This window comes from Choloepus didactylus, chromosome 23, assembly GCF_015220235.1.
Source record: "Choloepus didactylus isolate mChoDid1 chromosome 23, mChoDid1.pri, whole genome shotgun sequence".
NCBI lineage: Eukaryota > Metazoa > Chordata > Mammalia > Pilosa > Megalonychidae > Choloepus > Choloepus didactylus.
Genome location: NC_051329.1, coordinates 10,195,418 through 10,457,972, shown reverse-complemented (window position 1 = coordinate 10,457,972; position 262,555 = coordinate 10,195,418). Strand labels below are relative to the sequence as shown.

Sequence of the window (262,555 nt, the reverse complement as noted above, 5' to 3'; positions counted from 1 at the left end):
TACACCGCAGGGGATTCTGCTTCAGTAGGTCTAGAGGGTGGCAGCCAGGAGTCAGTATTTTTAATAAGTGTCTTGACGCAGCCCGTGGGCGGGCGGAAATTTGAAAGCCGCTTTTCTAATACGAAGAGATATGAGTCCTCTGAAGGAGCGTGTGGGTAACATCACCATCCTCTCGATACGGGCTGTGCCTTTTTTATTATAGATGCATTCCAAAGGGTCGCCAAATAACATCTCTCCACCTTTTTTGTGGTAAGGAGAACAAACGAACACTTAACATTTTTACAGACAAAAAAAAAAAAAAAAAATGACGAAAATTAAGTAGAATGATTTTTAAGTGTCAAAGGAAAAAAAGCAAATCTCCTGTAACTCTGCAAGACTTAGGATGTCCCTCCATTCTAAGCTGGCTTATTTAAAAAGAGGTATCCCAAGCCATAGATACTGGTTATACCTTTGACAATCTCCTTAAATTTCGGAAGTAGATGTCAAAAATACTAAAACACACCACGGTATTTATTCAAGAAACACAATTTACCGATTCAGAAGAATGCCAAAACAGTATATGTACCTAGTTTATTAAATTTATATAGCAAAGCTAAATCATCAAAGTGACATCTTTAGGGTTTTCCTGTGTCATTCCAGAGAAAGTGTATAAAATATAATTTAAAAAAAAAACAGGAAAACAATTGGCTCACTCAAATGTGTAATAGAGATATTTCCAAATTTTTTCTGCAAAGTATTGCTTTAGATTCTGACTGAAATTCTAGACCACTTTTAATGACTGATGAAATGTTTCCCTTTAAAAGAAAATTATGTCATGAACTAGAACAAATGTATGACACTATAGAAATTAATAATAGAGGGGTATATAGGAAAAAATATACCTATTGCAAGCTATGTACTACAGTTAGTAGTATTTTAACATTCTTTCATCAACAGTAACAAATGTACTATACCAACACTATGAGTCAATAATGGAGTAGGGGTGGTTAGGGGTATGGGAGGATTTGAGTTTTCTTTTTTGTCTTTATTTCTTTTCTGGTGTAATGAAAATGTTCTAAAAATTGAAAAAAAATAAAAATTAATTGTGCTGATGGAAAAAAAAAGATAATTATATTTTCTAAATCTTTATCTCCTAACATCTAAATCCAGGTCTTTTTCTTAAAAAAAAAAAAAACCTCTTTACTTCCAGGCCTCCACTTTCTTTTTTATTCCCAATATCTGTGAATCATTTTGTCCGATTTTCTGTTTTGAAATTTTAGGCTGTTGGATTAAATTTGATAAAGTGCCTGTGCCATTTTGAATGTGTTATGTCCCCCAAAACGCTGTTGTTTTTGATGCAATTTGTGTGGGTAGACGTATTAGTGTTGATTAGGTTGTAATTCTTTGAGTATTTCCATGGAGATGCGGTCCACTGAACTGTAGGTGATTATTCTGACTGCATAATTTCCATGGAGGTGTGGCCCTGCCCATTCAGCGTGGGCCTTGATTAGTTTACTGGAGCACTATATATGCTCAGACAGAAGGAGCGAGCTTGCTAGAGCTAAGAGGGACACTTTGAAGAACGCCAGGAGCTGAGAGAGGAGCTACAGATGAGAGACAGTTTGAAGACGGCCTTTGAAAGCAGACTTTTGCTACGGAGAAGCTAAGAGAGGACAAACACACCAAGAGCAACTGAGAGTGACATTCTGAGGAGCAGCTGAAGCCTAGAGAGGAATGTCCTGAGAGAAAGCCATTTTGAAACCTGAACTCCGGAGCAAACACCAGCCACGTGCCTTTCAGCTAACAGAGGTTTTCCAGATGCCATTGGCCATCCTCCAGTGAAGGTACCCTTTGTTGATGGACACTTTATGGCCTTAAGACTGTAACTTTGTAACCAAATAAAACCCCTTTATAAAAGCCCATCCATTTCTAGTGTTTTGAAAAAAGGCAGCATTAGCAAACTGGAACAGTGCCCCTACAGCTGTAACATTTTTGTCTTTATGATTATATGACTTCCGAGATTCTCTTCAAGTTGACCATTCAGTAATTCTAACTGGGACCTGCTACATGATTTGGGAAATAATCTCACCACCCTTTATTGTCCAGTCTCAAATACTCAGTAGATGGCCCAAAGCAGTTCATGGCATCTTACAGAGTTAGAAGGAAGGTTGCATCAACTCAGATACATTTTGTAAACCTTAGGGAATTTGGAAATTTTCATTTCACGGGTGACCAATTTCTGTCAGGTTATATTCTCTTGAGCCACTCTCTTTTCATCTTTTCAAGAGGACCCCTTCTCCCTTCCTTCTGCTCTGGCCTTACCATTAGGATGAAAGAACACAAGGAGAGGCTAATTCTCTTCTCATATTTTGTCCAACACCACAGCATTTGGATAATGCATTAATATTTGTGATTAAAATTGTCCATCTGACTTTATACCAAAAGCATGGGCAACAACAACAAAAAAAATGGATGACTGAGGCTTAATCAAAATTAAAAACATTTGCACATCAAAGGGCTTTATCAAGAAAGTAAAAAAGACAAACTATAGAGTGGGAGAAAATATTTGGAAACCTATATAAAGAACTACAACTCAACAACAAAAAGACTACCCTGTTTTGAAATGGGCAAAAGACATGGACAGACATTTTCCTGAAGAGGAAATACAAATGGCTCAAAAACATATGAAAAAATGCTGAACTTCACTGGCTATTAGGGAAATGCAAATCAAAACCACAATGAGATATCATCTCACACCTACCAGAATGGCCATTATCCAAAATACAAGTGCTGGAGAGGATGTGGAGAAAGAGGCACACTTCACTGTTGGTGGGAATGTAGAATGGTACAACCACTCTGGAAGACATTGTGGAGGTTTCTCAGAAAGCTAAGTACAGATTTGCAATATGACCCAGCTATTCCATTACTAGGTATATACTCAGAGGAACTGAAAGTTAAGACACGAACCGACACTTGTAAACCGATGGTTATCACAGCATTATTCACAATAGCCAAGAGATGGAAACAGCCCAAATGTCCGTTAATGGATGAGTAGATAAACAAAATGTGGTACATACACATGATGGAATATTATGCAGCTGTAAGACAGAACAAAGACATGGAACATATAATAATGTGGATGAACCTTGAGGACATCATGTTGAGCAAAGTTGGCCCAAAACAAAAAGACAAATACTGTATGGTCTCACTAATATGAACTAACATTAATAAGCAAACTTTGAGAGTTAAAAGCTGATAACACAGGCTACCAGGAGATAGAGGGTAGAGATCAGGCATTTGATGCTGAAGGACTACAGAATGTTCAGCAGGATTGATTGTATAGATCCAGAAATAGACAGCATAATACTGTGTGATGGCAGCACAGTATTGTAAGTACACTGAACAAAGATGTCCATGAGTAAAGCTGAAAGTGGTGGACTAGGGGCATGAATGACACCTGAGGTAAATATAGAAGCTAAAGACTGGGACTGTTTAACTTAGCAAAAACTGGAGTGGTCAAGGATTGTGACCAAATGTACAAATATAAAACTGTTCTTGCATGTGGGAGAACAAATGAATGTCAACCATGCAGAGTGTTAGAAAGGGGATGGTATTGGGTAAAAATATAATCAAAGCAAACTGGAGTCTATGGTCCACAGTAACATTGTAGTATGCTTCCATTAAATGTAACAAAGGCAATATACCGAAGCTAAATGGGTTTGAGAGGGGGATATAAGGGAGGGATATGGGATTCTTGCTAGTGGTATTGTCTGACCCTACTATTATATTATATAGTATGATATTTTATTTTATTTTTGTTATCTTTTTTATTCATTGAAAAAAACTTTTTTTTCATAGTAATCAATATGTTCAAGTGCTGACTGTGGTGATAAATGCACAACTGTATGGTGCTACCATGAACAACCAATGTACCAATGATGGTACATTGTGGATAATTATATGGTTTGTGAATATAGCTCTATAAAATTGTATGGAAAAATATAAACAGGGATAAAAGTGCTGGAGAAAACATGGAGAGAAGGATGTACAGATTTACTCTCAGTTAGGAGGTAGAATGGTGTAGCCCTTCTGGAGGACAGTGGGGTGGTTCCACATGAAGCTAAGTATGTGGGTGCCATAAGGTCCTGCAACCTCATTAGGGGGCATTTACTTGAAGGATCTGAGAGCAGGGACATGAATGGACATTTGCACACTGGTGTTTATGGAGATAGTATGCATGATTTGCAGTGGGTGGAGGTGGCCTAAGAGTACATTGACTGAGAAACAGAATGGTGAACTGTGGTGTGTGCGTGCAATGGAATATTGAGTAACTGAGAAGGAGTGAAGCTGTGAGACATGCAATGAGGTGAATGGATCCTGTAGACAGCCTTTTGAGTGAACTACGTCAAAAAACAAAGGCAAACACTATCATGCCTCACCAATATGGACTAACTACAATGTGTAAACTCAGAATTCAATCTCAGAGCACAGCTTAACAGGGGAACGATTATTGTAATGGTCCCTAGATTGTAAGCTCTTACAGCAGTCAAATCTATTCCTGAATTGTAATGGCTGTCCCCAAACTCCAAGATGCTGATCCCTTTGTGTATAACCTGATTGGTCTCTAGAACATTGGGTATCTTTGTGACACCTGAAACTCAGAGCTAGAACTCAACAGATACGAATGTCAGTATTAGAACATATAGCAACTGTTAAAAAGCTGAAAAAGAGTCCAGACTTCAACTAGAGATATGAATGAAGCAGATGTAGTTAGGACTAGGATGAATTGGGCCAAAAGGTAAAGGACAATACTGACTGCATTTTAAAACCTCAAATTCTATGTGAGACCAAGGGAAGAGATGGTTAGTTGGTGCAAGATCTTTATTTCCTAAACAATTTAACTCGTACAGTTTATTCAAATACCATAATTACATGGAACATTTAACAGGAAATGAGACCTGGTAGGCTTGCATAGGTTAGTGTGAAATAGCAACACATCCCAAAGCAATTTGGACAGAAAATAAAAAAGATATATATGCAGGGCCCCCCTGAGGAGCCAGGGAAAAATGCAGAGGTTTGGACTTTCTCACCTGGACTGTTGCTGATGTTCTTACAAACATTGAGGACTGACAGTTTGATGTGCCAAGCCCTCTGTCATGGGACTCGCCCTTATAAGTATCGTTACTGCAAAGGAAAGACTAAACCTGTTTATAATTGTGCCTAAGAGTTTCCCCCTGAGTACCTCTTTGTTGCTCAGATGTGGCCCTCTCTCTAGCTAAGCCAATTTGGCAGGTGAACTCACTGCCCTCCCCGCTACGTGGGACCTGACTCCCAGGGGTATAAATACCCCTGGCAACGTGGACTATGACTCCCGGGGATGAAGCTGGACCCAGCATCGTGGGATTGAGAACATCTTCTTGACCAAAAGGGGGATGTGAAATGAAACAAAATAAAGTTTCACTGGCTGAGAGATTTCAAATGGAGTTGAGAGGTCACTCTGGTGGACATTCTTACACACCATGTAGATAACCCATTTTAGGTTTTAATACATTGGAATAGCTAGAAGTAAATACCTGAAATTATCGAACTAGCAACCCTTGTCAAACTGACTCTTTTTTATTATTATTAAATTCAGTTTTATTGAAATACATTCACACACCATACAATCATCCATGGTATACAATCCACTGTCCACAATATGATAACATAGTTATGCATTCATCACCACAATCTATCTCTGAACATTTTCCTTATATCAGAAAGAACCAGAACAAGAATAAAAAATAAAAGTGAAAAAAAGAACACCCAAATCATCCCCCCATCCCACCCCATTTGTCCTGTAGTTTTATCCCCATTTTTCTACTCATCCATACACTAGATAAAGGAGAAGGTGTGATCCACAAGGTCTTCACAATCACACTGTCACCCCTTGTAATCTACATTATTATATAATTGTCTTCAGGGGTCCAGACTGCTGGGTTGGAGTTTGGTAGTTTCAGGTATTTACTTCTAGCTATTCCAATACATTGAAACCTAAGAGTTGTTATCTATATAGTGCATAAGAATGTCCACCAGAGTGACCTCTCGACTCCGTTTGAAATCTCTCAGCCACTGAAACCATTTCGTCTCATTTTGCATCCCCCTTTTGGTCAAGAAGATACTCTCAGTCCCACGATGCCGGGTCCACATTCATCCCCAGGAATCATATTCTGCATTGCCAGGGAGATTTACACCCCTGGGAGTCAGGTCCACATAGGGGGGAAGAGCAGCGAGTTCACCTGTTGAGATGGCTCAGAGAGAGAGAGAGGGCCACATCTGAGCAACAAAGAGGTGCTCAGGGGGAGACTCTTAGGTACCATTACATGCAAGTTTAGACTCTCCTTTGTGGTAATGAGCTTCATAAGGGCAAGTCCCATGCTCGAGGGCTCAGCACATCAAACCGCCAGTCCCAATGTTTGTGACATCAACACCAGTCCAGGTGAGGATGTCCAGCACATCCGCACCTTCCCCCAGATCCTCGGGGCTGGGGAGGGGGAGGCTGTAAATATATTTTTTATTATCTGCCCAGATTACTCTGGGATGTGTCACTATTTCACTCCAGCCTATACTAACCTACCATATCTCACTTCCTATTCAAAGTTCCATGCGATTGTGGTGTTTGAACAAATCGACTGTAGAGTTGTACTGTTTAGAAAATTTAGATCCTGTACCAAATAGATATCTATTCCCTTGGTCTCATATGAAAGTTGAAGTTTTAAAACACGATCAGTTTCAACCTTTACCCTTTGGCCTGGCTTGCCCTGGTCTTAACCAGACCTGCTTCATTCATATCACTAATTGAAGTCAGGGCTCTTTTTCAGCTTTTTTTTTTTTTTTTTTTTTTTTGACATTGGCTGTATGCACTAATACTGACATTCATATCTGCCGAGCTCTAGCTCTGAGTTTCAGGTGTCTCAGAGATATGCATTGTTCCAGAAACCAATCAGGTTATACGCTAGGGGATCAGCATCTCAAAGTTTAGAGATAGGCATTACAATTCAGGGATAGAGTTAACTGCTATAAGAGCTTACAATCTGGGACTATTACAATTATTATGTCCACGTTAGGCTATGTTCTAAGATTCAAATCTGAGTTTACACATTGTAGTTAGTACATACTGGTGAGGCATCATCCCTCTCACCATGTTTTCTCCAACACTTTTACTCCTATATATATTTTTTCCCACAATTTTATAGAGTTATATTCACATACCATACATTTATCCACAGTGTACAATCAGTTGTTCATGGTTTCATCATAAAGTTGTACATTTATCACCACAATCAGCACTTGAACATACTGATTACTACAAGAAAAATTGTTTTTTTTTTTTAGCAATAAGAAAAAAATGATAAAAGGAAAAATAACATGTCATACAATACAATATACTAGTACGGACAGCAAATAACACCACTACCAAGAATCCCATATTCCTCCCCTATATTCCCCTCTCATATACATTTAGCATTGGCATATTGCCTTTGTTAATTTAATGGAGGTATATTACAATGTTACTGTTGACCATAGACTCCAGTTTGCTTTGATTATGTTTTGTCCTGAATACCATCCCCTTTTCAAATTTCTACATGGTTGACATTCATTTGCTTTCCCACATGCAAAAACATTTTTATATTTGTATATTTAGTAACAGTCATTGGCCACTCCAGTTTTTGCCACGTTATACAGTCCCAGTCTTTATCACCTATCTTTACCTCTGGTGTCATACATTCTCCTATCCCACCTCTTTCAGCTTTACTCACAGACATCTTTGTTCAGTGTACTTAAAATACCATGCTACCATCACACAGTATTATGCTCTCTATTTCTGGATCTATGCAATCAATCCTAAACATTCTGTAGTCCTTCAGCATCAAATGGCTGATCTCTGCCCTCTTTCTATCTCCTGGTCGCCTGTGTTGTCAGCTTTTAACTCCCAAAGTTTGTTCATTAATGTCTGTTCATATTAGTGAGACCATACAGAATCTGTCCTTTTGTTTCTGGCTAACTTCACTCAACATAATGTCCTCAAGGTTCATCCACATTATTACATGATCCATGTCTTTGTTCTGTCTTACAGCTGCATAACATTCCATCAAATGTATATACCACAGTTTGTTTATCCACTCTTCCTTTAGTGGACATCATCACGCTTTATAAAGGGCTTCTAAGAGCTATAGGGAGATCAAGGCCGTGCTAGACAAAGGGTTGGTTCAACCACTTGGTTGAAGTGACTAGTGCAGAAACTGATTTCTAGATCAACACCCAGAAGAAATTAATCTGTGACTGTTCCTCACCTCCCACTCCCCACGTGCCTCCTCACCCATCAGGTCCTATTCATGTTTTTTTCTTCAGATGTTTTCTGAAATATCCTGAGGGCTGAAGGGCTATTTGAGTGGACCTCACAGTCTTGCAAGGCTTCAAATGTAGATGTTTGACCTTTTCACAAAATGAAGGAATAGAAACTATTAATAGTAATAGTAACATTTCTATTACTAAAATAAAGGAATAGAAAAGTGATTATACTGAAAGGACTGAAATTGAAATAAGAATTCCTTGTTTCCCATACAACTTTCAAATTGCATCCTATTGGACCATACTGCCGTACAAATCAATTAGTTGGCTTTTTAAAAAATTATTTTTGTTCTTATTGTTTTTAGATTGAAAACTTTCAAATGCAATGAAAAGTATAGAAAGTAACAGCACTGTGTGCTATGGGGGGGGGGGGGCATCTATTCTCCAGGGCAGGGGTCTCCCTGCATGGAGGGGAACAAAGGAGAACAGCAGTGCTAGGACCCCCACCCACTCTATGGTTTGCAAGTGTGGGAGTCGCCAGCCAAAGCACGACTTCCCCAGGCACCAGATGGAGCAACGTTAGCTCACACGGGGAAGAGACAGAGCAAGGTCAGCTGCACCCGTGGGCGTCAGTCCCCCACAGTCAGGAGGTCTCGATCAGCGGCCAATGCAGGAAGATGGTCCATGGGCATAGTGGAAGGACCCCACTCCCACCCCTCTGGGAAAAGATATAGCAGGGGAGGCCAAGTGCCATAAAAGTTACATACTTCAGCCAAGCTGTCCCCAGTGAACGTTTACCTATGCTGAGGGCAAAAGGGAAAGGAATGTGCTCACAGGCCACTAACTGCTAGGGGATGTGTTTACATCAAGGCAGCACATACTTATCCCTGGGTCCTAAGCACAGGGTTTATTTGTGGGTCATAGGGAAAGGCAGATGGTCTTCTACCACATGCTTGCACCAAGATTATGCAGATACAGACGTTTTGCCATATTTGCTCCATATTTCTTTTCAGTCAGGTTTATTGAGAGTTAATTTGTAACAGAGTAAATTCACCCAAAAGGCGTACAGTTTTATGCATTTTAACAAACACATATAGTCATGTAGTCATGTGTAACACTTGGAACCCTGGCCACCATCAAGATAAAGGAAGTTTCATCATCCCAAAAAAGTTCCCTCATGCCCCTTCATTGTCAGCTTCTCCTACCATCCCGGGCTCCAGGGTAACACTATTTTCTATCCCTACAGGTTTGGCTTTTCTGCGATGTCACATCAGTGAACCCATGTAGTATGTAACTTTTGAGCCTGGCTTCTTTAACTTCTTTAAAATACCACAGTTTATTCATCCATTCATCAGTTGAAGGACATTTGGGGTTTTCCAGTTTGGGACAATTACAAATAAAGCCACTATAAGCACTCATGTCCAGGTTTTGCATGAACGTAAATTTTCATTTCTCTTGGGTGTACACCTAGGAATGAGATTCCTGAGCTTTACAGTAGGTTTATGTTTAACTTTCTAAGAAGCAGCTAAACTTTTTTCCAAAGCAGTTGTACTATTTTGCTTTGCCACCAGAAATGAATGAGAGTTGCAGTTGCTCCATGTGCTTCCAAGCACTTGATTATGGCCGGTTTTGTTTTCATTTTTTATTTTAGCCATTTTAATAGGTGTGTGGTGTATCTCATTGTGGTTTTATTAATTGACTATGAATAAATCCGACAACCTCATAATGGCACAGTTACATTGCATTTTAATTTGGGGGTGCCAAAAGCATGTATTTGTTAAATGAAACATATAAATGTTAAATGTAATGAATCAGTGTTAAAGAAAGTAAGTTTTCATTTCTCTATAGACAGGTAGCCTCAAAAAATGGAAGTGAGCTTGACTTCTTGGTGACCCTGAGACTCTGCTTCCTCCTCCCCCACTTCTATTTCTGGGTTTCTGTGTCATAAAGTTGTTTTCATCGCTGACCTCAGAACCTGCAGATAGTTCCTCTTTCATGCACCCCTTCCTGACAGCCTGTTAGCGAATTCTTCTTGAGGCCTGACCTGGCCTCATTTCGCCCTCATGGGGTCAGGCAGTTCTGCTACAGCTTGTTTTGAAGCATGCACCTTCTATTGACCCAAACTTATTGGAAAGAACAGGGAGACAAAGGAAAAACAAGCACGAAACTGGATAAGCCTGTACCAAAAGCATCAACCACGCAGCATCATGCATGTTTTCCATCCCAAAATCAAGATCTGTGGTCTAACAAGTATGAATGTATTTTTTTTAGAATATAATTTTTTATAGTTTACCCAGCTAAATCACAAAACCATCAACTCAAGATATCCAAATCCCGTTTTATTAATAAAACAAGTAAAAATTGATTTATCAGTCTTCACATAGAACAGTAGATGAAGCTGAAAAGCAAGACCTTGTTTTTTTTTAATTCAATTTTATTGAGATATATTCGCATACCATGCAGTCATACAAAGTGTATATTCAGTTGTTCACAGTACCATTATATAATTGTGTGTTCATCACCAAAATTGATTTTTGAACATTTTCATTACCACACACACACAAATAATAAGAATAAAAATTAAAGTGAAAAAGAATAATTAAAATAAAAAAGAACACTGGATGCTTTTTTTTTTTGCTCCTGTTTTTCTACTCATCCATCCATACACTGAACAAAGGGGAGTGTGGTCCATATGGCTTTCCCAGTCACATTGTCACCCCTCATAAGCTATATTTTTATACAATCATCTTCAAGATTCAAGGGTTCTGGGTTGTGGTTTGACAGTTTCAGGTATTTACTGCTAGCTATTCCAATTCATTAGAATCTAAAATAGGTTGTCTATATTGTGCGTAAAAGTGCCCACCAGAGTGACCTCTTAGCTCCTTTTGGAATCTCTCTGCCACTGAAGCTTATTTCATTTGCAAGGCCTTGTTTCTAAAACAAAATGCATTAAATGCATGAGTTTCAGGACTATTGTCTAATTAACTAGGATTTTCATATTTCTTTCCCAGATACAAAATGCAAATTCGGCAATTTTTTTTTTAATGAATATATTTTTGAAGACAATGAAAAGTTTGGAATGTTCTAGAAACTTCAGACTTATTGTGACCATAATTATAGATGGAACAAACTCTAATTCTAAAACCCAAGACTAGCCCAAACTCTCCATTATTGTTTTTTATTTATTATGAGGGAGAAAAAGATGGCCCTTTGAGAAGAGGTGAAGTTTATCAAGGCTTTTGGACAAAGACTTGAATTGCTACCTCTTTTTTTTTTTTTTTTCTGTTTTTTTTTTTAAATATTCATTTTATTGAGATATATTCACATACCACACAGTCATATAAAACAAATCATACATTCGATTGTTCACAGTACTGTTACATAGTTGTACATTCATCACCAAAATCAATCCCCAACACCCTCATTACCACACGCACAAAAATAACCAGAATAATAATTAAAGTGAAAAAGTGTGCTTCAGGTTTTAAAGCAGGGAAGGATAGTGAGGCATTTGCCTTGGGCCCCAAATTTAAGGGGCACCAAAAAACTCAGGAAATAGTATTTGAATGCAAGTTTTTAAAAAATCAAAAGTAATGCAAAAAGTCCATGGCTACCTCTTTTATACAGAGGTCATTTGTGAATTCTTTAAAGAATGAGAGTCCTTATGATCTGAATCCAATGACTGTCTGCCTCAAAGGGCACCTGCATACTCTAGCGAGAGAGCAAAACATTAGTCATATCTAACTTCTGTCCTTTCCCAGTATGAAAGGGCCTAAAAGTTTCCTCTTAAAACATACTCTCCAAGACATAAGAAATTGGCAATTATAGCAGTTTCTAGGAAGGAGAATAGAAAGTGATTAGTTCTTCAGTCTATTGTACATGGTTACTTTTCAATTACTTCAATTACTTACAAAAATAAAATATATAAAAACAATGTTCCCTTCTTATATCATAGCATTCCTTTATTACCATTATGGGAACCCATGGAAAGCAGGGCAAAAATCCCTCCCAGTCTTGACGAATGTCTGTTGCTCAAACTAGACTTGGAAGCAGATAAAAAAAACTTGTGAAGTTTTTCAAATCTAAAAAAATTAGACTAAAACAAATACTTAGTCCTCTATGATTGTGCTCTAAGAAGAGTTACTTTGGTGAATTATTGAAAATACATTTCACTGTTGTTAAAATTGTTTAAAAGGATGGCACAGACAGAAGTCAGTTGGCTGCTCAGGTAACTTCCATTGAGTACAATTATTTTGGTCACTGGTTGTGCCAGTTTGGATGTAGTATGTCCCCCAAAATGCCATTATCTTTGATGCAGTCTTGTGGGGGCCAATGTATTAGTGTTGATTGGGTTGGAACCTTTTGACTGGATATTTCCATGGAGATATGACCCAACCAACTGTGGGTGATGACTTTGATTGGATAATTTACATGGAGTTGTTACCCCACCCATTTAGGGTGGGTCTGAATTAAATCACTGGAGCCATATAAATGAGCTGACAAACAGAAGGAATTCAGAGCAACTAAGAGTCACATTCTGGAGGAGCTGTGGCTTACAGAGACATTTTGAAGACAGTTGTTGAAAGCTGACACTTTGGAGAGCATCATTTTGAAACGCAACCTGAGAGCAGTCAGATGCCAGCCACGTGCCTTCCCAGCTAACAGAGGTTTTCTGGATGCCAATGGCCTTTCTCCAGTGAAGGTACCCTATTGTTGATGCCTTACCTTGGACACTTTATGACCTTAAGACTGTAACTGTGAACCAAATAACCCCCTTTATAAAAGCCAATCCATTTCTGGTATTTTGCATAACGGCAGCATTAGTGAACTGGAACACTGGTCATTATGATTTGGAGTCTGGTTATCAATTTTGAAGTTTCAGAAACAAAATCTTTCCATGGCAGCCCAGGATTACTGGGTCATGTTAAACAGTTCCTCCAGAAATGGATAGAAGAGGTGCCCATTCATTAATTTGCTCCTACTTATCCTTTAAATGTCACCTTTTCCAGGAGAGCGTCCGGCCTATTTTAGTTTCTCAGGGTTGCTGTAACAACTTATCACAAACTGGGTGACTTAAAACAGCACAAATTTATTGTCTTATGTTTCTGGATGCCAGAAATCCAAAATGAAGGTGTCAGTTGGGCCTGCTCCCTCAGAAGGCATTAGGAAAATCCTTCCTGGCCTCTTCTTACTTCTGGTAGTTGTAACTGAGAAGTCAGGATTTAAGGGATGATTGTGATTACTGAATCATTATATAGATACTCCTTTTTACTTTCTGGTATATTAGACAGCAGGAAATACCTGAATCTCTGAACTGTAATTAAGCTGCCTTAATCTCTGATAATGATTGTAGAGCCTTTATCTCCTGCCCTTGTGATTGTAAAACCTTGTGACTAACCTTCACTTTAACCCATTTATCCAGTTTTTCAGCTCTAAGTCTTATGATTGCTAAAGACAGCCCCTAATGTTTATTAATGAAGCATTTGGGTCAACCCGGAACTAACCCACCCAAAGTCCAAAGTTATCTTGATAACCAAAGCTGGATCTAATCAAAATGGGCCCACCTGACTTGTACAGTAGCTTAGGCTTTAACCTATAAGTGACCTATACCTCATTATAATACTAAAAATCACGCCTATCATATTAAGGCCGCTATTTTCTTACATACATTCTGTGACTAAGCATGCAATTAATCTGCTCATGCTCAAAAATTAGGTCACTTCTAAGTATATCATCTGGGGCCATTGTGCTCATTATTGTAAAACCTGCCCATCTTTTGATACTATGAAACTATCAGAATTACTGCAGTTTGATGAGACAAATTTTGGGACTGATAGGCTATCTACCCTCCTGCTTTGTGACTAGCAATAAACTCTTTCTTTGAAACGCCAGTGTCTCAGGAACTGGTCATTTGCATGCACCGGGCAAAGAATCCACCGCCTTGGTCCGGTAACTGTTGCTGGTCATCCTTGGCATTCATCAGTGTGTGGCAGCAGCTCTCCGGTCTCTGCCTCCATCTCCACCTGGCCTTCTTCCTTCTGTATCTAATCTGTTGTGTTCAGATGGTCTTATAAAGACACCAGTCATTGGATTCAGGATCCTCTCCCTAATCCAGGATGACCTCATCTTAACTAATTGCATCTACGAAGACCCTGTTTCCAAATACAGTCACATTCTGGGGTTCTGGGTGGACATGAATTTTGGGGGACACTCTTCAATCCAATACACTTCCTTAATGTGCCATAGGTATAGACCCTCATGCGCTTTGGAGCAAGACAGGTCTGGATGTTAATCTTGTTCCATCCCTTATTAGCTGAGTGACTTTGAGCAAGTGACTTAATGCGGGTTGCTGGTGCTGAGTTTCAATTTGGCGGGCCGGGGCCAGGGAACCTGGTCAGCCCCTGGGGAGGGTAGTGGGCATGGGCAGTAATATTCTCCACAGCCCCCCGGGCCTGAGAAAGTGGAGCCGGCTACAGGTCCCATCTTCCTCACCCAAAATACAACCGTTAGAGGAAGCTTGCCGGAGAAAACCACCCCCCTTATCTTGCCCGCACACTCCCCGTTGCCAGAGCAACTCCCGCCACCGCCAGTGCGCATACACCGTTGCCAGAGCAACTCCCGCCCTTTTTTCAAACGACCTCCGCACCCTCTCAGAACCAATCCTAGCCTTTATCCCCTCGGCATTGCCATGTAAGAACCCCACACCCCTAACACCGACCCCGCCCTCTATGCCACCCTATATAACTTGTGCTCACCCCTGAATAAAGGCTTTTTGTTCTATCCCCTCGAGAGGAGAGTGTTTCGCGTTCCTCTCTCGCCGCCCTCCACACCTTGCACGCCTCCGCCGGGGACTCGGCCAAGTCCCCCGCCTCACCTTCGCCTCCGGGAAGAGCTGCCGCCGGTACCCCTCAAGCAACGCTGAGCGCAGAGGGTTCCGTGGCTGCCCGCCCCTAGCTGCGACCGCAACTGGTGCCCCGTGTGAGGCACATCTACTCGTCCCCTCTCCACGCAACGGTCCAGCAAATCGCCCGCTCGCCCGGACGCCTCTCCATCTCCCCTTCCCCTCGCCTGCAAGGTAAGGGCCGCCTCTCCCTCGCCGCTCCGCGCCCGGAGCCGCCTCTCCCTTGCCGAATTATCCCGGCTACAAATACTGTTGCCCCCGACTACCTCTCGTCTTCTCTTTCTATGACCCCCATTCCTCCTAACACTCTCCCTCTACCCCTTCATTACTTTGGTGTAGTCCTCTGTGTCTTCGTTTCTCTGTTCGGCGCAGTGTGCCTCGCCGTGACCGCTCCCCCAGACTGTTCCCGTTACCAGAGAGTCCTGCTTTCTGTTCTCGTTGTCGTCTTCGGCCTCGCGGCCACGGTTTACCTCATTCTCCTTGCTCGGTAGACGACCCCCCCCTTTCCCCTCCGCTATGGGTAATCGTCTATCTGCACGCCAAGCGCCTCAAGTTCGCGCTCTGGCGGGTCTTCTGGACACACATCGTTGCAAGGTGTCTGTCCGGCAGCTGCAAGTATACTGGGACCTCCTGCTGCCCTTTAACCCATGGCTCACCACTTGCCATCTTTGGGACCCCGACACTTATGATCGCCTTATTGATCGGGTCACCAACGCCATGAAACATGAGAGCAAGCGCTTCCCTCCCGGCTTACTCCCCACCTTAATAACCGTCCGCTCCTGCCTTCAAGGCTCCCTCCCCCCTGACTGAGGCCCCATTAAATCCAAGGAGGCCCTGTCGACTCAATCGACAGATTCGGACAGTGGGACCAATGCGGACCACGATTCGGACACAGAATCCTTAGTTGAGCAGATTAACAACGCGCTCGAAGTCACCCCCCAAAAACGAAACAATACCGAGTCTCGCCAAGATGGCGAACTTCCTCCTTCTTCTTCCACTGAAGGGAGGAAGTGCTCCAGCGATGACGTCAGCCCTGAGCCGGGCCGGAAACCGCATGCGCTTTACCCCGCCCTTCCACAGGGCGGAGCTAGCCCGCCACCTTATGCCTTAGCTACGCCCACCGCGCCGCCATCTTGTGACACTTGGGGCCTCCCGCTTCCGCTTCCCCCTTCGGCGGACTCTTGGATTGCGCCGCCGCAACCCACACCCACCCCCCACTCACAACCCGCCTTTCTCTCCCCCTTAGAGCTGCTGCCGGCGGCTGCCGCTGCCCCTCCCGCCCGCCGGCAAACAACCCCTGGCTGCCTTCTACACCTCAAGGCAACCCTTGGGGCAACGCTGCCCCTACCCCCACTCCCGTGCCAGGCCCTCTGCAAGCGCGTCCTCCTTTCCCTCGCGCTTTTCGCTGCTTTCCCCTTAACGTTACCCCCACACCGCAAAAACCGTACAACTGGTATCCCATTAACTCAGACACCATCAAGCAACTTCGCAGGGCCGTCAAGGAGGACGGATTGAGTAGCCCATACGCTTCCCAAATACTGCAGGATGTCGCCATGGACCTTTGCCTCCCCCAAGACTGGGCCTCGCTTGCCCGTACCATCCTTAGCCCCGGCCAGTTCGTTGATTGGCGTGCCGACTTCCAGGCAGAAGCAGCTAGGCAGAGCGAGCAAGACGCAGCCACTGGGGCCACTCATCCCCCCGAGGCTTACATGGGCACGGGAGCGTTTATACACGCATCCGCCTATACCAATGCACCCGCCACCTTTTGGCCTATCCTTCGGGGAATCGCCTTACGAGCGTTTGCCAACTGCTCCGCCTGTCGGCCTAATAAATTCACCAAGCTCCTCCAGGAGCCGAGTGAGCCTTTCGCCACCTTTGTCTCCAGGGTCGAAGAAACCTGCGCTCGAAAGGTTAGTGATCCCCAGGCCCAACTGGCCCTCGCTCGAAAACTCATTCTCGAGGGAGCCACTCCCCCTTGCAAGCAGGCTATCCTTCCCTTGCGGGAAAAGAGCATACACGATTGGGTACTTGCCTGCAGCGCCTTTGACCCAGCTGCCGCGTCCCTAGCCCAGGCTGTCTCTGGCGCTGTCACTGCCGCCTTAGCCGCCAGGGAGTGCCCCAATGCGGAGGTAGACCGGGAGCCCAGTCCGGAAATACCCCCGGAGAGTGAGATTATACGCCTATACAGACGGGCAAAAGCAAGCCCCCTGCACCTCCATAACCCCCACCCAAGCATTGTTTCCCTTCTAATGATCATGCTTGCCCTCACCTCTTCCACCCAGGCCAACCCCCACCAGCCTTGGAAGTGGACCCTTGTGCGATGGGAAGATTCCAAAATAATTCTTTGCAATACCACTGCAGATCGCCCCTCTTTTACTTTTAATGCCATTGATCTGTTTCCCCCTCCTAATCCAAAACCTGTTGGTTATCCTGGCAGCCTTAATATACAAAATTATTACATGTGCCCATCCTCAAATCCTGGAAAACCGTACTGCAATTCCCCCTATGAGTACTACTGTGCATACTGGGGATGTGAAACGCTGGCCACTAGCTGGAAACCCAGTGCCCCTGACAAATTTCTAAATCTTACGGAAGTCCCATATACTTGCCAAAACCCAGGCAACCGCTGGTACGATAGGTACCTCTGTCCAAAAAAACTTATGCTCACCATACTAAACCCTACTGATACCTCTTGGCTCCTGGGTCGAACTTGGGGCTTCCGAATCTATTTAGCAGGAACCGACCCGGAATCTCTTATTCTAATAAAAAAAGAAGCAGTACAGCAAAGACCGAGCGGCGTTGGCCCCAACAAAGTCCTTAACCCCCTTAATCCACGGCCCTCCAGCCGCACCTCAGCTGCAAACAGCGCATCGCCAACCCCACCACCCCAACCTTTTCTGCCCCCCTCTCATTACTCCTCTCCCCTCCTCGGCCTTATCCAAGCGGCCTTCACCTCAGTGAATTCCTCCCACCCCAATCTTACCTCCTCCTGTTGGCTTTGCCTCTCCACCTCCTCCTCCCTGTATGAGCCCGTCGCCTCCAACCTCTCCTCTTCAGAAAATACAGAGAATAGCCCCTCGGAATGCAATTGGAATACCTCTGCCGTCCCCCTAACCTTTCATTCGGTTTCCTCCACAGGAAAGTGCATCCGCCCTCTCTCATACAACTCTCCCAACCTCACAGCTTGTGCCAACTACTCATCCCCCGACAGCTCTGCCAAATTTCTTGTTCCCCACAACTCCTCCCAATGGCTCTGCTCCTCTACAGGACTTACCCCCTGCCTTAACGTGCGAACCCTCAATACAACTAATGAAACTTGCCTCCTAATTGTCCTTATCCCTAGGGTCCTATACCACAGCGAGGAAGACTTCTTCCTCCGCCTAGAAAGAACTGCAGCTCCTGCCCCTCTGCAAAAGCGAGAGCCCATCACCGCCCTCACGATCGCCTCCCTCCTAGGTCTTGCAGGCGCTGGCACCGGAATCGCTGCGCTAGCCAGTCAAGGCTCCACCCTAACTCACCTCCGGGCGGCTGTTGACGAGGACATTCGTCACCTACAAAACGCTATTTCCCATCTTAAAAATTCTGTTAACTCCCTCTCTGAGGTCGTGCTCCAAAACCGCCGAGGTCTCGACCTTCTTCTCCTCAAAGAAGGAGGCCTTTGCGCTGCCCTAGGAGAAGAATGCTGTGTATATGCCAATTCCACAGGTCTCGCCGAAAACAGCCTAAAGAAGGTCCGAGAGGGACTAGAACAACGCAGAAGGAACCATGAAGCCACCAACTATTGGTCCCACATCTTTGCCCCCCTCCTCCCATACCTCCTCCCTCTCATCGGCCCCCTACTAATGATTATTCTAGCTCTCACCCTAGGGCCCTGTGTTATCCGCAGACTTGTCCAACTTGCTAAAAGCCAGGCCAATGCTGTCTTCTCATCATTTGTGCAAGTCCAGTATCAACGACTTGCCTCTACTGAAGAAGCTAGCCCTCCGCAGCGCCACCACCCTCGTCCATCCCGCAAGCAGCGAGGCCCCTCTCGAGCGCCCGGGCGCCACACCAACGCCGAGCTACAGCCTCTCTGAGCAGCCGTCAATCCTTTTCCCCTCCCCGGCCTCCCCTTTCCCTCATCCCTTGGCGGATCTCTCCTGTAAGCTTCTTCTTCTAATTAGAAAAGAAGGGGGAGGTGCGGGTTGCTGGTGCTGAGTTCCAACTTGGCGGGCCGGGGCCAGGGAACCTGGTCAGCCCCTGGGGGAGGCGATGGGCATGGGCAGTAGCGCCCTCCACAGCCCCCCCCCAGGGAACCTGGCCAGCCCCTGGGGAGGGTAGTGGGCATGGGCAGTAATATCCTCCACAGCCCCCCGGGCCTGAGAAAGTGGAGCCGGCTACAGGCCCCATCTCCCTCACCCAAAATACAACCGTTAGAGGAAGCTTGCCGGAGAAAACCGCCCCCCTTATCTTGCCTGCACACTCCCCGTTGCCAGAGCAACTCCCGCCACCGCCAGTGCGCATACACCGTTGCCAGAGCAACTCCCGCCCTTTTTTCAAACGACCTCCGCACCCTCTCAGAACCAATCCTAGCCTTTATCCCCTCGGCATTGCCATGTAAGAACCCCATACCCCTAACACCGACCCCGCCCTCTATGCCACCCTATATAACTTGTGCTCACCCCTGAATAAAGGCTTTTTGTTCTATCCCCTCGAGAGGAGAGTGTTTCACGTTCCTCTCTCGCCGCCCTCCACACCTTGCACGCCTCCGCCGGGGACTCGGCCAAGTCCCCCGCCTCACCTTCGCCTCCGGGAAGAGCTGCCGCCGGTACCCCTCAAGCAACGCTGAGCGCAGAGGGTTCCGTGGCTGCCCGCCCCTAGCTGCGACCGCAGCTTAACTTTCTGAATCTCAATTCCTTCATCTGAAAAATGGAAAAAATGCCTAACTTGGAGGGTAGTTGAAAGAGTTACCCCCTCCTACATGCCTACCTTTTACAACCAACTTAAAGCTCCTCAAGGGCGGAAAACTGGATATTATTAATCCTGTATTCTCGGCTTCTAGTACATGCCGATACTGAGTGGGCACTCAAACCTGGAATTATTATACCTGTCTAGGCCTCCCTCATTCCTTCATCTCTTCTTGTGATGCTAGGGGCCATGGTGATCATTCGAGAGCAGTGCTGTCCAATAGAAAGATAATGCGAACCACAAATGTGAGCCCCTCATATAATTTTAAAGTATCTAGTAACCACATGAAAAAAATGCAAAAATAAGTAGGTGAAATAAATTTAAATATATTTTATTTAACCCAAAATATCCAAAATCAAAATTTTAATAAAAAATTTAAAATTATTGAGACCTTTTACATTTACATATACATTTACAAAAATTGAGACACTACTTTTGTTAACTAAGTCTCAGAAATCTGGCATGTGTGTATACTTTCAGTGCATCTCAATTCTGAAAAACCACATTTCAAGTGCTCAGTAGCCTCCTATGACTAGTGATTCCATATTGAACAGCCAGACCTAAATTCATTAACTCGTTAGGAGTAACAAATGGTGCTAGCGGAAGTCTATCACCCTTCATTTATTGATGGGAATATGACTACAAAGAGAAATTACCCTTTGTCAACTATTTGGTTACCCAGAGTAGTTTGTACAGGAAGGGCAGGATAAATACTTGATTTATTTCCATTTATTTACCAGGTTTCAGAACAGTGAGTTGTTTCCTTAACATTCTCCAAAAGTGATCAATGAGTTGGTTTTTAAAACATCATTGTGAACTAATGGATGTAAATGTATTTGAAATATTTCAATCCACTGAAGATATTATCTTTATTGATAATATTGTCCCATGTTTGGCCAGTGGGAACCTTTTCAAATTGGTGCTTGAGACCTTCTGACAACACCCTAATTGCTTCTTTTCTTAAAATAGCGTTCTCACTTTATGATATGAAAAAATATTCTCTAATCTTCTACATTTCTAACCTGGAATCAACTATTTCTCTTAGGAGTCCTGATTCTTAAAGTTGGAAATAATATTTGGAGGACACAATATTTGGAAATTATGGATATTCTGCTCCTTGGATATAGGGTTGTTAGATAAAATAGAGGATGCTCAGTTGATTTTTTAAAAATCCAATTAACTATTTAAATTTTGAGTCCTCAAGGGCAGGAGCTGTCTTATTCATCTTTTTAATTATTATTTAAATTAGAGAAGTTGTAGGTTTACAGTAAATTCATGTAGAAAATACAGTGTTCCCATATACACCCCCACCCCCATTATTGACACTTTGCATAAGCCTGGTGCCTCTGTTACAATAGATGAAAGAGTATTAAAATAGTACTATTAATTAGAGTCCATAGTTTATATTAGGTGTATTTTTCCCCGTATACCACCCTATTATTAACACCTAGTATTAGTGTCATAAATTTGTTATAATTCATGAAAGAAGATTCTTATACTTTTACTATTAACCCCAGTCCATCGTCCACAGCAGCGTTCACTGTGTTATATGGTCCCATGTTTTATCTTCTAACTTTCATCCAAGTAACATACACGACCCCAAACTTCCCCCTTTCAACCACATTCACAAACAATGCAGTGCCATTAATAATGTGTTACCATTACCACCATCCGTTTCCAAACCTTAACAGTCACCTAAATAGAAATTCTGTAGAAATTAAGCATCAGTTCCCCTTTCCTTACCCCAATCAATCCCCTGGTAACCTATATTCTAGATTTTAACTCTATGAGTTTACTTATTGTAATTAGTTCTTATAAGTGAGATCATACAATATTTCTTTTGTACCTGGCTTATTTCATTCAGCTTGATATCCTCAGGGTTCATCCATGCTGTCACATGCATAAGGACTTCATTCCTTTTTTACAGCTGAACCATATTCCATCATATGTATATACCATATTTTATCCACTCATCAGTTGATGGACACTTGGGTTGCTTCCATCTTTTAGCAATTATGAATAATGCTGCTATGAACATCGGTGTACAAATATCTGTTTGAGTCCCTGCTTTCAGTTCTTTTGGGTATAATCCCTAGTAGTGCAATTGCCAGGTTATATGATGTTCTGGTTTACTAATGCTGCCAGAATGCAAAACACCAGAAATGGATTGGCTTTTATAAAAGGGGATTTATTTGGTTACACAGTCACCGTCTTAAGGCCGTAAAGTGTCCAAGGTAACACATCAGCAATTGAGTACCTTCTCTGGAGGATGGCCAGTGGTGTCTGGAAAACCTCTGTTAGCTGGGAAGGCACGTGGCTGGCATCTGATCCAAAGTTCTGGTTTCAAAATGGCTTTCTCCCAGGACATTCGTCTCTAGGCTGCAGTTCCTCAAAAAGTCACTCTTAGTTGCTCTTGGGGTGTTTGTCTCTCTTAGCTTCTCTGGAGCAAGAGTCTGCTTTCAATGGCCATCTTCAAAATGTCTCTCATCTGCAGCTCCTGTGCTTTCTTCAAAGTGTCCCGCTTGGCTGTGGCAAGCTCGCTCCATCTGTCTGATCTTATATAGTGCGCCGGTAATTTAATTCCGACCCACCCAATGAGCGGGCCAACACCTCCATGGAAATTATCCAATCAGAGTCATCACCCACAGTTGGGTGGGGCGTATCTCTATGGAAACACTCAAAGAATTACAATCTAATTAACACTGATAGTCTGCCCACACAAGATTACATGAAAGATAATGGCGTTTTGGGGCACATAATACATTCAAACTGGCACGTATGATAATTCTATATTCAGCTTCCTGAGAAACTGCCAAACTGTCTTCCACAATGGCTGTACCATTTTACGTTTCCACCAGCAGTGAATGAGTGTTCATTTCTCCACATCCTCTCCGACACTTGTAATTTTTTTAATGGTAGCCGTTCTAGTGGGTGTGTGAACTATCTTACTGTGGTTTTGATTTGCATTTCACTAATAGCTAGTGACATTGAACACCTTTTCATATCCTTTTTAGCCATTTGTATATCCTTGTTGGAGAAATGTCTATTCTTTTGTCCATTTTTAAATTGGGTTAAATAAAAAAATGTTGAGTTATAGGATTTCTTTATGTATTCTGGATATTTAAATGCTTATCAGATATGTGGTTTACAAGTATTTTCTCCCATGGAGTAGGTTGTCTTTTTATGTTCATGGCAGAGTCCTTTGATGTACAAAAGTTTTTAATTTTGAGGAGGTCCCATTTATCTATTTTTTCTCTTGTTGTTTGTGCTTTGAGTGTAAAGTATAAGAAATCATTGCCAAACAAAAGATCCTGAAGATGCTTCCCTATATTTTCTTCTAGGAGTTTTATAGTTCTGGCTCTTATATTTAGGTCTTTGATCCATTTTGAGTTAATTTTTGCATATGGTATGAGGTGGGGTCTTCTTTCATTCTTTTGTATATGGATATCCAGTTCTTCCAGCACCATTTGTTGAAGAGATTATTCTTCCCCAGTTGAGTGGACTTGGCAGCCTGGTCAAAAATCAGTTGGCCATAGGTGTGAAGGGTCTATTTCTGAACTGTATACTCAATTCCTTTGGTTGCTATATCTACCCTTGTGCCCAGTAACCATGCTGTTTTGACCACTGTAGCTTTGTAATATGCTTTAATGTCAGAAAGGGTGAGTCCTCCAACTTCATTCTTCTTTTTCAGGATGTTTTTGGCTATTCAGGGCCCCTTACACTTCCAAATATATTTAATAATTGGCTCTTCAGTTTCTACAAAGTAGGCTGTTGGAATTTTTATTGGGATTGCATTGAATCTGCAAATCATTTTGCATAGACTTGACATCTTAATAATATTTAGTCTTCCAATCCATGAACATGGAATGTCCTTCCATTTTTTAAGGTCGTCTTTGATTTCTTTTAGCAATGTTTTGTAGTTTTATGTGTCTAGGTCCTTTATATCCTTGGTTAAATTTGTTCCTAGATATTTGATTCTTTTAGTTGCTATTGCAAATAGATTTTTTTTCTTGATTTCTTCCTTAGCTTGCTCATTACTAGTGTACAGAAACACAACTGATTTTTGTCTGTTGATTTTGCCTCCTACCACTTGGCTGAATTCATTTATTAGCTTTAGTAGCTTTGTTGTACATTTTTCAGGACCTTCTATGTATAGGATCATGCCATCTGCAAATAATGAAGGTTTTACTTCTTCTTTCCAATATGGGTGCCTTTTATTTCTTTTTTTTTTTTTTGCCGAATTGCTCTGTCTAGAACTTCCAGTCCAATGTGGAATAACAATGGTGATAGTGGGTAAGGATGCTCAGTTAAATTTGGATTTTAGATAAACAATGAATATTTTCTATATAAATATGTCCCAAATATTGCATGGTACATACTTATACTTTAAAAAGTATTCATTGTGTATTTTGTTTATTTGTTTAATCTGGTAACCCTCCTTGGTTGGTTACTATTTCTATGCCATTTCAGTGGATAGAACTAAGAAATACGTATTCTTTCAAGATAAATCCCCTCATACTGATGCTTCCAATTAATATCAGGACTATAAGAATTTTATTTAACCACATTGATCTTCCATATGTGCCTCTTTTCTCCCACACCATAAAGCTTGGGTCTCAGCAACTTCAATGTAATGTATCATTTGCTTTATACCACAATACGCACTTAGTATAGTGTTCAGTCCTGACAATATGATTATTAAAAACATGTTAAGATTTTTTAGCTGCACACTTCCATATAATCCCTCTGTTTTTAACATATTGCCTCACACCAATGCTTTTCTATCTCTGAAGCTAGAGTTTCTCCAAATCAAGTTCTCCAAGAAGAAACATATAATCTTCCACAGGGATTGGGACAAGGGAGTCACAGGAGGGGAATCTGGGGTCTGACAGTTCCTGGCATGTATGTTCAATTACTGATCTGGTTTTAGTCACATCTCTCACCCGAGCTACCTGGCACCTCCAATTCCTGAGCTTTCCTAAGGTTCATTAAGTCAATTAGACATATTTCATTAACAGTCTTTTAGTCTTCCATTCTTTGCCCTGTGGAATTTATACCTTTACTATCATTTTAGTGGTGTTTCAGGAGACAGCAGAGATAATTGCATGGGTTCAGATTACCATGTTTCTATATGTTTCATATCAGGCTTAGAGAGGCAGTATAGGGAAATGATAAAAAGCATCTACTTTGTAATTCTTTTTTTTTTTCCTTTTTTTAAATTAGAGCAGTTGTAGTTCACAGAAACATCATGTAGGGAGTACAGAGTTCCCACATAGCCCCCTTACACTCACACACACAGTTTTCTCCATTGTTTACATTTTGCATTAATGTGGTACCTTTATGAAACAATATTATTATAATTATACTGTTGACTTTAGCACACTGTTTACATTGTGTTGTACAGTTCTCTGGGTTTGTGTGTGTGTGTATGTGGTAACATATAGAACCTAAAATTTCCCCTTTTCCCTTTACAAATACGCAATTCATTGCAGTTAATTACATACACAAAGTTGTGCCTCTATCCCCATCATCCGTTGCCAGAACTCTTTAATCAGCCTAAACGGAACTACACCCAAGTTAACGCCCCATTCCCCTCCCCCGGGTGGCCCCCGGTAGCCTGTATTCTGGTTTCTGACTTCGTGAACATGTAAACGCACCCACTTTGGAATCACAGCGTTTGGTTCAAATCTCTAGTTCTACCTTGCTCTGTGTGTGACCTCGGGCGAGCTTTCTGTGCTCAGATTCCGCACCTGTGAAGTGGGGTAATAGTGGCACCTACGGCATAATTGAGGAGTATGGGGTGACGCTCGGCACTTAATAAGCACTCAGAAGACTTTACAAATGTTATTAGAGAAATGGCTCAGGGTTACTTAATTTGGAGTGACGAAACGGAGTTGACTAATTCTGCCTGAAGCTAAAAGAGAAAAATAAATTCTCCGGTGATCTTCCCGTAAATCGACTGATTTTTCGTCAGTGTTTGGCAGTTCTGAATCTTGCAGTTCCATCTTTTCCCTGCAGGTGGCAGTTTGTGTCATCGAAACTTGGTAACTCACAGGGGAAAAAACCTCTGTCTTGGGTTCTTTTAATGGCTCACTCACTCACTCAACAAATATTTACTGAGCACCTACTATATGCCAGGAATCAGGGAAACAGCAGTGATCAAGCAGACACCGCCGTTGCGCTCTCAGAACTTAACGGTTTGCAGCAGCTCTGGAACTTAACTGAAAAAAGCTGAGAGGACATCCCAAGAAAACCTTTCACGTGAATGTTCCAGACTGTCCTAGAATGAGCCCTTACTCAGAATGAAGTAAAGGCGGCGCTGTGAAGGACATTACTTAACACGAATTGTTTTTCAGGTCTACTTGCATTCGATAGGAGGTTTTCGTAAGCTCTACCCTCAGAGAAAAGAGTTGGGACGCCAAGCACTGAGGTGGTTCCCCCTGGGGGGTGGAGTGGACGGGAGGATTTAGGAATTAAAGACCAGGGACAACAACTCTCAAAATGCCCAAGTTTTTTGTTTTTTGTTGTTGTTGTTGTTGTTGTTTATTTAAGAGAAAATAATTAAAATTTTACAAAAAGACGAAGAGAGGACAGCTAGTCCTTTCAGTGGCATCTAGGGCATTGTTTAACAAGCCCTCTGAGGGATTCTTTCATTCGGCAGGAGGGGTCGACAAACTTCTGTAAAGTCTTGATAGTAAATATGGTAGGCTTTGCAGGCTATATCTCCCTGTCAACTCTTCAGCTCTGTCCTTGGAGTTCAAAAGCACCTTAGACAATATGTAAATAAATGGACTTGACTGTGTTCCAGTGAAACTTTATTTACAAAAACAGGCAGAGGCCAGATTTGACCCACTGCTGGTATAGCCCAGGGAATGTACCTTTGTTTGCCTTGCTCTTTATTATTGATTAAAAGCCTAAATTTGTCTAGTAGAGTTTCAGATGTTTTCTGTCCAGTACAAAAAATAACCGAAAAGTTACAGTTTTTTATTACCCTCCAGGACATTAACTGGTTTTGTATCTAACCAAGTTCACTGCTTCCTCAAACACCCAGTTCCTCAAAATGCTCTTTGAACCATCTTTCCCATCTTACTTGTTCCCTCTTTAACAAGTTGAGTAAATTTTTGATGTGGTTGTTCTGTATTTGAATGAAGGCCATGTTTTACCTTTTGACATCCTTGTTTGTTACTTTTGTTGTTCCTTAGTGGTTAGCAGTAAAACCCATTAACTAACAAAGAGCCACGTGTTATCAAGAAGGGAAGCAAAGCAAGGGGGAACTTAGGCACTACATCCCTTTTGGTAGTCAAACTCAGGGGCAGAGAAATCCCCTGTGGTAGAGGCAGAGCTTTTTTGTGCCTTTGGCAAGAAATCAACAGAAAGGCCTAATTTCCCCTCACATTGTCCCCTCCATAAAGCCTAACTCTTTTTTTAAAAAAAATCATTTTTATTGAGATATATTCACATACCATGCAATCATACAAAGCATACATTCAGTTGTTCACATAGCCATCATATAGTTGTGCGTTCATCAGCAAAATTAATTTTTGAACATTTTCATTACCACACACCCAAAAATAATAAGAATAAAAATTAAAGTGAAAAAGAACAATTAAAGTAAAAAAGAACACTGGGTGCCTTTTTTCTGTTTTTTTTTTTTTTTTTTTTTTTTTATCCCCCATTTTTCTACTCATTCATCCATACACTGGACAAAGAGGAGTGTGGTCCATATGAAAGCCTAACTCTTTATACTCCAAAAATGGCCTATGGGTGTAGTCATTCTGTCTTACCTAGCCTCCAATTTAGTCTCTAGGATTTCACTTTCACATTTCACTCCTGGATTCCTGGCTACCTCAAATCTACTTTCTGTCTTTCTTTTAAAAATTGTATTGTGATAAATATATGTAACATAAAATTTGCCATTTTAATCGTTTTTAACTCTAAATTCTGTGCTCAAATCTTTTAAAGCAAGCCCCACATGGAAGGGTAGGTCTTGGGTATATTGAGCAAATGCTTCAATACGTCAGTGCGATAAACCAGGCCTTGCTTTTATCTTTAGTTACATCATTCCCTGATTAAACACTTGGGTGACTTCCTGTTGCTGTGGCATAAAACCTCAACCCTCACCTTGCCCTCTGCCCACTTTGACCTCATCTCCTACCACTTCCCATCATTAACTACACTTTTCCACCACACTGGCCTTTCTCCTCCTCCTCACCCAAGCCTAACATTCCCACCGCAGTTCATTTGCACTTTCCAGAACTGGCTGCTTTCTCTGAAATTTTCCTTGAGGTCTCAGTTCAGATGGCACCTTTTCGGAGAGGACTTCTCTGCCCACCCTCCTGGCAGTCATTTCCCTGATTACTGGTGTGATTTGGTATCTTTTTGTATGTTGATTGGACATTTGTGTTTTCTCTTCTGAAATGCCCCTGTTGGGCAGTTTTTCTGCTTTTTATACTTTCCTATTGATCTTTTTCCTTTTTTCTTATTACTGTGAAAGAATGCTTTATGTACTCTGGTTACTAATCCTTCCTTGACTTTATGCATAACAAGTATCTTCTCCCAGGCTGTGGCTTATCCTTTTTTATTTTTCTGTTTGTCTCTTAAAGCATTTTTTTAATGGTGTCTTTTATTGTGCATGATCTAGTCAAATTGATCAAATGTAGTCAAATCAATCAAATGTAATCAAATTGATCAAAATTTTCCTTAACAGCTTCTGTTTTTTATATATTCTTGAAGCCATCATTTCTTATTCCATAGTCTGTATTTTCTTCTGAAAGTTTTAAAGATTTGCTTTTAACCCTTGGAATTTATTCTTGTATATAGTATGAGTTGAGTTAGGGATCCAGTTTAATTTTTTTCACAGGGACAACCAATGTCCTCGCATCATTTTAAAAATAATTTATTCTTTTCTGCTGCTCAAAAACATTTCCTCAGCTTCCCCTCAAGTATCCATGTGTGAATCTCTTCTTCCTTTCAAAATCTAACTAGTTGACCTTCAAAAACCCATTTTCCTTTCCTATCAGTCCAGTCTGTCACTAAGATCATGCCTTTAGCTTAAAAATCTCCCTACGTTCTTCCAGCTTAATCAGTCCATCTCCTTTTATTTGCCTTTCACTCATCCAGTGCTTCTGTTCTGACGGCAGGACAGAACCGTCTTTTTAAAAACAAGCTAGTTCCTCCTAATTTCTTGAGCAAACCTATTTTCCAGAGGCAGGCTTCCCAGCATAGCCGTCACTAACTGCCTTTTTAGCTTTGGGGTTTCCATGAGCTTCCTCTACCACAGTGCACAAAGAAGCCTATCTCCTGTAGAATAAGGGCTCTATCCTCTTCGTTTGTTTTCATTAATAAAATATGTGGGTATTTCTACGGGTAAAGTCAGAGTCTGGGCTCCCCACATCCAAAGCCATGATCAAGGCTTACGCAATTAACAAATCAGAGCCAAGCCAACATGTGGTGGCAGTGATAGGATGAGCATGTGACAAGCCAAATGGATTCAAGAGATCAGCCTCTCCACAGGTCCTGCCTTGACCTTGAATGCAGCTCAGAACAACCTACAGGAGAGCAGGTTTTGGGTAACCCTGTGACATCTATTTCACAGTGTAAAAAGGGTAGAATCTTATAAACAAGAGTTCCAGGAGATCCCACAGAACTTAGCTGTCTTGGCTCCTTAAAGTCCCAGCCTAAAGCCTTGTTGAAAGAGGGTCTACGAGAAGCAAAAATATTCTACCACCCAGAGCTAGAAGTTTATAAGTTAAAGCTCTGCCTGCTTTGAAGTGAGCCTTCCCTGGACGGAGAGATTCTTTTCGCAGTCGTCTACTCCCTGTCCCAGCTGCCTGCTGAGGTCAATACTGTGCTCACACAGGTTAGGTCAAGGCCTGCCCCAGAGGCCCTTGTACTCAGGTCTCTGCCAGTTAAAATCCTGCTGAACAACTGTAGCTGTCAGGAACTGCCCAGGTCAGGAACCTACTTGATCTACAGTTACCTTTAAGCCCAGAGCCCTGGATGAACCAGAAATTTGATCTCCATGTGTCATTTTAGCCCCCAAATGTCAGCCCTTGTGCCCATGTCTCAAAGTTTTCTGAACAGAAATCAACATGTTGGGGCCTATGGGGTGAGAATTAATTAAGCCCTTCCCAGCCTTTTCAAATTCTGAACCCACTGAGAAGTGGATGCATGAATCAGGCAGCTAGAGTTCAAAATTGATAAGGCTGATTGGAGAACATGGCTTACTCTGCCCGCAGTCCCCATCTAGATTAAATTGATTTACCAGTTGCAGGCAGAAGGGGTTACTGCCAGCCTCTTTCATAGGAACAGGTTCTTCCCAGTGGAGGAGGGAAACATGAGTATGCAAAAGTCAGAACACAGCAAAAAAAGAAAAAAGAGAAAGGGACTGGGCAACATGCTTGTCATCTTCTCCCCAAACCCAGCAATCAGACAACACATTCCTCAATCTCGTGGAGGTACAAAAGAAAAAAGTCCCAAGTTTTCCTTCAATACTTTTTCTCCTGAGGAGTGGAAGCTCCTCTTCTCTATGGAAACATGAGGAATGGAGGATAAGTTCCCCTCAAACAGCTGTCTTTGAACTGCACACTTACTTGATATAATAATTGTGGTCATGGTATCTGGGGCACATCATGTGTTTGTCAGGATTCCTAACATTACAAGCCAAACCCAAAGGAGTGTAAGCAAAATAGGGGAATCATTTGAAATCAGGAATTGATCTCCTTTAGGCAAAGCTGGGTTTGGGGGTTCAGTCAATGTCACCAGACCTCTGTCCCTTGCACTTTCTAGGTTCTCCTTCCCTCTGGATTGGCTTCATTCTCAGGCTGCCTCTTCCTAGGTAGTGGCAAAGGTGGCAGTTAGCAGACCCAAGCTTGTGTTCTACCAGCTTAACAAGGCTGGTGAGAATTTCTCCTTCCTAATACTTTCAGCCAAAGTCCCAGAATCGAATCTCATTGGTCTTGCTTGGATCATGTGCCTTCCCTCTGGACCAATCACTGTGACTAAGAGAATGCAACACTCTGGTCAGACCTGGGTCATGTGTCCACCCCGGGAACCCTAGTCCAGCTCCACCCAAACCACATGAACCAAGATGGGGCTGGGTCGTTCCTCAAAGAAATATCAAAGTATTATAATCACAGAAAGGGAGAATAGATTCTAGGTGGGTAAAAAAATGACCACCACACATGATGCAAAGCAAGACGAGGGAAGTGGAAATTCATTCTGTGGCTGGGTTCCTTCAAAAGGGTTTTGCAGGGTGGGTGCTCAGAGTCTCAAGATGGCCTGTGCAGCTCAGCCTAGCCGCTCCACTGACTTCCTAGGGGATGAAAGCATGACTCACCCCCTCTCTTCTCCTCTCCTGTAAAATAAGTTACGGGCTCTGTGTGGTGTTCTTTTATTCAACAACATTCACTCAGTAGGTATGTATTTATCATCTGTATGTATCAGGCACTGTTCCAGACACTTGGGATAAAAACAGCATATAAAATAGACAAATTTCTCTGCCTTCGTGGAACTTATTCCAGTCAGGGAGGAGACAAACAATAAACTAAATAAATTAGTAAAATAGTCTGTTAGATGGTGCTATATGCTTTGGAGAATAATCAAGAGTAAGTGTTGGAGGGTTGTATGTTTTTATAGGGTAATCCAAGAAGTGCAGGGAAAGCACATGGTAAGTGCTCAGATATGGTATCTGTTGTTCTCTCGTTAGTATTCTCAGTCCCACTCTTATTATCTAGCATATTAAAAGCATTCAGTGACCCACTGATGTCTTCAGCATGAAGTACCCTCAGCCTGGCATATAAGGCCCCTCTGTAGTAGGGCCTAAATTATTTTAATTGAAATATGATTCACAGACCATAAAATTCACCCTTTTAGAGTGTACAATTCAGTGGCTTTTAGTATATTCATAAGGTTGTGCAAACATCACCACTATCTAATTCAATAATATATCATCACTCCAAAAAGAAATCCTATACCCATTAAGCAGTCACTCATTTCCCCCTCTTCCAGCCCCTCGTAACCATCAATCTACTTTCTGTCTCTATGGATTTGCCTATTCTGGATATTTCATTTAAATAGAATCTTACAGTATGTAGCCTTTTGTGTCTGGCTTCTTTCACTGAGCATGATGTTTTCAAGATTCTTCCATGTTGGGGCATGTTTTGGCACTTCATTACTTTTTTGGCTGAATAAGTTTCCATTGTGTGAATATACCACATTTTGTTTATCTCTTCATCAGTTGATGGACATTTGGGTTTCCACTTTTTGGCTATTATGAATAACATGGCTATTAACATTGTGTACAAGGTTTTGCATGGGCATACGTTTTTCAATTGTGTACATCCAGGAGTGACTGGTCATATGGTAACTCTGTGTTCAACTTTTGGAAGAAATGCCAAACTGTTTTCTGAAGTGGCTGCACCATTCTCCATACCCACCAGCAGTGTATGAGAGTGCCAGTTTTTCCACATCCTTGCTAATACTTGTTATTGTCCATCTTTTTTTTATTATAGCAATCCTTTCTAATAGGTCCCAGAGTATTCCCCAGCCCCATTTCTCGTTATTCTGCATTCATACCCTAAGGTCAAGCTGCCCTAGACGACTTGCCCTTCTCTAGTCACACTCTACAGTCATCAAGTTTCTATTTCTTCTCCTTGGAATGACTAGAACTCCCTTTCCGCCAGACCCTGTCTGTCCATTCAGGCCTCTCACAAGTGTCATCTTCTTCATGAAGTACCCTGAGTGTCCCTCCACTCAAATGGGTTCCATCTCCCCTCCCCAGAGTCCTCCTTTATAGGAACCAATGGTGCTTATTTTCTTCCTATTTTTACTTTATTTGAACCCCCCCCTACTAGAATGTGACTACCTTAGCCTAGTGCCTTAGGGAATAATGAGTACTTGCCAACTATTTGTTCCCTTGCATGGCATTGCCATAGCCCAGTGGTTCTAAACTGGGAGTGATTCTGTTTCCTGCCCTAGGGAACACCTGGCAATGTCTGGAGACGTTTTTGGTTGTCCCAGCTGGGGGAGGGGGGAGTGGTGCTACTGGCTACTAGTAGGTAGAGGCCAGGTATGCCGCGAAACACCCTACAATGCACAGGACAGCCCCTACAACAAAGAGTTATCCAGCCTCAAATGTGAATAGTGCCAAGGTTGAGAAACCCGTAAGCTAATTAGTGTTCCTTTTGAATAAGTTAGCAAAGCGAAACCAGAAGCCATCAGTGTACCGGTCTGGCAGAAAATCTCACTGGGGAATTCATGCCTCTTTTTTTTTTCCCTTTTCTTTTTTTAGGAGCTGGGAAGCTTCTAGGAGCTGGGGTGACTCCAGTGCAAATCTCTTTCCTAATGCCATCGAGGTGCCTGGGAGCACAGATGGTATTTTCACCACTCGTTCTCCTCTGAGAGTGACAACTGACCTCCCAGGAATCCTAGACTTGCTAGGAATGTAACTCTGTTAAGGAGAAAACTCCTAGGTCTTTTTAAGTCTAGCAAAATGTCAAACGTGGATAGTGCCCTTGGGGAAGGACAGGAAAAGGTATTTTTCTAAGTACCCTTCCTGGCATCCCAGTGATGGTAATACTACTTTTCAGAGCTGGCTTTGGAATAAATGATTCAAGGGAAGCTGAGACCCTGTCTCCTCTCCTTTCTGAAAAGTGCAAGGGAGCTTTGAGAAAGGATTCTATTCACTTTGTGAGCAACTAAGTTGCAGGAAACTCCTTTGCAGGAAACTCAAGGCACCTGTATCACTTAACTGTGAAAACAGCAGCCGGATGAGAGCAGAGGTTACCAGCCTTAGAGACGCATTGTATGTTCCTGTTCATCCCATCCAACCGGTTCTTATGAGTGACACAGAAATTAGGTAATATATCCTCTGAAAATGAAAGGTAGGAAAAGGCTGAAGGAATTTGACGAGGCAAGGAATAGGGGTTGACATGTTATTTTAAAAAGTTTGTCCTTGGGGTAGAATTACCTGACAGCCTGGCTAGGAGTTGGTAGTGGTGTGTGTGCTTGAAAGGATAACCTTTAGCACAGATGACACAGACAGAAATGCCAAGGCAGAGGCCTCGCTCAGGCTCCACCCCCGCTCCTGGGCATTCTGCAATTCTTGTGAGCCAGAGACAATAGCATGGTGCAATTGCATTATTGGGACTGCTACGTCTTTTATCTAGTAAATAAAGCTGTGTGTGCCTGTAGATTTGAAAAAATGCCACTCACTACATGAAGTGATTGATTAAGTCCAATTTTGATGAAAACCCTTGAGGATAGAAACAGAGAGAGAGAATACTTGTTAAGCTCTGAACTACAAAAGTTTAATGATGACAGTAATTAGGATAGCGGAATAATAAAATTTGAGTGGCTGGTTGGCAGGACTTTTGGCATATTAGGAAAGGTATAAAAAAGAATCATTTAAAGAAAGAAATGGGAATCCCAAATTAACTACAGTTCCATCAAAAGTGAACTGGAAAAGGACCAATGCTTCTGGGTGATATATACTAAATGTTTCAATAAAACTAAAAATTGGATTATTTGCCCCAAATCTCAATTTTCCTTTATGATTTGTGAACCCCGTTCAATATTCCTCCTTTATTAAAAAAAAAAACACATTATTTCTTCTATATTTATATATCCCATTCAGCCATTCCTTCCTTTATTCAATAGACATTTACAAACTCACCTACAGTGTGCCAAGCATTGCATTAGATTCTAATAATGGTAAATGGTCCTTGCCCTTCCTGAGCTTAGACTCTAGTAAAATATTCATTCATCCTTTCCTTCATTCATATACGTATTTTCTGTGTGCATGTACTTCTGGAGATACAGCAATGAAAAACAAAGATAAAGACCCTCAGATTATAGAATTACATTCTAGTGGGTAGAAGGAAGGGCAAGGGCAAAGGCCCTGGGGCAGCTGTGAGCTTGCCTTTGTTTAGGAACATAAAGAAGGCCATTGGCTAGAAGCCAGTTACTGAAGGGGACATGGCACCAAATGGAAGAAGTATGCAGGGGCTAGATTATGTGAAGCCCTGCAGAACATGGTTAAGAAGTTGACTCTTTATATACATTCATGTACATATACAAACATATATATATTTTCTGACTAATCTCCCCATCAGATTACAAATTTCCCATTATATTCAGCTTTTATCCAATCCAAATAACTTCAGAAGAAAGCTAATTATAATAGTCAAAATCTGGGGAAGACTACATGATTTGTTTGATAGGACTAGTCCAAGAGCTTAAAATGAAGTAGAAGAGCCACCTTTCTTGCCAAAGGCTGTTCCTTTGATGACAAGGTGACAGCTGTGGAGGGATTGAGAAAGGAGCCTCATCTGTGCAAGTCTTGGAAACACCCAGACATCCCAGGACAGCCAAGATAGAGGTCAGGAGAAGACCTGTTTGGCCAGGTGGACTCTCAAATAAATCAAGATTTGGGGCCAAGAAATTCGGGGACTGAAATTTTTTTCTCCTAGTTTGGCAGAATCAGCTTGGAAATTCTGAAACACTTACATGTCATGTTTTCAGTGGCCTTCCCTATATCTCCATTATCCAACCCCTCCCCCCCACTTCCCATTCTTTGACATAGACATAGAATTTTTATCGAAAGAGCTATGTAAAAAGTCTTCTTTCCAACCAGACTGTCATCCTTGAATCCTTCCTGTATATAATTCTGGAGGTGTCACTAGGTTTGTATACTTCAATCTCTCAATATAATATACCAAATAACATCATGTGAACTGATCCTGATTTCTTTCAAGTTTCATTCAAAGGGAGGGTGGTATCATTTAAAACAATAACCTTTAAAAGTTACGGTTAATACAGGTGGGGAAAACCCTCAAACAGCCCACTGGTAATTCTCAGTAACCTAACGTAGGTCCCGCATCTGGAGACCCCTCTTAGGTCGTGGATCCTAGGCAGCCGAGTCAAAAGCGACTACAACTACCAGACTACAGCTCCCGGGAGGCATTGCGTCCACACCCTCTACGCACGCTCGACCTCGGTGACTGCACAGGGCAGCGAGCCCAGGGGGCGGGGCCGGGGCCTGGGCCGCGGCTCGTGGGCGGGGCTAGGGGTGGGGCCCGCGAGGGGGCGGTGCTCCCGGTACGGCCCGGAACACGCTAGTGGAGCGGAAGATGGCGGCGGCGGCGGCGGCTGCAGCCGGGACCCCAGTCGGACAGTGGCGGAGGAGCCGCCGGCTCTGACCTCGCTCTGGCTCCGGTCCGCGCGGCGGAGCGTGTGCGAGGCCCCGCGCGTCGGGCAGGGGCGGCGGCGGCGATTGCGCGCCGCTCGGAGGAGCGCCCGGGCGGCGGCGCGTCTGCGGCTGAGGAGAGAGCCGGCTCCGGGCCTCCGCGTCCTCCTGCTCCCCGGGCCCCCCGCCTCCTCGGGGGGGCGGCGGCGGCGATGTTCTCGGTTCTCTCGTACGGGCGGCTGGTGGCCCGCGCCGTGCTCGGCGGTCTCTCGCAGACCGACCCCAGGGCCGGCGGCGGCGGCGGCGGCGACTACGGGCTGGTGACCGCTGGCTGCGGCTTCGGCAAGGACTTCCGTAAGGGCCTCCTCAAGAAGGGCGCGTGCTACGGGGATGATGCGTGCTTCGTTGCCCGGCACCGCTCCGCAGACGTGCTTGGTGAGTCCCGGTGGGGGTCATCCCGGCCCGGCCCGCGTGCGCCTCCTGGGGACTCCCCTGCACGGGGCTTTCCCGGTTCCCCGGGCGCCGAGAGGAGCCCGAGAGCCCGTAGTAACCCACAGGCGGGGAGCGCTTACTATGTGTCAGGCGCAGTGCCCAGCGCTGCAAGGTGCGTTTCCGCTTGAACCCCCCCCCCCCATTTTAGAGATGAGGAAACTGAGGCGCCTAGCGGTCGAGCCACGTGCCCAAGGTCACACTGCCTGAGAAGGTGACAGTCCGAGTCCAGAGCCCGCACTCTGAGTCACTTGGCTGTGCCGGCCGCGGGCGGCCTCGTCTCCTCCCCCCGGCGACACCTGCAGCCTCCTAACCTCGCTCTTCTTCCCTACCTCCTCCCTCCGCGTGCCCCGGGGATCCCTGCTAATTCGCGTGCTGCTGACGCCCCGGCCCGGCCGCGGGCTGCTGGATCCCGAACAGACCGACCGTCGTGAGCCCAGACAGCCCCGCTGCAGTCTTCCGCCGCCCCAGTCGCGAGACCAGATCTCCATCCTTTTTGGAGTCTTGCAGCTGGGGCGGCTGGCCTGGTGGAAAAAACACCGGGAATGCATTCTCCCGTTCTGATCTGGTCCACTTGAGGTCACTTGGGATGGAAGAGAGTTTTCTTGACCCAAAATAGAACGGGAAACCCTGCTTCTCGGTTGTTGCCGAGGAAGCCTTGAGAGTCTGTCAAAGCCTGTGCGGGCCACAGGTGCCACTTAGCCCTTCGGGGGTGGGAGACTGTGGAGAGAGCTTGCAGAAGGGCTGAATATAATTCACGAGCAGACAGAAACGACCATAATATATGTCTTTGGAGACATTGTGTATGCCATAGAATTGTGTGCAGTTTAAATCTCTTAAAGTACTTCCTTTGAAACTGAAGGACATGGTGACATTGAACTTGGGTTCGGATGTCACTTTCGTTTCACTTCTCAGGTGAGACTGAGTTTCTGGTTACTTTAGATATATGCTGAGGCAAAGTTTGGCATTGAAACAGATATTCCAGAACTTTTCTTTAGAAAAATTTTATGGCAGTAATTACTTTTTAATCTGATTTCAGAATGATTGCCTTGGCTCATTGATTCTTGTACACTTAGTGTTTGTGAACAGAGCCTGGAAAGGTTGCTCTTTGTTTTATTTGTGAATGACCCCATGACCTAGGTTGAAAAAAAAATAATTTAGTGTTTAGGCAACATTATTGACATTAACCTTTAGGAGAAAGAGAGAGAGAGAGAGAGACACTTTAGCAGGTTGGGGAGCTTCCGGATTGAAATTGTACAAATCCAGTCTGAAATTGTACAGATCCAGTCTGAAGTCAGCTTGCCATCGACTCAGTGTTTTTTTAAAGGGCTACAGTGGCTGTCTTTTCCCCTTACCTTTAGAAACACCTCACTCAATGAGCTGTGACCTGGGCTGCTTTTGCAAGTTGTAGTCATAGTGCAGCAGTATGGGGAAGAGAGGGTGTAGGTGATGAGCCACTAACATTCCTCCTTATAAATCTGCTATATGATGGCTTTTGTGAAAGATTTGTGATTTGATTGATGATTTGGTGGGGGTATTTAATTTAATGTTTCCAATTCCAGTGTGGAAGTTTAATTTTAGAATTTTAAAAGGCTAGATTAGTGGAGTGGGATATTCATAGAGATATGGGAAATTTTGGTCAAATTCATTATGAAAAAAGTATAAACATAATTTCACTCCCTGGCACCCTGGCAACATCCCGGCCTAGTTTGACATTCAGCTTTGCCACTTAACTGGCTTCTGTGATCTGTGATCTGCAGTTTTGGACAAGAGCCTTTCAGGTCTCATTTTCCTCCTCTAGACTAGAGGATGAAGGGAGCGGACTGCCGGATCCTCAAAAATGAAAGATTCTGACCATCGGGTCTTATTTTCTTTATGTTTTGAAAAGCTGGCACCCTTTGTCATTTTGCACCCTGAATAACAGGCATTCTCTTCAATTTTATTCACAGGTACACCTTCAGTAGGTTTCTTGTTTTATACCTAGTACTCAGCCAGAGTATTTCTTGACTTTCTTTGGTTCACAGCCTCCTCTGAGAGTCTTTTGACTGCCCAAGGGCTCTCTTTCCAGAAAATTCACATGGAGACGGAATTTGGCATAGACTTTTAGGACCTTCCCTGATCCCATAAAGTCTATCCATGAACCACCTTAAGGTCCCTATGTTGATACCAGATAAGAACCCTAGCTCATACCCTTCATGAAGGGAATACCTCCAGGCACAGACAGAAGATTGCTTATGTGACCTAGGGACAATCTTTGGCCATATGTGGCATAGAGCCATTTTTAAAATGTGTGTATCGCTTATATCTCAAAGCCAAATTTCTCTCAGCTGTTGATATCAAGAGATAAAACAGCGAGGGGCAGGCTCTCTAGGGCTGTCCTGGTGTGGAGGAGCTCTTCTGAGGAGCATTCTTGGGAGCCACCTGAAACAACTTATGAGTTGGCCTCTTTTGGTCACCACCTGCTACTTCATGTGATGATGACTTCTGTTTCTTGATGCCATCCCATCACAGGCTGGTCTGATTATTTCTTGTTGTGAAGGAGGTGATGAGCCTCTGCAAATCTGTAATATTGTTTTCTTCTCTAGTTGAAGTTAGAGTTATAAACTAAATTGCATATAAGGCTACTAAAAATACAGTTATGTTGAACTTCTATACTTTGAACCTTCTAGCTCTATAGATGATTCCTTTTCCTTGGGTTGACACTTTGTTTGGTGCTAAGTATCTGTGCAAATCAGATTGTTCACTGTGGTCATCTAGGACTCCTTGACTGAAAGCTGCTATTTCTTTTTATATGAACAAGAGAAAATGGTTTTGTTTCTTTAACTTAGAATTGTTCTGTCCTGTTAGTCAGGCAGTGACTCAAAGTACTTGGGTGCTTCACAACATTTTTGTAGAGTCCCCGCTGGATTTCTGTTAGGAAGAACCAACTGTAGTGGGTGTGGTGAGATACAGGAACCTTTCCTATCCCTGGAAACTTGGCAAAGGCACTTACTCGTTATCAGGTCCAACAGGAGTGAACCAGCACCAGCAGGAGCTATATACACTTTTCCTTTTTCTCCTTCCCTGTGGTTAATCCTAAGTTCTCTTATGACTCTCTCTGGTTTCTTAGGTACACAAAAATATGAAACTTGCCTAGTGTGTAATTGCTGGGCCTCCCACACTCCTAAGCTACTTAACAATAGAACTAAAGACTGTTAAAGAGTTCTAAGACTTAGGGATCCAGGAGTCCATTTCTTTCATTTTACTGATGACAAAATGGAAGCCTACCAAGGGTCAAATGATTTCTCTAAGTCTACTCTACTAGGTAATGGTTTTAGAACTGGAACAGCACCTAGATTCCCCATTCCAGTACTCTTTCCAGTACACCAGTGGTCAAGTTTTCTTTACCAGATGTGTGAATTCAAAATCAGTCTGCCTTCTGATATTTTTTGCCCATCTTACGCTTTTTACTCTTGGGGTGTGTGTGTGTGTGTGTGTTTACAACTTCTTTATTCACTCTATGACTCATGACTGAAATAGAACAAAAACTCCTCTGCATACTAAACCACAGTTTATTGGAACCATTTATTTTGAAAAATGGCAGCATGGTCTGTGCCGTGCAAATTCTGACCTCTGAATATTGAGTTGTAAAGCACTTTGTATACAACTGTGGGATGTTTATTTAAGCTTGATTTAACTTGAAACCTAAAAAAGGAAACAATTTCATATTGCAGCTTTTGGATCTGATTTTGATTGTGGCCAGATTTTGAGTGTTTTTGTGAGCAATGCCCGTCTTAAAAGTAGTTGTCTTTAGGTGTAAGGATTACGTGAACAATATAAAGATCTGAATTTTACTTAGAAAGTGAATGAATAGGTAGAATTTGGTGTTTTCGCACAGTCATGATAACTTTAATGTATTTCGTAGAACCTCTAATAGCATCTAAGTGAGTTGTCCATTTAAGTAGTCACCTTGGGAGAAGGGGTGTACTAATTGCAGCCTTTTATAAGAAGCCTTCTTTGGAATTTTCACTCAGCTAGATTTCAGCTGTGTCAGAAAACTATTCTCATTATTATTTAGTCATATTTCTATTTTTTGAAAGCCCAAATTCCAGTTTGATCTACCTTATTGACAGCAGGCATAACCCTTGTTGATTTTTTTTAATTGAGATATGTAATTTACGTACCATAAAAGTTCACCTTTTTTTAAAGTGAATAATTCAATGTCATTTAGTATATTCACATTGTGTGCAGCCATAACCACTATCTAATTCCAGAACATTTTCATCATTCCAAAAATAAACTTTGTACCCAAAGCAGTCACTCTCCATCCTCCCCTTTCCCAAACCCCCAGCAACCACTAATCTACTTTCTATCTCTGTGGATTTGTCTATTCTGGACTTTTCAGATAAATGGAATTATACAATATGCACTCTTTTGTGACTTTCTAAAGTTTCAGTCAGCAAAGTGTTTTCAAGATTCATCCATGTTTTAGCCTGTATCAGACTTCATTCCTTTTTTTAAATTGTGATTATATATATATATAATTTGCCATTTTTAAGTGTACGATTCCATGCTATAATTACATTTTTACAGTGTTGTTCTGCCATCACCACCTTCTATTACCAAATTTTTTTCATCATCCCAAATAGAAACTCTGTACTTTAAGCAATAACTCTCCATTCCCCTTCCCCCTTTCCCTGTAATCTCATAATACCTTTTTTGCATATTCTAGATATTTCATATAAATGGAATCATGCAATATTTGCCATTTTGTGCCTGGCTTACTTCACTTCACATACTGTTTTCAAGATTCATCCATGTTATAACTTTATTCCATTTTATTGCCGAATAATATTCCATTGTATGAATATACCACATTTTGCTTTTCCAGTCATGTTTTAACGGACACTGACATAGTTCCACTTTTTGGCTATTATGAACAATGCTCTATGAAGATACATTTCTGTAAAGAGGTTTTAAATTGTAGCGGAAGGTAAGATGCAGATGTTAGCTGGTTGCATGGGGTTTTTTGGGAGAAGTTAGGAGGGAGGAGGTTGTTCCCTGAACTTTAGCACTGCTTTATGAAACTAGGCAATGTATAACCCGAACAGCTGCCGCAGAATCCAAATGGAGTTTGTACTAGTGTGTAACTCAGGGAGCACTACATCAGGTCAGAATGTTTGACCTACCGCCCTGTCCTTTGAATGTAGCAAGCGCTTGTGTCAAGTTCAAGCTAAATGTCAAATTCATTTTCTCTAGGTCCCTGTGCCTTTCAGAGAGGCTTTTCTTGGGGTTGGTGCTACCAGAAGTTCTAGTTAGTTGAAAGGTGTGCCTTGTGTTTCCCTTTCAGAATTACTTAACTTTTGGTTTCTTTTTCTAAGAAGTGGTGCCCTGGTCCTAATCTTTGTTGTTAGTAATAAGACTTACTGATTTTGTTTGGGAGTTGTCAAATATTTTAAAAATCTGATAGGGAGTTTTCTGTCTCCCTGAGATCTAAAATTATTTGTTTCCTATTGATAAACAATTCACACAATTCACAAAATCAGAACCATAAATTAAAGCTTTTGTAAAGCTACACACGCCTGCAGAGGGCATTGGGCTAATAACACACAACTTTGTGTACATTTAAATTTGAGTTAGCAATCGGCGTGGCTCTTTCAATTTAGCTTAAAAATTTAAGAAAAAAATGAAAGAAGAAAAGAGATGCTAAATGATTTTGTACTTTTTTTTAATTAGAGAAGTTGTAGATTTAGAGGAAAATAATGCGTAAAATACTGAGTTTCCATATATCACCCTAAATGAATAAGACCTCAAATAGGATTTTGAGATGGATTGGGGGGAGGGGTGCAGAAAAATTTCTTTAATCTAATACAAAACAAGATTCTACCACCTTACCAGTGCTTACTTTAGCACTTTAGATTTTACACAGTGTTTTGATTTTTTTTTTTACCTTATTTAATCTTAATAATTCTGTGAAATAGCTGCCCTTATTTTGACTTAGTCTGAGTTTGTTTCCTCATCTGTGAAGTTGACTCATCAGTCAGGTCCGCACAGCTAGTATTGTAGTTGAAGGTTGGTACACCTAGTTGAAATTTGAACCTGGGTCTCCTGCTTGTGCATCGAGTGCTTTTAAAATTAACAGTTTTGCTTTATGCTTATTAAAAGTAACACAAATTCAGAAAAGCACAGCGTAAAACACTTGTAACTCATAACGTGGCTCTACTGTTCCTTCCATTCTTTTGTGTGTGTACACACATTATTAAATAAAATGGGGTTAATGTCTATTCTGCTCTGTAGTGTTATTTCCATTTAATGTAAATAGAGCCTGTTTCCATGCTGATAAATATCACTGCATCATATTCTACTGCGTGCATAATCCTTAATTTATTTAACTGTCCTCGGTTGTTAGTTACATTGTTTCCAGTTCTTGTTTATGAATAACACCAGAATGAATATTTCTTTACATCTGGGATATATCCGTTGAAGAGGAGTTCCTGGTCAAAGACTATGAACATTTACAAGGCCTCTGATATAATTACTACCATAACGCCCTCCAGAAAGGTTATACTTTTCCATCTGCTATCAGATTGCTTTCATCATAAGCTCCTTGTTGATTCGTCACATTAAACAGTTTATAAATCTATAAGGTTCTTAACAGTTGTTTTTGATGTGAATAAGTTTGTAGCTGGTGAATAGTTCCAGAATTGATTGCATTGTTGGTATAGATCCCAAGGACTGCAAAATGACTGCAAAAACTTTGCCAGAGCTACAAAAGCGGCTTACTACAAAGAGTGCTTTCTGTTCAAGGGTCCAGGACTATTTTTACTCAGGCCAATATCAGTTTGCACTGATTTTTCTTTTATTCATATACAGACTATTTTGGAAAGAAAGGGAGGAAATTAATCTCTTTTTGGACTGCTGTGACTACATTTTGATCTTTCAATGATGCCATCAACCAGAAAGTTTTTTGACTTACCAGAAATTAGTCTGTGCTGTCATTTGAGGTAGGTGCAAAACATTGGCTTTACTGATGAAGGGAACAAAAGGTGCTTCTGTTTTTGCATCAGTGTTTGATCTGAAGTTTTAGATAAGAAAATAGATTTGAGCTATTTTCACAGGAGCTGGAGAACTGTTCATGGCTTCTAGGTTGACTACTAATTGGTAATATGGTCATCAGTGTTTCTTCGAATGAGAAAGGCTGAACAGGGATGTGTTACACATGGGTTGTTTTTAAAAATCCACTTCTCTTTGTCTTTGAATGGTGACTTTGATCTTATCATTGTTTTTCTAGCTAATGCACGCTGAATTCACTGAGCAATCAATGGTCTTTGAATAACAAGGGTAGTATGGTTTGTAAATACATTCCACACGTACATTGTGATTTACTTGTGCATCATCTGAATTCCATGAAGTCAGTTAATACTAATCTAAATCCATCTCTCTTATTTTTTAATCAATTTAAATTGAAAAATCGTTGGCTTGACTTTTTGGTAACAACTTACAGGAAAAAACTTGCAACATTTTAGTCAGGAGGTTAAAACGAGTAAAGGACAAAAGACAGTGTTTTTATTCTCTGCATCATTATTGAAAGTTCTCTAAAAATATACATGTGGTAGTATGACAAAGAGAGAGGGGATAAATTGGGAAGCATGAATGGAGCCTTTGCTTCAAAACTAGTTTGTGCAGTAAATGTAATATTGTATGTGAAAAAAAGTATAGCCACATGTGTTAACCTTTATTTTATAGAGTTTCTAAAACAGTCTCCCTTTTTTCTTATAGTGTGATTTAGAATCCCAGAATCTTAAACCTGAAAAAGGGACCCTAGAGAGTTTGTACTCTTCCCCATCATTTTACAGATGAGAAACACTAAAGCTTAGAGAAGTGATTTGACCGTTCTACAGCCAGTTGGTGGCAGAAAGAAAACTGGCAGCAGTATCTCCAGACTCCTTTTCAGATGCTCTTTCCATCATGTCTTCCCTTTCCTGTTCGGTGAGAGGCACATCTTGTGTACGTAGCTCCACTCCAGGGCCCAACACCTGGTGCAAGACTAGGGTCAGATAACGGGTCCTTTCTCTTTTTGGAGTTCTCAGAAGGTATACCAGAGCATTGGTCTTCTAATATCTTCAGTACATTCAATTGAATTCATGGTTTTATGGTTGCTTGTTTATAGGTCCCTGACAGGTGCTATGGAGAAAACCAAGCTGAACAAACAAAACAGCCTTTAACCCTGAAGTTTCCTAGTCTGGTGGGAAAGGCAAACATATACACAGGAAAAGTATACAAGAATGCCCATAAGATGTGTGGGAGCACAGCCAGGTCTCAAAATATGGGTTTTTCAGTAAATTGAGGCAAGTGGGGAGAAGAATAGTAAGACTCCCCAGATTTGGGGATCAGTAGAGGCACAGAAGTAGATTCCCCAACTGTTTTGTGGCTAGAGAGTAGTTTGGGTGGATGGTGTAAAGAGAAGGGGAGTTTTTGAGAATTGAGGTTAGAAAATAAGTTGAGGCCAGATTGCTGAAGGTCTTAATTGCTATGTTAAGGAGTTGGGTGGGGTTTTTCTGTGGTTATGTTTGGTAGGAAGCTACTGAAGATGCTTTTGCTTTTGTTGTTTTTGGTTGGTTTGGTTGGTTTTGAAGAGGTGACACATTCAAATGATACAAAATTCCGAAGGTATAATAAGAATGCACAATGAAAAGACTCCCTTAACCTGGTCTCAGTTTCTTGTGAATCCTTCTAGAGAATTTTTTTTACATCTACAAGCAAATAAGTATAGCTACATGGAAGGTATTTGACATGGATTCCTTTACATGTTTTACAAACTTGACAATGTTGTAAAAAACAAAAACCAATTTATACAGAGGGTATAATGGGAGAACAGGAGGCAGAAGACCAGCTAGGAAGTGACTGAAATAGTCTGAACTAGAAAGGGCTTTAAGTAGGGCTGTGGAAAATTGTTAGACTTTAGACCCATCGCAGACATGGGGTCAACAGGACTTAGTGATAATTGGACATAGAGGGTGAAAGAGAAAGAGGAGCTGAAGTTCATTTTGAGATTTTGCACCTGGAATATTCTGTCCGTTTTCTAGCCTCGAAGTATGGGTAGAGGGACTGCCATTAATTGGAAATGCAAGAGATGTAAGAGAAAGATCAAGTTTGGAAATGGAAAACAGGAATGATTGATGCAAGACGCATTTCAGAGGCAGAATCTTCAGGGTTGTGGTGTGCTTGTGTCCCGTGGGACTGTTTTGAGTCCTTGGTGGCCATGTCAGGGATTCTCAACTTAGGTCGTTAATGTTAGCATCCCCTGTGCAATTTTTTTATACCACTCAGAGGCTCAGGCCCACCCTAGGCATCCTGACGCGGGGGCGGGCTTGGGTTCCACCGGTAATCTCAGTGTACAGCAAGGGTTGGGAATGAGGTATTACAAGGTGGCTGGCAGGGTGAACGAGATTCATCCTCAGGGGGCTCGCAGAACAGAGAGAGAGAGAGAAGGGCAGTCGTGATGGAGGCTCTGTGATTACTGCAGTTGGTTAGGACCATTTATGTATTTCTAGTTATTAGAAGATTTCTCCCTTAAAGTGAGAGAGTTCTGTGTCTGAACCCTGACATCTGGTAGGCAGCAGGCACTTAAAAGAGATATTTGTTAAGTAAGGTTACTTCAGGGTCATTTCTGGAAAAGAAAAAACACTAATTCTTTTCTTCATAGTGCAGGTGTCTTTTTTTCCTTGCATATTTTGGAGAGAAGTATATGTATATTCCGTTGTATTTGAACATGTGACTGTTAAATGTTTACTGGAATATTGAATGGCGGCGGATGTGCTACAGAAAAAGCTGAATGGACCACTCATCCCTTAAACATTATCTGTGAGTGGAAATTATCCTTTGGTTGTGACCACAGACCAGTGTTACAGAGCTTGCAGCCTTCTAACACTCATCAAAGACTCTTTTTTCTGATTGCTACAGGCTGACTGGTCTCTTTGCTGCTGTTTGGTCTTTCTTAAAGACAGGCACAGCTCTCATTTCTAGAATGTTTGTTATGAGCTGAGCACTGTAGCAGGTACTTTGAGCACGTTATCTCTGTTCCTCACACCAGCCCTGCAAAGCAGATGATATTATTCCCATTTACAGGTAAGAGTTACCCTCAGTACACCTCATCCTAGTCTTGGAGCAGGATTTTGAACCTAGATCTGACTACTAAGCCCATGCCTTTGCCCAATATTCCACAGTGCCTTTCAACTTAGAAACCGTAATTTAAAAATTTCTTTTACTAAGGATATTTTTGCCGAGTTGAATAATGCTGTTTAGTTATTAGCTATACCTAGGCTAATAGTGGAGCTACATCCCTTATTTAAAACAAATAAAGGTCTCAAGGAGCCTAGTTAAACTAGTTAGTGTGCTGCCAGCACCCAGATGGCCCGGGGCCCACCTTTTCTTCCCAGGGGCCTTCTGATGCCGTAACTGCCCGCGGTGCTGTCGGGTGATGGGTGTAAGAGGATCCTGGCCTGGGTGTGGTAGGCATTTACCTCAGGGCTGCTTTCCCTACTCTGAGAACTCGGATCTACCTTTTATGACTTGTACTTTATCCATAGTAGTGAAAATCGAAGGCAGCTGCTCCATAGGCCTCCCTCCTCCTCCTCCCTCACAGCCCATCTTTTTGTCCTTTAAACCTCTCTTCTCCATGAATCCTTCTCTGATTCCTTCAGCTTGATGTAATCTTTTCCTCCTTACTTTTGTTTTTATTGGTGCATATTTATTTTATGTTGCATTATGACCATTTATCTTAAACCTCTCCAAACCCTCCTCCCCAACCACCATCATACCACTTGATTTTAAGCTCCCATGGGCAGGAAATCTTTTATTATATTTAAATCCTTTTAAAGTTGAATAACTTTGAATATTGAATGTAAGTAGAGAATGTAGTTCTAACTGGATTTATGCAAATAGTTTTTGTTATTCCTCCCATAAAGGTAAAATGTACTCATTAATGAAAAATGGGAAAGAGTGAAGAATGAAAAGAAAAACTCATTGTCCTACCATTCAAAAAGAGTTACCTAATTGTGATACGTAGATTCAGAATATAATTAGGGTTCACAAATTAATGGACAGTTCTCCACTTAGCAGGCTTATTCAAATGAATGATGTTCTCATTAAGAAAAAAAAAAACGAAAAACCAGTGTTTGTACCAGGGCCACAAGTGACTCTTGACCTCTCCCAGACAGATGGTATTTTAGTAAAGACCAGCTTTTAACTTTCACAGAGGGGTGAAGAAAGCAGGTAGAATTAGTATCCTCTTTAGGGTTACATCAAGGATATTGGGCTTAATTGTTATAAATACTATGTTAACCTTTAGGACCAGGATTTTACTTCTCATGTTGTAAATTATAAACAGAAGGAAAATTTTTCTCCCAATCACTACAAGTAAGCATGCATGAGACAGCTGGGCTTTGATTGCCTCTAACTTCTTATTTAAATGTTAAATTATTTCCTACTTGTAAAAACTAACCGAAGCCTCAGTTAATAGAGGCCCTTACTATTACACATCTAGCGCCCCACCTCTACTGTTCATAACTTAAAATAAACCTGACCCCCAGATGATTTGTTTGTTGCTTTCTCTTGTCCTGAAAGCACTCACAGCATTTAGCATCTGAGGAAGGTACTCCTTGCAGGCCAGAAAGGAGTGAAAGTGACCTTTCCAGTGACTTAATCTTCAGCTCTTTACAGTTTGTGGGGAGGGAAGGCCCGTGATTCATACCCAAGTCCGTAAGTTATACAAGTTCCCTCTAAGCCACAGATGAGCCAAACAGATTAATTCCATATTAAGTCTTTTGGTATTTAGACAGAAGAGCTAAAGTTAGAAGAAGAACATTTTTATTTTAAAATGGTTGACTTTGAGTTTCTCTGTCTTTACACTATTGTTTTCTAATCCTTGTTTCAGCATTATTCACTGCTTTTTAAGACAAGGCAAGTGCCCAAAATAGTCTGAAATTATCTTTTCTAATTAATGAAGTACTCTGGACAATAGGTGTGAGTGTGTGTGTGCTTGACCTTGCATTGTACATGCGTTTGCTTGAGTATGCATGTGCATACAAGTGTGCTTCAATTTGAGTAATTATCAAGTAGTTTCATCTTTACTAAGCCAGAAAGGAATAACTATTTTTTTTTTTTTATTTTTATGCTCCCAGGTTATTTTGAAAACAACCTTTTCTGATATATATCCAAATGAATTTGAAATTACAGTTCTCTCAAAGTACACAGAAATTACCTATATTCTCCTATAAATGAAGCAGTGATAAAAGAACACTTAACATATTATTTAAGGACTTCAACATAACAGAATTCTCCTTTTCCAGCTTTTTAAACTATATTTTTCCCATCTAAGCCATAGGTAATATTTGACATTTGGGTTATGTGTGCATATAAAATGGACACATTTGTCAAAGTAAGTATAAGATGAAACAGCATACAGTGTCCTTTCTGGATATAAATTTTCAGAGGCATGCTGGTCCAAATGGGAGCAAAGAACTGACTTCCTCATGAAATAAACTTGATAAATAAAAATTAAGAATAGTGCTAAAGATTCTATAAATCATTCTCTTTCCTCCCTTTCTGGCTTATAAGTGTATACTCTGGATGTGTGTGAATCAAAATACTTCGAATCAAGATTGTGAAATTCTATGACTAGGGATATCTAATTCAGTAAAAGACCCCAGGGTAAAAAGGGGTAGTACAGGTGAATAGAGGACATTTGTCCATCAAGTTATACTTATTGATTCAATAAAGAGGTAGCTTATTTAAAAATCTTAAGTGGGTTCAGACATTGACTTGGGCCTGAAAGTGATGTTTTAATTACTTATTAAAATCATAAATAAGCATATTAGAATGTTAGCTGTCACTGGATTAGTACCTTAAGGTTAAACATTGGAAAGAAGTGATTGTTACAAGACTCACACAGAACATCATATTTTGTGGTTCTACTGTTTTGTTTGTTCCACTGTTTTTGTAATTGGGGCAAGATAAGCAATCCAGTTTGTTTAAGAGCATTTAATGTACGCCATAAACTGTCTGAATCAAAGAATTTTATTAGTTCTTCTGCCAAACACAACATTGATTTCCGTCTACAATTATTTTTTAAGATAAAAAACAATGTCAGTTGAAAAAAAAAGTTGTGACTTTGAGCTATGCAGCATTACACTTTCAACACACTGACTGACTAAAAATCCTGGAATGTCATTGTAAAGATGTTAATCGGTGTTGGCCTTCAACAATGAATGGATACAGCTTTACTGTCGCTTCTCCAAAAATGCTTTGCAGCACCTCACACACTGCTGGTCCATGGTCTCAAAGTCGGAGTCATTCCCATAATAGGGATCTTCAATAATAAGTTGTTTTTGTGGATCATAGCTCCCAAGTAGTTCAGTTTTCACTTTGCAGTTTTTAACTTCACCACCTTTTCTATTCATATCTCTCAGATTGCTTTCAACCATACATAGTATGCAATCAAATGTGGCAAAGTCTTCTTTGGTAACCTGCCGGGCAACATGATTCACAGGAATATCGTGCTTCTTCATGCAACTTTGCCCTCAATAATCAAGAGGGGTTCCCATCTCATAAGTGGATGTTGTGGCACTATCTATCCTCCAATTATCTGAAATATTTTTATCAGTTAAAAATTTTCTGAAAACTGCTTCTGCAGTGAGTGATCAACAAATGTTACCCGAACATACAATCGACACCAACTGGGGCGCCTGCTGCTGTCTTCTCAGGAGCAAAGAAACCAGGAATAACTATTTTGCTTAGAATTCTAAAACATAAGATGGCCCATTTGTTCCTGCTTCATTTCCTTGTTTGAGCTTTGTTAACTGTCCTGGACAGTTCTATTTCTTTAGCAGAATTTGAGTTTTGCTTATAGGTCCCATTTTCACAGATTTTGTTGCCGGGTTTCTTCCTTTCAGTCCTTTCAGCTTCCTTGCCTTTGCTTTTGAGTTAACTGTTCTGCTTAGAGATTTTTCTGTGAGTTCTTCAAGTAGAAGTGGTCTCTGGAGAATCAGAAGATGCAGGTTTCATTGTGATTAACGCAGAGTGGTTGCTATGGGGAAGCTTCTTGCAGAGGGAATATAATCTATCTTGCTTTTTAAAGCAGGAAGAGCACCATGATCTATATAATTTCACCTCTAGAGAACTGAAAGGATTGTTAGTAGTCAAAGCAAATTCTACTTTTCTGAATAACTGTTGACTATATTTTTTCAGTAATCCTGCTTTTCATTCCCTTTGGAATAATTATTTGCAGATACATTTCACAGTCCTGAATCACAAGGGAGTGTTCTTAAATGCCCAAATATTTGAGGCTTAGGAAATGTTGATATTTTAAAAAAAGAAAGAAAGAAATGTTGGTATAAATGTACTCTGTTCCTTCTGATAGTTATGCTTTATGTTGTGATGCCTTAAGACAAATAAGGCTGTGTAAACACTAAATTATAATATCTGAAGAAAAGTCTTGCATCTGAAAGGAAGACAGCTGTGGCACTGTAATAAATAGTGCCTAACCGGCTTCTCATTAGAGGAACGCTTGCTGCAGAAAATCTAAAACCAAATATCCTTTTCCCTCGTAGTACGTAGGGTCTCCTGCTACTTTTATGACTCAACCTTTGTGATCCAGCCAGATTCTTATTCAGTTTCTCCTCTGGAGTTTCGGTTGACTGCCAAGTGCCTATGCTGCTAGATAGGAGATGTGTTTCACTAATGGAAAAACAATCCCTGTAAAACTGCCTTGCTGCATTAGAGTGTGAGGCTTAATGTAAAATACCTTGAGATCATCAAAAAGTGCCAGGAATAAACCTGTTTCGTTTGGGTACTACTTAATTTTTTGAAATTCTGCCAGTCTGTTTTAAATACATTTTTGGATAAAATGAAATTACTAAATTTTGCTGCATTGATGTTCATATCAAAATTGAAATTAAGTCTTTACTCTCTGGGCCTTATTTTCTTCTAGAAAATGTTAGCCTGTGATTGCATGTCTGTATGAAGATGAGTGTGGTGGAAGGGGTTTGAGAAGAATAGAACATCATGTTGGCAGCCAATCCTGCAGGGGAGGCCCAGGCTGATGTTAGCTTAGTTCAGAAGTCTTTCTCAGGATGTGAGCCTCTGGCGGCCACTCTGGTGGCCCTGTGTACTTGGGAAGATAGGATTTTTAAGCTTCCATAATTGGCGCTTATTTACTAAACCATTTTTCCTTGAACGTTTTGCCTAGACAAAGCTGTTAAAGTAATATTCCAAAATTAGTAAAATGCCAAGTGATTTCTTTTTAAGTACAGCAAGATATTTTTATATGTAAGTTATAACTAAGGGAAAGACAAAAATGTGTTAATTAGAAAAATGAAAATTCACTGTTACTTTAAGAATTTTCTTCTTGGAAAAAGATACATTTAAATGATGGGAGACATGCCAGAATTATTATTTTTATTTTTATTAGAGATGTTGTAGGTTTACAAAAAAACTATGCAGAAAGTACAGAGTTCCCTTATCCGCCCCCTCCACATACACAGTTTTCCCTATTAACATTTTGCATTAGTGTTATACCTTTGTTACAATTGATGAAGCAATATTATTATAATTATAATTTTAACTATAGCCCATAGTAGTTTACATTAGCGTTCACTCTTGGTATTGTACAGTTCTAGGTTTTGTTTTTCTTTTTTCTTCCCTGGTAACTTATATACAACCTATAATGTTTTAAATACATTTTCAAATATACTACCCAGTGCTGTTAATTATGTGTACAAAGTTATATACCTCCATTACCATCATCTAGCCATTGCCAAAACTCTTCTGTCACCCCAAACAGAAACTATACACCAATTAAATATTAACTCCCCATTCCCCAACCCCACTCGTGCTGATAACCTGTTCTAGTTTCTGATTGTGTGGATTTGCATATTCATTTAAGTGTCTCGCTCATTTTATTCAACATGTTGTCTTCAAGGTTCATCCATGTTGTAGCATGCATCAGAACTTCTTTCCTTTTTAAAGACAAATAATATTCCATTATATGTATATACCACATTTTGGTTATCTGTTCATCTGTTGATGGACACACGGGTTGCTTCCAACTTTTGGCAATTGTAAATGACGCTGCTAAGAACACCGGTGTGCAAATATCTGTTTAAGTCCCTGCCTTCAATTCTTTGGGGTATATACCTAGAGGTGGGGTTGCTGGGTTTTATAGTAATTCTATGCTTAATTTTATGAGGACTCACCAAACTGTTTTCCACAGTTTTACGTTGCCACCAGCAATGTTTGAGAGCTCCTGTTTTTCCACATCCTCTCCAACACTTGTTATTTTCTGTTTTTTTCTTAATTGTTGACAGTCTAGTTGGTGTGAGATGCCTCTCATTGTGCTTTTGATTTGCAATTCCCTGATGGCTAATAACACTGAGCATCTTTTCATGTGTTTTTATTGGCCCCTTGAATATCTTTGGAGAAATTCAGAATTATTTTTTCTTTTTCTCTTTCTTTTTTTTAAAATTCAGTTTTATTGAGATATATTCACATACCATACAATCATCCACAGTGTACAATCAGTTGTTCACAGTACTGTCATATAGTTGTGCGTTCATCACCACAATTTTTGAACAAAAAAAAAGAAGAAAAGTAAAAAAGAACACCTAAAGCATTCTATCCCCCCATCTCACCCTATTTTTCATTTAATTTTTGTCCCCATTTTTCTACTCATCCATCCATACACTGGATAAAGGGAGCGTGAGCCACAAGGTTTTCACAATCACAGAGTCACACCATGTAAGCTACATTGTTATATAATCTTCTTCAAGACTCAAGGCTACTGGGTTGCAGTTCAACAGTGTCATTCTCCTTTTTTCTTAACTCTTCACTTTAGAAAAAGCAGCAATGGGAAACATAACAAATACTATGTAAAAAGCTCAAAACATCATGAATATTTTCTAGTTGATCATTTCCCATTTCATAAAACTGACATTTCCACTTAGATGGTACCACTACTAGAAAGGAATTGTCTGTGCTTTGTAGCCTCTGCTCAGCCTTCTGCTCAGCTGTTTAAGATATGTGACCATTATCTTAATCTAATAAACGTTTTAATTGGATTTTGGGTCAAAGGAAACACTTAAGCTAGATATGTGCTGACAGAATGTTATTAATGGAGACATAAGATGATTATAGTGAATTAAAGGAAATCACTTGTATATTCAGTGCAAACTCTTTACCTTGGCAGTCAAGGCCTTTCTGGGTATTAACTCAGCACACTTTTTCAGCTTCACCTCTGTTCACCTCTAAAAAGATTACTTTCTTTCTGACAAACTAGATTGGCTGTTTTTTTAATTTAGTCAGTCACCATATCTAAGATTATCATTTGATGCCTAGAGTAAGATGCATTTGGCCAGGATAAGGTCCCTCCTTAACTCCTTGAACTTCTTATTACTCTATACTCGACCCGACCATCTTGCCTACCCCTATGGTGTCACTTCTTGGATCCTTGTCAGAAATCGGGCCCTGACTTGTCTTCCCAAGCTGCAGAATTTGTTCCTAACTTCAGAAAGAACATCTGCACCAAGATACTGTCCTGCTGGCACCTGAAACTCAGTATATGCAAGACAGAATTCGTTTTCTAAAGACATTTCCAATCCTTTCTCAAGCATGGGATCATCTAATCAATCATCGTTCTAGTTCCTTCAGTCGAGAAGCCTATTGATTCCATGTTTAGGTGTGTTTTGTATTTATCCTTTCCTTTGTATTTCCATTGATTGTCGTTCAGCTTTCTTGCTTCCTCTAACCTAAATTATTACAGCAGATGCCTGACCTTTAGACTCTCCCCCTCCCAACCCATTCTCTGCACTGCTACCAGTTTTTTTTCTAAAATACAGGTTAGATTATGTCACTTCTACCCAGAAACCTTGATGACTTGCCATTGTCTATAGCAGTGCTGTCCAGTAGAAATAGAACGCAAGTTTCATATGTAATTTTTACTTTCTAGTAGTCATACTGAAAAATCACAATGAAACAGATAAAATTAATTTTAATTAATATATCTTGTTTAACCCAATATTTTTTTTAATCTTCATTTTATTGAGATATATTCATATACCACGCAGTCATACAAAACAAATCGTACTTTCGATTGTTCACAGTACCATTACATAGTTGTACATTCATCACCCAAATCAATCCCTGACACCTTCATTAGCACACACACAAGAATAACAAGAATAATAATTAGAGTGAAAAAGAGCAATTGAAGTAAAAAAGAACACTGGGTACCTTTGTCTGTTTGTTTCCTTCCCCTATTTTTCTACTCATCCATCCATAAACTAGACGAAGTGGAGTGTGGTCCTTATGGCTTTCCCAATCTCCTTGTCACCCCTCATAAGCTACATTTTTATACAACTGTCTTCGAGATTCATGGGTTCTGGGTTGTAGTTTGATAGTTTCAGGTATCCACCACCAGCTACCCCAATTCTTTAGAACTTAAAAAGGGTTGTCTAAAGTGTGCGTAAGAGTGCCCACCAGAGTGACCTCTCGGCTCCTTTTGGATTCTCTCTGCCACTGAAGCTTATTTCATTTCCTTTCACATCCCCCTTTTGGTCAAGAAGATGTTCTCCGTCCCACGATGCCAGGTCTACATTCCTCCCCGGGAGTCATATTCCACGTTGCCAGGGAGATTCACTCCCCTGTAACCCAATATTTCTAAAATATTTCAACATATTTAATATCAAATATTATAAAGATATTTTACATAATTTTTGTACTATGTTTTTGGGATCTGGTGTGGTCTTTACACTTAACAGCAATATCTCAATTTGTTACTAGCCACATTTCAAACTCAGTAGCCATGTGCCGCTAGTGCCTCCCATACTGGGCAGTGCAGGTCTACAGCATAAACTCCACAGTTTTTAGACTGACCTTCTGGGCCCTCCAAAACTCCAGCACCTACTCTGAATTTTCCAACTTCTCCGCACTCACCGAAGTGCCGGTCACACCTAACTGCTCTTGCCCTCCCCTGCCTGTGGAGCTCCGACTTCCCCTTCAGGGCTGACCTGACTGCCGCTTTCTCAGAGGCCTTCTCCATTCCCGCAGTGCCCTGCAGCGTGGAACACTCGGTCTTGACCCTCCCGTAGCAGCATCTAGGGAACCTCAGCTCGTTCTGTGCGCGGAGCCCAGCTCCCCTAGGAGGGAATCTCGCAGAGGCCGGGCCTGTGTCCCTCAGCTCCCTCCTTCCCAGCCCAGGGCACTCAGTGGGGGGTGCACTCGTGGCCTACATTTGTTCTTTGGGATAGTCTTAGCCTTTTTTGATAAGTGCTGTGCCAATATCTTTGGGATTTTATGTGATCTCTCCTTTAACATTGTCTTCTTTACCTTTAAAATGTATTCCGAACGACTTTACCTTTTATATCTGGGTTAATTCCACTTTTAAAAGGTGTCTCTCTTTGCGGATTAAAGCTTTTGCTTATGCAATAGAGGACATACTAATTTCCTTGTAGAGATAACTGCCTAATATAAATAAAGCAAGGTTTCAAGTGTTCATGTGGTGAGATTTTCCTGGTTTTAGCCTGATTTTAATCCTGAATATGACTCTTTGCATTATATAACTTGTTCTTCAGAAATAAATTGTGGGTGTATACTAAGGCCTTTTTTCCACAGCTTTATTGAAGAGTTTATATACTTTTTGATTCTCTCTTTCCCCTAAAGAGATTTGGCCAATAGGATTTGTCTGGGATCCTTTTCCCATGTAAAAAGCAAACAGGTGGCTGAAAGGTTATGCTCTATTCTGGGAGAAATCTGATTAATGCTGAAGGGCTGTATTGGGTCAGATTATTTCGCAAGTGCCAGGATCGACTCTAAATGTTATCTTATCTCAGATTTGAATAGTTTTCTTATGGCATTTGTAGATGAAACTAATTTGTTTTTAAAGTTACTTGTGGCTGTTGGCTCAGAGACTGGTTGAGAAGGAATTATTTCCTCAAGCAGGCAGTAGGTTGAAAAGAATGATTCATCAGATGGCATTGCAATATATTTACATTCTGTGTTTTAGCATAAATTGTTGCATTTTAAATCAATGGTAAAATCTTAGTCGTTGTGAAATAGGAATTCCTCAGAAGAAGTCCCTATTAAATCAGATTAAATTCTCTCATAAGTTTCCTATATCTCCTCATAATTGCTTAAAAAGCAGACTAAAAAGAGATACTTATTCCTGGTAAGGTAGATCTCAGAGTCACCCTTGATACAGTGTGTTCCCCACCCCCGGCTCCATACTCGATGTGTAAGTCCTTTGGTTTCATTTGATCCCCAATCTCTCCAGTCCTCTCTAATCTCTTTACTGCCACTGTTTCACAACTGGACAAATAAAATAGCCTCGACTCATCCCCTTTTCCACTCTTACTTTCCTATAATCTGTCCTCCGCACAGCAGTCAGAAAGATCAAGGATCTTTTTTTTTTTTTACTTTATCATCATCATCATCATCATCATCGTTTGAACCTTGTAATATGGAAAATTTCAAATGTATACCAAACTAGAAAGATGAGTGTACCCCTCATTCAACTTCAACAATTATCCTTTGATGGCCAATCTTGTTTCATGTACACCCCATCACTTCCCCGACCCCCAGTCGTTTTGAAGCAGATCGCTGACATCATACCATTTAATCAGCTAATTTTGAATTGCCCCAAAGTGAAATTTTGCTGATTGGTTGGTCACATAAGGTGGGGAAAGTTGCTGTCCCAGTGGTGATGTTATTTATCACTTTCTTTCCTGTCTTCCAGTTCTATTTCTGCTTGTTTTTTAGGATTGTTTGATAACTGGCATCACCAGGAATATAAATTTGTCTGTTTCACATTAAGCCAATGTCTTGGGGTTGCATATATAGGCATTCTCCTACTTTTGTATCAAGTACATTTCTAAAAAATTTGTATGAAACTTGAATGTGCAAAAAAATGTAAATGTGTATATGGAGAGGAAGTTGTTTCAAGCTCAGAAAGCCTTAAAAATTATGAAAATCCCCAGTTAACATTTTTCTTATAAAATCAATACATGCTTATGATAAAAATAAAATTCAAGCCATACAGAATGGTCTTAGTAAAAGTGAAAATCCTCCTTTTTCATTGATCACTTCCAGGCCCTTATTTCCATATTTCATTTATTTGTATACACACACACACACAATATAACAATATAATATATTCTTTCTTATATATCTTTACAGAAAGGTTTATATATGGTCATTTAAAGCTTTAATAATGTATATACTTGACATTTTAGTATATAATTTTGTTTGAATTTAGTAGACAGAAATTTATATATGGTCATTTAAAGCTTTAATAATGTATATACTTGACATTTTAGTATATAATTTTGTTTGAATTTAGTAGACAGAAATTGATTTTATGTTAGGAAGAACAACTTGCTTGGCGTTCTGCAAGGGACTGAAGAAGAGATTGTGTGCCTTTTGCTTTGATGTCTTGTGCGCTTTCTTGAACACCAGTCTTCTTGATAAAGGACCCTTAAGCAGCCTGTGAACTCATCAGTAGTTCTGAGGACCCCTGAAAATGTTATACTACAGGGTGTTAATAATAGAGGAGTGTATGGGAACTCTGCATTTTCTGCATGTTTTTTCTGTAAACCTATAACTTCTCATAAAAAAAATAATAAATGAATAGATTAGAGGTGAGGAAAAAGGGAAAAATCTCTTCACTGGTGCTGGCCAGTTGAAATATAATGTAAACTACATATGTAATTTTAAATTTTCTAGTATTTATATTAGGTAAAAGTAAAAAGACATGGGTGAAATTAATTTTAATAATGTATTCTATTTAGCCCATTATATCCAAAATACTATTTCAACATGAAGTCAATATGAACATTAATGAGCTAGTTCATTTTTTTCATACTAAGTTTTTGAAATCCACTGTGTGTTTTACACTAATAGCACATCTCAATTTGGATGGCCGCATTTCGGGTGCTCACTCGCCACGTATAATTAGTGACTACCATATTGGACAGTGCCGCCCCTGGACAGAAAGTGGTTCTTTCTGAGGGAAGAGGAAAAGGAATGGGATCTGATTTTGATTTTGTGGCTTCATAGTTATTGACCAATGTTTGAAGTTAAAAGTTTGCTGCTTTTGGTGTCTTGATGATTTCCTGCCCTGACTCACTTGTATTATCACAAGCATCAACATTTTCTTTTTATCAATGTTCATTCTTTATTATAAAATATAATAAAGTATTAATAGCACAAATATTTCTATACAAAAATGATAATCCAGCTGAAATTGAACTCTTGGCTGGTAGGCAATGCCATCCTGTGGTAGCTCAAAATGTTTATTCCTCGATATATGAAAGAGCAAATTCTAAGTAAGGAGTGGGGTATATAGGGGTATCAGTGTATAATGCATTAAACTCGAGGACTTACTCTGAATTTCAGGGCAAATATAAGGACTGGTATCTAGTAATATAAACTGTTAGGAGGTAACAGTAGTAAGAGTTCCTGGGAAATTACTAAGAACGTTCTTTAAATATAGTCTTTTTTTTTTAATTTTTTTTTTCAGGGGTTGCAGATGGTGTAGGAGGATGGAGAGACTATGGAGTTGACCCGTCTCAGTTCTCAGGGACTTTAATGCGAACGTGTGAACGTTTAGTAAAAGAAGGACGGTTCGTACCAAGTAATCCCATTGGAATTCTCACCACAAGCTACTGTGAGCTGCTGCAAAATAAAGTACCTTTGCTTGGTAAGTAGATATCCTAGCTGTTTTCCTCTTTCAAAAAACCTACTAAGTGGTTAAAAACAAACAAACAAAAATCATTCTCCAGCCCAACTTTTTTCTGAGGCTCTTCCTACAAAGCAGAGTTTGAAGGAGAAGCTCTGGATTCACCAGAATACTTACCACTACTTGGTGGGAAAGTCAATAGGTACAACCACTTTGGAAAACAATTTGATATTACTGAGTAAAGTTAGTCATGAACATATAGTATGCTCCAGTGGTGCCACTTCCAGGTATATTCCCTACACTAGAGAAGCTAGTGCACGTCAGTAGTAGAAAATGGATTGTGAAATGAACAACTTAAAGGTGCATGCAGTGCTCAGGAATACATAACTGAGGGGGGAAAAGGAATTTATAGATTACCACCTACCAGTATGAGTCTGTATATTTCAAGTTCAGAAAAATTAAAAATTAAAAATGTATTGTGGCCCCGACCTGATCAAGATGGTGGAATAAGGCAGTTCAGGGCTCTACCCTCCTACAGAAGCTTTGAATAACCAGCAAGAACTGGCAAAATGTTTTTCTCAAAGCCCCAGAAAAGAGTTAAAGGACTTCAGTAACAGGGCGAGCACTAACTCTAAGAAAAAGTTATTTAAAAGCTGTAGAATCTCCTGGTGTCCTGACTGGCCCCTCCCCACTGCCCTCACCAGCTCAGAGTAGAGCAGGCCCACACTCTCAGTGCAGATCCCTGGTCCCAGTTCCTGAGGGAATAGAGTAACCCTTGTGTACATACTAGGAGCATGTATGTCTGGCCCAACCTGTCTGGTCGTGGCCTGAGGGCCTCACTGTCCCAGAACTTGCCCTTCATGTAGAAGGCAGCTCATGGAATTTCCCTATAGAATGCTGTGGAAGAATAGTCAACTCATGTTGCCTGGGGCAGGGGATTGCTGGCTGTAGGGAAGCCTGGAACCATGAGGAAACTGTTTCCTATGGAAGAAGAGACATTAGGAACTGTGTAAATGGAGGAATTCCCAAGGCCACACGCCCAGGACAAGACACATGCACAGAAAAGACCCTGAAGGTCCCTGTGCTTTGGCTGGTAATTATTTTTTAAATTCATTTTATGGATAAGCTCTGAAGGAGACTACTTGCACAGGTCAATCTGCAAAGACTAGGAAAGGTGTTTTCTCTTCTCCTCCTCCTCCACCTCCTTCCCTCCTGTACCTGGGCAACCAAGGAAAGCTGTGCCATAACACTAGCTGGATACAAACTTAAGGAATAGGCATCCCAGGGTCTGTATTCCAGCAAAAGACATTAACATATCAAAATGTCCAGGTTTCAACTGAAGATTACAAAATATACAAAGAAACAGGAAGTGATGGCTCAATCAAAGGAGGAAATTAAAGCATTAGAAACGAGCAGTGAGGAGGAGCAGAACTGGGACATACCAGACAAAGACTTTTAAAAATACATGCTTGGTTAATTTTATCAACCTTAATAATTATAGGATTGATGTTTACTTTGTCTAATATCTGGATTGATATACCCGCGTCATATACCTTTGTCCATCTCTTTAGTTTTAGCTTTTATGAATCACTTGTTTTAGATGCGTCTCTTGTATGCAGCAGATAGTTGGGTCCTATTTTGTGAATCAAATTGTAAATCTTTTTCTTTTAATAAATGAGTTAAGCCCATTCACCAAAAAAAAAAAAAAAAAAAAAAAAAAAACATGCTCGGAAGATGGAAGAAGATAGCGGCATAGAGAGGAGTGGAAGCTAGTCAGTCCCCCTGGAACAACTAATAAACAACCAGGAACACTAGTAAATAATGGGGAATAACTGTGGGGTGACAAACGTGACTCTCCACTCATCAGACACCAACCTGAATTGGGAGGAATGGCCGAGATTGCAGCATAAACTCTGTAAGTAAAACCTGCAGATCCAAGCCAGGAGCCCCTTCCCCCTATGGCCTGAACTGCAAAGCCTCACAGTGCTAGAGAGCAGCACTCTGCCAGCAAGCAAATATAGCTCAGCTGAGCTCCAGCTGCGGTTTTAATTAGCAAACGTGGACTACTCAATACAAGCTATGAAGCCCCAGCAAGCAGACAGGGGCTTTTGGTGAGGACTGACCTTGGAGAACCAGAGGACCTCTCTGGGAGGGAGGGGGAGCCCAGAGGACTGGGTGCTGTCTCTGGCCAGTGGTGAAACTGAGGGGGGTGCCGCAGACTGACCTTGAAGGGGGGCTTTCTGTCCCTTTTTTGGCTCAGTGGAGAAAACTTTAGCCATTTTCAATTCCCAGTGCTCAGACCCAGACAAGAGTGGAGATAGCAGAGTCAGAGGCTATTCAAATGTAAATGACCTCTCCCCAGGGGGCATATCTTCCCTAAGAGGAAAGAGGAAGTACCAAACTCTACTACCCGCCTTCCATTCAGAACCAGACCCCAGAGCCTGGGGGAAAACAGCCATGGGCCACACCTTACACTAGTTGGGAGTGACAGGTTGACAGGCGCCACCTGCTGGACAGAAAAGCACAGTGACTTGAGGCCTCGCAGGGTGTGCCAATCTTCTAAGACACACCCTCAGGGAGACCTGAAACTGTTGCCTCCTTCCAAGACCTGAGCCCATTCTGGTCTAGGAAAACCTGATTGGGGTAACCAAGGAGGCCAGATGCCTGGACAACAGAAAACTACAACCTATACTAGGAGAGGTGAAGTTATGGCCCAGTCAAAGGAGCAAACTTAAACTTCACCTGAGATACGGGAATTTAAACAACTAGTGCTGGATCAATTCAGAAAGTTTAGGGAAGATATGGCAAAAGAGATGAAGCATATAATGAAAACATTGGGCGTACATAAGGTAGAAATTGAAAGTAAAAAAAAAAACAACTGATAGAATCTATGGAAATGAAAGGCACAACACATGAGAAAAAGGACACAATGGAGACACACAACAGCAGATCTCAAGAGGCAGAGGAAAACACTCAGGACCTGGAGAACAAGGCACCTGAAAGCCTACACACAAAAGAACAGATAGAGAAAAGAATGGAAAAATATAAGCAACATCTCAGGGAACTTAAGGACAAAACAAAATGCAGGAATATTTATGTCATTGGTGTCCCAGAAGGAGAAGAGAAGGGAAAAGGGGCAGAAGCAATAATAGAGAAAATAATCAATGAAAATTTCCCATCTCTTAAGAAAGGCATAAAATTATGGATCCAAGAAGTGCAGCATATCCCAAACAGAATAGATCCCAATAGGCCTACGCCAAGACACTTAAAATATCAGATTATCAAACATCAAAGATAAAAAGAGAATCCTGAAAGCAGCAAGAGAAAAGCAATCCATCACATACAACGGAAGCTTGATAAGACTATGTGTGGCTTTCTCAATAGAAATCATGGAGGCAAGGAGGAAGTGGGGTGATATATTTAAGATACTTAAAGAGAAAAACCACCGATCAAGAATCCTATATCTGGCAAAACTGTCCTTCAAATATGAGGGAGAGCTTAAAATATTCTCTGACAGACAGTGACAGTGTTTGTGAACAAGATACCTGCTCTACAGGAAACACTAAAGGGAGCACTACAGACAGAAGGGAAAAGACAGGAGTGAGAGGTTTGTAACACAATTTTGGGACATACTAGCACAGCAATGTAAGTACACTGAACAAAGATAACTGTGAGTATGGTTGAAAGAGAAAGATTAAGAGCATGTGGGACACCAGAAGGAAAGAGGAAAGATAAAGACTGGGACTGTGTAACTCAGGGAAACCTAGGGTCTCAATGATTTTGATAAAAGTCACAAGTATGTTTTTACATGAGGTAGAACAAATGAATGTCAACATTGCTAGGTGTTAAAAATGGGGTGGGATTGGGGGAAAAATACAATCAATGCAAACTAGAGACTATAGTTAACCGTAACATTGTATTATGCTTTCTTTAATATAACATAGGCAATATACCAAAGCTAAATGCATATGGGGTGGGGGGCATAGTGGAAGGGAATGGGACTCTTGGCATCGGTGATATTGTCTGACTCTTCTACTTTGGTTTAATGCTATCTTTCCTTTTGTTGCTTCCTAGCTGTCATGTTTTGTTTGTTTGTTTTTATTTTTATTTTTTTTCTTTTTCTTTTTTCTACCTTCTTTAACTCTTCCTCCTCCTTTGTGGAAGAAATGGAGATGTCCTTATACAGATAGTGGCGATGGTGGTGAATACATAAATACGTGACTATACAGGGAACCAACGATTGTTTGCTTAGTACGGAATGTATGGTGTGTGAAAAAACCATCTTAAAAAAATGGGTTGAAGAAGAAACCTTGAGGGCACTATATTGAGTGAAATAAGATAGACACATAAGGACAAATATTGCAGGGTTTCACTGATATGAAATAATTATAATATGTAAACTCATAGACACGAAATGTAAGTTATCACGATATAGAACGAGGCTAAAGAATGGGGAGCAGTTGCTTATTATGAGCAGAATGTTCAACTAGGGTCAACTTAACATTCAGAAATGGACAGAACGGGTGGTAGCACATTGTAAGAATAACTAACAGTGCTGAATAGTGTGTGAGGATGGTGGAAAGGGGAAGCTCAGAGTCACATATGTCACCAGAAGGAAAGATGGAGGTTAAAAGATGGGAATGTATAAAACAGTGAATCTTGTGGTGGACAATGTCCATGATGAACTGTACAAATATTAGAACTCTCTCTCATGAACTTGAACAAATGTATGACACTATAACTAGAAGTTAATAATAGAGGGGCATATAGGAAAAAAATATATACCTATTGCAAACTATATACTACGGTTAGTAGTATTTTAACATTCTTTCATCAAGAGTAGCAAATTTACTATACCAATACTATGAATCAATAATGGAAGGGGTGGTTAGGAGTATGGGAAGATTTGAGGTTTCTTTATTGTGTGTCTTTATTTCTTTTCTGGAGTAATGAAAATGTTCTGAAAATTGAAAAAAAAATTAACTGTGGTGATGGATGCACAGCTCTATGATAGTACCATGGGCAATTGATTGTACACTTTGGATCTTTGGATAATTGTATGGTACATGAACAGTCTCAATAAAAAAATAAATTAAAAAAATATGCTCAAAAGAGCTACAGCAAAACATGGACAAAGAACTAAAGGAAATCAGGAAAACAACAGGTGAACACAATGAGAATATCAATAAAGAGATGGAAAGTTTGAAAGGGAACCAAACAGAACTGAAGACCATAGTAACAGAAATTTAAAATTCCCTTGAGGGGTTCAACAGCAGATTGGAACTGGCAGAAGAAAGATTCAGTGAACTTGAAGATAAGACTATTTAAATCATCCAGTTTGAGGAGCAGAAAAAAGAAAAAATGAAGAAAAGTGAACAGAACCTGAAGAACCTGTGGGACACCATCAAGTGTACCAGAATATGCATTGTGCGAGTCCCAGAAGGAGAAGAGAGTAAGGGGCAGAGAGACTATTCAAAGAAATAATGGCTGAAAATATCCCAAATTTAAGGAAAGACATGAGTATACATACCTTTAAGACGCTCAACAAACTCCATGCAGGATAAACCCAAGTAGACTCATGCCATGGCATATTAAATTCAAACTGTTGAATGCCAAAGATAGAGAAAGAATTCTGAAAGCCACAAGAGAGAAGCAACACATTATGTACAAGGGAGCCTCAATAAGACTAAGTGCTGATTTCTCTTCAGAAACCACAGAGGCAAGAACAACAGTGGGATGACATATTTGAAATGCTGAAAGCAAAAAATCTGCCACCAAAGAATTCCATATCTGGTACAACTCTTAAAAATGAGGGAGGGATTAAGACGTAAGATACAGTCTAGCCCTTTAAGAGATGCTGAAGAGAGTATTGCAGGTTGAAAGGAAAGGACAACAGACAATAGATCAAAGCCATGTGAAGAGGCCAACCCGCTGGACATTAACCTCTTCCGGCCATGGCGCGGGTGTGACTACGTCTTCCGGGTCACCTTGTCACCAGCTCCAGCCACAGAGGCCGCTGGGAGGACGTGGTGGGGACCCCAGGAGGCCGGAGACGGACTCAGTGGTTTTTGAGGAAGTGGCTGTGAACTTCACCCCAGAAGAGTGGGCTTTGTTGAATCATGTTCAGAGGAACCTCTACAGAGATGTGATGTTGGAAATTTGCAGGAAGCTGACTTCAGTAGGGAAACACTTCCTGTGTTTCTTCTTATAAAGATTCTTACACTCAAGTTAAAACCAGTGGATCAGGTCCTCAGCAGGATATTTTGGGGAGTAAAGTATCCAATGAAGAGAAAATAGTAAGGTTCACAAGAATTGATTCCTGGTCCTCTGTTTTTGGGGAAAACTGGAAATTTCATAACATTGAACATCACCAAATCCAGGAGAATCCCCTGAGAAGTCTGTTGGAGAGCCTCTGTGAAGGTAATGAAGGTAACCAATGTGAAGAATCCTTGAGTTCCTGTATTGCAAATCTGATTGTGCATAAGAGTTATCCTATAGGAGTTAAACCCTATGAATGCAGTATATGTGGAAAAGCCTTCAAGGATCATTCTTTCCTTGAGAATAAACAAAGATCGCACACTGGACACAAACCATATCAATGTGAAGACTGTCGACAGCCTTGCAGTTGTCCCCCGTGCCTAAGCACTCATGTAAAAACTCACATTACCTAGAAAACCTATAAATGTCAGGACTGTGGGAGAACATCTAAGAAACATGAAAACTCTCAGTAGTAAAAACCTTTCTGAGTGTAAGAAATGTGGGAAAATTTTCACTTGCCCCTTATCCTTTAAGGGATGTGTGAGAGGTCACAGAGGACAGAAAATCCATACATGTGAGGTATGTGGGAAGGCCTTCATTTCTGACTCCTACCTTACATGACACTTAAGAAGTTATACTGGAGAGAAACCTTATGAATGTGAGCATTGTGGGAAAGCCTTCAGTTGTCCCTCATAGTTTCGAGAACATGCTAGAATGCACACTGGAGAGAAACCCTACTTGTAAACATTGTGGGAAAGCCTTAAGTTATTACACATCCCTTTGAGAACACATGAGAACTCACAGTGAAGATAAGCTCTGTGAATATATGCAGTGTGGGAGAGCCTTCAGGTATCCTTCATCCCTTCGGGGACATATGAGAAGGCACATCGGAGAGAAACCTTATGAATGTCAGCAATGTGGCACAGCTTTCGGATGTCTCAAATACTTTCAAAGACATGTGAAAACACACAGTGGACTGAAGCCCTGTGAGTGTAAGGAATGTGGGAAAGCCTACAGTTTTGCCTCATCCCTTCAAGCACATGTGAGAACACACACTGGAGAGAAACCCTATGAATGTAAGGAATGTGGGAAAACCTTCCGTTGTCTCTCAGGCCTTCGAGTACATGTGAGAACACATACTGGAGAGAAACCCTATGAATGTGAGCATTGTGGGAAAGCTTTCGGGTATACTGCATCCCTTCGAGTGCATGTAGGAATTCACACTGAAGGGAAGCCCTATGAATACAAGGAATGTGAGAAGACCTTCACTCGTTCTTAAAACTTTGTACACATAAGAAAACACACTGGAGAGAGTTTTTATGAATGTGAAGAATGTAGCAAAACCTTCAAGTATAGTACTTCCCTTATTGTGTACATGAAAACTCAGAATAATTATAAATATGGTGTTGCTTTGTAAGTGCCTCATCCTTAATATAGATCTCCATGAGCCTGGCTTTGGTATTGTGGGCTTGAGGATGCTGTCTTGACTAAAAGGGGGAAGAGAAATGAAACAAAGTAAACCTTCAGTGGCTGAGAGATCTCAAATAGAGTCAAGAGGTCAATCTGGATTATATAGATATCCCTTTTTAGTTTCTAGTGTATTAGAATAGCTAGAAGGATATACCTGAATCTGTTGAATGGTAATCCAGAAGACTTGATTGTTCATGATAATTGTATAACTATATAGCTTTTATTGTGTGACCATGTGATAGTGAAAACCTGGTGACTGACACTCCCTTTAACCAGTGTATGGGCAGATGAGTAATAAAATAATGAGAAAAATATATAAATAATAGGGGGGATAAGGGGCATGGGATGGTTTGGGTGTTCTTTTATTTTTTAATACATATTTTTTCTTTATTTTGGAGTACTGAAAATGTTTGTAAATTGATTGTGGCGATGAATGCACAACTATACGATCATACTGTGAGCCATTGATTATATATTTGTGATGGATTATATGGTATGTGTCTCTTAATAAAATTGCATTAAAAAAAAAGCCATGTGAAGAAATAAAGATCTCCAGTGAGGGTAGCAACATGGGTAAATATAAATGCCAATACTATTGTATTTTTGGTTTGTAATTCTTTTTACTTCCTGTAGGACTAAAAAGCAGATGCATAAAATGTAATGATAAATCAGGAGTTTTGGACTCGTAATGTATGAACATGTAATTTGTGACAAGAACTACATAAAGGTGGGGGGATGAAGGGGTATAGGAACCTAGTTTACGTATACAGTTGTTAAACTGGCATCAAAGCACACAAGAGTGTTAGAGATTTAGAATGTTAAATTTAATCCCCATGGTAACTACAAATCAGATAGCAGACATGTGCAAGCTCATAGAGACAGAAATTACAGCACAGGTTCTAGGGGCAGGGGGAATGAAGAGTTAATACATAATGGGTGTAGCATTTCTGTTTGGGGAGATGGGAAAGTTCTAGCATTGGAATGTGGTGACGGTACCACAATATTATAAATGTGATTAATCCCACTAAATGATATGATTGAGAGTGGTTGAGATGGTAAAGTTTATATGTGTTCTGACAACTTAAAAAAAAGAGCAACTAAAGATACATTGACAATTAAATGCAATACATGATCCTGGTGGGATCTAGCAAGGGAGGAGAAAAGAATCAAAGGGACTTTATTGGGAATATAAAAAGAATTGAAATATAGACTATAAGCTTTATAGCAATGTTAAATTTCCTGTGGAACTTGATAACTGCGCTTAGGATGGTTACATAAGTGACTATCCATGTTCTTAGGAAATGTACATGGCAGTATTAAATATTCAAGGAGCATGATCTATGCAAACTACACTCAAGTGTTCAGAAAACTGATAAATAGAAAGAATGATGTGGCAAATGTGGGAAAATGTTTGAAATTGGTGGGTCTCGGTATCTGCAGGGGTAAGGGTATGTTTGAATTCTCTGTATGGGGTTTGTATTATTTTTGTGACTGTCTTATAGGTTTGGCTGTATTTCAAAATAAATAAAAAGTTAATTCAAAAAATGTATTGTAATAGGGAAAACTTCATGTGTAGAGGGTATATGTGGGTACTCTGTACTTTCCACATATTTCTGTAAACCTGCAACTACTCTAAAATGATAAAAGAATAAAGAAAACCAAGAGAGTGTAAAATTCCAAATGGTGGTTCTCTCTGAGGGAGGAGGAAAGGGGATGGGAACCAGGCATTTAAAATTCAGTTGATTGCCTGTAGGAAATTCAAGGTAAGAGGTTACCCACTCCTGCACCCTGCCTGCCAGCAGTTAGCTGAAGAGTCTATTGAATAGCATGGCACAAGATAGATCCCCAGTAATCATGTATTAGAAAACCTAAAACCAAATACCCAGTGTTTATCTGGGGTGCTAATGGAGCATCCTTTGGCTGAGCTTCTACATTTGTTTGTGAAATTGTTCTCTCGGAACTTATCCAACAACTCAGCCAGCCTTCCAAGCAGCTCTCAGAAAGGGTGTTATTAAGTTTTTGCTAATTGCTAGCATCTTTCTGGTTACTAGAAGGTCTCCCTCCCAGTCCAACCACATTTAAAACACCCTCTGTTCATTGTTAATGGAGACCTCCACATTGTAGTGTTTTGTCTTCAATTTAAATCCTTTTGTAAGAAGGGGTTCTTTTCATCATGCTGCCATCTTCTGCCTTCTCCATGCTGTGTTTAACCAGCTTGTTGTCCTTCTAACTGAAGAGAAATCTTGTCTTGTGTTTCAGTATTTGGCTTTGTCTTAATCCCCTATTTTGGATATGCAGTCTGGGACTTGCCTGACACAGGTAAACATCCTAGATTCTATTTCCAGCACCCCTCTGTCAACCTGCTCTGTGACTTTGGGCAAACCATGAAACCTGGCCCCTTTCTTCTTATGTTAAATGGAGAGAGAACCCACCGAAGCAGATTCCAAGGGCTGGCTCCTGCTTATTCCCATGAGTGCCTGTGCCCCCATCTCCTCAATATAATTACTTTGATTTGGAGTAACCAGTTGGAAAACACAGACCTATCTTGATTTTGCACTTTAAAAGCTTTTTTTGGGGGCTGTGTTTTTTCTCTATCTTTATTTTGCTTCCTGTTCATCCTCAATTAACTGGGAGATATAAATTAATAAAATAAATTTAAGGACGTATTAGAGGTTTTTTTATGATGAATGTTATAATTACTTTATTCTTCTAAAAGGCATGTTGAAATAATCATCTATTAACATGTTTGACACATCTGTACCACACCCAGTTGACACATCTCTAGGCTGTTCGTAACTAAATCAAGTATATTTTGGCAGACAAGCTTCTGTTTTACTGAACTCTAGTTAGATATAACTGTAAATAATAACTTTACAATTTTAGGTAATCTTTTTTTTTTCTTTTAATCTAGCGATTGTTAAAAAGCCTACCAAGCAATTCCAGTATAAAGGGCAAGCAGATAGCTGTAATCAATTTTTTCTAGCTGCTTTTGGATCTGGTTTTGGCATCACAGACTAATTGCTGACATATATTGCCTCAGAAACCCTTAAGTAGATTTAGACCTTAGGAAGGCAACATATCTTAAGAATTTGGGGATCAGTCCTAATAAGGTATCCATTTGTCTGTTTGCTACACAAAAGGCCATAGTAGTAGTTTACAAAACCAGGGTCTGGGTGATAAAAAGATTTCCATCTTAGGCATGGGGGATTTGCCCGTGTGCCTGTCTGGTTTGGTCAGTCGTCTGTACCCCAACACAGTCATTCTCAGCCACCTCTGTTCTTGTGCTTCTTTGCCTGTTTGTTTCCTCCAAACACATAATGAGCTCTCCTCCCAATATTAGGCTCTTGTGGCCTGAGCCCTGTGCACCCATCAGTAATTTGAGGAGGCAAAGGAGGCAGGAGTGAACACCAAGCCCAGAGGATTCTGTGAGGCTGGCTTTCCATTTGTTAGGTGCTACTTTAGATATTAAAGCTCCAGCATGAGGACCATTTTAATTCCATCTCAGCTGGTTGCTGCCATAGCGGTAGCAAAATGATAGTCTAGTTTTGTCAGTGAGTAATGATGAGTCAAAATGAGTCTTTCCTGCTGCAGAATTTTCAAGGTTGTGCTACTCATTTGTTGTTTTTCATTCTCAGTTGAATTTAATCATGTCGGCTTTCAAAAGATCTTTTGCATGGCGATTCTATTAATGATAAATAGTTGAAGTTTTTATGCATTAAAGGAGGAAGGAAAGGTAATTGGCAATCTTAGCTCTAATATAAGCTATGGAGCAGGTTATCTGATGGCACTGCTAATTATAGTACCTGCTTTTTTCTTTTCTTTGACATTGAGTGGATGGGGACTAAATGGTGTAGCATTAGAGTGCCAGGTTAGTGCCGATGTGAACATCAGGATGAGAAAGATGCTTATAGCTAAGTGTTTATAAATTAAGTTACTCATTTTCAATAAGGAAAAATTAATAACAAAAACTTAAATTATCTGTAATTCCACTAAGAAACTATTAATATTTTAGTGATTATGCTCCCAGATTTTTTCTATGTATGTTTATGCATAGAATAATGGTAACGTATGTTTAGTTTTTACCCCATGAGATAGATACTTAGGTCCTTTTATTCCCCATTTTGTTATGAAGACACCAAGGCCTGGAGACAGTAAATGAGCTGCCCACGGTCGTATAGCGAGCAAATGATGGGGCTGGGATTCAACACAGCTGGGTTTTTTGTTTTGTTTTTTACTTACAGTAAACATCACTCATTTTGGTAGTGTAGTGTTTTAAGTTTCAGCATTGACTTTTTTTGTTTTTTTAAGGAAATTTTAAGTCTTGTTTGTAATTGACTTATTTCACTTCATCATCTTTCCTTTTCAGTATATTTCTTTAACATAATTTTAATGCCAATCAAATAACTGATACTGTGTGATGTAAGTATTTAACTGATTTAAGCCTTACAAACAATTCCATGGACTAGTTACTGTTAACCCTATTTTTATATAGATGAAGAAACTCAAACACAGAGAGATTAAGTAATTTGCCCCAGGTCACACAGCTGTTAGTTGGCAGAACTAGAATTCATACCCAGGCAGGCTAACTCTGGAGTCTGTACTCCCAAGCATTATGTGATGGTGTATTGCTTTCCATTGTATCAGTGTACTGTAATTTATTTAACTAGTCCTCTAATTTTAGATGTTTAGATTGTTTCTAGTTTTTTCTGATCTTAAACGACATTTTTGTACATAAGTTTTGTTTGCATCTCTAGTTATTTGCTTATGATGAATTCTCACAAGTGGAATCTGTAGACCAAAGGCTATGTACATTTTCCAGGGCTGATTGCGTTTCAAAAAGATGGTTTAATTTTACTCTCTCACCTCCACCTAAAGAGAGTGAGTGTGGTTCCTTACACTCTTGCCAACACTCTGCATTATCTTTTTTTTTTTTAACTTGTCATTAAACTAATAGTCAGAAATAGTTACTAGGAAGATGATCATTTTTTTCATATCTTTACAGGCTAGTTACATTTATTTCTTAGTGAACTGCTTATTTTTCTCTTTCCCCATTCTTCTGCAGATGTAGGATTAAATGTAATTACTTGGAAGTTGTCCCTACTAGAGGCACTACCAGGCTTCCCATCTGGGAAGGAGACTGTGAGCCATGTACATCAGAAGTGCATGCAGCCTTCTGCTCTGCTTGGAAGGCGGTTGCTTCCCTGTCCAATGAGCAAATTGATTGCACAAGCTGGAAAACCTGGGGAAATTGGTCTTGTTAATTTAGTGAGTTGTTTGTCTCCAGTAAAATTCTTTGTGACCTCAGCAAATGGAAATCTGGCTTAAAACTTAAGTTATGTGCCCTGTCTGAGATGTTAGTGAATTTCATGGAGAAGGCTTCCTGCCAATGACTAATGAGAAATGTCAGGAAAACATAACATTCTCATTCTGGCATTCAGTTATTAAAACAGTATCTCAATAACCTGCAGAGCTTTTGTGCATTTGGCATAGATAATAGCATTGTTGAAAGGATGTGGTTAAATACCGGCCATTTTCTATTGCTGCAAATGGAAGAACTCAGATCATCTGTGGCCCACTTACTGTGTGTTATGTAAACCCCTTTTTCTTCTCCCACCAGGTTGACTTTGATCAGGTTACTCTTGACATCCGTAGGGGACACTGGGCATCACTAAGAAAGGTCTGCCTTGGGCAAAGGAGATTCAAATAATGGCATGTGGTCTTTGGGGCTTTGTGATAAAAAAGTATATGCAGAGGCTGCTTAAGAAGAGAAAATAAATGGAGGTCATTTTTGTTTCTAGGTAGCAGCACTGCCTGCATCGTGGTGCTGGACAGAACTAGCCACCGCTTACACACAGCCAACCTGGGCGATTCGGGCTTCCTGGTGGTCAGGGGTGGCGAAGTCGTGCACCGATCAGATGAGCAGCAGCACTACTTCAACACTCCCTTCCAGCTCTCCATCGCGCCACCCGAGGCCGAAGGGGTGGTCCTAAGTGACAGGTGAGCTCCCACTCAGCCATGAGTAGGATGTGGGTTGTCATCTCCCCCTTAAATACTGTGGGAACAGGCATTCTCCACTATCTTGTGAGAAAAGAAGACACATTGAGAATGTTTTCATCAGGAGGACCTTTTAGTTTGACTTTGAAAGATAGTTTGCTTGAACTTGATATTACAGCCAAGATGAATTCTGCCGAACACCCGATTATTTGACAAGACTGTGAAAATACTATTTCTCGCTCACAAAACATCCAGATACAATTTTTCATACAACACCACATGGTACATTAAGTTATATTTGGTAAGTTGTGCTGACGAAACAAGTCACTGTTCGTGCATGCCATTCATTGCCTGACCAGATTTTGCATACATTGTTGGGGAAGATCACAACCCAGACATCTGCTTTATTTATCAGAATAGCTTTCTGATTCTCAGCCCATCCATGTACATGCAGCTGCTAGAACTTGCAGTCACGCAGAACCTGCCGAGGCAGAGTTAACTTGCAGGAAATGGAATCAGAAGTGGCCCTGGATATGCTCTTCTGTGATGACATTGAGGGAGTCTCTTTTTCTTCTGACTCCTTCCTTCAGTTTATTTTTAAATCATCAAGAACCTTCCACGGCAATTGGTCCTTTTTGAGTTAACTTTTACAGGAAGTTTATCTTTTCTATTAAGTGTACGGAGTATTTAAGACAGTCTTAGATTTCACTGCCTTTAACAGCCTTACAGGACCTGGCACAGACATGTTGGCAATTTGTAAATGTTTTCTAAATGGCTAATGACCCTCTTGTAAAAATAGAAGCATTCTAGCAAGTGCCTTATTGTCTCTAATTAATAATTCTTGTTAAACCAGATCTGAAGTCCAAACTAAGATAAAATGATTAATATTCTATCTTTTAACTGCAGTGAGCATATTCTCTACTGCAGTGTTTCCATTATTGCCTATCTAAAGCCTGTTGCCGGCTCTTGAGAGAGGGAAGCACTTTTTTACTTTCAGATTTAGGCAGTTTACCATATTTGGAAGAATACTTGATTATAGGTACTTCTTCAGTTGACTGCAGTACACATTCATATTAGCCATACTGGAGTGGGGAGAACTCAGAATCCCAGGGCCCTAGCAGATATCAAGCACGGCTCATAGTTTTTGGAGAAAGGTGCTTTAATTTTCATTCATTTGGTGCTTCTCCTTTGGGCTTCTGAGTGCCAGATCGGTGCTGCGGAATTACACACGTTACCTTTGGAACAGTCTGGTCAGGGAAGTCCTTGGCCCGGCCTGCCGGTGAGGTGGAGGTGGCTTCCCCTGGAGCCCAGATTCAGCTCGCGAGCATGTGATTCCAGCTCATGTTTCAGTGCAGTCAAAAGTTCCCCGCAGCACAGTATGTTCAATCAAAACGGACAGAACTGCAGCTGGCGGATCACCAAGCTCATGGGTGGGAGTGTGAGGAGAAGAGGCTGAACGGGCCAATGGTAGCAGGCCTCTCATGGGCAGGCCAGTGGAGGACTCTCCTGGGGAAAGAAAAACCTCAGCATAAAGCAGAACTTCACTGCCAACCTGGTCATTAATCCAGACTGCTAGGATCTGAGTAGTTTCCAAAGCCTGAGCAAATGTGAAGTGTCTTGCATTGTTTCTCTTTATTCCACTGAAGGAATTGACCTGTTTTCCACCAATTTTAGTCTTTTTTTTTCCTGCTGTGTCTCCTTAGTTGTTGGTCTCTCTTATCTATAAAATGTATTTTAACCTTAACTTGCAGTTTTTCCCTTAGTAGCTGTTTTTACAAAATTTATAAATGTATACATGAAAGTTAGTTTGTTCCTTGCCAAGGTATATCACGGAATTTTTAGATGTACCACTTCTTTCCTCAGTCAAGAGAAAGATGAACTAGAAGTTTTCTCAGTGTGTTTTGGGTAAATCCCCAGCAGGTGTGGGGGGTTTGTGTGTATTTTTTTTTAATGTTTTCACATATGTTGTAACATGTTGCTTATGCAAGTCCTGGGGTTTTTCTGTCAAGCTTAGTTTTGCTTCTGGCCCCCCACCCCCGGGTCAATGTCTGAATAGGGTTACAGGTTAAGATAGATTATCAGTTATCTCACCTTTCAGTCACCGTGGCGACCAGGAAGCAGTGAGGTTGATCTGAAGTGGCAGAGACCCTCAGAAGGGCCCATCAACTCTTCGAATATGTGGTCTTTTCTCTTCTCCCCTACCTGGGATTTTTTTTCCCCCATTCTTGTTTCTGTTTTCATCCAGCATTGTCAGAGAAAAAAAAATCTGTCTTTTTGAAAATTTTACACAAAAAGATAATGCAGAAAATCTGCTGCCTTCCCCTGCCCCAGGCTCGTTTCTCTCCTCAGAGGCAGCCACTGTTAGCAGCTTTGGTCCTTCCAGATCTCTTCTCTGCATGTAGAAGCATCTCCGTCTCTGTATTCCCCCTGCCTTTTTTACAGAAGTGGTTGCTTACCATACACACTGTTTACATCTTGTGTGCCTCGTTTAACAGTAAACTGATGGTTTTTTCCCCAAGTTTGAAGGGTCAAATACTGTATTTCTTCACTCATGTGTTCATTCAACAGTTACTTCTTGAAGACCCCTGTGTGCCGGGCACATTCATGCATAAGTGCCCGGTGAATGACAGGGACTCGGAGGCGTTGGCAGGCCCAGCGCTGACTGTGCACAGCCAGAGGAGGCCATTTCTGCAGGCTGGTTGCTCTTCCCTACGGCGCTCAGCAGCCACCCCTACTATCACAGAGCCTCCTGAGAGCCAGATCTGGGCCTGCAGGGAAGCTGACAAGTGAAAAATGAGCAAGAGAGGATGGAATTTGGCTCTAGATCATTAGGAAATAAAGACTCATTTCCACTAGGATTTTAGAGGTGTGCTAGTGTCTGACTCAGAAGAGAACCCTTCCTCCTTTTTGAACCGCGTGTGACTAATCATCAGCTGCCATTTTACTTGGTCATCTCTCGTTATGCTTATGTATTTATGATTTTCAATTAATTTTTTCAAGGTTAGATATTTTAAAGTAACTGGTTTTTTATTATAGACTCCATTATTATAATGACATTTTTCTCAAAGCAACATATTGCATTGTAGCCCAGGGCCTGTAGGAAACTTTGAACTGTTTCTCTAAAGGGTTGTCTTAACTCTGCCCCTGCCCTGCTCTCGCTGCAGCCCAGATGCTGCTGACAGCACGTCTTTTGATGTCCAGTTGGGCGACATCATCCTGACGGCGACAGATGGACTCTTTGACAACATGCCTGATTATATGATCCTTCAGGAGCTGAAAAAGTTAAAGGTAATTAACTCAAAGGTTAGCCCTTAGAAACAGAGTGGCCCTCTCTGAGCAGTTGAATTTTATTGATTCAGTTGCAATGTCATGAAAAGAACTATTTTGTGAACTTGAAGAAAATAGCAATAGTTCTAATCTTTCAGCTATTGTAAATGGAAATATTTGCAGTAGGGAGAAACTTGGGCAGGAAAGGCTTCTCACCCAAGCATTTGGTAGGGTTGGACAGGTAGGAAAAGTCCAGCTGAGGAAATTTTTTGTTTTATTTTTATTTATATTTCAAGGTGTTGGCTCCTGGTAGCTTCTTCTCTGCTTATTCTTGTGACAGACCCATCAGGTGTTGAGTCAGGGAGAGACAGGAAATAGTTGTAACAGAGCCATCCAAGCATAGCAGGCTGCCTGGGGCCTTGATGTGATCTGTCACGAGGAATGAAACAGTTCAGGCTTGTCCCATACCGAAAGTGGAAGGGAGTACACCCCAGCCTTCCCATATTCTCCTGGCTTTGTCAGACTACTGTGTCTGGGGGAAAATTGGTCTTTTCCCATAAGTGTCTTTATTTCTAACCAGTGTGACTTGAGGCAAATCCGTTAAACTTTCTAAGCAATATTTTCACCTGTAAGATGGAGGGTAATAAAGGTCCTATTGGATTAACTAAGGCCATTGCATACAAAATCTTTAGCACTACCCCTGATTTATGATGTTCAATAAATATTAGGTGCTTACATGCAGCAGGCCCTGAACTGTATGTGGTGACAGAGCAGGGAGCAGAAAAGACATGGTCCCTGTCCTCTTGGAGTTTATATTTTAGTGGAAGAAAACAGACAATGCAGGGAAATAAACGTATGATATACTGTTTGTGGTAAATAATCAGAAGAAAAATACAGCAGGATGAAAGAATAGAGATTGGGGGCAAGGTGCTATTTTGGATGGATTGGTCAGGAAAGGACTCTTTCGGGAGGTGACTTTGAGGCAGAAACCTAGTATTACTTACTTATATTGAAACTATTTAGAACCATGGAATGTTAGTGGATCTCATTTTCCCATCCTCATTTTACAGTTGAGGAAATTGAAGTTAGCAAAAAACAAACAAACAAACAAAAAAATGTATGGCTCAAGATTACAGAGTTAGGAATCTTTCTTTCTGATACAAAATTCTGAAGCTATTTTTAATAGGGCACCTGGCAGCTCTTAAACAGGGAGAACAAACCTGGTTAGCAAGAGGTGTATTCCCAAACAGGAGGACTTTTGGTGCTATCAGAATCTGCCTTTTCTCTTGCTGCCCTCCTCGAGCCTGCGGAGGCCTGCTGGGCACAGGACTTCTAAAACGGCAAGTCTGTCTGGAAGGCTGTGGTCCAAGGCCATTTTTGCTGCTCCAATAAGCAGGGTCTCCAGAACCAGATGGAACACACACAGCTCTTCTTAAAGTTGAACGTGTTTATGCCTGAGATGAAACTGGACAAGAAACGTGCTTATGCGTGCAAAGCAAAAAACAACACCATGACTCCTGGTGGCAGAGCTAACAAAACCAGAGTGATGTGGGGAACGGTAACTCACGTCCATAGAAGCAGTGTATATGGTTTGTGCCAAATTCCGAAGCAGCCTTCCTGCTGAAGTCGTTAGACACAGAATCCATGTACTGCCCTGCTCCTCAAGGATTTAAACTTACTGAAAAATAAATAAATAAAATGATAGATTTGGTTATTTAAGAAACTGCCTTTTCAATCCATCCATTTTAGTAAGACTATCTTAATTTCAAAAGGGAAAAAAGAAAAAAGTAAAAATGAAAATCTGAACCTCAAGGCCCAAGGCCACACTAGCAAAGGACTTTCGGGTTGATATCTTATGCAGGCAGTACTGGTGGCCATGGTTTAGTATATATATGTGTATACATATATATATATATTTAATGCATTTTTAAATTGTGAACTTTAACATATATACATAACAGTGATAACTTTCAAAGAATGGTTTAACAAGTAGTTAGAGAACAAATTTCAGAGAATGTCATGGGTCACAATTCCTTAACTTCAGCTATTTCCATTATTGTAAAATATAACATACGTACAGAAAAGTGTTAACTTCCAATGTACAGCTCAACAAGCAATTATATAGGTAATTTCAAAAATTGTTATGGGTTACAGTTCCACAGTTTCAGTTCTCTTCTTATTATGCAATATGGAGTATATACAGAAAGGTGAAGACTTTCAAAGCACAATTCAATGAGTAGCTACAGAGCAAATTTCAAAGGATGTTATAGGGCACACTTCCACCATGTCATTTACCTCCTTCCAGCTATTCCAACACCCCAACATCTAAAAATATATATATATATTTACATAATGTTTCAGTATTCATAGACCTTTGGTTAAATCTTATCTTGTTTGTCACTACCCCTTCCTCTCATTTAATCTCTTTCTCCATCTGCAGGGGTGTCTAGGCAGTGAGCACCCTAACTTGTTCATATTGAAGGGGGTGTTGACACCATGGGGAGGGGGCTGCATCTGATTGTTCTTAAACAGGCTGTTGCCTCTGGGTTTTAGGACTTGTCTGGCATAGGAGCACTCTGGTGGATTTAAGTTTCTGAGAGATAAAACTTAGTGAATCTTTTATAGAATCTCAGGTAGGGACCTAGGTATTTGGGGACTACTGCTGGTAAGGGCATGGTGTACTGTGGCATTTGGGACGTCTAGCTGGAGCTTGCATAAGAGAAACCTCCAGGATAGCCTCTCGACTCTATTTGGGATCTCTCAGCCACTGTGACCTCTGCTTGTTAACTTTCTTTTTTCCCCCTTTTTGTCCAGTGGGCATTTTCAATCCCTCGCTGCCAGGGCCAGGTTCATTCCTGGGGGTTATGTCCCTCTGGTTTAATATTTTAATGTTTATCTGGAATAAAACATGATGGCAACTATGTAGATAAATGTTACTGTCTTCAGTGATACTTACATGCAGAAATCATATGAAGCATTACAGTAAAAATAACTCCCTCATCCTTTCATCTTAGAATTCAAACTATGAGAGTATACAGCAGGCTGCAAGAAGCATTGCTGAGCAAGCTCACGAGCTGGCCTATGACCCAAATTACATGTCACCTTTTGCACAGTTTGCATGTGACAACGGATTGAATGTGAGAGGTAAGCATTCTTTGGCAAGGTCGTAAGTGCTAATTAGGGATATGGTGTTAGTGGGATGGAGTGTTCTAGGCCGTGGGGCGAGGTGAGCTAGGGCACTGGGGCGAGACTGGTGAGTGTCCTGTCGCGGCCTCCCTGCTGTGGCTTTGAGCAAGGGCAGCAGGCTCCGCACCAGAGGGCGAGGGCGCGTGCCTGTCACCACCGTCTTTCCCCCGAGGAGGCCCTTCAGAACTGAGCTTCATGGCTGCGGAAGCAGGCGGGACCTGGAGGCCTGTTCTGCCCCCACTGAACTGCTTGGATTTGAGCCCAGAAAGCTCTGAGCTCTGCCCAGAAAGGCTGGACATTCCTAACCCTCCAGCATTCTGCCCTTCACGTGTCTGACATTTCACTTTTCCCTTCCTCTGGCTTTGTGGGACTCGCTGACAGTATCTGTCTGCCGGATTGCCACAGCAGGCTTTATAAAGGAAAGCAGCATTAAACTGTCCTTGACTGAGCGTCCTTCTGTCTCCTGAGGGACACGTAACCTTGGGAGGGCCGGGACGGCATGTAGGTGCTCGCATCCCAGCATTGGTAAAATTAGGGAGTTTCTTGCTGTTGTATTATTAGGATATGTAAAGCATTTCTTATCCCTGCAGGAAATATTAAAATAGAAAAATAGCACATGCCATAGCTATTTGCAGATTAGGATACAAGCCTACTTAGTTTCAAAACAGTGGATATGTTTGTCAAAATTAAGACTGTGGGTAGAAACATGTAACCTTGTCAGGCAGAATTTATCTTAACTATAACTAGAGTTTGTCTTTACTATGACTGATATAAACAGAGGATGTGGGTGACCATTTATAAAAATTTACATTTTTTTATACGAGAAGTTGCAGGTTTTCAGAAACATCGTGCAGAAAATACAGAGTTCCCACATATTCCCCCTCATTCACAGTTTTCCTTGTTGTTGCCACTTTGCATTATTGTGGTACCTTTGTTACACAGATGATGAAACATTGTTATAATTGTACTACTAACTGTAGTCTGTAGTTTACATTCGGGTTCACTGTGTTGTATAGATAGTTGTTTTTTTTTTTTTATTCTACTAACTGGTGGCCATTTTAACAGATCTCCAGGAAAGGTGGTTTTTTTTTTAAAGCTTCAAGTAAATGACATGTACCTTCTTGCTGTTTTTGTGTAACTCTGTCAATTTTTTTTTTCTTTTTTCTGCCAGGATATATTGACAAGCCAAAACTATCTGAAATGCAAGACTTTGTCTCCTAGTACTTACTTAGATGTACGTCTTTGATTGACTTTTCCTTTTGAAATATAGTAATACATTTCCATTCTCATTTTAGGTGGAAAGCCAGATGACATCACTGTCCTCCTTTCAATAGTGGCTGAGTATACAGACTGACTCGCCTCGATGTCACTTCCATCTCTCCCTCATCACCCCCAGCTCCCCCCTGCCACGTGTGCTGATCCTGCTGGCAGGACCACATTTCTTTGCCACTGATCTCGATGGCCAGTGATATCAGCCTTCGCCTGTCTTTCTGAGACCCAGTGAGATCTTTGTTGAGAACCACTACTGTCACTCACTTGCTCATATCTGCCAGCAGCAGCTGAAGAGAATCAGGATTTGAAGACTGGCCTCCATTGCTCACTGTCCTTTCTCATGATGGGATGGAGATTTTCAAAGCCAAAATGGCTGTTAGTTTTTAAAAAGTGTTTGGAATATTGAAAATGAGTACTGTTGGTAAAGTGAATTCAAAATGACACTGTGTAAAAGGGATTTTTAAAATCTAACACAAGTCGTATGTTATGATGCATCTGCTGGAAACATAAATTATTTGTCAAGAAGTGTTACCCATGTACTCCCTAAGCAGTCTTCGTTAGGGTGATTGGTGTGGCTTTATGTCTTCATTATAACTCCTATTTTTCAGGGGCTTATAATTCTGCTCTAAAACATTGCCCTGGGTTATGAAATCTTGATCCCAGGAGGCTTTTTTGTTACAGATTGGAAGAGAAATTCATTTTAGTTCTGTGGATACAAATGTTTTGTGCTTTTTCAAAGATGCTTACCTGTGCTCCTGTGATTAAAGTTTTGGCAGTTCATTGATTAGTCCAAACCACAGGCTGGTGGCCTGATCTGCAGGTGGGGTAGGGGGACTCCTGAACAAAAATTGTTAATGGAAACATTTCTCAAGATTGTAAAATGCCACAAAGCCTAGAAATTTCATGTTATGGCTGAAATTCCTCCCGGCTGTCTGACACGATGCTGCAGGAGCTGTAGGCCCACAGGCCTGTTGGTCACAAATGGACAGCTGTGACTTTGAATTTTCTTGGTTTTTGATGGTCATGCTCCCCATAGTCTTACTATGACCTTTTATTAGCAGCCTTGCTTTCTGTAGAGCATGCACCAGTGACTGCACGTGGGAAGAGCACCGTGTGCAGTGGGGCAGCAGCACAAAAGTCCACATGCAAAACTTCTAGTGATGATCTGACATTTGCAGTTGCCCTAAACAGAAATTTAGGGGTTTCTGAATCAAGCTTAATGTTTACAGTTTCCAAATAGCCATTTTGCAGTGTATAGTTCCTTATAAAACTACCCACCTTCAGTTTTCCTGTGATCTGCAAGTCAAACTTATTTTTAAGGTTTGTGGACAAGTTGACTGCTGTAAAGATATATATTTTTGGGTCAGTTCCTTCCTTCATTAACCTGGTGGTAGAAAAATATATATACTTAGAAATCCTTAAATTAAAGCCATGTTTTATATATAAGTCAGGTAACATTGATGTATAGATGAGAATGCAATTAAACCTGATGAGAATCTACTTGAGGAGAATATAGAAAGTCTTTTTCTCTAAAGGAGATACTTACTCCCTGGTTTATTGCATTAAAACTTATGTTTGAGGTTACCTCAACTTGTTTTAAAAGGTTTTGTTTTGTGAATTTGTACTGTATATTTGAGTAACTGTCAAGCTTTTGTTTTATTTAAAATTGTTTAACATGTACCATGTACATGTCATTACTATATTTCAATGCATCATGCTTGTAACAGGCATTTCATTTATAATAAGAATGAGTTATTCATTTGTAAGCCGTTCAGTAATTTATCTACTATTCCTAAATTGGCATAATGTTAGATATCTATTTTGAATCACCTTTAATTACATGTCAGAATGCCTTAACTACCCTAACTTGACAAAACAGAATTCTTTGATAGAGGAGATGGGGGGAGGGGGGAATGGAGGGAAACTCTGTTTTAAACAAATGAGAAATCATTGTGCTATGATGAACCACAGACACGTGAGTGGCAAGTAGCAGGGTATTTATTTTGCACAAACTATGTGCAGTCTTGGTGTATTTAAAAAGTGAAGAAAGTTGCATCCAGAAGGGTTTTGTAGAAAAGAATACATTTATACTTGGGCTGATGACTTCAGTTCTTTTGTTCGGGGTTTTTAATTATTTCTGGTCAGAGGTATGTAGCCTTATGATCTGGATATATCTGCATTAATTTTCCAATGCCTACATTTAAATGTTGGTCGGAGCAGTGCCGGTCAAGTTACTGGCTTTTGTCTGCTCTCCTTTAACCCATCAAACACAATCTTTGTTGAGCTAGATTGGTGGTGTGTTACACAACTCATTTAATCAACTTCGTCTTTTTTTTTTTTTTTTTTTTTTTTTTTTGAGAAAAAGGTGTTAGAAGTTGACAATGTGTTTGTTCCAGTGATGGTGACAATAGTGGGACAAGAATTGAATTTCACAGAGGAAGTGACTTTGGACCTGGCCTGTAGACTAGTGACATAGAATGTATTTTTTCTGTTTTGTTCTTTCCCCTGTCCTTTTTGTGTTATGCACTTAATTTTATTACTGCTGGGGGTTGGTTGAATGCTGCTTAACAAGAAGCTCTACCCCCTCTCGGTGGTCAGAGGCTGTGTGAGACCCACCCTAGAATTCCAGGCCACAGGACCCAAGCCTCCATGGGTGTGGCTGACCTATACCACTTGGTGGGTCTGATTCTGAACCAGATGTGTGTGTTAATTATATTTTAAATCAAGCAGAATAAAAACATACACATTTGCCTCATGTAATGGACTTTTATAAGAAAAGAGAAAATTTGGATTTCTAATTAACAAAATGGCAAATTATTTATCCCTCTCTGGATGCACCAAAGACCAGTAAAGTTTATAGCTTTTCCATCTATATTTATAAAGCAATACTGTATTATATAAAAAAAATATTTTTATCACATGCTTGAAATTTTTATTTGTTCTGTTTTAAAACGTGCACTCTAAACATATCAGAACCTTATTTCTTCCTATGAACTTAAGCTGTCTGCGCACAAAAAATTCTGAATGGAGATGCAGTGGAGTCCATAGGCTCTTCAAAACTGAAATGAGAATTGAGGGGGGTAGGAAACAAGTTCTTTGTACTGAATTACTGTACTGGCTTGACACGACTGATGGGTACTGAGTCACAAAAGAATCCATTCCAGGTGTGCATGTCTGGGAGTTGGACCGTGTCTAGATTAGCAACTAGAGTTCACGTTTTGCGTGATGGGAGAGTTTCCTGTCAGCTCCATTTGTTCTGGACAGACAAGTAGCTCGGAGATGGAAACCAGCTTCAGCACCACCAGCCTACCACACAAACAAGGCAGGAATGGTGGGAATTTACTGAGTCGGTTCTGAGTGTTTTGGAGATTGTAAACAAGATCGGCTAGAACTGTAAATGTTTGTGATTTGGGTGAGTTCATGGTTCCTTGTCACCTTATATCGGCTATCTTTGGTAGAAGCTACAGCATCTAATTTCCCTGGAAACTGTATCACATTCTTGCATTTAACAAGTTTTGCAATATCAAAAAACCAAGATCTACTTATTAAACTGAAAATTTGAAACAAAAAGCCTTTGGATTCTATTTGTTAAAAAAAACAACAGTAAACTTAATCCTTTGCAAAATCAAATGTCTCAACTGAAATTCAACGATGTCGATGTCAAAATTTTAATTGTTAAAGGTAGTTTGTGGCAAAGATGGCTAAATACTGAAGCAAATTTGAATTTGTGTATACTAATAAGCTGCTGCTTTCTGTTGAGACTATCATTATTTGTCTTACACAAGAGGCAGTTACCTGAATTGGATGTCTGAAATATAAATTATGCAGGAATAGTTCTGTAAATACATTTAAATAAACTGTAAAGATATTTAATAAATATAGTATTTATACTAATATGTGCACTCCTTTTAATTTCAATAGTAGCTGAAAATAGAATGTCAAAGAAGACACCAGCCCTGGACATTGAGCTTGTTGGTTTCTTTCAAGTCCTCATTGCCAAGTCTGTTAGTGAATCTAGCAGTGACTGCACTTTGTAGCTTTCATTTTCTTTTACTAGTTTATCTGCCTTGGCTCTTTTTCACCAGCTGGTTTACTACATCAGTTTAACTTCCTCAAAAATTCATCAAAATTCACTGATGCTTAAATGTAAGATACAGATGTTTTCCCAGCTGCTTTGGATCTTCCAGTTGATACAGAGTGAAGCCACAAAAAACCTGGTGTCTTTTAAATTTAGCACTTTGTATCCAAATTCTAAAATCCAAATTTTATACAGTCATTTAACAGGGTAACTGTCTTTTACGGACTGGTTCTGCCTCCAGGCTTTTACTAGTACGATGCCTTCACAACCTGGTCCCCCTGCCCATTACAGTGCACCAGAAACTTCATCTTCAGCAAGGAGCCTTACAGCTATTCTCCTGTAGACAGTTCTCTGTGCAGTCATCTTCATTTGTGATGCATATCAGAAAATCAGTGTTACTCATCAGTGTAAGCATAAGATACATAAATCCTCAGCCTGCAATGTGAAGGGATGCGGTTGAAATTATGTGGGCATTGCTAATTTCCATAAAAAGCTTGGTGAAAGCCAATTTTCATTCACTGAGGAACATCTTGGGAATGAACTTCAGTTTCTATTAGGTTATTGTGGGTAGCCATGACTCATCACTAAGCTACAAGAGCCAAATTTGTTCTGGTTTCAATTAGAACTCTGTTCACAGTTCTAAAAGCATACTGACCCACTCAGCCACCTTTGTTTATGGATTTCTCACAAAATCTAAAGCACAGTTGTTTGCCAGTTAACATTTCCCTGTGAGTTGATGGTTGCACAAAGACTTAAGGTGTTACAGAAGTCTAGTTTGTCAGGTTATAATTGACTGTAAACAGGTTTGGGAGAGGGAGAGGCACACACTTTAAGATATTACATAATGATGTCTTTGTGCTAGATTTTGTAGTTTGCTTTTGCAGGTAAGAGGCAGTTCTTAAAGGGGCAGAGCACAGCCGTTCACCCTCCACCTCGTTCTGAGCCAGCCGGGGCTGCCACACTCAGATGATTCAGAGAACCTCATGGCATCACTTCCATTAAAAAAAAAAAAAATCGCATCTGAAAAGCAGAACAATTTAAGGCTATGAAATAAAATTTTACAATATATAAAAAGACTGAAGTGAGAGAAGTGGCTATATATTTTTATTCTTTACTTTTTTTTTCCAGGAGTTATTTTACTTAAAATCTTAACAAAGTATAAACAAAAATAGACACAAAAAAAGTCATGGCATTACATGAGGAAAGGTTGCATCACTTTTACTATTCCTGAAAGCACCAAAACTCAAATTAGCAATCAAATACAGAAGATACCTCTCAACTGATCCCCAAACTTCCAAGCTATACAGATGGTCTCCAAATGGCTGCTGAAGAAAGTTCAAATGCCTTTATAAAACTGGCAAAGAAATGTTAAGCTGCAGTGTGAATATGCACTGAAGTGAAGAATTCTAACAGGCTTTTCCCCTGCACTGAAAACTACTGCCTTCCAAATAGGATAATGCATTTAAAGCAAATTATATATATTTGATAAGCTGCTATTTCTAGATATGGCTATTGTATACGACGATGTCATTTACAAGAACAGAAGCCCATTCTCCATTTCAAAGATTGACTTGGAAGTTCAAGGCAGTATCTTCATATACTAAGTGTGAAGACGTGTTTGAGGCACAAGTGAGCCGCCATAAATGGCCTGGGGGCCAACTCCGCCGCTTTTAAATGTCAGAATGTGAAGAAACCGCCATTACTTGTGTCCTCTTCACTGTCACTTGCTGTTGCCAGACTGTCAAAAGGATGGCTGAAGCGTTCTTGCTGGTCAGAAGAAACTGCTCCAAAGAACATGGAAGAAAACTGGAGGGAAAAGTTAACTGTTCTGTTTATTAATGCTCATTAAATGTCCCCAGATGACCTATTCTTTTCAGAAACTTAGCCAGTGTGGACTCCCTATCTTTGGTGATGATGCATAGAACACCCAGAACTTTCATTAATGACCCAACACATCCTAAAAAAAAAAAAAAAAAAAAATCCCTTCCCTGACTTCAAAGGCACAAGACAAACCAGTTTGGGATCAATGATCTGACTCCCCCGCTTGAACCATCAAAACTTCCACCAGAGCCGTGGGAGACGAAAGCCTGTGAGAGACAACGGGGGCCTCTGGAGGCAATCCTGGGGCGCGTGGTGCCATCTTCTCTCCCCTCGCCTAACAGAAGCTTCCGGTAAGGCCGGAGCCGGTTCCTCCCAGCCTGCCTCTGCACCCCAGCCCCTCACGCACCTCCTCTACCGGACAGGAATATCGGCATCACAATGCTTGACTGTCTCCCGTCCTTAACACACATAAATAACAGTCCGTCCCCCCCTCTCTGCTGGAGAGCTGCCTGCCCTCGCTAGCTCCGTTCTGTCCTTTCCCTACTCCAGCTCTACACCCACAAGTTCTGAAGCCCTCCCCCTCCACAGAATCAGCTCTTACTGTGGTCACCAAAAATCTCCACAACCTTAAAGCCAATGACCGTTTTCCGTCTTCATCCCACTTGATGGTCACTCAGACACTTGTTCCACCCAGCCTTTAAATCAGGGTCTTAGCCTCAGCACTAGTGACATCTGAGATCAGATAATTCTTCAGTGCGAGGGCTGCCTTGTGCTTTGGAGGATGTTTAGCAGCATCCCTGACCTTTAACCACTGGATGCCAACAGTGCACACACACGCCCTACTGTGACCTCCAAAAATGTCTCCAGAGATTGCAGATGCCCGAGGATATGACGACCCCCGGTTGAGAACTACTGCTTTAAACGATGGACAGTCCTCTGTACCCTCTCCCCCAGAGATCTGATCCATACCACTGACTAAAATTACCATCTATATGCCAGGGATTCTCAAATTTAGAATCTGAACTTCAACCCAAATTTATCCTGTCACCTACTTGATTTCTGAAACGTAACATTTCCAAAAGTGAACTAGTGATATTAGTAAAGCATCAAACCTGATTCTCCAAACCTAAATCATCCTTGACCCTCCTTTTCCCCTAGCCCCCATATGCAACCCATCACCAAGTCCTGTTGGTTCTGCCTCCTAAATTACTTGTCTCCTTTGGCCACTTCTCTCCAACTCTTAAGAAATCACCCTCTCTCAGATGCTACAACAGCCTCCTGGACTGTCAGCTTCCATCTTGCTCCACTGCACCCCAGTCTTCACACACAGCAGCTGCAGCTAAAGTTATCTTTTAAAAATTTAACTCTTAGTGGCCAGCCCTCCCTGTAAAAACTCTTTAAATATTTCAAGGCCATTTACATGGCTTACAAGACACTTCCTTCATGGTTTGGCACTTACCAGTCTCTCTAGTGTCAGCTGGTGTCACCGTCTCCTCTGGCTATGTGCTCTCCAACTACACTGGCCATCCTTTGGTTCCTGACCACCACATGCCCCTTTCCCATCACAGGGTCTTTGCAAATGCCCTCAGAACCTTCCTCCTCTGTTCAACTTATTTATCCTTTTGCGCTCAGCTCAAAAATTAGTTTCAAAGGGAAGACATCCTGACCTCCTGGCTTAGGGCAGTCCACATCTTAAATCTCTCTAAGTACCCTGAACTTTTTCTTTATTGAACTTATCACAGTGTTGTTGTTGTTGTTTTAATTATCATATATTTAGTCATTGGACTATGTGTTTGATCTATATCTTCCTATTTTACCCCCAGTCTATAATCTCAAATTTAGGAACTTCTCTTGTTTATTTTGCTCACCATTGTAACCTCCGCATCTAGGACACGTGGGTCTCAACAAGTACTTGTGGGAGTTGAATGACAGAATGAATGAATAAATGAATGAGTCCTGTTCTTGGCTCATCCTCATGTAATCAGAAGCTGAAGATGCCCTTGGCGATGTGGCAGTTCTGACAGCAGCTGTTGAACCTTTGCTCCACTGGGGAATCCCAAATTAGCTGTGATGTTGGCTCTGGTAGGCAGAGCAATGTCCTCTCAAATATGCGCACACCCTAATCCCTGGAACCTGTGAGTATGTTACATCCCGTGGTGAAGAGGAATAAGGTAGCATGTGGAATGCAGGTTGCTGATCAGCTGACCTGGACTACCCAGGTGGGCCCAGTGTAATCACAAGGGTCTTAAGTGTGAAAGAGAGGCCAAGAGTAAGTGTCGGTGTGTGCAATGTGGGAAAGGCTCGGCGTGCACAGCTAGCTTTGAAGCTAGAAAGGGACAAGCCAAGAAAATCGGGCAGCTGCCAGAATCCAGAAAAGGCAATGCAGTCCTGCTGACACCGTGATTTTAGCCCAGTGAGACCCACTTTGGACTTCTGACCTTCAAAACTGTAAGATACTAAATTTGTGTTTTTTTCAGCCACTAAGTTTGTGCTAGAGTGTTAAGCAGCCATAGGAAGCTGATACACTGGCCTTGAGCGTAACTGGAGACATAGTCTCAATTGCCTCTGAAGAGTGTAATCTTGTCTAAGGTCAAGGTCCTAAGGCTGGAAGTAACCTAAAGAGAGCATCTGTGTTTGTTCAATGTATATTGTCACACATAAATGGCTCTTAATAATGTTTATGGTGCTATATTACAGACTAGAAAGCTTAGGTTTACTTTGATCGGCCCCGAATTTGTTACTGGTTTAGGATAAATGCAATTTGCTACCCTCCCTTGGTTGTGCTTCCTCTTCAGCCTTTAAATCCATCTTGCATGGCTGGATGGTTGAGGCCTTCCCTAATGCCTGAACTTCTTTTAATGGAGAAAACTTGTGAACATCCATGCAACTGGAAATTAGCCTCAAATCCAACATGAACTGGTTAAGAAGAGACATTATTATAAAATCCTTGCTTTATAACCCCACATTTCTTCCAATTTGGTGACCCTGAGCTATGTATAACTGCTTTTTAAACTTTATTGAAAACCCACATTAGAAAAAGCTATGGATGATCACTGTTTAAACTACAGAACTACAGTAGTGCACTATCATACTTTAATTTTGAAAAACCCCTTCCCCAAAGGAAGGGGATAGAAATAAGGGGAATTGAACTGATTTCATTTTTGGAATCTTCTGATATCACTGGAGGTATTTTTAAACCTTTCTTAGGGTATCACAGACAAGGGTTGGAATTCCTGTGCCATACAGCATCCAACTTCAATTCAGATGTGTGCCAAACAGTGGCCATGTCCCAGGAATCCAGAAATTAGTAAGACCTGGGCCCTCCCTCAGTGAATGCACAGTCTACCTGGTGAGAGTGACAGGCATATCTGTTCAATTCCAGTGTGGCATTATGACTCGGTGAATGAGGTGCTCAGTATGAGAAGCCTTCAAACAGACAGTGTCATTTGAGCCCATTCTTGAAGGGTGGGTAGGAATTTGAAAGGTGAAGAAAGGAATCCCAGTATCCCAGGCTGTAGGAACAATAGCAAGAGCAAAACCAGAACACAAAAGTGTGTGCCGTGTGTTTCCACTAAGGTCAGGGACGAAGCAAGGATGCCCACTCTCCCCACAGCTCCTCAACACTGAACTCAATGCATGAGCCAAAGCAACTGGACAAAACAAATTAATTGGAGGCATTCAAGAAGAAGTAAAACTACCTCCATATAAAGATGATTGTGATATTATACTGGAAAACCTGAGAGAACTGATGTAAAACTAATTGAAACAATAAAATAATTTGGCAAGGCAGCAGGATATAAAACTAACATGCAAAAAAAATGCCTTCATATACACACAAAAAAATAGGTAGTGAGAGGACATAAGGGTAGAGAGAACCCCATTTACAATAGGAACACAACAAGATTAATTATTGATGAATGAATGTGATAACAAATGTGCAAAACCTATATGAGGAAAACTTTAAAACACTCCCGAAATTATAATAGTAGACTTGAATAAATGGGAAGACTTTGCTGGTTTTTGGACAGAATGACTTGACATTGACTTATAAATTTAAGGAAATCCAAAAAAAAAAAAAAATTCCAACAGACTTTTTCCTTAATGGAGCTTGATAAGTTGATGTTAAGTTCAAATGAAAAATAAACATTCAAGAATAGCTGAGGAAAAACTGACAAAATCTACAAAGGGAGACTAGCCCTACCAGACATTAGAACATCCTCTCAGCCTCTATAATGAAAAGTCCCAGTACTGACACAAGAGGAGAGAGACAGATCAGCAGAATAGGAAAGGAAGTCCAGAAGTAGACCCAAGTACATAAAGAAATTGAGTATATGATAAAGGGGGCACCTCAAATCCCTAGGGAAAGGTAGACTTTACAATAAAAAAAGTGCAGGGATAACTGTGTAGCCATTTTGGAAAACATCAAATTAGATCCATACCTCACATCACACACAAGTAAAAACTCCAATGCTTCAGAAGGCTAACGTAAAAGAAATGAAACCATATGAATTATAGAAGGAAACAAGGATGAATTTCTCTTTAACTTCTGTACAGGAAAAGGCTTTCTAATTATGACTCAAAATCCAGTGGCAACTGAAAAAAAAAATTACTGATAAACCTGACTACATTAAGAAAACATTTTGCATGGCAAAAAATAAATAATACTTAAAAGACAACTGATAAAACAGAAAATATTTGCAATGTAAATCACAAATAAATGGCTAACATCCCTATCTATCAAGAACTCTCAAAAACTGATAGAAAAAGAAACAAAAACCCAATAGAAAAATGGGAAAAGACAAATAATTCATGAAAAAATATAAAATGGCTTTTAAATACATGAAAAGACGTTTGACCTCGCAATTAGAAAAATGCAAATGGAAACTACACCGAGATCCCATTTCTCAACTATCAGTGTGGCACAAATTTAGAAGTATGATAACACATGCTGTTAGCCAGTCTGTGGGGAAACATTGCCTTTGAATGCAAACTGGTGGGCAGTCGGGTGGTACCTAAGAAAACTACCTAGGCGCTCCCTTCTGCACCAGCAGTCCCACTTTCAGGAGCCTACCTTGAAGGTATTCTCCAAAACGTGAGGTACATGTGATACCTTCAAAGGAGTGGATGCCCAGCCCGATGACAATTCCTGAGACACTGGGGCTTCAGAGAGAGACAAAAAATTATTGCTAGGCACAAAGCAAGAGATCAGGTAGCCTTTCAGCCTAAAAATCTGCCTCCCCAAGTCTAAGCAGCTCAAGGTTTTTATGGATTCAAACAAGGGGAGATGGGTGTTACTATTTCAATAATAAGTATATGCAGAAACAATTTACAAATGTAAAGAAGTGGAGCTATGCTGGAACTAAGCTAACCATTACAAGAGCAAGTCACTGGTTAGTTCTGAGCTGACTCAAGTTCCGTTATTATCATTAGGAGGTTGACTTTGTGACTGTAAGACTCTAAAGTTGAAAAAAAAGAAATGGATAAAGGGGTACAAGTGAGGGTCAGTCACCAGGTTTTTATAATCACAAGGTCACAAGATAAAAGCTAGATAGTTAGATATTCATTATCAAAGATCAAGGCAACTGGATTACAGTTCAACAATTTCAGGTTATTTCTTTTTAGCTATTCTAATACACTAGAAGGTAATAAGAAATATCTATATAATGATTCAGTAGTCATAATTATTTGTTAAAGCCTAACTTGTTGGTTACACATACGCGTAACAACATTATTCATTATAGCACTGTTTGTAATTTCAAAACACCAGGAGTGGTGGTGATGGAAATGCCCACATAAGAGAGCAGGAGGACTAACGATGGTACAGTCATGTGTGGAATATTATGTAGCTGTTGGGGGAAAAAAAAGAAGAACTGACATGGAGTGATTTCCAGTATATACAGTTAAGTACAAAAAGCAAAGTGCAAACAGTATTTATAGTATAACAAAGAAGGAGGAATAACAAAATATACATGTATCTGCTCACCTGTGCAAAAAGAAACACAGTAATGATGAGAAACAAATGCGACAAGATGTTGGTGGGCACCGGGTGGAAAGGATCGGGGCAGTGATACTGTCTGCCTGCGGTATCATTCTGACTTCAAGGACCTTGTTAATGGTTCAGCACTTACAATAAGCAAGTAAATAAATAGAATCTACAGGGATGGGGGGAGAACAAAAAAGGAATACAAACAAAAACAAATTAACTGTCTTAAGAATGAACAACATAACCAGACTGAAATATGACAGGGGGAAGAAAAGAACTAGCCTATGTAACTTTGAAAAACATTATTATACACACACACACACACACGAAGACTAAAGGTAGAAAGGTCTGTTCACAAAAATTGCCCTCTAGGTAGGCAATCTGCCTCTCACAGGCGCACTGGTAAGCAGTTCTGAAACAAGGTGTTCTAGGGTAGAACCATAAGTAAATATATTGTGAAAAATAAGAGCCAAGTTTCTCACTGTCGGGGAAAGGAGTTACAAATAAGCAAGGGGGAGGCCAGGTTGAACCTGGGGGTGTTGAACTGAAATTGGAGGTATCAATATGAGTTCATGTTTTTTACTATATGTATGTATAGAAATATATAGATATAAAAGAGGTAAATATGAATGTGTTTATCTGTACATGTGTTTCTTGGTTCTGTCCATCAAGGGGGCCTAGAAGCAATGAAACCCCAGTACAAAGGGCACATCTAGCACCCGGCAGCTAGTTTTACACACCATCGCCTATGAAGGGAACCAGAGTTCTCAAAGAAATGGCTGATTCCAGGGCTGGGAGATGGGTAAGCCTAGAGTACCATGAGGTTCCAGAAAATTAATGAAAGGAAGTGCTCAAAAACTGATGGGGACATGTCAAAAGGGCACAGGTGCCGACCTGAAGAAGCTCCCAATAGTCAAATTTGGGGCACTTTGAACAATGAGATAAGGATAGTAATGGATTATAACCCCTAGAATACAATAAAAATCCATGAGTACATACTGATATAAATAAATAACTGAATAACAAATCAATGGGAGAGAAAGAAAAGTCTTCCTCCCAGTGGGATATCATCTAATAAATAGAGAGAAAATGACAGAAACAGAAAAATCACAGCAATAACTATTTCAGACAAAAAGCATCAATGGATGCTGAAATTAGTAGGGAAAAAAGTCCAATGAGAAGCATGATCTTTACATAGTTTCAAAGAAGCTGCTCACAAGATACTTTCTTATTAATTACTAAAAAGAGAAAAATCATAACTTTACAGTGGAGAGACTGGCAGATAGCACTTTAACCACGTGATGGAAATTAACACCACCAGGAAAGAGACAACTCTCCGCTGTGTGCCTTCAGGTAGGCTGTATGCAGGAGAACACAACTTTGTTTTTGTTGTATTCTTGCTAAAAATGCACAGCCTCAATTTAACCATGAAGAAACATGAGAAAAATCCAAATTCAGGGGCATTCTGCTAAAGAGTTACGGCAAAGAAAGAAAAAGCAGGACTATGAAAATGTTTCAGATTAAAGGAGATGCTGTTAACCTAATGTGGGTAAAAAGTTCATGAAAAATCTTTGTACTATTTTTGCAAGTAAGTCTGCATTTTTTCTAAATGAAAAGTTAAAAAAAATGTTTTTTAAGTTTAATGTGCATGTGGACAAGTGTTGTCTGTGTGTATGTGCATAGGAAAACAGCCTAAAAAAGTAGAGTAACAAAATATTCACAGCAATTATCTCTAAATCATGGGACAGTGGATGGTTTTTATTTTCTTTTACTTATTTGTATTTTCTGATTTTTCCTCAGTGAAATGGTAATTGTACTGCTGTTACATAAAATTGTTTTGACTTTGAGGAATCTGGATGAAGGGTATATAGGAATTTTTATCCTATTTTCTCAACTTCTTTTAAGTCTGAAACTATTTCAAAATGAAAAATTAAACACAAACAACTAAATTGATGAGGTGGCTCTTGTTGCTATAGAAATGTTACTAAGTACTGGAATAACTACGGCTTTGGTCTGGTTTACAGATGAATGACTGTGTATGTCATTCATACACATAAGAAAGAATATGACCTTGCCCAAGAGAGGGTCTGGCCTTTGCCTCAGACTTCTGGGAGAAAAACCCTGGACCCTGGGAATGCCATGCCTGGTAGAAGTGCCTTTCTTTGCCTGGGGGCCCTGGGTGACACTGGATGGTCTAACAATGTGATTTAGGGCGGGGACTGCTTCAAGCAGTATCAGTCCACTTGGGGACTGATATCAACCAAGTAGGCTGTCAGTCAGTCAATCAATCATGACTAGTAAAGGAGGTAGAGGAGCCCCGATAAAAACTGAACACTGAGGCTCGGCTGAACTTCTGGCTTGGCCCTTCTCCTGTATACTGTCACCCTGACTCCATGGGGAGAAGGCAATGGAAGCTTTGCATTTGGTGCTTCTCCTGAACTCCGCCTGCACTTCTTACTTTGGCTGATTCTAATCCGTATCCTTTCTGTGTAATAAACCATAACCATGGGCAAAACAGCTTTCAGAACTTTCTGTGACTCCTTTTCAAACCCAAGGGTCAACGGGGAGTCCCCTGAACTTGCGTTTGGGCAGAAGGGAGGGCAGTCTTGGGGACTGTGCCTCAAACTTGGCAGTTGGCTAAACTCCCCTCACCGCCCTCTAACGTGCAGGGCAGACCCTGCTAATCAAGCAGAGATACAGCATTATGGTCACTCTCAACACAGCTTTCCCAACACAAATAATTGGTGTGATTGCTAAAGAGGAAACCTATTTGCCATTCCTGGCATAGGGTGTGTTGGATACAGGGCTGGGGGAAGGAAAGCAGGGCCCTTGTGAAGATTATATTGAAGATCCCAATGAAAGTCTCTAAATGCCGTTCCAAGGAGTTTTAGGCTCGTGGAGCATGCAGTGCTAAATATTACTTTCACTAATGAGGACATGACAATCTGAATAAATTTCAGAAAGGTGAAACAGAAGGAAAATGTTTTCCTGTTTCTGTTGCCTGTGAAAGGGTAAGCACAATATGTGTGACCAAAAAAACAGGAAGGGAAAATGATTTCATAAAACAAGAACACAGATTTCAGTTTTCACTATATGGCCAAACTAGTAATACATAATTTACAGACACCAGAGAATCTGAGAGCAGCCAGCCCAGAAGAGAGGAGACAGACATAGAAAAAAACAGCACGAGAAACTCCAAAATAAAAGCGGAGGATTTTTGGAGTTCTGGTGAACATAGAAAGGGGAAGGGCAGAGCTCAGGCCCTGAGGCTCATATGCAAATCCCGAAGAAAAGCTGATCTCTCTGCCCTGTGGACCTTTCCTCAATGGCCCTAATTGCTTTGTCTCTTAGCATTTCAATAACCCATTAGATCTGTGAGGAGGGCCCTTTTTTTTTTAATCCTTTTTTCTTTTTCTAAAACAATTACTCTAAGAAGCCCAATACAGAAAGCTTCAAAGACTTGCAATTTGGGCAGGTCAAGTCAAGAGCAGAACTAAGAGAGCTCTGAGACAAAAGGCAATAATCCAGTGGCTGAGAAAATTCACTAAACACCACAACTTCCCAAGAAAAGGGGGGTATCCGCTCACAGCCATCATCCTGGTGGACAGGAAACACTCCTGCCCATCGCCAGCCCCATAGCCCAGAGCTGCCCCAGACAACCCAGTGTGACGGAAGTGCTTCAAATAACAGGCACACAACACAAAACTGGGCGTGGACATTAGCCTTCCCTGCAACCTCAGCTGATTGTCCCAGAGCTGGGAAGGTGGAGCAGTGTGAATTAACAAAGCTCCATTCAGCCATCATTTCAGCAGACTGGGAGCCTCCCTACACAGCCCAGCAGCCCAGAACCGCCCTGGGGGGACGGCACTCACCTGTGCCATAGCATAGTCATCCCTCAACAGAGGACCAGGGGGTGCACGGCCTGGAAGAGGGACCCACTTGCAAGTCTCAGGAGCCATACGCCAATACCAAGGACTTGTGGGTCAGTGGCAGAGACAAACTATGGCAGGACTGAACTGAAGGATTAGACTATTGCAGCAGCTTTAAAACTCCAGGATCACCAGGAAGATTTGATTGTTAGAGCCACCCCCCCTCCCTGACTGCCCAGACACACGCCCCATATACAGGGTGGGCAACACAAACTACACACGCAAGCTTGGTACACCAATTGGACCCCACAAGACTCACTCCCCCACTCACCACAAAGGCAAAGCAGGGGAGAACTGGCTTGTGGAGAACAGGTGGCTTGTGGACGCCACCTGCTGGTTAGTTAGAGAAAGTGTACTCCATGAAGCTGTAGATCTGAAAAATTAGAGATAAGGACTTCAATTGGTCTACAAATCCTAAAAGAACCCTATCAAGTTCAGCAAATGCCAAGAGGCCAAAAACAACAGAAAATTATAAAGCATATGAAAAAAACAGACGATACGGATAACCCAAGCCCAAGCACGCAAATCAGAAGATCAGAAGAGACACAGCACCTAGAGCAGCTACTCAAAGAACTAAAGATGAACAATGAGACCATAGTACGGGAGACAAAGGAAATCAAAAAGACCCTAGAAGAGCATAAAGAAGACATTGCAAGACTAAATTAAAAAAATGGATGATCTTATGGACATTAAAGAAACTGTTAACCAAATTAAAAAGATTCTGGACACTCATAGTACAAGACTAGAGGAAGCTGAACAACGAATCAGTGACCTGGAAGATGACAGAATGGAAAATGAAAGCATAAAAGAAAGAATGGGGAAAAAAATTGAAAAAATCGAAACGGACCTCAGGGATATGATAGATAATATAAAACTTCCTAATATAAGACTCATTGGTGTTCCAGAAGGGGAAGAAAAGGGTAAAGGTCTAGGAAGAGTATTCAAAGAAATTGTTGGGGAAAACTTCCCAAATCTTCTAAACAACATAAATACACAAATCATAAATGCTCAGCGAACTCCAAATAGAATAAATCCAAATAAACCCACTCCGAGACATATTCTGATCACACTGTCAAACACGGAAGAGAAGGAGCAAGTTCTGAAACCAGCAAGAGAAAAGCAATTCACCATATACAAAGGAAACAGCATAAGACTAAGTAGTGACTACTCAGCAGCCACCATGGAGGCGAGAAGGCAGAGGCATGATATATTTAAAATTCTGAGTGAGAAAAATTTCCAACCAAGAATACTTTATCCAGCAAAGCTCTCCTTCAAATTTGAGGGAGAGCTTAAATTTTTCACAGACAAACAAATGCTGAGAGAATTTGCTAACAAGAGATCTGCCCTACTGGAGATACTAAAGGGAGCCCTACAGACAGAGAAACAAAGAAAGGACAGAGAGACTTGGAGAAAGGTTCAGTACTAAAGAGATTAGGTATGGGTACAACAAAGGATATTAATAGAGAGAGGGGAAAAATATATATGACAAACATAAACCACAGGATAAGATGGCTGATTCAAGAAATGCCTTCACAGTTATAACGTTGAATGTAAATGGATTAAACTCCCCAATTAAAAGATATAGATTCGCAGAATGGATAAAAAAAAATGAACCATCAATATGTTGCATACAAGAGACTCATCTTAGACACAGGGACACAAAGAAACTGAAAGTGAAAGGATGGAAAAAAATATTTCATACAAGCTACAGCCAAAAGAAAGCAGGTATAGCAATATTAATCTCAGATAAAATAGACTTTAAATGCAGGGATGTTTTGAGAGACAAAGAAGGCCACTACATACTAATAAAAGGGTCAATTCAACAAGAAGAAATAACAATCATAAATGTCTATGCACCCAATCAAGGTGCCACAAAATACATGAGAGAAACACTGGCAAAACTAAAGGAAGCAATTGATGTTTCCACAATAATTGTGGGAGACTTCAACACATCACTCTCTCCTATAGATAGATCAACCAGACAGAAGACCAGTAAGGAAACTGAAAACCTAAACAGTCTGATAAATGAATTAGATTTAACAGACATATACAGGACATTACATCCCAAATCACCAGGATACACATACTTTTCTAGTGCTCATGGAACTTTCTCCAGAATAGATCATATGCTGGGACATAAAACAAGCCTCAATAAATTTAAAAAGATTGAAATTATTCAAAGCACATTCTCTGACCACAATGGAATACAATTAGAAGTCAATAACCATCAGAGACTTAGAAAATTCACAAATACCTGGAGGTTAAACAACACACTCCTAAACAATCAGTGGGTTTAAAGGAGTAATTGCTAAATATATAGAAATGAACGAAAATGAGAACACAACATACCAAAACCTATGGGATGCAGCAAAAGCAGTGCTGAGGGGGAAATTTATAGCACTAAATGCATATATTAAAAAGGAAGAAAGAGCCAAAATCAAAGAACTAATGGATCAACTGAAGAAGCTAGAAAATGAACAGCAAACCAATCCTAAACCAAGTACAAGAAAAGAAATAACAAGGGTTAAAGCAGAAATAAATGACATAGAGAACAAAAAAACAATAGAGAGGATAAATATCACCAAAAGTTGGTTCTTTGAGAAGATCAACAAGATTGACAAGCCCCTAGCTAGACTGACAAAATCAAAAAGAGAGAAGACCCATATAAACAAAATAATGAATGAAAAAGGTGACATAGCTGCAGATCCTGAAGAAATTAAAAAAATTATAAGAGGATACTATGAACAACTGTATGGCAACAAACTGGATAATGTAGAGGAAATGGACAATTTCCTGGAAACATATGAACAACCTAGACTGACCAGAGAAGAAATAGAAGACCTCAACCAACCCATCACAAGCAAAGAGATCCAATCAGTCATCAAAAATCTTCCCACAAATAAATGCCCAGGGCCAGATGGCTTCATAGGGGAATTCTACCAAACTTTCCAGAAAGAACTGACACCAATCTTAGTCAAACTCTTTCAAAACATTGAAGCAAATGGAACACTACCTAACTCATTTTATGAAGCTAACATCAATCTAATACCAAAACCAGGCAAAGATGCTACAAAAAAGGAAAACTACCGGCCAATCTCCCTAATGAATATAGATGCAAAAATCCCCAACAAAATACTTGCAAACCGAATCCAAAGACACATTAAAAAAATCATACACCATGACCAAGTGGGGTTCGTTCCAGGCATGCAAGGATGGTTCAACATAAGAAAATCAATCAATGTATTACAACACATTAAAAATTCGAAAGGGAAAAATCAAATGATCATCTCAATAGATGCTGAAAAAGCATCTGACAAAATCCAACATCCGTTTTTGATAAAAACACTTCAAAAGGTAGGAATTGAAGGAAACTTCCTCAACATGATAAAGAGCATATATGAAAAACCCACAGCCAGCATAGTACTCAATGGTGAGAGGCTGAAAGCCTTCCCTCTAAGATCAGGGACAAGACAAGGATGCCCGCTGTCACCACTGTTATTCAACATTGTGCTGGAAGTGCTAGCCAGGGCAATCCGGCAAGACAAAGAAATAAAAGGCATCCAAATTGGAAAAGAAGAAGTAAAACTGTCATTGTTTTCAGATGATATGATCTTATATCTGGAAAACCCTGAGAAATCGACGATACAGCTACTAGAGCTAATAAACAAATTTAGCAAAGTAGCGGGATACAAGATTAATGCACATAAGTCAGTAATGTTTCTATATGCTAGAAATGAACAAACTGAAGAGACATTCAAGAAAAAGATACCATTTTCAATAGCAACTAAAAAAATCAAGTACCTAGGAATAAACTTAACCAAAGATGTAAAAGACCTATACAAAGAAAACTACATAACTGTACTAAAAGAAATAGAAGGGGACCTTAAAAGATGGAAAAATATTCCATGTTCATGGATAGGAAGGCTAAATGTCATTAAGATGTCAATTCTACCCAAACTCATCTACAGATTCAATGCAATCCCAATCCAAATTCCAACAACCTACTTTGCAGACTTGGAAAAGCTAGTTATCAAATTTATTTGGAAAGGGAAGATGCCTCGAATTGCTAAAGACACTCTAAAAAAGAAAAACAAAGTGGGAGGACTTACACTCCCTGACTTTGAAGCTTATTATAAAGCCACAGTTGTCAAAACAGCATGGTACTGGCACAAAGATAGACATATAGATCAATGGAATCGAATTGAGAATTCAGAGATAGACCCTCAGATCTATGGCCGACTGATCTTTGACAAGGCCCCCAAAGTCACTGAACTGAGTCATAATGGTCTATTCAACAAATGGGGCTGGGAGAGTTGGATATCCATATCCAAAAGAATGAAAGAGGACCCCTACCTCACCCCCTACACAAAAATTAACTCAAAATGGACCAAAGATCTCAATATAAAAGAAAGTACCATAAAACTCCTAGAAGATAATGTAGGAAAACATCTTCAAGACCTTGTATTAGGCGGCCACTTCCTAGACTTTACACCCAAAGCACAAGCAACAAAAGAGAAAATAGATAAGTGGGAACTCCTTAAGCTTAGAAGTTTCTGCACCTCAAAGGAATTTCTCAAAAAGGTAAAGAGGCAGCCAACTCAATGGGAAAAAATTTTTGGAAACCATGTATCTGACAAAAGACTGATATCTTGCATATATAAAGAAATCCTACAACTCAATGACAATAGTACAGACGGCCCAATTATAAAATGGGCAAAAGATATGAAAAGACAGTTCTCTGAAGAGGAAATACAAATGGCCAAGAAACACATGAAAAAATGTTCAGCTTCACTAGCTATTAGAGAGATGCAAATTAAGACCACAATGAGATACCATCTAACACCTATTAGACTGGCTGCCAGTAAACAAACAGGAAACTACAAATGCTGGAGGGGATGTGGAGAAACTGGAACTCTTATTCATTGTTGGTGGGACTGTATAATGGTTCAGCCACTCTGGAAGTCAGTCTGGCAGTTCCTAAGAAAACTAGATATAGAGTTACCATTCGATCCAGCGATTGCACTTCTCAGTATATACCCGGAAGATCGGAAAGCAGTGACACGAACAGATATCTGCACGCCAATGTTCATAGCAGCATTATTCACAATTGCCAAGAGATGGAAACAACCCAAATGTCCTTCAACAGATGAGTGGATAAATAAAATGTGGTATATACACACGATGGAATACTACACGGCAGTAAGAAGGAACGATCTCGTGAAACATATGACAACATGGATGAACCTTGAAGACATAACGCTGAGCGAAATAAGCCAGGCACAGAAAGAGAAATATTATATGCTACCACTAACGTGAACTTTGAAAAATGTAAAACAAATGGTTTATAATGTAGAATGTAGGGGAACTAGCAATAGAGAGCAATTAAGGAAGGGGGAACAGTAATCCAAGAAGAACAGATATGCTATTTAACGTTCTGGAGATGCCCAGGAAATGACTATGGTCTGTTAATTTCTGATGGATATAGTAGGAGCAAGTTCACAGAACTGCTGCTATATTATGTAACTTTCTTGGGGTAAAGTAGGAACAGGTTGGAAGTAAAGCAGTTATCTTAGGATAGTTGTCTTTTTCTTACTCCCTTGTTATGGTCTCTTTGAAAAGTTCTTTTACTGTATGTTTTTCTTTTTTGTTTTTTTTTTTTTATATATTTTTTTCCCATACAGTTGATTTAAAAAGGAAAAAAAGGTTAAAAAAAAAAAAAAAAAACAAGGAAAAAAAATATGTAGTGCCCCCTTGAGGAGCCTGTGGAGAATGCAGGGGTATTGGCCTACCCTACCCCAATGGTTGCTAACATGACCACAGACATAGGGAACTGGTGGTTTGATGGGTTGAGCCCTCTACCGTAGGATTTACCCTTGGGAAGACTGTTGCTGCAAAGGAGAGGCTAGGCCTCCCTATAACTGTGCCTAAGAGCCTCCTCCCGAATGCCTCTTTGTTGCTCAGATGTGGCCCTCTCTCTCTGGCTAAGCCAACTTGAAAGGTGAAATCACTGCCCTCCCCACTACGTGGGATCAGACACCCAGGGGAGTGAATCTCCCTGGCGACGTGGAATATGACTCCCGGGAAGGAATGTAGACCCGGCATCGTGGGACGGAGAACATCTTCTTGACCAAAAGGGGGATGTGAAAGGAAAAGAAATAAGCTTCAGTTGCAGAGAGATTCCAAAAGGAGCCGAGAGGTCACTCTGGTGGGCACTCTTACGCACAATTTAGACAACCCTTTTTAGGTTCTAAAGAATTGGGGTAGCTGGTGGTGGATACCTGAAACTATCAAACTACAACCCATGAATCTCGAAGACAATTGTATAAAAATGTAGCTTATGAGGGGTGACAATGGGATTGGGAAAGCCATAAGGACCACACTCCACTTTGTCTAGTTTATGGATGGATGAGTAGAAAAATAGGGGAAGGAAACAAACAAACAAACAGACAAAGGTATCCAGTGTTCTTTTTTACTTCAATTGCTCTTTTTCACTTTAATTATTATTCTTATTATTTTTGTGTGTGTGCTAATGAAGGTGTCAGGGATTGATTTAGGTGATGAATGTACAACTATGTAATGGTACTGTGAACAATCGAATGTACGATTTGTTTTGTATGACTGTGTGGTATGTGAATGTATCTCAATAAAATGAAGATTAAAAAAAAGAGAGAGAGAGAAAATTGCCCTAAGTGTCAGGTATATAACAGATTCTCCATAAACACTTGAGGTATCAAATTGAATAATAATAACAATAAATTTTATTAATAAAATAATAAATCAAATAATAATGTAATTATTAAAATAATAATAATAAATTATTTATCCAAATTTTGTCCTAAAAATCTTACACAGCATAAGGTGGTGATTTAAAAAATATTATTTCTCCTTTCAATTTTCTAATTCTAACTAAGAAACTCCTATTTTAAACTCAGTAATAACAGCAACAGCAAAACAAGCTCGGATAAAATATTAATCTAAATATGTAAAACTGTAATGATTATTTCAGCCTCTAACAAATTATGTTTATCTTCAATTCAATAGATTTCATAAAGTTTAATGCTATATAGCATTTTATGGAGTTTACCATCCATCTAGTAAAATATTAGTAATATAATAAAATTTAATTCATTGGGACTCGTGTATGAAGGAATGTGTGATGCTTGTTGGGACTCAATATACAGTTATACAACTATGAATAAAGTATTTCCCAGTCAAATTTGAGGAAAAAAAGTTGGAAAAAGGAAACATTTTAGGAAACAAATTATTTAACTAGCTTTAGCATATTATTTGTATTGAAAGAGTTCATCATAAGCAACATAATTTATTCTTAAAAACCAATGACCCAGTTGATTGTACACCATGGATGATTGTATGATATGTGAATATATCTCAATAAAACTGAAGTTAAAAAAAAGAAAACAAAAAAATAACCAATGACCCAAACTTCTGCCTAGATATGCTTTTAGAAAGGACCTAAATGAGCCATGTAACTGAGTTCTGTATGGACAATCTATGAATCAGACTCTTACATCTCTGCCTGGCTTCCGCCCTCTTCAGGATATGGGGGGTGGGCTGGGCCAGGGAGAGTGCGAAGGGGGCACATGAGATTTTTGACTGAGATATGGTCAGGTCAGCACTGGTCCTTTACCTTCCTGAGAGGAGACGCTGGCACGTCCTTCGTGTCACTGACACTGCTCTTTGGTACTTTACTGAGGTTCCCGTCCCCTCTTTTCATTTTAGAGCTGCCACCGTTTTCCAAAGCAGAGGTGTCTGTGTGAGTCTCATTAGGAGAAAGCCTCTTGGGTGCTGCACTTCTTGGGACACACTCTGAGGCCTTCTTGGTGACGTTTTTACCAGCCTTTGAGTCTGACCGTTTCAGATCTGACCTGAAATATTAACAGGGATCAAGTGAATGAATCAGTTACTTTGAAATATGCTTTTTATATAATGGAGCAAAATGAGATAGATAACTAAAATGGCACTAATTCAGGGAATGTATTGAAATAATGTGAAACTAATTGTTGAAAGCTAAGATTCACATATATGATCATTTAAAAATTCTCTTCGCAAATTTGAATTTTCCAGTAAAATAACCCAGTATGTATGATACATCTTGTGATAGGGTTAAATAACTTGATACACCTGTATGATAAGTTTTATGTAGTCATTTAAAAATCATATTTTTAAGTCACAGTGATATTGGAACATACAATATAATTTTTTGTGGGGGGAAAAACAGGATACAGAACTTCATATGCTATATGATCCCAATGGTGTCTTAAAATATATGTATAGGTAAAATAAAAAAATATGAAAGAAAATACAGTGAACCAAAATGCTAATAATGGCTATCTTTAGGTGGTGGAATTATAGGTAATTTTTACTTTCTTCTTGGTGTTTTTCTATATTTTCCAAATTTCCCACAGTAAGTGTATATTCCTTTTACAATGAAGAGTCCCTACGACCCACCCTCCCAAAAAAAGTAAAGACACCAAAGAGAGAAAAAAAAAAAAAGAAAGAAAAACAGGCTGTGTCTATGCCTGAGAAAGAGAGTTTCGGGTAAGCATTCACAGACTTCCCTATGTCACTCTTAAACAACAAAAAACTAAAACTCGGAAATCAGCTGTGGGTAATACCAGAGATAATCAGATCGTCCTGTTCAATTTTGGGCAGAAGAGAAAGGTAAGCTTAGAGACAGTTCTATATTCTGTTTAGGTCATACTATAGCTTTTCCTGATTCAGGCAAAATTTCTGATCTTCTTGGTGGTAGCAGCACAACATTATGAATGTAATTAACACGACTGAATTATGTATCTGAATATAGTTAGGGGAAATTTAAGTTTTATATGTTACTAAAATAAAAAATTTAAAAATTTCTGATCTTCTAATGTTTCATTCCTCATTTGTTTCCTAAATGAAAGCCACTGAATTATTTCAGAATAAGACTGTGATGGTTTTTTCCAACCATCAAAAATGTTAAAATAGAGCCTTACCTTTTTAATTTTTGTGAAAGACACAGGGATTGTGGTGAAGATGTCCTACTTGGCACATCAGCTAATGTAGCCAAAATAAAGTTAGCTTCCAGTAACATGTCATCAATACTCAAAGCCATAGGTCTAAAAATGCAAAGTCATAGCAAGATGACAGTCATTTTAGGATGGACATTAGGAAAACAGAAAATGATACTTAATTCTTAAATAAAAAGAAACAGCAGTCCTGCATCTTTTCACAAATTAACAGAGTCCTAAGAGCTAAAGGGCCCTTAGAAATCAACACATCCCATCCAATTTCATAAAACACCTTTTAACCAAATCTTATTTGAAATTTTAGCTCTGAAATATCATATAAAATATCCTAGTTTCATAGAGATTTGACTTAACTCAGCTGTAATTTTCTAATTAGGCTCTATGTCAAACTGATATTTTCCCTCTGCCTTTTGAATATACTGTTCTCAACCACGATACCAATTAAATAACATCATGTTAATGGCATCTTTTAACATTTTCGTTTGATATAGGTTATTAATAAAGTCAAGGAACCCCAAAGTGCGAATTATTTTCAAAGTGATTCAAAGAGTGTTATTATAGATCTACAACAAACAAAAATAAACTCAGAAAAGTTTCCAAGGACCTACTTTCCAGGAAAATCAAAATACATGGATATAGGAGCATGTGTAGCTTCTGAAAGTATCAGCATTCCCTGAAAGAAGGAAAATAATAAACTTGAAATTTTTATAAACTACCAGTGAAATTTGAGTTTTAAGTTGACACAAAGTCTACCTTCAATTCTTTGAAGCAAAATGTTATTTCAGTGTCAAGTCCAATTTGAAAGAAGTCAAACTCATTTGGGCCAACAAACATCTCACTGTACACAGCATTTGTCAAATCTGTTCAGTATTATAGGAAAATAAAGAATTAAAAAAAATTAGCTCCATAGATAACTGTTAAATTTTAATACTAAAAACATACTAAAACAGAACCATAAGTAGTAAGTTAAAAAGAGCCACGTTCTTTGAAATCCCTTCACTGAGAGGTGGGGTCTATGTCTCTGTCCCCTCCCCTGGAATCTGGGTACCCTCTGAGATGCTCTGACCAATAGGATCTGGTGAAGTGATCTTGTTCCGGTTTTGGGCCTCAGGCCTTAGGAGATTAGCAGCCTTCACTTCCCATCTACTGGAACACTCGCTCTTGGAACTCAGCCACCATTCCACACGAAGAACAAGTTACATGGAGAGAGAAATGCTGTATATTTTTAAAAGGACTAAATGATACCTTAAAAATGCATTCATCTCAAACAAGAAGGTTCATATCACTCCCAGTGAAAAAGAGTAAGTTCAATAACAAAGCTCAACAATTGGGTCCCCAGCCAACCATAACGATAACTACTCATCAGAAAGCTGCTCACCAGGGACAGGGTCTCCTAGTTACTCAATGGCCATCTTCATTCAGAGATGGCATGATGGAAAATAAAACAGATCTCTTCACTAGTCAAGCATATATTTTCCAGCCCATGCACTCCTGGGTGCCAAAAAAGGAATGTTAGATGAGATTTGAGAGAAGCAATAATAGCACAGTGGTAACAAGTCTGAACCCGGGAACCAGGCTATCTGCCTTGAAATGATAATCCACCACTTAATGGTGATATCAGACAAGTCATTTAGTCTCTCTGTGCCTCAATTTCTTCATATACAAAGTGAGGATAACTCTAGCACCTATCTCATACAGTTGTTGGGAAGCTCAGATGAATTCATGAATGTAAATTAGAACAGTTCCTGGCATATACTAAACACTACAAAAGTCATCTGACCCAACTTTTAAGCCCTGGTTTTACTGGTTTTTCATTTTAAAATAATTCAGTTCTTTCCTTTGAATTCTTTCTTTACTATTCTTGCTGGGGGAAAAAAAAAAAGTATCCAAGGTCAAAGAGTCTCCAACAACTTGTGCCAACTTGCAAATTTTCTTGATACCAAACTCCTGACTTAATTGTGCCTTAGTTTCTCCATTCCATCTAGATAACTTGGGAGAGCAGATTTAAAGAGCAATCACACTTTCTGCTCGATGCATTTGCCATCTGGAATATCTTTTACAATTCTAACTCAAAGTTATTTTTCCTTCGTACGTGGTCATCGAACCTCTCCATTGGATTGCTGGCCTAATTCTTTATAAAGCTAAAGACAAAGGATGGTAAAGGATGAGAAATAGACCTTAAAATCTTAATTGAAAATGTTTTTTCCTAAATAACCATTCTTCTATTTGGAATAACACTCTGAATTTCAAAGCCAAATATTTTAATTACTGACTGTGTTAAAATTCCTGGATTGTTTAATGTTTTGATGATCTGTCTATATTTTACTGCTTTTTAGACAGTAATAAATATTATGCCATTAATGTTTACTGTATGGCCAGTCATCAAGAAAGCCAGGGAGTAATAATCCATCAAACCACCATGACAGATAGAAATCCTCACCCATTGATTCCTCATTCGAACTCTTGAGGCAAACGTTCTGTGGAGTAACAGCAAGAGTGACTTCCTCTTGATTTGATGTAAAATGAACAATTGCCTCAGCAAGCACTCTATGAAATGTAATAAAAAGTATTAACATTATTTGAAAAACAAACAGAAAGAAATAACCTTGTTCACTGGGACTCAAGTGTGTAATCTGAAATATAGTAGTTGGGCCCAGTTTAGAAAAATTTACCTAAAGGCCTATCTTCTTTCTTATATATTCACTGCTACGTTTTTACTATATTTTAAAAATTGTATCCTCATTTGAAGGTCAAGAAAATAGTAAAACATGTGAAAGCCACAGTATGAACAAAATATGAGGGGAAAATGTCTTTAATTTGATGTTTCTGTATGCCAGATATATTAAAAAAAAAAAAAGATTAAAAAAGAAAGAAAGAAAAGAGTTGCCCTGGGACCTTACTCCAAAGGGAGACAGTAGAAAAGGCAGCTGTTCTGGTGCAACTGGGTGGGCTCTGCTGGAGACCCGGTTCAGGAGCTGGAGGTCTCTGAGCAGCCAGCTGCCCATGTTTATTCCCTTTGTTAATTGTCAAGGATCTCCTGACATTCCAATGCCCTTTTATCCTGCTCCCCCCCTTTTTTAAACAGTCATAGTTCACTTACCGTAAAATTCACTGATTTACAGTGGCTTGATTTGCATTTCCCTAATGATTAATGATGTTGAGCATCTTTTCATGTACTTATTGGGCATTTCTGTATCTTCTTTGGAGAGTCTATTCAAATCCCTTACCCATTTTTTAGTTAGGTTATTTGTCTTTTTATTATTGAGTTCTAAGCTCTAGGCTTCTTTTGAAATTGAGATGTTGTTATATAAAAATGAGATTCCTGGAGTTTATGCAACCTTGGTGTTAACCTGATGCTAGACGTTAGCTTAGTGGTGTTCCTTGATGCCAACATGTCAGGAACACCTACCAAATTCATCAGGGAACTTTTTCAGTATGAGGGGGAGGTGTTATATGTCACAAGATACCTAGAGCTAATAAAAAGAGAAATGTAATTGGATGAGACCCTTCAAGACCAGCTTCCCTAAATAGGGGCAAATATTATACATAAATACATAATTCTGCCTTCTGTCCTGAGAGTTGTTTGTTATGGGATGTAGGTTTCTATAACAGGAGGGGTTAAGTGGGAAAGGATGTACAGAGAGGAGATGGGGAGAGCTCTGTAACGCTTCGTGCTCATTTCCTCCTTTGACCTGGACTTGGGAAGCCCCAGCCTTCTCTCAGATGCCCCCATTCATCAGGAGGCCATTCCAGCTGCCTGAGATTCTGCGAGTCACACTCGCCTCTGTTCTCAGCACATGATCCTGAGACCCCAGAGAGGCCACAGACCCCTAAAGGGGATCTCGACAGCAGGCAAGAGTACAAAGAACAAAGGAGAGGGAGGCTTTGGTCCTAATCCCACCTCTGCTTACCAATTTTTTCACCACAAGCAAGTCACTTGATCTCTGTCATTCTCAACTTCCTCAGGAGAGGAAAGGGCCAGACTGAATCATTCAAGACTTACTGATGGCCAACTATATGCCAGGCACTGTGCAGGAGGCTGGGCATACTAAGTAGCAAAAAACTCAGTCTCTGCCACAGAAGGACCCATGATTTGCTCAGGCCACACTCAGAACTAACTATATAATAATGAGGATTGACACTCTGAAAAGTAGAAAGGAAGCGGGAGGGAAGTCTAAGAGAACTTCTGGATCATGGAAGGAGAAGAGGTAACAGACCAGTCAAAAAAAAGTGCCGCTTGCTATATAGATACTTCTTTTTAGTGTCTATTGTTTTAGGATAGCTAGAAGGAAATACCTGCAGTCATTGAACTGTAAGCCAGTAGCCCTGATCTTTGATAATTATTGTGTAACTATATAGAAAAAAAAAGTCAGTTGCCTGTGTTTGTATGGATCTACTCCTGGATGTTTTGTTCTCTTCCACTGATATATAAATATAACTCTGACAATACTACATCGTCTTAGTTAACCTACGTCTATTGCAAGTCTTAAAATTGGGTAGAGTGCGATACCAGTGGTCAATAAAGTGGGGGGATAAGGGGTATGGGATGTTTGGGGTTTTCTTTTTTCTTTTTATTTATTTTTCTGGAGTAATGCAAATGTCCTAAAAATGATCATAGTGATGAATGCACAATTATGTGATGATACTGTGAACTAATGATTGTATAGTTTGGATGAATTGTATGGTGTATGAATATATCTAAAAAAAATTACATTAAAAAAAGTACTGCTTGAACCAGCCTTTTTGAATAAGTAGGATTTAGGTTTGGGGGTAGGGGAAATGAGAAGTCCCTTAGTACTCTTAAATTTGAATATTCTGGAAAATACAAAGACAAAATATCCTTTAGTGGTAAAATGTGAATATTTGTTAAATAGATGTGTACATGTGTGTTTACTACCTTCTGTATTGTTCTATATGTTTGAAACATTTCATAAATTTAAAAGTACAGTTGACACCTGCATTCAGAGATTCTACATTTCTAGTCTAGAGGTATCATTCTACCATTGTTGTCAATATCAGTAAAATTTTTGCCTGGTGGAAAAACCAAACTGAATGAAAGTTCAAAAATCCGTGATGAAAACGGTGTGTCTAGTTCAAGAAAGAGAGCTTATACATTTACTGCTACTTTCTCTCCAATTCTCAAGAAATGTCAGAAGAAACATTAAAAAAGAAGAGAAAACATATAGGAACGCTTGAAAACAAGCAAAAGGCAAAGGGTCTGGGTAAATAAGGCCTGGAAAGCAGCAGAAACCCCCTGCGCCGCTGCACACCCCATGCCCACCCGGCCCGGCCCAGCCCAGCCCAGCCCAGCCCGGTGTCAGCGCGAGGAGAACGGCCAGGCGGGGGGCCCTGGCGGCTCCTGCGTTTCCCACAGCCCCGGAACCATACAGAAAGAGCCCAGTGTTTCCCCTGGGCTGAGTGGGAGGAACATGCCCTCTCAGTGGATTTCTGCTTGGGCAGATGGCGCCAGCTGAGGGCCAGATGACCAGCCCGCTTCCCACGCCCCCTCCCCGGGGCCCAGCAGAAGCCCCTGGTAAAGTGCAATCGCAGGGACCACAGGGTGGGGCACAAGATCCTGAATGACTGAGATTAAGCCTCCCCCAAGGATGGTTATTTACACCCACCACATATAGTAAACAAAGGGCTAATTCCCATAATATAAAAGTAATAAAAATATAAAATAAATCAGTAATAAAAATATGTAAATAACAAAAGAAAAAATGGTGAAATATTTTAATGTGCAATTCATCAAAAAAGAAAAATATAACTCATTAATAAACATATGAAAAGATGCTCAAATTGACTAAAACAAATGCAACAATAAAGAACACCTAATTTTCTATTTGGGGTGATGGACGGTCAACATTACAAACATGATTAACACCACTGAATTGTATATTTGAAAGTGGTTAACGTGGGAAATGTTATGTTGCATACATGTTACCACAATAAAATTTTTTCAAAAGAATACCTAATAATACCATTTTTTACCTATCAGGTTGGCAAAATTTTTAAAGATTGATCATATCCTCTACTTAAAAGGATTGCCTTTTACTTTTGGTAGGAATGTAAATTGTCACAAACTTTTCAGAGGGTAATTTAGTAGTCAGGATGCATGCAAATTTAAAATTTGTGTAGCCTTTGACACAGTAATTCCATTTCTAGGACTTTATTTTTATTTTATTTTATTTTTTTAAATGCAATTTTATTGAGATATATTCACATGATACACAATCTTTCAAAGTGTACAATCAGTTGTGCATAGTATCATCATATAGTTGTACACTGATCATCACAATCTTTGAACTTTGCATTACTCCAAAAAATAAAAGTAAGAATAAAAAAGAACATCCAAAGCATTCCATTCCCTTCCTTCTCCCATTCTAGGACTTTATATTATTCTATATACTTTGGATATATTGCAAGTATCAAGTATTGGCTTTGTAATTTAAAAAAACAATAGGGAAAATAATTTAACTTGTACAGTCAGTTTATTCAAACACCATAATTACACGGAACTTTGAATAGGGAATGCAGTCTGGTTGGTTTGTACAGGTTAGTGTGAAACCCCAATACATCTCAGAGCAATTTGGGCAGAGAATAAAAATGTATTTGTAAAACATTTTCCCCTGAGGGACTGGGGAAAAATGTGAAAATACTGTACTTCCCCACCTGGGGAATTACTGGTATTCTCACAAGCATTGGAAACTACCAATATAGAAGGCTGAGACCTCAGTCTTGGGGCTTGCCCTTAGGAAGCTTATTACTGCAAAGGAGAGGCTGAGCCTACTTATAATTGTGCCTAAAAGTCTCCCCCAGAGAACCTCTTTGTTGCTCAAATGTGGCCTCTCTCTCTAAGCCAACTCTGCAGGTAAACTCACTGCCCTCCCCTCTGCATGGGACATGACTCCCAGGGGTATAACTCTCCTTGGCAAGGTGGACATGACTCCCAGAGATGAGCCTGGACCCAGCATCGTGGGATCAAGAAAGTCTTCTTAACCAAAAGGGAGAAGTGAAATGAAACAAAATAAAGTTTCAGTGGCTGAGAGATTTCAAATGGAGTCGAGAGGTCATTCTTACGCATTTTATAGATATCCCTTTTTAGTTTTTAGGGTATTGGAATAGCTAGAAGGAAATATCTGAAACTGTTGAACTGCAACCCAGTAGCTTGATTCTTAAAGACAACTGTATAACTATGTAGCTTATGGGGTATGACTGCGTGATTGTGAAAACCTTGTGGCTCACACTCCTCTTATCCAATGTATGGACAGATGGGTAGAAAAATGGGAAAAATTAAATGAATAATAGGGGGGAAGAGGGACAAGGGATGTTTTGGGTGTTCTTCTTTACTTGTATTTTTCTTCTTCTTTTTTTTTTTTGAAGTAAAGAGAATGTTCAAAAATTGATTTCAGTGATGAATGCACAACTATATGATGGTACTGTCAACAACTGATTGTACACTGTGGATGACTGTAAGGTATGTAAATATATCAATAAAACTGAATTGGAAAAAAACACTAAAAATAAATAAAGTAAATGTATCCTCAAAATTCAGGAATAGAGAAGGAAAAAAACTGAATTGAAAAACAAACAATAGTGATAAAATATCTTTTGGCTTACAAAATAATGCTAATTAATGTTTAATGCAACAGCTTAACTGGGAAAGTTATGATTCTCTTCCATTGACAAATATACCTCACTCATTCTTTAGAGAAAAAAACTGAAGCATGTAGGAATTAAACCAGTTCACATTAAAAATGTTAAAATTTCTCTGTTATGTGTTCTAAGACTCAGAAGTCACCATATAAATGCAAAACATTATTAGGTAATATACTTTTCTCTTTTGATATCACTTGATGTAGAAAAGCACTGATAAAATGTTTTTAGAACATTCTTGGCCACTACATTATTATTGATACCATTAGGCAGCTATTATCTACTATTCTCTTTCTCAAGGTTTCCTCCTTGACCTTGTAAGGTAATTTCTCCAAGTCAAGTTTTAGCTTTTAAAAATGCAAGTAACTAACTGAAAAGTTCTAGGGCATTAATTCTTTACTCTGCAACCATACTATGTTTGCAAAAAAAAAAGTAAATACCAGAGAACTCATTACCTTGGTTGAATCATTAGTGTATTACTGCACACACTCTTTTCAAAAATAACTTGTAAAGGCTGACTTTCCTGAAAACATACATTATGAGTTCTTCTAATACCTTAAAAGGAATAAAGCAATCTGTTAATAATTTAATGTGCAAAATGAAGTGATGAAGTCTTTAAATCCAACAGCCAAGTTAAAATAATAAAATAAAATATTATATTTTGCATATAGCTCAGAGAAACACTATTCCTTGGTGAAATGTGTTGAGCGTCCCCTAGTGGACGCCATGCAACATGTCACACACTCTGCAGTCAAGTACAGAAATGCCTTTTAAATTCAGGTCATTGTTGAATTGCATGTAATGGAGTATGCAGAGTAGTGATTGTCCACTACAGATTATATATCTGTATTCTCCGTCAGTATCTTTCACCCAGTACTGATATTTTTGGATGGGACTTTGGATAGTTAGACGTGAATACGTGGTCAGTGAATAACTCTCCTGAGAAGAGGAGAGTAGTGTAGAAATAATAGCTGTGGCCCTATGTGCCAGGAACTGTGTCTACATTTACATATATTAGCTCTCAGCCTCACAACATTCCCAGGGAGGTGGTCTTTAATCTCTGGAGAAGAAACTACAGCTCAGTGAAGTTAAGTAACTTTTAAAGACTACACTGTTTCAACAAGTACAGCTAGAATTTGAATCTAAAGTTGCATATAGGAACCATGTAATAGGATAAAATCTAGCATAATAATGTTTCAGTGAGAATCAGAAGGGCTCACTAGAAACAATATTTCTCAACTTATTCATTTTTACTGAAGTAATGACAGCAACATTCATTAATTTAATAAAATTTTTATTGAGCACCTACTGTGTACCAGGCTGTATCAGGTAGCTTTTGCTGCATAACAAACTACTCCAAAACTTAGTGGCTTAAAACAAAAAATTTTTGTTATGTTTCATCACCCAGCTGGGTGGTTCCTGTGGCCTAGGCTGGGCTCTGCTGTGGCTGGATGGTCTAGGACAACCTCACTTTCAAGTCTGGGGTCTCAGTTAGGATAACCAGGAGAGCTAGGATGGGTGACGCCTCTTACACATGGTCTCTTATCCTCCAGGACACGAGACTACACTTGTTTTCATGCTGGCAACAAAGCTGAAAGGCTTCCTGAGGCCTAGGCTTGGAAATCACACATCACTTGGAGTGTATTCCCTTGGTGTCAAAGCAAGTCCAAAGGCATCTGAGAGTCAAAGGGTGATTAAGTAGACTCCAGCTTTTGCAGGGAGAGACTGCAAATTATTTATGACCATTTTTTTTTGCAATCTACCACATCGGGACTATTTTAGGAGCTGGAGACTAGTAGAGACCAAATCAGTCAAAGATCTCTGTCCTCACAGAGCTTACCTTCTATGGGGAGAGACAGATCATAAGAAAATAAGTAAAATAATTGGTATAGCACAAAGTGATAAGTGCCACAGAAGGACACGAAAGCAGAAAGGAGATGAAGGAGTGCTGGTGATGTGCAATTTTAAACATGCACATCAAGGAGGCCCTCATGGCAAAGATGACATCTGAGCAAAGACCTAAAGGAGGTAAAAGTAAGCAAGGCTGGAGGAGGTGCTTGCTAGGCAGAGCAGCAGGGAAAAGACCTGAGGAGGGAGCATGCCTGAGGCTTCTGCATCATATAGGGCCCACAGGCCATGTCAGATCTTGGGTTTGTACCCTGGGTAAAAGGGGGGAGTCATTTTGAGCACCATAATGATATAATCTGACCATATTTTAAAAGGATTGTTGTGGCTACTGTTTTGGAACGACCCAAAGTTCAAAAGTTGACATATCTTACCTATTTTTAAAAGTGTTTTCAAGTTAATAAATGCACATGGTATAAATTCAAAAGATACCTAAGAGTAGAAAGTGAAAAGTAAGTCATGTCAGCCCCCTCTCCAGAGGCAATTACTGTTAGCAGTTTCTTAGGTATTCTTCAGAAACAGCCTATACATACTTTTATAATGAATACTGGATGAAGGACAATATTGGCGTTTCTGAGGATGTCCAGTTGAGATATCTGCCTTCTGTCTTGGTCATCCCTGGTGCTCCATTTCCTGCTGCTTGCTTCCTTGCCCTTTCTCCTTGGCAGCACCCCCAAACCCTTTCAACCTCTACCTCTGATCACACTGCATCTTCATTTTAGGATGCCTTCCCCTTTCGGCTTGTTGGTAACCATGAGGAGACCTGTCCCTCCTTTGAATCTCTTGCCCAGAGAATATCCTTTGTACCCTTTTTAAAGCAACTTGGCTTGAGGTAATTCTTAACTGTGGTTTTTCTAGTCTTTCAGTTTAATAATCTTCCTTGATAGGATGCAAATGGGGTAGGAATTTAGAAGTGCTGTTCACTCTTCCATATACTTGCCTTGTTGGTATGCAATTCTAATAGTAATACAAACAGAAAAAAATGTAGTAACATTAAGGCAATTAATCAAAGTTTATCAAGGTTAGTTAGGCATTATGAATCTGCCCTGATAAAGTGAGGTCATCCCTTTTTTCTATTAGCAGATGTTAAATAATCTAAGAAATCACTGTTTTGGCTACTGTTTATGGTTAGATTCACAGTGAGGCTAGTCCTTTTTAGTGGTGCGTGTTTTGGCAATTGCCTTGCAGCACTGAAGAGAGCCAAATTAGCTTCTCTATCCTTAATTTTTTCCCAAATCCAAATCTATATTTCTAGTAGCTTACTGGATATCTCTACCTGGGTGACTTTTCTCAACTAAACTTGAACAATGTTCCTCTACCAGATTATTAATGTAGAATTGCAAGTATAATTTGCTGAGCACATAGTTTTAGAAAGCTTAACTACTTAACCCAAATACAGTAGCAGTGGTCTAACTGGCATCTGTCCCCTACTTCCCCATTCCTTCCTGAACTATTCCCTCCCCAGTGTGCAGCAGCCATGCATGGGGCTCACTCCACTTCCAGCTCCAGGGGTGAGCCCTGAATGGAACAGATCAATTGCTGTGATCTTATCCCTCCTGCAATAGAATTTGGTTCTGTTATGGCAATAAGCCAAGGCAGTTAGATAATGGCATTTTCCTGGCCACCAGAATTAGTTTAGGTTGGTCCAATCAGATCAATGGCAAGCACTTTTGTTCACAGATATAGGAGGTAAGGCTCTCACTTCCCTGGATGTGACTGAACATGTAATCCTAGCTATTGCTGGATGTCACCTTATCATTATAAGTGAAGTGGGCCTTGGGCTAAAGCTGATACATGAAGGAGAGCAGAGCTGAGAGAATTGGAAATAAAAAATGAAGCTGTAGCCTCGATCAAGCCATGCTTAACCCTGACCTAACAATGAACTTTTCATTTACACGAGCTGATATTCCTCATAATTGTTAAGCCAGTTTGAGTTGAAAGTTCTGGATTTTTTTTTCTTCTGTTACTTGCAACCTAAAGCAACCTAACTCATACAATTACCCTACAAAAACTATTAAAACATCAACATCACAAATATTTATTGAACATTATTCTAATCAAGCCACTTGAGAGATACTTAAGAAAGTAAAATTTGGTTGTTTAAAATCCAGCTGGAGAAGAGGTAGGAGGATCACTGCAATAACAGCAGTCACCAATTTTATAGAGAAGAAAATGAAGGCTCAAGGAACTTACGTACTGTCACAAAGCTAGTAAGAAGTAGAGCCAGAATTCACACCAATGTTTATGTGACTCCAAGGCTTGTTGTGCTTTTAAGTTTAATATGATTTTTTTGCATGATTCTGCTGTTACATGAACTAAAGTTCAAAGAGAGGGAAAAACAATGCTAGATCACTAACATTTTGTAGAGAAAAATTAAGGAATATAATATAAATATAAGTTGAAATTAAAACATATGATTAAAATAAACTTCAGATAAAATTAAGAGATATAAAATAAGTTGTGACTCTAAGATAGCCTTCCATAAGTCCACTCCACTACAAAAAAAAAAAAAAAAATAGTATTTGGACCAGTATCACAAGTATAAGATTTTTAAAACATAAAATTCTACCTGTTAACTTCAAATAAAATAGCAATCATAATAAATAGAACTAGAGCTAACACTTACAGACTAACCAGACATTCTTCTAAACATTTTCAGGGATAACTCATTGAACCCTCAGAACAACCCTAGGAAGCTAGTACTAACAGTATCCCCATTTTACATATTCACACACTGAGGCACAGAGCTGTAACATAATTTGCCCAAGGTCACACCAAGGAAGGGGCAGAGCCAAATTCCACCCTAGACTTTGTGGGTTCCAGGGTCTCTGCTCTTAATCACTATGTTATACATATTTAAACATGTAAAAGTCCTGTGAGTACAACATTTTAATATCTAGCATGCAAGGTTCGGAGCCAGGAAATCTGTTTTACAGCTTGGTGTAGCAGAAAGAATGCAGGCTTTGGCTCCTATTCCTGTGGGCCTGGACTCAAATCCAAACTCTGCTACTTGCTAGTTTTGTGACCTTGGGCCAAATACCATGCTTCTCTCAGCCCCAGACATAAAAATAACTGCCTCCTAGAAGGAGGCAGGCATTATACAGGTAGGCATTATCATTTTCTATTCTTACCAAGGATCATTTGTGGTTAAGTAAACCCACAATAAGCATTCTGATAGAATATCATCAAGGAGTCTGTAAATTTTAGAACAACCATCTGTTTGCTTTCAAACGGACATTCAGAAAAACTGGCTTGTATGCCTGCAAAGCTTATGCCACTGACAAGTCAAAAAAGGAAATAAATATTTAATACAAATTATCTCACAATACCTTTATGGTGGCAGGTAAGATAATATTTTTCAAGAATCTACAATTGCCCTACCACAAAACCATACAAATTCTGTGTAAGAATGCAAATAGGATATCTTGATCCGCAGTTTGAATATTCTAAATATGAAAAATATTTAAGAAAAAACACACTATTTTAAAATACCTTTAATTACACCTACCATGTCTGCAGAAGAATTGAATAACTACTTTGCACTTATCAGATCTGGTGAATATTATACACTTCTCTACATTTCTTTCGAGGGAATTCAGACATCTAAAGATGGGCAGAAGTGACTGCAACACAAATACATTACAGAACAGCACATACTTAATATGGTTGTTTAATTAGTAAAAGGAAAACTAACAAAGAATATGTATAATCATAAATGAATAGATTTTTCCTGCATGCCATTTAAACCAAGTGTTGAATATGGAACAGATGTTATGTCCAACATAATGAATATTTATACAGTACAAGAGAAAAACAAGGCCTCTTATATTTACCTTCATTCCCAATTTGCAATTTAAGTTCAATGCTGTGTTATTATCATTCATATCCACTGAGGTTGACCACTGATAATGTTGGAAAAACAAAGGAGAGAAGAGGATACATCCATATGCTGATCGACAAGAATTCACAGATCTTAAAGAAAGCTGGAAAAAAATGAAAAATAGCTACTTGGAGAAAATAAACTTTTTAAAAATGATCATTCATTTCATTTACTCAAAACTCCCATGATGTTTTACATCACAGTTAAGTGTGTTCAGATAAGGCCATGGGATGTTCACTATGGACTGCAATACACAGTGTGTATTGAATTTGTATATGTATACGCATGTGTATTCATGTCTATATTGAATACATATATCTTGCATTTTAGTGGCCTACAGGGGTCAGATAGTTAACTTAAATGAATAGAAGGCAGAAGGTAATAGAAAAGAGAGAAAAAGAGATTACAGCAAACTGGGGGTCTCCCATCCTGCCTAAGAGCAGAAACTATGACTCAGCTTCAGCCAACTGCTTCCACTTGGGAATGAGGTTCCAAAATTGTCAGGCCTTTTGATCTTTCAAGAGAGTAGGAAATCCAGATTTTTATGTGGACTCTCCCAAATTTTAAGCATTTGGAAATTATTTCAAATCAAAAAAAAACAAAAACAAAAGCAAAAAAAACCACAGTGTAGGCCACACAAGAACACTACCATAGGCTATATCCAGACTTTTAGCCACCAGTTTGTGACTTCCAGTTTAAATCAATTATGTTTATCTATATAATTTTCAAGTTTACTATGTTGTAGATGTATTTAGATATGTAAAATGAAGATGACCAGTTAAAGGAAAAATTCCAATTTCTGGATTTCCTGGTTAACTTTCAATCTGGACAAGGATCTTTAAACATCATTTTTTGCCTTAATACATGGTCTATAAGTTAATTTTCTTACTTACACCTTTTTCAGATGGATCTAGCCACAGCTCGTCACTAATTCGTGATAGAGCTTGGATTGCTTTCCCAAATACTATGGAGAAAAAGAAAGGTGCTGTTTACATTCTTTCTAATAATAAAAACAAATCATGGAACTACTATATCTTTCAGAGGATTCAAGATAAATTCAAAAAGAACAGTGTCTTAGACTAACATTAGATTGGTTTAAGAAATACAGTACAATACCCTTGGCAAAATACCAGACATGTAGATCAGTTCAAAAATTTTGCAGAATGAGTACATGAAATGATAAAATGCAAGAAAATTCTTCTTTTCTGTATGTTTCCTGTGTTGTGAGGAGTTACTGTGGCAAGCCAATTTAAATACTATCGTATTTTTAAACTTAATTTAAACAAACATATTTGCAAAAAAAAGGTGTTAAAATGAGCCTGGAGAGGATGATTTGAATGGTTTTAATAACTTCACAGAAGGCAAATGTCAAAACAAGTTTTGAGAGAAAAATTAGGGGTAGTCAAACTACATCTCTGATGTTTGAGAGTATCATAGAAGTTACCACAATTTCCTACCAAACCCACTTAGGTGCCCTGTCATATAGAAAGGCTAGCGATGCATGAAATATTTGTCTGTTTGTCTAAGAGTAGGACACTCTGTTCTTATGAATTATGACTAAATTAAAAAGATGACAAGCAGATACGGGACACTATGCTGCAATAAAAGTGAATGGCCAAAAGGAAATGAAATAAGCTTCAGTGGCAGAGAGATTCCAAAAGGAGCCAAGAGGTCACTCTGGTGGGCACTCTTATGCACAATATAGACAACCCTTTTTAGGTTCTAATGAATTGGGGTAGCTGGTGGTGGATACCTGAAACTATCAAACTACAACCCAGAACCCATGAATCTCGAAGACAGTTGTATAAAAATGTAGCTTATGAGGGGTGACAATGGGATTGGGAAAGCCATAAGGACCACACTCCACTTTGTCTAGTTTATGGATGGATGAGTAGAAAAATAGGGGAAGGAAACAAACAGACACAGGTACCCAGTGTTCTTTTTTACTTCAATTGCTCTTTTTCACTCTAATTGTTATTCTTGTTATTTTTGTGTGTGTGCTAATGAAGGTGTCAGGGATTGATTTAGGTGATGAATGTACAACTATGTAATGGTACTGTGAACAATCGAAAGTACGATTTGTTTTGTATGACTGCGTGGTATGTGAATATATCTCAATAAAATGAAGATTAAAAAAATAATAATAAAAAAGTTAAAAAAAAATCTAGAATATTGCAAAATAAAAAGTTTATTTAAAAAAAAAAAAAAAAAAAGAATCAACAGCCATAATGTTTAATATGACTCCCAGGGAGGAATCCAGATACAACATTGTGGGACGGAGAACATCTTCTTGACCAAAAGGGGGATGTGAAAGGAAATAAGTTTCAGTGGCTGAGAGATTCCAAAAGGAGCCAAGAGGTCACTGTGGTGGGCACTCTTATGCACAATTTAGACAACCCTTTTTAGGTTCTAATGAATTGGGGTAGCTGGTGGTGGATACCTGAAACTATCAAACTACAACCCAGAACCCATGAATCTTGAAGACAATTGTATAAAAATGTGGCTTATGAGGGGGGACAGTGGGATTGGGGGGGCCATAGGGATCACACTCCCCTTTGTCTAGTTTGTGGATGGATGAGTGGAAAGGTGGGGGAAGGACACAAACAGACAAGGGCGCCCAGTGTTCTTTTTTACTTTAGTTGCTCTTTTTCACTTTAATTATTATTCTGGTTATTTTTGTGTGTGTGGTAATGAGGGTGTCGGGGATTGATTTCGGTGATGAATGTACAACTATGTAATGGTACTGTGAACAATCGAATGTACGATTTGTTTTGTATGATTGCGCGGTATGTGAATATATCTCAATGAAAAGAATATTAAAAAAAAAAAGTGAATGGCCAGGAGGTGCTCCAGTCAAGACGGAAGAGCAAGATGCCTAGGGCTCTGTTCCCCACAGAAGCCTTGAACAGCCAGCAAGAACATCTTCCTTAAAGTCCCAGAAAACAGTTAAAGGATTGCAGTCACAGGGAAAGTACTGAATCCAGAAAAATGCTAATTAATCATGGTAGAATCTCATGGTAGAACCCAGGCCAGCCCCTCCCGCATCCCTCACCAGCTTAGCACAGAGCCCACCTGCACTCCCAGTACAGATCCCTGGTCCTGGTTCCTGAGGGAATAGAGTAACCCTCATGCACATACTGGGAGCATGTATGCCTGGCCCAATCTGTCTGATGGTGTCCTGAGGGACGTGCTGTTCCAGAATTTGCCCTGTGTGTAGAAGACACCTTGCCCAGCTTTCCTACAGAATACAGTGGAAGAGCAGGCAAGTAGCTGCCTGGGGCAAGGGATTCCTGGCTGTGGGACATACAGGGCAGTGCCTGGGACCATGAGGAAACTATTTTCTAGGGAAGAGGGGACATTTGTATCACTGTAAATGGGAATACCTATGGCCACATTGCATGCCCAAGACAAGATGTATACCCAGAAAGGACCAGAGAAGCTCCTACACTTTTGCTGGAGCTAGTCTCTAACTCATTGTACAGATAAGCTCTGAAGGAGAGCATTGCATAGGTCAACCTGCAAAGACTAGGAAAGAAAGAAAATTCTTCTTCTTATTATTATTTGTTAGCTCCTGGAAATCAAGGAAAGCACTGTCATAACACTAGCTAGATACAAAATTAAGGAACAGAAGCCTCAAAATCTAAATTCCAGTGAAAACACATTAAATATCAAAATGTCTAGGTTTCATGCAAAGATTACAAAATATACAAAGAAACAGGAAGTGATGGCCCAGGCAAAGAAGAAAATTAAACCATAAGAAACCATCAGTGATGAGGATCAAACCTGGGATCAAACCAGACAAAGACTTTTTAAAAAATGGTCCTAAGTATGCTCAAAGAGCCAAAGGAAGACTTGGACAAAGAACTAAAGGAAATCAGGAAAATGACAGATAAACACACAAAAAAAACATCAACAGAGAGACAGAAATTATGAAAAGAAACCAAACAGACTTGAAGACCACTGTTACAGAAATTTAGAATTCCTTAGAGGAGTTCAACAACAGATTGGAAGTGGCAGAAGAAAGAAGCAGAGACAAGAAAATTGAAATCATCCAGTCTGAGGAACAAAATAAGAAAGAATGAAAAAGGTTGAACAGAGCCTAAGGAACTTGTGGGAAATCATCAAGCACACCAATAAATGTGTTGTGGGGATCCCAGAAGGAGAAGAAAGAGAGAAAGGGGCAGAGAGATTATTCAAAGAAATAATGGCTGAAAACTTCCCAAAGTTAATAAAAGACATGAATATATACATCCAAGAAACCCAAACTGCAAAGAGGATAAATGGACCCACGTCATGACATTATAATCAAACTGTTGTATGCCAAAGATAAAGAGAATTCTGAAAGCCACAAGAGAGAAGCAATGGGTTACATACAAGGGAGCCTCAATAAGATTAAGTACCAATTTCTCATCAGAAACCATGGAGGCAAGACAGCAGTGAGATTACGTATTTAAGTTGCTTAAAAAATTGCCAACCAAGAATTCTATATCCAGCAAAACTGTCTTCCAAAAATGAGGGAGAAAGATGTCTGATAACAGCTTAATATCCAGAATATAAAAAGAACTCCTACAACTCAACAACAAAACAAAAAAAATTAAAAATGGAAAAAAGACTTGAATAGACATTTTCCAAAGAAGATATACAAATGGCCATTAAACACATGAAAAGATGCTCAATGTCATTAGCCATCAAGGAAATACAAACCAAAACCAAAAGGAGAGACCATTTCAAATGACTAGAGTGGCTAGTCCTAAAAAAAATGGAAAATAACAAGTGTTGAAGAAGATGTGGAAAAATAGGAACACTTGTTCATTGTTGGTGGGAATGTAAAATGGTGCAGCCACTGTGGAAAACAGTTTGGTGGTTCCTCAGAAGTTAAGTATAGAATTATCATGTGACCTGGAAATCCCATCTGCATGTACAAACTCAAAAGAATCGAAAGCAGGAACTTGAACAAATATTTGCACACCAATGTTCATAGCGGCATTATTCACAATTACCAAAAGATGGAAGCAACTCAAGTGTCCAACAACAGATGAATGGATAAACAAAATGTGGTATATACAAACAGTGGAACATTCCTCAGCTGTAAAAAATGAAGTTATGATGCATACTACAACATGGATGAACCTTGAAGACATCGTGTTCAGTGAAGTGAGCTATATTCAATGTATACTCAATGTCTATTCAAGTCTTTTTTCCATATATTGTATGATCTCACATATATGAAATAAGTAGAATATGCAAATTCATAAAGTCAGAAACTAGAATACAGATTACCAGGGGCTGGGTAGGAGAGGGGAATGGTGAGTTAATGATTATCTGGTTGGAGTTTCTATTTGTGGTCTTGGACTACTTTGGGGAATGAATGATGGTGATGGAGGCACAACTTTCTAAATGCAATTAACAGCACTGAATTGTAAATTTGAAAAGGGATAAAAAGGGAAATTTTAGGTTATATATGTTATCACACACACTCACTAAGAGTTAACCCTTAAGTAAACAGTGGGGTAAAGTTAATTGCATAATCAAAATAATATTGTTTCATTAATTGTAACAAAATTACCACACTAATGCAAATGTTAACAGTAGGGAAAACTGTGTGTGTGTTATATGGGAACACTGTACTTTCTGCATGATTTTTCTGTAAAGCTATCACTGCTTAATTTAAAAATAATGAGATTAAGACATTTCCAGATAAACAAAAGCTGAGGAAATTCATCACCACTAGATGGGCACTACAGAGATGCTACAGAGTTCTGCAGGTTGAAAAGAAAGGACACTAGACAATTGATCAAAGCTACATGAAGGAATAAGAATCTCCTGTAAGGGTGATGACATAGGTAAATACAAATGCCAGTACTATTGTATTTTTGGTTGGTAACTCCACTTTTTTTACTTCCTATAAGACCCAAAAGGCAAATGCATCAGATGTAATCATAAATTAGTGGTTTGGAACTCATAATGCATAAACATGAAATTTGTGACAAGAACAACATAAAGGTAGGAGGACATAGGGGTATAGGAACATAGGGTATACCATAAAGTTGGTCTCTAAGCAAACAAGAGTGTTAGATTTAGAATGTTAAATTTAAGCCCCAGGGTAACTACAAAAACATCAGAGAATATGCAAGGCACAGAGCAAAGATTGAGTACCTGTTGGGGGATGGGGGGTGGGAAGAGGAAATGGGGAGTTAATTCATAATGGGTATAGGGTTTCTGTTAGGGAAGATGGGGAAGCTGTAGTAACAGAAGGTGATGAGGGTACCGCAACAGAGTAAATATCAGAAATCCCATTGAATGGTGTGCTTGGGAGAGGTTCAGATGGGAAGTTCTGTGTCCTATATATGATCCCTCAATTAGGAAAAAAAAAGAATGAACTAAAAAGACAATGACAATTAAATGCATTATGTGATCCTGGATAGGATCTAATATGGCGGGGGGGGGGGGGGACGACCAAAAAGGACATTTTGGGGACATTGAAAAAACTGGAATATAGACTGTCAGTTTTATATAAATGTTCATTTGTTTTCTTAAACCTGATAACTGCACTTAAGGTGGATACATAAGCGAATATCCTTGTTCTTAGGAAATGTACATGGTGTATTACATGTTCAAGGAGCATGATGCATACAACCTACACTCAAGTGTTCAGAATGTATTGACAAATAGATGGATAGAAAGATGGACTGATAGAGAATGAAACAGCAATTGTGCCAAAAGGTTAAAATTATTAGATCTGGGCATCTGGGGTATTTTAGCTTGCTAGGCTGCTGAAAACAGATACCATGAAATGTGTTGGCTTTTAACAATAGGAATTTATTAGTTTACATTTTGAGGCTGAGAAAAATGTCCAAATCAAGGTGTCATCAAAGTGATGCTTTCTTCACAAAGACTGGCTGCTGGCAATCCACTCCTCCACCACATGGCAAGGCACATGGCGGTATCTGCTTGTCTCTCCCTTCTCTTCCAGGTTTCACTGCTTTCAGCTTCTTGCTTCTGTGGTTTTCTCTCTTTGTCTGAACTCCATTTTCTTATAAAGGACTCCAGTAAGAGGATTAAGACCCACCCTGGGGTGTGCCTTAAATGAAGTAACCTCATCAAAATGTCCTTCTTAAAATAGGTTTACAGGAACGTATTCCACAGGAATGGATTAGCTTTAAACATGAGTTTCTGGGGTACATACAGTTTCAAACCACCAGACTCCACCCTTCGGACCCCCAAAAGACAGTTTCTTTCTATATGTAAAATACATTCATTCCATCAAAATATCCCAAAAGCCGTAAGTCATTTCAGTAACAGTGCTAAGTACAATGTCTCACCAAAATTGATTATAGATGTGGTCTGTCTTGGGGCACAATTCCCCTCCCTCTGAGGACCTGTGAAGCTTTGAGAACAAGTTATCTGCTTCCAACAGACAAAGGATGGACAAGCATAAGATAAACATTCCCATTCCAGAAGGGAGAGATTGGAAGGAACACAGGGATTTGGGGTCCCAAACAATTCCAAAAGCCTGCAGGGCATACTCTGTTAGATTCCAAGGTCTGAGAGTCATCTATGGAATGACATTTTGTCCTCCAGGCCTCCACCCTTTCCAAGTGCTTGCACAGCAGCCATGTTCTCCCTGAATACTAGGGTGCTAGTCTCCCTGGATACTGGGGTGAAGGTTCCACCCTCATCAAGCATCAAGATGGCAGCCAGGTTCTAGGCCCCACCCTCATCAAACATTGGGGTGACAGCCAGACTGTCCACGATTCCCCAGGCATCTGAGAAATGGGGGTGGTAACACTCATCTTGAGCAACAGGGCAGAAGGCCCACCCTCTCCGAGTGCTGGGATGTACACACATTTTCCACACACATTGGGTGGGCTCGTTCTCTTGGCCCAAGATGTCTTTGGTCCAGACCTCAGCTTCCATGGTTCTGCCTCTGAAGTCATTTTATCCTCAATCTGTCCCTTTTCTGTCACTTTTAGTCCAGGCTGCCAGTGATCCTGTTCATATAGATGTCACAAAGAACACTTAGTTTTACATGTAGTACACAGGGGTCGAAACCACCAGACTAAAGAAGTTTCCTTTCTGAACAACTGCATTTCTGATCCTGACTTGCACTGAAATGGCTGACTGGTTCCATGTTCGGTTAAACCCTCATGGAGCACTATTTTCTATGGATTCGATTGCAGAAACTCAGAATTTTCCAAAACATCAATTTCTGGTTTCTTTGTAACCAGGAGTTCAGTTCTCAACTCATGCCTTTCCTCTTGCATTTTACTATAAGCTGCAAGGAGAAACCAGGCTGCATTTTCCACATTTAGTTTGAAATCTCCTCAGCTAAATATCCAAGCTTGTCACTTTCAAATTCTGCCTTCGATCCAACATCAGGACTCAATTTTGCTAAGTTCTCTGCCACTTTAAAAGGGTCCCCCTTATTCCACAATAACACATTAATCATTTCTCTCCAAGGCCTCATCGGAAGTACCTTTAGTATCCATATTTCTACCAACAGTCTCTTCAAAGCAATCTAAGCCTTTTTCTATCAAACAGCTCACAGTTCTTCCAACCTCTACCCATTAACCAATTCCAAAGCTGTTTTCACATTTTTGGTATTTGCAATAACAGCACCCCACCATTCTGGCACTCAAATCTGAGTTTACTAGGCTGCTTAAAGCAGATGCCATAAAATGGGTTGACTCTTAACAATGTGCATTTATTAGTTTACAGTTTGAGGCTGAGAAAAAACATACAAATCAAGGCATCATCGAGGTGATGCTTTCTTCCTGAAGACTGGCTGCCAGTGATCTCTGACGCCTCTGCCACACGGCAAGGCACATGGCAACATCTGCAGGTTTCTCCTGTCTCTTCCAGGTTTCGTTGCTTTCAGCTTCTTGCTTCCATGGCTTTCTCTCTCTTTGTCTGAATTTCATTGTCTTATAAAGGACTCAGTAAGCGGATTAAGACACACCCTGGGCCATGCCTTAACTGAAGTAACCTCATAAAAATATCCTACTTACAATAGGTTTACACCCACAGGAATGGATTAGCTTTAAGAACATGAGTTTCTGGGGTACAGACAATTTCAAACTACCACATGGGGGGGGGGTAAGGGTATGTTGGAATTCTCTGTATGGAATCTGTATTATTTTTCTAACAATCCTATAAGTTTGAAAGTATTTCAAAACTTAAACAAAAATGGATGACCATATCAATCCAGTGAAAAGTATAAAGAAGGAAACAATAATTCCAGAACATAAAATCAGATTATAGTGCTTAAAAGCCACAAGTGTGTACACTGAGAAAGATAGGACAGAAAAAAAGAGAGGGGACATTTGTTCAGTTTTACTACTTCACATTCATCACTCTTCCCTGGAGCTGCCTTATACAGCCCTTTCATTTATTTATTGAATAGTTACTGAGCACCTACTCTCTCCCAAGTACAACCCAAGGCCCTGGGGATACAGCAATGAACAAGACAGGTATGGTTCCGGCTTGCATAACTTTTACAATCTAGGAGGGAAAAACAAAATTAAGCAATCATACAAATAATAACTTATTGAAAACTGAGCTACACACTGCAAAAGAGAAATTTCTAGTGCTCTGAGGAATGATGGCGGGGGAGGGGGTTGTTGTCCTCCCTCCTGTTCATACTATCCCATAGATGTCCTCAACACACGAGCAGCTAGCTTGCAACACAAAATACCTTTGCTTTCCTAAACAGACTTTCTGGAATAATTTACTCTTTTAAAGTGTCATTTATAATAAAAATAATAGTTCCCTTACATTTCCATTTATGCCTGAACTTTCCACATGTATTTCCATTTCATTCCTACATTAAACCCTATGAGGATGATACTGTTGTTATTCCCATTTTACAGATAAGAAACCAAGGCCCAACGGGATTTAGCGTCTTAGCCAAGGTTACACATTACGAAATGGTAGAATCCGGAATTAAAACCAAATCTCTGCTTCTATCACAGAACTAAAATACTTTTACTGCCCAAGGCACTATTTTTCTCCCAACCTCTCCCCATTCAGTCCTTATCCTGAGTTTGAGGCCTGCAACCCCAATTTCTGTCCCGATGGTGCAACTTCGTTCCCTCAGGGACACCACCCGTATTAAATAATAATATGCATAAATAAAAGCAGATAGGCCTTCATCCTCCCGTTAGAAGGGGAGGATGGGGGGGATGGCCGTGGTCAGGTCTTGCAGCTGCGCATAAAGGCGAAATGGAAGAAATAAAACGATGATGCAGACGCCTACATAATCTTAAGGTTTCCCCGCCCCACGAAGGAAGGCAGAAAAGCCGCTCCACCTTTCACCTGACTGCCGTTCATCCCGCACTTCATCATGGTTACGATTCCTAGACAGCTAGGTCGCTAGACGCGCCTCAGCGCGACGGCCACAAATGCCCGGATGTGGCCTGTGCTTTTTGAGGCTCCGCGATCTCACACTCCGCCCCCACGTGCCCAAATCCCGAGAGCAGCTTTGCTTCACGGTGGGGAGTGACCTATGCGGGCCTCCGTTCCGCGGTCCCCTACCGACCTCGTTTTTCATTGGTTGTGAGCGAAGTGGGCGGGTCGCCGAGGTGCCTGAGGAAGAGGGCGGCGGCGGTTGTGGTGTCTCAGCGGACCCGGGTGACAGGATGGTGAGGACGGCGGCTAAGGCGACCGAGGCCTGGCTCTTGGCCGGGAAGCTGCGCCGTTGGGGGCTGCGGGGAGTTATGGGGCGAAGGCTTTGGCCACCCCGGAGGCCAGAGTGGACGCGGGCCGGGGCCTGGCCTGGGAAGGCCCAGAGGGAGGGCGAGAGAGGAAGGGAGCGGCTACCTCTCGCTGCGGGCGTTCCTGGCCTTGCACCGCCGCCCTAGGAGGCAGAGGACGTCCGAGGGGGGGAAAGGGGACCCACTCAGGTGCTTGTCCTGCCACGAGACCCCACGCCCGAGCTGGGGCCTGTTCCTCGAGCGTCTCCGAGAAAGGAGCACAGTCCCCTTCCGTTTCCAGACGTTTCCCTGCTGCTTCCCGGCAAAAAGCACCTCCCGCTGGTGGGCCTGTGCGGGTTTCCACTCGTGTCGCGAAAGCTGCCTCGGATGCAAAACGGGAAGTAGCAAGCAGAATTCTCTCCCCTTTAAGTTTGAAAAAAACAAACCTTCGCTCCAGAAATAACGTGCAGCTCTCGTTGAAATGTGATGGCGTGCCCTCATAGGGCTGGATGTGGCCCTAAAAATTTCTGGAAATCCTTGTTTCCTTAGTATGCTGCGACCCTTTAGAATAGGATTCATTAGGGATCTGTGAACTCCCCGAAATTGTTTGGAAAATTTTATGAATATGTACGATTTTCTGGGGAGAGGGCAGTGTTGGCTTCAAGGGATGGTTTGGGAACTTACCTCACCTGTTCATAAGACTTCTCCAGCCAGCTTTAAGTCAGGCCCATCACCCCTTCACTCTCAATAGATTGCTACCACTAAGACCTTCCTTCATAAAAACTCAGGAGCTGCTGCTACTGGAGAGGGCCCTCAGATTTTAAAGGTGCCCTTGATCCCTTAAGAAGTTAAGAACTATTTCAAAAGGAGTTCTGATTTTCTTGTTATTTGTGTTATTAAGGTTAAATGTAAAGGGACTTCTCACTTGCATTATGCATCCGTTGCATTTTTAAGATTATACCGATTCTGCGACTGTCTTTTCAAGACATGGCTTACAGAAATGACAGCCAAAGATTTGTGGTGTATGGTGAGTGTGTGTGTAATGGGCTTTAATCCCACTTTTGACTTTTCTTGTAAACGGACTCCAATTATGCAGTCTCTTCACTTTGTCCCCATCACTGTGGAGCCGATAAAGAAGTGCTGGAGGTGGTTGTAATTTATACATATTTGAAATATCTGTTCTGTTCAATAACATCCCAGTTACAGGGACAGCAAACCCTTTGTGAAATTTCTATTTAATTTGGGACAGTTACTCAGAGGAGGGGAAGTAATTACCCAACATATGGTTCTATATTCATTTTTCCAAAGTTGTTTTGAGAGTTGAGCACACTTTTTTAGGGTTGTTGTAGTGAAACATCACTTTTCATATGAAATAAAAAGAATTGGGTAAAATTTAGCATTAGCTGATTCTTTTATGATTAAAAGCATTTTATTGGCAAAGGAGACTAGAGATGTTCATCACTTAGTAAGGGTGTCCAGAGTCTATGGGCAGCCAATTCAAGTGTGGAGAAGGTCCAGTTCTAGCTGGAGAAATGTGTATTTGTTTTTAACACTTTTGTCTTCATTATCTTTAGTTGGCGACTTCATCACTTGATAATGTATTCACACTGCTATGTAGATCCTCTGTAAAAAAAAATAATAATTACCTAACTGCAGCATAATTTTCCAACAGATAGAATTTTGAACGTAAGATAATTAAAATCAATATACTTGAGGAATAATTTGATTCTAAGAATCCAGAAAATGTTAGACTTCGTTGATGAGTCTTTCAAGTTGTTTTGTAAAAACATAGGGGATGGGGGTGTGCAGTCTGTGTAAAGAACAAGATTAGGAAAAGTAGAAAAAAATGGCAAGGGAGTTTTTGAAGTGTGTGTATGTGTTGTCTAAAAATACAGTAAATGTTTCTTGTATTATTTTGAGAAAAGCTGATTTTTAACATTTTCTTTCATAACACTCAGAAACCATTAACATTTGTTCACATATTCATTTGGATATGGGTGTTTCTTGTTCTTTTTTTTTGGTTTATTTCTTTTCATTGCTTTCTTTTGTTTAACATTGGTCATGTTTCACCCTTTTTTTTCATCCCCCTGTCTGCAATCAACTTCTTCATTCCACTAAGGCTGGGCACAGAGTAAGTGTCTTCTTTTAGCCCTTACTAACAATGGTGGTTGGGTGGCTGATTACTGGGTTTCTCACCCTTTAAGGTCTATCAAATAGGAAGTAACCAAATTCCCATGCTTTGATTGTGTTGGTTCCTTATTTGAGTTTAACAAGACTACCACTTCCAGGATCTTTTGCTATTTTTAAAAACTCTATAATCTGTATCTAACCTGACCTGTCGAAGTGTGGAATTTGGGCAAAGACACACCCCAAAGTATGACATTTGTCATGTGGCAGTATTGCCCCTATAGCTTGGCCCCCTATAGGAAATCAGAGGATTCTGTCCTAGTAAGGATCTTTACTAATTTAAAATAATATCTGTACGGTCATTCACAAAGTTATATCTTTAGACTGCTAATGTTCTCAGTACACTTGGAGATAATCCACAATACTTTACAGAATTTAAGTCATCAGTCATTATAAAGTACAGTGGCTTCCTAATGTTCTTTCTAGCACATTCAGATTGAACAGCTCATTCTATTGGTCTCAAACATTTTCAACCTGTTGTATAGACATATACTGTTTTATGAATTTGGGGATTTTTTTTTAATATAGAAATCTATTTTTTTTACCCTTTTTTCAAATGCCAGCTTCCCACGTTAACTATGTACTTCAGTCCATATCTGAAGGGATCCCCCTCTAAAGATGAAGATTATTCTGTCCCCAGGTACTTTAGTATTGATTACCAGTGACGGTGGAAACTTCATGGTGGTTTTTAATTGTACAGATGTTTTGTCCACTAAGATCTGGATTGAAACAATATAGGCAGGCCACTGAGCAAATAACAGCTGAAACTGTTTATAAAGAAGAAACTTTTTTAACAGTTTCTTTTAAAGTGTGTTTATTTTGTAATTTCATGTTACGTGACTTACTCTACGTCCTGCTAACAGTTCCTTTCCTTTACAATCATTTTGATTTTTATTGCAAAATGAATCGAGCTTATTTTAATTTCATTTTGATTTCACATATTTTAAAAATTAATTTCCATTTACAAAGTCTTTGGTGGCAAAACTATTTCTTATTTTATCCTGTTTTAGATATTTAATGTTTTCCTTGATAATATAAAGGAATAGTCCTGCTTTCTTCAAAAGCAGTTTAAAGGGCATGTGCATTTATTAATGGGGGGGTTTATGTAGGAAAACATCCTGTCATAGAATTGAGGTGCTTATACTAATCAACATGAAATTGATTCCATTGTCCTTTAGAGGACAGATTTTTAAAATAATCTTTTTGGCAATATTTCTGTTAAATGGGTAAATTAATAATATTTATCTGTCAAATCTTTTAAAATTTTACAGCTCTGGGCTTTTTTATGTTTTCTATTTAAGAGAAAAATGTATTTTTTGTCATCTGAGACTATGTTGTAACTCTAAATCATCTACCTGCTAAATTCATCACTTATTTAGCTGATCTCTCTCTTTTTAACGTGCTCTAATGCACATGAAAGATTGTGAAATGGTGATTTAAAGTTGGGGACCATAATGAGGTCACATAGGCAATTCAATAATATGTGACGGGATTTTTAATAATGAAGGAAAGAGAAGATATCAATGATAATTCAAAAACAAAGATAAGTCAAAAGAGTGTTGAAACTGTTTGGAACACTGGTTGTTTTTATACATCTGTGATGTATGGTTAATAGTTTTAAGTAATAAATATTGTAATTTTTGGCCACTGTTCCTCCAAATACTTGTCAGTTTAATAAGCATAAATTACAGAATTAACTTTTTTCTCTATTGTTACATTCTTAACAATTCCCTTTATTAATGTTTTTGGTATTTATGGGAGGTTTTACATTACAACTGCAGAAATATGAATATCCACATCAGTCATCAAAATGCCAAATTCTGTAGGGCCCAGAAGTGTATTTTTCATTTTGCAAGTTTTTTGTTCAGTGTAATTTATAGGTTTCTGAATGAATCCTTTTAGAATGCTTGATTTTAGTTTTGGTAAATAGAATGATTACCTGTATTATGTATGCACAACTGTTTCTGACCAAAATAAAATAAGTTTGTCTTAGAACAGAGTCTGTTACCATGTGCATGTTGTTCATGATAGGAACTGTATGGTGAATGTCTGCTCTCTATTTGGTTCTGGAAACTCTGATGCATTTCATTTGAAGGGAGAGTTTTGGAGGGGAAATATGGACTTATAACTAAATTGTTGCATTCTATATCTTATTTTGACATCATGTTTACTATTACATCTTGTCTCACCTTGACATTTTAAAGTTGGTGTTGGTATTAGGAGATCTGCACATCCCACACCGGTGCAACAGTTTACCAGCTAAATTCAAAAAATTGCTGGTCCCAGGAAAGATTCAGCACATTCTCTGCACTGGAAATCTTTGCACCAAAGAAAGTTATGACTATCTCAAGACTCTGGCTGGTGACGTTCATATTGTGAGAGGAGACTTCGATGAGGTGATGTATTTGGAATATTTCTCTTTCTTAATTATATATGTAAGCTTTATTCTTTAGAACAGGGTTTCTCAACTATTAAGGCCTTTCTATTATTTTTTATTTTTCATATATAAAATCATATTATTGAAATGCTTTTTCAAACTACACATGTCCCTTATTGTTTGAAAATCACTGATTTAGACTACCCAGTAAACATTGAATTCTTCTAACTAAATAAATTGATACTGTGTATATTAGTTTCTGAGTGCTACAGTAATAAATGATCACAAGCTTGGTAGCTTAAAACAGATTTATTCTCTCATGGTCTAGAGGCTGGAAGTCTGAAATCAAGGTGTCAGTAGGGCCGTGCTCACTCTGAAGGCTCTAGGGGAGAATCCTTCAGTGTCTCTTCCTAGCTTCAGAGTGTTGCCTGCAAACCCTGGTGTTCCTTGGCTTGTAGTTGCACCACTCCCATCTTTGTGTCTGTCTTCACGTGGCAGTCTTCCCTCTGTGTCTGTGTCTGCTCTGTATTTACATGGGCTTTTTATAAGGATACCAGTCATTGGGTTTAGAACCCACCCTAATCCAGTATGTCCTTACTTTTAACTTGACTAATTATATCTGCAAAGACCCTATTTCCAAATAAGGTCACCATTCACAAGTACCAGGGGTTAGGACTTGAACATATCTTTTTCTGGGATCCACTACATCGAGTAGAAGTGGCTTCGTTACTATTTTTTGTAGTGTTGTTTGTTTTTTATAAAGTTTTTGTTATGAACTACTCGCCACCATCACCTGTCCTACTCTATTCCAAGCCACCACCATCAATTTGCTGTATTCCAATTTCCTGATTCTATGCTTTCTCCCTCCAAAGCTTCTTCTCTAAATAGTAACCAGAGCCATCCCTTTTAAATGAAGTAAGATCACATCACTACTCTGCTGGAAACCCTCCGGTGGCTTCCTATATTAATGGTTGACTATTGAGGGGCAGGAGGGAATTTGACAGGGAGGTGAGGGGAGTGATAGAACAATTCTATATCTTGATTTTGGTAGTTCTTATACACTATAGGCCTTTGTCATTGATTTTTGAGTTTTTTACTATATGTTTATTACACCTCAATAAAGCTGACTTGAAAAAAAAAAAAGGAATTCTGGAGTTCCAGCTTTGCCCATTAACTAAAAATGAGATGTTGGGCAAATTACATATCCTTTCTTAATCTTAGTTTCTTCATATGTAAAATATGATTGGACTTGATGGTTTGTTAAGCTTCCTACCAGTGCTAACATTCTACGATTTAGCATGATAAATCTGATTCCAATTTAAAAATTTATTTTGTATTTCTGGGAATACAAGTATTTTCATAAATTGTTTAGCCTGATTGGTGCTCTTTAATGGGGTTCCTTTATACAAAGTCAAATAGGCATAGTGTCTCTACTATTTTAGTGAATTTAAAATATCGTTTGGAATAATGAGAGAGTGGAGGTGAAAGGGACATTCAAAGGGAGGTGGCAAGCTTTTTGTCAATCATTAGAATGTAGATTTAGTTCATTAAAAATGTATCTGGGCTTCTGTTTGTGCTATGCTAAAGACATTATAAAGTTATAATTTTACTTCCAATTTGCTAAATTCACTGGGGCCTTACTAGCAGGATTTGAATCTTGGCTCCACACTTATTAGCTCCACATTTTAACCGCTCTGTGTCTCAGTTTTCTCATCTCTAAAATGGGGATCATAACAAACTATCTTTTAGGGTTGTTTGTGAGCATTAAATAGGTAGATATGTATGAAACCCTTAGAATAATGCCTGACTCATAACAAATGCTATGTAAGTGTTAGCTATCATTATTATTTTAAGCTATCTATATAAACTGTTAAAGCCTGGAATATAATTTGAGTACACCCTGGCTTACAGATCATATGCCTAGGATTCTTAAGTAGAGGAGAATCACAAATTTGGGGAATAATTATTCTTTGCGGCCTTCCTAAAAGAATCCATATTCTGTAGAAATAAAGGAATTACATGATAAATTCCAGTTCACCTGGAGTAAGTTATGCTTTGAGCATAGTTGTAGCCTTAGAATCTCTGAGAAGAAATATTTAATGTATTGGTTGTGTGGGTGCCATATCAAAATGCCAGTATGAGAATGAGTATTTACGTGGGCTGATCTTTTTAAACATCAATATTTCTAAAATATGTATTTCTTTTATGTCTATTTCTTGATTTAGAATTTAAATTATCCAGAACAGAAAGTTGTGACTGTTGGACAGTTCAAAATTGGTTTGATCCACGGACATCAAGTTATTCCATGGGGAGATATGGCCAGCTTAGCACTGTTGCAGAGGCAGTTTGATGTGGACATTCTTATCTCAGGACACACACACAAATTTGAAGCATTTGAGCATGAAAATAAATTCTACATTAACCCAGGTTCTGCCACTGGTGCATATAATGCCTTGGAAACGTGAGTAGTATGCAATTTGGGAATTTTTAGGGTATAAGTAAATAATAGTTGCACATGTAGCATTTCATAAAGGAGAAATGCAACCAGTTTAATAATTCTATCCTTTGTGACAGTCTTCTTTTGATTATTTTTTCTTTGAATATGTAATAACTAGATTCTCCTCAAATCCAAATTATCTTCTTGAATTTAAATTTAGAGTGCTGCTGCTTTTCAGTATAAATACTGACATTATTATTTTTTTCTTTCAGAAACATTATTCCTTCATTTGTGTTGATGGATATCCAGGCTTCTACAGTTGTCACTTATGTGTATCAGCTAATTGGAGATGATGTGAAAGTAGAACGAATCGAATACAAAAAATCGTAAAGCCAGGCCTGTCTTGATGCTTTTTTTGTATTTTTTTTTCCATTCTCCTGTTTAAATCGAGTAATTAAACATTTAAAAGCCACAAAATTGTATCGCTTTTATAATATTTTGCAGTAAATCTTCTCTGTTAATATGTAATTGCTGTAAGCTATAAGGATATATTTAGTTTGCAGTATATGATTTCCATGAAAAAATGTCCACCACATAGTAAATGGTCACATGTTAAGAAAAGAAAAAGTTTGTCTTTGTAAATATCTTCAAAGTTGTTATTTGGAACTTTATTAAATGCATGAGGATAAAGAATTTAGACTTCCTTGTATACATTTTTCTCTTCTCCATTCAGTAATAAACATTTGTCTTTCATTTATACTTTATTGATAACCTTTGTTTAATTAAAACATAAAAAATGAGAAACCAAATGAAACTATGCAGATTACTTAATGTGCTGAAGTAGATGAGATGACCTTTCAGATTTCTCTTATTTCTTACAACATTCTGTCATAGTGTGAACTCAAACTTTATTTTCTATTGGTTTTCTACCTATTTACATATTAAATCAGCAGTGATTCTTCAAACTGTAGCTTTAAATTGCCCTACTCCCCATTTTTTCAAGGTTTAACAAAATATTAAAAAAAAAATCACTAAAATTTAGCAGGGAAGTACACTAGAGTGAAAATATAATTTTCACTAGGTTAAACAATTTCTCCCAGCTTAATCTAGTTTGAAAGTGAAAGTGTTTATGTGGCAATTTTAATAAAATAGGCAAATCAGTATTCCCATTTTTAAGTTGTATTCAAGCAGCAAATATTTATTGAATGCCTACTTTGCAAGCCAGGGTACTACCTCTGTCAAATGCTATTCTATATCAGGATGTTTCAGTTTTTCTTAGCCCAATCAGGAAAATTGTAGGATATTCTAAATGTTGCCTTAAGACTTGTTGAAAACAGAGAAGCAATTATACAATGCATATATCAGATTTAAAGAAAAATAATTCAATTTTAAGTGACAAGAAAAATTTTAATTGTGTCTAGCCAGAAATACAGACATATCTTACACGCAAACTTTATTACACAAATATCATTTGTATAGTGAACTACATCAAGGAATTACATTGTTGTAAAAGTTTCTGAACAAACCAAAATTACTTAATGACTTAATGATGAATAACAACACTATGCTAAACGCAGAAAGAATACACAATCAATTCACAACTCCTTTCCCCCCACCTTTGGCACGTTATCTGGATGTAGGTCAATGTTTAAATTCAATATTCAAGACAAGAATGTCAAGTTAACATCAGATGTTCTCCCTGTTCTTCAATTGACATTGATTGCATGCACTTATTTAGTAAATCTTCTTCCTTTTTTTCTTCATTCAGGTATGATTCAGAATCATTTGTAGTAACTGAAGGAAAAATAAGAGTTTATAATGTATTTTAGAAAGTTCTTTTTCATTCTGAAAATTCAGGTTTGTATGTAACTACAACCTTCAAAATCATCTAGCCTGTTAAGCCTTCAGCAAAAAACAAATTGCAATTTTCAAAAATCTTAAGCCCTGTCAAATCTTACTTTTAAAAATAAGACATATAGCGCTGTATTCTAGCCCAAGTATAACAAATTCTCTGTTACTAAGTCCTATTTTCCCATTGATTTTCACGATAACATTCTTCAATAGATATAGCCAAAATCTTTTGGATATGAAATTAAGGTGTGTATCTCCTTCTCATCTCTCATCTCTTGGAGACTACAAGGACTTTTCCCCTACTTGGGATTTCTCTTAACTGCCCTTTTTGGAACCAGCCTTACCTTCTCCCCTACCTTTGCCCTCCTTTCTTGGAAAGGCATGGCATGGTATTTACAGCAGAGCTGGGCGGCGCTATCACATAACACTGGATTTCAATTCAGTAGGCCTAAGTCCTGACCTCCCTATTATGCCAGTAACTTTAGGAAATTATTTAACTTCTATTTAATGCTTTCCACTTTATCAATTGTGAGGGATCTTCTGAGCATTCAATCTTTCCTCCTCTTTTTTCATTTTGCAGTATTTGTATTATGCGGAACATTTGCACGCTTGGATTTTTCTGAGTTACATCTGTAAAATTTGATAACACCTTGGCTTACCTCCACTGGTTGGCTGAATAGCAAATAAAATGTAAGTGAAATAGATGTTTGTATACTATTAGATGCTCTATAAAATGTTATTCATTCAAAACATTATGGCTTAAAAAGGTCATGTTGGTGGCTCTTTTTTCTGACAAGTTCATTCTCTGTTAAGTTTCTGACAGTGATATGGTAAATATCTTTGTTTAGAATTAGAAATGCCTTGAACCTCACTCCCCTGAGCAGTATGTTCTTTTAAATGAAAGCAGAAATCACATTTCACGTTTAGTTTTATTTGGAGTAATAAGAGCAAATCACAGTCTAAATTTATTAATGTCTTCTATAATAGAAATGAAACTATATTGAATTTAATATTTTTTAAGCATCAAATCTTCATGCATATTTTTTTAATTCCACATTTACCTGGTTGCATGAACAGTCTGCTTGGTCTTCTAAAAATCTTCAGCGACTTACATCTTGTTTTAGATGCGTATCCAGTTTTCAACCTATAGGAAAGGGAAGTTTCTTAATTGGAGCCAACAAAGTGAACCAAGTTGCCTAACCATGTAGGAAACCATGTCAATTCTTTTTAAGATACTAGTATCACCAAAGAGATCCTTCCAGCTCAGAATGCTCCTGTGACTTAATGACTCTGAAATGCAAAGTGAACTATTGTAGTGCACGTTGAATATTCAGTCTTCTTAATCTGTTTTGTGTGTGTGTGTGTTCTATTATACTCCCCTGTGCAGAAGCAACCATATACTTTTTTTGAAAGTGTTTGTATTATTTTGATTTTGCGTGGGGATCGTATAAAAGGGCAGGCTTCCATATCTGACCAAGAAATACAATTCCAGGAATATGTTTTAAAAAGAAGTGGCATATATCGATCAGCTCAGTAAAGGGACAGTTTAAGATAATATTGTTTTGTGCTTTTTGTTTAACCTATTCTGAATTTAGCAAAGTGAGCATATTAAGAACAAAGCTTTAATACATTTAGCTGGCCTTCAAATGAAATTGTAGAACATTTTCCCCCTTTTAAACAGTAAGAAACAGACCCTCCTTTGTTTCTCACTGGACGCCAAAGGGAATGCTGTATGATCATCTCAGGTGCAGATGCTGCTGTAATGTTAGATGGCCCTGAGTCCTCTCTCTCCAGTTGATGTCGCCATGTAGTGCAGGGGTAATGCTGTTTCTGTGAGTAACGAGAGCTGAGGCGGCTCCTGTGATGAGTGAGGACACCTGCCACATAAATCACCTCTGTTAGAAGCATGTCACAACTCTTGTGAGAACCACTGAGAAACAATTTGAGGTGCACCTGCCTGGCTTTTGTGAGCTGCGCTGAATGACGTGCATGTATTGCCTCTTCATTAATGTTCTCAGATAGTTTGCGTTATAGACCTTAGCAATGCTGCACAGATAACGCTTTTGGCCTGTGGTGAGGTCTGGATGCTGAAATACAGAATAAAAGAATTTTTAGTCTGCATTATAGAACAGAGGTTGGCAATATTTTCCTTATCTGAAAGGATGAATGTGTTTAGGGGGGTGGACCACATGTTCATTTAACTTCTGCAAATTCAACTAGTTACCTTAGCCAAAAAGAGAAAAAGAAATGACTGTTTAAATAGTGCCAGTGTTTCTATTTGCCATGCCATTCAAGTGATTCCAATGCACTATGAGTTTTGATAACCACTAACCTAGACAAAGAAGGTGTGAATCTGCTATCCAGTCAGTGGGTCTTAGTTTCCATATCTCTCAGGGTGGACATCTTGCCTTCTCAATATGGTTCTAGCATTTAAGGATTTTTGTTTGTTTGCTTTTTGTTTTGTTTTGTTTGAGGGAAAGCATGGTACCTAAAAGCAACCCAATTACTCTACTTCATCTCAAATAAAGTTTTTCAGCACCAGAAGAAAAACAGGCTGTGCGGACATGTGGAGGGATAGTATGTTGGACTCCAATATATATAATTTTGACAGATTTTCACCTTACTTGCTGATTTTAGAAGTCAACACTGACTTAAAGATGCAAGATTCCATTAAACACACACACACACACACACACACACACACACACACACACAGAGGATTTACTGAAGAGGTGATAAACCAGAAGATTCAAAATGTTGATCAGAAAAATTTACCAGTCTTTAGTAATTCTAATTCACGTTACTTTAGTTATGACACTCCTGGAGGCTATGATCTTCAATAAGTAGTCCAGGTCAACAGTTGTAAAATTCTTGCTTATTGTCATTTTAAAATTCTACTTATAATTTTTTACTACTTGAGTTAAATCTTTAGGAGGTTGGATGTTACCACCTCTAGGGTGGTACTATGCTTGGGCATCTTTGTGCTCATGTCATTGAGCTTTTTGATTAAAGGGACATTAGGTCTTAAGTAGCAAAATGCCTGAAAGAACTCTTACGATAAGGAATCTATAATGATAAAACTTTTTGCATTTACTCATGAGGTTACCCAACAGATAGGTGTAGACTCCTGGACAATATACTAGGTACATCTTGTTACCTGCAGTGCCTTACCCGCTAAGAAGCTTATCTTTAATAAAAAGTTCAGCTCTGAATTTCACAAAGAGTACTGGTCTTTATATAACGTGTCATTTCCCAGCTATCATACCTTTAGAAAGGATGCATCCATCATTGTTTTAGGGAAGTGAATTGTTTGAATTTGAGGAGTTTTCCATAACTCTTGCAGCCTGGCTGTGTGTAAATCCACTTTGTGTCCATCTTTGATTCTTTCTGTAGGCAAGAACATTATCATGAGAATTTCATATCCAAAGAATTACTAAGTTTTCTATATTCACAGGTGCTAATGATTATTCTGGCTTATCTTGAGTGTTCTGCATCAGATTGTTAAATTTGAAGCTACTGGATATTCATGAGAGTCATTTGGTTTTAGAGCACACAAACATCTTTAAGATATCCATAAACATTCACTGTGCAATGTTGGAATAATTATTTTTCACTTAAAGTGATTTTAAGGCAACAGCTTATTTCTTTTGTCAAATTATATATGGATTATACTAATTTGAACACAGCTGAGATGTGAACTGTTGACACTATCTCACTGTTTTAGTTTATTGCACATCGGAAACATACCAAAGAGGACTATATTTGCAGGATTTGTGCTTTAAAGATTTACAACAATATTATTTTATCATTCATTTGACTTTAGTATGTGGTTTTAAAATTCTACTTGGTACGAAGCACTGATACTAAATAGCAGAAAGGATCCAAGATATCTAAGATACCCATTTATCTTAGAAATACCACTCCTCTAATATTCTGTTAGCTAAGATATAATAAGCTTTAAGTGGATTTTCCTAAATTAGACTCAAATATAATACCACAATTTTTATCCCTTTAATGATGCAGTATTAAAATGGTACAGTATTAAAATGAAGGACTATTTACTACAGAAATTTGTTAAAACTTACTTTTACATAGTTTTGGTTATGTCGTCATTTCTAATACTGATGTGGGCAGAATAAAATAACTGCCTTCTAATAAAAATAAAAGTTTAGATATATTCTCAAGTGAATGGAAAATAGTTTTCAGTTCCAGATACACTGATACCAGTAACTTAATCTAGGGTGGATACTAATTAGCAGTTTGGGGAATACCAACATCTTGCATAATTTAGTCAGGAATTGCCCCTTTGAAATAAGTCCCTTCTCCCGATCCACCCCATCTCCAGGGATTCCCATATTAGTAACATCTTGCATTGGTGTGGTATATTTGTTATAATTGACAAATATTTTGAGATTCATCCTTGTTACATGTAACAATAGTATAATCCTTTTATTGTTGAGTAGTATTCCATTATATGTGTATATATCACAATTTGATTATCCATCTACCTGTTGGTGGACATTTGGGTTGTTTCCAGCTTGTGGCTATTTCACATAAAGTTGGCAAAACAGATTTTAAGTTAAAAATTTATAGTTAGTTAAGTCAAATTAAAGTTTTGTTTCAATATCATTAATAACAAAGCCCAAACTGGATGATTAGTGCAGATAAGTAAGAGATATCTGCATACTGAAGGACTAACTCATTTATTTTCCAACAATGAAAAAGTTTATTTTTAAAAAATCCTTTTTCAGTTCATAAATGTGAGATGCATATTATATCATGGTCTCAAATTTAATTTCTCAAAAATTTGATAGCATTTCTTTACAGAAAATGAAACATTTAAAAATCAATACCAAAAAAATACAAAAAAAAATCAATACAGTAGGACCTTGTTCTCACAACCATTATATTACAAGACCCTTTGTATGAGTTGAAAATCACAAATCATGACCCCCATTATTTACGAGTATTTCTTATATGAACATATCTGTCACACATTTTTAAATACTAAGGCAAATAAACTCTAGTAACAATAGGTAAAATTAATCATAGAAATAATTGTTAAAACTCTTAATTCTCTCTCTCTGCCTTAATTTTTTTTTGATTGCCAGTCACGTATACCTGAACTCACATGTGTTGAGTTCATGTAAAATGAGGTCCTACTGTAGTTAACCAACTCAAGTAACTTTTGAATACATTGCTCAAACTATATGCCCTCAAACAAAAATGACTCTTAAGCAAATATTGAACTCTAACTGCCAGCCTTCTTTTTTGAAGAGGCATGGGTTAGCAATTCTGAAATAATTTTTTATACATTTTAAGACTGAGCAAATAAGCAAATATATTGTGGTTAATGGGAGTCAGGTTTCACATTATTGGAGAAAAGAGTTTCCTATCAATTTGGAAAGGGGAAAGCACAGAATGAACCCAGCTCGTTGGTTTGGAATTGGAGTTAGTAGTGTGAACTCACAGGTTTCAGTTTACATATTAGGTAAATATATGGAAATAGATAAAGCTATCTGTGGGCATGCATGTATGTGTGTATTTATAGACACATCTATTTCCCAGCTCTGTCCTCCAAAGGCCTAGAAGCAAGGATACTCTGCTTTCAGTGAGCACACCTAGCACCCAGTCTTGTTTTCTAAAATACTATACTCCACCAAGGAAAGGCGAGACTGTAATTGTTTTCTATTGCTGCCATAACAAATTAATATAAATTTAGCCATTTAAAACAGTACCCATCTATTATCTGAGTTCTGGGCACAACACCGTTCAACTGGGTCCTAAACTGAAATTAAGGTGTAAGGGTGATACGGGCTACTAAATGGAGGTTCTGAGGAAGAATCTGCTTCCTGGCTCATTCAGGCTATTGGCAGAATTCAGTTCCTTGCAGCTATAGGATAGAGATTCCTGTTTCCTTGACATGTGGCCCTGTTCATTTTCAAACAAACAAAGGAGTATTAGTTCTTTTCATGCTTCAAATCTAACTTCCTCTTCTCCCTCATCTCTCTGACTTCAGCCAGAAAAACTAATTAGATTGGGCCCACTCAGATAATCCAGGATAATCTCTTTATTTTAAGGTTGGTAACTTTACATCTGCAAAGTCTCTTTTGCCATGCAGTGTAACTTGCAGGGATTAGGATGTGGACATCTTTGAGGGACCATCCTGCCTACCACAACCTCCTTGAAGAATTGGCTGGCTCTATGGCCAAGGCAAAGAAAGTACAAGTTAAGTCTACAACATTGTGTGCCTAAAAGTAAGAAAAAGCTCAAAGAGTAATGAGTAATTGACTGAAGAATTCTTGAGTCCACACTGATGTAAATAAATACAGGTATGAATGAATAAATGACAAAGAAAGGAAAGCTCTTCCTTATAATAGCAAACCACCTGACCAATATAAAGTGATGGAATTAGAAAATTCCCATTTTCTAGTCATCATAAAAATATGATTCAGTCAAGAGTCATCAATGGATGACAAAACTAATGAAGGAAAGTTTGAGGAGTTACAGGATATATTTATCTAAAGCATATTCCCACAAGATACTTTTACAAACAGTAAAATAGTAACTTTACAGTGGTGAAACTTGTCAGATATCGCCTGAACCAAATGATCAAGATTAACATTGTCAATAATGGACTGACTGACAGATGTCCTTCCTGATAGGATGAACCAAGACAAACTCAACCCCACTTCTGTGGTATTCCTGCCAAAAATGCATAACTTGAATCTAATCATGAGGAAACATCAGACAAATCCTAATTGAAAGAAATGCTACAAAAGAACTAGTATGTACTCCTCAAAACTGTCAACGTCCTGAAATACAAAGAAAGACTCAGGAACTGTGCTAGATAGAGGTAACCAAGAAAAATGACAACTGAGAGCCATGCATGATCTTGGATTTTTTTTTTTTTTTGCTACAAAGGAATTATTGGAAGAACAGATAAAATCTGGATTAAATCTTTAGATAGTAGTAGCCATGCAAATTTCCTGATTTTGATTATTATTTTGTGAAATACATAAATGTAGGTAAGATAATCCCTTTTTTTAAAGAAGGGAAATATACAACTGAAGTATTTAGTAATAAAGGGGCATCCATCATGTCTGCAACTTACTCTTAAACAGTTCAGAATAAACATTTATATACATATATAATATATATGGGGGGGAGAGAGAGAGACCCTATTTGGGGAAATCAGAGTGAAGGGATAAAGGGATCCTAGAATTCTATGTACTATTCCCACAACTTTTCTGTAAATATATGTCAAAAATTTTTAAACGTTTTAAAGTTGCTAATTTTGATAAACTGTCCTACGTTATCATAGAGATGTAGTTTATTGTCAGGGTGGATAGTAAAATTGTTAGTAAATCAGTTGTTGAAAAATGGCGTTTGCTCATTGTCTTGAAGGCTGCCAAATTTTAGTGATCATAAATCAGATTCAAATATATCTAGATTCCCTGTTAGAAGTTGACTGTAATGTTTGTTTATATTAATAATAGGATGAGACCTCAAATCCAAATATAGAGAAAAACAATAAAGCATTTGTTGAGTACTACCCTTCGCCTCCACCCCACCCCACCCCACCCCCAATTATAACAGTAATACACTTTGGTTATAAATTTGTGAAGAACACAAAATATTAAAAATATAATAAAATCCTTTGATCTCACCATCCAGTAATAACCATTTTAAAACACTTTGATAGTCTTTCATAGTTTCTTCTAGGCATATACCTATGTTGTTTTTATATGAACATGGTCCTATAGTATATAAACTTCTCACTTTTACTTTGATATTTGTTTAGAAATTTTGTTTTTTTAATAATGAGTCAGTATACCTCATATGCTAATAGTGGTTAAAATTTTTTCCATAGACAAATTATTTCCTTCCATATCTGAGATGTATTAATTTTTTGTTTGTGTTTTGTTTCTTTTTAACTTTAACTCTAAATCAGCAAGAATTGTGGGAGGTAGGAATCTAAATTAATGAATGAAACACATTTTTAAAAGATCACATTTTCTACATGCATACATGCACATGTATGTATATAGATTTCTCCTAGGCAATTTGAAGGACTTGAAAAATTATAAATTTTTCAAAGAAAGGCAAATGTGAATCCAAGTTTAAATATAGTTGAATTGAAATGAAACATTTCATAACTACTATAGTTTTTTATATATACACCTACGATCAGTAAATTCCACCTCCACCTCTCCCACCCCACCCCCAAAAAAAGCAATTAGGGAGAGGCCTTCGGTGGTCTGTCTTAATCACTTAACTGCAGCAGAGAAGAGGTGAGTACTTTAAAGTACTATCATTTACTTCAAATAAGAGGAAAATAGTACTGAGAAGTATTGCTTGTTTTTTAAAGCTGTTAAATTCAGATTTTTTCCCTTTCATCTGTGTCTGAACTCCTGGCTGTGCACTGTGCTTTCTGTGCTTTTTAACCAATATCAGGTAGAAACAGTTCTTTTTAGGTTCAGTGCTAATTTTGAAATACCTTTTTAAAAATGCTTGAACGTGAGATGTATTAACAGGAGGGAAAGAACGTCCTGGACTGTTCTTCAAAAAACCTTAAAGATTAAGTTTGCCAATTCTAATAAAATCTATTTTTAAGACTCCATTGTGTAAGTAACTACATGTAAATTGGCTTCTCTGAACATGTTATTTATAGGTATTATCTATATTGTACCGTTTTATATGCAGTACTCACCAGTACCTTTGGAATTCTGGTAAAAACAATGTCCAGCTGATCTGTTAAAAAAAAGAATGCAAATAATATACAATAATTGATAGCTTTATAAGCATTAAAGAAAAGTGTTTAAAATGAAAAAGGGACAGTATTGCAGATGTTTTTCACTTTTCATGTTTCCATCAAACATGTCTTACAAATTTCCTCTTGTAATACTCATTATATCCTAACAGCTCCAGGTTTTTTGAAAAGTGAGATAAATGATTTTTACCATACTAGAAAGGATTTACTTTAAATCAGATTTGGTTTTACTTTTATAGCCTCCTAATCTAATTCCTACAGTGAGTCTGATAAAGTGATTTGGGCTTCTGTGCTATGAGACATTTTCTTGCTCTCTTAACCTTTAATAGGGTAATGTGGGTACTGAAAATACTATCCTATTCTTTATTATATGTAATAAAACTGTGCTGGAACTGATAAATTGGCTTGGAATATCTCTAATTTTGTACAAGTTTTTTTTTCCTTTTCTTAAATTGAAATAAAAACACCCCTTCTTCCCTCTTCCCACAATTTATTCATTCACCAAAGATTTATTGATCTCCTGATATACCAGGATCCAGCATTTTGCTAAACATTGTGAAGAACAGAAGAAAAACACAAGACTCCATCCCAGGTTTAAGAAGTCTTTGAATTCCAGATATAAAAGAGATGGCAGGTTACCAGGAGGTGGAAGGGGAGGAAAATGGAGAGTTATTGCTTAATGAGCAATAACTGAGTTTCTGTTTAGGGTGCTGAAAAAAATTTGGAAAGATATGATGATGCTTGCACAACACTGTGAATATAATTAGTGCCACTGAATTGTACACTTAAAAATGGTTGAAATAGCAGGTTTGGCAGGTTGTGTTATATACATGTATAACCACAATGTTAAATAAATATATATATATGTGTGTAAATTTTTTTTAAGGTGAAACAGGAAGGAAAAAAAAAAAAAGATAGCAACCGATGCCTTGACTGTGGGCCGCATCCGACAGCGAATACCCACAACTCTAGGTTTGGGGGTATAATGAGGGGAGGAGAGGAGGAGGTATTGTACAGCAGAGGTCTCCAGCAGTGACTTCAGCAGCTGTCTTCACCATACAGGAAACAATAGTTGAAAACCTGCTCAGAATGAAATGGATTTATGAAGAAGGGCCTGCCAAGCGAAGAAAATACCAAGATGCGGGTGCCTCTAACGTTAATACTGCCATCTGTCTCACCGGCGATGACGAACCCCCATTGGACGGAATGGTGGCCCACGCCACACACAAGAAACTGGTTTATTGACTTGGAAGCCCTCCATCCAGCCGGGGGGCGTTTTCTCCTACCCTCGCTGCCCTCGCCTGTAGGTAGGAGTATGGGGCCAGACGGCAATTTTTCCAGCGGGCCTCGCAGCGCCTCCTCCAGGCAGGCGACTGTCGCAGCCCCGCGTTTAGTCGTTATACCAAACCCTCCCCCGAAGCTTCCCCTAAACAGTGTGTCAGCCTCCATATTTCCCATCCCGAACACAACAAAGGTTCCCCGCTCCTCTCACGTCGGCACACTGGAGACCAGTTCCTCCTTGGAGCAGCCAGCTCCCACCCACTCCTCTACCGGGGGGTCGCGACGCGGGGCTGGCCGCCGTGCCCCCAACCCTCGGGGCCCCGCAGCCTCACCCGCCGCCTCCACCCTCGGTCTCGGCCGCTGCGGGCGGCTCTGCGGAGGAGCCGCACTCGGTCCAGCCGGACGCCTGACCCGGGCCCGGCATCTCCTCCCGGTACCCCGACTGCGAGCGGTGTGCGGGAGCGGCCCTCCCCTTCCCTTCCCCCGTCAGCACGCGTGCGTCAGGCGGGGGAGATATCGGGCTGAGGCGCGGACGCCGGATTCTAGACCCCTCCGATGCGGTCCGGACGCTGCCGGAATAGCTTCGGGATTGCTGGGAGGGCACCCACACTCCTGGAGGCAAACTGGGGGGCGGGGGAACTTCAGTTGATTGCGCGTTTGCACGTTTGCATCTTTTCGTGGAAGGGATGCGTCACGGAAAAGAAATACACATTCTCCCTAAAATAGGAGGTGCCCTCCGCCTCAGTATTCCAGACCCTCAGCCAATTCGCAAATCTCGGGTGTCAACATATAGGCCAAACAGTGCGCAAATCAAGGATCAAAGCACCAGCGCAGCGAAGCTAACCGTTTTCCGTTATCTGTTATCACCCAGGCAACCAGCATCGCCCAACTCCCAACTGCTGATTTTGGTCAGCTATTTGTGCGCACGCGCCAGCGCTGGGGCCCCGCCCTCAGTGGGTTCCCCAGAACGCTTTTCATATGAGATTTGGTACGCAGGACGCTCCGTAGTGAGAGGTGTGGCACAACGGAAGTTGCAGAAAGGAACTCGGATTGCGATTGGTCGGGTGTGTCGTGTTCCGGGAACTCAGCAGGCGTCGCGCGAAGGCCGAAGGGGGAGTGTTCATCAGGTTCTCGCTTGTGTGTGTGGGGCTGCTGGGGGGAACCCGGAGGGCTGAAATGCCTCGGTACGCGCAGTTGGTCATGGGACCCGCAGGTAGCGGGAAGGTGAGGATTTTGCGCGAGGAGGAGAGAAAAGTCGGAGTCCCTGGGTAGAGAGAGGGGTGTTCCTGTTCTGAGAGAGGGGGCGGTGGGTGTGTGTATTGGGGACCCTGAGACTGAGCACCTCGCTTCTGTTCTCTGGGCTTCAGTGTCCTCTTTTTTTCGTTTTGAAAGGGGAGTAATAATAATTGCTAATATTTATTGGATATCTCTGATTGAAATACTGCTCTAAATGACTCATTTATTTTCCACAGCAACCTGACGAGGTAGGTGCTATCTATTCCCGTTTAACAAATAAGGAAACTGAGACACAAGAAGATTGTTTGTTGCCCAAGATTACACAGCTGTTAAGTGACGGCTGAAATTTGAACCCAGTTTTGTCTAATTCCAGAACCGTACTACTGTCAGGCCTTGCCTCGCTCAGAAGGGATTTAAAAACGGGGTCCATTTATCAGTGTTTCTCAGAGCTTGGGACTTGGACTTCTGGTAATTGAGATGGTTTTAAGCGATACATAGACACAACATTAAGGAGCATTGAATCCTATGTAGAGAAAGTTATTGTCTCTTCAGTTCTCTTGCTCTTATTCAGTTTGGTGCTAGTGTATCTTGAACACCTCTTTAATCCCCAAGTCTTTTCAGGGAGCAGGACTTAGACTCAGAGCTTTTGACAGGCAACTGTATTTGGCTAGAATTAAAAGCACTTTAAAGTTTCTAACTTTATATAGTTACCTTCAAGTTGTGATAAATATAACTTACTTTCTCTTTACAGCAGAGATACAACTTTTTCTTACAAAAAAATTACTATTAGGGGCACTCAAGTATGGTAGAAATGGTGAGGATATTGCTGAAATAACAGAAGTTTGGGAAGCATTAGTCTGTGGAGGTGTTTTGTGGCTTCAGTCTTTAATTTAACAAGCATATTGTTCTAACCCATTGTCCTATTCTGGGTACAGGAGATACACATGTGAATAAGATATGGCTCATGTCTATCCAGAGCCTGCAGTCTATTTTGAAAGACGGATAGGTGACTTGTCATTTAAAATACAGTGTGATGTGTAGAAAGGGCATCCTAGGCTGAGGTAACAGTATGTATAAAGGCACTGTGGGGAAAGTGTGAGAGAAGTTATTTCTAAATTCCCACATTGATTTTTGGACTGATTTGTTAAGTAATAGCCTTCATTCTTTCATACAAGTTTTTGATGCTTACTGTCAGAAATACTCATTGAACACATTCTTTGTGCCAAATACTGTTGTGCTGGTTTGAATGTATTATGTCCCCCAGAAAAGGCCATATTCTTTGATGTAATCTTGTGTGGGCAGATGTGTCAGTGTTGATTGGATTGTAATTCTTTGAGTGTTTTCGTGGAGATGTGCCGCACCCAACTGTGGGTGATGACTCTGATTGGATAATTTCCATGGAGATCTTATCCCATCCATTGAGGGTGGGTCTAAATTAAATCACTGGAGCCATATAAATGAGCTGACAAACAGAAGGAACTGAGTGCAGCTGAGAGTGACATTTTGAAGAGGAGCTACAGCCAAGAGGGACACTGAAGAATGCACAGGAGCTGAGAGAGTAGCTGCAGCTGAGACAGTTTGAAGACAGCCATTGAAAGCAGACTTTTGCTGCAGAGAAGCCAAGAGAAGAAAAACGCCCCAAGAGCAACTAAGAGTGACATTTTTGAGGAACTGCAGCCTAGAGAGGAACGTCCTGGGAGAAAGCCATTTTGAAACCAGAACTCTGGAGCAGACACCAGCCATGTGCCTTCCTAGCTAACAGAGGTTTTCCAGACACCATTGGTGATCCTCCAGGTACCCAATTGTTGATGACTTACCTTGGACACTTTATGGCCTTCAGACTGTAACTGTGTAACCAAATAAACCCTCTTTATAAAAGCCAGTCCATTTCTGGTGTTTTGCATTCTGGCAGCATTAGCGAACTAGAACAGCTGTTTTTGTGAAATAAGACACATCCCTTCCTCTAAAAAGACAGTGGGGTACAGACAAGTACCATATGACTATAACAAAGTGTAATGACTACATGAGGGGTAAAGATTCTCTAAAACAAAAGTTGCAAACTGATGGTCCACCTCCAGGCTATTTATTGACCTCAATGTTCCTTCATGGAATACTGTTTTCCCAGGTTGGTGAGCATATTTCCATCCTTCAGGTCTTGGTCCAGACATCCCTTCTTCAGAAACATTATCCCTGACTATGTTACCTAAAGCTTTGTTTGGACTATGCAAGTCCTGGTGGAGATACTACATGTTAACTGCTGTGCTGGGCAGTCAGAAATCTTCCCTTTATATTCAACTTTTGTCACATTAGAGCAGTAAGGAGCCTTAGTGGTCATGGAGGCCATTCCAGTTAGAGACAAGAAAATTGAGGGGCAGAGTGAAGAAGCAGTTTTCCTAAATTTACTTGTGAATCCAGTCCTGGTTTGGTTTGCAGCCCAAACAGATCCCTGACTCCCAGCCTGGTGCCTCTTGCTTTGTTTTCAGTCAGCCTCCTGGTTGATGAGGGCATATTTCTGGTCTTAGTAGACACTGCCCCAGGGGATTTGGAGAGTCCTGGGAGATAGGGGTTTAGCACTTTTTTGCCTGCTGCTCTAACCTCTCTAGTTTTGTGACATTACAGAGCACCTACTGTGCCACCATGGTCCAGCACTGTGAAGCCCTCAATCGGTCTGTCCAGGTTGTGAACCTTGATCCTGCAGCAGAACACTTCAATTACTCTGTGATGGCTGGTAAGTCCTGAGCAAAGTCCTTACCCTCTTCTAGGAAAATTAAGAGAGAAGGGGAGGCAGATGAGTGCTGGTTGTTCAGCACAGAAGCTAAGAAATTAATTACAGTTTGGTCCCTTGGTTTCCAAATCGTGATGAATGGGAAGGCTTAGTGTTATGTGGTGGCATCAGCTCATGATGTCATGTGTATGTGATAGCATCCTTTTTTAGTTCTTGATGTAAGAATTCAAAGTGAATGGACTTGTCCCTCTCCACTCTTCCCTTGTATCCTTTTCATGCTTAGTCCTGCTGGTATACTGCTGATCACACTGTAAATGAGCAGCCCAAGTATTTTTTGTTTGTTTGTTTTTTAATTCTTTTAATTCATTCACTTATCTTTTGAACACCTACTTTATGCCAGACATCAGGGTTATAGCAGAGAACCAGACAGGCACTATCTCTGCCTTCATGTACCTTTTATTGGGGCTATTAAGCATTAAACAAAATGATAAACATATTAGATAAACATGTTAGAGATTGTGATAAAGACTACAAAGAGGATGATCAAAAGGAGTAATTGGGGGAGATTGCTATAGGTAAGGTGGTCAGGTCAGATAAGACTTGAAGGATAGGAATTTGCTTGCGAAGCTGGATGAGGAAGGGAGGCAAGCATTTGAAGATGAGGGAACATTGAGGTCAACAGATTGCCTGGAGGTGGGACAGGATTTGGTATGTTCCAGAAAAATAGAAGATGTCATTGAGCTGGAGCATAGAACAGGACATGAGGAGTTAACACTTTATTCTGTCAACAGGGGAATACCATTTGAGGGTTTTGCATAGGGGAGAAGATTGTCATCTGATTTAATATTTTTAAAGATAACTCTGGCCCTTGGATGAAAAATGGACTCCAGGAAGTCAAGAGGAGATGCAGGGACCAGTAGTATGGCTCTTGTGGCTGTCTAGGTGTCTTGGAATAGGATAGTTGTGGTGGAAATGTAAAGAAGCAGATGGATTCAGTATGTATTTCCCACATAGAATTAACAGCATTCTGTTGGGGGTGGAACCAGGAATGTGTAGGAAAGGGAGGAATCAAGAATGATTCTTAGGTGGCTGACTTGAGCTGTTGAATGCATGATGTCATTTACTGAGGAGAAAGACAAGGAGGTTTAAGTTTGGGGCAGTTCTCTTTGTCTTTGTTAAATCTGAGATGCCTGATAGATATGAAGAGGTGATCTCAAGAGACAGCTGGATATAATAGTCTGAAATTCAGGAAAGAGGTCTTTCCTGGGGATATAAATTTGTGTGTCAGGAACATATTGATAGTATATAAAACTACTTGCCTGGATGGAATCACTTTGGGAGAACGTGAGGTTAGAGAAAAGGGCTCAAGACCAAACCTGGAAGCTGTCTCATCTTTAGAGCTCTTATACAGGGGGTGGAGTAAGAGAGATAGGAGGGAAATCAGGAAAATGTTGTGTCACCGAAGCCAAGAGGAGAGAGTGATTGGAGAAAGAGGTGATGGTTATGTATTCCTGAGGACAGAGAAGTAGCTATTAGATTTGGCAACATGGAGACACTGGCAACCTTGATGAGTGGTTTCAATGCAGTAATAGGGATGAAAGCCAGATTGGAGTGGTTTGATGAATGAATTGGAGGTGATGTAATGTAGGCATTGAATGGAAGCAACTTGCTGGGGAAGTTTTGCTGAGAAAAAGAACAGAGAAATGGTGTGATAATGGAGGGAGATATGAGGGTCAAAGGAGGTTTTCTTTTAAGATTGGAGATAACTGGAACGTGCTTGTAGGCTGATGAGAACAATCCAGTAGAAAGGGAGAAGAGAAGGCTCCAGAGAGAGTGGGAATTGCTGTAAGAATGAATCCTTGAGAAAGGTGAGGGGCTCTAGAACAGGTGGAGGGTTTTGCCTTTGTTCAGAGTGGTGGTGCTTATTCCATTGTAACTGGAGGGAAGGCAGGGTAGATAGGAATGGAAGCATTTAATACTGCTGGTAGGAATTTGAGAAATTCTCTATTAATGGCGTGTGCAGTTATTGGCTAAGAGTGGCTGGAAGGGAGGGAGTGAGGCAGGTTGAAGGGAGAGGAGGGGTTTGAAGAAAAGGCATTTCATTGCTCTGGGACCTTTCAGTTGCAACAAACAGCACTCAAGCTAGCTTAAGTAAAAAGAAGATTCATTAGAAGAAATCAGAGGGTCTCTCACAAAACCCAAGAGAAAGGCTAAATGAAAGACTAGAACCCAAAACAAGAAAACTAATGGGAACTGAGGCAGGCTTTCTGTCTGTCTCTGTCTTTTATCTCACTCAAGGACCAGTTTTTTCTGTCTTAGGATGCATGTGGTCTCCCCAACCCCAGATTCACATCCCTCTCTGGTCTGAGTGTCTTACAGACTAACTAGTGGCCTTGATTCATCTTTTAGGAGATGAATTTTATTTTGTCAGCTTGGGTCAGATGTTTATCCCTGAGAGGAGTACATAGGAAGATATTAGTATAAACCTGGCTGTGAGTGAGGCACGGTTCTCCATGAATGGAGATTGTAGGTTTAAGCACAAAATCGTAAGCTAGAAAATTATAAGTACTAATTTCTAAAAATTAATGAGAGAAGAGAACCAGGCATGTGCCCGAGTTTTTAAAGCCCCTACTCTAAGTGTGTATGTACATTATCTAATTTGGTCTGTGTCCTCTACTCCAGGATACAAGATCCCCACCACCACTATCAGTTGTATAATTAAGGAAAGTGAGGCTCAGGGAGGTTAAGTACCTTCCGTAGGGCCATCATGTGAATAAATGGTGGTGTTTTTTTTTGTTGTTGTTTGGTTGTTTGGTTGGCTTTGTGATACTTTTTTAAAAATAAGGATACATATTTACATGGTTTGAAATGCAAAAGGTACAAAAGAGTAAATACACAAGAGAAAATCTCCCTCCCAGCTCTATGTCCCAGTGATCCAGCTCCCCTCGCTGGAGGCAGCCAATGTTACCCCTCCCATATATATCCTTCTACAGATAGTCTATGCAGAGAAAATCAAATTTGTTTATGTCTTAAGTATATGTGGTGAATTTTTGTCTTTTTTTTTTTTCTTTCTTAAGCACAAATGATAGCATAATTACTTAAGAGTTCTACACCTTGCATTTTTCACTGAACAGTGTACCTGGGAGACAGTATTATGTCAGTACTGAAAGAGCTTTGCCCCTTTTTATGGCTACATAGTATTCCACTGAATGGCTGTGCAGTAATTTAATTAGTTCTCTATAATAATTAGTTGTTTATTATTTGTGAGGATAATTTTTGGATGAACATGCTTATATTCTGAGCCTTGTCTATCCTTTTCAGACATCCGGGAATTGATTGAGGTGGATGATGTAATGGAGGATGATTCTCTGCGGTTTGGTCCCAATGGAGGATTGGTATTTTGCATGGAGTACTTTGCTAACAATTTTGACTGGCTGGAGAACTGTCTTGGCCATGTAGAAGACGACTATATCCTTTTTGACTGTCCAGGTAGGTCAGCAATTTGAATGTGTCATTTTCCGTGAAGCTGTGATCATTCTGTCCTCAGTGGGAGAAAGTGGAGTGTGCATTTGTAGCTCTACACTGTACTGCATGAGGTGCAAAGCTCTTCCTTGGTTCTAATTCATTCATTGTGTTTATTGAGCGCTTACTTTGTACACTGGGAATACTATAGAGAGCAACGTAGTCATGGCCTCTGCCCTCAGAAATCACAGTCAAATGAGGAGGAAGTGCTAGGCAGTATAAACAAAAATCATCCCAATAATCATTTAATGTGCAGTTGTGACAGGTGCCCCACAGGAGTAGCACAGACCATCAGGTGGCAGGGAGCTTAGGGGAGGCTTCTGAGCAAGCGGCCTTTTAGCTGGGCCATCAGGGTGAAAGTGATGGAGAGAGCAGACCAGGCAGAAGACACAACATGCTGCAGGCCTTGAGGCAGGAAGGAACAAGGAGGATTGAGGGATTGAAAAGGTCAGCATGGCTGGAGCATGGTAACAAAGAAGAAAATGTCATGAGGTGAGGCAGGTGGGACCAGATAATCACACACAGCTTCTTAGGCCATAATGTGAATTGTGGACTTGAGACTAACTTTGCATTGATCATTGGTGGCCCTGATCCCCACCCCCAACCCATTCGGTTTCATTGATCATGCATGCGTGTACAAAAGAGAGCACACGTCATAAGGATGCAGTTTGATGAATATTTCCAAATGGCATATGCCTTTGTAGCTCTTTCTTTTATAAAAAAATTGTATTGTGTTAACAAATGTATAACAAAATTTTCAGTTTTAATCATTTTTAAGGGTACAATTCAGTGGCATTAATCATATTCGCAATGTTGTACCACCATCACCACCATCCATTACCAAAACTTTTCATCACCCCAATCAGAGAGTGTGTACCCATTAACAATAACTCCTCCTTCCCCCCTCCTCAGCCTCTGGTAACCTCTAATTGTAGCACTTTTTTTTTTTTTTTCATGTTTTTCTCAAGATGAAATAATTTGTTTTTATGAAAATAATTTGTACTCATTAGGAAAATATTGGGACAACATAAAGAACAATGTAAAAATTGTCCCCAAATTCCCTTATTCAGAGATAGCCATTATTAACATTTTAGGGAATATCCATCCAGAGTTTATACATGTACATATATTTATACTTTATATGTTATTCTTTTGGCTGTATAGTTTTACTAAGATCAATACCCAAATATCCTCAACCAAGCAATTACGTACTTGCATTCTTGAAGGAAAGCCTTTACTCAGTTAAAAATAACTTGATATAACACCATTCTGTCACTCCAGAAATGAGAAGACTAATATAATTAAAACTTACATGATGTTGGGTAGAGAGAGATGTGTAGGCTGTAGCCATTAGTAGATGCTCACTATATGAATATTTCTTAATTCAGCCATAGGATGAGAGTAGGGTTGTTGTTGGTTTTTTTTTTTTTTTTCATTTGTCTCGTTTGCTCTTTTTTCTTTTAATATGCGTGTCCTTATTTTATTACTCATCTGACCATACACTGGATAAAGGTGGTGTCAGTCACAAGATTTTTACAATCACATGGTCATAAGGTAAAAATTCTATAGTTACACAATCATTGTCCAAGATCAAGGCTACTGGGTTACAGTTCAACAACTTTAGGTTCCTTCTGGCTATTCTAATACACTAGAAACTAAAAAGAAATATCTATAAACGATTCAGTAGTCATAAAAGTATGGAATGCTTCACAAATTTGTGTGTCATCCTTGCACAGGGGCCATGCTAACCTCTGGTATGGTTCCAATTTTAGTATATGTGCTCCCAAACAAGCACAGTACTTAACTTTTGATTGGCAGTAAACTAAAGTATGAAGAACCTAATTTTCTACATAAAGCTGGATAGTTTGCTTGGGATTCCCCTGGTGGCAGCACCTGAGGTTATGATTGCTTTGAAAAACTGTAAGGCCCCTTAAAAATTCAATGTATTACTGCCAGGTGTTGACTTGCCCCCCGCCCCACCCCTTTTTTTAATGTCTTATGGGGAAATTTTCTTTCCTCTAATTTGATGATTTAATATATTTCCTGTTTGTTATGTTCTTCATGTAGGTCAGATTGAGTTGTATACTCACCTGCCTGTGATGAAACAGCTGGTCCAGCAGCTGGAGCAGTGGGAGTTCCGAGTCTGTGGCGTTTTTCTTGTTGATTCTCAGTTCATGGTGGAGTCATTCAAGGTATGAGGATAAATCTGTTTTGAATTCTAAAGCATGGGTACAGGCAGAGATGGTGTCCTTTAATCGTGTGATTCTGGATATCGCACAAATTATATTCCAGAGTTTTTAAATACCCCTTATTACTAAATTATGATGATAATGTATTTTTAATTTGGTAAAAAAGTAAATTATGATGAGTCACATAGGTTTTGAGGAGCTACTTATCAAGAAAAATGAGGCAGTTATAAAATAGTCTTTTTTGTTTTTTACTCTGTTACATAACTTTTTTTTTTAAATAGTCTATTTCTATTGTTCTTTTGTCCAATTTATAAATTATCTAAAACAAATTTTCTTTCCTTTTAGTAGCTCTTGGGGAGTATTCGTTGTAGAAGGAGGCTAGAGATGTATATTCACTGTAGATTAAATCTACCTCTTCTTATTCTCACCTTTGGACACCAAGGGTTGACCATCTGATTAGTAAACTGTCTCTTTTTCTTTTAATATTAGCATTTCTTTTACTTAGGCCAATTTTGCTGCAGTTAGGAGCAGAAGCTTCTCTTAGGCAGAGACTAGGGAGCTTTGTCGGCAATAGCTGACTCATCTTCCTTTTTCTATTTCCTCCCTCAGTTTCTTTCTGGCATCTTGGCAGCCATGAGTGCAATGATCTCTTTAGAAATTCCACAAGTTAACATCATGACAAAAATGGATCTGCTGAGTAAGAAAGCTAAAAAGGAAATTGAAAGGTGAGTTTTATCACCACTCATCTGTTAGCATCAGATCTCAGTTGCAAAGATGAAGCTCTTAAATTTTATTTAGATGTGAGGTCCTGTCAGTCTATAAATTAAGTTTCTTGATTTATTCTTCCCTTTTTTTCATCACTCTTCTGTGTCACTTTTAAAGGTTTCTAGATCCAGACTTGTATTCTTTGTTGGAAGATTCTGCAAGTGACTTAAGAAGCAAAAAATTCAAAAAATTGACTAATGCTATATGTGGACTGGTAAGTGTTCAGATATAGTTTTTTTTAAAACGACTTGGACTTTTTTTTTTAAATAACCCATACCATAAAGAGGACCTGGATAAGCAGTTCTATTTTGGGTACTCTGTCATTTCCTCTTACCCACGAAAACAGCTCTCTGTGTGGAGGCCCTTCTGAGACGCAGGGGAGGGATGGGTCGTACTGCAGCTGTGGAACCTGGTCAGAATTTGTGGTTAACTGCCCAAGAGTCAGCATTTAGTTACATTAACTTTAATGTAACTTTAACTTTAATACTCAATTTATGATCTGGGAACAATTACAAGATTGAGCTCTAGGAGTTTGGCAAATTTAGTTACTTATTTTTTGTATGTTGTTTAGTTTTTAAGTAGAGGTTTTGCTTATTTTTGTTTTATATTTGTTCTCAAATGCTTAGAAAATGATTATTATGCTGAAAGCATTAGCATGATAAACCAGTTCAAGAAGCAGAAACCCATGCAAAGGCGCTCAGATAATTATAAGGGTGTCCTAATAGGGGACAGACAGGCACTTCTAAATTAAAATTCCTTGCTCTTGTTCTGTAGGCATCTGGGTAAAAACAAGTGAAAGAAACATCAAATCTGCTTCAGAATACAGAAGATCTTGGGTGCCACTACCTTTAGACATCTCCAGCCACAAATGTCCTTAGAGCAGCAGTTCTTAAAGTGTGGTCTCTGGAACAGTATTATCAGCATCACCTGGGAAGTTGTTAGAAATGCAAATTCTCAGGCTCCACCCAGGACTCACTGAATTAGAAATTCTGAGGGTGGAGCCAAGCCTTCCAGGTAACTCTTATGAGCACTAAAGATTGAGAACCCCTGCACTAGAGAAAGAGTTCCAAAGTACAGAAACAGGGCCCTTCTGGGACAAGTTGGGTTGCTTGTGAGCAGCCTAGGACACCCCCACAGAGGAGGTGCATGGTTTCCTCCTCTTGCCTCATTTGGGAGCAGACACTGGTTGGTCAGATCCTTAGGCTTTCAAGTCCTTGGCAGGGGACTGTCAAACTTTTGTATAGAATTTTAGCGGATGGTTTGGAAATGATACTGAGTTTTTGTTTACAAGTCAGTTTTGCACAGGAAAGTGTCTAAAACGAGCTTAAGCCAAAAGGGAACTTAATGGTGCTCACAACTGAAAAAGTCCAGGGGTTGATCTTGACTCCAGGGGGATCTATCTTGACTTCAGGTTTGGCAGGCTCTGGGGGCTCTAACGATGTCTTCACAACCTGGTCATTTTCCTTCTCTTGGTTTGATTCTCTGTTACTCCTTTCTCAACAGACTCTCCTGCTCCTTGTAACAAGATACAGTCAGCAGCTCCTCACTTTCATCTTCACAGCTCTTGGTGCAGCAAAAAGGAGTATGGTTTTCTCAGTCAGTCTCAGTTGTCAGTCAGGAACCCACCCCTGAACCTGCTGTGGCCAGGGACATTCAATGCACTGGTTAGCTGACCTTAGGCCCTTGCCTGTCCCTTGAGTTGTAGGTGGGAGTCAGCACCACCTAAATCCCATGGACTGAGAATTGTGGGAGAGGGGTATTTTCCCAGAGAGAATCCAGGATTGTAACCAGTAAAAGGAGTAATGGAGTCGTACAAGTAGCAGTGTTCATGACCATCGACCCATCGGATGGTATTGACGTTTTATTAGAGAATAATAGCTCTGACCACATCACCTATTTCTCAAGAAGAGAAACCTTGAATTTAATACCTGACAGGTTAGTCTAGCTGACTACAAGTTTACTAGAATTTCCACAGTAACAATAATTTTAGCTGCCATTTTCCCCCTCTGTGAGCCTTTGCATGCAATCTTAAATATTTATGTCTGTTCCCTACAATAGTTATATAAGATGCCATTAACGCATAGATTTTGTATCTCAAATGACTGGGTCTGAATATTGGTATTTTCCTGGTTTTCGGTAGACTAAGGGGTGAAGATGGAGGTGGGGGGTGTGGCAATATCATAATAGCGATTCTCAGAGAACCTAAAGGCAGAAAGCACAGCCGAATCTTCTGGGAAGTCAAGTTGGGAGATCCAAGTCAGAAAGCAGGACCTCTTTCTCCATTCCTCAGCAGCCCGTATGGTTTTGCCCACTCTGTACCTTGCTGCTCAACACACTGATCTTGCCACGTCCTTGAGCAACTTCTGAATCATTCTGCAGATGACTGCAGCTCTGTTACATCACTTCACTAGGGCCTAAAAACAATTGGCTACTTTCTCTTTGTCTCTTGGGTCCAACTCCAGAGAGAGTAAATCTCACAGGCTCAAACAGCTTTTCTTTGGTCAAAGCACCATGAGTCAAATTTGCTGACAAAGCAATGGATTGGTAACCCCAGGTCAGGTGTTTACCCAGGTCTAGTCAGTGGCCAACATTCCCTTAAGAAAAGCACAGGCCAACCCTATTTCCTAGCAAAGGGAGGGGATTTAGGATGGCCAGGCAGCAGTTTAATTTAGAAGTAGTTATTGGTGGTAGCCGATAAATTAACTGATATGTCTAGTATTCCAGATCATTTTAGGAGTTGAGAATTGCTTATGCCGTTATGAAATATCCAGTGGTTGTTGAATTCAGATAAATATCCATGAAATAGTTGTGTCCAGTTAAGTAATATACCAACGAGTGTTCTAGTAGATGAGAGATCAAAAAGATCAATAATGATCTGCTGATGTTCTGTCTCCAGCTCTTCCAGCCCCGACACGGATGTTTTTAATCAGAAGTACAAATGGTTGTAAAAGACTCAAATATAGGTTGAATGTTGTTATATTTTACACAACTTCAGAATGAACCTTTCTGAAATTCCCAACTTCTAGATTGACGACTACAGCATGGTTCGATTTTTACCTTATGATCAGTCAGATGAAGAAAGCATGAACATTGTATTACAGCATATTGATTTTGCCATTCAGTATGGAGAAGATTTGGAATTTAAAGAACCAAAGGTAATTTCCCAGTTTGGGGTGTTTGATGGCTTTTGGTGGAAATGAGTGCCGGAACTTACTGGCCTCCTACAAAATCCAGGCAACTCCTTAAATTAATTTTTGTCTCAGTGGTGGCAGTAACCTGGGCTTTTCTGGGTGATATCTGAGATTGACTCCTGTGTCAACAAGCAGTATCAGTTTTACTCTACCTTTTGTTGATGCAGTATTATTCTCTTTGTAATCAGATATTGGGGATATGTGCAAAAAGGAGGTGAAATTCAATTAAACTTGGACTGCCCTCACATATGTCAGAGAAAAGACTGATGGGTTGAGAGTCACTGTGAATGTAAACACAAGTGGACTTGCTTCCAATGAAGTATGAGTACTTTACCACATGTCTGGAAAAATTCTATCAATCATGTCTTTTGTTACTATTGACCATTACTTATGGCATTAGCTCCTTGTAGAATATTACCTGAAAAGCATGTAAACATATTCAAGGTGTAGCTGAGGGGAAATGAATATATTTTCTATTTTGTTTCCTTTGTGTCAGGAACATGAAGATGAATCCTCTTCTATGTTTGATGAATATTTTCAAGAAGGCCAGAAATGAATGAAGATTTTGCTAAAATGTAACTATATATGTGAAAAGCTTGTGACTGAAACTGCAGAACATTATTCTCTTAGGACGATGCAACAGTAGAAAGCTACATATTTTAATGAAAAATATAATACTTAGCGCTTTGCAGCATGTATGAATCGAGTTCTGAGTTATTCTGAAACTGCTGCTGTTTAAAGTGGAATCATTTGGTATTATTTTGACAGTATCAGTTTAGAATTTAAAAGTTGAAATTGAAATGAATGCATATAGATTTGTATATAACATAAAGTAGCACCTGTGGTACAGTTAGGACCAGTCTAATTTAATTTTACTGTGTGATTTTTGTTGTTTTTGAGGGGTTTTCTGGGGAGTGGGAATTATTTTAACAAAATATACATATGTGTATATGGTCAACAGAAAAAATCTGAAAGGATATAGCTAAGAACATTGCTTTACCTGTATCTTCCAGTTTCTCTACATTGAAAATGTATTATTTCTATAATTAAAAAATTAAAAGTAACTTTTTTGAAATACATATTATATATATTATATGTATAGAAGAAATAGGTAGCACAAACCTTTCATTACCCTCTTGTTTTTCAATCAGAATTTGAAATACTCAGGGCAAATGTTTCAGTGAGTAAGTTTCCCTAAGTAACAAAATGTAGGCAGTGCTTTTTTTTTAATGCAATTTGTAGTCTCTGAGAATTTAGAACAAGAAATGATGTGATTTTTTTCCTTTTAAATTTCTTGCTTCAGTGTTTCTGAGTTCATTTGGTTGGGTATATGAGCAGGCCCTGGGAAATGACTAGTCAGTAAACAAATACTTATTTCTCAGCATCCACTATAGGCCAGTTACTGTGATTTAGTAAGTGCTGCCAGGCATTGTGTTAAGAAACGCTTATTTACATAATCTATTTCATTTAATCCTCATAACAAACCAAGGTCATTTGATGAGAGGTCATCCATCTGATTCAAATTAAGCTCTTATAGAAAACCTGCATCTCAAGTTAAATTTTTTGGTTTTTTTTTTTTTTTTTTTTTTGCTTTGTAATCAGTATATTATGGAGACATTCATACATTTCAAGAATCGCTTAAATTCCGATATCTAGATTTAAGCCTGTGAACATAAGTTGACTTTAAACATATGATTAAACCTATTCATAATTTGTTATACTACCACCATTAAATTACAGTTACTTTGGAGCATAAGTTAAATGGTTTAAAGTGCGCCTAAGGCACACCTTCCTGTCTCATATATGCAGATTTCTCCACATAAAGATCACTTCACCTTAACTTCTAAGTTACCCAGCTCCTGCAGTCACTACTTTGGAGCTTATCATGGTCCAAAGAGAAGCAGGGAAAAATGTAACCAGGACTGATCAACATATTAATACATATATTTTTAAAAAGGCATAGCAGGGTGGTAGATACCTGAAACTATCAAACTACAACCCAGAACCCATGAATCTCGAAGACAGTTGTATAAAAATGTAGCTTATGAGGGGTGACAAGGGGATTGGGAAAGCCATAAGGACCACACTCCACTTTGTCTAGTTTATGGATGGATGAGTAGAAAAATAGGGGAAACAAACAAACAAACAAACAGACAAAGGCACCCAGTGTTCTTTTTTCCTTTAATTGCTCTTTTTCACTTTAATTATTATTCTTGTTATTTGTGTGTATGTGGTAATGAAGGTGTCAGGGATTGATTTTGGTGATGAATGTACAACTATGTAATGGTACTGTGAACAATCGAAAGTACGATTTGTTTTGTATGACTGCGTGGTATGTGAATATATCTCAATAAAATGAAGATTTAAAAAAAAAAAAAAAGGTATAGCAGAAGGGAATGCCACTGTAGAAGACCATGCCCTCAAGAAGCAGCATATTATGATAAATCTATTCTTTAGAAAGCAATCATTTCCATTGCTGATACCACAGACTCAATTATTACTGTGCCATCTTCAAATAACAGTTGAGGCAACAGAATAAATGCAGAAGCATCACAACAAATCCCACTTAATACAAACAACTATATAGACCAACACTTCTCTTCAATTAAGTTTTTTTTTTTCTGATTGACAGTTAAATACAGTTTTAATTTCATAGCTTAATGTTAATTTCATAACAGTGAAGGGTCATAAAATGAAGTCAACACATACCTATACCTAGTATTTCATGCTAAGCTGGTCCATGTATACAGCGAAAAATGATTACAAGGTATGGCCTAACAAATGCCAAGGGGACTTTTCTTTTTTTAAGCCAAAAATAGTTTTTACACATTTTAAACTTTATCTTGCACACTGAAGTCTTGCTAAGAAAGTGAGAGCTTTTATATTTGAGTTTATTCTTAATTTAACTTTTAAAACACTACTCTAGTTGAATATTAAAACAACAGCAATAGCAAGTAGTGAGAATATTATTATAATCCTTCACTTATTCACTATTGCATATAAAATGTCAATAGTGAGTGTTATTCACTGGCCCCCACCAAGAGGTTTAACAATGAACTCCACCTCTGGGATGATGTTCGTCACCTTCCCCTGCTTCTCCATTGTAATGGCACTGACTTTCCTAATTGGGATCAAAGTCCACCAGTTCTACCTGATCTATTTCTTACGTTTCTACTTCTTTCCTCTCAGGTAGGAGTTTTTCTAGCAAAGACAGCTTATCAGGAGAGAGAAAGCCATTCTCAGGAAAGTTTACCTTATATTTGATGATGAGGTGACCCTTTTTATATTGTCTACGATAAATTGGCATACCTTCCTTTAGCACACACTTGGTATCTCCATGCTTGACAATCTGACCTGGATGAGCAGTAATGACTATGGTTCAGTTATCAAGAGTGGAGATTGGCTTTTGGAAGTCACACAATACTTCAACCAGCTGTATGTCCATTCACATGAAAAGGTCGTCTTGTCAAGTAAAAACAGCATGATCCTTCTGATCTAAAACAATGATAATATCTGCTGGCTCCAGTCCTGCCTCTTGGTCTCTTTCACCATAGACTTATCTTCTGGCCATCTTTCATACCTTTGTCTATACGAACTTCTAGAGCCTTCTCTCTAACTATCTTCCTTCCATTGCGATTTTTTCATCTATCTTTAGGACTGCTCTGTTCACTAAGGCCCTGGTACTTCATGTACACAGACAATTTGCTGAACCATTCCAGGCCATATCTGATGAAGTCTTATTTGCATTCCAATACCTCAGCAATTGGGACAGCATCCTACTCCTTTCGTACCGCCTCATCCTTAACATTTGTTGCAAATCACTTTATTTTGCAGAGCTAGTTTTCTTGTTGCACTGTTATATAAATCTTCTAAGGTTATGAGAACTGATGTACATTTTTACCTCTCCTTTCTCTATGCATCCTTCCACCACTTCCAAAAAAACATATCATAGGTGTCTATCAGGGAAGTCAAAACCCTTGCCTTCTCAACCCTCTTTGATGGTCCGTTCTCCTTTGTCATATAATTCTCTTTTCTTTGCATCAGAGAGCACTTCGTAAGCTTGAGAAATCTGTTTAAAATTCTCACCTTCATTAGAATTCTTATCAGAGTGGTATTTCAAGGCTAGTTTCCCATAAGGCTTTTTCAACTCTTCCAGGTGGCATTAGGTTTGACTCTCAAAACATCATAGTAAGTGGTTTCTTGCACCATTTTCTATGGCTAGTGAGCAAGCTGAGGCTGATGAGGGAGAATGGAAAGAAGCGCGTCACTTCAAGTTACTTTGTGCTTAGGTAGCAGATGTACCCCTGCAACATCACATTTGACTGACTTTAATTAAATCATCAAAACTTGAGGAGCCGTAGATATCAGTGGTAACTTGTGTCTGGGGGCCCAGGCCCTGGGCGAGGGGCAGTCAGGGAAGAAAATGACAGTGGGAATTGGGATGTGCTGGGCTGCTTGGTGATATTCTCGGGCCCTCACATATGGAAAGAATTAAAACACCCTGAACTCCAAGCTTTGCTAATTCCTAGTTAGAAACTTTGTCACATCAAGTAGTAAGAAAAGGTAACTTTTTACCTGCCCTCTTCATCACCCTCTTCTTGGCTCCTTAAGCTATGCCTGTCTGGTTTCATTCCTCAGGAAGTCTGGCACATTCCTGTAAGGAAGAATTGATGGGCCAGATTCAGTTTCCCCTCTGGACACTTGAGATATCAAGGATGAACATGACAAGTCCAGTCAAAGATTTCACTCTTGTAGGAGGACCTGACATGATTCTTCAGATAAATTTACTGGGTCTGGGTACTGTGAGTGCCAGACATTGGAGATAAAATCAGGGTCAGGGCAGACAAAGCCTGACATTCATGGAAGTGACTTGCTGGGTGGCTGAGACCATCCATAAACAAGGAAAGGAAGGTAATTTCAGGGGCTGATAAGGCATTGGAAGAAAATGAAACAGTAATGAAATGAGAGTCACTAAGGGTGTATTTTGGGCTTTGTTTTCAAGGCAGTCCTTTCCAAAAAGGTGCTATTTGACCACAGATCTAAATGAGAGGTCAATTGTGGGGACATGTAGCAGGCAGACATGTCCAGTCTGAGGGTCTGGTGGAAGAAAAGGCCCTGCAGCAGGAATGAACTTGGCTTAAAGTGAGGCGCTTGCTAGTAATGGGCTAAAAAAACTCCTGAGATTTTGATATGTTCCAGGTATTTAAATTCTAAGCACTTTATAATTCCTTTAATCCTCACAAAACTATGAGGTAAGTACTGTTATCTATTATCTCCGTTTTCAGATGGGGAAATTGAGGCACAGAGAGGTTACTTAACTTGCCCAAAATTATACAGCTAGTAAATGCTGGAGCTGGGAGTCAAAGCCAGAGTCCACTTGCTCAATCATTACACAAAGAATTGTAATACAGAGTAATGCACAAATCCCTTCTGTGCTCTCCAGTTTCCCCGTTTTTAAAACAAGTGAACTGGGTTCACTCACTTCACTTAACATTTACTGATGCTTACTTTGTACTGTTAATAGGCGTGGGGATACAAAGCTGACAAAATCTCTGCCTTTTTAACGCTCACATGGGTAGGAAGGCGAGGAGGCAAAGATCAGTAGCACGAGAGCTCCTGCCTAGTGCTCCGGCGCCCCCTGGCGACTTTTCTGATCTGCGCAGCCGCAACAGGGAGCGGAGGGGACAGCGACGCCGGAAGCGCCTCGTCTTCCTCTCGCCCGCCCCTTCCGGCTCACTTCCGCCTACCCCGCCCGGGCCGCCAGACCGGAAGCCCTGCTTTCGGACCTGATCTTCCTCATCTGGGTCGGAACCTGGGTCTCGCCAAGATGCCGGTGAGGGGTCGCAGCCGGGGGCGGGTGGGGAGACGGCGGGGATCGGCGAGAGTGGCTAGAAGTCGTGTGTGTGCTAAGGGAAGGCGGGCGGAGGAGCGCAGAGAGGAAGCGAGGACCTTGAGGAAAGGAAAATGCGAGGGGAGGGAGTCGATCCCTTGCCAATTTGGGGGTGTCGGCCATGGGGGCGGGGAGAATAGGTCAAAGACCCGGGGCGTGTTGATAAGGTGGCCTCCGCCCTTCCTGCTCCTGTCTCTGAAATCCCGACTCTCTTTCTCCCCTTCTTCTCCCGAGTCAGGCAGGGTTCCCAGAGCCTCTCTAGAGCCGGAGCCAAGACCTAAGTTTTTTATTTTTCATGTTTTAAGTCTAGGCCCCGGCTTCTTTTTCCTGTTAGGCCCACTTCCTCCTCCGCCCCGGGGGCAGGTCCCTCTCGCTGCTTGTCATCTGCAGACCCCACTTCCCGGACTCCCCCCCTGTCGCCCTGGAAGTGGCTGCCACCCCCGAGCCAGCTGGGTTTAGGGTCCCCAGAACAGACTCAGAGGCGGCACCTGGTTTGCAAATGTTTCTGTTTTTGTGTGTGCCAGTGAAAGTAAAAATTGATGATGGCTTGGTTGTCCCTTATTTCTCACAGCCAGTCTGTGGGTAGATTAAACACCAGTGTGGTCTTTATTTTGCAGAGTAGGAAAAAGGTTTCACAACTTGTGATTTTTTCGTACAACAAACATCCCCTACTACTTACTGCCTGCAAAGTACTGTTAATAGCAATGAATAAGACCAACAAATGCCTGCTCTGAAGGAGCCTGCATTCTAATGGAGAGACAGACAATAAACATCTAAACAGATAAAGGAGAAAGTTTCAGATAGTGACAAGTGCTATAAGGGAAATAGGTAACAAGAGTGTGACTGGTGAAGAGGAGGCAGAGACTGTTTTTGATAGTGTCTGATAAGGAGCAAGCCAGAGTTATAGATGAATAGTTCATGAATCTTATAGTTACCACCTCTTCACTCCTCATGTACACTGGGCAGGCCCTGAGCTAGATACTTTATATAAATTATCCCATTTAATCCCCCAGTAACCTTATGAGGTAGATACCCCCTTATTGTTCCCCTTTTTCAGAGGAGGAAGCAGAAGCTCAAGTAGGTAACTTTTACAAGGTTACACACTTGTGGTAAAGCCAGATTTTAAGCTACAGTGCTAAAAGCCTGGTGCTCTTTCCAGTTGCACATAGAACACCATGGACTTCCCTTGTGATTTCTTATTTAATGTCTGTGGCCTTCTTTGGCCTGAAAGTTCTCTAAGGGCATAGACCAAACTGTGCCACCATGCCTTGCACATTGAAGGGGCTTACTGATTGTGAAAAGAATGAATCACAAGACAGGGGCCCATGTTTTCTTACAAAAAGCCAGCCATCTTCTAAAAAGCAGAACCAGGAAGTGGCATATAAATTGCTCTCATAAATGTGATATTTTTCTCTTTTAACTCATACCTGCCCGCTGAAGGCAGTATATCTCTCTTCATTTTACAAATTTGGAAACAGGCTAGGAGAACAGTGATGATGGTCAAGGACATAAAGTCAAGAAGTGGCAGAGCTGAAAAGCTAGTGCTTGGGTCCTGGTAAATGTTTGACAACCAGTTGGAAGAGAGTAACCTAATTTATATAGTGTTTGCCTATTTCTCTAGTATAAATACTCCTACCAGCTATCAATATGATGCCACTGAACATGAAATTAGGAAAAGTAGAGTACCACTCTTTTGATAGTATCCCCACTATAAAGATACAAAAACGTAAATAACCTTAAGAGCATAGACAGTAGTAAAATATAATTTTGAAAATGAGGACCTGGTAAGTTTCAAGTATTTATTACCTTTGTATTTAATATAATTTATTTAATTGTAAGATTATGTATAATTTAATCTTTAATATTGGCTGTTATAAACACACCACCAGCTTGCAAAATTCTTCAAAATTTAACAGTTGGCTTTCTTTCTTTAGCCAGTAAAAGCCAGCTCCAGCACATCACTGCTGCCATCCCTTCTTCCCCGTCTCCTAGTTAGTCTTGGGTGTGTTATTCTTTTTTTCCCTTGGGAAAATTTGCTTGTCTGCTCTGGTGACATTTGCTCTCTTGCTGCTTCTGAATTCTCACCTGGCTTGCCATTGCAGGCTTACCACTCTTCTCTCATGGACCCCGACACCAGACTCATTGGAAACATGGCACTGTTACCCATCAGGAGTCAGTTCAAAGGACCCGCTCCTCGAGAGAGTAAGTCTAAATCCCTTTTCTTTCCTTTCAGGTCTTGGTGTGAAATGCCTGGCAACCCTCTGGCTTTATCAAATTGGGAAAATTCTTAGATCACCTCTCTCAGATTGTTCACTCCAGTTGTTTCTTATACTTTTTACTTGCTTGGTGGATGCTGTATTCTAGACCTTTCAAGATTTTTGTTAAATGTGTTGAATCTAATAGGAAACTATTGTTGCTGCTAATTTCCCCAGGATATTTTGTTGAGAGAGAAAGAGGGAATGTGACTAATTCTGGACACTGTTCCTGTCATCACTATCAGTTCTTCCAGACTAATCTAATTCTCTACCTCTGTAGAATGCCATTCTCCCATTCTTTGTCATCGAGCTGGAAAAAAAAATTTTAAGCTCTTTTCCCATCTAAATCTAAATCTGCTTCCTTTATCCATGCTTCTTCAGAATCTTCATTTTGCGTAATGGCTTAATTGCTATTAAGATTTAAGAAAATTTTAAGTGTTTGGTATAACAATGCTCATTTCTACTTGTCTGAACTTTTTGCTTTCTTTCTTGGTACTCTGCCTTTTTTTTGTACTCTGCCTTTTTTTTTTTTTTTAACTGTTTGTTTTTTTTTTTTTCCTGCTGTTTAGAAAGCCCCATTCTTTTTCAGAGATAGTCTGAGACTCTTCTGAGAAATGCTGGGATGTTCTGCCAACAATGTACTTTATATTTTATTAGACACGGTTTCCCTGCTCCCAGGGCTTAGTCTTGCAAAGGTCAGAGCTGAATTCCATTCATGGTTTCCAAGGCTATAATTATAATCACCTATTTTGTACTGACCCCATCACCATTCCTCTGCCCGACTATTGAACTGGACCTCTACTTTAATTTTGTTTTCAACACCAGTTTATTGCTCAGTAAACTTAATAAATTTGGTGAGTCACCATAGGCTTTAATTACTTCTGAGATAAAGGAAAAGGAGCAGATGGAAAAAGGCAGACCTAAAAAGAAGAAAAATAATGTAAAAGAATTACAGTGCAAAAAAAGAGTAAGAATCAGTGGTGATTCAAATTCCTCAAGAAAATACCCGTTTCAGATCATTAAAAAATGCCATATAATATATCAGAAGATAAGATGCAGTTGACTGAGGAGGGAATGAATCTGTTTGCCACCTGTGCAGTTGTTGGGAGTATGGAGCCCCAAGAAACCAGATCTTCATGGTTTCTGACAATGAGGAATGACCTAGGCTCTCCCCAAGGGGATTGGATTAGAACTAAATAGGAATTATTGAGGAATAAAAACCTGTGCTGTGAGCTAAATAACTGTTAGCAATGATCACATTCATTCATTGTCATTTTACAGATATCTTCCCAGCGCCTTTTATGTGCCAAGCACTCTTCTAGGTTCTGTACCCTGTACAACCTCCCTGCCCCCATATTTTTGCATTTAGAAAAACTGGTTGGTTTTGTAAACAGTATCAAATCCTCTAAGGTGTTTTCCTTTTCTCAGATAAGAAAATAGATTGCGAGGGCTAGCTACAAGTCTAGAATTAGAATTCTGTTGAAATTCTTCATTAGGAAAAAGAGTTGGGATCAAGACAACCGAATTGCACGGTACAAAGCCTTCAGGGTTACTTTGCATTTCTTTGTGTGAGATGGATGCAGTTCATGGACTAGAAACATAAATAACTGTCCTGGCATTGCTGAGACCAGCTGCCGGATATAAAGACCCTGAGATTTTGACCTTTTTAAAATAAGAAAAGAAAAACAAAAAATTGCCAAAGAAATTGTATAATGAAATACGTCTTTGTCACAACAGTATTTCTGGTTTTTCTCAGTCTCTCACCATCTAGAACAACTTGTACAAGTAATTTTTAAGTCATCATTTTCATAAAAAGAAAGATACATACCTGAACCTCAGCATGCTCCCAAATGACAATTGAGGGTGTCTTTCTCCCCTGAAACTGTAGTATGCAAATTCAAATAAAATTATTTTGAATAAGTTTTCATTTTTAAAAAGTGTTTTGTTAAAGTTAGTCTCTGTGTTTGAGTCTGTTTTTATAAATGCATCAGGAAATGTCTGGAATGATGTTCACCAAAAGTTAATAGTAGTTATTTCTGCACAGTAGGATTTGGGGTGCCAATAACAATGTTTTTTCCTGAATTGTTGTTGTTTTTTTTTTTTTTTTTTTTTAATAATGAGCATATGTAACTTCTATAAAAACAATAAAGCGGCAGGAGGCGGGGCAAGATGGCAGACTGGTGAGCTGTAAGTTTTAGTTACTCCTCCAGGAAAGTAGGTAAAAAGCCAGGAACTGCGTGGACTGGACACCACAGAGCAATCTGTCTTTGGGCATACTTCATACAACACTCATGAAAATGTCGAACTGCTGAGATCAGCGAAATCTGTAAGTTTTTGCGGCCAGGGGACCCGCGCCCCTCCCTGCCAGGCTCAGTCCCGTGGGAGGAGGGGCTGCCAGCTCCGGGAAGGAGAAGGGAGAACTGCAGTGGTAGCCCTTCTCCGAAACTCATTCTACCGATTCAAACTCCAACCATAGATAGACTGAGACCAGACACCAGAGAATCTGAGAGCTGCCAGCCCAGCAGAGAGGAGACAGGCATAGAAAAAAAAAAACAACACGAAAAACTCCAAAATAAAAGCAGAGGATTTTTGGAGTTCTGGTGAACACAGAAAGGGGAAGGGCGGAGCTCAGGCCTTGAGGCGCATATGCAAATCCCGAAGAAAAGCTGATCTCTCTGCCCTGTGGACCTTTCCTTAATGGCCCTGGTTGCTTTGTCTATTAGCATTTCAATAACCCATTAGATCTGTGAGGAGGGCCCTGTTTTTTTTGTTTTTTGTTTTTTTTTAATCCTTTCTTCTTTTTCTAAAACAATTACTCTAAGAAGCCCAATACAGAAAGCTTCAAAGAATTGCAATTTGGGCACTTCAAGTCAAGAGCAGAACTAAGAGAGCTCTGAGACAAAAGGCAATAATCCAGTGGCTGAGAAAATTCACTAAACACCACAACCTCCCAAGAAAGGGGGGGTGTCCGCTCACAGCCACCATCCTGGTGGACAGGAAACACTCCTGCCCATCGCCAGCCCCATAGCCCAGAGCTGCCCCAGACAACCCAGTGTGACGGAAGTGCTTCAAATAACAGGCACACACCACAAAACTGGGCGTGGACATTAGCCTTCCCTGCAGCCTCAGCTGATTGTTCCAGAGCTGGGAAGGTGGAGCAGTGTGAATTAACAAAGCCCCATTCAGCCATCATTTGAGCAGACTGGGAGCCTCCCTACACAGCCCAGCAGCCCAGAACTGCCCTGGGGGGACGGCACTCACCTGTGACATAGCACAGTCATCCCTCAACAGAGGACCCGGGGTGCACGGCCTGGAAGAGGGGCCCACTTGCAAGTCTCAGGAGCCATACGCCAATACCAAAGACTTGTGGGTCAATGGCAGAGACAAACTGTGGCAGGACTGAACTGAAGGATTAGACTATTGCAGCAGCTTTAAAACTCTAGGATCATCAGGGAGATTTGATTGTTAGGGCCACCCTCCCTCCCCGACTGCCCAGAAACACGCCCCACATACAGGGCAGGCAACACCAACTACACACGCAAGCTTGGTACACCAATTGGGCCCCACAAGACTCACTCCCCCACTCACCAAAAAAAAGGCTAAGCAGGGGAGAGCTGGCTTGTGGAGAACAGGTGGCTCGTGGATGCCACCTGCTGGTTAGTTAGAGAAAGTGTACTCCACGAAGCTGTAGATCTGATAAATTAGAGATAAGGACTTCAATAGGTCTACAAACCCTAAAAGAACCCTATCAAGTTCAGCAAATGCCACGAGGCCAAAAACAACAGAAAATTATAAAGCATATGAAAAAACCAGACGATATGGATAACCCAAGCCCAAGCACCCAAATCAAAAGACCAGAAGAGACACAGCACCTAGAGCAGCTACTCAAAGAACTAAAGATGAACAATGAGACTATAGTACGGGATATGAAGGAAATCAAGAAGACTCTAGAAGAGCATAAAGAAGACATTGCAAGACTAAATAAAAAAATGGATGATCTTATGGAAATTAAAGAAACTGTTGACCAAATTAAAAAGATTCTGGACACTCATAGTACAAGACTAGAGGAAGTTGAACAACGAATCAGTGACCTGGAAGATGACAGAATGGAAAATGAAAGCATAAAAGAAAGAATGGGGAAAAAAATTGAAAAAATCGAAATGGACCTCAGGGATATGATAGATAATATGAAACGTCCAAATATAAGACTCATTGGTGTCCCAGAAGGGGAAGAAAAGGGTAAAGGTCTAGGAAGAGTATTCAAAGAAATTGTTGGGGAAAACTTCCCAAATCTTCAAAACAACATAAATACACAAATCATAAATGCTCAGCGAACCCCAAATAGAATAAATCCAAATAAACCCACTCCGAGACATATACTGATCACACTGTCAAACACAGAAGAGAAGGAGCAAGTTCTGAAAGCAGCAAGAGAAAAGCAATTCACCACATACAAAGGAAACAGCATAAGACTAAGTAGTGACTACTCAGCAGCCACCATGGAGGCAAGAAGGCAGTGGCACGATATATTTAAAATTCTGAGTGAGAAAAATTTCCAGCCAAGAATACTTTATCCAGCAAAGCTCTCCTTCAAATTTGAGGGAGAGCTTAAATTTTTCACAGACAAACAAATGCTGAGAGAATTTGCTAACAAGAGACCTGCCCTACTGGAGATACTCAAGGGAGCCCTACAGACAGAGAAACAAAGACAGGACAGAGAGACTTGGAGAAAGGTTCAGTACTAAAGAGATTCGGTATGGGTACAATAAAGGATATTAATAGAGAGAGGGAAAAATATGGCAACATAAACCAAAGGATAAGATGGCCGATTCAAGAAATGCCTTCACGGTTTTAACGCTGAATGTAAATGGATTAAACTCCCCAATTAAAAGATATAGATTCGCAGAATGGATCAAAAAAAATGAACCATCAATATGTTGCATACAAGAGACTCATCTTAGACACAGGGACACAAAGAAACTGAAAGTGAAAGGATGGAAAAAAATATTTCATGCAAGCCACAGCCAAAAGAAAGCAGGTGTAGCAATATTAATCTCAGATAAAATAGACTTCAAATGCAGGGATGTTTTGAGAGACAAAGAAGGCCACTACATACTAATAAAAGGGGCAATTCAGCAAGAAGAAATAACAATCGTAAATGTCTATGCACCCAATCAAGGTGCCACAAAATACATGAGAGAAACACTGGCAAAACTAAAGGAAGCAATTGATGTTTCCACAATAATTGTGGGAGACTTCAACACATCACTCTCTCCTATAGATAGATCAACCAGACAGAAGACCAATAAGAAAATTGAAAACCTAAACAATCTGATAAATGAATTAGATTTAACAGACATATACAGGACATTACATCCCAAATCACCAGGATACACATACTTTTCTAGTGCTCATGGAACTTTCTCCAGAATAGATCATATGCTGGGACATAAAACAAGCCTCAATAAATTTAAAAAGATTGAAATTATTCAAAGCACATTCTCTGACCACAATGGAATACAATTAGAAGTCAATAACCATCAGAGACTTAGAAAATTCACAAATACCTGGAGGTTAAACAACACACTCCTAAACAATCAGTGGGTTAAAGAAGAAATAGCAAGAGAAATTGCTAAATATATAGAGACGAATGAAAATGAGAACACAACATACCAAAACCTATGGGATGCAGCAAAAGCAGTGCTAAGGGGGAAATTTATAGCACTAAACGCATATATTAAAAAGGAAGAAAGAGCCAAAATCAAAGAACTAATGGATCAACTGAAGAAGCTAGAAAATGAACAGCAAACCAATCCTAAACCAAGTAGAAGAAAAGAAATAACAAGGATTAAAGCAGAAATAAATGACATAGAGAACAAAAAAACAATAGAGAGGATAAATATCACCAAAAGTTGGTTCTTTGAGAAGATCAACAAGATTGACAAGCCCCTAGCTAGACTGACAAAATCAAAAAGAGAGAAGACCCATATAAACAAAATAATGAATGAAAAAGGTGACATAACTGCAGATCCTGAAGAAATTAAAAAACTTATAAGAGGATATTATGAACAATTGTATGGCAACAAACTGGATAATGTAGAAGAAATGGACAATTTCCTGGAAACATATGAACAACCTAGACTGACCAGAGAAGAAATAGAAGACCTCAACCAACCCATCACAAGCAAAGAGATCCAGTCAGTCATCAAAAATCTTCCCACAAATAAATGCCCAGGGCCAGATGGCTTCACAGGGGAATTCTACCAAACTTTCCAGAAAGAACTGACACCAATCTTACTCAAACTCTTTCAAAACATTGAAAAAAATGGAACACTACCTAACTCATTTTATGAAGCTAACATCAATCTAATACCAAAACCAGGCAAAGATGCTACAAAAAAGGAAAACTACCGGCCAATCTCCCCAATGAATATAGATGCAAAAATCCTCAACAAAATACTTGCAAATCGAATCCAAAGACACATTAAAAAAATCATACACCATGACCAAGTGGGGTTCATTCCAGGCATGCAAGGATGGTTCAACATAAGAAAAACAATCAATGTATTACAACACATTAAAAACTTGAAAGGGAAAAATCAATTGATCATCTCAATAGATGCTGAAAAAGCATTTGACAAAATCCAACATCCCTTTTTGATAAAAACACTTCAAAAGGTAGGAATTGAAGGAAACTTCCTCAACATGATAAAGAGCATATATGAAAAACCCACAGCCAGCATAGTACTCAATGGTGAGAGACTGAAAGCCTTCCCTCTAAGATCAGGAACAAGACAAGGATGCCCGCTGTCACCACTGTTATTCAACATTGTGCTGGAAGTGCTAGCCAGGGCAATCCGGCAAGACAAAGAAATAAAAGGCATCCAAATTGGAAAAGAAGAAGTAAAACTGTCACTGTTTGCAGATGATATGATCTTATATCTAGAAAACCCTGAGAAATCGACGATACAGCTACTAGAGCTAATAAACAAATTTAGCAAAGTAGCAGGATACAAGATTAATGCACATAAGTCAGTCATGTTTCTATATGCTAGAAATGAACAAACTGAAGAGACACTCAAGAAAAAGATACCATTTTCAATAGCAACTAAAAAAATCAAGTACCTAGGAATAAACTTAACCAAAGATGTAAAAGACCTATACAAAGAAAACTACATAACTCTACTAAAAGAAATAGAAGGGGACCTTAAAAGATGGAAAAATATTCCATGTTCATGGATAGGAAGGCTAAATGTCATTAAGATGTCAATTCTACCCAAACTCATCTACAGATTGAATGCAATCCCAATCAAAATTCGAACAACCTACTTTGCAGACTTGGAAAAGCTAGTTATCAAATTTATTTGGAAAGGGAAGATGCCTCGAATTGCTAAAGACACTCTAAAAAAGAAAAACGAAGTGGGAGGACTTACACTCCCTGACTTTGAAGCTTATTATAAAGCCACAGTTGCCAAAACAGCATGGTACTGGCACAAAGATAGACATATAGATCAATGGAATCGAATTGAGAATTCAGAGATAGACCCTCAGATCTATGGCCGACTGATCTTTGATAAGGCCCCCAAAGTCACTGAACTGAGCCATAATGGTCTTTTCAACAAATGGGGCTGGGAGAGTTGGATATCCATATCCAAAAGAATGAAAGAGGACCCCTACCTCACCCCCTACACAAAAATTAACTCAAAATGGACCAAAGATCTCAATATAAAAGAAAGTACCATAAAACTCCTAGAAGATAATGTAGGAAAACATCTTCAAGACCTTGTATTAGGAGGCCACTTCCTAGACTTTACACCCAAAGCACAAGCAACAAAAGAGAAAATAGATAAATGGGAACTCCTCAAGCTTAGAAGTTTCTGCACCTCAAAGGAATTTCTCAAAAAGGTAAAGAGGCAGCCAACTCAATGGGAAAAAATTTTTGGAAACCATGTATCTGACAAAAGACTGATATCTTGCATATACAAAGAAATCCTACAACTCAATGACAATAGTACAGACAGCCCAATTATAAAATGGGCAAAAGATATGAAAAGACAGTTCTCTGAAGAAGAAATGCAAATGGCCAAGAAACACATGAAAAAATGTTCAGCTTCACTAGCTATTAGAGAGATGCAAATTAAGACCACAATGAGATACCATCTAACACCGGTTAGAATGGCTGCCATTAAACAAACAGGAAACTACAAATGCTGGAGGGGATGTGGAGAAATTGGAACTCTTATTCATTGTTGGTGGGACTGTATAATGGTTCAGCCACTCTGGAAGTCAGTCTGGCAGTTCCTTAGAAAACTCGATATAGAGCTACCATTCGATCCAGCGATTTCACTTCTCGGTATATACCCGGAAGATCGGAAAGCAGTGACACGAACAGATATCTGCACGCCAATGTTCATAGCAGCATTATTCACAATTGCCAAGAGATGGAAACAACCCAAATGTCCTTCAACAGATGAGTGGATAAATAAAATGTGGTATATACACACGATGGAATACTACGCGGCAGTAAGAAGGAACGATCTGGTGAAACATATGACAACATGGATGAACCTTGAAGACATAATGCTGAGCGAAATAAGCCAGGCACAAAAAGAGAAATATTATATGCTACCACTAATGTGAACTTTGAAAAAGGTAAAACAAATGGTTTATAATGTAGAATGTAGGGGAACTAGCAGTAGAGAGCAATTAAGGAAGGGGGAACAATAATCCAAGAAGAACAGATAAGCTATTTAACGTTCTGGGGATGCCCAGAAATGACTATGGTCTGTTAATTTCTGATGGATATAGTAGGAACAAGTTCACAGAAATGTTGCTATATTAGGTGACTTTCTTGGGGTAAAGTAGGAACATGTTGGAAGTTAAGCAGTTATCTTAGGTTAGTTGTCTTTTTCTTACCCCCTTGTTATGGTCTCTTTGAAATGTTCTTTTATTGTATGTTTGTTTTCTTTTTAACTTTTTTTTTCATACAGTTGATTTAAAAAAGAAGGGAAAGTTAAAAAAAAAAAAAGAAAAGAAAAACAAGGAAAAAAAAAAAAAAAGAAGAAAAACAAGGAAAAAAAAAAAAAAGATGTAGTGCCGCCTTGAGGAGCCTGTGGAGAATGCAGGGGTATTCGCCTACCCCACCTCCATGGTTGCTAACATGACCACAGACATAGGGGACTGGTGGTTTGATGGGTTGAGCCCTCTACCATAAGTTTTACCCTTGGGAAGACGGTTGCTGCAAAGGAGAGGCTAGGCCTCCCTATATTTGTGCCTAAGAGTCTCCTCCTGAATGCCTCTTTGTTGCTCAGATGTGGCCCTCTCTCTCTGGCTAAGCCAACTTGAAAGGTGAAATCACTGCGCTCCCCCCTACGTGGGATCAGACACCCAGGGGAGTGAATCTCCCTGGCAACGTGGAATATGACTCCCGGGGAGGAATGTAGACCCGGCATCGTGGGACGGAGAACATCTTCTTGACCAAAAGGGGGATGTGAAAGGAAATGAAATAAGCTTCAGTGGCAGAGAGATTCCAAAACGAGCCGAGAGATCACTCTGGTGGGCACTCTTATGCACACTTTAGACAACCCTTTTTAGGTTCTAAAGAATTGGGGTAGCTGGTGGTGGATACCTGAAACTGTCAAACTACAACCCAGAACCCATGAATCTCGAAGACAGTTGTATAAAAATGTAGCTTATGAGGGGTGGCAGTGGGATTGGGAAAGCCATAAGGACCAAACTCCACTTTGTCTAGTTTATGGATGGATGTGTAGAAAAGTAGGGGAAGGAAACAAACAGACAAAGGTACCCAGTGTTCTTTTTTACTTCAATTGCTCTTTTTCACTCTAATTATTATTCTTGTTATTTTTGTGTGTGTGCTAATGAAGGTGTCAGGGATTGATTTAGGTGATGAATGTACAACTATGTAATGGTACTGTAAAGAATCGAAAGTACAATTTGTTTTGTATGACTGCGTGGTATGTGAATATATCTCAATAAAATGATGATTAAAAAAAAAACAATAAAGCAATAAAAATAAACTGTATTTTTTAGATATTGTTTCTAAGGATTTTATTTTTCAGAAGCCTCATTTTATTTTACCCAACCTCAAAACTCTTTGACAGTTGAGCTTGGATTTTTAAATTTCTCTTTAGCTTTTTTAGATGTTATATCTTACATTTGCCTAATGTTCTCTGCCTTCTTTCCCTATGTCTTGCATAGCAAAAGATACAGACATTGTGGATGAGGCCATCTATTACTTCAAAGCCAATGTCTTCTTCAAAAACTATGAAATTAAGGTAAATTATAGAGCTTTTAACACTGAATTTAATTTTCTGTTGGGGATAATGTCTACCTTGCAGTCAGGGTTATTATACAGGGGAATAGAAATGAAATGAAATTACGTGGTTTTTAAAATCCAGAACATGGTCTACTGTTAGATTGTGTGTGTGTGTCAGAGAGAGAGAGAGAGAAGGAGAATGCATATATTAGTTTCTCTTTTCCCCTCCAGAATCTACACCAGGGGTCAGCAAACTACAGCCCAGGGGCCAAATTTGTCCTGCTGCCTCTTTTTGTAAATAAAGCATTACTGGAACACAGCCAGGCTCGTTGGTTTGTGGCTCACAAAGCCTAAAATACTTCCGCTTGCCCTTTTGCAGTGAAAGTTTGCCAACCCCTGGTCTAGTTCTTTCTTTACTTATTCAAAATTAATTAAGCACCCACTTTGTACCTACCCTAGGCTTTTGTTGAGGACTAGTCCAATACCAAAAAAGCCTTTGTGCTCTGTTATTTTTTACATACTTTTGTGTCCTTTACCTGAAGTGGAAATATGAAGAGACTTGAGTGACCCTAACCCTGCTCTGAAGCCCCAACTGCCTCTTAGTTCCTGTGAGGAACGGACAAGGGGAAGGGAGAAGGGAGATGAGATGGCAGAAAAGAAGAAGGGGAAAATGAGAAAGAAAAAAAAGTTTTCTAAGTTCCTGCTTTGAGCAAATTACAAGTAATGTCAATGAATTTTCTTGGTAATATTCTGGAGTGTGGAACTTGGGCCTCTCCTTGCTTAATTTGATCTTTTAGAATCAAATGGGGTGTAAATATTTTATTTATAGACTCTTGGGCTACACATTGTAGTCTAAACATTCTGTAATTTTTAACGGTGCTTTATAGACCAATACATGGTCTGAGTGTTATGTTCATAATAATATGAAATAAATATTATAATTCTGCCACATTCCACTCTCTGGAATATCCTATGGTCTTAAAAACAGGGAAATGTGTAGGGTTTTTTTTTTAAGTATAAATCTTTGTAAAATTTGACCCAAAAGACCACATTAGATCAGTATCTGTTCTTTTTCTTTACATTTTCTTTTTGGTGAAGCCAAGATGTTGGGCTTTTGGAGCCCTTCAAGAACAAGTCACATGTGAAATAATTGCTTCCTCCTTTAGAGTAATGAATGGTTCAGTTCTTGGCAGGGACCCTGAAGTGAAAAGGTTTTTAACTATGAACCAAGCATATGGTGTGCGTCAGATTTTCCCAGCAGCTTTTATTAATTCTCCATCCTACACAAAGTAAGGGGTTGTTTGCATGGCTCCTCAGGAGCCCAAGGAAGAGGGGAGCAGAGAAAGTAAATGAGCAGCCACATAGCTCAGGGGTACAAGCTGGTGACTCCCTGCCCAGAGTGGGTGGAGAGGGGCTTCAGAAGCCTGTGGAGTACAGGTTAATGTAATACCCCAATACCTCCCAGAGTATTTTGGGCAGAAAATAAAAAAGTATTTGCAAAGTCCCCTTGAGGGACTGCGAGAAAATGTGGAAACATTAAACTTTCCCACCTGGGAAACTGCTGATACTCTTTGCAAGCATTAGTGAATCCCAATTTAGTAAGTCAAGCCCTCAATCTTAAGGCTTGCCCTTAGGAAACTTATTCCTGCAAAGAGAAGCTAAGCCTACTTATAATTATGCCTAAGAGTCACCCCCACAGAAACCTTTTTGTTGCTTAGATGTGACCTCTCTCCCCCAGCCAGCTCTGCAAATAAACTCACTACCCTCCCCACTACGTGAGACATGACCCGCAGGGATGAATTAGGCCTGGCATCGTGGGATTGAGAATGCCTTCTTGACCAAAACAGGGAAAAGACATGAAACAAAATTAAGTTTCAGTGGCTAAGAAATTGCAAATAGAATTGAGAGGTCATTCTAGAGGTTATTCTTAAACATTATATAAATATTCCTTTTTAGTTTCTAGTGTATTAGAATAGCTAGAAGGTAATACCTGAATCTGTTCAACTGCAATCTAGTAGACTTGATTTTTTTCTTTATTTTGGAGTAATGAGAATGTTCTAAAATTGAGTGTAGCGATGAATGCACAACTATATGATGATACTGTGAGTCACTGATTGTATACTTTGGGTGGATTATATGGTGTGTGACTATATCTCAGTAAAGTTGTATTAAAAAAAGAAGGCTGTGAATTTGGAGAATGGGTATTTTTGATGCTATAGCAAGTCTACTATAGTTTTCAATAGATAATAAAAAAAAAAGTTTGAATTCATTTATCACACATGATTTTTATGTTTTGATGAGAACTGTTTTTAAATTTTGTCTCTCCCCCCATAGAATGAAGCTGACAGGACCTTGATATATATAACACTCTATATTTCTGAGTGTCTAAAGAAACTCCAAAAGGTAATAAAACTTGGATGATCATATTTCAGGAAATTACTGATGGATGTTTACCCTCTTAGCCACCCGGAATTTGTTAAAAGACTTTGGGGTCAGATAGAAAATACATTCTCAGACTTGGAGGATGGACTTAAGAGGGCAATGTGAGTTTAGCTCTCCAAACTCTTAGTGCAGTTGACTAGCAAAAAGATGAGGGTTGTGCTGTGGTAAGTCTTTGCATGTATTTTCACAAGACAGAAATCTTGACAAATAAATTCCTTTTAAGTCCTTGGCTCAGGGGCTCTTAACCTGGGATCCAAGGATAGAATTCAAGGGTCCATGGACTTGAGTGGAACAAATTACATCTCTTTTTTCACTAACCTCTAACTGAATTTAGCATTTACTTCAATTATTGATGTAGGCAAAAACCCACAGAAGTTTTAACAATACTTATGGCTTTTTCTCCAATAGAAATCACAGTATTTTCATATTACATTAGAGGTGAAGATATTTTGAAATATTGTTCACACTCATCACTACTTCAAAATTGCAGTAGGTTTTAGGCCCACTGCTAGATCTTATTACTTGGTGCGTTAATAAGAAAGTAAAATATGAGTATTACATAAATTTGGGGTTTAAATATTTTAGTTATTATATCACTATAATTGGTTTCCTTGCAATTTTTTTTGTTGATTTAAAAGCATTATTCTGAGAAAGTGCCCGTAGACTTCACCAAATTGCCAAAGGGCGCAAAAATTTTAACAGATTAAGAAATTGTGATTTGAATATTAATGTTCTTTTCCTTATGTGTGTACATATATGTTCAACTATAATTATTTATTTATTTTTAAGTGTAATTCCAAAAGCCAAGGCGAGAAAGAAATGTATACACTGGGAATCACTAATTTTCCCATTCCTGGAGAGCCCGGTTTTCCACTTAATGCAATTTATGCTAAACCTGCAAACAAACAGGAAGATGGTAAGAACACAGTATCTACACTTTGTATGTTATAGCACAGGAAGACGTCCTCCATTTGACTTAAAATACTCTCTCTACCCTTCCTCCCTCCTTTTCTTGCCTTGTTTGACATGCAGAGTGAAATAGCTCATAGGTTAGTCACTTTCCCATAAGATTCTTGACAATAAATATGATATGCAGAGAATCTTTTTTTAATATTCGTTTTATTGAGATATATTCACATACCATGCAGTCAAACAAACCAAATCGTACATTCGATTGTTCACACTACCATTACATAGTTGTGCATTCATCACCAAAATCAATCCCTGACACCTTCATTGCCACACATACAAAAATAACAAGAATAATAATTAGAGTGAAAAAGAGCAATTAAAGTAAAAAAGAACACTGGGTGCCTTTGTCTGTTTGTTTGTTTGTTTCCCCTATTTTTCTACTCATCCATCCATAAACTAGACAAAGGGGAGTGTGGTCCTTATTGCTTTCCCAATCCCATTGTCACCCCTCATAAGCTACATTTTTATACAATTTTCTTCAAGATTCATGGGTTCTGGGTTGTAGTTTGATAGTTTCAGGAATCTACCACCAGCTACCCCAATTCATTAGAACCTAAAAAGGGTTACTGTGCGTTAGAGTGCCCACCAGAGTGACCTCTCGGCTCCTTTTGGAATCTCTCTGCCACTGAAGTTTATTTCATTTCATTTCACATCCCCCTTTTGGTCAAGAAGATGCTCTCCATCCCACGATGCCGGGTCTACATTCCTCCCCGGGAGTCATATTCCATGTTGCCAGCGAGAGTCACTCCCCTGGGTGTCTGATCCCATGTAGAGGGGAGGGCAGTGATTTCACCTGCCAAGTTGGCTTAGCTAGAGAGAGAGGGCCACATCTGAGCAACAAAGAGGCACTCGGGAGGAGGCTCGTAGGCACAATTATAGGGAGGCCTAGCCTCTCCTTTGCAGCAACAGTCTTCCCAAGGGCAAATCCTGTGGTAGAGGGCTCAACCCATCAAACCACCAGTCCCCCGTGTCTGTGGGCATGTGCAGAGAATCTTTTGAACGAAAATAAATCTAGAGATAAAATAATTTGGACTGTCATTTGTATTTCTTATCCCGTTCAAAAGCATAGAATTGTATTGCCCGCTTTATTATGTAAATAAGCACATTTGGGATGTTTTCTCAAATACAGTATTAATGCTCTCCCTGCTTCTTGTAGAAGTGATGAGGGCCTACCTACAGCAGCTAAGGCAAGAGACGGGGCTGAGGCTTTGTGAGAAAGTTTTTGACCCTCAGAATGATAAACCTAGCAAAGTAAGTCTTTGTTTAATTGGTAAGTCAATTTTTATCTGTCTTGTAGACACCATTGAACACGCTAAGCTCTTCCATTGCAAGAATACTTTTAGTTTCTGCATTGCAGTGTGGCTTAACTTTGAAAATATGCCTAGTATGTCAATAATTTTTGGTAATACATTCTTATGTCTGAGCATCATAAACCTGTGGAACAGGTTTTTTGTGTGCGGTATCTCAAATGTTTAAACTTATTTTGTTTTTTCCAATTTGAGTGACCTCTGAGTCTAGACAAAAATCTACATGTGCTGTCGAGGAATTTATAATCTACAACACTGATGTCAGACTAACATGAAACTTTGTTATTAAATAAATTTGAATTCTGGCCTTACCCTTGAAATTGCATTGTGATTTGACCCACACTGTTTGTTCTTTTCTGTCCCCCCTTGTTAGTGGTGGACTTGCTTTGTGAAGAGACAGTTCATGAACAAGAGTCTTTCGGGACCTGGACAGTAAAGAGCGCCTGGGCAGCCATGCCTTCACAGCCACGGGCGGCATTCCACAACTAGATGTACACAGTTCTTTGCCTTTATTTCATAAAGTTTTATACAGAAAAGAGAAGAGACCACATCTTTACTGGAAAAGCTCTTTATCAAGAATTTGGGTGGCGAAGGGGGGAGTGGATTGTGGATGGGTGATTTGAAAATTTTCTTGCAGTATTAAGCTGGTGCTTAATAATAAGTAATAATAAAGAAATTTCTAACATTCCATGTAAGAAAAGCTTTATTTTCTTGTCTTTGACATTCACTTAAAAAGTTTTTTGACGTATTTCGGCTACCATAATATCCACTCTTTTAAAGTTTATAATTTGTTAGTACTTTTTGTATATGCGCAAAGTTTTGCAGCCATCACCACTATCTTATTTCCAGAACATTTCATCGGTCCAAAAAGAAACTCCATGTCCATTAGCAGTCACTCCCCATTCCACCCTCCTCCCAGTCCCTGGCAACTACTCATCTGCTTTCTGTTTTTATGGATTTGCCTGTTCTAGACTTGGCATATAAATGGAATCATACAGTGTCTGGCCTTTTGTTTTTAAGGTTCATTAATGTTGTAATATGAATAAGTACTTCTTACTTTTTATGACTAAATAATATTCCTTTGACTGGGTATGCCACATTTTGTTTATCCATTCATCTGTAAAGGGAAATTTGGGTTATTTCCACTTCTTGGCTATTATAAACAGTGCCACTAAGAACATTTGTGTACAGGTTTCTGTGTGGACATGTGTTTTCATTTCTCTTGCTTACCTAGGGGTGGAATTGCCGAGTTACATGGTGACTTATGTGTTTAACTTTTTGAGGAAGTGCCAGACTTTTCCTTACTGGCTGTACCATTTTACATTCCCACAGCAACATATGTGGCTGTACCATTTTACATTCCCAGAGCAACATATGAAGGTTACAGTTTCTGTATATCCTTATCAACACTTACTATTTTCTGTTTCTCTGATCATATCCATCCTAGTGGGTGCAAAGTGATATCTCATTGTGGTTTTGGTTTGCATTTCTCTAATGACTAATGATATTGAGCATCTTTTCATGTGCTTATTAACAGTTTGTATCCGTTCTTTGGAGAAATGCCTATTCAGATCCTCTGCCCATATTTTAATTGGGTGATTATTTGTCTCTTTTTTGTTCTTGAGTTGTAATCTTTATATATTCTGAATACCAGATCCTTATCAGGTATATAATTTGCAAAAATTTTCTCACAGTCAGTGGATTGTCTTCACTTTCTTGATAGGGTCCTTTGAAGAATCAAGGTTTTTTATTTTGCTTAAGTCCCGTTTATTTTTTCTTTAGTTCCTTGTGCTTTTGTTACAATATCTAAGAAACCATTTGCCTGATCCAAAATCTTGAAGATTTATGTGTATGTTTTTTTCCCTAAATGTTTTACAGTTTTAGCTCTTACATTTAGATTGTTGATTCATTTTGAGCTCATTTTTGTATATAGTTTGGGGGTGCAGGGGGGGCACCGTCATTCTTTAACCTGTGGCTATCCAGTTGTCCTGGCACCACTTGTTGAAACATCTATTCATTCCCCTGTTAAATTCTCTTGGCTCCCTCGTCAAAAATCAGTTGTCCAAAATGGATGGGTTTACTTCTAGACTCTCAGTTCTATTCTATTGATCTACATTGTCTATCCTTCTGTGGGATTCACATATATATGTGGCCAGTTTTTAGCATTTAAGATGTTTTCATTATTTTGACTGATCGAAGTAGCTATTTTGTGAGGTCTTCCAAAAGCTTGTGGGACCATGTGTTCTTGGTATTTCAGAAAGAGTCTTGAATCCTTGGACATAAAGTTACTACACGTCATCTGTATTGCACCTTTACATGTTTTGGCTTTTATTTTAAGAGGCAGTTGTGCTTAGTTTTGTATGTTGGGATTGTATATAGACACAAGCAATAGAAAACCTAATTTACAGTGCCTTGGGAAGTCTGTATTTCTTTTCAATCTGGATATAGGCAGTTCTAGGTTTGGTCATGTATTTAAGGGTGTGAGTGGGGCCCCAGACCTATTTTCATGCTTCATTGTCCTTTGCATGCAGCTCTCATCCTCAGTTGCAGGGTAGCGAGTGACTCCATCTCTGGCCATGGCAGAAAGAAGCGAAGAAGAGAGAAGGGGCATGTCACCTTTAAATACCCTTTCCAGAAACCCCTACCCAGAAACTTGTGCTTGTATCTCTTTAGCAGATGTGGATCCCTGGGACACTGCTACAAGGGAGTCTGGAAAGGGGAAATTTTTAATTGGACTTAACTGCTATTTTGGTTGTTTGTGTTGTTACAAAGGCAGCACTGTATATCTGCCACAGTATCTTCAGAGGTACAGAACTGAGCTTAAAACGTTGTTAAAACTGGCACTTTACGATGCTACTTGATCACCTAGTGTGGATCTGTTTTGGGTTTATGGGTTAATAGGCAGTTTTCATGTATGAGTTAAATGTTCATAAGTTTCTGTTCACCGAAGACATGAATTAAGGACTAATTAAGTGCCACATTTCACATACACAGAAAATAGGTACATAAAGACATACTCCGTGGATGTAAGAGATAGTCCTGAAGCCCAGAGTATTGTGAGTTTTGTTTTTGGTTTTTTTTTGATTAAAATTCTTACCTAGAATCAGAATTTTGATGTGACAGTTGGAACTTCTCTTACAGACTCCCTTGCTAGAAGAAAGAAAGAAAGCTAGAGTGATTCATTTCAAGATTAAAGATTTGTTTCTAACAAATGTGATTTCTTAAAAAAAGTCGTGGAACCTTTGTGACAGACAGAAAGTCAACTTAGCTTGGGACCTTTGCCAGCAGCGCCAGCAGGGGGAGCACAGGCTATAGACTTAAAATGCTGGCTTCTGAAGCATTCTCCTTTGGTGTGATAGAATGGTAGGATTTTTCTTTATGTTTCTTTACATATCCTTGAGAGAACAGTTTCCAAAGGATTTAGAATCATTATCCATGAAGTATAGTATAATGGATTTAAATACACAGTTTAAATCAAAATGTAAGGCCAACATTAAAAAAAGACTTTTACAAGATAGGACTTTCTAGAGAAGGCAATTTAGTAATAACTATAGTTTTTTTTTTAACAAATAAAATTCTTCATTTAAAGTACATTTCTCTGGTGCAAAGACATGTTTCTTTAAAGCACATTTAAAGTGCCCTTTATTCAGCTTTTGCAAAATAATTCAGTTTTACGGGTAGCAAAACTAAATGCCTATTTCTCTTGATGCATTAACTTTTTTCTTAGAAAAACAGTCCAATGCTGCTATAAACTGACTTTAATCATTATCAAACCTAATTTTGACTCTCTTGGTAAAATAACAATAAACATGAATAAGAGGCAAGAAGTTTTAAATCATGAAGTTTCTTTATACACTTTAGCTGACAAAAAAAGTCTGATGTAGGGTAGTTGTCATCATTTAAGATGATGTGAATTTACCAGATATAATTAAAAGACTCAGTTCCAAGGACTCAGTAACTTCTTAAGAAATTAAAAGGTATTTTTCTTTTGAGGGCTTATTTAAAATATTAACAATTCTAGTACCTGATTGAAAAAACAAATCAAGAATAGAGTCTACCCTGAGACAGTGTTGGCCACCTGCTTGGAACCCAGCTGACATGACCATTATTGAAAGCTCTGATAGGCTTTGTGCCTTTCGTTAAGAGCCCTCATATTCTGAACACAGGCTTGCTGTAGTTTAAGTAAACAATATTTAGATCTGAAACCTGAGGATACGATCCATGAAATAAAAGTCACAGGAGGATTTTCTTCTTTTACGGTGATCCAGTATATTAATTCCTCCATATTAAACCTTTCTTTCCAGACAGGTAAAATTATATTTACCAAAATCCAGAACAAAACTACACAGTACATTTAAAGCTCATATTTGAAAAACAAGTCATAATATTAGATCTAAGTTGCACAGAAGACCCCGGGAATTAGTAGTAAATCTGCCGCAGTCCAGTTTTTCCAACCCAAGTAGATAGAAACTTCAGGGAATAATGTGGCCCCTTTCTGCTGCTCTGAAAAATATTCGATCAAAATGAAGCTTACAAGAACCAGGTATTCCAAGATGAGAGTTCATTTGCCTATCCCATGTATACTGGCAATGCTCAGGCTTGCCCCAAAACTCCCAGACGTCCAAAATATTGGTGGATAAACCACCACATTTGGTAACTTCTGGATCCCTTAAATTTGTATCTCCTGCAAATATAACTGTAGCTGACTCTGGAGCCTCTTGGATTTTCTTTAAAACCGCTTTTAACTGATTGATTGGTTCCTTAGCATGCCCTTTTGGGAAGTCATAAGGCAAAGTTCATTTCCCAGCACAGCCACATGCCCACACAAAAGGCTTCTCATCATTTTGGTACTTGGAAGAGGAATAATCTCTTGGCTTTTTAATTTCACTCTGGATTTTTTAAACATTATAGCTTTAAACATGAAATATCCTTCATGTCCTGTAATAATCTTCTAACTTCTTGCTCTTTCTTTAGGTAGCTACAGTATGGAGGAATAACTTCCTGTAGAAATATCACATCTAGGCTTACAAAGTTAAATAAGGACATACTCCTCAAGCCCGCTCTTGCAGGTTGTTTAGATCCCATCCATCAATATTCCAGATAACTAAGGAGAGCACACTGCCATCTTCTTGGTGAATATTTTGAGATGAGCTGCATTTAGAATGAGTGGAATCAGTTGTATTTTCATTGCTTGGGTTAACACAAGTCTCAGATTCAGAGTGGGTCTGAAAATGGCTTTCCAAGGTACTGTCATCCACGCATGGCCCAAAGAAGGAAGTCAGCACTCTCTGGAAAGCAAAGCCACAGGGGTGGGGTTTGTGCGCTTCACCAACAAAGGTAAAGAACGGGAAATGAGAGAAAGCAAAACCGTACTTCCATCTCCCAGTTGTTCTTTGCCAGGTAACACTGAGCCACGGCCACATCGCACCTCGCGACCGAGACAAACTCCGCACACGAGAGTCACCACTTCTTCACCCTGGGCTCTGACTCGTCTCACACAGTGCCCGGCTCCCCACTATAGATTTTTAAATGTTCATTCTTTTTGATCCAGAAATTCTACTTTAAGCATTGTTGAATGCTGAGAGAAAACAAAAAAAACAAACACAACAACAAAAACCACCTGGAATTAATTCAGTCATCTGGGAATTAGATAAGTAAGTTGTAAAGTAACTTATCATAAAATGGAATATGATGCAGCCATTAAAAGTAATAAGGCAGCTCGAATGGCCCTGTCATAGAACGATGTCTTACGATACATCATTAAGTAAAAAAAAGTTGAGGAACAGTATTATAGTATGATCCCATCCTTTGTCTTGTTACTTGGATGTTTTTCATAGGGATTATCTTGGAGCAGGGGAGATTTAAAGACTTCTCTGTTGTCACATATCTATAATTTAGTAAGGTGTGTTACCATGATAACCAGAAAAAAAATTGTAAAAATTATGCACAAACAGAAAATCAAATTAGGAAAAAAAATCAAATTAGCTAAAAACAGGCTGAGGATAACCATCACCTTTTCTTTTTGTTAAGCATCCTGTTTACATTCATCATTTTAATATGCCACTAACTACTGTCATCATGTGTAGAAGGCTTACAGTACATGGAAATATTTCAATAAGATTTGTGAGAATGACTTTATGTTCCATTTTCCTTTTTCCCAAAATTATTATCACAGAAGACCTTAATAAAAATTTTGGCTATGTTTCTAGAAAGGGATGTATTATACCAAAAGCCATTTGGTTCATTTCCTTCTTCATTTCTGTTTATAGAAGTGTGGAAAACCATTCCATTAGGAGAGTGTAATTTTAGGGCCACATCTGCTCTGTGTTGATTTTGAGATAAATCATCAGTCATGATTTTCCACTCTGCTTTAACATCGAAGCTCCAGTTTTCAGGTGACCTGGCAGTGTGCTAAACCCTTTACATTTTTAAAATCCTGTTTAACCCTTGCAAGAACCTTATGTGGCTGATTCTAATAGTATCTTCCTTTCCCAGATGGAGAAGCTAAGGCCTCCAGACTTGCCCAAACTCACACGCCTGGAAGGTGGCAGAATTTACAATTAAAACTAAGTCTGTTTTAATGCAGGGCTGGCCCTCATAGCCGTTATAAGATGGTCACTTTACAACATTGCAATTCTCAGTAAAGCATTCATGCAACATGATCTGGGGGATTGCACTGCTCATGTGGCATGTGCCATCTATTGAGAGACTGTAAGAAACGTAAATGCAGTTTCTGCTTGAGAAATGGGTATCACTAGCTAGATAAATAGAAACACTGCAAGATGAGCATGACTCTTCAGTGCTATAGAAGTCCAGACAAAGGGAAGGCTGTTATTCATTGCCCAGGTCAGATGGAGACTTAGTGAAGGTAACAGTCAAACTAACTGACCTCTGAAAAAGAGCCAAAGTGCTCAGGCCTCACTAAGAGAAGGGTGTCCTGGGCCAGCCCAGTGACATGATCAAAGCCTGGTGTCTTAGTTCCCTGGGGCTGCTGTAACAAAGTACTCCAAACTGGGTGGATTAAAACAACAGAAATTTATTGTCTCTCAGTTCTGGAGGCTGGAAGTCCAAAATCAAGGTGTCGGCTGGGCCATGCTCCTTCTGAAACCTGTAGGGAAAAATCCTTCCTTGCCTCTTAGATTCTGGGGTTTCCATCAGTCCTTGGCATTCCTTGGCTGGCAGCTGCAGCACTTCAGTCTCTGCCTCTGTCATCACCTGGCCTTCTCCCCTGTGTCTGTCTCCATCTCCAAGTTTCCTCCTCTTCTGAGGACACCAGTCAGGTTGGATTAGGGCCCCCATAATTTAGTTTGGCCTCAACTAATCACATCTTCAAAGACCCTATTTCCAAATAAGGTCACTTTCACAGGACCAGGGTTTAGGATTTGAACATGTCTTTTGGGGGACACAATCCAACCCCTAGCACCTGTTGTGAAGGAAACCTCGTGGCAAAGAATGATGGGGGGAAGCTGCCCTCGCAGAAGGCGACATGCCCACACTCAGAGAGCCACGGGTCAGCTTAGATTTTAAACTTGGTTCCATCAGCAGGGTAAAGGGCATGGTAGGGTCTCCACACTTGGAGCCCTTCTGCTTTTCCCACCACTGTGAGAACCATTCACCTGAGCAACCACCAGCCACTGTTCCTCCCCTTTTTATCTTGCCAAGTCCTTCCAGAGTTTTGGCACTGCTGACTCACACAATGCATTTTTAAAAATCACTCATTTGCTAGTTCATCCCAAGTCACCTTGAGGTTTCTCCCTGAATCACTCTCTGGCTGTCTTCTGTTGCTATTGAAGTTCTGTTCTGTTTTTTTCAACATGGGCCATGCCCATCTTTGTAGCCCCAATGCGCAGGACGATGCGATGGCTCAAATAATGTATAAATGAAGTAAGCTTTTTGAGGACTGGGCAGAGTGCTTCTCACCTAGTAAATGTTTGTAGAATTACTACATTAGAGGGCAACGGGATAAAATCAGGGTTTTTTTAAAGATTGAGTCCGTTACAGTACATTGGGTTGCTTGAAGGGTAGAGGGGTGGGAGGCAGAGATACTAGGAAGCAAGAACCTTTATCAGTGGTCCAGATGTAAGGGCTTAGTGAGTTACTACAAATGTAAAAACAAGTGGGGATTTTTGAGACACTCTAAAATAAGATTCTGCTGCTTTGGATTTAGCAGTTGAAGCTTAGGTTGAGATTTTGATTTTAGTCGACTGGCAAAACCGCACTGCCTTTGAGGTTTAGATTGGGTGACCATGTAATTTGTCACCCAAACTCTTGGGCATGATTGAGTACACTATTATTAATGATGCTGGGACTAGCTAACTACCTAGTAATAGGTGTTTAGCCTGGGAATCTTTGGAAGAGGAGTGGAAGATGAGTTCAGTTCTGAGCACGTCGAGTTGGAGGGGCAGCTGTTCACCTCCAACGGGGTTAGCCAACAGGCAAGGAGTGTACATGAAAGAGCAGGATTGGAAATAAAGACAAGAAACACAGGCGTCAGGAGATAGATTCTGATCCTTCCTACAAATCAGCACCTAGGAATCAGGAAGAAGAAAGGGATCAGCAAAGAATTGGTCCGAGAAATAAAAGGTTGATCATTACAGCATGGGGACACCAGAGAGGAGTCTTTTCGAGGAGGTTGTTAACAATATAAAAGTCTCCAGAAAACTATTTTATGGCAGTTGAACTCCAACTGGGGCAAGCCCTCTTGGCTTTGCATTTGTACCTGAAAGAGTTGCTTATTCTATCTTTACTAGTCTGAACATCTCATTTGTAAAACGCCAAGCTGGACGTTTTGGAACCCTGGACTATGTTGCTTGCTGGCTGCCTTTACTTGAAAAGAGGGAAAATTGTTTGAAAGATGGCTGTATTTATTCCCTGCAGTTGTTAGGGCAAATTATTTGTCCTGAAGTTACTTTTGCACTGAAAGGAAGGATAGCACTGCCAGCAGACACTTAAGGGATATTAAGTAATGTTTCCCTTCAAGCAGTTTACAACTGTTGTGTTTTTCCCCTGGTACAAAAGACAGAGCTAAGAAAAATGTCTAATGGCGGCTGGGAAAGGTTTTCATTCTTAGGAGGCTGCTGGACGTTCAGTAATGAACTTAAGTGGAGCAGAACATTTAAATGTATAAATCATTCCTCTAGTGCATTGGATTCAACACGCCCAGTTTCCCCGTCATTCTACATCTGTTAATGGCTTACCTAAAGGTTAACCCCAGCTGTATGGCAGCTCATGGCAGTTACCTTAGTTTCCTCACTCATAATATGAAGAACACAAACAAGATAACCTCTAAAGTCTCCTCCAGCTCCAAAATTATGGTTTTGGAAGATGAGAATTAGTGTGGCTTTCCCATGGAATCTATCCTATTTTTGGGTAAGTTATTTTAAAGATGTTCATAAAAAAAAAAAAAAATTGCAGGGAAGGTAGACCCTCCTTGGCCTTTCTCTTTTTTTTTTCTATAAGTATTTTGCTCCATATATTCTCTGTGTGGGTTTGTCAACCCCTCAGGCATATTTTAACACTATTGCTTTATAGTAATTATCAACTCTGCTCCTGCCATTTAGCCAACAACACATTCTCCTCCATTCCCACTTGTACACAAACATATTCTTATTTCTCCTATCTTAAATAAAAGCCTTGCTTTACTCTACTTCCCCACCCATCTCCCTCCTTTCCTTTAATACAGGGCTTTTTGGCCTTAACACTATTGGCATTTTTGACCAGATATTTAAATACATAAATTTTTTTAAATTCAGTTTTATTGAGATATATTCACATACCATACAATCATCCATGGTGTACAATCAGCTGTTCACAGTACCATCATATAGCTGTGCATTCATCACCCCACTCTACTTTTTTAATTAAATTCAGTTTTATTGAAATATATTCACATACCATACAATCATTCATGGTGTACAATCAACTGTTCACAGTATGATCATGTAGTTATGCATTCATCACCACAATCTATTTCTGAACATTTTCCTTACATCAGAAAGAATAAGAATAAGAATGAAAAATAAAAGTAAAAAAGAACACCCAAATCATTCCCCCCATCCCATCCTATTTTTCATTTAGTTTTTGTCCCCATTTATCTACTCATCCATCCATACACTGGATAAAGGGGGTGTGATCCACAAGGTTTACACAATCACATTGTCACCCCTTGTAAGCTACATTATTATACAATCGTCTTCAAGAGTCAAGGCTACTGGGTTGGAGTTTAGTAGTTTCAGGTATTTACTTTTAGCTATTCCGATACATTAAAACCTAAAAAGTGCTATCTATATAGTGTGTAAGAATGTCCACCAGAGTGACCTCTCGACTCCATTTGAAATCTTTGAGCCACTGAAGCTTTATTTCGTTTCATTTCGTAAATCTTTAAATTTTAATTTCTGCTCCACTCTTTGGTGGGGGCCATCCTGTGCATCGTTGGGAATTAGCAGCATTCCTGGTCTCTACCCACCAGATGCCAGGAACACCCTCCCCCTCCCCCCTGCGCCTTCCCCCAACCCCCACTCCCTGTCTCCAGATTTTGCTCACAGTCCCCTAGGAGGAAAAATCGCCCCTGGTTGAGAACCTCTACTCCACAGCAAAACTCCTCAAGCTCTCTCTGTCTGTACTGTGTCCCCTTTGTGTCCTCCCATCCTCTCTGGATCACCATTTGGCCAGCAATGTTCTTGTCAGGGTCACTGTTTTAGTTTCCTTTGCTGCTCAAGTGAATACCATGCAATGGGTTGGCTTAAAAAAAAATAAACCTTGACAAAATATGTTGGACAGGCATAGAAATGAATATTACAGTTTCTGTTTTTGATTCTTAATTTCTGCAAACTTAGGATAACTACATCAAAACGATCAACTCTGCATATTCATGGTCAATAGCAGTATAGATTTGTCAATCAGAGTACAAACTCAGAGTCCATTAAAGAACACTTTTTAACCTGGACACATTAGATATGCAAATAGCTATGAAAAGATTTAAAATACAAAGATGCATTTGTCTGAGATTAATAAAAATTCCATTTCACAATAATTCCAGGAATCTTAAACACAAATGAATATTCCAAGTGGTTGCGTAAAATGATAGAATTGAAGTAACTCGAGTTGTGTTTCTTCCTCTTTAAAATCGTTGTGACATCCTCGTTTATTTCAAATTTGTTTAAAAGCAAGTGTATGCAGTACAGCAGTGTTGGATACACAAACTGGCCCCAGAAGAGATCTCAAACAATTCAGAACTGATAAACACACATAGCTGAGTCTGTGTGTGTATATGTGTATGTGTGTGTGCACACATGTGTATTTGGTGGGGATTTACTATACAATTAGGTATTTTCCAAATAACTGCCATACAATTTTATTAAAAGATAAGTAAATTAAATTGTCAAATTCCAAAGACAAAGAGAGAATTTTGAAAGTGGCAAGAAAGAAGTGACTTGGCACATACAAGGGATCTCCGATAAGATTAACAGGATTTCTCATCAGAAACCACAGAGGACAGAAGACAGGGGGATAATGTACTTAAAGTCCTTAAAGACAAAAACTTCAAGCAAGAAATTTATCTCTGGCAAAATTATCTTCCAAAATGAAGGAGCGGTGGAAACAAGAAGGAAGTCTGAGATGGTGGCACTGCAATGTTTAGTTGTAGCGTGAGGTGTGTTTCTGAGTAGACCTTCGTTCAATCTGGCTTCCTAGAATCAGCTCCCAAAAAACGACTTGTGGAAGATGGCAAATTAGGAGAGACAGGGCAAAATTCTCCTCGTGAAAAACACTAGATAAAGGACAGAAAGTGCCCCAGAACAGCAGTTCCAGGGTTCCACCCTCTGGGCAGGGACTTCTACACAACATAGTGAGTGTGTGACTGGAAAAGCTGAGAGACTGCATTTAAGACTGGTGAGTGTTTGGCCAGAATGCACCAGGCAACAGGCTGATGGAGATGGCACACAAGTGTGGGGGTGAGTAGCCTTCCATGTCCCATGCATCCTCCTCAGCACTTGCCTGGGGTGGGGTAGCTCTTCATAGACCCACGACCAAGATCCCCCGTGCAAGGGACTGGCAGATGAGTGAGGAGGGGGGCAGCTTTCCATGCCCCATGCAGCCATCTTGGCAGTTGGCTGGGGAGATAACCCTTCACAGCCCAGTGGTTGAGAGCTCCCCGGAGGGAAATCGGGATTCAGTGGACTTCTGACAGCATCTACTCTTCCTCCACGGAAGCCCACAGTGTGCACAACCTAGAGGAAAGGCCACTGCATGGAAGTGCCAGGAGCCCTCCCCCAATACCAGGGACTCGCGGGCACCTGGAGAGAGGGACTGTGGGGCATTTGAGCTGGAAGGTGAGACGTGCAGCTCTCCAGCCCCAGATGTCCCACCCACAGCCCTGGGAATGAACAGGACCACTGTTTCCTGGGGCAGACTCCCTGTCAAACCATGCAGGGCACACCCCTTACCCATAAGGCTGGCAGTCCCCAGTGCAAACAGAAAATTAGTGCACTGATTGGATTTCCACATGGTTTGGGACCCCACTCAGTGCATAGATGAAGTTGGGGAGAACTGGCTTGAGGTACGAGGTGGCTCGAGAGCGCCACCTGCTGGTAGGACAGGGAAAGTGCATTCCACCAAGCTGTAGTTCTGCCAAATTATAGATAAATGTTCAAATAACTCCGAATATCCTAAAAGAACCCTATCAAGATAAGCAAATGCACGGACGGGCAGGCAAGATGGCGGCATAGAGAGGAGTGGAAGCTAAGCAGTCCCCCTGGAACAACTACAAAAAACCAGAAACAACTAGTAAATAATCCAGAATAACTGCGGGGGGACAAACAAGACCATCCACTCATCACACACCAACCTGAATTGGGAGGAATGCCCGAGAACACAGCATAAAATCTGTAAGTAAAACCTGCGGAACCAGGTCGGAAGACCCCCTCCCCCATAGCCTGAGCTGCAAAGCCTCATGGTGCCAGAGAGAAGCTCTCTCCCAGCAAGCAAATATAGCTCAGCTGAGCTCCAACTGGGGTTTTAAGTAGCGAGTGTGAACTGCTCACTACAGGTACGCAGCCCCAAAAAACAGACAGAGGCTTTGGGTGACGACTGACCTGGGAGAGCCGGAGGGTCGCCTTGACTGGGTCTGAAGGGGACTATCTGTTTCTTTTTCGGCTCAGTAGAGAAAGCCCCAGTCATTTTCAGTTTCCAGGGCTGTGACTCGGGGAAGGGCGGAGACACCACAAGCAGAGAGCGAGACCATTGAAATGCTAATGACCTCCACCTGAGGGGTCTGTCTTCTCTAGGAGGAAAGGGGTGGGGCCCTTTCCATTCAGAACCAGACCCCAGAGCCTGGGGGAACACAGCCACACCTCCTCACACCAGTCAAGAATTATAGGCTAACAGGTGTCACCTGCTGGGCAGAAAAGCACAGTGACCCGAGGCATCAAAGGGTGGAGCAATTTTCTAAGACACACCCTCAGGGAAACCAGATACTGAATATTTCTTCCCTCTGGGACCTGAGCCTGTTCTGGTCTGGGAAAACCTGATTTGGATAAACAAGGAAACCATGACTAGACAACAGAAAATTACAACCTACACTAAGAAAAACAAAGTTATGGCCCAGTCAAAGGAACAAACGTACACTTCAACTGAGATACAGGAATTTAAACAACTAATGCTAAATCAATTCAAAAAGTTTAGAGAAGATATTGCAAAAGAGATAGAGGCTGTAAAGGAAGCACTGGACCTGTATACGGCAGAAATCAAAAGTTCAAAAAACCTACTGGTAGAATCTATGGAAATGAAAGGCACAACACAAGAGATGAAAGACACAATGGAAACATACAACAACAGATCTCAAGAGGCAGAAGAAAACACTCAGGAACTGGAGAACAAAACACCTGAAAGCCTACACACAAAGGAGCAGATGGAGAAAAGAATGAAAAAATATGAGCAACGTCTCCGGGAACTCAAAGATGAAACAAAGTACAATAATGTACGTATCATTGGTGTCCCAGAAGGAGAAGAGAGGGGAAAGGGGGCAGAAGCAATAATAGAGGAAATAATTCATGAAAATTTCCCATCTCTTAAGAAAGACATAAAATTACAGATCCAAGAAGCGCAGCGTACTCCAAACAGAAGAGATATGAATAGGCCTACGCCAAGACACTTAATAATCAGATTATCAAATGTCAAAGACAAAGAGAGAATCCTGAAAGCAGCAAGAGAAAAGCAATCCATTACATACAAAGGAAGCTTAATAAGACTATGTGCGGATCTCTCAGCAGAAACCATGGAGGCAAGAAGGAAGTGGTGTGATATGTTTAAGATACTGGAAGAGAAAAACCACCAACCAAGAATCCTGTATCCAGCAAAGCTGTCCTTCAAATATGAGGGAGAGCTCAAAATATTTTCTGACAAACAGACAATGAGAGACTTTGTGAACAAGATACCTGCCCTACAGGAAATACTAAAGGGAGCACTACCGGGTGATAGAAGACAGGAGTGTGTGGTTTGGAACACAATTTTGGGAGATGGTAGCACAACAATGTAAGTACACTGAACAAAGGTAACTATGAATACGGTTGAGAGAGGAAGATGGGGAGCACGTGAGACACCACAAGAAAGGAGGAAAGATAATGACTGGGACTGTGTAACTTGGTGAAATCTAGAGTATTCAACAATTGTGATAAAATGTACAAATATGTTCTTTTACGAGGGAGAACAAGCAAATGTCAACCTTGCAAGGTGTTAAAAATGGGGAGGCATTGGGGGAGGGATGCAATCAGCATAAACTAGAGACTGTAACAAATAGAATCATTGTATTATGCTTCCTTTAATGTAACAAAGGTGATATACTAAGGTAAATGCAGATAAGAGGGGGGGATAGGAGAGGCATGTTAGACACTTGACATTGGTGGTATTGTCTGATTCTTTATGGTGGGTAATGTCCATGATCAACTGTACAAATACTAGAAATCACTTCATGAACCAGAACAAATGTATGACAATACAATTAGAAGTTAATAATAGAGGGGCATATAGGAAAGAACTATATACCTATTACAAACTATATACTACAGTTAGTAGTATTTCAACATTTTTTCATAAACAGTAACAAACGTACTATATCAATACTAGGAGTCAACAATTGAGGGGGGTTGATTAGGGATAGGGGAGGATTAGAGTTTCCTTTTCTTTTTTTCTTTTTTCATCTTTCACTTTATTTCTTGTCTGGAGTAATGAAAAGTTTCTAAAAATTGAACAAAAATTAAGTGTGATGGATGCACAGCTGTATCAGGGTACCCAGGGGCAAGTGATTGTACACTTTGGATCTTTGGATAATTGTATGGTATCTGAACAATCTCAATAAAAATGAAAAAAAAAAAAAAAAAAAAAGATAAGCAAATGCCAACAGACCAAAAACAACAGAAAATTATGAAGCATATGAAGAAACCAGACAATATGGACAACACAAATATCCAAATTAAAAAAACAGATGAGACACAGAACTTGGGGCAATTAATCAAAGAAGTATACACAAACATTGATATTGTCATAACTAAGGATATCAGGGATGTCAAGACAACCCTACAAGAGCATAAAGAAGAATTTGCAAGAGTAAATAAAAAATAGCAGATCTTAAGGAAATAAAAGACACTGTTGACCAAATTAAAAATATTCTTGAGACACATAAGAGTAGATTTGAAGAGGCAGAGGAAAGAATTAGTGAACTTGATGACAGGGTAATGGAATGCAAAAGCAAAAAGAATGAATGGTGAAAAAAATCAAAAAAAATTGGCATGGGTCTCAGGGAAATGATGGACATGAAATTCACAAATAGAATTATTGGTGTTCCAGAAAGGAAAGAGAAGAGAAAGGGCTAGGAAGAGTATTTGAAGACATCATTGGGGAAAACTTCCCAACCCTTCTAAATGACATAAATATGCAAATCAAAGATGCCCAACAAACTCCAAATGGAATAAATCCAAATAAACCCACTCTGAGAAATATTCTGATCAGACTGTCAAATGCCAAAGAGAAGGAGAAAGTTCTGAAAGCATCAAGAGAGAAGTGATTCACCACATACAAGGGAAACAACATAAGACTAAATACTGACTACTAAGCAGGCACCACGGAGGTGAGAAGACAGTGGTATGACATATTTAAGATTCTGAAAGAGAAAAATTGCCAACCAAGAATTCTTTATCCAGCAAAGTTCCCCTTCAAAATTGAGGGAGAGATTAAAATATTCACAAACAAATGCTGAGAGAATTTCTTAAAAAGAGTTCTTCCCTACAAGAAATTCTAAAGGGAGATTAACTGGTCAAGAAAAAAAAAAAAAAAAAAACAAGAGAAAGGCCTGGAGAAGGGCACAGAACTGAAGAGTATTAGTAAGGGTAAATTAAAGAAAATAAAGAAAGAGAGGGAAAAGAATAGATCTGACAGCTAAAAACCAAAGGATAAGATGGCTGATTAAAGAACTGCCTTCACAGTAATAACATTGTATGTGGATGGATTAATCTCCCCAATTAAAAGATACAGATTGGCAGAATGGATTAAAAAATATGAATGATCAATATGCTGTTTACAAGAGACTCATCTTAGACTCAACGACACAAAGTGATTGAAAATGAAAGGATGGAAAAAAATATTCCGCACACTCTGCAGCCAAAAGAAAGGAAGGGTAGCAATTGTAATTTCAGATAAAATAGACTTTAAATGCAAGGATGTCATAAGAGACAAAGAAAGACACTATATACTAATAAAAGGGACAACTCACCAAGAAGAAATAACAGTCATAAAGGTTTATGCAACCAATCAAGGTGCTCCAAAGACATGAGATAAACACTGGCAAAACTGAAGGAAGCAATAGATATTTCCACAATAATTGTGGGAGACTTCAATACACTACTCTCCCCCATAGATAGGACAACCAGACAGAGGACCAATAAGGAAATTGAAAATGTAAACAATATGATAAATGAATTAGACTTAACAGACATATATAGAGCATTCCATCCCAAATCACCAGGATACACATTCTTCTCTAGTGCTCATGGAACTTTTTCCAGGATAGATCATAAGCTGGGGCATAAAACAAGCCTCAATAAATTTAAAAAGATTGAAAATCTTCAAAGCACATTCTCTGACCACAATGGAATGCAAGTAGAAGTCAATAACCATCAAAGATCTAGAACATTCACAAATATCTGGGGGTTAAACAACACACTCTTAAACAATCACTGGGTCAAAGAAATTGCAAGAGAAATTGTTAAATATCTAGAGAGAAATAAAAAAAGAACACAACATATCAAAACTTACGGAATATAGTGAAGGCAATGTTGAAGGGGAAATTTATAGCTCTAAAAGCATATATTAAAAAGAATAAAGAGCTAAAATCAAATAACTAATGGAACAACTGAAGAAGCTAGAGAATGATCAGCAAACTAATTGTAAAGCAAGTAGAAGAAAAGAAATAACGAGGATTAAAACAGAAGTAAATGATATGGAGAACAACAACAACAAAAACAATAGAATAAATAAAACAAAAAAAAATTCATCCTTTGAGAAGATCAACAAGATTGACAAACCCTTAGCTAGACTGATAAAGTCAAAAAGAGAGAATACCCAAATAAAATAATAAATGATAGAGGGGACATTATGGTGGATCCTGAAGAAATTAAAAAAATTGTAAGAGGATACCATGAACAACTGTATGCCAACAAACTAGACATTTAGAGGAAATGGATAATTTCCTGGAAACACATGAATAACCTAGACTGACCAGAGAAGAAACAGAAGACCTCAACAAACCAATCACAAGTAAAGAGATCCAATCAGTCATCAAAAAGCTTCCTACAGATAAAAGCCCAGGGCCAGATGGCTTCACAGGGGAATTCTACCAAACTTCCCAAAAAGAACTGACACCAGTCATACTCAAACTCCTTCAAAAAATTGAAGTAAATGGAACACTACCTAACTCATTTTATGAAGCCAACACTCTAACACCAAAACCAGATAAAGATGCTACAAGAAAGGAAAACTACAGGCCAATCTCCCTAATGAATATAGATGCAAAAATTGTCAAGAAAATAGTTGCAAATCGAATCCAAAGACACATTAAAAAAAATCATACACCATGACAAGTGGGGTTCATTCCAGTCATGCAAGAATGGTTCAACATGAGAAAATCAATCAATGTAGTACAACACATTAACAAATCAAAAGAAAAAAATCAAACGGTCACCTCAATAGATGTTGAAAAAGCATTCAACAAAATTCAGCATCCTTTTTTTTTTATAAAAACACTTCAAAATGTTTTTATAAAAATTGAAGGAAACTTCCTCAATTTGATAAAGGGCATATGTGAAAAACCCACAGCCAGCATAGTACTCAATGGCAAGAGACTGAAAACCTTGCCTCTAAGACCAGGAATGAGACAAGGATGCCCACTGTCACCACTATTTATTATTCAACATTGTGCTAGAAGTTCTAGCCAGAGCAATCTGACAAAGCAAAGAAATAAAAGGCATCCAAACTGGAAAGGAAGAAGTAAAATTGTCATTATTTGCAGATAATATGATCTTATATTTGGAAAATCCTGAGAAATCAACGACAGTTACTTGAGCTAATAAAACAAATTTATCAAAGTAGTGGGATACAAGATTAATGCACAAAAAGTAACATTGTTATACACTAGAAATGACCTAACTGAAGGGACATTCAAGAAAAAGATTCCATTCTCAATAGCAACTAAAAAATCAAGCACTTAGGAATAAACTTAACCAAGAATGTAAAAGACCTCTACACAGAAAATTACAAAACTTTACTAAAAGAAATAGAAGGGGACCTAAAGAGATGGAAAGATATTCTGTGTTCATAGATAGGAAGGCTAAATGTCATTAAGGTGTCAATCCTACCCAAACTGATCTACATATTCAATGCAATTCCAATTGAAATGTCAACAACCTACTTTGCAGGCTTGGAAAAGCTGGTTATCAATTTTATTTGGAAGGGAAAGTGTTCTCAAATTGCTAAAAATATTCTAAAAAAGAAAAACAAAGTGGGAGGACTTACACTTCCTGAAGTTGAAGCCTACAATAAAGCCACAGTAGACAAAACAGCATGGTATGCCTTTACCAAAAATAGTTCCCAAATACCTAGGTCCCTACCTGAGATTCTATAAAAGATTCACTCACTAAGTTTTCTCTCTCAGAAACTTAAATCCACCAGAGTGTTTCTATGCCAGACAAGAATTAAAACCCAAAGGCAACAGCCTCTTTATGAACAACAAACAGATGCAGCCCTCTCCCCCATACTGTTGTAAAACAGGATAAGGGGGTACAAGCAGGGCCAGTCAGGAAGTGTTTGTTACCAGAAAAAGGCAGTGGATTCTTTTGCCCAATGCACTCAAATGACCAATTCCTGAGACACCGGGGTTTCTAAGAGAGCAAAACTTTTATTGCTAGGCAGGAAGCAGGAGAACAGATGGCCTATGGGTCCAGAATCTGTCTCCCCGAACTGCAATGATTCTGATAGTTTTATAGTATCAAAAGATGGGCAGGTTTTATGACAATGAGAAAAATGGCCCCAGATGAAGTAGTTAGAGGTGATCTAATTATCAAGCATGTGCAGGTTGATTACACACTTAGTCATATAATGTACGTAAGAAAATGGTGGCCTTAATATGACGATGGGTGTGATTTTTAGTATTATAGTGAGGCATAGATGACTTGCAGATTAAAGCCTAAGCTACTGTGTATGTCAGGTGGGCCCATTTTGGTTAGATACTGCTTTGGTTATCAAGATAACTTTGGACTTGGGGTGGGTTTAGTTTTGGGCTGACCTAAGACCTTTCATTAACAAACATTAGGGGCTGTCTTTAGTGATTAAAAAACTTCAAAGTCGAAAAACTGGGTAAATGGGTACAAGTTGGAGGTTAGTCACAAGGATTTTACAGTCACAAGGGCACACCATAAAGGCTATAGAATCATTATCAGAGATCAAGGCAGCTGGATTACAGTTCAGGTTTCAGTTATTTCCCTGTCTACTTTAATATACCAGAAAGTGGAAAAAAAAAAAAAATCGATATAATGATTCAGTAATCATAATCAGTCCTTGAATCCTAACTTCTCGGTTACAGTTTTAACAATTTGCAGTTCAGGGGGTTTCAGTAATTTCAGGTATTTCCTTTTGGCTATTCTACAATACACTGAAAAGGATGAAAAAGGCATCTATATGAAGATTCAGTCATCAAAATTATTTGTTTAATCTTAATTTCTCTGTTACATTCCTATTGAGGCAGCTTCTGTCCAACCAAACCCATTTTAAACCGTCTATAAAGTTTGCTGGTTGGCACGTGCACATTATCTTTGCTTAGAAACTAAAGAACCCAAACCATTCTCCCACACAGTCAGCAGGAGCAAGCAGGGAACTTTGATTTCACTCAGGCACCTCCGTGGTCGCCTATTTTCCTGGGGGCGGGGCCGCCCGCGGACCCGATGGACCCCGGCGAGGCTGCCATCTTGGAGCCTTCCCTGAAGAGCGTCTACGGGATTTCGGTGCCCCTGTCGCCGCTACCCGCGGCTTTGCGGGCCAGGATGAATGTCATAGACCACGTCCGGGACATGGCGGCCGCGGGGCTGCACTCCAACGTGCGGCTGCTCAGCAGCTTGTTACTTACGATGAGTAACAACAACCCGTGAGTTGAGGAGACAGCGGCGCCGGGTTGGGGACGGGCGGGACGGAGGGGCCGAGGGCCCGGCCCGGGCTCAGGGGTCAGCGAGGGCCTCGTCGCACGGAGCCGGCTTAGGATGGCGAGCCGGCTGGACTGGGCGCCTGCGTGGTCCCCGGCGTGGAGACGAGGTCCCTGCGGGCAGCGGCTTGGAGGAGTGGGAAGCAGGCGGCTCTGAGAACGACCCTGTTGAGGGTCCTCCCCAAACCCTGGGAGCGAAGGGTTTTCCCGGGCACCTGGCGCCGAGCAGAGAGGCTGTCGCGTCCCTGGATTGATTCCTCCTGTCCCGGCTCCTTCCCAGAGGACCTTTTCCCTCTCGCTGCAGCTCAGAGGGGCCCAGCCTCCTGGTTTTTATACCTTCGCCCCCATGTAAGATTGACTTATTCCTTTGAGGGTGTCGGGGGGGGGGGTCCACTCACTCGTCTCGGCAAGCCCCGCAATACGGGAGTCTCCCTTGCCGGGTGGGAGTGGTGGTGCTTGTGTCCTGTCCGAGATGTACTAGCCTGGCCCTTTCAGTGTTTCCAGAGCTTCCGTTTGTGGCGTCTCGTTAAGTATGAACCGATGGTCCAATTCCGTGCAGGTTACTCCCCTGCCTAAAAGCCTCCATTGCTCTTAAAATTAAGATTCCTTCCCATGGCCGTTAAGACCAGACATCGTGTCATCTGCTCCACTCAACCGCCCTCCAGCTCCCTGGCTAGTCATTCTTTTAGGTGACCACCCCGAGCTTGCTGTCCCTGCTGTCTGGAGTCCTCACCTCAGAGCTGCTTCTCATTCAGGCTTCAGCTCAGACATCTCTCCTAAAGAGCCTTTCTCCAGCCACAGAACAGCCCCTGTTCTATCTCCTTGCCCTGTTTTATTTTCTGCATGGCTTTTACCACCTGATGAAGTTATTTCTTTATTTCATCTGTATCTGCCTCCGCTGCTGGACAGTAAGAACCATGAGGTTAGGTGTCTCATCGGTTGTGTTCCCTGCTGCATCCTCATCACCCAAAAGGGTGCTGGTAGGCAGTAAGCACATGTGTTTCTTGACTGTCATAAGGAAGTGGGTACAACCTCAGGGAGGTGGGATACTTTGTCCAAGTTCAAACATCTAGGAAGTGGAGGGGCCAAGATTGGACCCTGGGCCTCACTGACACTAGTCTATTCTGACCCACCAGAGTCTAAATGGCATTGTACTTGAATGTTCTCTTCAGTGTGGAGTCACTGCAGTTGGCCTGCCCTAGAAGTTGTTTAGGTCAGCAAGAAAAGGCCCTAAGTGTATGCAGTGCAGCCCCTGCTCCCCGTTTCATTTCCATCAGTGTGTTTGGGACCTCACTGTGTGAGACTCATCATTTTGCCGCCATCCACTTAGTGCTGACAGCAAGGAGCCCTGGTCTCTTTCAGACCTCTTATGTTTGTTCTGGAACCTTTCATTTGGTTTCCAGTGATTTGCCAAGGCATGTGGTTTACACCATTGGGGATTTATGCAACAATCGGTCATTACTCTGGGTTCTTGAAGGTGTTACAGGATCGTTGGAAGCAGTTTTTGGTCCTCTGGCTAGACTAAGTTTAAATAGCCCAGACTGCTTCATATTGGATTAGACTGGCAGTTTCTTAGTTTCAAGAGGTGTTTAAATTCTGACCTTTATCATTTATATTTTAAATCATCTTACTGAATATGAAATACACGGCTAAAAAAAGATACAAATAGTATAGAAAGGGTTTGCAGGTGGTTAATGTGTGTCCCTGACTTCTGAACCATTTCCCTTCTCTGGAGGCAACAGCTATTAAGTTTCTCATGTATTATTCCAGAGATAATCCTTGCATGTATAAGTAAGTGTGTATATTACATTATATAAATAGTTGAATGACTTCTGTGTGTGTAGTGATATATTGTTCTTTCTCTGAGTTCTTTATTTCTCACTAAATGCATAGAATCTCAGTTAGAAGGGATCTTAAGTCATCTGGACTGTACTTTTTGGTCCTTGAATTTCCTTTGTAGCTGTATATTCAGTGTTTAGTCTATCTATCCTTTTGTTTTTGTTTTTGCTTTTTAGGATTTTTTATTAAGATATAATTCACATTTCATAAAATTCATCCTTTTATGTGTACAATCCTGTGTTTTTTAGTTTATTTACAAGGTTCTGCAACCATCACCACAACCTCAGTTCCAGAACATTCTCCTTAATCCAGAAAGAAGTCCCATTGAAGGGTTGGTGTCATTCATTTCAAAAGAATGACTCCATGAGCATCCTTCCCCATCCCCTCTGACCCCCCTAAGCTCTGGCAAATACTAATCTGCTTTCTGTATTTATTTATTTATTTATTTTTGAACATTAAAGCAAACAGATTTTTATTATAAAGTAGAATTCATCATTTGCATGGAATTGCAAGCTAAAATCCTCAACATGACTGAAATTTCAAGCTTGGGGAGGACATCTTTACATTATTGCCACTCTTCTACTCTTTTAGATATTTTACAATAAGATTTTGAGGAATACTGATCTATGCTATTTGATTTGAGGTGAGAAGACCTAGCTTATGGGCCTTCGTGTCCTCACCCTTTCTGGTACGGTGCTCTACTGTACCAACTCAGAAGGATGAGGATCATGCAGGTTAGATCCTAAAAGACCCTGCCCGTCAGGATTTTTTTTTTTAATCATATTTTTTATTGTACAATGTAACATATATACATAAAAGTGATAACTTTCCAAGTACAATTTAACAAGTAGTTAAGAGAGCAAATGTCAAAGAATATTGTAGGCTACAATTCCACAGTTTCAGTTAAATGGTATCTATTCTTGATTATGCCTTCAATTGTGAGAAATTAACCATCTATAAAGTTCTTTCACTCACTCTCACTGTTTCATTTTAAGAGGCTGAACCTTCCACCCATCACAGAGGAACATGTAAGCTCCTCTGAACTTGGGCAGTAGTGGGGGAAGGTTGGGGTTGGAGAGTAAAAATTTGAGTTTCCCATTAAGTGTGGTGGCCAGCTTCTAGGCAGTTAGAATGCTTGGGAGCAATATTCAAAGCTAAAGAAAAAGTTTGAGACATTGGTTCCTTTATGCTGTTCTTAAACCCCTGAGACTCAAAAAAATAAGAATTCTAGTCCTAATAAAATTTACTTTTATATTTTAAAAAGATAAAAATCTTATCAAACAAGGCTGTTGCCTGTGGCATTTTCCTTAGTCATTGAAGAGTTTTCGAGTATCCCCAAACCTCTTTATGTTCAATCTCTTCCTAAAAAGGATTCAGGGGTGAGGTTTCTGTTTTTCAGTTCCTTTAACCCTTCTTTGGTATACAGCTAAATCGTTGTAATTGTTTTCCTTTGGCCATATTATTCTTAAAACTTGATGTTAACATAAGAAATTATGGACAGTTACATATTACACTAAAATTAAGAGGGCTTTGATTAAAGGAGGGGAGGGAAAGGCTTATTGCATTTTCCCTTTTATGTATCTATGTTATTGATTTACAGGTATGCATTACATTTATAGTAAGTAAAGGAAAAATTGAAGTGTATTAAAACAACAATTTATTGCAGTGTCCTAGACCACATTAGCATAGAGGTGACTCTCATGCCTCTCACTTCAGGGACTAGCATTTAAAGTACATTGACTTTTTTGTAAACTAACATTATGTGAGACTTTGTGCTAGGCACACGTAGACACTAAGGAGGGTGTTCTGTCTAACGTTTCAAAATAGCCCATGTAGCGGGTGTACTTTTCTTTCTTTTGTAGTGAGTTATTCTCCCCGTCCCAGAAGTACCAGCTTTTGGTGTATCATGCAGATTCTCTGTTTCATGATAAGGAATATCGGAATGCTGTGAGTAAGTATACCATGGCTTTACAGCAAAAGAAAGCCCTAAGTAAAACTTCAAAAGTGAGACCTTCAACTGGAAATTCTGCGTCTGCTCCACAAAGTCAGGTAATTGGAGATAGCAGTATGAAATTATTTTGAGAGAGACTGAAAGAATCTAGAAGATGGGTGATCAGATGTAGAAGATGGTAAAATAAAAATAATTTTAAAGGGGATCTGACTGGAGGAGTAAAGATAAAAAGCTACATTTAAATGCAAGAATGCATCCAGTCAAGCATTAAGGTCTAAGAACAAAATTCACTTTTTATGTATGAATCTGAAAATGGAATGAAACATGAATTATCTGGATTCTAACCAAAGTCATGCATTGTCTCCCTATTATACAAACAGAACTCAAAATTTAAGGCATGCTTATAATTTCAGTGGAAATACAACTTTTAAAATTTCATTCAATTGTTAGGCTTGTGAATACCTGGGAAAATTTATAGGAAATAATTTAGGAACTTGTGACAATTTTTGCTGCTTTATAAATAGTAGTTAAATAAATGAAAGGAAAAAATTGTAATGTCCTCACCATTTGACCAAAACATCCCATTGCTAGAAATTAACCCTAACAATAGACTTAGTAGGTTTACAAGGTGTGACCCAAGGCTGCTCATTGTCACCTTGTTTAAAATAGTAAGAAACTGGAAACAAGGGTCTGGTTAAATTATAGTATAGCTATAAAATGGAATATCATGGAACTATATAAGCAATGAAATATGAGATAGAGGTATATTTGCTGATTGGGAAAGAACTCTTTTGTATATTAATGAGGTATAAAGTACTATGTTTGATGCCTTTTTTGTTTAGAGGGGATAGTATATGAATTTATAAGTATATCCTAGTGTATGCAGAAAATATCTGGACAATATGCATAAAAGATTTTGTTTATGTGTGAAGGAAATAAATTTAAGGGCAGAAAGCTTTAGGGAGAGAGAAATTTTGACTTTTTACTTTGAATCTTTCTTTAAATTTAAATATGCTAACCGTATACATGCAACTTAATGTATTTGAAATGAATGTCAATAGAGTAGGAGTGAGATTATAGGCCATGTTTTTTGTGTGTTTTTCCACATTAAAAAACACTAATTTTGTAGTTCCTTTTTTTTTTAAGCATATAGATAATTCACTTTATTTTATTTTTGTTTTCTGTTATTAAAGAACTGATTGTAAGGATTTTCTCTTATTTTCTGATACTGAATGGAAGTCACATATGTCATCCAGACAGGTTCATTCATAAAGATAGCTAATGTTTATTGAGCGTTCAGTATATCAAGCATCATGCTAAACCTATCATATGAATTAATATATTTAATCTTTAAGGAGGCTTTTTAAAAAATTGAAATATAAATTCACATACCAGGAAACTTGTCCTTTTAGTGTACCATTTATAAGGTTATACAACTATTACCACTATCTAATTCCAGAATATTTTCATCATCTCCAACCCCCTCCCCCCCCCCAAAAAAAAACAAACCTGTGCACATTAGCACTCATTCCTTACTCACTCCTTTCCCCAGCCTCTGGCAATCACTAATCTGCTTTCTGTCTCTATGGATTTGCCTATTCTGGACATTTCATGTAAATGAATCATACAACGTGGAGCCTTTTGTGTCTGGTTTCTTTCACTGTAATGTTTTTAAGATTTGTCCGTTGGTAGTGTGTATCAGTTCCTCCTTTTTATTGTCAAACAATATTCCATTGTATAGATATACCACATTTTATTTATCCTTTCATCAGTTGATAGATATCTGGGGTTCCTGTTTTTGACTGTTATTAATGATGCTGCTATAAACTTTTGAGTACAGGTTTTTGTATGGAATATATTTTAATTTTTCTTGGGTATATACCAAGGAATGGAATTGCTGGGTCACATGGTAACAGTTTGCTTGTTTAACTTTTTGAGGAGCTGCCATGCTGTTAAAATATTTTAAAGAAGTGTTTTCATTGCTTTTTAGTGTCTTCCATCTGAAATTGAAGTGAAATACAAAATGGCTGAATGTTACACAATGTTGAAACAAGATAAAGATGCCATTGCTATACTTGACGGGATCCCTTCAAGGCAGAGAACTCCCAAAGTAAGTTGAACTAACAATCTGTGTAAAAACAACAACAACAAACAATCTGTGTATTTCTGTCCTTCCCAACCCTCCAAATCTTCTTCCCCCATATTTTCTCTATGCCTTCAGGAGTCCATCTGAACATTTTTTTTTCATGACTCTTTCATTTTGTTTCCCTCCTAATGGGATGAACAGGGAGTGTTCAGGTAGCTAGATGAGTGACTTTTCTTAGGAACCTTGAATGATAGCTGGAAAATACCACCGATGCTTACTATTCTTTGATATTTCATACTCTAGGAAATAATGATTTGCAAAACACTTCCAAGTGACAAGACCACTTGTTTTAGAACTTTTTTTTTTTTCATTCCATAGCTGACCCCTTTTGATGATGGCTGTGGTTTTTTATATCCCCTTTATTTTTTAAAGCAAGACCACAAGATCCCCTTTGTACTTGGTTTGTGTGATATACATTCATGTTTGATTGGGCCATATTCTATAAAGTACCGTTCTATATTGAAGAAAGAAGCATCTTTAGCTGACATCAAAAGATCTGGTATCTTGTCTGAATTTAGAGTATACAAGCTGGGTGCAATTACCAGTTTCTGAGCTTTGCTTTTTATTCCTCATTTTAAAAATAAGAGTAATAATATCTTCTCTGCTGACTTGTATAAAAATAAGATCATGTATGTGAAAATACTTTTTAAAGTGTTTTTCTGTAAGGAGTGTTATATTCGGTGTCTTTGATCAAAAGTTTTTTTTGAAGTCTGTTTTAGATGAACAATGAGAATCCTTGCTCCTAGGATTGAATTTATATCAGTATTTAACCTTCTAACATATACTCTCACATCACCTGCCCCCCTCACTTCATTGTAAACTCTTCTGTGCAACTCGTGATTAAGCAGTAAGGAATTGTACCGATTAGGGAACTGTGAATATCCCTCTTCCCCTAAAGAAAAGGGGTCTTAGCAGTTGGGACCTGGTATATTTTAGTGAATACTTCACTGAAGTGTTGCTGTGTTTTGAAAGTAAACAGTTAAACTTGGTGAGAATGTATTTAAGCCCTTCCTGATATTCAGGAATTATTTATTTTCTGAGATTTTTAAAACTAGGCTATTTCTCCCAGTATGTCTTATATGGTGGTTGCTATTAAAAGCATTTGTAAGTATATTATGGACTAAACCGGCACACAATAACTTTGGATGCTACATACCAAATTGCATTCTTGATAAACTATAAAAGTCTTCTCTTACCCCCAAGAGTAATTTTTTGGCATATATGAAGAATGACTGTTGCTCTACCCAATGTGTCTTCCTCTTGGGAGAAGCCATTGTGACTATAAACTTTGATACTTATTCTTCATCCTATTGGAAATGTACCATAATTTCTTCTTAATAATTTTCAGAAGTTTGGGGAACATTTTTGGAAAATAAATAATGACAAAGTCAGTTTTGTGGTGTGCACCACTTTGATGTTTGCAGCCATCATTCTAAGAGAGACCAGAGGAGTCTTCGTTTTTTAGGATTGTATATCCCTCAGGCTCTTGTTGTAGCCAGAAGCAAAGATGTGTGCCTCAAGCATAAATCTATAATGTTTACCGTTTTTCTTTCTTCTCTGTTAGGGAGTTAGCTGATTTCTCTGTGTAAGACAAGAAAATGAGTCAAAATACCTCTAACTGCACGTCTGTTAATGTATGGTAAACATTGCCAAACATTCCCTCACATTTTAAAGGAAAATTCCAGTTAGATTATAATATCTTGGTAAATGTTTACCTTTTAAGAGTAAACATACCAACATAAAATCTCACTCAGTTTTTAGAAAATAATCACTGCTTGTTTTTATAACTGGTGAAATATGGTTTTATAATGTTCCTGGTATGGATCTGTTTTAAAAAGACTTTCTCACTAGATAGTACTTGAAATTCATTCTTTCAAATTGATAGTCAAGTAGCTTAATGGGAATTTTGATATTTGTTGAGACAGATGGTCCATCCATCAGTCATGGTTTGTAATAACAAGCAATCAAGAAAGGATACTAAATTTCACCTTTTATTCTTTTCCAGTATTGAAACTAATACTGGAGTTTTCCTTTAAGTACCTTCCTTTGCGTTTTCAAAATAGCCTAAAAAGGAAAATCTGAAACTAGTTAAAAAATACTTTTATCTCTAGTATAGCATTATTTCATTGTTGAATTAGTGTAGATTAATGCAATACTGATTGTTTTATATATTATAGGTCTATAATTGGAACAAATGTTCTTGTTCTTCATCTTCAGAGCCATTCATGAGTAAATATCTGGGTTTTAGATTGTATACCATGCCACAGACAGTTGCAGACATTGGGATTGACTTTTCTTTTGTGTTCTCATGTTGATTGATTCCTTAGGTTAATTATCTGGCAAACACTGTGTTGTATTTAAAATCTGTTAATTTTAAATTGGAATATTGTGTTTTTCTCTTTGTACTGTTAAGAAGATCATTCAGCTCTTTTTGAACTTCTACATTCTTTGAAAACTTTTAGGCTTTCTCAAGTTTGCCCTGTTGCAGTTTTGGGAAGGTTTTTTTTTTTTTAATTCAGTTTTATTGGGATATATTCACATACCATACAGTCATCCGTGGTGTACAATCAACTGTTCACAGTACCATCTTATAGTTGTGCATTTATCACCCCAATCTATTTTTTTTATTCAGTTTTATTGAGATATGTTCACATACCATATAATCATCCATGGTGTACAATCACCTGTTCACAGAACCATCCTGTAGTTGTGCATTCATCACCCCAATCTATGTTTGAATATTTTCTTTACACCAGAAAGAACCAGAATCAGAATAAAAAATAAAAATAAAAAAAGAACACCCAAATCACACACACCCCCCATCCCACCCTATTTTTCATTTAGGTTTTGTCCCCATTTTTCTACTCATCCATCCATACACTGGATAAAGGGAGTGCAATCCATAGGGTTTTCACAATCACACTGTCACCCCTTGTAAGCTACATTATTATACATTCATCTTCAAGAGTCAAGGCTACTGGGCTGGAGTTTGGTAGTTTCAGATATTTACTTCTAGCTATTCCAATATATTAAAACCTAAACCATGTTATCTATATAGTGTGTAAGAATGTCCACCAGAGTGATCTCTCGACTCCATTTGAAATCTCTTAGCCACTGAAGCTTTATTTCATTTCATTTCGCATCCCCCTTTTGGTCAAGAAGATGGTCTCAATCCCATGATGCCAGGTCTAGATTCATCCCTGGGAGTCATATCCTGCGTTGCCAGGGAGATTTACATCCCTGGGAGTCGGGTCCCACATAGGGGGGAGGGCAGCGAGATCACCCACTAAGGTGGCTTAGTTAGAGAGAGAGAGGCCATACCTGAGCAACAAAGAGGGACTCAGGGGGAGACTCTTAGGCACAATTATAAGCAGGTTTAGCCTCTCCTTGCAGCAACAAACTTCATAGGGGCCAGCTCCAAGACAGAGGGCTCAGCACATCAAGCCGTCAGTCCGCAACGTTTGTGAGAACATCAGCAACAATCCAGGTGAGGAAGTCCAACACCTCTGCATTCTCCACCAGGTCTTCTTGGGGGCCCCGAATATATATTTTTATTCTCCACCCGAATTACTTTAGGATGTGTTGCTATTTCATTCTAATTTATACAGACCTACCATAGCTCACTTCCTGTTCAAAGTTCCATGTAATGTAGTGTTTGAACAAACTGACCGTAGAAGTTATATTGTTTAGAAAAAAAAAAGCACCCAGTGATCTTTTTTACTTTGTTCTTTTTCACTTTAATTTTTATTCTTATTACTTTTGTGTGTGTGGTAATGAAAATGTTCAAAAGTTAATTTTGGTGATGGACGCACAACTATCTGGTGGTACTGTGAACAATTGATTGTACACTTTCTATGACTGTATGGTATGTGAATATATGTCAATAGAATTGAATTATTAAAAAATTAAAAAAAAAAGAAAATACAGATCCTACACCAAATAAACATCTCTTCCCTTGGTCTTACATGGAAGTTCAAGTTTGAACACAGTTTCAGTGGGAAGGGTTATTTTAATAGAGCTTTACTAACTTATAGATTTGAATTGTGCTAAAAATGCAGATATCCTGCACTTACTGGATTTAAATACTGTAGCTAATCTCTGGGTCATTGTCCACCTCTATAGGTCAGTTAGAGTCTGATTTTTGTAGCATTCCTTCGATGAGCCAGGTAGTACCTGTGAGTCAAAACCACCAGACTAATTGTTGAAGAGAAGCCAAGTATTTCATTCTGCATCTATTGTTTCTTTTTTGGGAAAAATTCTATTGATCCTTCTTGCCTAGCAATGTCAGGAGTTCCTTTTCTTATGCCTCGATATTAATTGTGTTTAAGATATGGAAACTTGAGCACTTCTGGGGTAGTTCAACTGCTGTCTTGAGAGCAGGAAGGAATAAAGTTAACTAGAATTCTGTAACTGTGCTCAAATGAATGTTATTCCAGTTTCCGGAGGCAGCATCTTTGGTCCAGCTGTTACTGGACCTTTTGGTTTGGTAAGTGAGAGGGTAATTGACTTTCCTATTAGGGCTGGGAGGACCTAGGTAAAGTAAGGTAGTAAATTTTTCTTTAAGAATGGGTCTGTGGGTAAATTTTCCAGCAAAAAGTAGAATAATAGCTGGTAATGAAAATCAGGACTTTCCAATGTGAGATATTTTCTTTGCAGTATACACTTTCGTTTTTGTTTATTACAGATAAATATGATGCTGGCAAACCTCTACAAGAAGGCTGGTCAGGAGCGCCCTTCCGTCACCAGCTACAAGGAAGTGCTAAGGCAGTGCCCGTTAGCCCTTGATGCCATTCTAGGTATACATACTTTTCTTCCTATTTTTTTTAGCATGTTTCCTAAGATTGTAGTTCTCAATCTTGGCATGCATTAGAATAGCCTTATTTTTTAAAGGTTGCCCAGGCTTCACATCCAGAGGATTATGACTGTTACATATTCCTTCACTTAACAAGAAATATTAAATGATGGTTTTTCTGTCTTTTGTATCTTGCTGAGGTATTGTTGCTTCTTGAGTTGTGTATTCTGCTGTGCCTCACCTCTCTCCTGCTTTCCTTTGAATTAGGTTTGCTGTCCCTTTCTGTAAAAGGTGCAGAGGTGGCATCGATGACAATGAACGTGATCCAGACTGTGCCTAACTTGGACTGGCTCTCTGTGTGGATCAAAGCATATGCTTTTGTGCACACTGGTGATAACTCAAGAGCAATCAATACCATCTGGTGAGAGCCACGAAGTTAACTCAGTGTTCTTGAGGCCATTTCCTTGTCTTGAGGTCTGATGTGTAAGAAAAACAAGGTGCTTATCTCTTAGTGTTGCAGGAAGTTGTCCCTGGGCTTTGTTAGCCTCAGAATATATCGAATGGTCCCAGCTCTCTGTTGGGGACCTGTTAAAATGTAAAATCAGACTGAGTTCAACTCTGTACTTGAAAAAGTAATATAACCCTTACACTGCAGACTTCTTAGTGTACCATGTTTGAGCCTGGAAAGAAATCTGTTTGGACGCCCCAGAAGCATACTTTATTTAAAGCAGCATCTGACCTGGTTTGCCTTTTTAGGGCTGTGATTTTCTTTCTAGTCAGGTAAAGTTCAAGGACAAGAGACTGGGGTTTGTGTTGTGCAGAGTCATCCAATTGAGGTAGCTGTCACTTGGGAATGACTTTACATTTAACATTTATATTTATTGTGTAATGTTCTTTGAGAAAATGCAGCCAGAATTTTCATCCTAGGCAGTGAAGGATTTCTCCTTTATTCTGTTTATTCGCTATGCTATGTAACACTTTTTTAAATCATAAACAGAATAAGCAAATCTAAGTATATACAATAGCATTTTTCCCCTTCACAATAGACTTCTAAGTTTGTTTAATTATGAAAAATTTCATACATATACCAAAGAGAATAGTGTCCATATACCCATCACCCAGATTCAGCAACTAACAGAATTTATAATAGATTTTAAGGTTCACTTTTTAATGTCTTCAAGTTCACTAGAGAAAAAATCATTATTGCGAGATAATGTGGAGCTACTGGGAAGCTTAGCAGATCTTTACTTCAGAGCTGGAGACAATAAAAACTCTGTCCTCAAGTTTGAACAGGCGCAGATGTTGGATCCTTATCTGATAAAAGGTAAAATTCTGGGGACAGGGTGGGAGTGGCTGTAGAGGGACAGATCAGAGACAATAGGGAGGAAATATAGCATGAAATCCTGATACTGTTTTTCATAGAAATGTTTTGTACAACTTACTACAGTAGCCTTTTATTATGATTATTATTTAATATCCTGCAATGTCTCTAATTCAAGTGTTGCCTCCCCATAGATCATTACTTTTTTTTTTTTTTTTTCTTTTGGGGAGTCATAGCCCCTGCTTGTGATTTATAAATTTATGATGTGCCTGAGAGTTTGGATGGCATCCCTTGAACCATTAATATTCTTTTGGGGAATTTTGTTTTACTGGGTCCTTAGTACAATTAAAAGGTAGTAAGGGAACACATACTAAGAAAGGGATAAGATGATTAAAGAAGGTATTTAGGATTGAACAACAATAAAAATCATTGATCAGAAAAAAGAGTGTGGCTGAAGGAGTAAGCAGGAATACTTGCAAAGGATGGCTGTTGGTGACTGGCAGTGAGCAGTCAGAGGGCTGGGCTCAGGAATAGTGGGAATTCAAGTTGGATGGAAAGGCTGAAGTCCATTTGTAAAAGACCAGAAAAAGCCATTATAAAAATGTGGCCGCATGACAATAAACAGTCGTGTAGCCCTTTAAGTCAAGAGAATAACAGAGCAGGAAGGGGACCTTCACAAGCATCTAGATGAAGCAACAGACCCAGAAAGATTGTTCTTCTCCGGGCCGTAGGCACCCATGATGAAAATGGTGTTGTAGAAATGTTAATCTGGCGGTAGACAACTCAGAGTTGAAAGCTCAGACCCAAGCTTGGGACAGTAGGGAGTGTTGCAGTAATCTTAGCTTGAGAGGAGTTTTTATGGGAACCTAAAGAGGTAGCAAGGAATGGAGGAGAATTTTAGCAAGAGATGGTGATGCAGAGAGCAAGGGGCCCTTTTTATAGAATATTTCTGAAAACAAGCGAGAATAAAGGGGGTGATTTTTAATGAAGTAGATTCCAGAAAGAGCTTTATACTTTTTCTGGAATAGGCCAGTGTTTCTGAGACTAACTAGCATTTTTAGCACATTGTTTGTACTCCCGACTGCCTGGAGCTCTTGGAAGAGAGAACTTATTTAATGCCTTTTTTGGGACTTTTCTGGTTATGAGTTAGGATAGTTGTATATCACGCCAGAGGCTAGAGATAAACAGTACCTGAAAATAACAGGCTTTCAAATTGTGAGGTAGGTCCTTCTGCTCCCTTGTGTTTTTTTGGGATGGGTTTTGCCTTATTATTAGTCATTTTGTAGGAAACTAAAAGTACTAGTGTAAGTCGTTCCTAATGGTGGAAGGGGCTCAGGCCCTGCCAGAACTGGAGCCGTGGCAAGAGTCTCAAGGGCAGATATCCTGGGGCATGTTCTGGTTGCTGCTGCTTTATGTAGAGCCCCTGCTGCTTTTGTTCACAGAACCTCTTCTTACTGTGTCCTTCCTTTTTAGGAATGGATGTATATGGCTACCTCCTGGCCCGAGAAGGGCGGCTGGAGGACGTGGAGAACCTTGGCTGCCGCCTTTTCAATATTTCTGATCAGCACGCAGAGCCCTGGGTGGTCTCTGGGTATGTTTTACCATCCTCTTTTTCCTGAGTTTTCAGTAGATTCTTTGGGAGATGTGGTTTGAGGAAGTAATCAGACCTGGTTTCAAATCATGGTCTATGTCTTTGGATGCATTATTTACCTGAGTCTGTTTAGTCATTTTGAAAATGGGGATAATAATCCCCGCTTCATAGGGGTTAGTGTTAATTGACATAGTGACTACATCATGCTTAGCACTGGGCCTGTGCACAGTAAGCCATCAACAAACAGGGTCAAACAAATGCTGCTTTGTTATTGACCTGGCTTTACAATCTCCTTGAATGTCTCTCTTATAACATATCCAGGTTATCAGGTTCTTTTCCCTAAGTTTTCCCTTCCGTATTGAGATTTCCCTCTAATATAAATATGATAGTAGGTTTTTTTTCTTTTGTTGTTTCACTGATATCTTAGTTTAAAGCTGTAAATGTGGTTTATAATGAGGATCATTGTAGGGCCTTCTCTTTGATTTCTTGGATGAAGTTTCTTCGTAGTCTTCTCCCAGATAACTTTTGGTTGTTTTTCCCTCCAGGTGTCATAGCTTCTATAGCAAACGTTATTCCCGGGCCCTCTATTTAGGAGCTAAGGCCATTCAGCTGAACAGTAATAGTGTTCAAGCTTTGTTACTTAAGGGAGCAGCTCTTAGGAACATGGGCAGAGTCCAAGAAGCAATAATCCACTTCCGGGAGGCCATACGGCTTGCACCTTGTCGCTTAGATTGTTATGAAGGTAAGATAGAAAATATAGGTGAGTAGTGTGAATCTGTAGATGTGGTGACAGCAGTCAGATTGAAGGGTTCATAAGGCCAACAGTTCCCAAACTTTGTTGTACTTTAGAACAATCTGAGGAGCTTTAAAAGATCACTTTTTAAATCAGGCTGTCTGGGGTTGAAAGAGTAGGCATCAGTAATTTGTAAAAATTCTGGGTAATGCCAGTATGCAGACAAGTTTGGGAACTACTGCATTAAGCAATTAAATTCATTTAGGCCTATCACTTGGTTTTCAGTTCAGAAAACTTTCAGAATTCACCTTTTCTTATTTATTTTTGTTTTGTTTTGTTTATTTGCTTGCCTTTTTGGTGAGGGGTAGACGAGGTAGTTTTTTGTCTTTCTTTCCCCTCAAATGTGACGATCTCTGTGACAGGCACTGTGGTGTATCACTCGGTTATATCTTTATTGTTTTTCACTGTCATCTTGGAACAGAGATTATTCCTAGGGTAACTCCACTTCCATATATAACAGTGTTGGTGGTGGGAATAGGTCTGTTCATTGTGACCTCCAAAGTGGGCACAATCAGGGTCAAATTTTGTTTTGTTATGTAATATTTTAGGTTCATGTGAACTGACCCCAGGAGTTCAAAGGAACTGTGCCAGCTTCAGCAACATTTGGTGACTCAGTCACAGATATTAAAATAGATCTTACAAGATGCAGTTTCTCTAAAGCTTATTTTTATAAGAATTTAAAAATAAACTCAGGCATCTAGGAGTGAGTTGCTCTTCACAAGAAGATGAGTTCAAATTTGAGAAATAAAATTTGGAAGATTGGGAAAAGAATGAATCTGCATATATAGCCAGAGAGCTATGCCTATTATGGATTTGTTTGGGGGAAAGAGGATTGTCTTTGTTCCTAAAGAAACCCCAGCAAACCAAACACCAACTTTTGATTTCAAATTAAATTCTTCATCATGAAACTTCCTTACCCTCCCAGCTGCTTTTATCACAGTAATTCCATTCTCCTGCATGCCTGTCTGACAAGAGCCCAGCGATGCAATCAGATAAACCTCTACCACAGTGCTTTGAAACAAAGATGGTTAGGGTTGATGGGGCAGAGAACATTCTCCAGTTGGCCAGTGAACCTTCATGAGCTGTCTTCACTCAAGCTGCCATTTGGAGATTTGGACCAGAGTGAATCTAGTTATGCCCTCTTGTGCTTCCTGCAACCTCCAGCAGAGCTTCAGTCCTTTACTAGTGGAGTGCAGTGACTGCCCTCCTTCCGTTTCCTTCTGAAGTTCCAGTGGGACTTTAGCAGGGAAGAAAAACTACTCAATAAATAGTTGCAAAATACCTTATCCTGAATCGAACATGCTGCCTTTAAGAGTGAGGTAATTTCTGGTTAAGTAATCATAGAGTGTTGTAGAAGGTGCATGAGCATTATAAAGGCTGTGCTAGGTGGGAGGAGTATGCAGAGAAAATCTACCAGGGTTTGTGAGTTTGGGGTTTAAGCTGTTTCTCTGTTTTGATGAGTGCTTTGTGCCAATAAGTTCCTTCTCTGTTCTTCCTGACTTCTTGTCATGAATAGCTGAGGGTTCACTCTACTTGAGTTGACCCAATGGGGCATCTTGCTATAGGTGCAGAAAGGGGCAGGAGCTACAATATTTGGTCCATCTTATTAAGTGCTTTCCTGCTAGTGTAGGGTTCTGAGAAAGCCTCAGCAAGTGCCATTTGAGTTAACTTTTATATTCCAAATGAAAAAGCTTCCTTTCTCCCTATGTTGCCTGATGGTGGGGCCTTTTAGTTTGTAGTAGTAGTTTGGGCTGAAGGTGACTGAACTCATCTGGAGATTAGCAGCTCACTGATGATGGTCAAGGGGTAACAAAACCTTGGGTTTTGTTGGAAGCATCATCTCTTGCTACTTTAATCTCCTTACCATACGACCCACTAATGATTAGTGTCATGCTTATTCCTCTACTTCAGGTGGGTGTCTGCATGCCTTGGTTTACTTAGACACACTTGTTGCCTTCACTAACTGTAGGTGTCTTTGTGCGATACAGGCTTTTTCCACATCCTTCAGGTGCTTCTGGGAAGAGACCATCTTAGCTATTCCATCAACATCACCCTCCAGTCTATTCTCACCATCAGAGTTTTCCCCTCGTCTGCCCTTTGTTGAAAATTTGAAGGTTTGCAATTTGGAAGGCTGTCAGAATGGAAGCATGGCTTGGAATGGTAATATGGTTGAATGTCTTTCTGTGCTTGATTTTTTCAGGTCTCATCGAATGTTACTTAGCCTCCAACAGTATTCGTGAAGCAATGGTGATGGCTAACAATGTATACAAAACTCTCGGAGCAAATGCACAAACCCTTACCCTTTTAGCAACTGTTTGTCTTGAAGACCCAGTCACACAGGAGAAAGCCAAGACTTTATTAGATAAAGCCCTGACCCAAAGGCCAGATTACATTAAGGCCGTGGTGAAAAAAGCAGAACTACTTAGTAAGTGTATCTTATTTTCTCAACTGTTCATTGTTGATTTTTGTTAGAAAACCTGATCTCAGTTGATTTCCCCATGTCCCAGCTGGTTACAGATGACCGGACCGGGGCCTCTTGCAGCCTGCTTGAATTGGTTTATATTTAGCACAACCAAATGCAGCTGGCTTAGAACTGCTTGGATTGGTGATGGCCAGCTTTTAACCTTTTTCAGACTGGCTCAAACCGGCTACAGTTGGTTGGTACCTGTTCAGCTCAACTTCGATTTGGTTTTAGCTGTCCTGAACTCGTTTGGGCTGAATACAACTGGTTTTAGCTAGTTGGAACTAGTTTGAGCCATTTGGTTTCTCTTTTGACTTCCCTTGATTTTTTTTTTTTTTTTTTTTTTTTAACTCACTATTATGATCAATCCTGGGTTTGGTCTGGTTTGGCAAATAAAATGCATTTTGGCTTTTCATTTGAACTAAGTTTCATTTGAACTTCATTTTTAAGAGTATATTTTAAAAATCATAACTGAAACTGCAGACAAGCTTGCTCTCACCTCCTGCATCACCATCCTTCTCTTGACTTCTATAAATAGAGTGTCGGATGTGATCATCACAGCAGTTTATGTATATATGACTTGAGACAGGAGCATATTTCCAAAATGTTCTGAAGTCGGAAAATGAGGGGTTTTTTGCTTGTTCGTTTTTGTTTTTTTTTTTTCAGGCAGAGAACAGAAATATGAAGATGGAATTGCTTTGCTGAGGAACGCACTAGCTAATCAGAGTGACTGTGTCTTGCATCGGATCCTAGGAGATTTCCTTGTAGCTGTCAATGAGTATCAGGAAGCAATGGACCAGTATAGTATAGCACTAAGGTAGGCACGTAGCCTCCCGTGGGGGGAAAGGCCAGTGAGGAGGGGTAGAGGAGGCAGTGGAACTATGTAGCAGGAGTTCCAGAAACACACAGTCTGTGCCCAGAATTGAAAACAGAATAATAATAGTAATGCTGGAAGAGTTATTTGTGAATTCATGACTTCTAAATATTTTTCCTTAAAGTATATTAGCAACATTAAAGAACTGTTTCACTCATAACCAACCCACACCACTATAGAACATCTGATTTCATTTATATCAATCATGTATCTTCCTGTCCTTGCCCTCACATATACATATTTTTATAGGGTTATAAGTAGTATATATATTTTATATTCTACTTTTTAAAATCAAAGTATTGTTAAGTACTTTCCCATGTTTCTACCTACTACAGTGAAGAGCTTGAGCTCTGAAGTTTGAATACTACCTTCATTACCTATTTACTGTTATCTTGGGCAAGTTACTAACATTTCTTAGTATATCTACCTACTTTATTAGGTATTAAATAACTAAATGAGGATTAAATAATTATTCCATGTAAAGCTCTTACCACTGTGTCTGGTACAAAGTAAATACTTAATAAATAGTGGTATTATTACTACTTAACATAGAAGTGATTTTTTTGAGGGTTGTCTGTGTGTCTGTAAGGTCATAGTAGAGACCTGTCTTTAATTGAGTCTGATCACACCCATTTCTTATTCATCAGTTGCACACCAGTTGGGTGCTTGGCACCTCAGTACCCGCTGGGGATGCTGTGATCTGGGAGATCACAGTCTTGGGGAGCAGTCGGCCATGCAGACTAATTGGTACCATGTGCTAAATGCTGTAATGAAATCCATAGAAGGCCAGCTGGGGGCCCAGAGGCCAGGGAGTCCTGGGTGTCGGGGGGTTTGGGAGGCTGTATGAAACGTTTCAGAAAAGATGTCACAAGTCAATACACAGTTCTTTAAGTGGGAATAGATTCCAACATGGTTTTTATCTGTTTTTTTGGAAGCCCAGAAAGAAGCAAGTGAGACAATAAAATGCCAGACTTTCATGAGAGGTGGGATTTGCTAGGGATTGGACACCTACTGGGTGATGGTCACAAAAGCAAGGGGAGAGATTGTTTAGGAGCCAAATAAATGTTCTTGGGGCTCTAAATTTTTGGCACGTGTAATGACACTTAGCTGCCAAAGTTGAATGCCCAGGTAGGGGTAGCCTCAGGGTCCTGGGGTCTAACCTAGGAGTTTTACAAATCCTGTTCCATGATATGCATGATGCTTCTGGTTGCCTACTGAAATACTGATGTGTTTAATTTAAATATTGTAACATGGAACAGTTTTACTCACAGAAAATAACTTTTATAATTCTATAGCTCAAAAACCCAATATTTAAAGATTACATTTGAATTTTTCTGTTAATATTTGTTTGCTACTTTTTCATTGGTGTTATCTGGTAGCTTCCTCTAGCAGAATGCTAGGGGTAATAGGTATAAAAAGGTTGAGAATTCTAAAAATAAGGAAAAGAGGTCTTTTCCACCTCTAGTGGCAGACTCTCTTGATCTAGCCTGTGGAACCTGGAGTTGTTTGGAGAGGCCAGGCTTTACAGTTTCTCTGTGACTGTGTGGTCATTTCACTGCTGTGCCAGGGAGATGACGAATCAGCCAGCAAGAAGCAAGGCAGAGATTCAGGTCTCTCCTTTGTTTTGTTGTCCCCTAGTTTGGACCCCAATGACCAGAAGTCTCTAGAGGGGATGCAGAAGATGGAGAAGGAGGAGAGTCCCACGGATGCCACTCAGGAGGAGGATGTGGACGACATGGAAGGGAGTGGGGAAGAAGGGGACCTGGAGGGCAGCGACAGTGAGGCGGCCCAGTGGGCTGACCAGGAGCAGTGGTTCGGCATGCAGTGAGGCCAGCCCTGCTCTGAGCTCTTCCTGGTGGACTGAAGGACCCTGGGAGCCCGCGCTCTGGGAGGACATGATTGCAGCAGGGGTCTCTGCTCCTCGTCCCGTATTTCTAGTAATGACTTCCATTTTCAAACCAAGACCGACCAACCTTCCATACATCTCCATCCTCCCCCATCCTGCCAGGGAGGATGGTGGGAGCACTCTGAGGCTCACAAACATGGTGGGGCTTCTGGGACAAAGAGTGTTTTTTTCTAACTAATTCTAAATCTGAAAGCTCTAAATCACAACAATTGTCTGTGAAGTTGCAAATGAGTTTAAAGGACTGACCCGTCATCCCAGAGTGAAGGGGTCCTCTCCCCAGTTAGATGGCAGTGTGGGGTGGCCCTTGCAGAGTGGGTTTCCTGTTCCTTGAAGTAATGGTCCTGGGCTGTCCAAAACTTCCGTGGTAACCTTGCTTCTTTCTGCAACGTTAGCAATGCCTTAAGCTGACAGTTGCTGTTTTGCAGAACAGTTTTCCTATTTGTTGATCTAGTGACCCTGGGCCAGATCTGAGAAACTGCTGTCACCCAGAGCATGAACAGAGGTGCACTTGGGGCAATTAACTAATAAAACTGTTTTTTTGTACAGTCGTGGTGTTGGGTTGATCAGAATGAAAACCCTATTATAAATGGTTGTTTTTTTTGTTTTTTCTTTTCTTCGAATACATTGATTCAGCCCCAGGATTAACTTACCATACATGTTCTCCCCTTCTTCCCCTAGTGTTGGGAGCAGGGAGGGGTGGGGACCTCAGGTAACACTGGGTTCTTCAATTGGTAAATTTCCCTGGGACCCAACAGTCTTGGGTCTGATTTTAGACGATTCTGCCTGGCTCTTCCCCTGGGGGTTGAAGGTTGGTGTCAGGGTTCAATAGTCACGAGGGGCTGGGTCAGCCTGGAGTCTCCTGCCCGGAGGTTGCGGGTAGCTAGGAGGCCACTCACCCACCTGTTCCTCAGGAGGAGGTTGCCCTTTGACTATACAATTTAACTCCTGATTATTTGAAGGTGAAGGTAGCAGGGAATGAATGTCCCAGTGAACCCCTCATCATTTAAAAAAAGTTAAGTCAAAAGGTACAAAATGCGAATTTGATGTAAATGGGAATTTAAATCCACATTAACAGTTTAAGAGTTCAAAACTGCTGAATTTTAAATGGTCAAAATGTTACTGTTACACTGTCTTTCATCGTGAGACACCTGGGCAGCACCACATGCTCACTGAGCAGTTTCTCGAGTCCAGCAGGCACCCCGGAGTAAGCGTGCAGCATTCACTGCTCTGCCACCAGAAGACGTTTGCTCACTGATCTCACGGCTCTTGCCCAGGCACAGCGTCATGTGCTTGCTCAGCTCAGTCCTGAGCAGCTGTTGCCAGCCAGGTGTGTTGGAAGAAAAGGTGGAATCTTGGCATCCCTTGACCAGCTGTGAAGCTAGCTTGCTCTCCCAGTCTTGTTTCTGCATGTTGTTTCGTCCATGACCCTGAGATTACCTCTGCGGCAGGATGGTGTGCTTTGCCTTCCTGTTGGCACCTCATGCTCGTCTTGCCCCGGTGTAGTCCTTGGCTCTGCTGCCTGTCTGCCTGGGTCCCTGCATCCCAGTGGTGCCCTGGACTGGATCACTCCAGCCCCGCCCACCTGCTGCTCCAGCATTTCCAGACCCGTTGGGAGAAGAGCTTGGCTGCATTCTTAAGAGCACCTTTCGAAGGGCTGAAAAAAACTGAGTCCATGTCGGTGTGGATGGAGCTTGACTTCCAGGATTTCACTAGGCACTGCCACTCTCACATTTCCTTACCCTATCACATTATGTGACTTGATATCAAACAACCAAGCAAAAAACTTGTGAAGGGCAGGGAGTTGCAGGAAGCAGACTTCTGCACAGTGATGAGAATCTGGCCACCCAAACCTGTCAACTCCCACTGTGTCACCCGCAAAGAGACCAGGAGACTTCTGACAGGGTCTGCCTTCCAAAAGCCTGCAGGTGCCTTCTGGTGTCTGACATTTCACTCAGGGCCAGTATGGGGATGTTTTAACTGATTCCTTTAATTTCCTCTCTTAGACAGTTACCACAGGCTTGGGAGTCCGAGTCCAGTCTGGAGGACTGGAAAAGCCCCAGCTCTTCCACGTGGGAAGCCTCTGCAAGCCTCAGTTCCCTCACCCAGCTCCTAGGGTGAGGATTTAATAAGCCTGTAAACCATTCAGCGTGGTGCCATTGAATGCCTCATCCCCCCCCCATCCCAGGTGATTGGGGTTTGGTGGGATTACTCAGAAACCCTGTTGCTTCTCTCTCCTGGAGGACCCTCAGCTGAGCAGGGAGACGGCCCAAGGTAAGGGCGTTCCCTCTGCATGAGCCTTTCACACCATTTTTGAGCTCCTGCTGGGTGCCAGGGGTGTGAGAGGGGTTTCCCTTTCCTGCCACAGCTGGGCGACTCCATACCTGCCTCTGAATCCTCCTTTGAAAATGAGGCCAGCTGCTTCTGCCCAAAGCAGTCATTTGCAAACTTTAGCGTGCTTGCCAACAATTCAGGTTCTCAGGCCCAGCACCAAACCTTAATCCCAATCTGGAGGCAGGGTCCAGGGCCTAGGAGTCTACATCTTTATTCCTTGCCTCACCTCCCCATTCTGAGACAGTTTCCCCAGAGCCCTGGGAGAGAGGTTGAGGGCCCACAAGCTGCAGCGTGACCTCAGAAGGGCCCCGAGGGCTCTGCTCTGCGGCTGCCTGTAGTGGGGAGGAACTGGCCCCACTTAACAAGCCTCACCTGCGGCTCCTGCGTCCCCTTTCTCCGCTGGCTCGCTTAGGGCAGGCCGGAACCTGCGCAGAGCAGCTTCCCAGGAGCTTGCAGCGAGCCTCCCCGGGGCCCGGGGTGGTCTCTGGAGCCCCCTGCCCGACCCCGTACAGGCTGCAGGCCCTCCTGCTCCACAATGGCCGTGTCTCCCTGCTAAAGAAGGCAGCAAGACCTGACTGGACACGCACCTCCCTGCAGCCTCCAAGGACAGCGCCCCGATCCGGGCCACCAGGGATTCCTGGCACCCGGACGGGCTCTCTGAGGTAAGACGTTTACTAAGGTTTTCCACTTCCTGCAGGAGCCTCCCTGGCCTGGAGTGGCTGGAGGGGGCACAGAGGGCAGGCTTCTGCCGTCCAGACTCTTCCAGACCCAGGAATGCTCTGCAGGCCAGCTCCGGCTGCATTTGGGCCACCAGAGGCCTGGGCCAGGGCGTGGGGCTTTCCAGGTTGTCATGAAAGATGTCAGCAGTTGACAGCAAAGAGCATGTCACCTGTTTGAGAAACCACACAGTACCGACCGGCCAGGAATAAGCCAGAGCCTGCTGGTCAGCCTCATTAGCACTGTTAAGAGAATATATTTATTTTAAAGTAACATGGTAAATAAGTGGCTTGTAATCCATGTTAACACCTTTTAATTTATATAAAAAGCAATATATATTTAGAGTATATGTGCTATATAAAAGCACACATGGGTTAAAAAATTCAAACAGAGGAGGTATAAAATTTTAAATGCATCTACTTCTCAAACTGCTGAATCTCACTGCCTGCGCCAAAATGAAGTAAGTTTCTGGTATTACATTTAGCAAAATATTTGTGTGCTTTTACCTAACTTTATATGTTAGGTAATGTATGGAACACTATAGGAGTTGTGCTGTACACATGGAGAGGAGTTCTGAGCCAGCTCTGTCAATGCATAGAAGCCCATTCTATGGATGGAACAATTTCTTCTACGGGTGGACACTTGTTTCCAGTTTTGTACGTAATTATTACAATCTGTGCTGCCATGAACAGATCTTGGTATTTTTCAAGGCTATGCTGAGGTCAAATTTCTTGCAGTGAAATTTCTGAGTCTCAAAAGATGTGCATTTAAATTTTTGATGAATGCTATCAAGTCGTCCTCCAAAAGTCTCCCTGGCTTAGTTGCTTTCCCACAATAGATGGGAGAGCGCATTTCCTGCTCCCTTCCACGGAGCACGGGCATCATCAAGGATTTTTACCAATCTCACATGAGAAAAATACCTCTTTATTTTGATTTGCTTTTAACTGCTGTTTATTGAGAGCTTGTGGGCCCTGCAGTAAGCTTTTTGTTGCTTTAGCACAGCTAGTCCTCATCCCCTACAGGTGGGGCTGTGTTCAGCCCCACTTCATAGATGAAAACACTGAGCTCAGATGGCTGCGTTAGCTGCAGGCGTTTGCCCAGAGCCTCTCGTCCTGGAGGTTTCATTTGGCCTTAACCATGATCTCTACCCAGTTTTATAGTCTGTCAAAGAGGAAGCAGCCTACCCTAAACACATCTTGCCCATCACCGTCGTTCCCAGTCCTGCTGGATTTAAAGGCTGCCAGGCAGTTTGGCAAGGTCAGCTCCGTCATCACACAGCTCCTGCTGGCCATTTAAATCTTCCAGTGCCTGTCTCTGTAAACAACCCTCTGGTGACCTTCTTTGTGCCCACAACTTTTTCCTTCTTTGGGTAAATTCCCAGGAAGGGGATTTCAGAGTGAAAGGATAGGATGATCTATTTTTGGAGCACACAAGAGGACTATTAAGCATCCTGTGTGGCCAATCTGGAAGCCCAGGTTGATCCTGTGGTCTCCCCAACCCGCACATCTTCACAGGGAGGACATCCATGGGTTCAGGTTAGGGGTGAACAAGAAGCAACTAGTCTCTCAAACACCTGCCCCACTTCTCACCAGATCTGCAAGCTTGCAGTGGACCTTAGTCTTCTCGTCCTGCCTCCATAGGACAGCCTTTGCCTGGGGTTGGCACATTGCTTCCTGGCCTGAGGTTCTGGCTGGGGTGTGGGTCCCGCAGGGTCAGGTCTCTGCTGCCGTAAGCCATGGAAAGATCGTGTGCTTGATGAGGTTTATTTGGTGGGTGTGTTGGATAAGGAGTGCTGGCTGGTTGTGGCCTCCCAAGTCCCCCCTTCTTCCTTCAGTGCCTCCTCAGGGGTATCCCACTCTGCCCACCTGGAAGGGCTGAGGTGCAAAGCCCTGGCTGTGTGATGGTGGGCAGCTCCCTTCCCTTAGCCCCTCTGTGCCTCCATGTGCTCTGGAATAGCACAGGGGTAACATGGAAGAGAACTTGTGGCAAGGATTTCAGCTCATGGAGCCCTGGAGCGGGGGTGCAGGTGATTGCAGACCTTCCAGGCTAACTTTTGGGAAGAAACTTGGTGGCAGGCTGGCCAGCCCACTCTGGTGCAGGATCCACAGACCTGCCCTGAACCACCCTCCATGCCAGGCCTAGTTTCCCAGGAGCCTGGGGCCAAGTGAAATTATCTTTTCTTTCTTGGATCATCCTCCACCCATGACCACAGTCCATCCAGCCTCTCAGGCCACCAACACCCATCTCCCTGGCCTGTGTCCAGGGACCACAGTAAGCAAGGCTCTGTCCCAAGGCTGGGTGGGACCCACACAGACATAGACTGGCCCCCAGTGATCCCTGCAGGCCCTGGCTGCTCCTGCTCCTGTGCCAACTGCTGCTAGAGATGGGGAAGACAGAGATGACCCCTGGGCACAGCCTCCCATCTGGAGCTTTTTCCAGAATGCTGGGCACATTTCTCAAGCCCTGTGTTGACCCAGAGGGGAGCTCTGTCAACCTAGAGGCAGCCACAGGGAACCTCTTGGAGGCCAAGGCTTTGTGGAGAGACCCCTGAGTAGATCCAGGATTGCAGTCCCTCTTCCAGAATAACCTTGCCAGTGAGCCCTGGCTGAGAGCCTGCCCAGGGTCTGGGTATTTCTTTGATTCTTTTTTTAAATAAAATTTTAAGACATGTGAAATATAGCATGCCCAGAGAAGTATATGAAGACATATCTAGTGTTTAAAGAATCATAGATTACAAACACGCATGTATAGACAAGACATAGAACACTCTACTGCCATGGAAGCCCCGTGTGCTCAAACCCAGTCACCTCGGGGCCCCCCTTCCTGTCCTCCCCCACACCAAAGTCAGCACTACTCTGAATTCTGTGTTTATCTTTCCTTTATTTTTTGACCCTGGAAGTTGTGTGAGCCTCAGGCAAATAATGACCTCAGTTTTCCCACCTGTGACATTACACTGTCATTGCCTTGTTTTATTTTTAAAATTTTACCACTTTTTAAAATCCTAAACAACACATTTATTTGCTTGTTCTTGAAGTTGTAAGTGGCGTCATGTTGTATGTAGTCTTTTATGATATCTTTTGCTTATTATTTTCAAAGTTGATCCATATTAATGCTGCTATATAACCCTCTCATTTGTCATTGCTGTATAGTATTTTGTGGTATAAATATAATGCATCCATTTATTAATTTGGCTGTTGGTGGTCATTTTGTTTCTAGTTTTTTGTTTTCAACAGAATGCTGTTGTATGTATTTTTGTATGTGTCTCCTGGTGTGCTTGCCCACACATTTCTGTGGAGTTATACCCAGGAACGGGGTTGCTGGGTCTAGGGCATGCACATGTTCAATTTTACCTTATACCGTCAGACTTTTCTAAATGATTCTGAAGAAGTTGTACAAATTTACATGCCCACCTGCAGGACTTTGTTTCACTTGCTCGCTGGCATGTGGTATCATCACCTTAAGTTTTGCCAATACAATGTGTATGAGGTGGCATAGCGATTTTTCTTTTTTTTAATAGATAAGTTGTACATTTACAGAAAAGTCATGCATAAAATAACATAAAATACATAGTTCCTGTTACTCCCACCCTATTAACATCTTACATTGGTATGGTACATTTGTTACAATTCATGAAAGAACGTTTTTATAATTGTACTATTAACTAGTCTGTCGTTTACAATAGGGTTCACTGTACAGTCCTGTTTTTTTTTAATTTTTATTGTAGTAATATATATACAACCTAAAATGCCCCTTTTAACCACATTCATGTATATGATTCATTACTGTTAATTACATCTACAATGTTGTGCTACCATCACCACTATCCATTACCAAAATGTAACAATCAACCCAAATAGAAACTGTACAACTCAAGCGTTAATTCCCCATTCCCTACCCCCATCCTGGCCATGGGGTGCCCTATACTACAGATTTGATTCTGTGAGTTTACTTATTCTAATTATTTCATATCAGTGAGATCATACAATATTTTTCATTTTGTGTCTGGCTTGTTGAATTCAAATGCCCTCAAGGTTCGTCTGTGTTGTTGCATGTATCTCCCATTGTGTGTGTGTGTGTGTGTACCATGTATTTATCCATTCATTGATTGATGGACACTTGGGTTGCTTCGATCTTTTGGCAATGCCGCTGTGAACACTGGTGTGCAAATATCTGTTTGAGTCCCTGCTTTCAGTTCTTTTGAGTATATACCTGGAAGTGGGATTGTCAGGTCATATGGTAATTCTATGCTTAACTTCCTGAGGAACCACCAAATTGTGCAGCCACAGCAGCTAAACAATTTTACATTCCCACCAGCAAAGAATGAGTATGCCTATTTCTCCACATACTCTCCAACACTTGTAATGTTCTGTATTTTTAGTAGTAGCCATTCTAATGGGTGTGAAATGGAATCTCATTGTGGTTTGATTTGCATTTCCTTAATAGCTAATGATGTTGAGCATCTTTTTATGTACTTTTTTGGCCATTTGTGTATCCTCTGGTAAAATGTCTAAAGTCATGTGCTCATTTTAAAAATTGGGTTATTTTTTTCTTGTTGAGTTGTAGGATTTCTTTATATATTCTACCCTTATAGGATATGTGGTTTCAAAATATTTTCTCCCATGAATAGGTTGTTTTTTCAACCTTTCATGATAGTCTTTTTTTAATGCAATTTTATTGAGATATAATCACATAACATACAATTATTCAAAGTGTACAGTCAGTTGTTCAGTGTGATATAGTTGTGCTTTCATCACCACAAACTTTGAACATTTTCATTATTCCCCAAAAGGAAAATTAAAATAAAAAAGAATATCCAAAACATCCCATTCCCCTTCTCCTCCATTGTTCATTTACTTTTTTTAAATACAGTTTGAGATATATTCACACACCCTACAGTCATCCACAGTGTACAGTTATTCACAGCATCATCATACAGTTGTGTGCCCATCACCAGAATCAATTTTTGAACCTTTTCCTTACTCCAAATTAAAAATAAAAGCCAAAAAGAACACCTAAATCTTTCCATCCCCTCCATCCCACCCTATACTTCATCTAATTTTTGTCCCCATTTTTCCATTCATCTGTCCATATACTGGATAAAGGGAATGCAAGCCACAAGGTTTTCACAGTTGCACAGTCACACTATGCAATGTATATAGTTAGGCAATCGTCTTCAAGAATCAAGGTCACTGGGTTGCAGTTCGACAGCCCCAGGTATTTCCCTCTAACCATTCCAACACACTAAAGACTAAAAGGTAATATCTATATAGCGCATAGGAATACCCTCCAGAGTGAACTCTCAACTCCATTTGTAATCTCTCAGCCACTGGAACCCTACTTTGCTTCATCTCTCTTCCCCCTTTTGGTCAAGAAGTTCCTCTCAATCCTGCAGTGCTGGGTCCAGGCTCATCTCCAGGAATCATTTCCCACATTGCCACAGGGATTCACACCCCTGAGAGTCACGTCCCATATACCGGGGAGGGTAGTGAGTTTGCTTGCCCAGTGGGTTTAGAGAGAGAGGGGGCCACATCTGAGCAACAAAGAGGTTCTCTGGGGGGGACTCCTAGGCACACTTATAAGTGGGCTTAGCCTCTCCCTTGCAGCCATGATAAAGTCTTTTGATTGCACAAAGTTTTTAATTTTGATGAGGTTCCATTTGTCTATTTTTTCTCTTTTGTTTCTTGTTCTTTGGGCATTAAGTCTAAGAAACCATTGCCTAACTTATTACATTTTCTTGTAATTTTAAAGTCCTGATTCCTATAGTTAGGTCTTTGATCCATTATGAGTTAATTTTTATATATGGTGGGACATGGTGTCTTCCTTCATTCTTCTGCATACAGATATCCAGTTCTTCCAGCACCATTTATTGAAGAGAGTGTCCTTTCACAATTGAGTAGACTTGGTCACCTCATCAAAATTCAATTGGCCGTAAATGTGACTATTGATGTCTGAACTCTCAATTTGATTCCATTGGTTGCTATATCTATCCTGTGACAGTACCATGCTGTTTTGACCACTGTAGCTTTGTAATAAATTTAAAAGTCATGAAATATGAGTCTTCCAACTTTGTTCTTTTTCAACATGGTTTTGGCTATTCGGCACCCCTTACCCTTCCAAATAAATTTGATGACTGGCTTTTCCATTTTTGCAAAGAAGGCTGTTGGAATTTTGATTGGGATTGTGTTGATTCTGTAAGTCATTTTGGTAGAATTGACATCTAAACAGTAATTGGTCTTCCAATCCATGAGCATGGAATGTCCTTCCATTTATCTAGATCTTTTTTTATTTCTTTAGCAAAGTTTTGTAGTGTCCCATATATAAGTCCTTTACATCCTTGGTTAAATTTATTCCTAGATATTTGATTCTTTTAGTTGCTATTGTAAATGGAATTTTTTTCTTGATTTCCTCCTCAGATTGCACATTACTAGTATATAGAAATACTGCTGATTTTTGCCTGTTAATCTTGTACCCTGCCTCTTTGCTGAATTCATTTATTAGCTCAAGTAGCTTTGTTGTAGATTTTTGGGGACTTTCTAAATATAGGATAATATCATCTGCAAATAGTAAGAGTTTTATTTATTCCTTTCCAATTTGGATGCCTTTCATTTCTTTTTCTTGACCAGCTGCTCTGGCTGGAACTTCCAGTCCAATATGGAATAACAGTGGTGACAGTGGGCATCCTTGTCTTGTTCCAGTTATTAGAAAGAAAGATTTTAGTTTTTCACCACTGAGTATAATGTTAGCAATGGGCTTTTTTTTTTTTTTTTTAATTGAGATATATTCACATACCACGCAGTCATACAAAACAAATCGTACTTTCGATTGTTTACAGTACCATTACATAGTTGTACATTCATCACCTAAATCAATCCCTGACACCTTCATTAGCACACACACAAAAATAACAAGAATAATAATTAGAGTGAAAAAGAGCAATTGAAGTAAAAAAGAACACTGGGTACCTTTGTCTGTTTGTTTCCTCCCCCTATTTTTCTACTCATCCATCCATAAACTAGACAAAGTGGAGTGTGGTCCTTATGGCTTTCCCAATCCCATTGACACCCCTCATAAGCTACATTTTTATACAACCGTCTTCGAGATTCATGGGTTCTGGGTTGTAGTTTGATAGTTTCAGGTATCCACCACCAGCTACCCCAATTCTTTAGAACCTAAAAAGGGTTGTCTAAAGTGTGCGTAAGAGTGCCCACCAGAGTGACCTCTCGGCTCGTTTTGGAATCTCTCTGCCACTGAAGCTTATTTCATTTCCTTTCACATCCCCCTTTTGGTCAAGAAGATGTTCTCCGTCCCACGATGCCGGGTCTACATTCCTCCCCGGGAGTCATAAGCAATGGGCTTTTTATATGTACCCTTTATTATGTAGAAGATGTTTCCTTCTATTCCTATTTTTTCTAAGTGTTTTTATCAAGAAAGGATGCTAGATTTTGTTTTAGGCCTTTTCTGCATCAATTGAGATGATCATGTGTTTTTTTTTCCCCTTTGTTCTGTTAATGTGGCATGTTACATTGATTCTCCTATGTTTAAACACCCTTTCATAACCAGGATTAATCCCTCTTGATCATGGTGTATAATTCTTTTAATGTTCTGTTGATTTTGGTTTGCTAGTATTGGTTTGAGGATTTTTTGCGTGTATATTCATAAGAGAAATTGGTCTGTAATTTCCTTTACTTGTATCTTCATATGGCTTTGGAATTAGGGTGGTGTTGGCTCATGGAATGAATGAGGTACTGTTCCCTCCTCTTCAATTTTTTAGAAGAGTTTAAACAGGATTGGTATTAATTCTTCTTGAAATATTTGGTAGAATTCACTAGTGAAGCCATGTGGTTCTTGGCTTTTGTTTGTTGGGAGGTTTTTGATGACTGATTGAATCCCTTTATTTGTAATTGGCCTGTTGAGATCTTCTATTTATTCTAGAATCAGTATAGGTTGTTTGAATGTTTCTAGGAATTTGTCCATTTCATCTAGGTTGTCTAATTTGTTGGCATACAGTTGTTCGTAGTATCCGCTTATGATTCTTTTTATTTCTGTGAGGTCAGTAGCAATGTCCCCCATCTCATTTCTGATTTTATTTGCGTTCTCTCTTTTTTCTTTGTTAGTCTAGCTAAAGGTTTGTCAATCTTATTGATCTCTTCAGAGAACCAACTTTTGGTTTTGTTAATGCTTTTTGTTTTGTTTTGTTTTTTTAATTTTCTATTTCATTGTTCCTGCTTTAATCTTTATTTCTTTCCTTCTTGCTTTGGGTTTATTTTTCTATTTTTTTTTTTTCTAGTTCCTCTAGGTGTGCAGTTAGATCTTTGCTTTTGGCTCTTTCTTCCTTCTTAATGTAGATGTTTAGGGCTATACATTTTCTTCTTAGCACTGCCTTCATTCCACCCCATAAGTATTGATATTTTGTGTTCTCGTTTTCATTCAACACAAGATATTTACTGATTTCTCACGCATTTCCACTTTGACCCACTGATTGAGTGTGTTGTTTAACCTCCATATATGTTTTGGTTTGTTAAAGGTGCCAGAATGCTATCTACCAGGGTTGGCTTTTACAATGGGGATTTGTTAACTTACAATTTACAGTTCTTAGACCATGAAAATGTCCAACTTGTGGCATCAACAGGGTGATACCTGGACTCTGTAGGCAGGCTGCTGGCATCGGGGACCCTTCTGTCACATAGGAAGGCACATGGCCGGCATCTGCTGTTTCTTCTCGCCCAGGTTTTGTTCTTTTCAGCTTCTGGCTTCAGTGGCTTCCTCTCTATTTCCTGTGGATCCTCTTTTAGCTTCTTCAGGGCTTTGTCTGTGAGTTTCTTTGGGCTTTCTGTGTGTCCTTTACCCTCTTATAAAGGACTCCAGTAAGAGGATTAAGACCCACTTTCAATGAGGTAGTCATATCTCACTTGAAATAACCTAATCAAAAGTTCCCACCCACAGTAGGTCTACACTCACAGGAATGGATTAAAAGAACATGACTTTTACTGGAGTACATAACAACTTCAAATTACCACAATATATTAGTGAATTTTCCAGTTCTTCACCTGTTACTGATTTGTAGCTTCATTCCATTATGATCAGAGAAAGCACTTTATATAATGTCAATCTTTTTAAATTTATTGCAATTTGTTTTGTGATGCAACATGTAGTCTGTCCTGGAGAACAATCCATGTGTACTTGAGAAGAATGTGTATCCTGCTGTTTGGGGTGCAATGTTCTATGTATATCTGTTGGGTCTAGTTCATTTATCGCATTCAAGTTCACTGTTTTCTTATTGAACTTCTGTCTAGGTGTTCTATCTATGGATGAGAGTGATGTATTGAAGTTTCCAACTATTGTAGAGGTGTCTATTTCTCCCTCCAGTTTTGCAGTGTTTGCCTCATGTGTTTTGGGGCACCATTGTTAGGTGCCTAAATATTTTTGATTGTTATTTCTTCTTGGTGGATTGACCCTTTCATTAACATTTAGTGTCCTTCTTTGTGTCTTGAGCAGTTTTTGATTCAGTCTATTTTGTCTGATATTAGTATAACTACTCCAACCCTCTCTTGGTTACTGTCTGCATGGATTCTCTTTTTCTATTCTTTCGCTTTCAACCTATTTGTGTCTTTGGATCTAAGCTGAGTTTCTTCTAAACAACATATAGTTGGATTATGCTTTTTTATCCATTCTGCCAACCTGTATCTTTTGATTGGGGAATTTAATCCATTTACATTGGGTGTTATTACTGTAAAGGCAGTGTTTAAGCCATTTTGTCCTTTGGTTTTTTTTTTTTTTTTTTTTTTTTTTCCATTTTTATTGAGATTGTTCAGATACCATACAATTATCCAAAGATCCAAAGTGTACAATCACTTGCCCCTGGGTACCCTCATACAGCTGTGCATCCATCACACTTAATTTTTGTTCAATTTTTAGAAACTTTTCATTACTCCAGACAAGAAATAAAGTGAAAGATGAAAAAAGAAAAAAAGAAAAGGAAACTCTAATCCTCCCCTATCCCTAACCAACCCCCCTCAATTGTTGACTCCTAGTATTGATATAGTACGTTTGTTACTGTTTATGAAAAAATGTTGAAATACTACTAACTGTAGTATATAGTTTGTAATAGGTATATAGTTCTTTCCTATATGCCCCTCTATTATTAACTTCTAATTGTATTGTCATACATTTGTTCTGGTTCATGAAGTGATTTCTAGTATTTGTACAGTTGATCATGGACATTACCCACCATAAAGAATCAGACAATACCACCAATGTCAAGTGTCTAACATGCCTCTCCTATCCCCCCCTCTTATCTGCATTTACCTTAGTATATCACCTTTGTTACATTAAAGGAAGCATAATACAATGATTCTATTAGTTACAGTCTCTAGTTTATGCTGATTGCATCCCTCCCCCAATGCCTCCCCATTTTTAACACCTTGCAAGGTTGACATTTGCTTGTTCTCCCTCGTAAAAGAACATATTTGTACATTTTATCACAATTGTTGAAAACTCTAGATTTCACCAAGTTACACAGTCCCAGTCATTATCTTTCCTCCTTTCTTGTGGTGTCTCACGTGCTCCCCATCTTCCTCTCTCAACCGTATTCATAGTTACCTTTGTTCAGTGTACTTACATTGTTGTGCTACCATCTCCCAAAATTGTGTTCCAAACCACACACTCCTGTCTTCTATCACCCTGTAGTGCTCCCTTTAGTATTTCCTGTAGGGCAGGTATCTTGTTCTCAAAGTCTCTCATTGTCTGTTTGTCAGAAAATATTTTGAGCTCTCCCTCATATTTGAAGGACAGCTTTGCTGGATACAGGATTCTTGGTTGGTGGTTTTTCTCTTTCAGTATCTTAAACATATCACACCACTTCCTTCTTGCCTCCATGGTTTCTGCTGAGAGATCCGCACACAGTCTTATTAAGCTTCCTTTGTATGTAATGGATTGCTTTTCTCTTGCTGCTTTCAGGATTCTCTCTTTGTCTTTGACATTTGATAATCTGATTATTAAGTGTCTTGGCGTAGGCCTATTCATATCTCTTCTGTTTGGAGTACGCTGCGCTTCTCGGATCTGTAATTTTATGTCTTTCTTAAGAGATGGGAAATTTTCATGAATTATTTCCTCTATTATTGCTTCTGCCCCCTTTCCCCTCTCTTCTCCTTCTGGGACACCAATGATACGTACATTATTGTACTTTGTTTCATCTTTGAGTTCCCGGAGACGTTGCTCATATTTTTTCATTCTTTTCTCCATCTGCTCCTTTGTGTGTAGGCTTTCAGGTGTTTTGTTCTCCAGTTCCTGAGTGTTTTCTTCTGCCTCTTGAGATCTGTTGTTGTATGTTTCCATTGTGTCTTTCATGTCTTGTGTTGTGCCTTTCATTTCCATAGATTCTACCAGTAGGTTTTTTGAACTTTTGATTTCTGCCGTATACAGGTCCAGTGCTTCCTTTACAGCCTCTATCTCTTTTGCAATATCTTCTCTAAACTTTTTGAATTGATTTAGCATTAGTTGTTTAAATTCCTGTATCTCAGTTGAAGTGTATGTTTGTTCCTTTGACTGGGCCATAACTTTGTTTTTCTTAGTGTAGGTTGTAATTTTCTGTTGTCTAGGCATGGTTTCCTTGTTTATCCAAATCAGGTTTTCCCAGACCAGAACAGAGGGAAGAAATATTCAGTATCTGGTTTCCCTGCGGGTGTGTCTTAGAAAATTGCTCCACCCTTTGATGCCTCGGGTCACTGTGCTTTTCTGCCCAGCAGGTGACGCCTGTTAGCCTATAATTCTTGACTGGTGTGAGGAGGTATGGCCGTGTTCCCCCAGGCTCTGGGGTCTGGTTCTGAATGGAAAGGGCCCCACCCCTTTCCTCCTAGAGAAGACAGAGCCCCCAGGTGGAGGTCATTAGCATTTCAATGGTCTCGCTCTCTGCTTGTGGTGTCTCCGCCCTTCCCTGAGTCACAGCTCTGGAAACTTAAAATGACTGGGGCTTTCTCCACTGAGCCGAAAAAGAAACAGATAGTCCCCTTCAGACCCAGTCGAGGCGACCCTCCGGCTCTCCCAGGTCAGTCGTCACCCAAAGCCTCTGTCTGTTTTTTGGGGCTGCGTACCTGTAGTGAGTAGTTCACACTCGCTACTTAAAACCCCAGTTGGAGCTCAGCTGAGCTGTATTCGCTTGCTGGGAGAGAGCTTCTCTGTGGCACCACGAGGCTTTGCAGCTCGGGCTATGGGGGAGGGAGTCTCACGACTTGGATCCGCAGGTTTTACTTACAGATTTTATGCTGTGTTCTCGGGCATTCCTCCCAATTCAGGTTGGTGTATGATGAGTGGATGGTCTCGTTTGTCCCCCCGCAGTTATTCTGGATTATTTACTAGTTGTTTCTGGTTTTTTGTAGTTGTTCCAGGGGGACTGCTTAGCTTCCACTCCTCTCTATGCCGCCATCTTCTGTCCTTTGGTTTTTATGTGTCATATGTTTTTATTGTCTCTCTCTTCCTTGATTGCAACCTCCTTTTCTGATCTTTTTTGATATATCAGACTAATCCTTTTCTCTTTTTTGTTTCTGTATGTTTTAAAAATACTTCCTTTGTGGTTACATTGGGGTGTATATTACACAACCAACGTCTATAAGCTATTAATTTGAAATAGCATACATGTTCTCTGTTCCCATTACCATCTGTTCCCCCTCTTTATATTGTGTTTGGCCATTATTTCCTCAAATATTCTTTATGCTCCTTTTCCCTTCTCTTTTCCTTCTGGGATTCCCATGATGCATATGTTTGTACACTCAAATCCCTTAGATACTGCTCAATTTTGTCTATTCCTTTCTCTATCTGTTCTTCTGACATATGATTTCAATTGTCCTGTTTTCTGGTTCGCTGATTTGTTCTTCTGCCTTTTGAAATATGCTGTTATATGGCTCTAGTATATTTTTTTAATTGAGATTGTTGACAAACCATACAGTTATCCAAAGATCCAAAGTGTATAATCAATTGCCCACAGTACCATCATACAGCTATGCATCCATCACCACAATTTATTTTTTTTTCAAATTTTAGAACATTTTCATTACTCCAGAAAAGAAATAAAGACAAAAGAAGGAAACTCAAATCCTCTCATATCCCTAACTACCCCACCTCCATTATTGATTCATAGTATTGGTATAATACATTTGTTACTGTTGATGAAAGAATGTTAAAATACTACTATTTTAGTTTCCTAATGCTGCCAGAATGCAAAACACCAGAAATGGATTGGCTTTTATAAAAGGGGGTTTATTTGGTTACACAGCTCAGTCTTAAGGCCATAAAGTGTCCAAGGTAACTCATCAACAATCGGGTACCTTCACTGGAGGATGGCCAATGGTGTCCAGAAAACTTCTGTTAGCTGGGAAGGCACATGGCTGGCATCTGTTCCGGAATTCTGGTTTCAAAATGGCTTTCTCCCAAGACATTCCTCTCTGGGCTTCAGCTTCTCTCCAAAATGTCACTCTCAGTTGCTCTTGGGGCATTTGTCCTCTCTTAGCCTCTTCAGAGCAAAAGTCTGCTTTCCAAGGCCATCTCCAAAATGTCTCTATAAGCTGAAGCTCCTCTCTCAGTTCCAGTGTGTTCTTCAAAGTGTCCCTCTTGGCTGTAGCAAGCTTGTTCCTTCTGTCTGAGCTTATATAGTGCTCTAGTAATTTAATTCAGACCCACCCTAAATGGGTGGGGCAACACCTCCATAGAAATTATCCAACCAAAGGTCTTGTCCACAGTTGATTGAAGCACGTCTCCATGGAAACACCCAAAGGATAAAACCTAATCAACACTAATATGTCTGCTCACACAAGATTGCATTAAAGATAATGGTGTTTTGGGGGACATAATACATCAAACTGGCACAACTACTAACTGTAGCATATATTTTGCAATAGGTATATATTTTGTCCTATATGCCCCTCTATTATTAACTTCTAGTTATAGTGTCATACATTTGCTCTAGTTCATGAGAGAGATTTCTAATATTTGTACAGTTAATCATGGATATTGTCCACATTCCCATCTTTTAACCTTCAACTTTCCTTCTGGTGACATTTGTGACTCTCTGCTTACCCTTTCCACCACCTTCACAGACCATTCAGCACTGTTAGTCATTCTCACAATGTGCTACCATCACCTCTGTCCACTTCCAAACATTTAACTTCATCCTAGTTGAACATTCTGCTCATACTAAGCAACTGCTCCCCATTCTTTAGCCTTGTTCTATATCCTGGTAACTTATATTTCATGTCTACGAGTTTACATATTATAATTAGTTCATATCAGTGAGACCCTGCAATATTTGTCCTTATGTGTCTGACATTTCACTCAATATAATGCCCTCAAAGTTTCTTCATCAACCCATTTTTTTAAAGACAGTTTTGTTCACACACCATACATTCCATCCTAAGTAAACAATTCATGGTTCCCTTATAGTCATGTATTTATGTATTCACCGCCATCACCACTATCTGTATAAGGACATCTCCATTTCTTCCACAAAGAATGAGGGAGAGTCAAAAAAGGTAGAAAAAAGAAAAAAAAGAAAGAAAGAAAAAAAACTAACATGACAGCTAGGAAGCAATAAAAGGAAAGATAGCATTAAACCAAAGTTGAACAAAGTCAGACAACATCCCCAATGCCAATAATCCCATACCTCTCTGCTATGCCCCACCCATATGCTTTTAGCTTTGGTATATTGCCTTTGTTACATTAAAGGAAGCATAATACAATGTTTCTGTTAATTATAGTCTCTAGTTTGCATTGACTGTATTTTCCCCCCAATCCCACCCTATTTTTAACACCTTGCAATGTTGATGTTCATTTGTTCTCCCTAATGTAAAAACATGTTTGTACCTTTTATCACAATCATTGAGCACCCTAGGTTTCACTGATATATATAGTCCCAGTCTTTATCTTTCGTCTTTCCTTCTTTGTGTCCCACATTCTCCTAACCTTCCTCTTTCAGCCATACTCACAGTCATCTTTGTTCAGTGTACTTACACTACTATGCTACTATCTCCCAAAATTGTGTTCCATACCTCTCACTCCTGTCTTTTCCTTTCTGTTTGTAGTGCTCCCTTTAGTGTTTCCTGTAGAGCATGTATCTTGTTCACAAACTCGGTCATTGTCTGTTTGTCAGAGAATATTTTAAGCTCTCCCTCATATTTGAAGGACAGTTTTGCCAGATATAGGATTCTTGGTTGGTGGTTTTTCTCTTTCAGTATCTTAAATATATCACCCTGCTTCCTTCTGTCTCCATGGTTTCTATTGAGAAATCTGCACATAGTCTTATCAAGCTTCCTTTGTATGTGGTGGATTGCTTTCCTCTTGCTGCTTTCAGGATTCTCTCTCTATCTTTGACATTTGATAATCTGATTATTACATGTCTTGGCATTGGCCTATTCAGATCTATTCTGTTTGGGGTATGCTGTGCTTCTTGGATCTGTAATTATATGTCTTTCATAAAAGATGGGAAATTTTCATTGATTATTTCCTCTATTATTGCTCTTGCCCCTTTTCCCTTCTCTTCTCCTTCTGTGACACCAATGACATGTACATTTCTGAGTTTTATGTTGTCATTTAATTCCTGGAGATGTGGCTCATATTTTTCCATTCTTTTCTCTATCTGTTCTTTGGTGTGTAGGATTTCAGGTGTCTTGTTCTCCAGTTCCTGAGTGTTTTCTTCTGCCTCTTGAGATCTGCTGTTACACGTCTCCATTATGTCTTTCATCTCATGTTGTGCCTTTCATTTCCATAGATTCTGCCAGTTGGTTTTTTGAACTTTCAATTTCTACCTTATGTACGCTCAGTGTTTTCATTATACAGTTCAGCTCTTTTGCCATATATTCCCTAAACTTTTTTAATTGATTTAGCATTAGTTGTTTCAATTACTGTATCTGAGTTGAAGTGTAAGTTTGTTCCTTTGACTGGGCCATAACTTTGTTTTTCTTAGTATAGGCTGTAGTTTTCTGTTGTCTAGGTATCTAGCTTCCTTGGTTAACCCAATCAGGTTTTCCCACATCAGACCTGGCTCAGGTCTTGGAAGGAGGCAATAGTTTCAGGTTTCCCTGAGGGTGTGTCTTAGAAGATTGATACATCCTTTGAGGCCTCAAGCCACTGTGCTTTTCTGCCCAGCAGACGGTGCCTGTCAGCCTGTCACTCCAGACTGGTGTAAGGAGATGTGGCCTGTGGCTGTTTTCCCCCAGGCTCTGGGGTCTGGTTCTGAATGGAAGGTGGGTAGTAGAGCTTGGCACTACCTCTTTCCTCTTAGGAAAAATACACCCCCTGGGGAGATATCGTTTGCATGCAAATAGTCTGTCTGCCTGTGCTGTCTCTACCCTTGTCTGGGTCAGAGCGCTGAGAACTGAAAATGGCTGAGGCTTTCTCCACTGAGCCGAAAAGGGACAGAAACCCCCTTCAGGGCCAGTCTGCAGCCACCCTTGTTTTCACCCATCGGCCAGAGACAGCACCTGCTCCTCTGGGCTCCTCCTCCTTCCAAGAGTGGTCCTCCGGCTCTCCAAGGTTAATCATCATCAAAAGCCTCTGTCTGCTTGTTGGGGATTTGTAGCTTATATTGAGCAGTCAACGTTTGTTAATCAAAACCTCGGTTGGAGCTGGGCTGAGGTATGTTTGCTTGTTCAGAGAGTGCTGCTCTGTAGCACAGTGAGGCTTTGCAGTCTGGGCTCCCGTGAGGGAGGGGCTCTCAGCGTGGGTCTGCAGTTTTTACTTACAGATCTTATGCTGCAACCTCGGGCATTCCTCCCAATCCAGGCTGGTGTATGATGTGTGGACAGTCACGTTATTCCAGATTATTTACTAGTTGGTCCTGGTTGTTTATTAGTTGTTCCAGGGGGACTAACTAGTTTTCACTCCTCTCTGTGCTGCCATCTTCCCCTGTCTAGTGTATTTTTAATTTCCATTATTGTGCCTTTCATCCCCATAATTTCTGTTATGCTTGTTTTTAAACTTTATAATTCTTTTTTCTTGCACACTGTCTTAATATCCTTTAGCTCTATATCACCATTAATTTATTTCTTATCCATATTTTCCATGATTTCCTTGGATTGATTTTGGGGATTTGTTTGAACTTCTTTGACTAGTTGTTCCAGAATCTGGGTTTCCTCTGAAGTTTTACTTTGTTCCCTTGACTGAGCCATATCTTCCTCTTTCTTATTTTGGCTTATAATTTTTTTTTTCTTTTGCTGATGTCTGAGCATCTAATTATTTTTATGTACTAACTCTAAAGTTTAGTTTTCTCCCTCTTGCCTAGGGTTTTATTTTAGATTGGCTATGTATTAAGGCTCTTCTTTGACTCTTGGTCCAATTTATGTGGATCTCTGTGGTAGCCCATGTTTAACTGTTCAGACTTTCTCAGGTTTTCTGCACCTGATTCTTGCCCTGGATATATGGTATAATTTTTGATATATTTTTATTGTGAAATATAACATATATATACATATAACTTTCAGAGTACAGTTTAACGAGTATTTAGAGAGCAAATTTCAAAGAATGTTACAGGTTACAGTTCCACAATTTCAGTTATTTCCTTACTGTGAAATATAGCATATATACAGGCAGGTGATAACTTTCAAAGTACAATTCAACAAGTAGTTATATACATAATTCCAAAGAATGTTATGTGTTACAGTTCCACACTTTAAATTATTTTTATTGTGAATAATATACTGAAAAGTATTAACTTTCAAAGTACGATTTAATGAGTAGAGCAAATTTCAAAGAATATTATGGGTTACAGTTCCACCATTTCAGTTATTTTCTTCTAGCTATTCTAATAACCTAGCTTCTAACATACATATGTACATGTGTGTATGTGTGTGTGTGTGTGTGTGTGTATGATTCAGTATTCATAATCTTTGTTAAATCCTATCTTGTCTGCTGCTACCCCTTCCTCTTATTTAATCACTTTCTATCTTCAGGGTTGTCTAGTGATGTCTAGGGATGTCAGTGACAACTCTAACTTGTTCATATTGAAAAAGGGTGTTGACATTATGGGGAAGGGGGATGCATCTAGTTGATTTTCTTGGAGAGGCTGTTGACTCTGGGTTTTGGTGCTTATCTGTCATAGGAACACTCTGGGGATTTAAATTTCACTTAGTGAGTGAAACTTTTACAGAAAGTCTCAGGTAGGGACCTAGGTATTTTGGGACTACTGTTGGTTAGGGCTTGGCATAATGTAGGCATTTGGCATATTTTGGCTGGAGCTTCCCTAACAGTAACCTCCACGATAACCTCCCAACTCTACTTGAAATCTCTTAGCCACTGTGACCTTATTTTGTTACCTATCTTTTCCCCCTTTTGATCAATAAGGCATTCTCAACCTGTTGATGCCAGGGCCAGGCTCATTCCTGGGAGTTGTATCCCACATCGCCAGGGAGAACTACTCCCCTGGGAGTCATGTCCCATGTAGTGGGAAGAGTAATTGTTAGGTTTTTTGACTGGGGAGAGAAGATACCAAAACTCAATCAAAGGAGCTTTATTGTTTGGCCGTGCGCAAACAGGCTGAAGCCTAAGACGGCGACAGCCCCCAGCAAGGGGAACAGTAGGGTTTATATGGGATGGTTGGTGGTAGGTTCTCTGTCCAGGGATGGGGAGCTGGCAGTTCTAGGTTGGCAGTTTCTCAGTGGCTACTTTGGGGAAGGGGGTAGCTGGCAAGTTTTCATAGGCTGGCTTGAGAGTGGGAGCTTGGGAGCAGGAACTGGGGAGCAGGCACTTGGGAGCGGAAAAGTTTAAAATTTTAAACGTTATCACAAACTTGCAGAATTCTTAAGGGCCAGGGATGGTGGTTCATCAAGGACTTGCAGAATCTCTAAGGGTGGGGGTGCAGTACTGCCTAACATTCCAGACTTTTTCTTTTATCTTTCTAGGGATGCTGAGTGGTGCAGATCTGTTTTTCTTCATCTGCTTCCCACTGATGTGGGAGCATAGAGTTGTCCCTACGATTCGTTGTGGGGTAGTGGCTGGTAAGGGTGTTTTCGTTAGAGGAGTAGCATGTCGCCAGTGGCTTGATTGGTCTTGGCTTGTATTGTCCTGTGAATGAATTTAACTGAAAGTTGTAAGAGACAGGGTACTAGGAGAAGGATTAAAACGAGCACAGGAGAAACTAAGATGGTGGCTAGATGAAACAGGGCAAAAAAACACCTCCTTGAAAAACACTAGATAAAAACAAGAAATTGACCCAGAATACCGGTTACAGCGATGCGCCAGCTGGAAGAGTTCTGCTAGTATCACAGGGGCTGCATACTTGGTGAAACCGGGAGTCTGCATTCTGAAACAAGTGAGTAAGCTGGCTGGAAGACCCGCAGCCGCGCAGTGTTGTGGGGAAGCCAGGGGTTGGCGTTTGGAGACCGACTGGCTCTTTTAAAAAAAATAAAAAGGGAAAAACCCAGGAGCGGCTGCAGTTGCGGGAGTGGGAACCATGCAGTAAAACACAGCAAGAGGGGGCTGGGCCAGCCTCTCAGTGTCTGGCCTGGAGGATAGTCTACTGCAGATACCCTTGGGGCCGGGGGAATGGAGGGGAGAGCCGGAAGCAGAAAGAAACCCCACGGCTAGCAGCTGGATCCCCGGAGGGCTGGATAAACTCCTGCCCAGGGCCGTGCCCACAGCCCAGAGCCCCACCAGTTGTCCCAGAGCTGGGAAGGAGGAACTGTGCAAGGAGGAGGGGTTGAGACGCCCCATTCGGTCATCTTTGCATCAGGCTGAGAGCGCCCCTGCACGGCCTGGTGGCCCAGGGCTTCCCTTGAGGGGCGGTGCGCACTGGTGACGTAGCACAGCATTCCCTCAGCAAAGCTCCTGGAGGATCACGGCTGGGAGGGGGGACCTGCTCGGAGAACCCAGGGACACTATGCCAAGTCTGGTGGTTTGTGGGACAGCGCGAGAGAGGGTCTGGGGCTGAACTGAAATGAAGGCTTAGACTCTTGTGGCGGCCTTGAATCTCCGGGAACCTGGGGGATTTGAATGTTAAAGCTGCCCTTCCTCTCTGGCCACACACACCCCACATTCAGGGCAGACAGCTCCAGCAACACACCCAAACTGAGTTCTCCAACTGAACCCCATAAGAATCATTTCCCCACACACTGCGGGACAAGGTTGAGAACTGACTTGAGGGGTATAGGTGACTTGCAGATGCCATCTGCTGGTTAGTTAGAGAAAGTGTACGCCACCAAACTGTTTCTGAAAAATTAGATTGGTATCTTTTTTTTTTTACAACTTGAAAAAAACTTATCAAGCAAAGCAAATGCCAAGAGGCCAAAAACAACAGAAAATCTTAATGCATATGATAAAACCAGACAATGTGGAGAATCCAACTCCAAACACACAATTCAAGATATCAGAAGAGACTCAGTACTTGGCAGAATTAATCAAAGAACTACAATCGAGGAATGAAAACATGGCAAAGGATTTAAAGGACATCAAGAAGACCATGGCCCAGGATACAAGTGACATAAAGAAGACCCTAGAAGAGCATAAAGAAGACATTGCAAGAGTAAATAAAAAAATAGAAGATCTTATGGAAATAAAAGAAACTGTTGGCCAAATTAAAAAGACTCTGGATATTTACAATACAAGATTAGAGGAAGTTGAACGTCTCAGTGTCCTAGAGGACCACGGAGCAGAAAATGAAAGAAAAAAAGAAAGAATGGAGAAAAAAATCAAAAAAATCGAAATGGATCTCAGTGATACAATAGATAAAATAAAAATAAAACGTCCAAACTTAAGACTCACTGGTGTCCCAGAAGGGGAAGAGAAGGGTAAAGATCTAGAAATAGTATTCAAAGAAATTGTTGGGGAAAACTTCCCAAAGCTTCTACACGACACAAATACACAAAGCATAAATGCCCAGCGAACTCCAAATAGAATAAATCCAAATAAACCCACTCCAAGACATATTCTGATCAGACTGTCAAATACTGAAGAGAAAGAGCAAGTTCTGAAAACAGCAAGAGAAAAGCAATTCACCACATACAAAGGAAACAACATAAGACTAAGTAGTGACTACTCAGTGGCCACCATGGAGGCGAGAAGGCAGTGGCATGACATATTTAAAATTCTGAGAGAGAAAAATTTCCAACCAAGAATACTTTATCCAGCAAAGCTCTCCTTCAAATTTGAGGGAGAGCTTAAATTTTTCACAGACAAACAAATGCTGAGAGACTTTGCCAATAAAAGACCTGCCCTACTTCAGATTCTAAAGGGAGCCCTACCAACAGAGAAACAAAGAAAGGAGAAAGAGATATAGGGAATTTTAACAGACATATGTAGTACCTTACATCCCAAATCACCAGGACACTCATTTTTCTCTAGTGATCACGGGTCTTTCTCCAGAAGGGGACCATATGCTGGGACATAAAACAAGCCTCAAGAAATTAAAAAAAAAAAAATTGAATATACTCAAAGCACATTCTCCAACCACAATGGAATACAAATAGAAGTCAATAATTTTTGAACTGTAACTCCACTATTTACTTCCTACATGATACAAAATACACAAACTCTGATGACAAATCAGTGGTTTTGAACTCAGTGTAAAATATGTAATTTTAGACAACTATATAAAGGTGGGGGAATGGAGGAGTATAGAAACATAGTTTATGTGTCCTATTGAACTGAAGGGGGTATCAAAGAAAAACAAGATTGTTATGGATTCAAGAGGATAATTTTAAGCCCCACAGTAAACACAAAGAAATTATCAGAGAATATAACCATAAAGATGAAAAGTAGAGTATGGGTTAAGAGAAATGTGGGAAGGGGCTATGGGGAGTTAAGAAATGAGTGTAGGGTTTCTGTTTGAGGTGAAGGGAAATTTCTAGTAATGGATGGTGGGAAAGAGCATTACAACGTTCTAAATGTGATTAATCCCACTAATGGAAGGCTAGGGAGGGGGTGGAATGGGAAGATTTAGGCTGTATATATGTTTCCACAATTGAAAAAAAAAAAAAAAAAAAAGGACAGTCTAAATAGATGACAATTGAATGCTAAGGATGAACCTGGCTGGGATTGGAGGATGGAGGACAGGAGGCTCAAAGGGACACAGTTGAGACATAAGGAAAAGGAAATATAGAATGTAAGCTTTGTATCATTGTTGAATCTCTTGTACTTCTTAGCTGCGCTTAATGGGATTGCATAAAAGAATGTTCTTGTTCATGGGAAGTGTATATGTGAATTATAGTGTTTGTTCAAGGGTGTGTGCAGCTAGTTCTCATATGTTCAGAAGACAGAGCAATAGATGATAGGGAGGGAGGGAAAGAAATAGCGATGTGACAACATGTTAAAGTTGGTGGATTGGGCTGTCGGGAGAGGGGGGTCAGGGTATGATGGAATTCTGTGTATGGGGTTAGTATTGTTTTTGCAACTGTTCCTATAACTTTGAATTTATTTCAAAATAAAAAAATAAAATAAGCACAGTGAGAGATGTTATAAGAGGTATTAGTATAGAACGTAGAGAAGATGAGAAGTAGGAAATGAGAGAGCTGAGTCAGAATGAGTTGTCAACTGCATTTTCTTTAGCTCTTTTAATAATTTCTATCTAGTTTTTGTTTGTTTTTTTTTAGGATTTTTAGATTTTGTACTACCCACCCTGTGGTGTTAATGTAGGAACAGCAAGTTTCGTTTGTTACAGCATAAGTACCACTTGCTATGGCTGTTAGGACATCTGGGGCTCTTCTATTTTGCAGGGCTACATCTGCTAAGGTGTTAAGGGATTTTGTTGGTTTTCTGTGGCCATTACAGTGGCAGTCCAAGACTGCTGCCTCATAATAGAGATGTTTAAAACTGATCTTTCTAACATTGGGATGCCTGCAAACCAGAAGAAACCTCAGAAAATTGAATGTCCAATGCCTGGTTTTCTAAATAGAGTTATCGTGTGCCTGATATCCCCACTCTGCTGCATCCATTATCCTCTTGCCAGGGTAGCCTGCCTGGAGTTAGGGAGGTTTCTAGAAATGAACCTAAGTTGGGTATTTGGCCAGAGGTGGCTATTTCTGCAGGGGTTAAGAAGGTTGCATTAGGGAGTAATGAGACAGCACTATGGGTTTCAGACCATAATCTTGGGAGAATGAGGTGTGCTGTGTTCCCGCACAGGAAGTGGTATCCTGTTCCCATGAGAGAGAGAGCAGTTGTGAATTCTTGGGGTCAGGAGTATTTAAAGGAGCTTAGAATAAACAGATCTTCAGGGTTGATGGTTAGTCTACCTGAGAAGAAATCATCTAGGCACAAGGGAGAGTAGAGGGGCTCTGATGTGTTATGTGTGTGTCATGGGTTCTGGCAGAGTAAGTTGTGGAAAATGAGTAGGAAAAGGTTTTGGGCCTAGGGTAGGGAATGGTTTGTCATCATCCTCACTTCCTGAGATATTGAAGAGTCTACCTGAGCATGCTCCATTCCAAAGAGTTCTGTTTTGTGTTGTGAACTGTTCTGTTATATTGGAGAACTTTTTCAGTGTAGTTTTTTTTTTTTTTAATGTGGAATTAGCGAGTTTAATGGTTTCCTCTCAGTAATGTTAAATAGTAACTGCCAAATTTGCTAGTTTCCCATCACTATTTTTAATTCAATTTTATTGAGATATATTCACATACCATACAGTCATCCAAAGTGTACAATCAATTGTTCACAGTACCGTCAAATAGTTGTGCATTCTTCACCCCAATCTATTTTTTGAACATTTTCCTTGTACCACAAAAAGAATAAAAAATAAAAGTAAAGAAGAACACCCAAAACACACCCCCACTCTATTTTTCATTTAGTTTTTTGTTCCCAGTTTTCTACTCATCCATCCATACACTGGATAAAGGGAGTGTGATCCACAAGGCTTTCACAATCACACTGTCATCCCTTGTAAGCTACATTGTTATATAATCGTCTTCAAGAGTCAGGGCTACTGGGTTGCAGTTTAATAGTTTCAGGTACTTACTTCTAGCTATTCCAATGCATTAAAACCTAAAAAGGGCTGTCTATATAGTACATAAGAATGCCCACCAGAGTGACCTCTCGACTCCATTTGGAATCTCTCAGCCACTGAAACTTTATTTTGTTTAATTTTGCATCCCACTTTTGGTCAAGAAGATGTTCTCAATCCCATGATGTCAGGTTCAGATTCATCCCTGGGAGTCATATCCTGCATTGCCAGAGAGATTTACACCCCTGGGAGTCAGATCCCACATAGCAGGAAGGGCAGTGAGTTCACCCACCAAATTAGCTTAGCTAGAGAGAGAGGGCTACATCTGAGCAACAAGGAGGTATTCAGGGGGAGGCTCTGAGGCACAGTTATAAGCAGATTTAGCCTCTCCTTTGCAGTGACGAGCTTCATAAGGGCAAGTCCCATGATAGAGGGCTTGGCACATCAAACCGCCAGTCCTCAATGTTTGTGAGAACATCAGCAACAATCCAGGTGAGGAAGCCCAACACCTCTGCATTTTCCCCCAGCTCCTGAGGGAGGCCTCAGTGTAGGTTTTTTGAGGCATTTTGGGTGCTGCCTCCCCAGAATAGAGGAGTGGTATAATTGTAGTATAGGTAGGTTTCAGTGGGGACCCATGTTAATGTTGAAGGGTTAAAATATAAGATGTGATTACAGTAGGAGATGTTAAGATAGCCGAGATAAGATGCTTGAGGGTGTAAGGAGTCATGCCAGAAGCAAATGTATGCTTTATCCATTAGGTGGGTGACAGTTTCTACTGGTTTAGAATTTTCTAAAAAATCTTGTGTCTGAAGTTCACTAAGTGCTATAAGTGCTAGCTGAGTTTTGGTTAGTGTGGTATTGTTTAAATTGATTTTAAACCCATGGTAATGAGGTATTATGGTGAGAGGGATTTCTGGACTTACAGGAAAGGCTAGAAGAGAGATGGTGGTGGCATGGATGGACTCTGGAAAGATCTAGCCGTAAGTTTGGTTGGTTGTTTGGGCAGTGTACTGGATAGTGGGTGTTAAGGGATGGTGGTGGTACTCCTGTTTGTGTTAGTGTGGTGAGGAGAGTTATCATTTGTATTCTATGTACGGGCTTCTTACTTTTAACCAACAGAAACCTCCCAAGTAAAGTGGATAAGGCACCTTGCAGGTGTGCCTCCCAGCGAACGGTTAGGGGTCTTTTTCTGTGCAGGGCTTGGGAGAGGCTTGAGCGATAAGATTAAGGACTAGAGAGTAAAAGGTATCAGGAGCTGTGAGAGGTTTCTGGGTAGCGGGTGGTGTGGGATGCGAGGGGTTCATGTGTGTTGGGGACCTACGACTCTGAGGTGGACGGTTCCCTTCTGGAATGCGTGACAATTTCAGTTTCACTGGTGCAACCGTGTGCTCCGGGGTTGCTCTGCTTGTTGCTCTTGATGGTTCCCTCTTGAGTCCGGAGGTGTGGAACCAGGGAGCTAGCCCCGGGGGGTTGGCTGCGGTGGGAGTAGTAAGAAGAACTTGATAGGACCCGACCATCGGGTTTATGTCTGCTGGTCTTTCAGCAGGACCCAGTCTCCTGGTTCAAGGGGTGGCGTTTAGTGGCATTACGTCAGTGGGTTTGGGGAGTGCTTTGTATGTTGTCTGAGGAGGTACTGGGTGAGGTTGAGGGTTGGGGTGTAATCCCCAAAGGGAGAGGAGCCGTGGGGGAAATTTCCTAGGAGGAAGGGTTTCCACACGTAACCTAAAAGGGGCTCAGAAAGGAAGGAGCCTGTGGCGGCTTTGCGTGCACATGAGGGCCTGTGTGAGCAGCATAATCCAAGTTTCTTTGTTTCAATCCTTAGTTTAGTTAGATGAGTTTTAAGGATAGAGTTGGCTTTTTCTGTTTTTCCCGAGAACTGGGGATGATATGGGATGTGTAAATCCATTTGATACATAGGGATTGGGCAACTTCGCATTATTTGGGAGATGAAGGCTGGGCCATCATTGGACTGTGGGGTGGAGGGTAGGCCACGTCGCGGGATGATATGATTAGCAAGGGCCTTGACTACTTCTATTGCTTTTTTGGACGTTGCTGGGAAAGCTTCTCCCCAGCCTGAAAAGGTGTCTACCGGAGTAAGAAGATAATTGTGCCAGTGTTTAGGGGCATATGGGTGAAATCTGTTTGCCAGTCCTGACCTGGAACTTGTCCTCGGGCTTGGTGTGTGGGGAAGGAAGGTGGTGGTTCGAGTCCCCCTCGGGGAGAGGTTTGGCTACAGATGTGACATTGGTGGGTGATGTTTTGAAGAATAGATGTTAACTTTGGGCAGATGATGAAAGGGATGAGGAATTTTAAGGGTGGTTTAAATCCTCCATGTAGGGCATTGTGACTGTTGGAGGATTTGTTTTTGTTGTGTGGTAGGGAGAATTAATCGCCCCCCTGATGTTAGTCATGTTCCTTGCCATGTTGCGCCAGCCCCTTTTAAAAATGGTATTTCTTCGGGTGTCTACTGAGGGATAATAGCGGGGATGGCCAGGAGATGCTTTTCTGGCATTTCTATGAGTGCAGCCTTTTTGCTTGTCTATAAGGTGCTTCGTTTCCCTGGGCAATGCTAGAGGAGGACCCCTGGGGTCCTTCACACTGGGTGGCTGCTACTGGACTTACCTCTTGGGCTTTTTGTGAGTTTAGAGATTGATCAGCATTAGTAATGGGGGACCCTTTAGTGGTGAGGAATCCCCTTTCTGCCCAAGTGGCCGCGTGTGAGTGTAGGATATGGTAAGCATAACGAGAGTCGATGTATATGTTGATTTTTGTGTCTTGGGCTAGTGTTAGGGCTCATTATTAGTGTAATTAATTCAGCCCTCTGGGAGGATGTTCCTGGGGGAAGGGGCTTTGCTTCTATTGTTTCTGTGTGGGAGACAATGGTGTATCCTGCTGTTTTTCTGGTGGTTGTAAAGGAGCTGCCATGGATAAACCGGTGTCATGAGGTATAGGTAAGAGAGTTTCTTAGATATGTGGGAAAGGAGAGAGGAGGTTAGAGAGGATTTCAGGGCATGAGTGAAGATTATGTGTAGGTGTAGGAAGCAGAAGGAGAGTGGCAGGGTTGATAGTAGAACAGTGGGAGATAGTAACATGAGGAGCTGGTAATAGGGTGAGGAATGTTTGTTGAAGTTGGGAGGGGTATAAGAATTTTTCTACTTGGTTAGAAATGAGATCCGTGATGGCGTGGGAGGAGTAAACTGTGATGGGCTGGGAGTAGGTTAGTCTTTGAGCTTCAGTAGTGAGGGCAGTTGCTGTGGCTAGTGCTCAAAGCATGTAGGCCACCCTCTAGTTGTGGGGTCTAATTGTTTAGATAGGTGTTCTGGTTTGTTAATGCTGCCATTTATGTAAAATACCAGAAACAGATTGGCTTTAATGAAGGGGGTTTATTTGGTTACAAAGTTATAGTCGTAAGGCTATAATGTGTCCAAAATAAGGCATCAGCAATAGGGTACCTTCACTGGAGAAAGGCCATTGGCATCTGGAAAACCTCTGTTAGCTGGGAAGGCTTGTGGCTGGTGTCTACTTACTCCCAGGTTGTGTTTCAAAATGGTGTTCTCCAAAATGTCACCATCAGCTTTCAATGGCCGTCTTCAAAATACCTCTCTTGGCTGCAGCACACTGAGCTCCTTCTGTCTGAGCTCTTACAGGGTTCCAGTAAACTAATCAAGACCCAAACTGAATGGGTGGGGGTGCATCTACCTGGAAATAATCTAATCAAAGGTATTACCCACAGTTGGGTGGGTTGCATCTCCATGGAAACGACCTAATCCAAAGATTCCAATCTAATCAACATTAATACATCTGCCCCCACAAGATTGCATTAAAGAAGATGGCGTTTTGGGGAATATAATACACAATAGGTATGCTATAACTTAAATCTGGGCCAGATTTTTGTCCTAGAAGACCTAGGGCAATTGCTCACCTTTTGTTGGTGTAAAGGATAAAAGGTTTGTTAAGGTTAGGTAGAGCGAGGGCTGGGGCACTAACAAGGGTCTGCTTTAGAGCTTTAAAGGAGTGGTTGATTGCTTTGTCTGGTGGTAGAGGTTCATGTAAGGGCTCTTTTATTGCTTCATATAGGGGCCTGGCCAGGAGTCCGAAGTTTGAGACCCAGTTTCTAAAGTACCCAGTCTGAGGAAAGAAAGGAGGTCTTGTTTTGCTATGGGAGTTGGCATAGAGGCAATTAGGATTCGCCTGTCAGATATCATTGCCTTTTTGGAGGGAGTTAGGGAATATCCTAAGTCGGTAACTGAGGTTAGTGAAATTTGGGCTTTTTGTGCTGTTACAGGGATACCCGAGGCATCCTAGATAGTTCAGAAGTTTAATAGTGTGAATAGTGTGCAGCTGAGATTCTAGGCATGAAGGACTGTGCAGAGAAGAAGGTCGTCTACATATTGCAGGAGGGCGGAAGGAGAAAGGTTAATTTTGCTGAGGTTGCAGGCTAGAGCCTGCCCAAACAAATGAGAACTGTCTCTGAACCCCTGTGGGAGGACTGTCCAGGTTAGCTGCTGAGAAACGCCCATGTTGGAATTAGTCCAGGTAAATGCAAATAGATTTTGAGAATCAGGATGTAAGAGGATAGAGAAGGTGTCTTCTAGATCCAGGACTGAGTAAAGGGTAGTGTTGGAAGGCACTAGAGACAGGAGCATATGAGGGATTGGAACAACAGGATGCAGGGGAATGACAGCTTGATTAATGATGTGTAAGTCTTGATCTAACCAATATGTTCCATTGGGTTTTTTAACTGGTAAAGTGGGAGTGTTGTAAGGAGAATTAGTGGGTTTTAAGATTCCTGCTTGTAGGAAGCATTTAGTAATGGGTTCAGTTCCTCAGAGGGCTTCAGAGGGTATTGGGTATTGGGGTTGAGCAGGAAAGGAGATAGGGTCTTTAAGGCGAATAGTAATTGGCTCATGGTAGGTAGTGATAGTGGGAGTTTTGGCAGGGTCTACAAGAGAGGGAGAGAAAGGGAAAGAAGGGGGATTGGTAGGGAATGTTGAAGAGATTGTATCGACAAAAGACAGAAGGAAGATACCTGATGTAGTTTGAGGGGAAGGAATGAATATTTGGGTGTTTAACTCAGCTAGTATGTCTCTTCCTAGGATTGGTGTGGGGCAGTGTGGAGGGATAAGGAATGAATAGGTAAATCCGTGGTTGTCAAGTGTGCAGGGCAGGAGTGGGGAGGCTAAAGCCTGTGAAACTATGCCATCAACCCCAACTATTGAGACTGAAGATTTGTTAGTCGCACTTTATATTTAGGGAGAGGAGAGTAAGTGGCCCCTGTGTCTACAACAAACGAAATTGGCTTACCTGCTACTTAGAGAGTTACCCGAGGTTCTGTGTGGGCGATTGTCGTGGGGCCTTGCACGGTTCCTGGGCACCTTCAGTCTTGCACCGCTAGTCCCAGGAGTTCTGGGAGGTCAAAGTGGGGGGTCTTAGTGGAGTGGGTAACCGATGTCCCCATGCCTTGAGGGACCTGGGGGCAGTCGAACTTCCAGTGACCCTCCTGCTTGCAGAGTGGGCATGCCCCCCCGGGGGGGGAGGTGGGGGTCAGGGGTTTGGGCATTGCCTGGGCCAGTGTCCGGGCTGTCCACATTTAAAACAAGCTCCCAGAGGGGTTCTCCCTTTTTGTTAGGAAGGCCTTGGGTTTCTTTCAGTGCTGAGTCAGGAAGCTGGTAAGCCTGAGTGTGGGATTTAGCCTTGGCTTCCTCCTTCAGTTTTTCTTGCCAGGCGTTTTCTGTATCTCTGTTGTTAAAAACTTTAAAGGCCAGATCAGTTAGCTCACTTTGGTTAGTTTGGGGCCCTGCTTCTTGCTTTTGGAGTTGTCAGTGGATGTTGGGGCTGCCTGAGAAATAAAATGCATATGGAGGAGTAAGCTGCCCTCAGCGAAGTCTGGGTTAAGATTAGCATAATGTTGGAGGACTTCTCTAAGTCTAGCTAGAAAGGCTGCTGGATTTTCATCATTTTGTTGGGAGATCTCTTTTAGCTTATCATAATTAACTGCTTTGTGTGGGGCCACCTGCAGTCCCGCTTTGAGGCAAGTTATCATAAGGTTGCGAGACTGTCGGCCAGGTTTCCCCTCCTGATAATTCCAGTCGGGTTCCTCTTGGGGCACTGCAGTGGCTCCCACAGGGCTATTTTTATTAGGGTCCTGTCTATTTAAGGTGTCTTCATGAGTCTAAGCTGCCAGCCATACTCGTTCCTTCTCCTCGGGGGTGAGGCAGGTAGAAGGAATAACATAGAGATCTCAGCAGATGAGGTCATAAAACACAGTAAGATATTGAAATTCTTTAAGAAATTGGGCAGGGTGAGTAGAATACGAGCATAGGCACTTTTCAATTTGGGAAGGGTCAGAAAGAGAGAAGGAAACATGGACACAGATGGACCCCTCCGGTCCAGACACTTCTCTTAAGGGGAGGATAGGCTGAGGTTGGGAGGAGCGTTGAAGGAAGGAAAAGAGGAAGGAAAGGAGGGTTGAAGCTCTGAGGTGGAATCTGGAGATGGGGGAGGTTGTCTCCTAGCTGTGGTTCAGCAGCAGCTTCAGCTTGGCCAGGAGGGGCTGCATGAGGAGGAGGAGGAGAATTGAGAAGAAGGTCTTCAGCAGGATTGAAGAGTCAGGAGGAGGAGGAGGAGAGGAAGGGTCGGGAGGAGGGGAGGAAAAAGAAAAGTCGGGAGGAGGGGGAGGAAAAGGAGTGCTGGTCTCAGAGGCAGTTTTGTGAGAGGGGAATGGAGAAGAAGGATTTGATAAGTGCAATAAGTTTGACAGAGAGAGGGGCACCTGTGCAAGTCAAAGAAGGCCTGGACATATGGGATTTAGCTCCAGTTGCCGAGACACCAACAGTAATTCTCAAGGTTAAAAAGAATTGGGGGATCAGGGGTTCTGTTTTCCGGTCAGATTGATCCATTATCTAATTTGTATTGTGGCCATGCAGAATTGCAATAGAAAACAAGCCTTTTAGGTTTTAGATCCTTTCTGAGGCCGAGTTTTTTGAGGTTTTGAAGTAAGCACCCTAGAGGGGTGTTATGGGGAGGTTGGGACTTTTTGTTTCCCATAATTAGAATGAGGGTATATAGGGTAAGGAGAAATCCCAGTTCTCAAGCTTAGGAACAACTGAGAGGATGTCGCCCCCTTGAGAGTTTCTAAGCCCCGAGGCAGAAGCACACGGAGGAGTGGATGGAGGCGTCCCACTGTCGCACTCACTCCCACGGTCCAGGACCCGGCAGAGGCAGCTCTCACCTAGCACTAGGATTTCATGAGTGTTGTCCCAGACAACAGAGAAAGAGAGTACCTGAGGGGAAAGAGAGGACACTTTCTCCCTACCTGGAGGTGATTCACCACTGTTGGTGTTGAAGTCAGGCAAGTGGGTTCTGACCCTTCTTATGGAGATTTCATCTCTTTTCTCGATTCCTGGGTTTCGGCACCAAAATGTTAGGTTTTTTGACTGGGAAGAGAAGAGACCACAACTCTATCAAAGGAGCTTTATTGTTCAGCTGTGTGCAGGCGGGCTGAAGCCTAAGATGGCAATAGCCCCACGCGAGGGGAACAGTAGGGATTATATAGGATGGTTGGTGGGAAGTTCTTTGTCCAGGGACGGGGAGCTGGCAGGACTAGGTTGGCAGTTTCTCAGTGGCTACTTTGGGGAAGGGGGTAGCTGGCAGGTTTCCATTGGCTGACTTGAGAGTGGGAGCTTGGGAGCAGGAACTGGGGAGCGGGAAAGTTTAAAATTTTAAATGTTATTGCAAACTTGCAGAATTTCTAAGGGTAGGGGTGGGGTACTACCTAACAGTAATGAATTTATTTGCAGAGTTGGGCTAGAGAGAGAAGGGCCACATCTGAGCAACAAAAGAGGTTTTCTGGAAGTGCCCTTTATGCAAAATTATAAGTAGTCTTAGTCTCCATTTTTTTAAATGCAATTTTATTGAAATATATTCTCATGCTGTACATTTATCCAAAGTGTACAACAGTTGTTCATGGTATCACCATATAGTTGTGCATTCATTACCACAATCAATTTTTCAATCTTCATTTCTCCAAAAACTAAAAATAAAAATAAGAATAAAAATAAAAGTAAAAGAGAACACCCACATTATCCCATATCCCTCATCCCCCCTATTATTCATTTACTTTTTGTCACCATTTTTCTACTCATTGTCCATGCACTGGGTAAAAGGAGTGTGAGCCATAAGGTATTCATAATCACACAGTCACATCATATAAGCTATATAGTTATACAATCATCTTCAAGAATCAAGGATTGCAGTTCAACAGTTTCAGATATTTCCTTCTAGTTATTCTGATAAGCTAAAAACCAAAAAGGATATCTATATGATGCTTAAGAGTTACCTTGAGAATGACATTTCAATTCCATTTTAAATCTCTCAGCCACTGGAACTGTATTTTGTTTCATTTCTCTTTCTCTTTTTGGTCAAGAAGTCTTTCTCAGTCCCATGATGCCAGGTCCAGGCTCATCCCCATGAGTCATGTCCCATGTTGCCAGGGAGATTTACACCCCTGGGAGTCATTTCCCACATTGGGGAGAAGGCAGTAAGTCTACCTGCCGAGTTGGCTTAGAGAGGCCACATCTGAGCAACAAAAGAAGTTCTCTGGGGGTGACTCTCAGGCACAATTTTAAGTAGGCATAGCCTTTCCTTTCCAGTAACAAACCTCATCGAGGGCTTGGTATACTAAACTGGTAGTCCCCAATGCTTGCAAGAGAGAATTCAGGAATTCCCCAGGTGGGGAAGTTAAATATTTCCACATTTTCCCAGTCCCTCAAGGGGGCCTTGAAAATAGTTTTCATTCTCTGCCCAGATTACTCTGGGATGTATCAGGGCTTCATGTTAACCTGTACAAACCAACCAGATCTCACTCCTTATTCAAGGATCCATGTAATTATGGTGTTTGAGTAAACTGATCATACAAGTTAAATTATATAGTGTGCTACAGAAAATATAGATTTCATACCAAATAAACATCCCTTCCTTTGGTTCCACACAGAAGCCACAGTTTTAAAATACGGTTAATATCATCCTTTACCCTTTAGTCTGAACTACCCCAGTCTCAACCAAGTCCATTTCATTCGTATCTCCAAAGTCTGATCTCCTTTTCAGCCTATTTAACAGTTGCTGCATGGGGCAATGCTAACGCTCACAGCTGTTGGACTATGGCTCTGAGTCCCAGGTGCCACACGGTCACCCAAAGCTCCAGGGACCAACCAGGTCACACACAAACAGCTCAGCATCTCAGAATTTAGAAATAACTGTTACAACTCATGAACAGATGTGAATGCTGTAAGAGCTTACAATCTAGGAACGTTTGTGTAAACCTTCCCCTGATAGCCCATGCTCCCAGATTCAATTCTCAGAGGTTGCACATTATTGTTAGTCCATATTAGTGAGACATTAAAATGTTTGTCTTTTCATTTCTGGCTTATTTCGCTCAACCTACTGTCGTCAAGCTCCATTCACCTAGTTGCATGCCTCACAACTTCATTCCTTCTTGCCGCTGCTCAATATTCCATTGTATGTGTATGCCACAGTTCACCATTCGGTGTATCAGTTGATACA

The 262,555-nt window shown here is 40.0% G+C and overlaps 7 protein-coding genes, 1 non-coding gene and 2 pseudogenes across 14 annotated transcripts; 5 read left to right on the top strand and 5 right to left on the bottom strand.

Annotated features, from left to right (window-relative positions):
• The first annotated feature begins 36,285 nt into the window (after positions 1–36,285).
• On the top strand, positions 36,286–84,844 carry PPTC7 (protein phosphatase targeting COQ7). The gene is made up of 6 exons (XM_037816991.1): positions 36,286–36,779; positions 59,380–59,559; positions 73,065–73,263; positions 76,425–76,548; positions 79,542–79,671; positions 81,009–84,844. Exons 1-6 carry the CDS (start codon positions 36,557–36,559, stop codon positions 81,065–81,067), a joined length of 915 nt encoding a protein of 304 aa, XP_037672919.1. The 5' UTR covers positions 36,286–36,556; the 3' UTR covers positions 81,068–84,844.
• A 1,315-nt stretch (positions 84,845–86,159) lies between these two features.
• RAD9B (RAD9 checkpoint clamp component B) lies at positions 86,160–129,744 on the bottom strand. Of its 3 annotated transcripts, XM_037817339.1 has the most exons (11): positions 129,578–129,744; positions 120,157–120,227; positions 119,217–119,366; positions 118,892–119,006; positions 113,934–114,033; positions 108,263–108,369; positions 106,576–106,682; positions 106,431–106,495; positions 105,790–105,912; positions 104,445–104,682; positions 86,160–86,869 (listed from the first exon to the last, which is right to left on the bottom strand). In XM_037817339.1, exons 3-11 carry the CDS (start codon positions 119,265–119,267, stop codon positions 86,741–86,743), a joined length of 1,035 nt encoding a protein of 344 aa, XP_037673267.1. In that variant the 5' UTR covers positions 119,268–119,366; positions 120,157–120,227; positions 129,578–129,744; the 3' UTR covers positions 86,160–86,740. The 3 variants fall into 3 exon arrangements, with proteins under 3 accessions (XP_037673267.1, XP_037673268.1, XP_037673269.1); XM_037817340.1 differs by lacking the exons at positions 118,892–119,006; positions 120,157–120,227; positions 129,578–129,744 and having other exon boundaries at positions 119,217–119,343; XM_037817341.1 differs by lacking the exons at positions 118,892–119,006; positions 119,217–119,366; positions 120,157–120,227; positions 129,578–129,744 and adding an exon at positions 115,758–115,809.
• A 95-nt stretch (positions 129,745–129,839) lies between these two features.
• On the top strand, positions 129,840–137,648 carry VPS29 (VPS29 retromer complex component). Of its 3 annotated transcripts, none has more exons than XM_037816935.1 (5): positions 129,849–129,903; positions 132,074–132,085; positions 134,346–134,537; positions 136,744–136,979; positions 137,228–137,648. In XM_037816935.1, the coding sequence occupies exons 1-5, from the start codon at positions 129,901–129,903 to the stop codon at positions 137,343–137,345; spliced, it is 561 nt and encodes a 186-aa protein (XP_037672863.1). In that variant the 5' UTR covers positions 129,849–129,900; the 3' UTR covers positions 137,346–137,648. The 3 variants fall into 3 exon arrangements, with proteins under 3 accessions (XP_037672864.1, XP_037672863.1, XP_037672862.1); XM_037816934.1 differs by lacking the exon at positions 129,849–129,903 and adding an exon at positions 130,157–130,981; XM_037816936.1 differs by lacking the exon at positions 132,074–132,085 and having other exon boundaries at positions 129,840–129,903.
• FAM216A (family with sequence similarity 216 member A) lies at positions 137,547–149,485 on the bottom strand. Of its 2 annotated transcripts, none has more exons than XM_037816933.1 (7): positions 149,193–149,485; positions 147,526–147,560; positions 142,072–142,193; positions 140,764–140,893; positions 140,500–140,683; positions 139,868–139,950; positions 137,547–138,749 (listed from the first exon to the last, which is right to left on the bottom strand). In XM_037816933.1, exons 1-7 carry the CDS (start codon positions 149,282–149,284, stop codon positions 138,631–138,633), a joined length of 765 nt encoding a protein of 254 aa, XP_037672861.1. In that variant the 5' UTR covers positions 149,285–149,485; the 3' UTR covers positions 137,547–138,630. The 2 variants fall into 2 exon arrangements, with proteins under 2 accessions (XP_037672861.1, XP_037672860.1); XM_037816932.1 differs by having other exon boundaries at positions 137,549–138,749; positions 147,520–147,560; positions 149,193–149,482.
• A 466-nt stretch (positions 149,486–149,951) lies between these two features.
• Positions 149,952–164,544, top strand: GPN3 (GPN-loop GTPase 3). Its single transcript, XM_037816931.1, has 8 exons — positions 149,952–150,084; positions 152,716–152,824; positions 156,143–156,310; positions 158,411–158,535; positions 159,142–159,257; positions 159,415–159,511; positions 162,324–162,452; positions 162,985–164,544. Exons 1-8 carry the CDS (start codon positions 150,037–150,039, stop codon positions 163,042–163,044), a joined length of 852 nt encoding a protein of 283 aa, XP_037672859.1. The 5' UTR covers positions 149,952–150,036; the 3' UTR covers positions 163,045–164,544.
• Positions 158,035–158,138, bottom strand: LOC119519666. The gene has a single exon (XR_005214068.1). It is a non-coding gene; the product is annotated as a U6 spliceosomal RNA (small nuclear RNA).
• Positions 164,545–165,609: 1,065 nt separating the features above from the next.
• LOC119519518 lies at positions 165,610–166,697 on the bottom strand (annotated as a pseudogene).
• Positions 166,698–168,171: 1,474 nt separating this feature from the next.
• On the top strand, positions 168,172–186,320 carry ARPC3 (actin related protein 2/3 complex subunit 3). The gene is made up of 7 exons (XM_037817342.1): positions 168,172–168,321; positions 170,481–170,580; positions 180,852–180,928; positions 183,244–183,312; positions 184,141–184,267; positions 185,480–185,574; positions 186,004–186,320. The coding sequence occupies exons 1-7, from the start codon at positions 168,316–168,318 to the stop codon at positions 186,064–186,066; spliced, it is 537 nt and encodes a 178-aa protein (XP_037673270.1). The 5' UTR covers positions 168,172–168,315; the 3' UTR covers positions 186,067–186,320.
• A 3,689-nt stretch (positions 186,321–190,009) lies between these two features.
• On the bottom strand, positions 190,010–193,187 carry LOC119519277 (annotated as a pseudogene).
• Positions 193,188–206,113: 12,926 nt separating this feature from the next.
• Positions 206,114–226,586, top strand: ANAPC7 (anaphase promoting complex subunit 7). Of its 2 annotated transcripts, none has more exons than XM_037817187.1 (11): positions 206,114–206,313; positions 210,069–210,255; positions 212,148–212,267; positions 216,988–217,099; positions 217,363–217,516; positions 218,277–218,419; positions 219,890–220,007; positions 220,553–220,749; positions 223,001–223,225; positions 223,928–224,078; positions 225,774–226,586. In XM_037817187.1, exons 1-11 carry the CDS (start codon positions 206,114–206,116, stop codon positions 225,961–225,963), a joined length of 1,797 nt encoding a protein of 598 aa, XP_037673115.1. In that variant the 3' UTR covers positions 225,964–226,586. The 2 variants fall into 2 exon arrangements, with proteins under 2 accessions (XP_037673115.1, XP_037673117.1); XM_037817189.1 differs by lacking the exon at positions 206,114–206,313 and adding an exon at positions 206,365–206,715.
• The last annotated feature ends 35,969 nt before the right edge of the window (positions 226,587–262,555 follow it).

Bases quoted from the DNA above. Each gene is read 5' to 3' on its own strand.
- PPTC7 (XM_037816991.1), top strand. From the start codon at position 36,557: ATGTTCTCGGTTCTCTCGTACGGGCGGCTGGTGGCCCGCGCCGTGCTC. The intron at 36,780-59,379 runs GTGAGTCCCGGT...TTTTTTTTTCAG, and splicing joins CCGCTCCGCAGACGTGCTTG to GGGTTGCAGATGGTGTAGGA. The intron at 59,560-73,064 runs GTAAGTAGATAT...TTTTGTTTCTAG, and splicing joins AAATAAAGTACCTTTGCTTG to GTAGCAGCACTGCCTGCATC.
- RAD9B (XM_037817339.1), bottom strand. From the start codon at position 119,267: ATGAATGATAATAACACAGCATTGAACTTAAATTGCAAATTGGGAATG. The intron at 106,496-106,575 runs GTAGACTTTGTG...TCCTTCTTTCAG, and splicing joins TTTGCTTCAAAGAATTGAAG to GGAATGCTGATACTTTCAGA. The intron at 86,870-104,444 runs GTAAAGGACCAG...TTTTCCCTCCAG, and splicing joins CAGCGTCTCCTCTCAGGAAG to TTTTCTTCCATGTTCTTTGG.
- VPS29 (XM_037816934.1), top strand. From the start codon at position 130,955: ATGACAGCCAAAGATTTGTGGTGTATG. The intron at 134,538-136,743 runs GTGATGTATTTG...TTCTTGATTTAG, and splicing joins TGAGAGGAGACTTCGATGAG to AATTTAAATTATCCAGAACA. The intron at 136,980-137,227 runs GTGAGTAGTATG...TTTTTCTTTCAG, and splicing joins GCATATAATGCCTTGGAAAC to AAACATTATTCCTTCATTTG.
- FAM216A (XM_037816932.1), bottom strand. From the start codon at position 149,284: ATGCCGGGCCCGGGTCAGGCGTCCGGCTGGACCGAGTGCGGCTCCTCC. The intron at 140,894-142,071 runs GTATGATAGCTG...TCTGTATTTCAG, and splicing joins TGGATGCATCCTTTCTAAAG to CATCCAGACCTCACCACAGG. The intron at 140,684-140,763 runs GCAGGTGCACCT...TTTATGTGGCAG, and splicing joins GCGCAGCTCACAAAAGCCAG to GTGTCCTCACTCATCACAGG.
- GPN3 (XM_037816931.1), top strand. From the start codon at position 150,037: ATGCCTCGGTACGCGCAGTTGGTCATGGGACCCGCAGGTAGCGGGAAG. The intron at 152,825-156,142 runs GTAAGTCCTGAG...TATCCTTTTCAG, and splicing joins CAATTACTCTGTGATGGCTG to ACATCCGGGAATTGATTGAG. The intron at 156,311-158,410 runs GTAGGTCAGCAA...TTCTTCATGTAG, and splicing joins TATCCTTTTTGACTGTCCAG to GTCAGATTGAGTTGTATACT.
- ARPC3 (XM_037817342.1), top strand. The intron at 170,581-180,851 runs GTAAGTCTAAAT...TGTCTTGCATAG, and splicing joins AGGACCCGCTCCTCGAGAGA to CAAAAGATACAGACATTGTG. The intron at 180,929-183,243 runs GTAAATTATAGA...CTCCCCCCATAG, and splicing joins TCAAAAACTATGAAATTAAG to AATGAAGCTGACAGGACCTT.
- ANAPC7 (XM_037817187.1), top strand. From the start codon at position 206,114: ATGGACCCCGGCGAGGCTGCCATCTTGGAGCCTTCCCTGAAGAGCGTC. The intron at 210,256-212,147 runs GTAATTGGAGAT...ATTGCTTTTTAG, and splicing joins CGTCTGCTCCACAAAGTCAG to TGTCTTCCATCTGAAATTGA. The intron at 212,268-216,987 runs GTAAGTTGAACT...TGTTTATTACAG, and splicing joins CAAGGCAGAGAACTCCCAAA to ATAAATATGATGCTGGCAAA.